The following is a 288,358-nucleotide window of genomic DNA, read 5'->3' as shown; positions in this document are numbered from 1 at the left end:
TCAAAAAGTTTTTTTTTGTCCGTCTCTTATATTTTTGATTGGTATCTTTTACTTCAAAGTTTTATTGGTAAATTCGAATAGATACTTAAGTGGTTAGCCCTTCAATGCATAGCTATATAGATGCTTAACCCTTCGCACATGGAAAAGTAATTCGATGCATAATTATTCACTTGATACAATGGCTTGTTTATTGCTCCAAAAAATAATTACAGTACACTCCTGAGTATCCGGTTCGCGATTATCCGACCTAGTTTTCTTTTATCGTAATTAAATGAGGAAGACAAAAACGTCTATTAAGTTATCTATTAAAGACTTTTTCAAAACTTAAAAACTGTAAGTTTTGACTCTTATCATAGGATTATTTTTTCATGTTTTTATAACCATTTATCAATGAAAAAATAAAATCAGTTTGAGTCAATTTTCTTAATAATCAGGCCTACGCCTATGTTGATGTCTTGATTATGTTTCCTGTATCTAAGTTGGTCATAACAGAATTTATGTTAAATATGAACAGTTTATATTCTTAAACCTTCTTTTTCTCTATAAATTATTGAAACCTGCAGCGCAGTATATAAACATATATAAACTACCAGTACAGAGGCTACTATTTTAATTATATTATTTTACTATTATAACTGGAGTTTACTATTTTAATTCGAGACGATACCCGTAACTGCTTTTATGACTCGGCTGCCACGGCTGCATTAACATTGAGACAAATGGGGAGATTAGTGCTCTATAAGAAGTGAGGAAATACATATTTTAAGTGAGCTTTCGATAAAAACTGTCTTTTGGCATTGGTGTGCAAAGAAATGAATTCATTGAACTCCGGCCTATTATATATATATATATATAATGATATTTTAATTCTAATTTCAATTTAATTAATTTCCAAGATTTTATCTTAATTTTGCCCATCGTAACTTCATTCTAAAATATTCTCTTATTTCGTGATCCAATTCCACGTTCGGTTTAATTAATTCCTTCGTAAAAATAATGCGCCATCAGTACTACGTATCGAGTGAAAGTGATACTTCCGTTGCCCTTCTCAAGGTCAACACATGTATAATTTTGGCGCGTGCCGGAAATCCCATCTTATATAAGACTAGTGATCATTTGTTCGTCCCCTTTTTGCTTATATATATATATATATATATATATATATATATATATATATATATATATATATATATATATATATATATATATATATATATATATATATATATATATATATATATATATATATATAATTGTTTTCAGTTGAATTTTCCTGAAAAATTAATCTATATCTTTTTACCATTCTGTAGGGGTCTTCAACAATCAAATTTGGAAAATAAATAAATAAAACGTCAAAATGATGCACCGACTTGAATGGCGAGTGTGAGGCACCGTCTGAATGCAAAGGTTAAAATCTCATATTTCTTTATGTAGCAACCTTTGCTTAGGTTTTTTTTTTTTTTTCCTTTTTTTATTTTAAGAAAAGTATTTTATCGTTTCCGAACGCAACTGGAATCTTTGACAGATTATTTGTTTTATGCCTGACAGTTTTCGTTGTTGGCTCTCTATCTGAGTACAATTTCATTTTGGTAGGTGTTACGAATTACGATAGTTTATATAAAACGTGATAAAAACGTACTGCAAAAATTGTTTTTGGATAAAGCAAGGTATGAATGAGGAATAATGTTATATTTTTGCATATGCTGATAATATTATGTAAGAAAAATGCAATTTTTTTAGTGACGTAAAAATCCACCAATGTGCAAGATTGGTTTTACATGAATTCACGAAATCTAGAAGGTCATTGCATCCTTTGTCGTTCTATGGATGTACGAAAAGACAGCATTGGTTACTGGCATATATTTTCAAGTGGATCGAGGTGTAAAATTCCACTATATAAGAGAGGGGATTGGGACGAGTTACAGGCAGATCAAATATTATGAATCATGTTGTCAAATAAGTAAATTTAAAAAATACAAATTCCATGAATTATAATATATTAAGATAATATTAATACATTGCTAAATACAATTGGTTAGATTCCTATAGTTTCAATAAACTTATTTAATAATTAATGTAATTTGTAAATACATGTCTGGTTAAATATTATTGTACATAAATGTGTTTGATACACACTTATAATATTAATTAATTGAAATATATATATTTTCATAAAGGTACTTATGTAAAAAATTAGCCTAAAATAAATCAATAATATGCTGATTAAGTTAAAAATGTTTTGAAATTTGAAAATAAATGGATCAATTAAATCTGCGCTGCTTAGAGACAAAAAGCGACTTGTCCACCATTGATCTCTGCTAATAATAAAAAAGAATGTGTGTGTATTGTCTCTCTACAAGCCATATTATTTGACGTAGAGCTACAAAATTTAGCACATATGTATATTGAAGTGTTAAAATATGCACTTTGTTATGAATTCTTTTGAAATTGTAATTAATTAAATATTAAACATTATTGTGCAGTTTTTACACGATAATTTCCGAAAACAATATTGCACAAAAAAGAAGTTTTTGCACCTTTTTATGAATCAAAAAGTTATTTTTTAAAGCATGCCATTTTTTAAAATTTGTAACGTTTCTTGAATTTTGACAATTGGATTCTTAAATTTTGAGAAAAACATTTTTACGTCATTTTTCAACAATAGTTTTAATTTTAAATAAAATTAAAACCACTTTCATTGTTTTATCAAGCATTTAATCGCATGATTTTCTTACATTGTTAAAATTCAGGAAGAAAGATTTCGTTTATTATTCGCACATGAAAAATACGAAAGATAACATTCGATTTGAAAATATATAATTTACACTGTTATACTTTTAATATGATGTCATGAGACTATGATGCTATAATGTTACGAGACTATGATGTCACATAAAGATGGAATAATACAACCGATTTTTCACTCACTTCATGATGTTTGATTTGTTTTACAGTTATATGTTTCCAACAGTATCAAAATATTTTAATATTGTCAGAAATTAATTAAAATTTAACCAATGATTCAAAATAATTATAATTTCACATGAATGATAATGAATCGTTATATATATGTAGGACTGGGTGGGACAAAATGCCCATTCAATCCCATTTGGATCAGTGTCTAGGGTACTGATTAAGAAACTTTTAAAGAAAAACAAATAGTTTATTTACAGTAAACAAAATTTAAAGGATATTAACAATTAGGACGGGAAACATTATTTACATTAAAGTTAGAAGTAAAATATTTAGATGGCACCAAGGGCGAAGCCTAACAAGATGTCTGCTCATAGCTAAGCTATGTAACGCCTCTCCTTCTCTGCTCTGCTCTCGCGCTAATGCCAACAGCTCGCTTTTTCAAATTTATGGTCACGTGACCTAGCACTTTCGATTAGTAGAACCCGTGGTGCCATCTATTACAATACAATAAAACTAAATTGAATTGGATGCATTCAGTATAACAGTGGAATGATAATGGCCACTAATTAAAACTCTACATATATATTAAAGAATCACAAACGAAAATTAATAAAGTTAATTAGAGGCATTTTAAATGCAATTTAAAAGGCATTATTCTATCGGCGCATTTAAATGTAGAAAATATTTTTTAATCAAAAATTTGGAGATCAAAATAAAATCGTGTTCAGGGTATTATTTGAAATAAAAAGAAACGAAAAACAAATTGACAAATGCTATTAAAAAATTGAAATTCTAATGATCAAAAAGATCCACAAATGAAATGAAAAAAGGAAATGATTCATAAAAAGTGACATTATTTTTATTCGCTAAAATATTTGTATTCGAAAATAAGTTAACTTTGAACAACAGTTTTAATAGAATGCATTTACGGTTTTTTTTAATAATCGTTTTCGCTCTAATAGAGCGGGAAAAAACAATATTGCATTTTCAAGATGTAAAAAAATGAAAAATGATTAGAGCACGTAACAAAAATAACTATAAATTCTTAAAGAAGAAATAGTTATGACAAGGAAATTACTTTTCTTTCTTATCAATATAAGAAAGAAAATTTTTGGGAATTCTTTAAAAAACTATAATATATTATAAGTGAAACAAAAGTAATGATTCGATTTGATCTGAGGGCACAAGTCGAGCAAAAACAAACGGCACGCCGTACCATCCTTTTCTCGAAGCAGTTCAGGCCATTTTCGACCCCCTATAACTTCGTTGTGAATAAAACTAGAAGCCTGAATTTTTAGTAACCAAGCAGGCATTATATAAACACGGTATATTTCAAATTTCATTAAATTTGAACCAGTAGTTTAAGAATTATAACTAGTCAAAGTTTGTGAATTTTGTCACTGACTGACTGACTGACTGACTGACCGATCATCAAAACTCTAATACACTTCTAGCAGACATAGAAGCTTTAAATTTTGAATACAATTAGTATTTAGTGTATAAATCAAGGAAAAACTAAAATATGCGTGTAATAATGGACGGATCGATAAATTTCTCGAAGTTTCGAGCATTATCTATTTTGTGGGCAAATTCGTCGCCAAGTCGCCAAATGGTCGCCAAGTTTGTCACCAAGCTCTGGGATCACTTTCTCGGCATCCGACAGCATCCAATACAGATTAATGTAAAACGGTCTTTCTTTTGATGACACTATTCTCGCTGGGAAGCAAAATTACAGGTTTGTAACAATATCTAATTTGAAATCATTCAATTTGAAGGTGTGGAAGCTGCAAATGCAATGGGTGACTTTCAGAGAATCAATCTAGTAGAAGAAGAGCAAACTGATCTTCAAAGTATGATCGCAAAACTTAATGCCGATCAAAAAAGAGTCTTCGATATGATCACAAATAAAATGGACACAACTGATAATAACGCTGACGTTTTACGCTGTTTTGTGAGTGGAACTGGTGGCACTGGAAAGAGCTTTTTAATAAAATCTCTGAAAGTTTGGGTTAAGACGTATAGAAGCTTCAAATTTAGAATACAATTAGTGTTTAGTGTATAAATCAAGGAAAAACTAAAATACTTTGAAATTTTGATCTAGTTTTCTAGATACACCAACTGCATAAATAACTTTGCAATCCCATATAAATATATATAATATATAGGATGCCATGCCCCCAGATTACAAAGTTACATTTGCAGTGAATGACTCAGTGTACCAGTATATGTATAAATAATAACCGGAAAAGAAAAAGAGGAAGACTATATACAAAAATAAGAAAAGGTCTATCTACAAAAAAAAAAAAAAAATAGATGCCATCAAAAACATAACTTGTAAAAAAAACCAAGTCTCGCAACTAGGTTCTTTTATCGTAAAAAGTTGTGAGATCCATGTAATACCAAGTCGGTCAATTTATTCAGTCCCTACTTAAGGGTCCTTCTGTCTTAAGTTATTACGTAATTAGCTAACCTAACAACATCTTATAGGGACCATATCAATATTAAAAATCTTTTATGGTTTAAATAAATAGATTGACTTGGCCATCGCATAAAAACACAATGTATCTTTACATTAAATTAGATTACATTAACATATAATATTAAATTAGATTGTTTTGTGCCATCGCATGAAAACACAATGTATCTTTACATTAAATTAGATTACATTAACATATAATATTAAATTAGATTGTTTTGTGCCATCGCATGAAAACACAATGTATCTTTACATTAAATTAGATTACATTAACATATAATATTAAATTAGATTGTTTTGTGCCATCGCATGAAAACACAATGTATCTTTACATTAAATTAGATTACATTAACATATAATATTAAATTAGATTGTTTTGTGCCATCGCATGAAAACACAATGTATCTTTACATTAAATTAGATTACATTAACATATAATATTAAATTAGATTGTTTTGTGCCATCGCATGAAAACACAATGTATCTTTACATTAAATTAGATTAATTAACATATAATATTAAATTAGATTGTTTTGTGCCATCGCATGAAAACACAATGTATCTTTACATTAAATTAGATTACATTAACATATAATATTAAATTAGATTGTTTTGTGCCATCGCATGAAAACACAATGTATCTTTACATTAAATTAGATTACATTAACATATAATATTAAATTAGATTGTTTTGTGCCATCGCATGAAAACACAATGTATCTTTACATTAAATTAGATTACATTAACATATAATATTAAATTAGATTGTTTTGTGCCATCGCATGAAAACACAATGTATCTTTACATTAAATTAGATTACATTAACATATAATATTAAATTAGATTGTTTTGTGCCATCGCATGAAAACACAATGTATCTTTACATTAAATTAGATTACATTAACATATAATATTAAATTAGATTGTTTTGTGCCATCGCATGAAAACACAATGTATCTTTACATTAAATTAGATTACATTAACATATTATATTAAATTAGATTGTTTAGTGCGATTGCCAAGTCAATCTATTTATTTTAACCATAAAAGATTTTTAATATTGATATGGTCACTATAAGATGTTGTTAGGTTAGCTAATTACGTAATAACTTAAGACAGAAGGACCCTTAGGTAGAGACTGAATAAATGGACCGACTTGGTATTACATGGATCTCACAACTTTTTACGATATAAGAACCGAGTTGTGAGACTTGGTTTTTTTTACAAGTTATGTTTCTGATGGCATTTGATTTTCAGCTATCCTAAAGTATTTCTAAATGTGCTTTAGCATTTAGACCGTGTTTCATTATCCATATTTTTCACAAAAAAAATTATTTAATGTTTTTGGTACACAAATAAAACCGTCATTTTAATTTATTTGCTTAATTTTTTTAGATGAAATTGGGAATTCATTCTTTTTTTTTTTCATTTCTTTTTATGTACTTTTAGATTTCAGAAAATCTGAACACATTCAAGAAATTCCTCCTCGCATTGGCCCAATCAGCATATCAGGCGTACAGCATTGAAATTGCTATCTTTCTAGTTTGAAAAACTACTTAGAAATTTTACTTCCAAATTTCACACTTCTACAGAGCAACAGCGCTCCTCGCAGGGAGATTCGATTAGCTCTTCTTGTAAATACTTAGAGGCAACTCATTTGAGATGTAAATTCCTGTTTCAATTGAAATGCAAATGCAATGTTGAAAGAGTTCGAAGGAGTTTTAAAGATCCCGTTTGTTTCGAACCGAGACCCCGGATGTTGTTTTCCTTGCACTTACAATTTATTTGCTCTGTCTCGACGAAATTCCGGATTTAAGAATTTGCCATCGCATTTTCCGAAACTCTCGTGTTAGCATATATAAATACTACCTTTGGTTGATTTGGAGAAGTGAGGGTTAATGCGCATTAAAATATAATGAAATAGCTATCGTAAGTTGTTCAAAGAAGTGGTTTAAAATGACGTATTGTCCTATCTTGTTTAAAAGTAAATATACTTTTTAAGTTAAAAAGTAAAATAGTGTCGAATTCCTATACATCAAATTTTCATATAAAGAAAGTTTCTATATATCGAGCGTTTTTCCGAAACTTAGGATTTTTCTGAGAAAAGGGTTTCTATATCTATACCAATACTTATAATAAAGTTCAATGTGTGTGTGTGTGTGTGTGTGTGTGTGTGAGAAAAGGGTTTCTATATCTATACCAATACTTATAATAAAGTTCAATGTGTGTGTGTGTGTGTGTGTGTGTGTGTGTGTTGGCGCTCGACAAAACAGATAGTTTGATCTTCACCTACCATATTTAGCACATGTATATCTTGGAGGTCAGGAATGTGCACCTCAGAGCGGTTTTTTTTAAATTTTTAATTAAAATTTTAATTAATTAAAAAATAAGTGAAATTTCGGCGTTTTTCCGCTATAATTTCCAAAAATATTATCGCACAAAAATGATTTTTATCTCAATTAAAGTTCAAAATGTATTCCTTTCAATTATGTTATTATTTTAATCTATAAATTAAATTTCTATTTTAATTAATTTTCAAAAATATAATTTAATCTTATTTGTCAACAGTTTTACACAAAATAAAAATAAAATTTAACCTGCACGAGCGGGGGGGGGGGGGAATTAGCTTTTATCACCGTATTGCCATCACATTAATAAAAGCTGAATATAGAAAATAAGTTAATTGTTAATGGAAATTAAAGTGTAATTTTCAGTACGCGTCTGTATGAAATGAAGTAAACATAACATATGATATTTTCTAAAAAATAAATGCAAAAAAAGGTTTCTATGATCTTTTATAATATATACATTCTTAATTCAATGAATCAGCTTTATTTAAGGCAAACATTGTTTATTATATATATCCTTTATAGAGGGTGTGTTGTGGTTTTCTAAAGAACTGCCCGGTTTTAAATACACTATTTTAATTTCCACAAACAGAGCTACACTACAAAATTCACAAACACTTATTATTAGACACACATAGAAAATTAGGTTAAAGATAACAGTATGGTGGAGGGATTCCACGGTTTCCAGCCGAACGCATTCGGCGTTAGAGCAAGTGTTGCGCATAGGGAAAAAAAGACGACCTCAGGATGCAAGTCTGCCGTTCAACAGCTTGTCTTCTGTAAAACGCCACAAGGAGCGCTCTCTACTCAAGGGGAAAAGAGGTGCTATACCTTTCAATTTAGGGCCCAATGGCTAATTTGTAAACCTTTAATATCAAATATAAATATATAAAACTGAATACCCGCTTGTTTTAACCTCATAAAATTTCACATCCCTACACAGAGCCAAAGGAAATTTAGCACACAAGTTCTTTAGTACTTAGAAGGACCAACTGAGCGATTCATTAGGGACTATTAAAGCTATTAATTAGGACTGAACTATTAATTAAGAATGTTAATTAAAGGACTATTAAAAATGTTTAAGTCTCTTGAAAAGGAATAAAGGGCGGTTTGGGGGAGAGGGTGTAAAATGATTTTACATTTTCTCAACTACAATTCGGGACATATTATTGTACAAAAATTATTTTTATACTAATTAATTTTTTTAAAATATACCTTTTCAACGACAAAAATTTCGTTTCCATACGATTGTTTTGCTAATTTTAATCAATTTTTCAATATTTATGTATTCTCGGATTCGAAAACCTTTCGCACTTTTATGCAAGCGTCAGGATGCGTTTATTTCGGAGGACAAGGAACAATGAAATGAGGAGATATTTACATTTAATAATAAAGTAAAAACGGTTGATTCACGGAATTAAGAGGCCTAAAAACTGCTGATAAAATAATAATAATCAATTCATAGTAAAATGTTAAGATTTTACTGTGAATTTTTATTTAGTGTATGTGACCTTAACATTATATTAAGATTAATAAAGGGAAGATTTCTGTTCTTAAAATTTAATAGTTCTTTTTTTTTTACAAATTAATAATAAATTTTTAATGCTAAAATACTTTTTTATTTGTTACTGATTTTTTTTGGTAACATTTTGAGATTAACAGCGGTAGATGATCTCTGTTAAATTTAATTATATTATATATAACATTCTTCATGTCGTTCCTGAAAACTTTTGCTTCTTGAATAAGCAATCAATACGCAATTTTGAGTTGAAATAAAAAAAATATGATCAGAAATGACTCGACACTGACGTGGGTAAAATTTATACTAAAAAGTATCTAATAAGGCGAAAATGAAAATAAAATAATTCCTGAAATATTCTCATCCTTCTTCGTCTCACCCCTTAGTGTGATGGAACAATCAAAAAGTGGTAATCTCACGATACCGAAATGAACACTAAACACAATTTATTATAATTTTCCACTAATTTTCCACTTTACACAATTATTATTTATTACAATTTTCCACTAAATATTAATTTGCATATGTGTGCCAAATTGTAAGAAAAGAGTGGCGTTTATCCGATATCTTCATAATTAATTTATTTCTATTCTAATTAGGGTTGAGAGTTCTAAAACGTTTTAAGAAGTTGGATATAAGAATTCGGAAATTGTACGAAGTAAAATAGTATGCATTCTATGTTTCCTTAAATATACTACAGTTAAACGCAGACACATTCGTGGTTGCTGAGGTTAATTTTATATAATTCATCAACCCCACCGTTGTCTCCTCAGAAATGAGGATGAGAAGCTACCGGTATGGTGGTTGGTTCTTGCCATTCGGGTGAGTACAAAAATGGTGGGCTGTGACTACTTACTACTGATGAAGGGACGTGCTTCCTACGGGAAGCTTTATATCGTGGCCGGTAATGACGGTTAAGAATCAGCCTTAGTTCCCGCCAATGCTGTAGCGGTGGTCTGGTCTATCATATCTAATCCAAATGCCTTTCATTAGGCTCGATGGAGTAGAAAGTGTAGTTATATAATATGCATCAAAAATTTTCCCACAGAAAATTATCTATATTTTTTGCAATCAATAAACACTCTTCAATTTTGTTCATAAACTGAAAATAATTTAAATAATATAATATAAAATTTAATTTTTTAAAATGTTGGAATCTTTTGGTAAGTGGAATGAAACCAAATTTTATATACAAATTCTACAGATTCTTCTTTATATACATATATTATTTAATTCAGGGAGGATGAATTTGGAGGAGAATTTTGGCCCTGTTGGAAGGAAAGAGGTCAAAATGAATGAACGGCAGTTATGAAAATGCACATTCATGTTCGAATGATATATAAAAAAAAAATCCCATATAATAACGAATGAAATTAATGTTTTTTTTGTTGTTGTTGTTGTTGTTAATTGACGGTAGAATTCTCTTTCTCATATTCAACATTTCCATGCGTATGTTTATCTTTCATGTGAGGGCAATATTGCTTTGGCTATTTTTAGCACACTTTTTTTTTTTTTTTTTCTTTTTTCTTTTTGCGAAATTTGTCTTGCCATGACTTCCTAGCGCGCAAACGAAATTTGGCTTCTTGCTTCTTCTTTCTTTGGCTTCTTCTTGGAAATTTCTCTTCTTTGGCTTCTTGGCTTCACGCATACGAAATTCGAAATTTGGCTGGAAATTTAATCGTTTTATATGTAGACGCCTCCAAACAAGGAGTTATTTTATAGCTACTCTGTACACATGTAAGGAAAAAAAACTGCTGAAATCGGAATTGTTTATGATTTTTATGAAAAAAATATCGAATATTATCTAAAACTTTTATTCCGAGAACTCAATAATTTTATAATAATAACAAAAAAAGTTAAAAACATTAATTTAGGTGGATGCAATAGGTGAATTATTGTATTTACATGCATATGAATGTACCGACAGACCATGCGGTCTGTCGCATGCGGATAGTATAGTAATAGAAAAGTACATTTTTTAAAAAATAGACAAGAAAGTTTCGGGAAGACTATTATTTTATTTATTAATTGCCTTCTGTATCAATTTATTTCACGGAATGTAACTATAGTAAATAATGATAAACAAGTAATATATATATATATATAAATAGAACTTATATATAGAAAAATAAAAATAGAACTTTCCTTGCATATTGGATCACTCAATAGATGGCGATGGGAGCCTACATCTGTTTACATAATTTACCGTTAGTTTTTTTAAAAACAGGGAATCACAATCGATAGTTTAAAGTTTCCTTGACTGTTGATGGTATGTACTGGCCTTTTCGTTTTTAATTTTTAATTTTAGTGCTATTTTTTGTTTATATTGCTATTTTTGTTATTGTATTTTTACTTTGTTGTGGTTAATTTCTTCTAATTTGTTGTTTTGTATTTCCTTTCTGTTAAAATGGTATATCTCTTGAGCATAATTTCAGGGGATTTTCGGGTCACGAGGAATCATTATTAGACAATGTCTGTATTTCCTCACAGAAAAAATCCCTTTCTTTGAATCCCTGCCTGAGGGTGACCCTTGAAAAAGCCTTCAGGCCGGATTCTTTTTTTATATTTTTTATAATTTTTTTGGTTTAATTTTTATTTGATTTTTTGTTTTTCCTATTAACTTGATTCTAATACTTTTGTATCAATTCATCTGTGTTTTAGAAGTAGCTGCAATTGCGCTCTCTAAATACTATGAAGTTCTTTTTTGGTTTTAGTTTAAATAGGTTATAAATTTTAGTTGCGATTTCGAAACTGTTTTGTTTCGTTTTCAAACTTTTTCTTACTTAAGATTGGTTACTTATATATATATAAATTTTAAATCAATTTCCGCTTATTTTCTTATATTATTTATATACTATATCTTATATCATTTATGATCGAGTGTCGCTTGAGTAATCTCAGAGCTTGGCGACCATTTGGCGACATGACAACGGATTTGGCGACTTTAGCGACCAAATAGAAATGACTGGGCAAATTTAATTAATGAATTAATATTTGAAAAAAAAACTGTATTAACATCAAGTGTCATCCACTACAAGTTTAAAAAAATGTATTTGAATTTGAGTGGATGAATGAAAAGTATTTTATTAACGATTGAAAATTTGAACATGTATATGAGATTTGTAGATTGAGTGAGATTTGTAGGAGATACATGTAAATTTGAGATGTGTATATATAGGAAGAATGTGAACTAACAGTAGGAAGTGAAAAAGGCCATTGTTATTTCAAAATAAAATTGCAATAATTGATATTATGATGAAAAATGAAAGGCATCTGATTATTAGCTCTTTCTGTTTTATTTAAGTTTTTAAAAGAATTTTTCTTTTTCATTTTTGATTTTCACTTTCATATTTAAAATTTTACTGCACACCTTTTCTTGAAAGTAACATGGTCAATGTAGGTCATTTGTTCACTTTCCTATGTTTCTCAATAATTCAATGTATCTCAAATAAGTTAGAAAAAAAAAGACTTTGTAATTTTTCTGAAGAAAATTTATTTACTTCAATTTGAAATAATGCGAATGTAAGTGAAATTTTTTAAAAAAATCTTTCCTAAATGTTATCGAAAATTTAAGAGGTCCAAAAGCATAAAGACAGAGGATTGAGTAAATGTTTAAATAAGAAATTTCTTTATTTTGAAGGAAGAACGGTAATCTAGTACAGCAGCCAAAAGTGTTCTTATTTTGTGACAAGTTTAGCCTTATAAGTTATACAAGTTAAATAATTATATTATAAGTTATGTAAGAGCTATAACTATTTTGAAAAATTCATCACGCTTTAAAATTAAAATCTAATCAGATTCGATGGCATGTCAAAATTATTCAATTCACAGGCTATTTAAACCAGCCGTAGTAGTTTCTCCAAAATTGTCAGACATATTTTCGAGTAAAAAGGTTATTTCTCCTCCTGCATAAAATCGTGGATATTAGGCAAGGTTGTGAGTGCCACTAGTGCTCAGATTTTTCTTTTCATGCAAAAGAATTCTCTTCTTCGTAGTACAATAAAGAAAAACTGCACGTATACACTAATTGCATGTCAATGGCAAACAATAAGCACGAAAGATCATCTTTGGTTTGAATCTAGCCTTTTTTATTGAATCTAGCATCCGATCTTTGATTGGATATGTATTTTGAAAAGTGTGTTTTGGGCTGACTGAAACCAGAATGTGATATAGAACTACAATTGTAGTTATATTAATCATACGAAACATACGTATTCACAAGAAATCATATGAAATTTCATTTAAGTCATTTCATTTATTTAAGTCATTGTCAATTTATTTAAGTCATTGAAATTTCATTTATTAAGTCATCATCACATTCATCATTTAAATTAATTAAGTCATTCATTTATTAAGTCATCATCACATTCATCATCTGATTTATTTAAGTCATTCATTTATTAAGTCATCATCACATTCATCATTTGATTTATTTAAGTCATTCATTTATTAAGTCATCATCACATTCATCATCTGATTTATTTAAGTCATTCATTTATTAAGTCATCATCACATTCATCATTTGATTTATTTAAGTCATTCATTTACTAAGTCATCATCACATTCATCATTTCATTTATTTAAGTCATTCATTTATTAAGTCATTTCATTTATTTAAATAATTCATTTGTTTAAGTTATTCATTTATTAAATCATTTCATTTATTTAAATCATTTCACATATTTAAGTCATATTATCATCATGTCTGTTGTGTTGTGACTTATGGCACTTTACAAGCCCGCTGACAGTTATCTGTCAGCGATTTAAGCCGAGTAAGCGTCTCTTGTTTTTTCAGTAGAGTAGGCCAAGAGTACGACTTAGCTACTTCATGCGTCACATTCACCTGCACAACCCCTTTTAAAAGGAGAGGCGTGGGTGGCTTTTCCTCACACTTCACAGATAGAACGCAGAAAAAGAATGACCATGCCCGAACCCGGGACGGCCAGATCATGGGGAAGACGCGCTACCCCTATGCCAGGACGCTGGCATTATCTTGTCTACAAGCATGAAACGTATAGACTAATAAATGGTCAACTTCTTAACGTATTTTGTTTTAAATTTGATATGAACCCACATTATAGATACTAAACTTGTGTACCACATTTTATAATTATCATCTTAACTTGTATCTGGATAACCAGCGAGCCATATTTTCTCAGACTGGATTTCGTGCACAATTTGATGTAAAGTTCATATACCAAATTACACGTGTGTAGCTTAAAGCATGCTTGAATTATCGTGCATACTGGTACTCGACAAATATGTTTTTCCCCTCTTAGGGAGATGAAAAATAAGGAGATTCATCATAATTTCGAGTTTGAATTTTCTGATAATTACAGTCCTTTCTCTTTTGCACGCTACTTTACAAAGTAAAAAAAAAAGTGAGGTGGGTAAAAGACTGGCATGAAATTTATTACTCCAAAGTGGGTTTTTTTTATTTTTATTTTACGAGAAAAATGTATTTTCTGGATATTTTGATTCAAATTCATTCCTCATAAATGATGCAAGGAGAATGCATTTGTGAATACACACATCAACAGAAAAAGGGGATGGGGGGGGAGAATGTATTTTTCAAGAAATCAATAGCATTCGTTCTGCTGAATTTAACGAATTGATGGTTTCAAGGAATACACATGGTAGTTATTATGTATATTTTTTCTTTTTGAGTTATTCAACTTTATGGAAGATATTTTATTACGATGGATGGAAGTATCTCCCGCAATCTGTAACATTAATTTAAAAAGAAGTATTCTTATGATATAGTATTCATTTTTATATTTTATGGGAATTCGTAAACGCATTACTAAGACGTATGATGGGATTGTTTGTGAAAGGTACATTCCTTTTATGAAATAATAAATAAGATTTCTTCTATTAAATGGAAGGAAGATTCATATAAAAATTCAATGTATTTTTAACTGAGTACAATAAGAATTAATTACTTGATTTAATATCCGTTTGAGTGCCAATTCCAATTAATTTTCCATCAATTTGAGCTTAACCTGTTTACCGGGTAATTAACTCATATTCAATTCATTTTGCATTGAAATGATTCGTCTTACCCAGTTAACAGGTTAAAACGAAATCTTGTGAAGAACTCATAAATTTAGCTAAGAGCATTCTAAGCCAGGTTAGAATAAGTTTTAGGACTGAGTTCGAAGAGTTTGACTATTTTTTTTTTTTTTCGCAATACAAAACTTTGAAATAAAGAAATCTGCACAGACTATTTCAAATGACCCCGGAATACTTTCTTTTAATAACGAAACGTCTCTTTTTTCCATTAAATAATAAACTTTTGACGCTTCAGCTAGCATTTAATATAGGGTCAAGAAAAAGGTTTTCTTGAGCAGTGGCATATGGACATAAAGCATGGGTTCCTTCACTCTAGCGGGATAATGTTTGATTGATTGAAGACGTTCCTTAATTAAGATAAATTTTTAAGTCATTACATACGAGATTATTTTAATGGCTGTTGTTCAGTATAGAAATGGAGTGAAACAAAACTCCAAAGAGAATTATACAATTAAAATACATTCCTATGATAAAACTGAAATTTTGAAATTTATCTTAGGAATTATTGTTGTATTGCCTTTTTCGATAAATAGCTTATAATAAAAGAAATCGCAGATATACTAAAGGAATACCCAACGGAAGGATGTGCAAGCGAAATCAGAACCAAAAAACAGTTAATAAGAAATGAAGAAATACAAATCATAAGAACATAATAGCATCATAAGAACATAAGTCTTACGTAAGATGAAAAAAAAGAAGGGGGTATCCTATAATTGGCAGTGCGCCAAAATGGATCTGCACCCAGATCACCCTGTCATCGCGAAATTTAATAGAAGGGATCCTACATTTTCGCATTAGCCGAGGTGGCCTGGTGGTAAGGTCTCGGCTTGTGAACCGTAGGGTTTCAGGTTCGAGACCCGATTCCACCGAAGAACCGTCGTGTAAGGGGGTCTGTTGCACGTTAAATCCGTCATGACCAAACGTCCTCCCGCTGGTGTGGTGTGGTATGGAGAGGGGGGGTGCCAGCTCAGGTGTCGTCCTCGTCATCTGACCAGGGTTCAAAATGACGAGGTCCGTCCCAAAATAGCCCTAGTGTTGCTTCAAACGAGACGTTAATATAACTAAACTAAAACATTTTCGCATTAAGTTATTTAGTCTATTTTTGAGAGTTGAGTAAGTTTTGATATTTTCTAGGGCTAGTCACCACTCAGTATATTTTTTACTGATTCTTTTTCCGTCATTCTATCATTATTTTTAGTTCTCGCTGCTCATCAAACTCTTAATACGTAAAAGTATTCAAACAGTTATAAAAAATGAAGCGTTTAAAATAATTTCAGACGATATTACATCTCTTCTATGAAAGACCACTACTACGTTATTTTTCTCATACGCATGTCATGGCATGGGGAATTTTATTCTGTAGGATTTGTATTCTCTAACTCTGCGTTTTTGTTACAAGTTCATAGATTTAGGCTGTATAAGAGAAAAAAAAATACTTGTTTGTATAGCAGAATGTTTTTTTTTAAATGAAAGCAGGGAGTGCCTGAAGTGATAATGAGCGGGAAGGAAACAAATTAAAAAAAAATATTAATTGCGAAATTCTAAGAAGCTTTCTTGATAGGCTAGGATTACATTATCAACAAAAAAATCAACAAAATTATCAACTACATTATCAACAGAAAAGTATTTAATTTTCCTGTCACAGTAGGATAATAATTTAATTGCTTGATCTTCCTGACTATTGAATTAGAAAATACATTATCATGAAATTCTCGAATAATTATAGATATCTTCCTATAAATGTGCCTTAATATTAGCAGTGCTTAAAAACTGGGAAATATTTCAAATTAATATGAAATAATTAAAGCCCTCAGCAGCTGATCTTCTTTAGGTGATTACGGGTGTCAGAATCCCGAGGTACATAGGGATCTTTACTCCCTTTATGTTTACATTCTATCTGAGTTTATATTACATTATATTCATTATCTGAACTTGTATTGATTTTATACTTTACCCTTGATTTTATACTTTACCATTTGCATGGCGCAGCTTACTCAAATGTGGCTCTTGCGCCAAAAAAACCTCACAAAGCAAATAAATAAACATGAAATAATTAAAAAAAAATATTTAATTACTTTTTGATTAAATAACGATAAAAAACAAAAGATAAGATGCAACCCTTGAAATTTTTATTTAACAAAAAATTATCTCTTCATATTTATTCTGAAATAACTCCAAATTTTTGTGATCAGTGAATATTTATTTAAGTTCTCCAGAAGTTCCATATCAAACAGGAATGTCCTGAATTTTGATCGCTTATTCCTAACTGTAAAAACGCCAAATATTTGACCTGAATTTTTAACTATGATCCAGATTTTCTCAAAATTTTTCTCGATAAATACCTGACATTAAAAAAATATTAACCATATTTTATTTTTAAAGGGATGTAATAAGTTTATATCACTGTATCATTCCTATTTAACACTCTTTGACAGAAAACAGTAATATCTTTTTAAACGTACCAGTCTTTCAAAACGGTTGTTTAAAATTGGAAATTGAAATTATATCTGTGATATATTATTAAATTAAAATATTTGATATTTATTTAACATATAGATTAAATAGACATTAGACTCATTTTAATTTTTTTAAAAAGCTTATCAATTTTGCTTTTAGTGTAAATGATGTAACTTGTTTATAAATGCACTCTAGTCCTTTGACATTCTAATTCTATTAAAAGCATAACTGTCTGGGTAATCGATCTTCTAAATAAGTGTTATCACTTGCGATATTGTATGATTTAACTTTCGTATTCTTCATATAAAATGGATCTTTCTTTTAACAATAAAAGTAAGTCACGCGATAAATATTTTATGAAATAATGAATCCAATATGAATATAATTACAAAAATGAAATATATTATATATGTAATGTACGTAGATATAATTAAAGAAGAGTAAAGTTGCATTGTGAAAATGATTGAAGAACTACTATGAGAGTTCAAATTCGTAAGCCAAAACATAACTCAGGCAATTTATAATTTATTTTCATAAATATTTTTTTATCATGTGAAATCATGATGTTGTTTTGGTTTGGGGGTTTTGAAATCTCAAAAAGCACTGCAGAAAATTGGCGATTAATCGCTTTTGAGGTATCAATTTTTCAATGTTTTGATGCTCGAACGATTTTACGAAGAAAAAAAAAATGATCGCTTTTCTAAAAGTTGACGATTGTGCAATAAAATAGTCACGGGATCATTCCAAACCAATTAAAACCAAATTTTCGAAGAAAAAAAAATTCGAGGTGAAAGTTTTGGTGTTCGAACGAACGATTTTGAGAAAACAAAAATCATCGTTTTTCTAAATACGACACTTGCATAATCTGACGTGATTGTTTCAAACTGGTTTTTCACAACAAAAAAAAATGGATACTACGTGACTTAAAAAAGTAATAATGTTCTTACATGATAACATGAAGTTTGCGATAGCAGATTTCAATTGTTTTTTTTTTTATTTTATTATCTAGTTTGCGTTCATATAATCTGGCAACAGTTTTAAAATAGACCTTTCTTAGCACAAAAGTTCATCATTATTCAATACTTCCACACAGGAACCCAAATACCGTTGAATATTAATTCTTAAATACCACACAGCATCTGTAGGACAAAAGAATTAAATCTTAAACCGATATATTCTCGTGTTGATGAATATCATCGTGGAAATGATGAGGTACCGACGGCGCTACACATCCAATTAATAAGTCCGCATCTCTCCTGATGAAATGAGACAGGAATGTCCCTCAGCTGGAAGAAGATGACAGCGCAGAACGAAAGAAGAAATCTGGAGATGACTGTGACAGAATCGATGCAACAGTCATGTTTGGTTCATCGTTTATGGTTTGCGGACTTATCCATTTTCAGCCGATAATCTTTTGTAATCTATAATATTTTGATTGATATCATTTCTTGTGGTTCGTATATCTATACAATATTGGCGTTTGATTTTTCGTTTTTGATTTACAGACTTATTTGTGTTTTGCTAATAGTTTGTGATATATTGTTTGATATCATTTTGTGTGGTCTGTACATCCATGCCATGATTGGTGTTTGGTTTATCGTTTATGATTTGCATACTTATCCATTTTTAGTTGATAATCTCATACAATTTGTGATATATTAATTGATATCATTTCCTGTATTTTGCATATCGATGCAATGTTTGATGTTTGGTTTTTTCACTTATAGTTGGCGCACTTATCCTTTTTAATTGATAATCTCGATTGATTGATATAAATTCCTGATGTTTACATATAGATTCAACGATTGGTGTTTGATTTATTGTTTATGATTGATGAACTGATGATTTGATATTTGGTTTTTTTATATACTTGGCGATCTTATCAATCATTTATAGTTGACACCTTTTAAATCTCATAATTTGTGATTTGATATTTTGATTCATGTAATTTTCTGAGGTTTTCATATCGATGCAACGATTTGTATTTTATTTATTGTTTATGATTGGTGGACTTAACTGTTTTCCTTCGGTAATCCTACATAATTTGTGATAACTTCTTTTATGGTTTTATATATTAAATTTGTAGCGAATGAATATAATCTTCTGAAGAGAAGGAACTTGATATAGCTTAATTTAAAGATTGATTTTCTTCTTTTTTCAATTTGATTAATTCCGCATTGACTATTCAGATCACTAATCGATCTGGTTCATATCTGATGATGTAGGCTTTTTGTCAATATCTCGTCTATCGTGAATTTGATTGATTTTATTTGTTAGGTTAAGTTTGATCTTGTTTTAATAATTGATTATGGTTCTTTAGAAGATGGTTTTCGCAATAATTTTCCTGTGGTTTTGATTATTAAATTTGAAGCGAATAAATATTATCTTTTGAAGAGGAGCAACTTGATATAGCTTAATTTAAAGATTGATTTTCTTCTTTTTTCAATTTGATTAATTCCGCATTGACTATTCAGATCACTAATCGATCTGGTTCATATCTGATGATGTAGGCTTTTTGTCAATCTCGTCTAACGTGAATTTGATTGATTTTATTTGTTAGGTTAAGTTTGATCTTGTTTTAATAATTGATTATGGTTCTTTAGAAGATGGTTTTCGCAATAATTTTCCTGTGGTTTTGATTATTAAATTTGAAGCGAATAAATATTATCTTTTGAAGAGGAGCAACTTGATATAGCTTAATTTAAAGGTTAATTTTCACCGCGATTCTCCTTTTATCAATTTAATTAATTCCGCATTGACTATTCAGATCACTAATCGATCTGATTCATATTAGATGATGTAGGCTTTTTGTCAATCTCGTCTAACGTGAATTTGATTGATTTTATTTGTTAGGTTAAGTTTGATCTTGTTTTAATAATTGATTATGGTTCTTTAGAAGATGGTTTTCGCAATAATTTTCCTGTGGTTTTGATTATTAAATTTGAAGCGAATAAATATTATCTTTTGAAGAGGAGCAACTTGATATAGCTTAATTTAAAGGTTAATTTTCACCGCGATTCTCCTTTTATCAATTTAATTAATTCCGCATTGACTATTCAGATCACTAATCGATCTGATTCATATTAGATGATGTAGGCTTTTTGTCAATCTCGTCTATCGTGAATTTGATTGATTTTATTTGTTAGATTAAGTTTGATCTTGTTTTAATAATTGATCATGGTTCTATTAGAAGATGATCTTGGCAATTTTTAATAATTTTCACTTATCAATGATGATATCTTAGCCAATTATTGATACCAAATTTAACTTGACCCACCTCACAAAAGCATTAGTAGATGGTTCGATTCAAGCTGAATAGTAATAAGAATAAAATGTCCAAATTGCATGTGACTCTGACGTATTATCTGATTTCATGAACTGTTTTTGCAAATTTCAGGAATTGTTTACATCATCGAACATATTAAAATGTGTCAATGAAACTCGAGAATTGTGTTTAATTTATTTCTTGGTATACCGGAATTTTTTGTCAGCAAGTGATAATAAAATAAAGATAATACTTTATTAAAACAATATAATTATAACTTTTATTTATTTGCATTAAGTTTGCATTGTTTTAATACTTGAAAATAATTTTTGACAAATATAAATGAATAGATGCATTTTGTAAAGCAATTATTCGCTTGGTAAAATTTATATGTTAGACATGCCATAATTCGATTTTAAACCAGGTTTTTTGTCTTCTCAAAACTTTCTCGGATTCTCTTTTATTCTACGGGGAAGAGGGGATATTAACCCTCTCCTCCCCGTGGCATAAAATTTTGGACTAGAGTTAAAACTGCGAATAGCTTGCATGGCCTTGTGAGCAGTAATCTTAAAATATAGATTTTTCGCGTGACGCTTGCATTTTGTTGAATTGATCATGTGATTTTTGGATATATTTTTTTTATTCAGTAATCCCTTTCACACAGTTAAAACACAAGTTCCAAAAAATCAAACCATTTTTGGACACATCTTTCCGGAACTATTGAAACTAAAATTTGACGTTGACGTTCAACTTAAGTCACATATTGCATACCAATTTTTATTCATTTAAGTTATGACCTGTATGTATATGCGGAACTACAGACCAACAAATGGTAAGCCCTTTAACAGATGGATTCAAAATTTCATAAGAATTTGAATTTCAGATGTAAAATCTGTGCATCGAACTTTATTTATCTAGCTCTTTATGTTTTATAGTTTTCGAGTTCACTTGTACTCGGATAGACAGATTTCTTCTGAATGGATTTTATTTAAAGTCCGGTAGAAATTTGTTGTATAGACCTATGGATAATTGTGATGCGCGAGGATAGAACCTGGGACCTTGTGGTTCGCAGTCCAGTAACATGACCACGATACAAAAGCAATTGCTCGGGTAGCGTAGCTGTTAACTTATAAGCTTTCACCACAGGCTCTCCCTCCAGTGAGTCGGAGGTGAAACGAACGATATGGCTGTTGAGTGGGGATGTATTAGCTGTTGATTCTAATGCGCCTGTACCCATTTGAGTAGCTCCAAGCGTTATGGCGACCGTGTGTGGGTGAGTGGTTGCTGTTGCTGCGTCAAGTGAGTCTGACGACTTTGGTTCGCTGTTTGTGGAGGGCGCCACAACAGCTGTACGAAGGTTGAAGGTTCATCGTTCGAGGTCACCAATGTAGCGAATTGTGATGCGCGAGTACAGAACCTAGGACCTTGTGGTTCGCAGTCCGGTAACATGACCACGTTACAAAAGTAATTGTTCAGGTAGCGTAGCTGTTAACTGGTGTATAAGCTTTCACCACAGACCATATATGAAATTTTATCTTTCTAGTTCAAAGCGTTTTTTAATTATAATGTTCACATAAAAGCATGGTGCAAAAAAATTTGCTTTACGGATTAAGAGTGGTCTGAAACACGGACATTCGTCGGAATCTGGAGATCGCATTTTTCAATTACAATACGTTCTCTTTGTATGCTTCGTATAGGAGAAAGTTATCGGTGTATGATTCTGCGTTTTAAAGTGCAGATTGTAAACGCTCGATACATAAAATAAACATTTCTTATTAAGGATATTACGACCAACGATTGAAAGTGTTTTAAAGAAATTAAAATCAAAACACAGACTACGTCAATTTCAAGCCACAGTGAGCATCTCACTCGTTCTATTTATTTTTTACATCATCATCCTCGTTGCCAGATGCAACAGCAGAAAAACAGTTTCATTTAACACAAAATAATATATAAAATATTTTTGCTGCAATTACTTCAAAAATAAATATAAACAATTATAACAATTAAGCAAACACAAAACATTAACAATTATTTATAATATTTAGTTGCGGGTGAACCACAATAACTTGCGATGATGAGTTGCGTTACTCACAACCTGTTCCTACATCACTCCCTTGCCAGTAACAAAGTTATGCTAATTAGAAAAAAAAAATTGAAAATGACATTTAAATTTAATATGAATATAATGCACTAAAACAACATTTTATGCATTGTCTATAAAACGCACAGGTCGTTTTATTTTCCTTCCACAACGTGTTTGTGTGGTTAAAGCAGGCAGTTTCTCGTTCTTTATTGAATCACTTAATGCATTCTTATGTTGCATTCTTTCAGTTGAGCCACTTCTTTTGGGTTCACAAGATGCAGGACTGTTAACAGTTGATGGCAATGGAGCATCAGAAGTGTCAAAATGTGTTAACTTATAGGCTGGCTTAATTCGATCAATAGAAATATTTACATGTTCACCTTTGATTAATAATGTGAAAAAAATTTCCGTTCGTTGTAATACTAACAAAGGTCCCTCATATAGCGGTTCTAAGGGTTTTTTTACGCTATCAATCCTAAGAAATATGCGAGTAGTTGTATTTAAATCTTGTGGAACAAAAATATGTTGTTTACATTTTTGCTTGGGTATTCTTGATTTTACTAACTGCATCTGTTTTCTTATATTATCAACAAAAGAATCTGTAATGGGCACAGTTTTCGAATCTTCAAAAAACTCACCAGGTAATTTGATAGACTTACCAAATACCATTTCGGCTATTGTAGAACTACAATCGTCTCGAAGAGAAGCTAGTAAACCCATGAGAACCGTAGGCAACGACTCAGTCCATCGAATACAGTTGTGGCATCTAATGGCTGCTTTTAGCGTGCGATGTAGGCGTTCTATCTTTCCATTACTTTGGGGATGATAAGACGTCGTATGCCGTAATTTTACACCACAAATGATTGCTAATTTTCTGAATAATTCTGAAGTAAACTGAGTTCTTCGATCCGTAACCACGAGAGAAGGTACTCCAAATCGTGTTATCCAGCATTCGTAAAAAGCTTGTGCAACAACTTCAGCAGTGATCTGTCGTAAAGGAACCACTTCCATCCAAGATGTGTGTCTATCGATGCATGTCAAACAATAGATGTATCCATCCGATGGAGAATACGGCCCAATCAGACCAAATGAATTACACTAAAACTATCATCTGGTGGTTTAAAAGTTCCAAATTCGGATTTTGTATGCCGCAATTTTTATTTTTTTTTTATTTTTTTTTGGCAATGTAGACATGCTCGTGTCCAGTTACGAACTTCCTTTTCAGTGAAGACCAAATGAGTCGTGATGACATTTCTTTAACTGTTGTACGAACTCCGGGGTGAGCTAAACAATGGATTTGTTGAAACATCCGCATACGGAAAGGCTTTGGAATAAAATGTCTAACCTTTGATGTAGATGTGTCGCACCATAAAGATTTTCCAGATGGAAGTTGACACTGCTTAAATTTCAAGGATTTACTGTAAAGTCGTAATTGTTTCAGTTCGTCATCATCAATTTGGGCCTCAGCAATTTGATCATAGTGTATAGTTGGTAGGTTAACATCAGAAATTCTCGATAATGTATCTGCGACAATATTTTCCTGACCATTTACATAACATATATTTGTGGTAAATTGAGAAATATACTGTAAATGTCTCAACTGACTTGGCGACGCTTTATCGTTCTTTTGCTTAAAAGTAAAAACTAAAGGTTTATGATCAGTGAAGATTTGGAAATCTCTGCCTTCCAAATAATGCTTAAAATGTTTTACGGACAAATAAATAGCCAAAAGTTCACGATCGTATGTCGAATAATTAGTTTGTGCCTCATTTAACTTTTTTGAAAAAAATGCGACAGGTTTCAACCCATCAGGTTCGTGTTGTTGCAAAACTGCTCCTATAGCCAAATCCGATGCGTCTGTGTGAAGAGACAGAGGATAATCGGAATTTGGATATGTCAACATTGCAACTTCTGCTATATCCATTTTGCATTTTTCAAATAGTTTTATAGTCGCCTCACTCCAAGGGACTTTTCTCTTTTTTTTTTCTTTGGTACCTTTTAAAAATTCATGAAGAGGGGCTTAAGTTGCCGCAGCATTTTTTATGTACGGACGATAGAAGTTTAACATACCCAAAAATGTACGCAATTTTTGAAGGGTATTTGGCAATGGATACTCTAATATGGCCTTTGCTTTTTTAGGCAGAGGCCTTGATCCTTTAGCCGAAATTTTATAGCCCAAAAATTCTAGTGAATCAACTCCGAAAACTGATTTGCTGACATTTATGCGAAGCCCGTATTCATTTAAGCGTTGAAAAACTATTTTGAGATGTGAACGATGTTCTTCTGCAGTAGAAGAGGCAATCAATACATCATCTAAATAAGGGAACACAAAGTCTAAATTTCGAAATACTTCGTGAATAAATCTTTGGAATGTTGCCGGAGCATTCCGCAAACCAAAACTCATTCTGTTAAATTCGTAAAGTCCAAACGGAGTAATAATAGCTGTTTTTTTCTTGTCCTCCTCCGCAACAGGAATATGAAAATATGCCTTAAAAAGGTCAATTTTAGAAAATATGACTTTGTTTGGCAAAATGTGCTGAAAATCTTCGAGTCTAGGCATTGGATATCTGTCTGGGAGTGTTTGGCCATTCAACCTTCTGTAGTCCCCGCATGGTCGGAAAGATCCATCTTTCTTCGAGACCATGTGCAGTGGACTGGCGCACTCTGATTCAGATGGACGAATAATATTATTGTCCAGCATAAACTTAAATTCCTGTTTAGCAGTTTCTAATTTCTTCGGATCTAATCGCCTTGCTTTAGAATACAATGGTGGTGCCCTAGTTTCGATGTGGTGTTTTACATCAGAAATAAAAAAAAAATTAGGTTTTGTAATAGATGGGTGCAAATACATTAAATCTGAATATTTACATGCACTGTACATTTTATTTACACTGACGTTTAAGGCAGGTGCAACTTTACCTTGAGTTGAGAGGTTAGTTATTCCATCAATTATTGTTTTATTCCTAACGTCAACGAACAAATCGAAACGATTTAGAAAATGTGCTCCTAAAATTGGCTTTTTTATATTTGCAATGACAAAAGGTCATTGAAATTCACGCCGTAATCCCAAATCAAGGGTCAATACTTTCGTTCCATATGTTTCAATTTCAGTTCCATTTGCAGCATATAATTTATAGTCACTACTCGAAATTTGTTTTGCGGTATTGGGAATAATGCTGATATCAGCTCCACTGTCCACAAGAAAACTCAAACCCGTTGTTTTGTCAAAGACAAATAGACGGTATTTACTGCAATCCTAAGTTACTTCCTCAGAAGATATACCGTTTTAATATTGCAACGCTTTTTATTCGTGAGATCACTATTATAGATGGGAGCTTACGAGAGTGTTCCTGCTTTTCCGATTCGTATACATACTAGAAGTCCAATATCAGCTTTATAATATCTTGTAGATATTCTAGAAAGCTTGTTGAAGGATCTTTTACCTTTTAGATCCAAAATACTCATTTACGGTATCATGAAAAGATTTAACACTATCAGCAAAAGCAATTTTACAGCATTTTCAAGTGATTGTTAAATATATGGAGTATCGTACACTATTGTAAAAATATTGTAACAATACTACATGTATTTATGTTGTACGATGTTTTATTTCATTTATGTAGATTGTTGTGTTTCTACTTTCTCGTATTCGTAGTATAGAGAAAGCACAGTCATCGTCAAAAAATTATAACATAAGATTTTGACGAATCTCCACGTTTGAGACATTAATGAATTCGAAAAACGCATTTTTCGAAAATGTCCGCTTGTCTGTCTGTCTGTGGCAAAGATAACTCAAAAATGCTTTGAGCTAGATGGTTGGAATTTGGCATACGGTCTTTACACCAAATTTGCAGATTCCTATCCAATTTTGGGTAAACCTGTTCAGAGGAAATCCGTCTGTCCTATTCGAATATAAGTTAACACGATAACTACAAAATGAAGAGAGCTAGATAAATAAGATTCGGTACACAGATTGAACATATATAATGTAGACACATGCCAAATCCAAGTATGGATTGACTGTGTGTCTGTCTGTGCTTTCAGAAACAAGTAAATGCAATAGTTCAAAATCGTAGTGAATAAATATATTAGATATGGTTCAGAATTTTGAGATACAAGCGCAGTTTTGAACCAAATTTTTGTTTCGATCGGGTGAGAAAAACATATCTAAAACACAAATTCGACTTTTGGATACCATTAATGGCATGCCAGGGATTAATCGCCAAATAACTCGCCAAGGATGATGCGATCGAGTCAGTAAAAATTCTAAATTCACGCCAAAAGTTAATATTTTGTAACCATTGTACGCTAGCGCTATGCAATGTGTTCTCTGGTGTGACAAGTTTATTAGAGAATATGCGAGGAAGCTTTGCGGAGATCACTCAAACTGGTTGATTTGTCATGTTTATTTGACACGAAAACACAATCAAACAGCCTGCTTTCAGATGCAGTTCATCTAAATGGAGAAACATATTTATAGTTTTGGTGTAAAGATCAAATACAAATTCACCATTTAAAGAGATGCTCTCAAGCTTCTCTGTTCTCATATACACGAACGAGATCTGTTTACATTTTAATTATTATATGTTATTCAAGAGATGAAATCGATGGGTTTCATCCACTAACTTGTGCTATTGAATTCACATGCTTTAACCCTGTAAAGAGCCATTTTTTTCTAGTCATATTATGTTAAAATATTTTCAGGCTTGAAATTAGAATAAGAAAAGGGATTCATTTAGCTTATTAGATAAATTTAATTTGATTAATTAATTAATTTGGTTAATTAATAATTAAGTAACAAATCAAGACACATCACTTTGTGTAAGATAAAGAACTGAAGCATCTAAGTTTCTGTCTTTCTAAAAAAAATTTGTCAGAACTTATGCCAAAATACATAATTTCATACAAATATTGATAATTTTAGTGGGAAGCATACTTCCCACGGCCCGAGAAAGGGTTAAAGTAAGCAGGTGGATGTCTCTTAAACAAAAAAAATCTTATCTGAAATTTCATAGATTTATACATTTTTGGCACTATACAAAATGTTATCGATATGATTACTTAAAATTTTACGTTATCATGTTTATAGAGATACTGTTACGAAATTTCCGGGGTTCGTTTGGATAGTGGGAGTTATATGGTGTGAAGAACGCTCAATCACCAGGCGGCAGTAGAAAATCAAACAACGACGTTTATTTACACGAAGACACACAGGACAGCACAAAGACGGCAACTATATACAGCACACAATTATCTTCAGCCGAGACGTGCAGACAACAGCACACAACAGACTCTAATGCAGACCGTAGCGCACAACTTAATTCAGCACTCACTTGACTCCGTCGCTGCTCCGCTAATCTCTGGAAGGCCAGTTCTTTCTGTCGATTTCGACTACTTCCGACTCCACTGGTCCACGACTACGACTCCGATCTGGTTCACCACGACTACTACTCTTCGACTCCACTGGTTCGCAACCCAATTCACCACTACTGGGTCACCACTCGACTCACCACTGCCCAGAAGCTGCGGGTGCTTCCTTTTATAGGTCTCAGGAGGCGGGGCTAGAAGCCTTTCAACCAATCAGGAACGTTCGAGGCGTATCTCCGTTCCTACTGGAAGGTACGGGAAAATTCTCGATGTTTCGAGAATTTTCCCGTACCCGTTCCCGTTCGTATAGATAATCTATTTTGGCGCCAAAGTCACCAAATTCGTCGCCAAGTCACCAAATGGTCGCCAAGTTTGTCGCCAAGCTCTGGGACCTCCTATGGAACCAGCTATGCTGGGAAGCCGCCTCACAGGTTCGTAACAATAAGAAGTGGCAAAGATGCAATTCCAAAAATGAGTTTTCTAAACCCAGAGAATCTCAAATCCCCAAAATCTCAAGATAAAATATTTTAACTATGATCCCTTTTTGTATACTTTAGATTGGAGATAGTAAAAGTAAATACTAAACTCGAGTATTTATTACCAATTCAAAACGTCGCTAGAACCTGCAGAATGATAGCATTAAACTAAATCCATGGACTTACGAAATTGATTAACAGAAATATACAAAATGGTCACAGAGGAAGTCCCAACACACGACCAGTTAATTAATCTATCTGTCCATAGAGAAAAGGATATTATCTCACAAATTGAAATATATCACAGTTCATTACAAATAACGAAACTGTGATTCTAGAGAGGACTGATATGAGAGAATGTATAACAGCTTCGGCCGGTTCGAATTTTATCTATGTAGCTCTTTTTGTTAAATTATATTCTAATAGCAGGACAAACAGACTCCCTTTGAACGGAGTTTACTCAAAACTTGATAGAAGTCTAAAAATTTGGTGTATACCAAATTTCATCGGTTAAGCTCAAAGCATTTTTGAGTTATTTTTGTCACAGATAGACGGATATTTTTCCAAAAATGTATTTTTAGAACTCAGGGAGCTTTAAAACGTGAAGATTCATCAAAATCTTGAGTTCGAATTTTTTTACCATTACTTTACCTACTCCACAATTCGTATCCGAGAAAGTAACAGATACAAAGACGTATGCTAATTTATTTATTTTGGGTTGTTTGCTTTTAATAAAAAAATAATCTATATAGATAATAATCCAAATATGTGAACTGTCTTTCTCAAACCCTAAATGTCATCTAACACCTGCAGAATGACGATATTAAATCCCATCTCCGAATTCCTCACGTTAATTAATAGGTATGTGCGTAGGCTGTGCAGGGCGCCCCACTGCACATCCAATTAATTAAATCACGTCTCAGCGGAGAGAATAATACCAGAATGCTTTTCATTCCGATGGGGCTGACAGTACAGTGCAAATGAAGAAATCATTGACTGTGGATTGCGACACAATCGATACAAAAGTCGGAACTTTATTTATCGTTACTCTTCGGAGAGTTTACCATTAATCAGTTCCACACAAGAGAGCATTGTTTTGCGTTGTGTTGACTCTGATTAATATATTTGTGTCTCAATTTAAAAATACAAATAGATGAAATTGTTTGTATCGGAAGATTTATCATCTGATTCGTATTGTTCAATGAAGGATTGAAGGAACTATAGGTCTAATCATCATCTTCTGAACGAGAGTGTTTCTAAAATCTTGGTTTCATAGACATATGTCTGGGAATTGCATTATGTTTTAGATTATGGTGTTATTACTTGGCGCTACCACTTCATTGGCACTTGACTCTATGACTTGATATTTACATTGTTAAAAGTGTACTGGTGTTTTTTAAACACAAAAACACACTCAATTTTTATAGGATTTTTATTTGAAAGAATTTGTTTAGATTTATTTGTCTCATTCGTTACATCAAATCAACTCTTATTAAATTTATTTCTGTCTGTCACCATAAGTAAGAAAGCGTATCAAAAGAATCGTAATGGTATTTGTCAAAAGGCTCTTGCATCGTAGAGGACGAATCTAACATCTTCATCTGAACTCTTATTAGTTTATAAATGTAAGGTCAAATGATTTCTCTCTTTTATTTGACCATGGAATGGAATGCTGGTTTTTGGCTCCGAAGTAATCCGCTTAGTTCATGCATGATAATTCATGTGTTCTTACAACATCACTTTGTAAGAACACATGAGAAGTTTCAAAACGAGCTTCATAATGTACAGGGCGGGCAAAAAGTCCGTAAAAAATTTAAAAATTTATAAAACACACTACAAAAAATAACCAGAATAAAAAACGGTTTAGCATCGATAAGTCACGGGATTTTTTTTATGGTAAGAAAAAAGAAATAATTCAAAAAACAACCGATAGGTAGCGTTTTGTACATAAGTGAAAGAAAAGACAGAAAAATAACAAAAATAATGTTACAAATCATTTATTATAACAATGTGTGACGACATTTCCACATTTAGATTCTGATGCTAATGTTTCCATTTCGGCTACAGCATGCGCTAAACGTGTCTACCTTAGACTTTTTTGTCCGGGCCTTATACGATCCAGTTTCCTCAAATCTCTAACAAGCTTTATGAGGCCTTCCACTGTTAAAGACCCTTTTCCAGTCTTCCCATTTTTCTGAAGTCAGAATTTACTCAGTGCAACAGTCACTGATTCCTGATTAATGTAAAACAGCTTACTATCAAAACTTTATCCTTCCCACTCAGCATCCTTATCTACATACATTATGGCATGCAACGAAGAACTGTTATGAGTTGGGTTGACGGGACGCCTAGCTCCGGACGATACTTATCACCGGTAATGACAGATTGCAGAGAACCTAACGGTTAGTATGTTGCAGTGGTCTTTTTAAGAACTCATTCTGTATCAAGAGCGTACATATTTATGTAACAATTTTTGTTTGAAGCAGAATGCAGGTTTGACAAGCAGTGAAGAGACTTTGTATTTTTAATTTCGTTTTATTCTTTCTCTGGAGACAGGCATGATTATTTACATGAAGGCGCAGCGCGACACAAAAGCAGAAGTAAAGAAGGGAGGAAGGGGCGAAACAAATGATCACTAATCTTATATAACATGGGATTTCCGGCCATGCGCCAATTCAATACACGTAGTGACCTTGGGAAGGTCAACGGAATTATCACTTTCACTCTATACGTAGAACTGATGGCGTCGCAATTTTTACACAGCTTCAGCGGAATGAGATCAGGAAATAAGAGAATGAAATTACTATGAGCTAAATTAAGATAAAGCTTTGGAGATTAATTTGGATTAAATTAAGAGATTAAAATATCATTACATTTATATTCGCATGTCTCATTTGCATACATTCAACTAAGTCGTTCGTATCAACGCCATCTGTTGGCAGTTTTTTAATTACTTTTCTTATCTTTAAAAAAATCCCGTGACCTATCAATGCTAAACGTACAAACCGTTTTTTTTTTTTTTTTTTTTTTTTTTGAGTTTTATAAATTGCTAAAGTTTTTACGGACTTTTAGCCCTCCCTGTATTTGCTATTTACCTGCACTACTGTTTTTCATGCTCTTTTGTTGTGTTTGGTTACGGAAAGGAAGATAAAAGCCGTCTGGTTAATAATCTCCTGAACTCGTAAATCCACCTAATTGATGCATGGTAAGTCATGCAAATAATGTTCCGTAATCAACTCCCGTATAAAATTTGAAGGAGTCTATAAGACAAAAATCCCATTTCATTTTCTTACGTTTCATTGTAAAATAAAAGCATCAGTTTTATTGCAAAAAGTGAATATGTACGTAATAAAAGAAATACAAAATTTAACTTCTGCATTTACCTTTCATCAGACGTCTATAGATGATACAATTAGAAAAACAACCAGAAATATAAAAAGGATTTTTTTTATTGAAATGAAATGTAATATTGAAGGACCCGAACCCTTTGAATATTGAAGGACCCGAACCCTTTGAATATTGAAGGACCCGAAATGGCCGTTCAAAAAATCCGAATATACCTGAGAAATTTCCATCTGCCCCTTATTTAAATGGGATTAATTGAATATCAAAAGCAAGTTCTTGTATGTTAGAGTGGTTCATACTGAAAATAAAAAAAATAAAAAATCTATCTATATTTTAGACCAGAGTCAAATCAGATTATACTTTTATACATATCAAAACATAAAGAAAGAAAAAGGATCTGCCATTGTAATTTTTAAATAGGTTAGGAAAATTCTCTTATCTTTTAAAACTCAGTCATTACAGTATTATGAAAATTAAAAAAGCTTTAATAAACAGAGAGTTAAATCAAAAATTCAACTGGCATTCAAGAAAAATGGCGGTGATTCAACATAAATCTAATGTGTTTGCTAAACAATTTCTTTTATTTATATCTGTAATTCAAAGGGATTTCATTTTCTTGAATTTAATGCTAACAATACTAAAAACTTACTGTTGATAAAAATAGGGTCTAAATCTTTATATAGTCGTTCAATCCTATTAATCGGCTTCAGTAAAATATTCTTGGTACACAAAAATTTTAAATATAAAAAATTCTACTCTTCTAATAATAAAATTGACTTCTGAATATTTTAGACGATCTCTGAAATTTTCAACAGCCACCTTGAGGAAGAAGATTCATCAATTAGCATATGCCATTTTCTCGAGACGCGGGTTGATTGTCGAAAAATAATGAAATTCAAAATTTCATAACTCTGTTTGTTTTAGTCGCAGAATAGTGGTACTTTTAAATTTGCAATGCTAATGCGTTAAGAATATTTCATTAAATATGACAAACTAGTCGCCCTTAACGACCAGCTGGTTCGTCGGGAATGTTAGTTGAATTGAATTTCGCTTAATTCCTTTAGATATAATTTCATGTCCAAATTTCAGTCAGGCATGAAAACCGTATTATTTTGCCGGCGTCCTGGCCTAGGGGTAGCGCGTCTTCCCCGTGATCTGGGCCAGGATATGGTTGTTCTTTACCCCTGTGTTCTGTCTCTGAGGTGTGTGAATGAGCCCCCCTGTAAAAAGGGGTTGTGCAAGCGAGTGTGTGATTGTCATCTTCATAAGAGCTAGAAGTCAGACTCCTGCCCTCGTGTGCTCAGGGGTCTTTATCCTCAGAAGCTACTGCTCCTCACTTCCGCTGTAAGGCAGACACGACATCGTCGTCATCAACCGAATTATTTTAAATTGTCCTGCATGTAATACGTTCGCTAAGTAAATGAACCTTTCTAATGGAAGCAGTTCCTATGACATCACAGTTCTATTAAAAACACTAAAATCTCTAGTATATCCTTCTTCTAACTTTCACGATATTGTGATGTTACTTTTTTTTTCCTCTCGTAAATTGTACAAATGATCAACATAATTTTTCTTCCTCAGCTTTCAACAATGGAAGAAAATCCTGTCATCAATATTTGATGAAACAATAAAAACTGTTTGAATTTCAGAGTAGCAATGCAAAAAATACATTGTTAAAAATTAAGAAAAACAAAATTTTAAATAATTACCAAAATTTAGGAAACATTTGCATATATCAAATGTGCAAATGTATTGCAGATTCAGGAAACATATCAAATTGGTGGGACAAACATTTTTTTTTTTTTTAAGATGACATAAAATATTTTTTTAAGATGACATAAAATATTTTTTGTACTGTATTATTTTCAGAAAAGGTAGGAGAAAAACGCCAAAATTTTTCTGAATTTTTAATTAAAATTTCATAAAATCCTTTTTGATGGGCACATTGTTATTCTCCAAAGTGTGTTTGTACCAAATTTTGGTGCTCTAGCTGAAACTGTCTGGCTTGTAGAGCGTCAAAACGCACATACACTCATACAAACACTCACATATGCACGCACGCGCACGCACACACACGCACACACACACACACACACACACACACACACACACACTTGTATTAGTAGTAAAGATAAGAATATAATAATAATAGTAATCCAGTTTCACAATTTTTACGTCAAAGTACACATACACTCATACAAACACTCACATATGCACGCACGCACACACACACACACACGCGCACACACACACACACACACACGCGCACACACACACACACACACACTTGTATTAGTAGTAAAGATAAGAATATAATAATAATAGTAATCCAGTTTCACAATTTTTTTTCAGGACTACATTCATTGAATCAGACATTATGTACTTCATTTGAAGTGTTTTCTGAATCGAAAGTAGAAACCTATGTCTAACGCTTTAGAAATTATTTAGTGAGCCACACTTAACTTACACACTTTGTGTGACCTCCAATGTTCGTGCATTCATTGGAACAAAAATATAAAAGACACAGAGGACTCCGAATTGCACATCTTATTAATTAGTCTGCATCTCCTCGGAGGTAACAGCACGAGAATGTGCCAGATTCTTAGGATGACGATGCACTATAAATAAGGAAATCGTTGACTCTGGAGATGACTGTGACAGTCATCTAGAATCGATATAATGGAGAGGCTGGTCGATGTTTTGTTTATGGTTTGCGGAATTCAAGATCGGTCGATAATCTGATACTAACAGAGTGAGGAGTTACTGTCGGGATTTTGATTTATACTGATTTCCCGATTTTGAGGGGCTGTTTCGATGTGGATAGATGTCTGGTGAAATATCTGTCTTATGGAATGGAAAAGTTTTAATTTGTTTAAGAAGAGTGCATTTATTGATTCAACTCATTGGAATTGACAGTTTCAGCATTTGATAATGACAGGATTTCATATCATTTATCAGTTAACTTTGTCCAGGAATTCGAGACGGTCTATCATATAGATTTGAATTGATTTGTTTAAATGACGCTCTTGCATTTAACTCATTCACTGCCAAACGCTTAATTTTACAGCAGTTTCCTACGAGATGTCTCGCAAATGGCAGTGAATGGGTTACAATTAATGAATATTAATAAATGAATTGTAAAACTTTGAATCAAAAGTGCGTAATTTAAAGAGTGATTTTAGCCGAAAATTTTATAATTTTATATCAGAGATTTTTTTTTTTTTTTTTTTTTTGCATATTTTTTCCTTGGTAGACCACGAATATTCAAATGATGCTCTTACTAATCCAACATTAATAAAATTTTATTAAAAAACAAATTCAATGAAAAAAGTTGAATGTTAATGGTAAAAAAAAAATGATGATGCTGTTCAGATTTCTATAAATCTCAATAATCTGCAATATAGAATCAAATGTAATAGAAGATGTCCGCAGTTTAAGCTGAGAAATTCTTCCGAACTAGTATACACTATTTAATTTAGCTTCATAAATGTTGTTTCAATTTCTCGTAAATGAAGTCAAATAAGGAATCAGAAAATATCGCAATCTCCTAGTTGATTCAATGCAAATTTAATGTCGAGAATTTTCATGCATTTCACCTTTGCATCATTGTAACACTTGTTTGGAATGTGAGAAGATCTATTTTCGAAATTTGGTGAATACGTTTTTTTTTTTTTTTTTTTCTTTCTCTTCCCCGAGAGAGGCACGAGGAACTTTTCAGAATGTTCGATTCCTCACCTGTCCAGTCTATAAAAGTCAAATAACTATTCTTGAATTTCTTTTCAGAGATGGCCAAGCTATTGAGCCAGGTGAAGACCTAGAGAGTTCTACATATTCTATGATCCGTGTAGTTATATAATTATTGTTCGTAGTTTACTGTAATTGGATTTTGAATTCTATGAACATATTTTTTTACGCTTTCGAATTTGTGAATATTTCCTATAGAGATAGGTTATGAATTAACTTATTTTAATTATTTATTTTAATCCAAGCAACTTCCTTTCATAAATTATGTAGAGGGCTACAAAGTAAATAAATAACACAAAGACGCATAGCATATAGCTAGATAACTATAATAAGAATGTCATCTGAACACAATAATGGTTGATTTTTATAAAATTTTTGATCCAATAGATCAGCAGGCAGATTTCCAAAATCAATTAAAGTATTTTTTATCAATATATTGCCAAACTAAGTTTAAAACTTGTCATAATTTGAAAGTATAGTATCAAATCATGAATTTCATGTGAAATATATTTTTCAACATAGATCGATTCTTGTACTGTAGCACTGTACTGTATTTCATGAATCTGTTTTAAATACCATTATTTTTTTAGAAGATAATATACAGTTATAAAACCAATTATTGCAGTTATAAAAATGAATTATAGGTTATGAATTAAGATATCCATCTACGTTCGGAGAATTTTTTTCTTGAAAAAATAATAATTAAAGAAATATTTTTCTGCCTTCAAATGACATTTTTGCAAAAACTTAATACATCATGCGAAAATATTTTATAATTTAAATATATCTTAAATATTTGAGAAAATGTAGATCCCCCCTCTCAATTTTGACATTCATTACAAACTTTTTTAAACAAAAATAAATGACCGGAATGATACACACTTCGGTATTTACAAGCATTTATGTAGCCATTGGCTAGACTTGTGGAAACTCTCTCTGGATCATCATTAGTATTCTAGGAAGAGCCCTGGTGGCGCTCCTCTTTTCAGGGGCAACAGATGTCAGCAGATTTGTCTCTCTCGTTTTGCCGGTGGGCACTTGAGGTCTCTCTCCTTTGAGCAGGGACAGAAAGTTTTTAAGACTTGCACCAAGGGTAAGTCTGCCAAGGCTGCGCCTGAGCATATTTTAATTTGTATCGATTTTAAATTAGACGACGTGTTTTTCAAACCTCTATTGTTTTTTGATTTTCTGGAAGTTTTTGGACTTATGGAGTTGGTTTGACATTATCATACCAACTAGGGATTAGTAACAACAACGACATATATTGGCTAGGAACTAGAACAAAAACTTAAATTTAACTGAAAAATCTTCTAACTACAAAAGTTGTAAATTATCTTAGATTGTACAAAAATCTTTTAAGGTACATTGTCATTAAAATATTTCATAATTGTAATTCTAGTTGCTTTACAACATAACAAAGTTGATATTTGCAACAAATCGAAAAAAAAAAAATTAACATTAGCATCGAAAATAACATATGGCATATGATAAAAGAAATTAAATAGGAATAGATAATAAATTTTTAAATAAACTAAATAAACATAATGAAAAATATTTATTTATTATATTATTTATAATTCTATTTTCAACTGTTAAGTGCTATTCAAATTTTTTATTTCATTCCTAATTACCATTAGTATAAAATAAAATGAAACTTTTTGAGAAGATAAACGAACAAGAATTTCGATAAAGTATCAAAAATTGTAAGTTTCTATCAAAAATATGTTTTCAACATAAGCGAACACCTTAAATGAAATGGCATGTGATAGAGCCTATGCTTCATTTCATTATTAGACTCCAACCAAAAGAAACAGATACAATGCCTAACTAAATAATATTAATGAAATTATATTTAGATTTATTTAGGATTATTTAATTTACTTGATTTAAAAAAAATCAAAATTAATTACAAGCAACAGAAAGAGTAAACGATGAAAATCGATCGAATTATCATATCAAAATAATGTTTTAGGTTTAATTCTTCTGTATTCATATCATTTTAAAAACTTATTCATAATTCTTTTCACATAACAATGATAACATGCAAAAGAAACAACAACATCAATTTATATCATTGGAATGAGCGTATGTATAAATAGAATAACAAAACAAAGAAAAAGTATCGTTATAACAAAATGCGGACTCTAAAAGCGCGAATTTAAAAATATTTTGAATATTTCTTTTGTTAAAATTAGATTTAGAAAAGTATAAAACGAGAGAAAAATAAAATGGCATTTCTGAAAAACTCTTTGAATGTTAGAAGAGTATAAAAGTGGTTTCTGTGTAATGATATGCTCTGAGATAATTGACAAAAAGATGTCAATAATTTGATTAATTTTTAGTAATAAATCTAATAATTTTTTAAAAATTTTCTTTACTTGAAAATACATATTGCTTTAGAAATACCAACTCTAACCATTAAATAGAACTGTAAAGCATTTTGTAGGACTTCTGCATAATGCATGTCGCATTACGCAATTTACATTCAATATGCCAGCACTTAAGGATTATGATTACCTCCAGACGAGAAATTGTCAAAGCTTTGAGTTTCTGAAATTCCGGTTATTTAATAGAATATAAGCCTTCTCTTTTGTAAATGCGGACCAATAAATTCATTTATAGCTTCCTCCAAACCTAATACTAGTGATATTTGAAGACACAACAACATATTAAAAAGTCTATAACTTAATATTATTTGAAGCCATTAAAACCACACAGCAAAGCCCCAAATGTCATAACTGTCTTCCTCAAGCCATGAATGTCAACCACCATCTGCAGAAGGACGAACTTGAATCACATCCCTGGATTTCGAGCATCAATTAATAGGACCGCGGAAGGAGCCCCAATTAATTAGTTCACTTCTCCACAAAAGAGAATGACACAAGAGTACCTCTCAGCCGGATTGAGTTGACAATGCCTTCCAAATGAAGAAACCACTGACTGAGGAGATGACTGCGACAGAATCGATACAACTGTCTGTGTTTTGTTTATCATTTATGGTTTAGAGTCTTCGTATTTAGTCGATAATCTTACACTGATAGAGAAAATAGAAATCTGTTATTTTCATCGGTATCGTTTCCCTTGATATTTGTATTGGTTTCGAAGCAAGTGAATAATTTCAATAGATTGGAAAAAAATTTGATTTATGTATGTGGGGTTTATATTTCAGCTATATTTTCATCGATTAAATTTAATTGTAATCACTCTTATACCAACTTAATATTTTCGAACTAATCTATTTCAAAATGATTTTCTTCAGTGTATTAATGTCTTGTTGTGAAGGGCCGCGGTGGCCTGGTGGTAAGGTCTCGGCTCGGAGTCGGAAGGTTTCAGGTTCGAGACCCTATTTCACCGAAGAACCGTTGTGTAAGGGGGTCTGTTGCACGTTAAATCCGTCATGACCAAACGTCCTCTCGCTGGTGTGGTGTGGAGAGGGGGGTGCCAGCTCAGGTGTTGTCCTCGTAATCTGACCGCGGTTCAAAATGTCGAGGTCCGTCCCAAAATAGCCCTTGTGTTGCTTTAAACGGGACGTTAATATAACTAAAACAAACAAAAACAAACAGCAGCAAAACAAACAGCAAACAGAAAATGCATGACAAAGATTCGAGGAGAAACTCATAATTTTCAACTTATATCATTTAAAGACGTCTCAACAGATTTCCATTTCTTATCATATTTACGTTGCCGTGGTGAAGAGAAGTGGGGCGTTGCCAGTTCATGTGTCGTCCTCGTCATCTGGCAGGGGTTCAAAATGTCGAGGTCCGTCCCAAAATAGTTCTAGTGTTGCTTTAAACGGGACGTTAATATAACTAAAACAAACAGCAGCAAAACAAACAGCAAACAGAAAATGCATGACAAAGATTCGAGGAGAAACTCATAATTTTCAACTTATATCATTTAAAGACGTCTCAACAGATTTCCATTTCTTATCATATTTACGTTGCCGTGGTGAAGAGAAGTTTGGCGTTGCCAGTTCATGTGTCGTCCTCGTCATCTGGCAGGGGTTCAAAATGTCGAGGTCCGTCCCAAAATAGCCCTTGTGTTGCTTTAAACGGGACGTTAATATAACTAAAACAAACAAAAACAAACAGCAAACAGAAAATGCATGACAAAGATTCGAGGAGAAACTCATAATTTTCAACTTATATCATTTAAAGACGTCTCAACAGATTTCCATTTCTTATCATATTTACGTTGCCGTGGTGAAGAGAAGTGGGGCGTTGCCAGTTCATGTGTCGTCCTCGTCATCTGGCAGGGGTTCAAAATGTCGAGGTCCGTCCCAAAATAGCTCTAGTGTTGCTTTAAACGGGACGTTAATATAACTAAAACAAACAAAAACAAACAGCAGCAAAACAAACAGCAAACAGAAAATGCATGACAAAGATTCGAGGAGAAACTCATAATTTTCAACTTATATCATTTAAAGACGTCTCAACAGATTTCCATTTCTTATCATATTTACGTTGCCGTGGTGAAGAGAAGTGGGGCGTTGCCAGTTCATGTGTCGTCCTCGTCATCTGGCAGGGGTTCAAAATGTCGAGGTCCGTCCCAAAATAGCCCTTGTGTTGCTTTAAACGGGACGTTAATATAACTAAAACAAACAAAAACAAACAGCAGCAAAACAAACAGCAAACAGAAAATGCATGACAAAGATTCGAGGAGAAACTCATAATTTTCAACTTATATCATTTAAAGACGTCTCAACAGATTTCCATTTCTTATCATATTTACGTTGCCGTGGTGAAGAGAAGTGGGGCGTTGCCAGTTCATGTGTCGTCCTCGTCATCTGGCAGGGGTTCAAAATGTCGAGGTCCGTCCCAAAATAGCCCTTGTGTTGCTTTAAACGGGACGTTAATATAACTAAAACAAGCAAAAACAAACAGCAGCAAAACAAACAGCAAACAGAAAATGCATGACAAAGATTCGAGGAGAAACTCATAATTTTCAACTTATATCATTTAAAGACGTCTCAACAGATTTCCATTTCTTATCATATTTACGTTGCCGTGGTGAAGAGAAGTTTGGCGTTGCCAGTTCATGTGTCGTCCTCGTCATCTGGCAGGGGTTCAAAATGACGAGGTCCGTCCCAAAATAGCTCTAGTGTTGCTTTAAAACGAGATGGTAATATAATGGAGCTGAATTTATGATGCCGCGGTAGTCTGCTGTTAAGTTCTCGGCTTCAGGGTTTGAAAATTCTAAGCTCGTCTGGTGATTGATTTAGTACGTTTTATTTCAAAACGTTTTTATATTTTGTAACATTGTTTCTGCAACGATTTATGATGATGATGTCGCGTCCGCGTTACCACGGAAAGGGGGTGCAGTAGCTTCTGAGGGTAAAGACTCCTGAGCACCCGAGGGCAGAAGTCTGACTTCTAGCTCACGTGAAGATGAAACACATTCGCTTGCACAACCCCTTTTTACAGGGGGGCACATTCACACGCCTCACAGATAGAACACAGATGAAGAACAACCATGCCCGAACCGGGACTCGAACCCAGGATGTCCAGATCACGGGGAAGATGCGCTACCCCTATGCCAGGACGCCGGCTCTCCAACGATTCAACATACAATAATAAAAGTTTAAAAAAATTTTCTAAATTCCTCATACAGGAAAACATCAAAAATCGAAAGATGTCTGAAATTCCTCCTTCCTTTTAGATTCACCCATTTTGATAAATATTTGGAATTTTATCATACAAAAAAATGCATTTGATCCTACAACGCCTGAAGTTGACATAGCCTGAAATATTTTGATTGATTTTACAACATATTTAAATCCATCTTAAAGCACAAAAATGCAAGGGGAGTTTTCACCAATACATTTTAAGTATTAATTCACTTTTTTGAAAATGATAAAACATTCTAAATTAAAAATGAAAGATATTTAAAGTAGAAATTGTAAAATAAAAGAAAACATGAAAGTTAGATCCAATTAAAATTTTGTATTCTGAAAGTGTGACACATTTACAATGAATTAATATCTTTATCTTCGTTTCAAAATGAATCTACATTTTCAACTCCAACGTGACTGCAATTTTCGCAATTTTTGTAAATCGGCCTTTTTAGATTCTAGCGAATTAATAGCGACTGTCATGGAAATTTTACCGAATTTATAGCAAGCTATAAAGACATTGCTAAGAACAACTGAAACCAAAATTTGAAAGGTCTTATTAATAATCGGATTATGGAGCTCCTGGAATTAAAGGTTAAATATTTTTAAGTTTCCAGTTAATCTTCTAAGCAGCTTACAGTTATGTTAATTCCATAAACATGAATGTTAGATGAAAAAGAATTATTCCTCGTTGAATGTTGAAACTTTAAATATAAGTTTTAGAGAACTGGATATAATCTTCTTAAAGAGACCCCAATAAAGGTAGGATTTAATAGCTTTACGAAAATTACATTTTGTGAGATAAATTAATAAAATGTGTGTCATAGATGCTGTTATCTGATCGTATTTTCTTCTTTAAAATATAATTACAAACGATAGAAAGAGGGAAAATCTTGTCAATTCTTCTTTCGAAGTTCTTTCAGTGAATTTAGTTTGATATCGTAAAGTGAAGAAAACTGTGCATAAATTTTGGTTCAGGAATAAGCGGTTTTTTTTCCCTTTTTAGTATATCAAGTATAGAGAAACTATAGTAATCACACACACACACACACACACACACACACACACACACACACACACACACACACACACACACACACACACACACACACACACAATTAGAACTGGGAATTTTGTTGAATCTTCACTCTTTAGACCTCTCTGCGTTCGAAAAACAAATTTTTGGAAAATGTTCTGTCTATCTTTCTATGGCAAAACTCAAACACGCTTTGATCTAGATGAATGAAATTTGGTATACGGTCTTTTTACCAAATTTGTTGATTTCTATCAAATTTTGAAATAAATCCGCTCAGATTAAGTATGTCTGTCCAATTTTTTGAATATAACTTAGTACAATAACTACAAAACAAAGGGGACAAGATAGTTAAAATTCAGTAGACAGATTTAACGTTTTTAGTATAGACTCTTACCAAATTTTGAACGAAATCTTACAAGGGTCTTTCTGTACTTTCAGAAACATGTAAACGTAAACTTCAAAAATATGTAAAAAACGGAATGACTCAAAAAAGGTCAAATATGGTACATGATTTTGTGACTTTAAGTGTAGTTTTATGTCAAAATTTTGCCTCAATCGGTTGGGAAGAAAGCGTCTGAAATCCAAATTCGATCTTTGGAAACCTTTGACTTCATGTCAGAGATAAATCGCCGAAACACTCGCCAGTGATCACGCGATAGATTCAGTAAAAATGCTAAATTCACGCCAAAAGTTAATGTTTAGTAACTATTGAACGCCAATGCTATGCAAGACTTTTTCTGGGATAACGTCTGTACTAGAAAGTGTGCGTGAAAATTTTGAGGAGACTGTTCTTGCTGATCTAAAAATCAATATGATCCAAATCTTGATAGAAACCTGTAATTTTTTTACGTTCGTACGTTGTTCGTACGTCTTTGGCATGAAGCAAAGAGAATCGAATATGGGATTTGGAATAATACTATTTTCCTTTAACGATGCTTGGTGGATATCTATAAGTTTTGTTGTCCATTTCTACAACTTTATGTTAATAGGTGAAGAGGATTTGGCAAACATTTTGGACACAGTTCTCTTTTCTTTTAATCAAAATGATCAAAAATTTGATAGAAATCTTCATTTTCCGTTTCAACTTTGCACAACCATTCTTTGCACAGCTAATCCACCATTATTTTAATTCGTACCGTTTTTAAGTAACTATATTCTCATATGTGCATATTAACTTACTAACTACTTTCTTTTAACTACTATTCCTCGAGAGGGACTTCAAAAATGGGAATGATTAAGCTTCTGGCATGGCTGTTACTTCTCGCCACCCTGATGAGTACAGAAATGCTGTGGGGTCGGTTATCCCCTGCCCAATGATGGATGTGCCTCCTACAGAATGGATTGTACCGTGGCCGATGATGGCTCTTTGGACTCAACCACAGTTCCCTCCAATATTGTGGCAGTGTTTGGAATATTCAGATTTATTCGAATTTTGGTACTTTTCCGTTAGCCGGGAGCAAGCGAAAAATCGCCAAATAATGTAGAATTTGGCCAAATTCTTTATGGCCACGTGTCGCTTCGCTTAGCGACTTGGCTCGCGTTTGGTTCACAAATGGCGACATTTGCGCCTAAGTAACGGAAAAACATCCGGATTCTTTAGGGTGGGGCGGAGTAGCTTTTCATGGTTTCGTGTCATTGGTTAGTCAATAATTTAATACTGCTCTACAATCTTAAGTAAAAATATCATGCTAAATTTCATTTATCTTGCTGATTATATTTGCGTTAGCATATTAACAAACAGACGAACCTTATTAGTTCAGGCATGCCATTTTTCCTCTGACAGATTTCTATCCAAAATTTAATGATGATTTGCCGGTTTTGGTTAAAAAGTGACTATCATTTCTCTAATTCAGCAATACCCAGTCTATAGTTCTTTATAAATTCCGTTAGAAGATTTTTTAACACTTCTCATTGTCACATGTTTCTCAACCAACCCTTCATAAAAAATTGTTTATTAAAAATCTTAAGCCCTTAAATTAATTTAAGAATCAAAATGATTGAATTAACTTAACATTTGTGATGTTTTTCTTAACCCTATTTAGAAATTAAATCAAAATATTGCCTTTATATTAATTCCCCATTCCAATAAATAAAAACCATACTAAAATAATTTCACATAAATTTTAGCATTTTTCTCATCGTGATGATTAACTACCAAACAAAATGCAATTTCAGTGAAGTACTTCAGTTGATTTTGTGGAAAGGAATTTTATTAATTAAGTTCAAGAGAAGACACAAATAAACTCCTGTTTGGAGCTTATCAAGCTTTTTTGCGGTATCATTAATGTATGCATAAAACCAATGTGTTCTTTCCACTAATACTGTGTCCATGAAAGGTATTAAATTTTTAAGAATGAGTTCCAAGTACTTTTACCTTCGCTACTTTACAATAGGCTTCCGAACTCTCATTTTTTAATCCTAAATTGAGGGATATACGAGTCTATAACTTTTTTCTTTGTGCTTTGCACTTTCTACGACGACATATACTACTTTTGTGTACCACTCATTGGTCTGCCATACACTACTAAGGATTTTTCGAACCACAGCATAGGAACCTCTAATCTGTTTGATTCCTTTGGTGAGTTACTGTCTTCACACATAATGAGGAATAAGTAAGCAAATAAAATTACTTCCAAAAATATATTTTTTGAAATGTATTTAGTGATGACTAAAATATGCAGATTTAGTAAAAAATTTGAGGTTGAACAACTTAAATATTCCACTATTTTCTTTGTGAATACTTTCTACATCGGATCTCAAAAACTCTTAAAAGTAAAAATAAAGTAAAAATGCTCAAATAAAAACTAACATGAATGGTCTCTCAAAACTTTCTCGCATACTCTCATATAAAGGTGTTATCCCTGAGAACGCCGTGCTTGGCATTGGCGCACAATAGTTACGAAATATTAACTTCTGGCGTGAATTTAGCATTTGTACTGAATCTATCGTGTCATTCTTGGCGAGTTTTTTGGCTATAAATACTTGGCATGAGTTTAATGTTATCCAAAATCCGAATTTATGTTTTAGACACGTTTTAGCAACCAATTGAAACCAAATTTTGACACAAAACTACATTTGTAATCAAATATATATCAAATTTGATATATTTAAGTCATTGTGTTTTCGAATAAACGCGTTTATATGTTTCTGAAAGTACAAACAGATAGATGATCAATTCCTTTTTATATTTGGTTCAAAATTTGAAATTTGTCTAGACTATAGACGTTAATTCTGTGTATCGAATTTTATTTATCTAGCTCTCTTCGTTTTGTAATTATCGTGTTCATTTATATTCGAACAGCTGGACAGTCAAACTTCCTTTGATCAGATTTTATACAAAATTTGATAAAAATCTGCAAATTTGGTGTAAATACCGTATATTACCATCGGTATACCGACCGTATACCAACCATTTCAACCGACCACCCGAAAGCGCTTTTGAGTTAGCTTTGTCACAGACAGATAGACTGACATTTTCCTAAAGTTTATTTTTCGAACTCGGGAAGATCTAAAACATGGAGATTCGTTGAAATCTCGAGTTTGAATTTTTTAACGATTACTGTACTTTTTCTATTATACACATACAAGAAAGCAAGAAGCCATAATTCAACTGATTGAATCTACAGCTATCAAATGATTTTTTGACTTAATAGACTCTGGCCATGATATTTAAAATATTTTCCCGTAATAAGATGAATTTCACATCACATTTGACAAATTCGGTCAAAACAATTTTTTTTTAAAAAAAATTATACTTATTAACTTTAACGCAGCTTTCAATCTGTATTTTTAAGCATTATTTTGAATCTAAAGAAAATAATAGAAAGCAATTATTCGCTTGAAATGAAATTAAATAAAGCAACCTTTGTAATTATTCTGGGGGTACGATTTATATGAATATTATTCAAAGCACCGAAACAGCAAACCTCAAATTTATTAAATATGACCTCTAGATCAATTCCTGGCAGAAATGCGCTGACGCCCTAATGAGAACAGAGCTGAAGGACTGCCTGAGCATCAATTGGTGACTTCTGTAGGGTCAAGTGGAGGCATCAACTCGAGACTAATGACTGCCTCTCAATGATCTGGTTATACTCAAACACCTTATCGCATGGAATAGTGGAGAACCACACACGAAGAATCTTAAAAGCGTGACAGTTGGAAATGACTTCACCTATCTTGACAGCGGGTAAAAGGCATCTCTAAGTTTCGAGGCATTTATTTCGATTGATTTCTATACAATTAGTCGAAATTTATAAAACAGTGTCTGATATTTTGGTAGTTTTTCTTCATTGAATCTAATGGATTTGGATTCTGTATGATTTGGAACAAAACCTAAACTGCATCAGACTATGATTAGAAAAACTGAAGTGTGACAATTCCAGATTAGGGGAAATAAGTGATTCATTTATCACCTTGTAAAGTGACAGGTGTAACAAAATGATTGATTGATCACCATGTTATACCTATCATCTTGCAAGTTGATCGATTAATCACTTTATTTCTCTTCGAATAGTTTGAGTCTACACTCTGGTACCATACCAGTAGCACTCTGAAGGTGCAGTTGCAATAAAGTGGTATTCATAGTGCGGTTTCTTCTAGTTGTTAATGTTACTTATCGATCTTCATTTTGTGTTGTCATAGGCATACGACCTTTTCATGATCTTCTGTGAACGTTTCCAGTTTCCAATTACCGATTTCATAGATTGAAAAAATCACACTCCTAACGCTTGCGCTACAATGGATTGTGTTTGACTCGACACTAAACGACCAATAACCCTCCAAGCTACCGATTCACTAAATTATGTTGCTGAGACATAGCATTCACTGTTACAAAATATTGATCAAGTATCAATTGTTTTTAATCTCCTCATACCCACGGAATTCAGCACTTCGCTGTTCACTCCTAATCTAAAATGCGTAGTTTTTTACGTCACAAAAAAAAAAAAAAAAAAAAAAATTGCATATTCCCAACTTTGTAAATATTATAAATTTCCCTTTGAACTTCTTCTTTTTCAGTTTTTTTTAAAAAGTTGTCGTTTATATAGATGTTTCATACTGAACTCACAATATCCCCTACTATTTCGAGATGTTGTACTTTTAGAATAGTTAAATTTCGCGATCAATTAACTAAAAAAAAATGATTAAGTCATTTAGGTGAATATTTTTTATGTCATGTCAGATAATAAAGCTGTTCGTATGATTTAAAAAGAACATTTAAAATTATTTATTTGTTTTCGAAAACAATTTGTACATGACAGATTTTTTAAGGTTATTTTCACTAATTTGTTTCTTTACAATTGAAAAAAAAAAAAAAAACCAACAACAACTGAGATCTGAATTTTAAATGCATTTTTGCATAATAAAGTAAAAAAAGAAAATAAAGTGCACATGTTTTCATGATACATTTAAAACCAATGGAGGTGGAAAGCTCAAAACTTTCTTGCATATTCTTTAAAATATATACTTGCTTAGTATTCGTAGCATGCCATTAACTAACAGTAGTTAAGAAAGAGCATCTTAGAGTCGACCTTTGATGATTAATCGCAGGAATGCGGTTAATAGATAGGTACTAGCAAACAGAAAATGTATTTTGGATGCTTTTTCGCATATTCTTAAAATTATGTACTTGCGTAATATTAATCACATGCCATTAACTAACAGTAGTTAAGAAAGTGCATCTTAGAGTGCGACCGTTGACGATTAATCGCAGGAATAGGGTTAATAGATAAGTAAAATACTACCAAATTATGTCCTTGCGTAATATTAATCGCATGCCATTAACTAACAATAGTTAAGAAAGAACAACTTAGAGTGCGACCATTAACGATTAATCGCAGGAATGGTGTTAATAGATAAGTAAAATACTACCAAACAGAAAATGTATTTTGGATGCTTTTTCGCATATTCTTAAAAATATGTACTTGCGTAATATTAATCGCATGCCATTAACTAACAATAGTTAAGAAAGAACAACTTAGAGTACGACCATTAACGATTAATCGCAGGAATGGTGTTAATAGATAAGTAAAATACTACAAAGCAGAAAATGTATTTTGGATGCTTTTTCGCATATTCTTAAAAATATGTAATTGCGTAATATTAATCGCATGCCATTAACTAACAGTAGTTAAGAAAGAACAACTTAGAGTCGACCTTTGACGATTAATCGCAGGACTGGGGTTAATAGATAAGTAAAATACTACCAAACAGAAAATGTATTTTGGATGCTTTTTCGCATATTCTTAAAAATATGTACTTGCGTAATATTAATCGCATGCCATTAACTAACAATAGTTAAGAAAGAACAACTTAGAGTGCGACCATTAACGATTAATCGCAGGAATGGTGTTAATAGATAAGTAAAATACTACAAAACAGAAAATGTATTTTGGATGCTTTTTCGCATATTCTTAAAAATATGTACTTGCATAATATTAATCGCATGCCATTAACTAACAATAGTTAAGAAAGAACAACTTAGAGTGCGACCATTAACGATTAATCGCAGGAATGGTGTTAATAGATAAGTAAAATACTACAAAACAGAAAATGTATTTTGGATGCTTTTTCGCATATTCTTAAAAATATGTAATTGCGTAATATTAATCGCATGCCATTAACTAACAATAGTTAAGAAAGAACAACTTAGAGTGCGACCATTAACGATTAATCGCAGGAATGGTGTTAATAGATAAGTAAAATACTACAAAACAGAAAATGTATTTTGGATGCTTTTTCGCATATTCTTAAAAATATGTACTTGCGTAATATTAATCGCATGCCATTAACTAACAATAGTTAATAAAGAACAACTTAGAGTGCGACCATTAACGATTAATCGCAGGAATGGTGTTAATAGATAAGTAAAATACTACAAAACAGAAAATGTATTTTGGATGCTTTTTCGCATATTCTTAAAAATATGTACTTGCGTAATATTAATCGCATGCCATTAACTAACAATAGTTAAGAAAGAACAACTTAGAGTGCGACCATTAACGATTAATCGCAGGAATGGTGTTAATAGATAAGTAAAATACTACCAAACAGAAAATGTATTTTGGATGCTTTTTCGCATATTCTTAAAAATATGTACTTGCGTAATATTAATCGCATGCCATTAACTAACAATAGTTAAGAAAGAACAACTTAGAGTACGACCATTAACGATTAATCGCAGGAATGGTGTTAATAGATAAGTAAAATACTACAAAACAGAAAATGTATTTTGGATGCTTTTTCGCATATTCTTAAAAATATGTAATTGCGTAATATTAATCGCATGCCATTAACTAACAGTAGTTAAGAAAGAACAACTTAGAGTGCGACCATTAACGATTAATCGCAGGAATGGTGTTAATAGATAAGTAAAATACTACAAAACAGAAAATGTATTTTGGATGCTTTTTCGCATATTCTTAAAAATATGTAATTGCGTAATATTAATCGCATGCCATTAACTAACAGTAGTTAAGAAAGAACAACTTAGAGTCGACCTTTGACGATTAATCGCAGGACTGGGGTTAACACATAAGTACTACTAAACATAAAATTTGATATAGAAATAAAAATATAATCACAAACATGCACATCAAATTTCATGTATTTAAATCATTGCGTTTTTGAGTTATCGTGTTTACGTGCTTTTTGAAAGTACTGACCGACACACGGTAAACCCTTTGTTAGATTTCGTTCAGAATTTAGTACGAATCAATATTTTTGATGCTAAATCTAAATGCCAAATTTTATTTATCTAACTCTTTATGTTTTAATACTGTCTTGTTCATTTCTATTCGGAAAACCGAATAGACAGGCTTATGAATGGATTTTGTTCAAAATTTGATAAAGAAAACTACAAATCATTAATTAATTCCATATGCCAACTTTCATCCATCTAGTTAAAATTACTTTTTATTTATTGTATCTAGAGACAAATATACATTAAGCAAAAGTGCTTTTTCGGATTGAGGGAGCTCTTAAATGCAGAAATCAGTTAAAATCTCGAGATCATTTTTTTTAAGTTTATAATAATTTCTCTTGTAATACATCGTATACAAAGAAGTAATATTTTTCATTTAATACAATTGTTGTTTGGTGTGAGGTAGAATTAAAAATTGAAATGGAGTTTCTTTTACTGTCTATAATATGACTACTGGGAAAATTTTCGTATGACATAATATATGACATCTTATGAAATTATTCTTACTTAAGAAAGTCCTGTATTGTACCCCAAATTGTCGATATTTTATCTGAATCGAATTAACCTAGTAGTACAGTCTTGATTACGCATTCAAACTTAATATAGTTGAATTTTAAATAAGCACAAAGTTCATTTTATAAATAATAATAATTTAATAGTTCCGGAAATTAATTCATTAGTTGCTAATTAATTTTATTTAAATTTGGATTCGAAATTAAAAGCACCCAGTTTAAATTAGTGAAAAATTAATTACAAGATTTCATAATATTTATAATTATGAATTGTGAAATATATTTAAGATTGATAAAATAGAAACAAAAAAGTTTTTCAAAATGCATCTACTAAAAAGTAAAAAAATTTTATTTCATCAAAAATGCAGAAGTTTACAATATCATGCAAATGTGAGTAATTAAACTCATGTAACTAAAAACACTACTATAATGAAACAGAACAATATTAAATAATAAAAGAACGTAGAAAGTTCTAAATATCCATTAAAATTAAAATATATTGCAAAAGTGAATCAAATTTCAATTAACCTTAGGCTTATTTGTCATCGATATCATCTTATAATTTTTTTTTACCTCTATCATTTTGAAAAAGAACAAAAGGCTGTTTACTGTATTTTAATAACCTTATTAAAGCGTATTTTTAATAATTTTATTACTTTGATTAATTTCAGTGAATTTTGAATACCAATTTTTTGAATTAGTAAGCTTATTTGCATACTACAATTTTGGTTTACAAAAAATAGTTTATAATAAAAAAAATTTTAAATTAGAAAAATTAAATTTAATAATTTTAATTAATACTGCAATTTAAAGTAAATGAAAAATTGATTTTGAAAATTATTTTATATATTGTTTGCAATCATTTAGAAATTTACGAAATCTCTCCCAGTTATTCAAAAAGTATTGTGTTATAGGTATAAATTAATTCTGCAACTTCCTTATTTTCACCATTACAAAATATAATTAATCTTGATAATTAGGAAAAGGATGTCTACGAAAAAATTTAAACATTACCAAAAAACTCTAGATTAAAATATTGTATCCAATTTGATTCAGCACCAGAATTATGTTTAACCAGAACTGTTATGTTTTTGCTCCGGACTAACACCTGTCGATCTTTTTGTGTCTTTATTGGAACTATATTTTGAGGCGAAAAATTGTTCAAAAATATCTTTTCATTAAAAAGAACAGAAATCCATATAAACAAGAGCTATCAGTAATGTTATTTCATTTTTTTAAACCGACATTACAATAATTTTCCTCTATATAATATTGTTATGGGTCGATAAATCGAGGACCAAGCATGGTTAGGAACTAAACACTGGGGGTTCCGAGTTAGGCTGACTACCTAACAGAAACATATGCCTTGCACCCCAGGGCCCTCGGTCAAGAAAGAAGATATGGACACTGTAGGTCTCGGCTCACATGGGCTGTCGTGACACTCAGTTTAATTTATATATTTTTATTATAAATGCTCTTTGTTTCTGCGTAAGGAACAAATTAAACAAAACAAATTTTTATTATAAATGCTCTTTGTTAAGAGTAAGCTTAAATACCTTAGCATGCCGATTTACATATTGTATATTCTATTTTTATTAATTTATTTTTCTATTTTACAAAAAATACTAAATATGAATTGAGAAGTCATTTTTAATTTTTGATTTTAACAAAATAAATAAAAATGTTCTTTTTTTTTTTTTTTTTCCTTTAAGAGCAAATCAAATTTTTTCGATATCAGTTTCATACCAGAAATTATTATTTACTTCATTGCAAAAAATTACTGGTAATTCGAGACAACATTTACTTCCAAGTCGATAATAACTGAAAAAAAAAATATTCAGTTCTTTAACTTATTTTGTACAATTTATCCTCGCATGAACATATTTTTATTATTTATTTTTATCTCATTTTTATTTAAAAAAAACCTTTTTATTTACGAACCTCGTCCACTTCTAACGACCCCCTCCCCCTTCCCCCAATACACATTAAAATCGAAACCCAACTGTGGCGGTGACTAATACGGGTTTTCTCACCCAACTACTCCTTTTGGCGAGAATTTGGCTTCATTTACGAGCGATCTGCTGTCAATTTATGGCAACCCTTCCGCCAGCCCGCCGAGTGCATGACGTGGTTCCGCTGCAGCGACGACAATCCACACGTGGTTGCGTCCAACGAGCGGTCGGGAACGCGGTGACATCACGAATCCATCTGTTTGGCTGTCACAGCACAGAGGGATGCCGAGCGAAACGAAACGAGTGTCACTGAGATATTCATAAGGAAGGATTTTATCTCCCATTTTTGCCTCACGTTGATGGTGTATGTTACTTTTTGGGGAGGTATGTGAGTTATTTAGCACTGTTTTTGTTATTAAATTAATTCAAAGAACCGCATAACCTGATTAGAATATAAGCTTGTTTTCTCATACAGCGATTACTGAGTTATCAGCATTTAAAAATTCATGTAATCTTCCTATAATGGAATGGAAACAATTTTATTGTTTTGACAGTTCGTGTCATTGATAAGTTGTGTGAATTATTTTGCATCGTTTTTCTGCAAAATTTGTCATTAATTTCGATAATATATATATATATATATACATAATATTGCCTTTGAATATAATATTGCAGTTGGCATAAAATGAAATGAAAAAAATTCTTGCTATATTTCTGTGATAGGCATAGAAATATCTTGATTGTTTTGATATGTACGTTAATATTCAATGAAGGTATGTGAATACTTTGCATCATTTTTTTGCTAAATTAATCTGTAAATTTGATCGTAATGAATCATACATTATTCTTATGAATATAAGACTATCTAACATTTCGCTTACTTTTATCAGAAATGAAAATATCGTTCTCCCTTATCAGTTATAGAAATAACAAAAACGACTTTATTATTTTGATGATGTTTTTCATTGTTATCCGATTTTGCAACTTTTAATTAATTTTTCGGCTTAACCAATCATTAATTTTAGTTGTAATAATTTATTAATATCTCTTAGTATCATTATATTCTAGTATCTGTTACAATACAAAAAATCATTTTGTTTTGACATGCATCTCTGGTATGCAACAAACAAGTTATAAATATGTTTTCTCTTTTAATTTTATAATTTAATCTTGATGTTTGACATGTTCTGACAATGATTAATCATAATATCTGCCGTTACTCTTATCAACAATGATAACTTGTTTTCTTTTTCTTTTCTACTATTAAAATAGAATCCCGTTATCATTTTATTTAATAAGATCCACGTGTATTATCAGATTATTATAATGTTAATATTTTTTGACATTGACTTGTTCTAATTTAATTTCACCATCTTTAATGTTTAATGATATCTGATTTCTTCCTTTTATTTTTCTTTCTTAAGTTAGCCCTTAGCACCAAAGTTCTATTATTTTCAAAAATGAATTGAGAAAACATAACATAAAGATAAGCATCGGAATGTAACAAAAGCTGAAACAAGATATCGGAATGATTTGCAATCGTTCATAAACAGCTGACTAAAAGGTCATAGGTAAATATTAAATTAGCGGATTCATTGCCAATTTAAGACAGTAATATTATATTATTGAACTACGGGTTTCATATTTATTATTTTAGTTGAATTAATAAAAATATACCTCTATGTATATTGAGAATTTTATAGTAACTTTGGCAATTCCCATTCTATAATTGGAAGTGTTATAATTTTGTTATTATCAGGATTTAAGCTAAGCTATGATTTTTGAAACCAGTAGCGTTAATATAGGCTTGCTTGATCAATAATGCAGTGTAAAAATGCACGGAATAGTATTTTTTATTAAATAAAGGTGAAAACAGGACAATGAACTTATGATAGAACAACCCAACTGAATTCACCGAACTACTGAATACTTTCGAAGCTGGAATTTTTTAAATTTCTTTTTTATAGTAACCTAAGGGGGAAACGAAAAAGGATTTTTTTTTTTGTTGCTGATTTTGTTCCGATTTTTTTGGTTTTCATTTCGGTCTATTGTTGAAATGCACGTGTTTTTTTTTTTTTGTTGCTATTTATTGTGAAATCTAGCAAGGTTTCTCATATTTTTGACATTGACTTGTTCTACTTTAATTTCAACATATTTAATATTTTTTAACTAAATTTATTTCTTTTAATTTGTGTGGAAGAGGAAACTTTGTTTCTGTGTTTAGGCAAATCAAAGGTTTTTTTTTTCTTCCTAAATTTTAAATTTTTTTTCTACTCTAAGCAAAATTTTCTTAAATTTAAGAGTCCTCTGTCATAGTAATTTGGCAACCATCTGAATGGTAATTGGGAATTTGGGAGATTGAGGAGGGATGCAAAAAAGTTGCCTGTTTTTTCATTAAAGATTTAGAATTTTGCATATTGATGCCTTTTCAATATTGCTTTTTGTAAGTCAACATCTGTCAATCCGCGTCTTATATATGATTAATTTTAACGGATACTATCTTTTTTAAAAAAATGAATTTTTCTACTCTATTCTATAATTTCTTTTAATATAAAATTTCAGTAATGTACTTATATTTAAATTAATATGATAAAACATTTATAAATACTTTAATTTTTTTCTAATATTCTTAAAATATTTGATTCAAAAATAAGTATTTGAATTTACAATTTGAGAAGTATTTTTCGAGTAAATTAATTTTAATGTTTAAATAATATAATATATATCAATCTAACGTTACATTTTACAATTCCTTTTTTAACTGATATAAATATGTTGATCTAATTTTTTAAAATAATTTATGGCAACTTCTGTGTCATATTCATTTATAATTTTTGTTTTTATCAGTATTTTCTAAAATGCCGTACTTTATTCATAAAATACTTTAAAAATTTTACTTAGGTTACTGACGTTGTTAAATAATTTATTCTTTTCAACGTCAAAATTCCTATCGCTGTCTGCTTTACTAGTCCTTATTATATTTTCAAAATAATTAAAATTATCAGTAAATAGATGATTGTTGTTCAAATTAAACGAAAATCAGTATTGTGAATTTTTGAGATTAGTGCTGCGTCTTGGTCCCTGGATAAAATGACCCAGCTGGATAATTAGCTGGATAAAATGACCCAGACTCTACGGTCTTTGAGTGTACCATAATATATATTACAGAATTTTAATGTAATTTTCTGAAAATTTGGGTCATTTCGTTATTATAAGATGCATTATAAAAAGTGAAGGATATGTAGTTAATAAAAATATAATTTGTTATTTGGCAATCTGTTTAAAACGTTTGTCTTATTTTCTCTGCTATTTTATTAGCATTCGCAGTTGTTTTATAACACGTGCTATTTCGGAATAGGAGAAAAACGAGTTTATAATGAATCGCTTCCCGAGAAATCAGTATACATTTAAATCTGATGCAAATATAGATATTGTTTCAGAATTTTTGGCGGAAGAGCGATTATTTAGTAATATGTATACTTAGTTGTACATTAATAAATTTCGTAAAGGGTACAATCAAGTAAATATAGTAAAAAGGGGTGAAGGTTTAATCCTATAATTTTGGTTAAAGTGCGATTTTGTATACTTAATTTAAATTTTTTTTATCAGATTTTTATCATTTTTACGGCAAGAAAAGACATCTCTCTAAGAATGAAATTTAACTTTGAAAAGGTACAACATGAATACCTGCGAATATATTGAGAACAAATTTAGAGCACCGTTTAATACCATTATTTTGAAACTTTTGTTGTCATTATCTTTCACACTCCCATTAGAATAGCTAGAAATTTGAAGTTGTTGATTAGGTGTCGTATTTTATATCAAAGCGCGGCTCCGAATTATTTGACTCGTCTCCAATATAAATTGTATTATTTTTTTTAAAATTTATTCTTGTGACAGATTTTAAATCGATACTTTATTTGATTATGTCTTCCGCTTTGGGAATTTGTTACTTCCTTTATTTTTTAAGTTTTCCTCTATTGATTACTAAAAATGGTTTCACAGCGGTTATCAAACTCAAAACTTCAATACTCCGATGCATTAGTGAGACTAGAATGTGTGTTAATTACTTAATTATTCATTCTTTGAAATTCGATTCTCATTTTGGGCTACCCTAAGGGAAACTATTCGAAGCTGACAGCTTTGGGGACGGGACTTGATCTTGAGTCCCACAAGAATGGATAATTCCCATATGAACCTTATTTATTTTCAGAATTTAGTTATTAACCAGCTGGGATTGTCTTCCTGAAACTTTCTCGCATACTCTAATAATTCTCCCCCCACATAAAATTATGCATCTAAGGTATGGTCACGAATGTATTGCATGGCATTGGCGAACAGTAGTTATAAATCTTTGGTATGAATGTAGCATTTTTATGACTCTATCGAACGAATATGTATCGAGGACGTCTCTTTTCCCTACTTAATGAATGTAACTAAAATTTAACACTGAATTTACTATTGCAGTCACATATCGTTTCATTAAATCATTAGGTATACATGCATACAAATGTACAGACCAACAGACAGACTACTCTTCCACAGATTTGATAATATATGTGGAATTTATTCAAAATTTGATAATGATCCATATTTTAGATATAAATCAGTGTACCAAATTTTACCTATCTAGCTCATTATGTTTTCGAATTATTGTGTTCATTTGTACTTGACGAGCGAGATGGACTTCCTCGTGAATTTCGTTCAAAATTTTATAGAAATATAGAAATGTGGTTTTATGTCCACATATCAAATTTCATCTGTCTTTGAGTCATATTCCCAGACAGACAGATTGATTGATTGACAGACATAATACCAAAAATGTGTTTATAGAACTCTGAAATTTGGATATTGGTTAATGACATTTGCAATTTTATGACAATTGCAATATTTTCTCCATACTTCGGAAGCAATATAACAAAAAGAAAATCGCTCATTGTATTGTATTGTCATATCAGCCAACGATGTGCTTCGTGCACGGTGTTGGGGTGGAGTGCCGTATAAAATGTATTGTCATATCGAACATAAAACATGAATAAGTAAATAAGTACATGCAGTGTATATGTAAATGTAATAAATATATGCAATTTGTATATGTAATAAATATATGCAATCTTATGAAAAAGGAAGGAAACTTTCCTCATATTTATTCGCTTAGTTTTGAATTTTAAATGTGATTTATGACTTTAAATCAAGTGATTGACAAAGTATATCAAAAATTAATAGAATAAAAAAAAATGGAGAAACAAAATATTTTTTAATCAATGTCGTCAATTTTTAATTATTTCCTTATTTATGGTTCAGAAAAAGTTTATATAATGACTGACAATATGCTGAAGTGATATGATTTTCTGAAATTTAATTCTGCATGTATTGCTGCGCGTATAAAGTTTTGTGGGTCCAAGCCGATTATCAAATCCAAAATCAGGGTTGTCTCAAGTAATTCATTGAACTATTTATTTTGCCATACTCAATTAGGTTGCCACAAATCGCCTCGGAAAATTTACCAAAGGAATTGTGAGAGACAGTTTATTAAAAAAAAAAAAAGATTGAAGTGTTTTTATGCAGAATAAAAATTAGAAATTATAAAATTAAGTATTATTAGATACTTTTAAATATTGACAAATTAATTTTTAAATAATTTTTTATTATGATCTGTTTAATTATATGTAAAAAAAGGACAATCAAAACATTTTTATTCAAAATCAAAATTATTTTAGCTCACCTGGGTGCTCTTGAATTCGAAGATAATAATTCGGGGGGAGGGGAGAGGATTAAGAAAAAAGATGAATAAAATAAAGTTCAGAAAATCCAATAACAGAATTTTTTATAGTTAAAAAGGTTTTATTAAACTGATAAAAGGATTATAATGCATTAATATTTTGGTTTTTGACTTTCGTTTTATTATATTACCTTAAAGCTGGCTTATTTATAAAATATTTATTATTGATTATTATATATAATAAATGGAAGTTTTTTTATAGTAAATCTTCTTAATTATACTAAAATCTAGAGAAAAAAATCAGGAGCGAAAATTTTAAAAGAAATCTAATTTAGCTTTTCCTAATCCTCTTATCAAAATATTAATTATTGCAATCCCTTAAATACAAAGGATAATCCGGTTAGAAAATTTAAAAATGAGCTATTTACTGAATAATGATTATTTAATATAAAATGAATACTCAGTTCAGAATTAAAATTAATAATTATTAGTAAAAAGAAAATTGGTAAAGCTACGAAAATTTTTAAATCTAAAAATGAAATTTGAGATTGCTTCAACTAATCCAGGGCATCTGCTTACTTTGTTTAGGATGACCCGACGTTACCTAACTGACCTCATTTGTCTTGCTATTGTTAAACAGTTGCATTCTGGGAATGTATTCTCCGCTTTAATCCATTAAGCGGCGGAACTGGCTATTGCATTTTTCAAGCTCATTTAAAAGCAGATATTTCTTGTTTATATGTAAAACATCTGTGGATATGATTTTAAAGTAGATTAAATGTAAAATACAGGTTCTTGCAATTCTTTTCGATTTTGAGATTACATAGATAAATGAAGTGTTTTTCAAACTATTGTGAAAAATCTTTCGAAACCGCTTGTTGCCAAACATATCAACCTGTTTCGTAAAATTAAAGACATTAAAATAAAGTTAGTTTTTTTCCTGGTTGATGTATTTAAAATTCAAGCAATGTTTTACGATTTTTTTTTATTTTTGAAACCTTACTGCAATAAGAATAATTGTATTTCTCAAATATCGTCTGCCAGTGATTCATAACAATTGTTCATTCTAAATATCTTTTATCTCTCTATTTTTTTAAAAATCTTTTATCTATCTTTTAAGTGCAATAAAAAACAAATGAAAAAAACTCTGGTGCATATTATTGCAGTTAATATTAATATAGTTTCAGATATAATATAAAAATTTCAATTTTTAATAACAGCAGTATATTTTTTTAATAATTCCTGGTTCGAATAGACATGAAAAAAATGTCTGCCAACTCATTCTTCTTATTTCTTGAAGGCGTTGAAACACTTAAAAAAAAGCTATTAAAATCTTGTATTTTTATCTGTAGCGTTATGCAAACAATTTATTTATGTATGCAAAACGTTTTCCGCCCCTTTTATCGAAGTCTGCTGTTTCTTTAAAGTATTTCCGCGCGCCAGTTCAAAATTGTAATATTTCTTTATCATAAAGAAGATGCGGCAGTCCAAATTCACTTTTTTTCCAGTTTCTTGAATTGCTTCTGTGAAAATATTTGATAAAAATTTCCAAGAGATATAATGTAAGAGAGAGCCATATGTCGATTTGAAATTCAATTCTGGGATCATTTTTACATTCTGTCTTGGAAAAAAAATATTTTTTCCGAATTCTTTTTCGAAGAGGGGAGTTGAGTTACATGTCTATATTTCTCATCCTAAAAATTTGTTTTAGCTATTAGGAACAATGTACAATAATGTGTTTGTAATTTTAAATCCATGATAGTTAAATTTAAATATAGTTATAAAAATTATAATTATTTATATTATTATTTAAATATAGTTAAATAAATATATAAAAAATGACATTTAAGTGTTGCTTATTTAATTATTCAGACAATCATAGTTATAAATATGTAGAAACTTTTAAAATATCACCACAAATCAGAAAAAATGAAATGTTTTTAGATATGGTTCATTTCAGTACAATTTTTTAGATTCTATGCCATTTGATTGATTTATTTTTATTTTTGTATGTAATTTAATAGTGTCAGTATTTTTTATATACATGAGAGTTTTATTGTTTTATAAAACGTACTGAAGCTTACATGTTTGGTGTTAAGGTGATATTATGACAGGATATTGTAGTGTAGTTATTACAAGGGATTGTATTTCCGGAATAATTAAAGCAGATTATATTTCAAATTAAAATGAAGCCGACATATTTTTTATTCCAAAACAAGAAACTGGTGTTGTCAATTTTAAAAGGACAAACTTGCGAAAACAAAGATAATAATATAAAGATATAGTTACTACAATATCACTGATTCGAATACAAAAATTTTCTAACTAATCTTATACTCACGTTAATCTGTTATTATAAAAAATGTTCTACTTCCTAATTTAGACATTGTTATTTCAATAAATAAAGATGTTAAGGAATAAAGAATAAAGGAAGCGATTTTTTTTTCTAGTAAATTAATTTGTAAAATTGCAATTGCACCTTTCTGAGCATCAAATTCTATGAAAATATAAAGTATCTTACATTATTCCTAATTTATAATTTTTTTAAAAAAATGTTCCCTCTTTTTGTTTTTAATTTCGTATGCCTTTATCTTGCTTTTTTTCCGTTTTTGTTTTTTCTTGCAAATTGCGTGTATATAAAAATGTAATTTTCATTTTCATTTTACTTTGTGTTAGAATTTTGAAATTTTATACTCCAAAAGCAAAGGTAGAATTTTTTTTGTTTTGACATCAGTTAAAAAGCAGCATCTGATTAGAAAGTTTATTAAAATCATTTATACTATTCAATGATTATTATAATAATGATTAATAAAAGCATTAAAAACTAAAAAGGTTTTTTTTTGTGTGTGTCTAAAAACGTTTTTGTTAATGTATACAAAAAAAAAAAAACTTTTAAAATTAAATCTTAAAAGTAGAAGATGTAAATAATAATAAAGGAAATTAAGTACATGAAATATCTTTAAAAATTCCAAGCTTTTTATAAATATTAATTTTAAATGTGATTATATATAAATTCCAATTTGCTTAAACTATTTCGTTCAAAATCTCATTTTTTAATAATTTCCTTGTACAATTCGGTTGTAACGGCAACCAAAAAGCGCCATGAAAAATTTTTGCCAAATTATAAAAGTATACTCAAGTGCATTATTATTTATCATGAAAAATTTTGAACTTGCGAATCACATGCTATATAATTTGACGATTAAAATAGCCAAATTGGCGAATATTTTTCTTGGCGCTTTTTGGTCGTCGCTGCAACCGATAAATACCATTTCCTTTGAACGTGCTTATTTTTGATATTTTATGTTATCATCTAGTTCATAAATAAATGCTATCTCAATTTTTTATACTATTTTAAAAACGTGGTTCATAATTATTCTTAAATACTTATTTGTTCAATAGAAACATCTATACAGAGTAAAGAATTCACATATCAGTATTTTCATTCTCATTAACTTCCCTAATATACTTGGTAATAAGGAAAATTCTTCGCTAAGAATTCAATTAAGATTATTGAAATCGGTGCTCGTCAGTTTGATTTGTCTTTCGGCTATTTCTCTTTAACTCCTCAGCATATTAAAAATGCTTTGAAATACTGCATTCATTAAGTTAAATTCTTCGGATCGAAAACTGCATTCCTCACGATGCTATAGAAGTCAATGAATTAAGTGACGAAGCGGGAATGGTTTGTCATTTCAGATTCTAATTCCTTTTGGAAACCTGTTTGATCGATATTCATTTCGCAATATTCCATCGCTTGAACACCTGTTGCTATGCATCTGCCGAGACAATATGCTTTGGAAACGTGTTTATTTTGTCGATGGATTCGCTGAGTGTTGGAAGCTATTTTGGCAATGCTAAATGTATGAGTAGATTTGCGTTTGTGGATGTTTTGCTAAGAGTTGTAACTGAAATTTCTAGTCCGTTCATTGAATAAAATAATATACAAACATGCAGGTTTTTATATAAACAGATGTGTATTATCTTGTTTTATAGATTGCTCTCCGAATGTCATATTGTAATGATTGTTGAAAAATTATCAGTTGTTTTTATTTTCTCGTTCAAAACGCCAGCCACCTTTCGATGATCAGCTGGTTCGTCAGGAATATAAGTTGTGTTTAAATTAATTCCCTTATACTCCCTCAATGATACACATTGAAACCGTGATATTTTAATTGCTGTATATATGTTCAATTTATGAATTTGTGAATGAAATCGCCTAAAGAAGTCAAAATCTCATGGCATAATACCATACTTAAAACTAAAGTGGTAATTCTTTTTTAAATTGGCCATCGGCTTTGGCGGTACTGTAACTTCACTTTTTTGTTCGTCGTATAATCTGCTCAAATAATAATCTTTCTTAGTTAGCTTTCATTAATTGAACGAAATCAAATTATTAAAAGTGAATATGTTTTAAATATTTGACGAAACAATGAAAACGATTTGAATTTCAATGCAACTATAAAAAAAAACTATAGCAGTAAAAATTATTAAATTAAAAAAAATGCTGATATTCAGAAATTTTCTTGTCAACAAATAAATTGCATTACTTCTAAAAATGATTCTTGTATAATTAACTGCTGTTGAAGTAATTTTTGTGCAATAGTTTCGGTTATTATGGAAGACAATGTCAAGATCATGACTGATTTTTAATTAACTATAATTAAAATACGATTAATTTTTGCATATATATATATATATATATATATATATATATATATATATAATTAATTTTATTTCGTGTATCTAGGAAACGGCTCTAATGATTTGGATCAAATTTTATATTTAAATAAGGTTTATAGTTGCCTTTCCTGAGGGAAAAAAAACACACCGTGATTTCGCACACACAATATTTTTTTAATAACTAACTATTAGAGCTTTTTTTTATGTGCTTTCATGCTGATAATGTCATATTGCGCCATCTCGGACCCGATTTCAACATGGTAAGTGCAAGTTCAAAAATATAAGAAATGATACATAAACTGTAAAATGAATACTGTAATTTAGCAGTTTGTTTCAAGTAACATGTTAAACTAAGCGCATTCATGATTTTTTATTTATTTAAATCATCAAATGTAGGTAAGGATGAAAAATATTCACTTGTAATCAATATGTGATTTGTATCTGAATATTTTCTTCGACAAAACACGATTTTATACAGAAAAAAAACTGCTTTTCGAGCGAAGTTCGGTCTTTCAGATATTTATTCCATGTGCACATTTACAACTTATTTATTCTATGTGCACATTTACAAGTATATTTTTGCTGTATTTACTATATTACACACATGCACTTGAACTATCCTTTATTATTAGTACTTATAGAGATAGAGAAACAGAAAATGTTACGATTATTAAAAAAATTCGACTTCAAGATTTTGACGAATTTTCATATTTTACAGTTCCAGAGTCCGAAAGAAAGTTATTTTTTTAAACTACGCATGTGTACCAGTAAAAAATATGCCTGAAGTCAGATAGATGATTAAAATTGGGATGTGATCCTTTCATCAAAAATTGTACATTTCCACCATATTTTAGACAAAGTCATGGTGTAGAAGAAATGTATATGCTTATTCATTTACATGTAACCTTTATAATTCAAAAATGCGAAATGTTGAATTGAATAAATTTAGCATTTAATTTATGATCTGAATTGTTGGATGGATTAAATTTAACATGTAATTTATCATCTGAATTGCAAATCTGTATTAAAATTTGGTCTAAATCTATGAAAAGGTTCATCATCAATATATTTGAGTTTCTGTAAACATAATAAATAAAAAACGCGACGTCAAAATGTTTTATCAAAATTGTAGATAGTGAAATTTGATAGTGGTGTGTTCAATGGTCTATGTGCTCTGTAGAATATTTTAACCGATTTTTGTATAATTCGTGCCACATCATGCATTTTACAATTTACAGATACAATTCCAGCCTTTTCCATTAATATGTTAAAAATCTTCTCTCATTATTTTAGTAAATAAAATGATTTAACGATCCATAATTTATTCGACAAATTGCCATTTACTAGAGAACTTTAGTTTTTCATTTGGAATCCGAATCTATTGAACGAAACTCGCCAGATCGCAGATTCACTCTAATGGAATGGCTGATATTCATCAAGCACAACTGCATTAAACCAGCTAAGATGCTTTCATTTCTGAATAGATTGAGTGCCTTTATATCCTTTAGTGCTTTGGATCACTTAGATTGACTCCGTAGCGAACAAAAATCTTCCGGAATCGGGGAATGAATACGAAGGATGTTTTCTCGCATTTCTTTCTGGTGTTTGTCAGCTCGATGGAAACCAAAACCAGTTTGAAGAAATGCGATTACCTATTCACTTATACGATTTTATTACATTAATTACGCATTACACTAATGTGATTACTTATGCGGTTTTATTTATTCACTCTACTTTTATTTCATTAAATTAATCAGTGATAAAGTACTTGATCAAGTATCAGCGTTTGAATAATTTTAATTTATTTGATAAAACCTCTATATTAGATTTGGTATCTGTTTTTCAGCGAAAAATTTCAGTCACTGGCAATTAGCACTGAACTTCCCATTTATATCTCGACATCACTTTCTAACTGTATAAAATGTGATATAAAACTAAAAATATACACATATTAATAAATGCTCCTAAATACTATTACAAAATCTTAATGGGTTTCATTAACAATATGGTATCCACCTGTCTAAACGAGATTTTCTACTTTCTTGTGTAAGATGTATAGAAAAAGTATAGTGATCGTCAAAAAAATTCGAAATCAAGATTTTGAAGAAATCTACACATTCTTACAATTCCTTAAGTTCGAAAAACACATTTTTAGAAAATGTCCTTCTGTCTGTCTGTCCAAGAAAAAGGTAACTCGGAAACGCTTTGAGATACAGATGAAATTCGGAATACTTGCTTAAAATTGAATCTGTAGAGCTCTGTCAAATTTTGAGCAAAATCGGTTAAGAAGAAGTCTGTCTGTCCGGATGTTCGAATATAAGTTCATATAACTACAAAACGGAGAGAGCTAGATAGATAAGATTCGGTACACAGATTTAACATCTATAATGTAGAAACTTGCCAAAGTGTGAGACAAAAACCAACAATGGGTTGATTGTCTATCTGCCTGCACTTTTAGAAACATGTTAATGCAATAATTCAAAAACGCCATGACTTTGGTTTAGGATTTTGTAACTACAAGAGCAGTTTTGTGTCAAAATTTTGTTTCAATAGTTGGACATAAACCCCACCTAAAACACAAATTTTATTTTCGGATACCATTAACCTCATACTAGGGATTAATCGCCAAAAAAATCGCCAAGGATCACATAGATTCATAAAAAATGCTAGATTCCTGCCAAAAGTGATATTTCATAAATATGGTACACCAGTGCCATGCAAGGCGTTCACTGGGATAACACCTGTATTAGAAAGCGTGCGAGGATATTTCGGGGGGTGGGCACTCCTGCTGGTTTTGTTTGACACCTGTAGGACTGGTTCAGATCATTTTAGTTATAATTCGGTCTGATAGTTTTCGCGGGACACTAACATGGAGTTACCGGACCGCAGTAGTGTTAAAACACGGTAAACAAATTGTGTGCAGACGATTCTAAACGTATCAACATCGGTGGAGACCGCATGTTAAGCGGAGAGGAAGGCAATATCGGCGTAACGCGTATTGTATTAATCGATTTGATTTGCTTAACACAATAAGTGCTTAAGCTTGATTGTGTAATCGATTAAAATAATTGCTATGAGTATCTTTTGCTATGAGTTTATTTCGTATTAGAAACATTTTATTAACACTAGATTTACCGAACTTATCGTTTAGTCACTTCGACTTCACGATAAGCTATGAACACTTTTTATATTTTTGTTCGTGACTTGTATCGACTTTTTATATATTTAACAAAACTTACCCGTATCAAAATTCGTCTTCTTTTAAACTTTCTAATTTTGATGATCTGTGTAGAAACACTGTCTCTACCAATTCTGCTCCTGTCTATGGACCAATTTGACGATGAAAAAGTAAGAAATAAGCATTAATCCAGAAAATCGGTTTTATTCATTCATTATGCATTTGGGTTGGAAGATTGTGAGGCAGGGAAAGAGACGAGAGCTGTCAAAACGCGAATTGCTGTTTTAGGCCCAGTAAGATGTCTTAACGGTTCCAGTTTCAGTCTGTGCATTCAAGAAGAAAGTACTTCTGCAATTTGCCTCATCGTCGACATTTTACTAATACATATCATCAAAAGAAAACAACAACTCCAATTTCACATTAAAAAACTTTTTGCAGAAAATGCATAAGCAAAATTACATATAACTGTTAAATATGCAAGGAATAAATGTAATCTTGTATAATGTTAAATATTATAAATCTTCTGTGCACATTTATATGATAATTTCAAATATACGAATACAAAATGCCGTAATAAATATGTCAATTTTTAGTTGCTTTTTTAAGGAATATGTAAGATTTTGTTTATGAGTTAAATTACCCTGCATCGGTACAGATAAAAAATGAAGATAAATGAGTGTTAACTGTAGGTTTATTAAGTGGGTGAAGGCTATTTTAGTGGTTTTCTAAGGTAACTGATCAAGTTGAACTCTTTTATTATGGTTGATAAATGGAAATTTTATTTGATTAAAATAATTCTCAATCATTAACACTAGAACTTTCCGGACCAGTTAAAATGTCTGATGTATCTCTGATGGAATCCATGCTAATGTCGCTCTTTGGTAGTTCTGGTATTAATAATTATAACTCTCTTGCTTCAGACAAAGTAGAAATTACGTCCTTATGGTTCTATATAATTTAACAATTGGTTTCATTTCAAAACTATGTCACAAGAATTACAAATAAATAATTATTTGACTTTTGTTGTTATATCCGCAGATCCCCGTCCCATATAGGGAAGAGTAGATGCAACAACTTATTAGTTACAATTTCCACTGGTCATTAATCTGTGAGGCTTTTAAAACATCTTAAAGATAGCTTTCATCCACTGTCCTATTATGTGATCTTATGTGTGATAATAGAATTTATTGATAATGGAAGATAGCTTTTATCTACTGTCCTATTATATGATTCTATGCGTGATGATGGGAGTTTTTGGTAATGGATGAAAGCGAGAACAACTATCCCAGTTTTTCAAAGAAAGAAATAAACTCATCGTTGAAAAACGTAAAAAGAAAACGAAGTTTTCACTTCATAAAATCTATAGTTTAAGAAGACATTGGAGAATTAGTTTAACTCGCAATATAAGGGTCAAAACTAAACCAAAATTAGAAAATTGTTAGCAAAACCAGCATTTTAAATATTTTTACATTTCATATCTACTGCAACTGTTTTATTGTTTTGAAAAACTTTTGAATAAATGTTGTATATTAGTGTTAGAATCTCGGTCCAGTTCTCAAAACTTCATTCTATCGAATATATATATATCTGCCTAGTTCCCATTAAATATGTTATCGAGGTTCAAATAACTTCCAACTAATGTGACTTAGATGTCTGAAAATAACATTGCCCTACAAGCTAGCATTCTTGTCCGCTAACTGTGGTTCAAAATTATAAGGCACATCACCAAATAGTTCATGAGTTACATCAAAATTGGACGGCAGTACACAACTAAATTAAATGGGATTCTGGAATTGAAACATCGTTAATATGTCGCCAGATTCTACCAAATATCCTCCGTGTTTAGATATCAAATGTTTGGAGAGAGAGCAGCAGTTTTGGCATCTCAGCCGTAATGCCACAATAAATTAAAACGGAGTATTTTAGGAAAGTGGATATAGATTTCTGTTTTGATGTCAGTAGATTGTAAGTTTGTTTTGATGGAGTTGTTAAAAAATTAGATATTTTTCTTATTTGCAAAACATCTGATGACCTGTATTATATATATTCATACTGCTGTGACGTGGAAATTTATAGCTTATAGTTCCATCGAAATATTGACTTTATCATGTGATCCTATATTTCGAAATTTTTATTTCATTATATAATTCTTGTACAACCATACAAATTATTATCGCTAGAATAAGAGTTTTTAACTTTTGAAAATTCCAACTATTTGCAGTTTTTTTTAAAAGTTAAATGTGTTGGTTTTTGAAAAAAAGATGCGATAATAATGTTTGAACTTTGCAATAGAAACTGTTATTAGTATGTTTGTTCTGAAACATAAGAACATGTAAATAGTAATTATTATATAAGAATTCGATATTTTGTGGTGAAACAATAGAGGAAAATGAAAATGGCAAATTCAAGCAAATTTGTTATATGCATTATCAGACGTGCCTAGTGATAAGGATAACGCATATGGAATGAAGGATGCTGGAGATTTTTTTACTTTTAAAAAATAGAAGTATCGAAGATATTTCTTTCTTTAACAAAATATATAGTCTTTTGCTGAAGGCGTTCAGATGGCATAATGATCAGTGTTAAATTTTAACATCTCTAATAGTATGCCGAAATGCAATCGCAGCTACATTTTCATTCCTGTAACACAATTGATTGTATCGGGATTCTGATGGGGGGTTTTTTTACATGTAGGGACGTAGAATTGCATTAATACGAATGTATTATTACGTAAAAAAACGTAGGGAATAAACATGTATTTTACATTAAGATATCTGAGAGTATAAAAAAAATATTGTTTGTAATTTAGAAAAAAATTAAACATATGCTTATGAATGCCACTTGTTCTATTTAAGTTCTTTAAACAAGTTTGTTTTCAGTTTTGGTTTTTATTGCCAAATATGAATTCGAAATTTGAAACTGAAGATTTTTTTAAATAGAAATTTCGAAAAATTCAAGCCCTAAAAAAAGCTGCTAAATATTTCCAAATCCTATACGAGATAATGCAGAATAAAGCAAAAAAAGTGGGAAAACTTCTTGAATTTTGATGAAATAACATCACTATAGCCACTAACGTCTCTATTTTCTACAACTAGCTTTTATGTCTCTTGTGGTTGATGTAGGAACCATAAATTTATCAATTTTTCAGTTAGTAATCTCATTTCCCTGTAAGTTCAACTCAAAGTCACCATTTGTTTAAGTATTCTTTTCCCCTCTATCCAGTTATTACATCACCAAAAAATTGAATATAGTCATGTAGGATTCGACACCAATGTGATTCTCTCTGGAGAACCCTGGATGGTCTGTCGTCTCTTTCTTTTTATCTTCTTTCTTTTTTTTCCCCTTTCCATCTTGTGCTCGTCCAACTGGTTAGATAACTTAGTGTTATAGGCACCGGGGGCACAGGATGGCGTTATGTTATGTAGGAACCATACATGCATTGAGAAAATTCATCATGGTATACATATATTGTACAATATTCTATATTAAACAATCACAATATTGCATAATATAGTTGAGTATTGAATAATATAATATAGTACAATATTGTGCAGCAGATTGTGGTATGTGAGGTATATCACATAATCATACCTAGTATCAACATACCTCTTCATTTCTTCGATTCTATAATTAAGGAGAAAAGAGGTAAACTAACGAGATGAAAATAAGAATCCGTCTAGAAGGCAAGAAAATATGGATTCCTATCTCACAGAAAAAGTTATTGGACTCGTTGAACTCTGTGCGGTGTTGTAATATCTATTTAGATTCTTTTTTAAGAAAGTAGCCCTCTTTCATTGGTGAAATTTTAAGCTAGTTCACAAACTGTCAAATGACTGTATTAGCAATGCTGTTCATATTTTCTTCAGATATCGTTTATCGTCTTACTCCTTGATTTACGAATTTGCTTAAGCTCCTAATTACTAATAGTATATATTATATATGCAGGGTGTCCCACAATGTATGCAGCGTGTAATATTTACAGATGCGGATAGAACACGTGAAGACAAGTATTTTGATGTATAACTCGTGGGGTCCCCTAATATGGCGTCATAGTCTAATTACCCACATGTTATACATAAAAATACTCGTCTTAATGTGTTCTATCCGAATTTGTAAATATTAGACACTGCATCCCTTGTGGGACATCCTGCAGTTGTGTGGCCGAAGAAAAGACAATTTTGATTATTAACTTTTGAATTATTAACTTCGCTTTATTCGATTAGGGAGGCATATTATGTACAAAAAGCGATGAAGAAATTGACGTCCGTTGACATCGCGATACAAGAACAAAACAGAAAATTTTCCTTCAGTGATTTTGTAATGGAATTTTGATAAGGATTTCTTTGACACGTGTAGTCTTAGACTAGGAAAATTTAGGTATCTTTAAAAGAATACTGCAAATATTAAAGATTTTATCCCTTCACTCGGAGCGTGAGAACCCGCTGATTTCAGCAGTTTTGGAGAGTCCGTGTAGGATTAATTAAATAAAAAAAAGTGGAATGGGGTCAGGGCACAAGAGACCATTTCAGAACGAAGTTAATTTGGGTAAATTGAGATAAAAAGTGCGGGAATTGAGATTTAAATTGGATTTTAAAATATCATTACATATATAATATTATATAGTACAATATTTTATGGTATTAAATAATATTCGTAATCTTGTATAATATTATTGAATTTTGAATAATACCGTATAATACTGTGTAACATGCTAATTTTGTACCTAGATTAAATGATACTGGGAAACTTATTTCAATCTTTATAATATCATAATGGTCTCTTGAAATATTGAAGCGATTTCAAGTGATTTTTGTGTTTTAAACTACTTAATACTTTCATTAAATTGCAAACTTAAATACTAAAAATTCAGGAATTCAAAGAGCGTATTAGACATTTCATTAAAAACAAATGAATGTTAATCTGTTTAAAATCGGGAGTTAACCTAACTAAGAATCTATTAGTTGAATAAAATCCTTTTTGTATTCTAATGCTAACCAGTTTCTGTCGACTCGACTACTCTAGAACACATAAAAAAAGGTCAGCAGCTATAAAACGGATTCGTTAAATTGTCGAGGCAACCTGACTTGGGCGAGTGCCTTTATTTTGTTCATTGCCCCGAATCACTTCGATTGACTCGGAGGAGGACATGGAGGAAAGAAAATCGTCGTGGAGTCGCAGCAATCAATTGGGAGGATGTTTCTTTCTCTGGTGTTCGTCGGATCAGCGGAAACTACAAAATGGTTTGCCAAAATGCCTCCACCAAGACAGAGAAGGGGGAAAAAAATGAACTTCCTCTCTGCTTCAAGAAACTAAAACGATACAGACCTTTCTCAGCGACGAAAGAATAAAAGGAAGAGAAGAAAAAAAAAGTAAAAAGGAAGGGAAATTTTTTTTTTTTTTTCTTTCTCTCGGAGTTATTCCAGTTTCTTTATAGAAGAGGAAAAAGTTTTTATGATTCCCAAAAGTAGAGGCAATTCTTTCTTGGATATCCTTCTTAAGATTTTTTTTTCTCTTCCTTCCTTTGACTATACTCACATCAAGAGCAGATCAGTAAAGTAAAAGCTGCAAGTACTGCGCATGTGCGACATTTTTATCTAAAGCTTCATTTTGTACGCTGATTACTGTCTTAAGTCTGTTATGATACCAGCTTATGTGATATAGTATAATGTAAACATAGATAATTTTGGTTAATATTTTTCTGCTATTTTTAAATTTTTTTTACCTAATTATAATAAATCTAAAGCCGTTATTTGTTTTGTATTTATATTATTTGTTACCATAAATATAAAATGTTAATACAAAATGTTTGTTACTATAAATACATGCTATTGTTGTTAGTTAAATCTTCTTGTTCAGGGTAGTGTGTGTTAACAATTTCATATGGCTTGATAACTTTGTGTATAAATATCAGCTAAAAAAAAAGGACAAGATTTTATGCAAACAAAAAATATTTCCCCACGATTAAGGTTATTATATATAAAAATTGTCAAATTTGAAACAATTCCTATTTTAAAAAAAAATTAATAACGCGAAATGTTAAAAAGTAAGATTTTTTAATTTTGATTGTTAAAAATGCCTACAGAATGGTAAGAAGATGTAGATTAAGTTTTTGGAGAAATTTAAGCTTAACCCTTATATTTATTTTGTATAGCATACCATACATACAACTTTATAAAAATATACTACCACTATAAAATAATTTTTAACTTAATTAAATAATTTTTATATACATTTTTTTATATACATAAATAATAATAATGTATATAAAATAATTTTTATATACATTTTTTTGTTTTTCTTTAAAAAAGCAATCTTGCCACGATAAGGGTTAAAACAATGATATATATTTATTTTTGGGAGCAATAAACAGCCCTTTTATCAGATGATTAATTATGCATCGAATTACTTTTTCAAGTGCGACGGGTTAATTGCTAGCACTGTACAGAATGTCTGGCATTTTGAGCAATATATACTTGTTTTTTAATAACATCTTTTATTTGTTTCATTTATGATTAACGTTAGCTTTGAACTAAAATTTCCCCCTTACAGCCGCATACTTAGTAGTAGAGAAGTATGTAAAAAAATTACTCTGCAAGGAAAAAACAATATTTATAATTACTTGCATAATATTAAGTTTAGCGAAGGAACATATATCCACTAGCAGATGACCTCTAATGGAATAACGAATCTCGCAATGAGCTATCCACGGATCGTAATGTTTTAATTATGCTAAATGATCCCAATTATCTATGATTAATGGATGCTCATCCAACATTCAGAAGTATATAAGATACTAATTAATAGTATTTGCCTGGATATTATGCCATATTTCTGGATAATTTTTGTGTTGTGAATTACATAATTAAAAACTCTAAAAGAGCAAATATTTTTCTCCGAATAATATACAGGATATCTATAAATTTCGGTTTTTAAAACGCTTTAAATTAGTACTCATTGGCTGGAATACCAGACTGCATTTAAAAAAATGGTATGTCGTTTGAAGAATTTTCTTTCTTTTATCAAAAATATACCAATTATTCTGGGGATAATTATAAAGAAAATTCACAAAAAAAAAAAAAAAAAAAAAAATCTTTTCGTACAAATGTTTCATACGAATTGGCATACGGCAATAGTGTTAACCGAAGGATAACAACTATCTGCTCGGAAGAATGGCAGTTTTACTGTAAGAAACAACAATGCGTGTTAAAAAGTAAGAACATTCTTGGTAATTTCAGAAAAGAATATACTGAGGTAAATGAATATTCTTCCTTCAAGATATGTTTTCCAGATATCACTTCATTGCTTTTGAAGTAATTGTTTTTTCTTTCCTGAAATAAAATTGCATAGCGTCAAGTCCATTCAAATAGGTTTTCAGAAAACTCTAACTAGTGTTTCAAAATTTACTTTGTTTTAAAATTGATATTTTAATTATGAATATTTTTTTATTTAATTCACTTCTTTCTTGTATGAATGAGGAAACTTTAATAAATTATAACCACTAAGATTCTAAAATGCCTTGACATGCATATTTCTTAATTTGTTAAGGCCATGATGGCCTGGTCATGAGGTTTGAGATTCGAGGCCCCAAGTTTTGAAACTTGATTCCATTAATTTCTATATTTTGGTCTGAGAGCAATAAATCCAATTCCATGGCCAAATGTTCTTGCGGCCGGCGTCCTGGCATAGGGTTAGCGCATCTTCCCCGTGATCTGGGAGTCCCGGTTTGGACGTGGTTGTTCTTCCTGTTCTATCTGTGAGATGTGTGAATGTGCCCTACTGTAAAAAGGGATTGTGCAAGCGAATGAGTGATGCGTGAGTAGTCAAGTCGTACTCTTGACCCAAGTTGGCTCTACGATAAAAACAAGAGGCGCTCCCTCTTAGGCTTAAATCGGCTGTCTTTGAACAGCGGGCTTGTCCGTGGCAAGTGCCATAAGAAACAACAACAACAATGTTCTTGCGCTATTGTGGCGCTGAAATCAGGAGATGCGTGTGTTGTTCATTTCATGCTACCATGAATAGCATGTAGTATGTCCCATTTGTAACCATATTAGAATTTTTTTAAAAATTAATTCGCTTTTTGCTTGTATGAATTTTGAAGCTTTAATTTATTCTGTACAAATTTTGTATATGGTAATTGCTAAAATTCTAAAATGTCTTCTCATGAAAATTTCTGAATTTACTAAGGTCGTTGTGGCCTAGTCATGAGGTTTGAGCTTCGAGGTCACAAGATTTGAAACCATATTCCACTAATTTATATATTTGGATCAGATGAGAATTAAATCTGATGTCCGCGCTCAAAGATTCTTTTCTATTCTGTGCTATTATGGCATGTAACTCTGATGATGCATGTGTCATCCTTTCATGATACCACGGGTAACATATAATATGTCCCACATGTAACCATATTCAAATTAAAAAAGAAAAAGATTATTAAAGACAAAACAATAAGCTAAAAGAACATCAGATTTTCTAATCCGGCCAACTATTCTATCTCGTACATTTTAATTTTCAAAACGATTGTCAAAACTGTTTTAGAATCTGAAGCCCGATGCATTTAGCTTTCGGGCATGCGCTGAAAAGTCAGCTTTTACTTCACAAAGCTCTATCCATGTATCCTGAACATCTTTCCCCCTTTTTCCTCCCAACTTTCCGTACAAGTTCTTCAGCTTCGGTGGCGTAGGGATCAGCAGCGACAGGAAGCATATGTTCCACAGGGCTGACTTTTAAGGTTGGCTTTTCTGCCGAGCTGGTGGTCTTCATCTACCAGCTTTGAGCAGGTTTACCCGCCTGACAAGTTCTTTTTTCCTTTTTCTTCCCTTTTGGAAATTGAGATACTTCAAGAAAACTTTGAGACAGAAATAGCCTTGTTCGTAGAGGGGAGGGGCGGTAAAGCATAAGGGGTTGTAGTGGAAGCAATTGAAAACTTTTTTATGGCAAGAAATGGTGGAAATATCTGTCACGATTTTACGGCTGTTTTTGTATCGTAAAATTTTTATCTGTATTATATCAGGTAGGCAATAAAATGTTTTTCTGCGAAAAAATAGAATGGACTTATCTTGATCTATTACGAATTTCATGATTTTTTTTGTAATTCTTTGTGCAGGTATATATAGAACATTTTTGATATTGAGATACATGGTTTTTTTTAATGCTAACCCTTGAATTTTGGTCTTTTATATCATATTTAGGTGCAGCTTTGTAAATAGCACCATAATAATTTGAGCGAAGCGAATTATTTAATATAGCGGAACCCTAAAACAATACATATTTTGACAAAAATAAATGGCTCTTTACTTCTGAAAATTCGTAACCAGCCCGTTCTTGAAAAGTAAATTCCTTTGTAAACTAGTTTCTTGAAACTCATTTAAGTTTTTAGAATCATCAGAGTTATCAGAAGTCCCATCAAGATCGAGATTTAGTTATAGCTGATTCTTTCACACAAGAAAATTGTGTATTTAAGCATCCCATCAAGCTTGAAATGATTAAATCTACTCAATAAATCTAGTTCCAATTACTCTATTTAACTATGCATGACATCCATTTACGCCTGTCACTTACTTTCAGTGGGAATTAATCCCTCTTTGTTTACTGGAGGGAAGCCAGAACTGTGACAGCATGTTCTGACATACGAATAAATGCATTCGGGCCATTATCCACATCGCTGAATAATGATTCAGATATTTATGAGATTAATTGTTTATATAGGCATATATATGTGCTTTGCTAGATATTTCAGCTAATATTAACTATAATTGTTAATATTCAAAAGTAGTTTTAATGTAGTTATCAGTAAAAGTAAATTTAGGTAAGAGGGATGTGTTTTTGATTGAAATGTAAGGGTTAATTCGCTAGTTATTTATTTAGATTTGGTATTTTAAAGGATAATTTTCAGTTATAGTTATTGACATGTGCTAATTTTATGATAATTTCTTAACTTGTCACTCGTTTATTCCACGATGTCTTCGGGTTGAAAATAAATCCATTTTCTGCTTAATCTTTCAATTTTCGCGAGCTATAAATAATATTATTTGTTTGCATATAATAATGTTTCGCCTTGTTTTAAGAATATCTGGACAGGTTTGAAATCGTTGCATATAAATAGTGATTTACAAAAAACAGCTGTCAGAAGATTAATGTTGTTGCTGTTTCTTATGGCACTTGCCATGGACAAGCCCGCTGTTACAAAGACAACGATTTAAGCCGGCGGGGGAGCGTCTGTTGTTTTTTAGTAGCGCCAACTAGGGCCAAGAGTACGACTTGGCTACTCACGCATTACATTCGCTTGCACAACCCCTTTTTACAGGGGTGCACATTCGCACTTCTCACAGATTGAACAGATGAAGAACAACCATGCCCGAACCGGGACTCGAACCCAGGAAGCCCAGATCACGGGGAAGACGCGCAACCCCTATGCCAGGACGCCGGCAGAAGATTAATGTTATTACACTAGTCAGTTTATACTTATTTAACACGTAAAGAGCTGCATCAGTCAGCAGTGACTGACACTAAACTTTCTGTTCACCGCATTAGTCACCTATGTCTGACAATATACATTCCTTTACTACTTTATCAGCACCGGTGACTAACTTCGTGCTTTACTTTCAAGCAACATTAATCTCTGTTGACTGATAATATAATTTTCATTCAAGTTGTCATTAAATAATTATATTTTCCTTCTAAATTTTAACCTGATCACAAAATAATGCACTTAAGGCATGCAATCTTATTGCAATGTGACATAGATTTGACTGTCAAACATATAAATGAATCCATCTATTGTGCGAATATGCATTTTAGTTTCTTTTTTTTCGACTGATTGTTTCCCACTGGTGTGTAGCGAAAATTTGGAGATTAGGTGCCAGCTAAGGTGTCGTCCTCGTCATCTGACCGCAGTTAAAAATAAAGAGATCCTTCCCAAAATAGCTTTAGTGTTGCTTTTAAACGGGGTGTTAATATAACTAAACTAAACTAACTGATTATAACCAAAATTAGTTAAGGAACTATAGTTGTAATTACATCATCACATACCGAATTTTATTAAATCTGAGTTTATGAATTAATATATTACGTTTGCATGCATGCTGAAGTACAAACAGACAGATGGTCAACCTTTTAACAGTTTTGGCTCAAAATCTGATAAAAATCTATATTTTAGATGCTAAACTTCTATATTAAACTTTATTTATCCAACTCTTTGGATTTTGAAGTTACTGAATTTACTTGTATTTAAACAACTAAGCTTCTTTTGAATGCAAATTAATTTAAATTTCCGAAATTGTATAGAAATCTATACATTTGATCATAAGTCCGAATGCCTAATTTTATCTGTCTAGTTCAAAGCATTTTTGAGTTATCGTGTTCAAAGACAGACAGACAGACATGATGCCAAAATATGTAATTCGAAATTTAGAAGATATAGAATGTGCAGGTTTTTTCAAAATCTCGAGATTGAATTTTTTGACGATTACAATACCTTCTGTATACTTCATATAACAAAAAAGTGAAAAGGATTAAATCGCATATTAATTTTTTAAACGTACGGTTGTTTATAGATGAGTCAGTTATCTGAAGGAGCCGCGGTGACCTGGTGGTAAGTTTCAGGTTCGTGACCCGATTCCACCGAAGAACCGTCGTGTAAGGGGGTCTGTTGCACGTTAAATCCGTCCTGACCAAACGTCCTCCCGCTGGTGTGGCGTGGTGTGGAGAGAGGGGGGGGGTGCCATTTCAGGTGTCGTCCTCGTCATCTGACCGCGGTTCAAAATGACGAGGTCCGTCCCAAAATAGCCCTAGTGTTGCTTTAAAACGGGACGTTAATATAACTAAACTAAACAGTTATCTGAAAATGTCAAGTGTCGGGTGAAGCAACTTTTTTGCAATGATGGTGTCTTTGAAATGCCGCAAATGATTCTAATGTTAAAGACTAATAAATATAGTAAAAACTTTGCCAGGAAATGTAATATTTTTATATGATTAATTTTTAACGCATAACTTTTTAAATTAATTTTCTTTAATTATTAAAGTTAGATTTTAGGTAGATTCCTAAAGAAGACCTAAGAAATTGCAATGGTTCTCATGACAAGACTTAGGGAAAATTTCTTCAGTTCTTCACCGATCACGGTCCCTAGAACCCAAAACCGTCTTTCGTTCAAAAGTTTATATATAACATGCGTATAACGTTTTGCCCATGTTATCTCGTGAATAGGATAACTAGAGTAATTTTGTTTGGATTTTAACTGGCTTGGAATATGTAGTTAGAAAAATAAAAATCTCGGTGAGTTCGTAAATGGCCCATGTAGCTAGCTCAAAGAGGGTGAAAATGATAGTGGGTTAAAATTTTCATTTCACTATAACTTTCTTAGGATTGAAGATAGAAGTTAATTTAGCTCCTCATTAAGACGAACAAGTTTTGTATTTTAAGTTTTTCGATAACTGCAATATCTTAGAAGTTAGAGACTGAAAAGTGATTTTCAATCCCTACTTTCGACTGTTTCTAACATAAACAATTTGTTGCCAGATAACTCATATGTAAAAGAATCTACCTTTCCCTTCCAGCATGCCCAGACGAGTTTTTTTTTTTTTTTGACCTTATTTATCAGAGCATCCTGTAAAAAATTATAAACTTTATTATATACATAAAACATTTTTTATATCTATATCAAAAACATCAAATAATTGAGATCTAAAGCCTTTTTTTGTGATGAAGATATGCCAGGTACCGAAGAGAAAAACAGCTTCGTAATTTTTTATGACTCTTTAGATTTCCATATTAATGAATGACATTTAACTTCTTTTATAATTTATTTATATTTTAACTTTTTTATAATTTATTTCTTATATATTTTTTAAAACTTTTTTATATTCATTATATTTTTTTTTGTATTCTGTTTATCAAAGACATAAATTAATTCACAATTAAAGCATTTTTTTTTTCGTGAAGATTTACGATGGATTAGAAAAAAATAGCTTCAAAATTTTCTATGGCTCTTCTTATTTCCATATTAATGAATACATTTAACTTCTTTAAGAAATTTTTTAAACTTTTTATATACATAAAACATTTTTTTTGTGTGTGTTCTGTATATCAAAGACATAAATTAGTTCACAATTGAAGCATTTTTTTAATGAAGATACTCGAAGAATTGGAGGAAAAAGGCTTCAAAATTTTCTATGACTCTTCAGATTTCCATATTAATGAATGCCTTTAACAAACTCTTTAACTCCTTTAACAAATTTTTTACGCAACATTTGTTTGATTTTTTTAAGAATGATTGCAATACTATATAAAATTTACTTTACAAAAACCTTTGATGTTCCTTCTCCCATTCATCCCCTCTTCCCTGAAAAAAAAAAAAAAAAAAAAAAAAACCTTGAACTACCTGAAACGAATCCTTTTCGGTGCCGAGATAATATTAGTAGGTACAACCTGATCCCCTTCCTTTTGATCAAGAATAAAAGCTAGCGACTATTCAGGGGGCTTTTCATTAGCGTGCTATTCAAACCGCGGATTTATCAAAACATTCCTTTTCTATAGAATCCTCACGGCGGCTTAAACTTGCAAGGTATGAAGTGGAGTGAAATGAGTAGACAGACCCATCTGCGGGGGTGCTACTTTTACCAGTGGAAAAGACAAAACATGTAAATGTAAAGAAGATGTGTAAGCAAAGGGTGTTTTTCCACACAGCGGTGTCTTTGAAGCGGCGGAAATGCTTCTCTGGCTTGCCATTGACTTTAAAAGATGCGCCCATTCATTTTTAAGCTCCCCGCTTCGGGATGTTGGAATTATGATGCAAGATTGGAGGGGCTGAAACCCTTTCATTTGAAATTTCAAAGGATTTTAATTTTGTGGTTTTTGAAGTTGAGAGAGGTAAATGAGTGGAATCGGCCTCTCTTTGCTGGTTTTTGAACTCTTTTTCCCTTCAGAGCAAATTTGTAGACTTCCGTTTCTTTTTTTCTTTTTCTTTTCTTCCTTTTCTCTCAGTTTAAAGGAAAAAAAATATTGTAATCTACAAAAAAAACTTGACTTCAGGTTTTTGATGAATCTTAACTTTTTAGAGGTTTCATCAGAAAAATATATTTTTAGAATTATGTCTATCTATAAACATAGTAGCTTTAAAAAAATCGCTAAAACAGATAATATTTTATAATCTCTTTTTGCACCAAATTTGTGGAATATTTTAATCAGATTGTGAAAGAAATCCGCTTACTTGTAGTATCCCAATCCAACTTTGTGAATATAAGTTATCTCAACTCAGCTACATAAATAATTGGAATTTTTATATCATTTCTGTATTTGAAAATATGGATAAAATGTGATCAAAATCCTTCCAAAAAGTTCCATTTTATAAGTTTGTATACTTGTGTATATATGAACACTCAAAAATACGGAAAATTAGGAAAATGTTTTATGCGGTTTGACACCAAAATAATAAATGAATTTTGGTTTCGAATCCGTATGCTTTCTGACATTCAGTTTATTTGTTTGTATATGTGTGAACTTGGTAAGTATAAACACGACAAGAACAGTTAAGTGAAATTTAAAATGTCGTCTTAATTTAAAAGCATGGTGTGCGTCAAATTTTTGACTAAAATTGCCAAAGGGATGCAATTCTGCTAGTTGATCTGTTCGTGAGTATATGAATTTGATATCTCAAAAATATAACAATATATAACATTGAAATGTGATATGAGGTCTTGAACACGCACGCACGCACACACACACACACACGCACGCACGCACACACACACACACACACATTTTTAATCTAATAATTCAAAGAAAAGACGCTAGAAATATTTTATTTTTACTGCAATACTAGGCTGGATACAAAAGTAAGTATATTTTACACACGAGAAAGTTGAGAAAGAGTATACGCATAAGACTTCAATATTGAACGATTCGATTTTCTGTACTCATATTTATGATTTCAACTAAAAAACTTTTGTATTAGTTGTTGTTCAGTCACTTTCGTTTCAAGTTAAAGTTCAAATTTTAAGAGAGATGGCGAAATGTTAAAAAACCGAACTGTATAATGAAAGGAACGGTATAAAGCTTCTAAAATAATAGTACGTGTAATATGTTTATGAAATTTTAAGTTTAAAAATACTTTTCTGAGGAAGCCATCAAGAGTTAATTAGATAAAATATTTAATTGCAGATTTTATCAACTTTTATTCCCCGTGAATCAGCAGGTCACCAAAGGCAGCTAATGTTAAAAAAATGAGTATAAAATTGCATTGAAATGCATTGCACATTTTTCACCTGCAGTATTGAAATTCTTTAAAGAAAGCTTTGAAGTTCTAGCTCATGTAGCACCTTCGCAAATTCATCGACGACGATGAGAATGGAATTTAAGGAGTACTCTGTCCATAACCTTTTACACTAATAAATATTTTTCAATCTGCCAGATAAATTGATTTAATTTATTCATTAGTCCTCGCTTTGTGATGTCGAAGTTATAAATTGACCGTGGTTGAAAATTACGAGGCTTAGTCTCGAAATAACCTTTTTGATTATTCTAAACGTAATTTTTATTTATCTAAATTAAGTTTTAAACAATTATTTCAAATTTTCATGTTTGAAATTTTTTATCTAGCACCAAAATTAAGTCCAATTATGATTAAAGAAATATATATTTTGGAATAGAATGTGCACGTATATGTTAAAGAATTCAAAATTAAACATTAATCAATGATGAATGAGTAATTGATAAAATCAGAAAGATATGATTGTGCAGATTTTATACATGACGTATTAAAAAATAGAAATTAATTTTGAACATGAGCCGTAAAGACTCAAAATTCATTTCGACTCGAAATATTTTATTACAGTTTATCGAATAATTATTAATTATAATTATAATATTAAAATTATAATATTTAATTATTAATTTATTATATTTATTAATTTTTAAAATCTTATTTAAATTATATTTATTATATTTATTAATTCTTAAAATCTTATTTAAATTATATTTATTATATTTATAATAGTTTATCCTTATAATCTGATATTAAACTTCTGTCTGGCAATGTAGTGATATAAAATTCTAATTTTTATTCATTAAAATTTATTCTCTAATGCAATTTTTATTACAAATTTCTTGAAATTTTCAATCCAGAATCTAAATGAACATGTATAAAACTATAATTATAAACTTCATTAATATTTGTGATTAGTTTATCCTTAAAGCACGATTTAGACAAGAAATAAAAATACACAGCTAACGAAATTGTTTTAGCTTGTTGGCAGTGATACGAGTAAAAATAAATAAATACATTTTTCGAAGTAAAGACGACCAAAATCAGATTTCGTTTTTATTGTTCTTTAAAAATTATGACGGCTTATTAATTTTATATTTAATCTTTTGCATTCTTTTTTTATATTTGATTATGGGATTATTTAATCACATTACCGTTTAAACTTTTTTTTAAAAGTCATTATGATTTTTTTGTTGTTGTTATTACAGATGAAAACATTTTCGTTTGGTATTTATTTTTATTTCAAGCGGAAATATTCTCGTTTGGCTTTCCTTCAAAATAATCCAATTCCGTTATTTCTTTATTTCTGTTGTTTGCTTTATTTCTCCTTTTTCCTCTATTGATTGTAGTTTTCATAAAATGGCTTTAAGATTTTCGTTTATTCTTTCCTTTTAATTCAGGTGAAAAACAAATCACGAATTATGTAAATCCCTTTTCAAACATTTTATTTTCCAAGTCGCTTCGTTTAATTAATGCAACTGCATTTATTTTGCCTTTATTGAAATTTTTTTAAAGTATTTGAATATTATTTACATAAATTATCTAAGGATTCAAAAGTGAATCCCGGATTGCTCAGATCGATCTATTTTCTGTTATCGTTACAGAAAAAAGTTTTCAAATCCGTTTAGAACAAATTAGTGACAATACAAAAAAAAAAAAAAAAAAAAAAAAAAAAAAAAACTTCTTTTTTTTTGTGGACATTAAAATACTGCCATTTATTTTCTTAACATAAAAGAGGATCTCTTAGCAATATTTATTAATAATTTTTTTTGTCTAGGCCGAAGTAGAAATTCAAGCCTCAGTTGTTCCTGACAGTTCCTAATTATGTTTTATATTTATATACCGATTTGTTTCAGCTCAAAAATAAGTGGGCCTTTCACCATAGAGCTGTACTATGCTTTCCACACGATAATTCTTATAAATATCAAAAATCGTCCTCGGTAATTGTATTGAGTTGAAATCGTATTGAGTAAAAATCACTCAATATATTCTAATATTAAATTGCATCGTAAAAAAAAAAAAGATAATATAGATAATATTCTTAATTTTTTTCCTGTAATTAATGCAGAAAGTAACTCTAATTTTTTACTATTTACTTTTAATATGATTCATAATACAGAATTATTACTATTATGAAATCTTGTAATCACTTTTCTCAAATTTGCTACAAGATAGCGCTTCTTCTATTTAATTAAAATTAAATGATTATTTGGTTAAATATTTAACTTGTTCATTTCATTTACTATCCAATAAAATGACTATTACTATCCAATAATATGACTATACTATCCAATTTGGAGAATATGTTTTTTAATTCTGCTAAGATTCCACTGAATTCTTCAGATATTAATAGATTTCATTATTTTAGAGTTATATGAATTCCACAGTTTTCGATAACTTTATATCGGATCATATCGCCTATGTATAATTTAAATCTAATTTAAAAGTTACAAATTATGATAACTGGATTCATGTACAAACAAATCAATTATGTAGTTAAGTATAGAAATAAAAAATAATGTGCTATCATTATTAGGGATGTACAATTACTGAGAGGTTGAGAAATGTAACATATAAAAGGTTAAGCGAAATTTGATCACAAAATTGTATTTTTACAAATAGTTTCTCTTGAGCGGAGAAGTACATGTCTATTAAAAACTTTATAGCTTACTAAATTATTAAGTTTACAAAAAATACAAATTAAAGAATATTAAAATATATAGGATAATATTAACATTTGATCAAGTATTATGGATCATATTCCTATTTATCTTATTACTTTCACTTCCTTATTAGATATTTATTTCACCGAAATATGCCTTCAGTAATAGTATGTACTATGTAAATACCGGGCATTCTGGAATCAAAACTTATCAGTGGAAACAAGTACGTATTCCCAAAGTTAATAAAATAAAAATAAAAATATTTTTAAATAAATCATTTATATTTTAGAATGTGCTGAAATGTGAAACTAAATTGATTATCTTTTTAATCTCTACACCTACGAATTTATTTAATCTCCCAATTAGATATACATCTATATTTGGAACATTTATAGTTATCCAGATTCCTATAATAACATAACGGACAGTTGAGATATTGAAGCGTTGTCAAATGATTTTTGAAATGACCTAATAGTCTCATTCATTTCAGATTTAAATATTAAAAATTTGATAATTCGATGCACGTGCCAGATATGTCATTATAGAACAAGAGGGACTTCATAATGTGTATGTCCTTGAGCCTCAAAATTTACCATAGTTTATAAACATGAGACATGCTAAATAAAATTTACATGCCTAGTTTATTTGTAAAAAGCTGTTAACCAGTTAATTATTTCGACCTCTTCGGAAAATACGTATCTAAATTGTGTCGTAAAAATTTAGCTATATTTATTATTACTCCTGACGAATAAACTCGTCATAACACAAAATGCTGTACTTTTTTCAGGATGAATATACACGTCAAAAGCAGTTAACTTGTTAATAAATAAAGTGAAAACCTTATTTTAAAATAAAATAATATTTTCTACTCTTAGCATTATTCATTAAAGAAGAAAATTATAATATCTATAGAAATAAACTTTAAAGTACAGAGATGTTTACGAATCAGTTTTTACTATCTTCAAAAACTTGATGCTTAAAGATTTCGTATCAAAACCAGCGCAACCTCATCATAATATACTTCTTTAAACTTCTCCGCGTGGAATACTGTCATATTTTAACATTCTCTAGAACATAAACAAAAACCACCAGCTTTATTTTAAAATTGCTTCAATTCCTGTAGCTATTTAGAATCTCATAACTTTAAGCTTCTCGCTGTGGCAACATCGCATTTTCCAGAAACTACCTCATAAAAGCGCCTTCTAAATGTTTTTATCCTAAACGTCCCCCATCAGATGCTGGAAAAGGGCTGCTACTTTGTGATAATATCTCCTGGAATGAAGACAGATGACTGCTGAAAAGTTGCACGTCACTTAGTAAAGTATAAAGCTCTCTCCTACTTCTTCCCCAAGCTTGGTACTTAGGGCAAGACCGAACCTCAAAATTGGGTGACTGTGGAATATAAAAGGTTGAACAGAAGGTGATATGGAGATGCTGAAGGTTAATGGTTTTTTTTTAGAGAAATATCTGCCTGAAATTTGAAACTGTCTTGTAGCTGAAATAAGGTTTGGTGCAGATATTAAAGATACAGAGTACGCTTAAGAAATAGCTGAAGAATTAAGATTATTTAATTGGGGAATTTTTATTATTTGAAATTGTTTCATTAGCTTGTAATAAATGCAAAAATAAATGTTCGAAACCCTTGAAATTAAATTTGAAAGATTGGACTGAAGATAATGAGGAGATGCTAAAGGATAATAGCTATAGATCTCAGCCAGATATTTATGGGGCCGCGGTGTCCTGGTGGTAAGGTCTCGGCTTCGGAGCCGGAGGGTTTCAGGTTCGAGACCCGATTTCACCGAAGAACCGTCGTGTAAGGGGGTCTGGTGCACGTTAAATCCGTCCTGATCAAACATCCTCCCGCTGGTGTGGTGTGGAGAGGGGGGTGCCAGCTCAGGTGTCGTCCTCGTCATCTGACCGTGGTTCAGAATTACGATGTCCGTCTCAAAATAGCCCTAGTGTTGCTTCAAACGGGACGTTAATATAACTAAACTTAACTAAACTAACTAAACAGCCAGATATTCCTCTAAAATGAAGAAATGAGACAAATTATGGCATTTATTTTAAGTGAAATAAAGAGCGTTGTGGACCATTGTTGAAAAAACGTAAAGTAGAAAAGCATCGCATGCTATGAAATATTAACTATTAACCAGCAGGATTGGTCACCCCAAAACTGTCCCGCATACTCTCTAATACGGGTGTTATAGCAGTGAACGCCTTGCATGGCACTGGCGAACAATAGTTACGAAATATAACTTATGGAGTGAATGAAGCGTTTTTACGGAATCTTTCATATGATCTTTGACGGGTTTTTGATGATTAATCCTGGGATACGATTAATAGTATATGAAAATCGAATTTAGGTTTAAACTCGTTTATCCCGTCCGAATGAAACAAAAATTTCACTCAAAATTGCAATTATAATCATAAAATCATTTATTTTAGCATTTTGGAATTATCGCGTTTATATGCTTCTAAAAATACAGACCGACAGACGGTCAACCGACGTTGTTGGATTTGGCTTAAAATGCGATACGATCTACAATATAAATTTTAAATTTTCTTACTTATGTAATTTCATTCATCCAGCTCTCTTTGTTTTGTAGTTATCGTATTAACTTATATCCAAACAGCCGTACAGAAAGACTTCATCAGAATGGATTTCATTCAAATTTTGATAGAAATCTACAAATTTGGTGTAAAGACTGTATATCAAATTTCATCTATTTATGTCAACGCGTTTTTGAGTTATCTTTGACAAAGGCATACAAATTCCAGAATTGTGTTTTTCTAATTCAGAGAGGTCTAATATACAGAGCTTCGTCAAAATTTCGAGTTGAATATTTTTTTATGATTATAATATTTTCTGTGTACTTCACATACGAGAAATTAAAAAAAGAATTGACGCTCGTAGAATTTTTACTTTTAAATTATACTCAGTTTTAAATCTTAAATCAGCTGTCCCAAATTCTCTTTGACCAGCAGCCTATGCCACACTTCCCCTTTATGATATATCTTTGTTTCATAAACTTGACTAGATTTGCTAGATTAAATAGGGATTAAAATCAGCACCACATACGTTTGTAAATCACCGTAATAACTATTTCATAAAGGGGTCATCTAAATGTCTTCATTCTAAATAAAATTCACCCGGCGCTGCTTTAGCGTGCTTTGTCTCCCTGCATAAAGACAGATGGTTGTTGAAAAGTAGCGTATCCTTTAAAGCACTCTCGAGGCTTCCAGAGTGTAACTTAGAATGATGTTTGACTAAACCGGATTAAGGTGAATATAAAAGATCTGTCGGAACGTGACATTTTTGAAGTAGATTTATTCCACTTTTAGGAGATTATCCTACGGAGAGTGGGTGCATTAATAGAAATAATTAACAGTGCTGAAGATATTAAATGGGATAAGTTACAAATATATTACGAAATGGTAAAGGAACTAAGATTTAATGTTTTATTTAATTAGTTGTACATTTTTGACAAATGAAATGGTGAAATTTATGAACGTGGGTGCTACTAATGAAAACGTGGAGGATATCCTCCCACAGAAGTAACTGCTTCAAATTGCTTTCGGAAAGAATAAGTATGATGTACATATTAAATAAAATAAGCTGCAAATTGATTATTAAATGGTAAAGGAATTAAGATTTAATGTTTTATTGTTTAATTAGTTTTTAATAAATTCCACTATTTTTGACAAATGAAATGGTGAAACTTATGAACGAGAATGCTACTAATGAAAACGTGGAGGATATCCTCCCACAGAAGTAACTGCTTCAAATTGCTTTCGGAAAGAATAAGTATGATGTACATATTAAATAAAATAAGCTGCAAATTGATTATGAAATGGTAAAGGAATTAAGATTTAATGTTTTATTGTTTAATTAGTTTTTAATAAATTCCACTATTTTTGACAAATGAAATGGTGAAATTTATGAACGGGAATGCTACTAATGAAAACGTGGAGGATATCCTCCCACAGAAGTAACTGCTTCAAATTGCTTTCGGAAAGAATAAGTATGATGTACATATTAAATAAAATAAGCTGCAAATTGATTATGAAATGGTAAAGGAATTAAGATTTAATATTTTATTGTTTAATTAGTTGTACATTTTTGACAAACGAAATGGTGAAATTTATGAACGGGAATGCTACTAATGAAAACGTGGAGGATATCCTCCCACAGAAGTAACTGCTTCAAATTGTTTTCGGAAAGAATAAGTATGATGTACATATAAAATAAAATAAGCTGCAAATTGATTATGAAATGGTAAAGGAATTAAGATTTAATGTTTTATTGTTTAATTAGTTGTACATTTTTGACAAATGCAATGGTGAAATTTATGAACGGGAATGCTACTAATGAAAACGTGGAGGATATCCTCCCACAGAAGTAACTGCTTCAAATTATTTTCGGAAAGAATAAGTATGATGTACATATTAAATAAAATAAGCTGCAAATTGATTATGAAATGGTAAAGGAATTAAGATTTAATGTTTTATTGTTTAATTAGTTGTACATTTTTCACAAATGAAATGGTGAAATTTATGAACGGGAATGCTACTAATGAAAACGTGGAGGATATCCTCTCACAGAAGTAACTGCTTCAAATTGTTTTCGGAAAGAATAAGTATGATGTACATATAAAATAAAAAAAGCTGCAAATTGATTATGAAATGGTAAAGGAATTAAGATTTAATGTTTTATTGTTTAATTAGTTGTACATTTTTGACAAATGCAATGGTGAAATTTATGAACGGGAATGCTACTAATGAAAACGTGGAGGATATCCTCCCACAGAAGTAACTGCTTCAAATTATTTTCGGAAAGAATAAGTATGATGTACATATTAAATAAAATAAGCTGCAAATTGATTATGAAATGGTAAAGGAATTAAGATTTAATGTTTTATTGTTTAATTAGTTGTACATTTTTGACAAATGCAATGGTGAAATTTATGAACGGGAATGCTACTAATGAAAACGTGGAGGATATCCTCCCACAGAAGTAATTGCTTCAAATTATTTTCGGAAAGAATAAGTATGATGTACATATTAAATAAAATAAGCTACAAATTGATTATGAAATGGTAATTAAGATTTAACGTTTATTGTTTAATTAGTTGTACATTTTTGTTAAATGTAATAATTGAAATTTATGACCGAATATGTTACTAATGAAGATGTGAAAGATATCTTCGCAATGAAAGTGTCAAAGCCAGAAGCAACTGCTTCGAATTATTTTTGGAAATATTTTGAATAAGATGAACAATTAAAAGTTTTTGAACGTTATTGAAGTTTTATAGAGGTAGTATTCATCTGAAAGATACAGCTTTAATAAAACGATTGCCAACATTTTTGGAAGAAATCTCTTTCTGGATCTTGAAAGAATGAGATTTCTTCGTAGTTCGATAACCCGATAATTTACAAACTCTTTACTATCATACAAAGCGAGGGATGTCTCTTAGTGTAATTTAAAATTCATAAATATGTATCTGAGGGAAAAATTGTGTTTTCCTACTGACATTTTTTTAACAGAATTTTTTATTTCAAAAGCTAAATTTTTAATTTTTATTATTTTCTTTGTAATTTTTGAGACGATCCCATAAGTAAAGATAGTTCGTAACAATTTCAGATTTAGATAAGTTGCGGTCCCAGTTAGGGTACATTATGGAGCGTCTCTTTTAACAAGATAGTCAATTTAGTTTCACATTTTAAACATTAAGGATTTTTTCCACTTTAATATTGTTTATTTTATTAATTCTGTAAATATTTGTGTTTATTTATTATGACTCCTCCTGGCACCCACGTACGAATATATATATATATATATATATATATATATATATATATATATATATATATATATATATATAATATTTCTAATAAATAAGCGAACGCTACATATGTTACAAACATGGTGTTAGGATCAGTTATACTTGATAAAATTGTAATATTATCCTAAAATTTTATTATTTATAGAATTTATATTTTTAATAAACTCCTTTATTTGAAAAGTATGAAAATAAACTTATTTAATCATGCTACTTGTATTCCCTCGTAACCTAGCATAAGAGTTTTGCAGGCAGCTGCCTAGTCTACCGAACTACGAATCCGTAAGTGGTTTGTAATAAAAAAAAAAGCCATCTAATAAAAATTTAAGAATTTATGAGGAATACAAAATTAATATATTTACAATTGTACTATAGTCAATATAAGATTAATTAAAAAGTGTGTATCATCATTCTGTGAGAGTTTTGTAAATGGTGAGTAATAATTCACACACAAAAAAACTGTTAATGAGTTTCCAGTGAAATAACTTTTTCAAGGCGCCTTAGTGAGTGCCTCATAAAAAGCGTTCTAAAATTCTTTTATTCCATCCATCAGACGCTGCACAGCGGGTGCTTTTGTGTGAAAATATCCGACTGAATGAAGATGAATGACTACTGAAAAGTAACGCCTAGCTCAGAGAGGCCTAAATGCTCCGGGCATGGTACTTATGGGGGAGAAGGGATGCTGAGCCTCAAATTTGGTTGATGGTAGCTGTAAAAGGTTACAGAAAGTAGTGTGGAGATGATGAAGGTTAATGGTTGATTTTAGCGGATTGTCTTGTGCTGATCGACTGTGACTGTCGCATAATTGGAATAAGTTATGTTGTTGATTATATTGAGGAAGGAGTTTCGCTAGGGAAAATTTAAGCAATTGTAAAGGGTAAATTTCAGCTTCTAATTGTAAATTTCAGCTTCTGATGTTTTTTTAAGCGAATAGTACTAAAAAAACCAATTGAGATATCGATATTTCTTTATTCGTTCATATCATATTTTGAATTTGTAAGATTCCACAGCTGTACTGTATTTTTTACTTAGTTATTTAACAATTTTCGATACATACTAGACTTGTAAATCAAGTTTTCACATTCGTAAGATTGTCGACTAGAGAGTTGCTTGATAAATACTAAAATTTCATGTCAGAATTATTATTTAAATCTTTGTAAACATTCTTTATTTACAGATTTAGGAATATTATACTTTATAGATTTATGGATGCGATTCTTCAATTTAAATATATTTTATATTCTTTATTTTTATAAGAATAGGAATTTTAATTTAGGATTTTTGCATTTTTCTCGCATACAATACGAAAGTTTAAACTTTTTAAAATAATGGGAAAAAATATCAATGCTTTTGTGTAGTTTGTGAATTTGTGAGTAGCTGAATTGTGCATGGAGTCAACTCTTTGGCGCATAGTTTTTATAATTGTTGAGATCAAGATTCATAAAATATCTTTTATTTGTTATAATATACATTCATTTTATAAATACAATATTTTCTTGCAACAGAATGCTGCAAATGTCATGATAAACAATTTAAAATAAGTTAATCAGTATATTATAATTGCTGCAGACCATTCTACGGATTATACCATGCTATAGGAGGCATTTGATAATTCTTTATGTTGTACTTTTGTCCGTATATTTTTTTAAATCTTAATATTTTTTTTAACATTTGAAACAGAGGAGTGAAATTTTTTCATGAATATTGTGAAATGCATGTTTTATGGGAATATATAGGGAATTAACTCTAAGATTCCAGAAATTATTTTATGTGTGCCTCAAATATAAAAAATGACGACAATTTAAATATTTACAGCAGAAAGAAACTTATACCCGGTTTTATATAATATTTTATAAGGTACGTGTAAAAGAAGCTTTGTGGGAAAATATGCTTATTTAAAAAAGCCTAAAGAGTATAAAAAAAGTTTTTAAATTTAAATTTTTAGAAGCAATTAACGATGAATCTCAAATTTATATTATATTAGCTTACATAAAAGGAAATTAAAATTTAATTTTAAATACTAAGAATAAAAAATTCAGTGGTATCATATCACCTTAATAGTATAATGTATAGTAATTCTGTACAAGATTAAGAATGTGAACTCATGGCTGTAATATCGTCTTGGTTCGCTGACACAATAAGTCAGATATCTATGGTAAAAGAATCTTTTTTAAGAATTATTATACAGCGTCTTAACTTTGGCATAAATACTTATAATAAGACTTGAACTTTCACTCGTTGGTACAATTCACAAATTTACAAGAAAAAGGTCTACATTTTTTTTTTTTTTTGTGCTTTATTTCCATTCTAATTAGAATGTTACAGAAGATCAAAAAGGACCACTAGACTTACTGTTTGGAAGAATGTATGTTTTATCCTCGTTTTGCACATGCTATACTCTCATTATTTTCCGAGTAAAATTCCACTAGCAGCTCAATTTTGTTCCTCTTTCTCGTTTTCTCGTTTAGATTAAACTGGCCTCATATCCCTGCTTCTAAGAGCGTTAATTATTTTATTTAACCCTTTATTATCTTTTCCACTTGGAGTTTGTTCTCTTTAAAAATAGGAAGCAAACCTTTTACTACTTGTAGAGGGGGGCATGTTTATCTTATAAACAGTACATTGATTTTTTTCCAACAGATTTCTGTGGTTTCATCTAGGAGACGGGAGGTTTGTGGTTTCAGGACTTGGTTCTACGGAAAATCCAGTAAATCCACACTTAATATTACCAAAATATCTTTTTGCAACTGAGATACGGAAGTTTTGAAGAGAATGACGCGTCTTCGTCAACAGACCATGGCTCAAAATTATATGCTCCATTCCTAAATAGACCATGTGTAGCTTTCAAATGGATCATTAATTCAAATTAACCAAAATCAATAAATTTTTCCTGGGTCTATATATTATTTCATCTAAGTGGTAAACAGTATTTTGTAAGTAAAGAAGTAAAAGAAGTAAAGTAAAGTAAGTAAAGACAGTAAAAGAAGCACTTTTTCTACAACTGTGAAATCAAGTTTCTGCTTTATCATTAAATTCACTGGTTAATCGTTAATCACTGAGTAATTTTTAACAGATGGAGATTATCAATAACTAAATTTCATACTTCTAGCTCAAAGCGTTTTTAAATTATTATATTTACAGAAGCAAATGAGTATAATTCCACAAGTGTGTTTTTCGGATTTGTGAAGTGAGAAACGTGAAGAGTCGTCAAAATATCAAGGTTGAACTTTTGACAATGGCAATGCTTTCTCGTTGTTATACTTCGTACATAATATAGCAAAAAAAACAAACAAAAAAACCCCATTTTTTTGAAAGCCTATCACAAAGCCTATTATTTATTTCATCTAGTCAAATGAAAGTTTTCAATACCTTTTCTTGTTATATAATTATTAAAACGAAATCCAAACAGACTTCTGACAGATACCAAAGCATTTTATTCATTGTAGATTGAGGAAAAAAAACCAGTCTTTCCTGCCTTAATTCTCTATATGCCCAACCCCCAAGTGACTGAATGGTTCATTGAGCAGCATTTACCTCCCCCCCACACATACACTTTTTCCCCCTTTTGCAGTTGATGAAAGCAGATTCCTGGTATTTTTTCGAATCTGTTCCCTTAATCGCCGAGTTCCTATCTTTTTCTCGGTTGTCCAAAAGCACGGGATATCTGGCAGGAAGTAAAAATGCTCCAGTATATTGATCGCTGCGTTACATAATCCAGGTGGACGACTGTATATATATTTCCAGTAGCTTTATTTTGATTTATGTCGGCGTTTTTTTTATCCCGAGCCTTCCGCTGCCTTTTCTGTGATGTGTTTTCTTTCAATCTCGCCTCTGAGCACGACAAGACACATCGAAGTAAGGAAGAGAAAAAAAATATTTATTTTACCTGGAACCGTATTTCATGCAAGTTTTGGCTGCGCTGCCTGTAGCTGGCAGGTTGTTAGGGAGGAAAGATATGCTGCTTTCTTAAAGTTTATTGTGGTGTTGCATTTATGCTTAAATTTCAGAAGATGTTTTTGAGTAAAAACAAAATCTACTTATTGCCTTCGCGGATACTTAAGCGATATTTTATTTTACTGTGAATTTTATCAATAAAGCTATTTTACTGATAAAATCAACTGCCTGCCTTCTTATTCACCCTTATATATATTGTTACGAAATTTCCGGGTTCGTTTGGATAGTGGGGGTTATATGGTGTGGAGAACGCTCAATCACCAGGCGGCAGTAGAAAATAAAACAACGACGTTTATTTACACGGAAACACACAGGACAGCACAAGGACGAAAGCTATATACAGCACAGAAGACGATTATCTCCAGCCGAGACGTGCAGCAACAACAGAATACACAGCAGCATATAACAAGACAGACAGACAGTAGCGTACAGCTTAGTTCGGCACTAGCTTCACTCTGTCGCTGCTCCGCTTATCTCTGGAAGGCCAGTTTTTTTACTGTCGATTCCGACTACTCTTCGACTCCACTGGTCCACGACTCAGTTTACGACCGGTTCACCAGTACTCGGCAGCGACAGGACTGCTTCCTTTTATAGACATCAGGAGGCGGGGCTAAAAGCCTCTCAACCGATCAGGAACGTTCGAGGCGTATCTCCGTTCCTACTGGACGGATCAGGAAAATTCTCGATGTTTCGGGTATAATCTATTTTGGCGCCAAAGTCGCCAAATTCTTCGCCAAGTTGCCAAATGGTCGCCAAGTTTGTCGCCAAGCTCTGGGACCTCCCATGGAACCAGCTACGCTGGAAAGCCGCATCACCGATTCGTAACAATATATATATATATATATATATATATATATACAAAAGTATTAGAATCAAGTTAATAGAAAAAACAAAAATCAAATAAAAATTAAACCAAAAAATTATTAAAAAAATATTAAAAAAAAGAATCCGGCCTGAAGACTTTTTCAAGGGTCACCCTCAGGCAGGGATTCAAATAAAGGGATTTTTTCTGTGAGGACATACAGACTTTGTCTAATAATGATTCCTCGTGACCCGAAACTGATTTTGACAGATCTAAAGAACGTGGGATTTATTTTAGTAAAACATTAAAAAATGAAATAAAAAATTTAAAAGAAAAATTTGTTATTACAGTAATAGATAAATCAGCAAATAATTTCTGTTTAATTTGTAAATATTATTATAAAGAACTTTTAATTAATGAATATATATTCTAATGCAACTTATATGTTAAAGAACACCGGGAAAAAGGAATTAGATAAAAGAATGCTAGCTTTCGCAAAAAAAACCAAAACTAAGACTTGCTCTCTTAACTATCCTTATTTATTCCCAACAGTTCAATTTCATAAAAATCCATTAAAATTCAGATTCGTAACCTGTAGCACTGGTAGTTATAATTACTATACGGGTAAACATTTCTTTAAATACTTAAAAATTATCCTGGACAAAATAAAAAATGAAGACAACTTTATTATTTCTAGTAACAAAGAAGTATTGGATTTTCTTAAAGATAACAACATTAATAAACTTAATACTTTTGATTTCGAAAATTTATACACTAATCTACCTCATGAAAAATTAATAAAGGTCTGCACTTTTATATATGATGAATATTTAAATGAAAATATCATTCCTAAAAATAACTGGCTTGAGTTATGTAATTTTAATATTACTGAAAATTACGTGTTTAATGGTATTAATTTTTATAAACAAGTCAAGGGCATTCCAATGGGGACAGCTTTCTCAAGTGCTTTAGCTAATATTTTCCTGCATTACTATGAGAAAAAAATAATTAAATATAATTTAATAAACGGGTGGAGATATATTGATGACCTACTTTTGATTAACTTCGACAATACTAATATTATTACTAATTGCTATCCAAAAGATTTAATTCTAAAAGATACAAATAAAAATCAACTTGAGGCTACCTTTCTGGATTTAAAAATCGAAATTGCTAATGATAAAACAATAGTTGGTATATACGATAAAAGGGATGATTTCAACTTTAAAATAACAAAACTATGTAACTACCATTCCAATCTAAACTCTAAAATTTTCAAAAATCTAATTTTCTCACAAGTTAACAGGATCAAAAGGGTTTGCAATAATAAAAATTCTTATATTGAAGCATCAAATATCCTCCTTAAAAATTTAATTAAAAATGATTTTCCTAGAAATTACTGTAATGTCAATTTTTTAATTAAACAAGGTATGGTTTGGGATTAATCCTTTGGCTTAAATAAAAATAGAACTTTACTTGCATATTGGATCACTCAATAGATGGCGCTGGGTGCCTACCTCTGTTTACATAATTTACCGTTAACTTTTTAAAAACAGGAAATCACAATCGATTGTTTAAAGCTTCCTTGACTGTTGGATGGTATGTACTGGCTTTTTCGTTTTTAATTTTAATTTTAATGCTGTTTTTGTTTTTTTGTTATTGTTTTTATTGTATTTTTACTTTGTTGTGGTTCTTTTTTTCTAATTTGTTATTTTGTATTTCCTTTCTGTTAAAATGGTATATCTCTTGAGCATAATTTCAGGGGATTTTCAGGTCACGAGGAATCATTATTAGACAAAGTCTGTATGTCCTCACAGAAAAAATCCCTTTATTTGAATCCCTGCCTGAGGGTGACCCTTGAAAAAGTCTTCAGGCCGGATTCTTTTTTTTTTTTTAATATTTTTTTAATAATTTTTTTGGTTTAATTTTTATTTGATTTTTGTTTTTCCTATTAACTTGATTCTAATACTTTTGTATCAATTCATCTGTGTTTTAGAAGTAGCTGCAATTGCGCTCTCTAAATACTATGAAGTTCCTTTTTGGTTTTAGTTTAAATAGGTAATAAATTTTAGTTGCGATTGCGAAACTGTTTTGTTTCGTTTTCATTTTAGTTTCGTTTTCAAATTTTTCTTACTTTAGATTGGTTATATATATATATATTAAAATCCAATTTAAATTCTAATTAATTTCCAAAGTTTTTATCTTAATTTAAGACATATTAACTTAATTCTAATATGTTCTCTTATTTGCTGATCCAATTCCACCTTTTTTTCTTTAATTAATGCTTCAGAAGCTCTGTAAAAAGGCTTATTCAGCGGTTCTCACTCTCAGAGGAAAGGGATAAAAATCTGTGAAGCTAAACATTTTCTTTTTATTTTAAAGACTTATATTAATTACCTTTACCTCAACCTAAATTGACACGTTGTTGAAAGCAAGTTAAATCGCATTACTCTATTTTCAACAGTAGCTGATAGCATATCAGGAGGAGTTTTACGCACATGGCGATGTATCGCATCTTTCTGTTCTTCTAAATTGTTAAGATTATCACCCTAAACAGTGCTTTTGAGATAACACACATTGAATATGCTTTGTAACATGTTTCGAAAACGATTAAACACATTTAAACCGGTGTTTTCATGTCCTATTTTGCTAAACAATATTGCATACAGCGCCATTTCACCCCTGGTGGTTGGTTTTTGAATTTGGGGGGGGGCGGAAAAGAAAATTTTTATGGCTTTCTTTAAATTATTACCAAGTTTGATCACATTTGGTCCAGTAGTTTTCCTTTTATGACCATTTCAAAGTCGGACTTTAATTATAACCATCCTGCATTTTTCCACTTAGAAATATTCAACGCTAAATAAATATCATGTAGCTTCATTCAAGTAAATAAAATCAATTAATATTTAGAGAATCGCAGAGGAACTTACGTAAAAGAATTGCGTGTACCTCCAGGCATATACATTTCTCATAAAATATCTCCAATTCGTAAAAATGCTATTCCTTATCCTTGCTTTACATTCCTTCCAGTATAGATATATAAAGGAATCGGCTTTTTCCTATTCGCGTGTAGACAGTTTTTGTAAAGGACGGGAAAAGGAATATTTCGCATTTTCAATTCGTTCAAAGAAGCAAATAGAATCCATTCACTGGATATTTATTCGTCTTTTTTTTTGAGGACGGGAAATATATTTGAATCCATTTAAAAAAACATTTCCATCTTACCCATTTGATATTTTACTAACATTTTCGATATTTCTCGCTTATTTAGTTAACCAGATGTTTTTTAAGGCACAAGCGTATTTCGAAAAAAAAAAAAAGTGTAAAAGCGCATATTTTTCTGTTATATCAAAAATGGATACTTTTTTTTGTAAAAAAAAAATGCATAGTATGTTCTTTTATTTGATGGAATTTCTTTATGTTGAACAAAAAGACCTGTGATAAGCTTCTTAAAGTATGCTAATATTTCTTTTTTTAACTGGTGCAATAAATATTACATATTTTATTTATTTATTTGAACATTAGAAAAGAGTGTTTAAACTTGACATCTGACTTTTCTACTTCAAAAAAAAAAAAAAAGGCACAATATTTTTTTAAATAGGATTTACCTTTCAAAAGGCGTTAAATAGATTTTAAATGTATATTTCGATGATTTCAAAGAAATCCTGTCACATTTAAAGAAACATGTTTTAATGTAATCTCCATGTTTATAGATAGATATATTCTGTAGATTTTCTTTTTTTTTTCTTTTTATTTTCAATAAATATTTTTATTGAAATAAGCGGCTAAAAGATTCTTTTCACTCGGCTTTTGTTTTATTAATGCTGGTTTGACCATAAAAGAAGAATTTCAAAATGTTGATAGTATAAAAGCCACTAAGTTACTAGATCTATCTAAACAATTAATCAGGCTTAATTATGATCAGACTTAATTATGTTTTTTTATATATATTTTACATGTTTTGTAATGTTTGAGATTTTCTATTCAATAACCCATTTATATCAAGTTTTGGAGTAGTTTTACCTAATGTAACTATAGAAATCTGAAACAAGTATAGAAAAGTTGTATGTTGTTAAGAAAAGTCCGCTATCACCACCAATTCTTGATATTTTTTTTTCTAAATCTCAATCAGTTTGTTAGCTGGTGCCTATTATTCTCTTAAACCGCTTGACTGTTTTGCCCATATGACGTACGTGCTTCTGTTTATCGAATTTTGATAGTTGTAAGCAAAAATTAAACCACTCATAACGATTATAATTGAATATTATAATTTCTTCGAATACTTATCTAAGTCAAGTATTCAATGGATTTCCATTTGACTCAAAATAAGAAAATATTCCTCATATATACCACACATACAACCCTAATTTATGTGGCTCTGAAATCGTCTTTGGTATTTACTAGCCGCTTTTGACATCAATCTGACACTCTCTGGGAATTTTGATTGTATTTCATTTCAATTAAATCTTTTAGGCATAACTTCACAATTCCAAATTATTTTAAACTCCAAATTAATGTAGACATGAAAGTCGTTTTAATAGCCTTACTTAAATTCATACATACATTGGAGAGAACATATCTAAAGGAAACGAGTCCCCTGACATCGTAGCGTTTTCAAAATCGTAAAAATCATTTATCTCCTAATTGTAGCAGCAAGTCAATGACACTTTTTTTTATTCATTATATAAACAATACAGATATTAACACACTGACTGCCTCGCTGAAATTCTTACAATGTGATTGATATGGGCCCGCCGGTCGCCGTTGACTCCCGTAGCAGTCAAGGTGTTGAATAAAATACTTCTCTTTTTACTTTCAAGAATGAAAAAAAAATCACATTATTATTTAACGAAACATTGTAAACGGCATACATTTTAATGCAACAATATTTTTTTTTGTGAAAATTTGTCTCAAACATTTTTAAAAGATTACCAGAATTTGGAAAAAAAACTGTATGCTTATTAAATTGCTATTATTAAAATGACAGTTCTTTAAATGTGAAAGGATATAAAAATCAGTTTTGTGCAATAGTATTTTCAGAAGTTATCAGTGAAATCAAAATTTCGATTAGTATTTAATTAAAACTTTAAATGAAATTTTTTAAAAATTACTCCGAAGTGCCTATTTCTACTTTCTAAAATATATATGTGCTCAGGTTCGGTAGTTATAGGAAAATCGGCTTGGCCTGGAAAGAGCCAAAGCACACGCACGCACATATTCATTTTTGTTAGTGGTAGAGATTGTTAAATGGTAACAGTCAAATCTAAATACACCCTTCAGAAAGCTTCATTGAACATTTTCACACTTAATTCAACACTTCACTTATGTAATTAATGGAATTGTTAAATGTTTTTAGAAATGCTCTGAAGAAAGTACGCCGTGTCACCGAAACCTCCATTTAGTCAGAAGTAAGAAGATGTAAAAACAATCAGGATGTTAGAAATATGCCCCATGTAGAAGGCTAAACGATCAAGAACATGTGTTCTTGATATGGCGACGGTTACGCCTATATAGGCTTAGCCATTGTCATATAAGTAATCGCTATGCTTTGCTTATGAAAAGTGAAATGCATATCGTTCTAAATTATAATCTTGCAAAAACGAATTTTAAAAGTTTTATATTTTAAATTATATCAATTTTAGTTCAGTCAATTATATCAATTTTAGTTCATTTTTTTCTTTTTAATACATTTATTAAATTTTGTTTGATACTCAACTTGCAACTCAGCTTGTTTTAAACATTTTGATGAAATTAAAATTGTTCCATTCAAACATTTATTCAAATTCTTAAGAATTTTGATAATAATAACAGAATTGGCTAATATCAATTTTAAACATATATTTTTATCATAATCATAGATTTCATCATTTCATTTAATATTTTTATCACATCAAGGGAAAAGTGAAAGAGAACCCACTTACTTCAGACCTTTTTATAATTTCATTCAATTATTATTTTTTTTAAATCCTTCATTTTTGCTTAACAATTATTCTTTAACAACTTATTTATATATTCTCTGTCTTATATAGTTTTCATAAAATTGTTGAATGATACTACAAGCCGAATTTCAAATTATCAAGTGTCTGACTCATTTTGACGTCTATTGCAGAATTTTCTTCAATTTAGTTGCCCCCCTTGAAATCAATGTTTCTTTACTTAGTCTTAGTTACAAACTCATAAGTTTTCAAAAGTTTGCAAAAAAAAAAAAAAAAAAAAAAAGTCACGGTGAAATGTTCAACTATATAACACCATTCTTCAACTATATATGTGGCGTAATATGGCTAAGTATTGCTTTAACCCTAAGTGCATCGTGTAGCCATTTGGCTACACGTTTTTATTTCCATTTTTAGTTTTACATGATTGTTCCAAAGGGCAACAAAGAATGTTTGTAAATCCTTTTATAAACTCTTTTTGGTAAACATTTGTAGAAAAGACCGATATATGACAATACCGGAACTAGAATTAGATTTAAACTTGAAGCTTGGAGGAACACCAAGATATCTATTGTATCAATAGTTTCCAATTAAAACTATTGTAAATTGTTTGCATTGTAAAAAATATATTTTGTTAATAAAAAAGGACCTTTGTTTTAGTTGCAGAATTTTTATAATGCGATTTAAGTCACCGGGATTATTATTATTTCATAATAGGCCATTTGGCGCCTTTTTAATTTTTAATTTAAATTTTTTGAATTGATTAAGCAATTATTTAATAATTTTCCTAAATTGCACGCAATTACTCAAAACACGTTTTTTTTTTTTTTTTTTTTTTTTGTAAAAAAAATATGTATTCTTAAAAAAAATAAAATTCAAATAACTTGGTTTAAAAAAACAATCCAAAATTCAGTCCAGTTTGTGTCTGACTGTCTTAACTCTTTCAAAACCAGTTTTTTTCTTTTCCCAAATTAACCCTTTCTAGGGCCGTGGGAAGTATGCTTCCCACCAATCAATCTTTGTATCATCTTCTTTTATCAATCTTTGTATGAAACTATGGAAGTTGGCATAAGTTCTGACAAATTTTTTTAGTAAGTCAGAAACATAGGCGCTTCAGTTCTTCATCTCAGACAAAATGATGAGTCTTGATTTGTTACTTAATTATTAATTAATTAATCAAATTAAATTTATCTAATAAGCTAAATGAATCCCTTTTCTTATTCTAATTTCAAGCCTAAAAATATTTTAACATAATATGACTAGAAAAAATGGCCCTTTAAAGGGTTAAGATCACTTAGGACTCTAATGGGTCAAATAAAGTATAATTAGCTATATTATGCTAAAATAAAAAAATAAATAATAAAAAACCTAGGAAAATTTTTTTGAGGTGGATTATATGTGTTCCATATGGGTTTAAGTGACCATATAAAATACAGTGAAAAGTTGAGTCTCTAGTTTTTATAATATTTTTAAACAATTTTTTATTGCAAGAAAATTCTTACCAATTACAAATCCAATATTACACATGACATTTCTATGTATGATGCATTGCAAAACAGTTTTTGCAGAGCGCAACTTTACTCATATCACCTACAGTTTCCGATCTGGTTTCTTTAGTACTAAGATGCAGTTAAAAATTACACTAACATATGAATATAATCACAGAAAACCATTAGGATATGCACTTCAACAAATTCACCACTTACTTATCTCTATGGGTAATTAAAAACTATCAGTGGGACATATATATCCCGGTGGGGCCCAAAGGGTTAAAACGGAATAAAATAAAACAACTCTGTATTATTAAAATGAGAAATAATCCTGAATCGTCAAATACACATTCGATTCAATTCCCGAAAAATAAATAATTTTGAAAATTACATTCTTCGAATCTTTTAAATAACGTGAAAATTCTAATCTCGAAACCTTACTCTCAAGTTAAACAAAAATAATGAATATTTAAATTCCTAACTTCTGTCTCTTTTCCTTTACCAGACAAAGAAATAAACAAAATCTTTGAGTCTAACTGAATTCTACATTCGAAGCATCATTTTGCGTAAACGACAAATCGATCTTTTTTATTTTTCGATCGCGGAAGAAAAAATGAGATAAAAGGATACTATAGAAAAGATCGATCTTGTTTTTTTTTTTTTTTTGGTGGAATTGTTATGTAATGGTTATGGGAGTTAGTTCTCTGCTGTCTTTCGTGACCTCCGTTGCCATGGTGACAACCATTTGTATGCAGCTGTTAACGCTATTGTTGTCATTTGATCTGATATTCTGTATGTTCTGTTCTTTGGCGTTTTGCACGAGTAGCGACATTCTTTCGTACATTTTTCGAAACATAATTCGGAGATCCGGTTTCGATCTGTTTGGAGAAAAGTGGGAAAAAATAATTCAAAAGGGGTATCGTTTATTTGAGGCAGAAAAAAACTGTCGTGTGTGAAATTGTATTTTTTTAGAGTGTGTCCCTTAAAATTATTTGAAATATACTGGGTAGCACTTTCTGGGGGAAGAATTTTTCTATCTTGCACTCACGTTCTAATGTTGTGTCTATTAAAGATGTTTTTTAATAGTCCTAATCCTACCATAGTTATCTGAATTATTATTTTATTAACTATTTAAAGAGTATGTAAGTCAAACCATAATTCTATATTGGTGCATTTCAGAAAATATTAGGGACCGCGGTGGCCTAGTGGTAAGGTCTCGGCTTCGGAATCGGAGGGTTTCTGGTTCGAGACCCGATTCCACTGAAGAGCTGTCGTGTAAGATGGTCTTGTACACGTTAAATTTATCGGGGCTAAACGTCCTCCCGCTGGTATGGTGTGGAAGTTGGAGAGGAGTGCCAGTTCAGGTGTCGTCCTCGTCATCTGATTGCAGCTCTAAATTACGCGGTCCGTCCGAAAATAGCCCTAGTGTTTCTTTAAAACGGGACGTTAATATAACTCAAATATAAAAAGAAATCTAAATTGTCAAGAATATTCGATGAGTAAATTAAGAAATTAACTTCTAATGTGATAACAGATTATTTTAGTAACAAATAATAATGTTATTTAATAATTTGCGTACTTTCTATTGTCAATAAACTACAATGTATTGATTATTGTATGTATAACTGCATAGTATATCTTAATGCAAATAAAACACCTATATTTTATTAATAAATTACTTTTTATTTCTTTAGCTTAAAAAATTTATTTTGTGTTGATTATAGCATTTGTAATTACCATTTTTCCAAACATGTTTAGTTCTTTTTTTAAAAAAAATAAGCTTAAATAAATAATAAGCTTTCGTCTTATTGCTTTAATATTGCTATAAAAGTTACGTAAGTACCTTTTGCTTTGCGATTATTTTTCAAATTGCATCATTTGCTTTAAGGACATAGTGAGATATTAATGACACTGAATTAATTAAATAAATAATCAAAATAATCGAGGATTTGTTTAAGAAATGAAATTCAGGTCTTGCGGTGATTTCTTTAGAATTAGAATCTGACCATTGGGGCTTAATAATCAAGGGTACAAAGTATACAAAAAAAGAAAGCATTATAACCATCAAAAAATTCGATAGCATGATTTAGAGGAGTCTCCGCATTTCAAATTTCTCTAAGTCGGAAAACACGTTTTTTAAATTATGTCTATCTGTCAGTCTATGAACAAGAAACTTCAAGAAAGCTTTGAGCTCTTATGGCCTTTACTTTGAATTTCTTCTTGTTTTCTATTAAATTTTTAGCGATATCCATATAGGGGAAGTATGTCTATCCGATTGTCTGAATATAAGCTAATACGATAGCTATAAAATGAAGAGAGCTAAATGAATACAATTTATCACATAGACTTAACGTCAAAAATGTAGGTATGTATCGAATTTGGAACAAAATCCATCAGATGAGTTATACAACAGACGCAAGAAGTTCAACTATGACAGCTTGTTCCGATGTTTGGTTTCATTCCTACCGAAAATTCATCTCAAAGATGTGAGTATGAAAAAATAAGGTAAACCTTAAAAACTTCAGTAGAAATAATTGGAAAAAATTTGTTGTACAGATAATCAAAAATTATGTACAATTCACTAAGATTAAATTTCAGTTTTAGTAATATATTTGCCAATTGGTTGATGTATTATCTTTCCACATATTTCAGATTTTGTCTCTACCGCTAAAAATGGATTCAAGACCCACAGTTTGGAAACCCCTGATCTAGATAATTCACGCTTTTGTTGGATAATGATCATCGACAACTAACACTGAATTCTAATTAGTTTGGTAAATCAAAGCACTTCCGGAAATGTAGTGCATTAGCCTTCGAGCGCGGAAGACAATTAGAACAGTATCAGTGCGCTTAACGTATTGTACAATGTAGCATTGTACATCAGCAGAGTTAGCTTATTATCATGCATTTTACTATAAAACTCAGTTCGGTTTTGGGAATTTTTTAAAATTTGAGCATAATAATAAATTATATTATAACAGTTTTCATATGGAAGATTTTCATATTAGCAGAAGTTTAATATTTTGTTCAATTATTTATAATATTATATTTATATCAATTATTAGAGTAAATCAGATAAAAAAAAGTTTATATTTATATCAATTATTAGAGTAAATCAGATAAAAAGTTTATATTTATATCAATTATTAGAGTAAATCAGATAAAAAGTTTATATTTATATCAATTATTAGAGTAAATCAGATAAAAAGTTTATATTTATATCAATTATTAGAGTAAATCAGATAAAAAAAAGTTTATATTTATATCAATTATTAGAGTAAATCAGATAAAAAAAAGTTTATCAATTATTAGAGTAAATCAGATAAAAAAAAGTTTATATTTATATCAGTTATTAGAGTAAATCAGATAAAAAAAAGTTTATATCAATTATTAGAGTAAATCAGATTAAAAAAATTATATTTATATCAATTATTAGAGTAAATCAGATAAAAAAAAAGTTTATATTTATATCAATTATTAGAGTAAATCAGATAAAAAAAAGTTTATATTTATATCAATTATTAGAGTAAATCAGATTTAAAAAAAGTTTATTTTTATATTAATTATTAGAGTAAATCAGATAACAAAGAGTTTATCTTATTTCACTGATTTCGCCGAGATCTTATACTTTTTTCTTAATTTTCAATCTTTTTACTTTAACTAATTTTATCTCTAATACCTGACTGTTATCGAATCTGCTTAGTTGAAAAACAGGCCACTGCCATGTGTTTTCAGCAAATACAAAAGCTGGCTACTTTTTCAAAATAGTCAGTAATTTTTATAAAACTTAGATGAAAATAAATAAAACACATCTTATAAAATTATTGAATAATTCTAAAAAATGTAACAATCGTTGGAAATGGATAAGCCTTTCAAAGATTGTACATTTTCTCAAATCACGAATTAAACTGCATGCACAAATCTTCATTTCCTTTTCAACTTTGCTTTCCGTCCGAATCTTTGATTTTATGTCAATCAAAGCCCCAATTTTCCACAAATAAAATCTTTCAAACGGAATTCCCCCAATTTTAGAACTATGAAAATTACATTGCATCTCACGATGTAGAAGTCGAAGCTGTTCAATGCTATTTGCGCATAATGAAAACCATTATTTTAGGGAATTGATAAGCAATTTTGTAATCAACGTGCTATGAGTCCTTATGTGGAAGTTTCCGACAGATTGGAACTGCGAAACCTCTCTCGCCTCACAAGTCTAATGTTCTTCACATCTTCATTTCTGCTTTTATTCATCCTCTCGGAAGACTTAATAGGTTATCGGCACAACCTGTATATTTTCAATTTTTTTAAGTTGTCCATTTTTTTTATTTGCATTTACATAGTTGTCAATTCGTTATATTTCTTTATTATACTAAGGAATTATTCCTGTTATATGTCAGGTAGATTCCTAAAGGAAGACTACCTGTTGCAATGGCTCTCGTGACAGGACTTCGGAAAAATTTCTGCAGCTCTTCGCCGATCATGGTCCCTAGAACCCATTTGCCCATGTTACCTTGTGAACAAGACAACTAGAGTAATTTTGTTTGGATTTTAAAAGGCTTGGAATATATTGTAAAATATTAAAAAAACTCGGTTGAGTTTGTAAATGGGCTATCTAACTCAAAGGGGATGGAGATGGTGGGGGGGATGAAATTTTCATTGCTTCCTTAATATTAAAGATAAAAGAAATAAATCCAATTAGACAAATTAGCGCCTCATTAAGACGAACAACTTCTGTATTTCAAGATTTTATATAACTACAACATCTTAGAAATTAGGGGCTAAAAAGTGATTTTCGAACCTCTAACTTTGACTGTTTCTAAGATCTGCAATTTATGCTGACAGTTCTGAAAAAAAAATGAAAATAGTAACTAAGATGAAAAGGAATCTACCGTTGCCTTCCAGCTTGTCAAGAGGAATTTTTTTAAATATTAAATTTGTATTTTCCTAAGGAATTTTAGGTTTTAATATCTTTTATTACTCGTTTTGAACCACCATTTTACTAGGAGATAAGAACCTGCGGTGCAGTTTAGCCAAAAATGACTTTTGTATGAGTAAACAACGGAGCAAACCAATCCTACCATACACTGATTATCCTCTATCAGAGTAATTTTATATCTTCCTCTTGTCTGGCCAGCCCGCAAAATTATTTTTCACTGAATCTGCCAAACCGCAAAATGTGACTTGAGGTTTGTGGTTTCAATTCATACTAAATAAACATCACACTCATCATGATCATATATAGTATAAATTTTGGGCAAATGGTGTTTCTATAAAAAAAAATTAAACAGAATTGGCGTTAAAAATAAAAATTATGCGACGAACTTATCACTTTTCGTGATTATTTTTGGGGATTATTTGTTGTTAAAAATATCATTGTGAAGCCATCGTTTCCATGATTTATTGTTTTGAAAATCTTCTGTTTCATTGAATTATAGAATGCCTTTTCTCCTTGCATTGAAAACCCCCTAAATCTTCTGGTCTAAATTTTTCATTGAAAATTTTAAGTTTTGGAAGAATTTTATTACATTTTGTTTAGAAGTTCTAAAATTATTTGTAATTTAAAGTCTAATTAAAACGGAGATTATTATTACATTTACTACATTAGTAAGTTAAAAAATACTTAATACATATGATTAAGGGATTTCTCCCAATATTTTAGTAATTTATATTAGAATAAAATGAAAATTTCGTACATGGTTCTGGATTATTTGTATCTTGAAATATTGTTTGTTTTGGGATTATTAAATTGTGAAATATCTTGTACAGTAAACAAAAATGTTTAGTAAAATTTGATTTTGCAATAAGTTGCCTATGCTACTGATGTTCTTGAATTCTTCTCTATAAAATAATTATTCTACTTATGAAAACTAATTTTGATATTTGAAGAACATTAAAAAAAATATGTCCATATCTTCTCTAAATTTTGCCATTGAAGTGTGTAGAAACAACCGATTACAAATATTGCTTTTCACATCCTTTTTTAATTAAGTTTTTTGGAAGCATCCTTTGATTACTTTTAAATTTCAAAACTTTAAAAGTTAAAATTTCATTTCATAAACGTGATTTTTTTTATTTGTTTGAAAGAGATTTTAACATCATAATGTCTATGAGCTGCATATCGTCTGTAAATTACGCCATGCTACATTCTATACATAATAAAACAAAACCCTTCAAAACGTTCTACGGGACAGACTGTTGGATTACAAAATGTGGCATGTAGTTTGTTTTTGTTTTTTGAGTCATAAATACTCATTAATAATTCATGAAATTTTAATTAGGTTTTTAAAAAGATATGATCACAATTTTAAACTTTTTCTCATTATTTCAAGTTTATTATTGTAAAAAAAATATATTATATTCCCTTAAAATTAAAAAAAAATCAACATTAATTTCCTTCCTTAAAATTTTCAATTTAATATATTTTTAAGAATATTTTTATCAATACTTTTCATTGTTTTAGTTAGTGAATTTATAATCACGAGAGTTTCGACAATATGAAATAAATATTTTGCATACATGATATTGGTACTTTATTTAAGAATATATTCTAAAAATAAATATAGACGAAAGATGCTAGGATATTTCAGACATAAGATTTGGACAATTTTTTTTGTTAGAAATCATTAAATCCATTTAATTCACGAAAATTAATTTAACCCTCTACATGCATAATTTTTAAAAAAAATCAATATTTAGATGCGATGTTTGCAAATACTTTCAAATATTTTTCAAACAAAGTGAACTGATACTATGTTACACGATAATAATATGACATAATTAAAATCTGTAATCGTAAAAATAAACACACTAAACTGCAGAAATGCAGGATGCAATAGAAAATGGACTGATTGCAACCCGCGGAAATCGCGGCATAAGCTGATGGAGGGTTAATAAATATACTATAAAATCCTTTATAAGAATCTTTATTATTAAATTCAATATTCTGACAGAACTTAGTAATAGCCATGCCAAAGTGGTAAAATCCGTTCTAGAATAATCCTCCCATGCAATGTTTATCTTTCCGTCCCAGATTTCAAATACATACTAACTCGGTGTCCCAGATTTATCCGTCAGTTCAAATCCCAGCTAGCCATTAGGAGGACGCGCAATAATAAAAATATATATCCTGAATTCGTCGTGGCAAATTGCAGCGTTTCATTTCGCATCAGTGCCTGCGTATCAGGCGATGATATGGGAGTAGCTTTGCAAATCGATCTGACCTTTAACACGTGAGCTCGATTTTGCACAACTTCTAATCAGTCGGCTCTGCTGGAGATAGAGCGGGAGATGTAGGAGTAATCCGTAGACGTTTCCAAGGTTACACCCCATTTCAGAGAAGTGTGGAAAATCTCTTCGGTCGAGCGGAAAATTATTTGGGAACTCGCTGTCGAAATATTTTCATGTCATAGAGTGGGGGAGGGGGGGGGGATTTGGGATGAGATTGGGGCAAAAGTTTCAATAAGCTAAATAGGTGGTCGTATTTTAATTCCTGGCTGATTTATTTGAAATGAATGGTCAGCCGAGTTTCGGTTATTTGGGGTTTAAATATTTTCTGTGTGCTAAGGGGGGGAATTTTAATGAGTGAAATCGGGTCGTTTATCCATTTGTTCAAGAGTTATTTTTGGTAAAAGAATTGATTTTATGTCTGAAGTTTCTAAAATTAGCTGAATCATTGATAATGGATGAAACAGATGGATATGACTAATATGATTGAAAATGATGAAAGCAAATAATCGTGCGAGATTTTATTTAAAGTTTGTCTGAGCTTCAAATTAGTTATCGTGTAGGTGACATTAAATTAAATTAAATATTGTATTAAAATCCATCTTTGTAAATTTATTGCCTTTGCTGCTTCAATTTTTAATTAGTCTTGTTGTTTTTATCAATTATTTTTATCTGTTTTTACCTATGTATGTAGTTGTTTCTACTTGCTTCTGTAAGCCTTGTGCTGTATTTTGTAGTGCACAAGAATTGCCTTATCACTAATAAAAAGAACTCCATCTTTAAACGAAATCCATGATTGAATAGTGAAAGTTTGTCTGAGCTTCAAATTAATTACCATGTTGATGACATTCAATTAAATATTGTTTAAAATCCATATTTAAATGAAATCCATAATTAAGTAGTGAACGTTTGTCTGGGCTTCAAATTAGTTACCGTGTTGGTGACAATCAATTAAATATTGTTAAAAATTCATCATAAAATGAATTCTATGACTGAGGAGTGACCATCATCATTAATGAAATAAATGTCAGCTATTTTAATCAACAAATGATGATGCAACAATTTTCTAAATGGCAAGTTTCATTTTATAATAGGCCATCATGAATCGCTCTGGGAACTTAATTGATAAGTAAAGAAAGAGAGAAGAGTAGAGAATAAGTAGAGAATAGTAGAAAGAATAAGTAGAGAAGACCACTCTAACTGTTCTTAAAATCTGTCATGAAATGTAATTGATTATTGAGTGTTTGTCAGTGTTTCTCATTACCAATAAATGGATAGACATAGACATTTTCATCTAGCAGTGATAATGGTCCACATTCAATCATAAATCCAACACCTATCCAGTTATTTTAAAACGTCATGATAGTGGGAAAACCATGATTCATCGTTAACCATCGAATAGAACTTTTTCTCTGCTAATAATCGACTTCCAACTATTACCAAAGAAATAAAATAAGGAGGTTTCTATTCTTTTTTTGTATTTCTTTTCAGAATATATTTGAATACATCTGAACATTTGTAGTTATAGTACATGCAACTTTTACATTTGCTTTATTTTACTATCTATGCTGCTTACAATTTCTACTGTTTTAATAATATCTGCATTAAACTGCAAAATTAAACTAATAATAAATAAAAATTTGTTCATTTTCAGGTAAATCAAGATTTGCTGTTGACTTGAAAGTGTATCCTTCAGTAGTTGTCGACGAACTTTAAACGGCCGTCTATCGAAAAATCTCATGATAGTCCATGATAGTAAAGTGATGTAGTGAGGAAAATACTTGCCTCTTGAAAAGTAAGTTGTTAGTATAGTTTTAACTCAAAAATATTTGTGCAGGAAACTTCTGATTTAACCCTTTCATTACTGACCCAGCCCAACTGGCCGTGTAAATTCTATCCTGGAAGACCAATTTCTGTTTCAAAACCAGGGTAGTGGGATGTAAAATGAGTTATCACTAAGGATGTTCTCACTTTATATTCTGAATACCTCGTCTGAAACAGAAATCTGTCCTCCAAGATAAAATTTCACGGCCGGTTGGGCCGGAACAGTATTGAAAGGGTTAACCGAACTAATTTGGGGGGGGGCTTATATTTCAAATTAAAATTTTTTATGGATGTTAAAATATGTAATAATTATAATAAGATTATATATTACATCTTCCTTGGAAAAGAGTCTCAGTCAATTGGTACTACAAATGGTTTAAAAAATAATACGATTAGAAAATCGAGACCTGATAATATCGAAGCCCTGACGTCCACATGTGACTGTCACTCATAACATCTATATAACTTGGCAGTAATCCTCACACTTTGGAGATGTATAATGAATTTCTATGTGTCTATTCAGTTTTAAGCATAATCGAGAACTACCTTCAACCTAAAATAATGCTTGAAAATTGTGAATTAGGTATCAAATAGATTTCGTTCCAATATCGTAAAGAGATTAGAAAACAATTAGCAGAGACAGATAGCAAGAACAGAAGTATTATTTTTACGTCTTTTCATCATATTCTGCTTTAAAAAAATGACAAATGTTTTTATTGCGTCCTCTGGTAAGTAATTCCAGGAATTTTATACCCCCCTCCCTTCCTTGCCCTCTGTCGCGACGCCACTACTTCGTGTATTTTGAAACGGAACTTTATTAAGTCTAATTATTCCGATTATACCTTCATTTATAAGAGTAGCTTCAAACTAGGACGTAAAAAAGAGGCGCTCAGAAGCCTATGTGATAGTCCATTTTTTTTAAAAATATTTTCGTAAATTTTATTGAAATCAATAATTTTTATAATTAGAATAAACTTTACTCTTTTCAATGCATATAAATAATAATTAGTATTTATTAATTCATTATTAATAAATTAAAAACATGAATTTTCTCAATTTTTGTTTTCTGGGCTTGATCGCATTGCCTTCTGATTCAAATAATTGTCTAATGAATATTACCAAAGGATTAATATTATTTTAGCATGTTCATTTTAATCTTTATGTCTCTACTAAATAAGGATATATGTGTGGGGGGGGATGTGTATTAATCGTTTGATTCTGAATTACCAAATTTAGCAGATATATATATTTTTGGAGTGTGAAAATATGTAGTTTAGTGAGATGATTTTGAAAATATAGTTAAATTACATTTGGGGATTGTTCCACAATAATTCCTAAAAATAGTGCATCGCAAAAACTATTTTTGCACCATTCTAAATTTTAATCATTTTTTAATTATATCAGTTTAGTCGTCGTTCGAATCTTTCCTGAATTCTGGCAGCATTTTAAGTATTTATTTTTTACGTCATTTTCTACTATAGATTTATTTCCTTTTTGAACAAAAATTCCCACCGTTTACTTTGCTCCGCCATAAGCAGAAGGATTCTGTTTAATATTGTGGGATTTGCATGAAGAAGAAGAAAGTGGAGTTAGAGCTCTGTGAAATTTAGAAGATAGATGAACTGCACAGTTTGCGCTTATAATAGCATTAAGATGGCTTGGAATTTGAATTGATTAGAAAAGTTCATAGACGCAATTAATATTGCGAATAGATATAAGATTATTAAAATAATAGAGCTTTAATATCTTTAACAATTTGATGTTTAAAATATTTTTCTTGCCGGAATGGAAAAATTCAATTACGAACGAGAATTTTAATTGAAAATAAATTCAACTAATACTCCCAGCGAATCAACTGATCGCCAAGGCGGTTAATATATTATAAAATAAGGCGAGAAACTACAAATATTTGTCCCATTAAAATACTTTTTATATGCATTTTTTGCCTGCCTAACAATGATATTATTACATCTTCCTGTTAATAAAAATAATCGTGTTTTTTACTTGGACATGATCTTGAAAGTAAACAATGTGAGATATAGGGACAAAAGTTGTCATCCCTTGGGTCCGGTTACAGTTAATAGATATTTGAGGGCTTGAATAAAGATGCTCATCTGATGCTTACGTGCGAGAGCTTGCGGTAAGAGAAAGGCAAATGAAATGCTCGGCTGTTTAATTTTAAATTTTTTCTAAAGCGCAACTCTGTAGACTGTATACTTCGAACACTTTAATAGAATGTGGTAAATGTCATTGTCTTCGTTACATTTGTTTCTCAAGTAGTTGTCAGAAAGATTGAATCTGTATAAGAGACCAGGAGTATGATCGTTTTACAAATAACACATTCTTGAACTCTGCTTCTAGTTCATCTAGTGATGGTGATGATCTGAAAAGTTCCCAATTAAATCATGATACAACTGTGTTTATTGCTTCTTTGTGTGCAGAAACAAAACAAAATGAACAACAAAAAAACCAGCTGCCTGCTTGTACTCAAAAGTAAACATGCATGGAGTATTTTTAAACAAAAATAAACATAACAGAAAAAATGAAACATATGCAGCTGCTCATTTAAGACAAGTCATACTTTTCGCTAAACTATGGACAATAGGCTTTAAGGATGAGAGTTTTCTTAAGCCAGAAAGCATATAAAGTTCCCGACTTGTCTTTCACCCGTGTAAAAAGAACCAATTAAAATGTAACTGAGATGCAAGGAGTCATCAATCTTCCTCAACACGCCATTTTCACTCAAATGTCTTTTAAGATCTTTTTTTTCTTTTTTCTTTCAGGACATGAGATCTTAAAGAAAAATCTTTTATATGATTAAATGAAGCGTTGACATTTTTAGGGAAACTCTGAACTTCAGAGCTTGCTTTATTTTCGCGATCAATGGGGTTTTGTAATTCTTGGATAATCTGTGTTTTTGAAACTGGTTTAGAGGCAGTTTTGAGTCAAAAGAGGAATTTCTTAATATATAAATTAGCAGTACCAGCACAGCGTTGCCCGTGACATAACATCCAAGAGGAAAAATTAACTTTTAACTTAAGTCTAGCCACCACCCGATAGGATTTGGGCATGTCACGCAACATCAAAAAAACATAAAAATATATTTAGAAATCATCAAAAATAACTACAAAACATTTTTTATAGCACATATTTAGAAATATTTAGATCGTTAAAAAGGTTCAAATATGATAGGTTCATATACAAAACAATTCACTAAAATATACAATAAAAAAGCTGTTTTAAAATTTAAAAATATACAAATAAGTCCTTGTACCCACTGTTCCACATTTGATATAGTTTTTTGGGCATAATGAGCTTTGAATCGCTGTTTAAAATCGGACGTAAAAAAAAATGTATCGCATATGCATACCATAGCTCTTGCTATTTGCGCATGCGCAGTTTGAAGTTTTCGCACATGCGCAATAAGTTATTTTACAGATTTGAAAGCACAGATACTGCTGTTTTACACATGCGCGAATCGTAGTAGGAAAATATTTTAAATTGCAATTATAAAACTCCTTTTTTGAATTATATGACTTCGATATACTGAACCTTCCCTAATAAATGCCCTACAAAATGATACAAATATCTTCAATATCAGTTAAGTATTTCTCGAGTTTTTCAAACATACAGACACTTTCAGGAGACTTCATTTCATTCTATGTATGGATTTCACTTCGTTTGGATCATTGTTGAAAAAGAGTTAGTTATTTTTCATTGTCTATATTTAATGAAAATACAGCAATGAACTGTGTTTTCATAATTATAGTTATTAAATAATCTAATTTTATTTATATTTTGAGCTCTCAAAACTGGAGAAAAAATTTCTATGGAAATTTCTTAAATAGAAATTGTATGCTTTTAAACTTAGCCCTAAGAATTTAGAAATTTATAAGTAAGAATTTTTATAAGTAGGGGAATGTTGCTCTCTCCCCTTTGATTGTTCTAGAACATTCGATGCTCTATCATGGAAGCTATAAAAAGCGGAATGGAATCAATTCAATTAGTAGCAATTAGAAGTAGCTGCGTTGAGGTCAAGTGAGTGGTTGAGTCTTTGGAGTGTTGATCTTTAGAGGGTTCAATTTGCTGGCTTCATGTTATTGCGATTGTTCAATGACAGTTTGCTGCTTGTGTGCTATAGATTCCTACTTGCGTTGTTTAGTGTACACTTCATCTGTGTTATAGATTTCCCTGTAGAATAAAGCGCCGTTAACTATTACGAGCCTTTTTTAGACTTTTTAACATTGGCCCATGAGGTGGATTTTCCGCAATATGCATATAATGTAGCTGTATATATGCAAGGTATAGATAATGTACAGATAACGAATACCATAAATCCATTTACAAAGCGTTGATAATTGCTGGGTGTTACAGCGAAGTATTCATAATACCCTGTCAAATAGTATAAATTTCATTTTTCACGCTGAAAACTGCAGGATTTACAACTAGGCAAATAATGTGGAACCCAGCTTAAGCGAAACCATGGGCAGGTTAGTTAAAGAGATATTGATAGTCTAGTTGTGAAATGAGTAAATTTGTAAACATTGCAAAGCCTATGATTTATAAAATATCAGGTAATAATTTGAATACTGTTAAATATATTTGACGAAGTTCCTGTTTTATTACGTTTCTTACGTTATTAAAGTATTTATTAAGGTTGACTGTTTGCTTCAATAACATTGTGCACAGGTTTGTTTACCAATAAATAAAAGTCAAATAAATAAATAAAAACAAATATAATTTTATAAAGAGGTTTAAAAAAGGCCTGGAAATATTGACACGTTGAAGTGTGAATCCAATTTGACTGGTTTATAGCAGGAACCTATAACCACAAAGTGCTTAAATCCTTCACTGATATTGTGGATAATCCTCAACAATATTTTACTAGAAGGAATTGTAAAGTCAATATTTATGGATGGTTAAAATGCAGAATCGAGGGGGGGGGGGTAGGCGTAAAGTTGCTAAAGAATGACTCAAGTTGATGCAAACCTTAGTTACTGTGTTAGGTAGTTACTGTCATCAAACATCAATTTTAAGAAATATCAAGCAAAGCAAACATAACTAGATTAATTTTAATATGAAAATCCCTGCTGATAAGTCTTTAAAATCGCCGAGAGATTAATTACCGGATAAACTCTCCTCAAACTTGCCAACGTAGCAAACCCCGTCGACAGGCTAAAAAATTACCATCTCGCATATTTCCTACCTTCCCTTCAAATTGAAGCGGAACACATCTTATAAGTGGCCTTAAATCTCCTCCAACACAAACACATGAGAATACCTTCAGCCTATCAACAAGCCGTTAATAATTGCTGAAGCACTTAGGTCCTCACGGAGTTTCAAGTTCACTTTTCACAGTGGAGGGAGAAAAATAACTTCATCCCCCCTTCGCAAGTGCCTTCGTTGATTGGGAGCAGCCCCTCGTTAATTTTTAAAAGACATGCATCGCGTGCGCCACCCTTCTGAAAGTTCCTTCCCAACTAATAATGCCTTCTACTCTCTAGACCTTTTAATGAGAAATTCTTTTTCGATGTTTTACTTTCTAGATGTCAAGGTGTGTTTTTTCACACTTCTTCTCAGGAGACGGGTACACACAGAGACTGTTGGTGTCATTTCCAGGCTTTTATTTTGGTGGAATGAAATCGAAAAGTATTTTGTTGCTGTTACAGTAGTTTTCGAAGATTAGTGTTAAGTTTGAAAATATTGTTGATACAACAAATGCAAATTATCGGAAGTGAAAAATAACATTTTGCAGTAAAGATTTATCCGGAATTGATGCATGCGATGGCTGTGTCTTAAACCTGAATTCCATTTTCAAACTAAAGAAATAGCAATTATGATATATGCAAAATGGATTGTTTGTTATTTTTGTTGTTTGGCTGAGTATCGAATAAATATGTTGCACCCAATACTTAGCATTTGTATTGACAAAATCTTCAGTGCTGTTTAATTGATTGCCCTTAATGCTGTAATGTTACTTAGTCTTTAATGCTTCGTTGATAATTATGTGGGATAAGAATAACTCATATTGAAATAACTGGATATATATTTTCCTCTTTATTAAATATTAGTGTGGAAATTCTCTTGGCATCTATGCATTTAAAATAATTTAGAAAATGAAAACATCAATTGTCCGCATGAATCACTAGTTCCGATTTCGACAATTTTTATTTCATGTGCCAGCTCAGGGCTCCTATATATGTCATTTAGGGTTACTAATCCCCAATTATCCGTACCATCAAAAGAAATCACAAAAATGTTACCTCACCTTCAAAGGGGGAAACCACGACAGAACCCCCAGACTCAACCACCTTACGGATTTGGTCATTTTTTTTTTTTTTTTTCATCTAAATTCAAAAATCAAGATCCCTAAGCGCCTTATCAATGATTCTGCCCTCCAGAACCACCTTCCACTTTTGGAAAATGAAACTTTGGTAGGACTGCCAGCTTCAACAGAACGGTTTCGCCATTTTGTAACCATAAATAATAATAAAAAAAAAAAATCTGTAATATTTATGTAGTTTATCAAATTTGGCTGATATGGCTAAATTAATGCTATTAATTTAATGGGCGGACAGCTGGTCACTGAAAGCGTCTAGTTAAGTTTTAATTCGTTAATTTCAGAAACAAAGATAAAAAAAAAATAATAACATGAAAAACGTAGAAATATTCAGTTTGTTACAATTTTTAAAAAATATGTTTGTAACACTATTTTTGGAAATTTATCTATTGTACTTTTCACATAAATGGTATTTTATGTCTGGAATTAATTAATTTATTTGTTCATAATTTCTGAATAAATCTGTATAATACAGTATACTACAACTCGAATCTCTTGCATGTTTATGCGTTTATTAAAGGAGCAAATGTCCAACCGCACGTGTTCTCATTAGTGTAATAGTTATAATATGTTTACTCTGAAATGAGCTTGTAAAGATACCGGCGAGACTGGAAAGATTAAAGACATTTGCGAAATTATGTTAATTAAGAATACCACAAAGTAATACAGCACCGTGTTATATATTGCAAACAAATTCTCTCCTTTTAATGATATGTTATAGTAGTCTTTATAGCAGTTGTTATTTTCCTATGCTGTTTTTTTTTTTAAATTGAAATCTGCTTTCGAAAATTTCAAGTTATTATGGAGATTATTCTTTTTTAAAGTAACATAATATCAATCCGACAGATAAACAACACCATGTCCTCACATAACTAATATTTTTCAATCATCAACATTTAGAAAAACGATAGTTTTTGACCATCTCAAAATCAATAAAGTTCTAAAAAAATTTTTTCTCGAGGCCTGGATTTTTTTTTTCGCGAAAAACCAGTTTAAACCGGTTTGAAACAGTTACATGACTGTTAGATTGAGCATGCATCGATATTTAGAAAACAATGTTTTTTTTTTTTTTTTTTTTTCCCTTTCTCAAAAACGTTCGAGTTCCAAAACATTTTTTTAAAACCAGATTTTTTGCAGAAATCCGGTTTAAGCTGTTCTGAAATGATCATGTAACTATTGTAGTTTTCAATCATCAACTTTTAGAAAAGCGATGCTTTCTTTTCTTTTTTTTTCTTTTTCCTTCCTATCTTCCTTTTTTTTATCTGAAAATCATTTGAACTCTAAAACTTTAAATATGAATTATGTATTATAAATTATAAATAATATATAAAATATTAAGTTATAAAATAAATTATATAACTTTCGATACATCCCCTCGTAGTTTCGCGTTCATTCTCATTTTTTTCTTTGTGCTTTTTCGTGCGATAATTACTTATGACCCCACTTTTATTTTCTGACCGTGCCTTTTGAGGCTTCGAAAACCCCAAACGAAAACAATATCAAGTTCTCACATGATAAAAAAATTTTTAATTGGTTTTACTGAATGAAATTTTTATGTATAATTAAATATATTGTTTCTTTTAACAATCAATGATACTTCCGCTTTATTGCGATTTTATTTATTTTCTAAAATATTTAGCGAACAATTTAAATAAAATTGTCAAGAACAGAATATACCCCTAACAGAACAGCCCCTAACTTCTAAGATATCGCAATTATCGAAAAACTTTAAATACAAAAGTTGTTCGCCTTAATGAGGCACTCATTTGACTAATTGGAATTATTTTTTCTATCTCAATATAAAAAAAATATAGCGAAATGAAAATTTAACCCCCCCCCATCATTTTTAACCCCCTTTGAGTTAGATTGGCCTTTTGCGAACTCGTTCGAGATTTTAACATTTCTAACAACATATTCCAACCCTGTTAAAATCGAAACAAAATTATTCTAACCATTCTGATCACAAAATACCATGTTTAATATATAATATAAACTTTTAACGAAGAGTGGTTGCGGGTTCTAGGGACCATGATTGGTAAAGAACTGAAGAATTATTTCTGAAGTCTTGTCATGTGAACCATTGCAATAGGTAGTCTACCTACGAAAATACCTAAAATATGTCAAACGAAAGTGTAATAATAGCAAAAGAATTGGATATTTAAATTTTTATGACCCCCCCCCTCCTCCCTTTTTATACATCCTCTTCTTTTTGGAATTATATCAGTCTGTTACCCGACATGATCTCAAAAACGGAACCAGTTAGACAAATGAAACTTAATGTATGTTTTTTTTAACCAAGATAATAGATCCATCTGAAACTTTGAATTAAATCAATCAAGTTTGGAAATCTAAACTGCATAATTCGCTTTCTTCTCTGTACGACTCAAATACAATTATTAATATTACAACAATTTAATACAAATATTCTGGAAAATTAAAGAAAGCATTCTCATCAATGTAGTTCTAATACGACTTCTTTTTCTTTACAACTTATTCGACTGATTTACGACCACGACAAATAAATAAAAATAATAGATACAGAAAAATAACTATATTAATATGTTTAAAACTTTTCCAGGACTGACAGAAGATTTCTTTAAAAAAAATATGATTTTATCCGATGCTTATTTTGAGAACTAGATAAATTTAATGTAACAAAATTGATTTAATTGATAAATTTGTTTACGGAAAGCTTTAAAACATCAATTTATTATAGTATTCGGTAAATAACTATGAACTGTATTATGTGATATCACCATTTTGATATTAATAATGCGTTTAATGTTGGTACAATTTTGTTTATGATGCTTGCAGTAGTGTACATATTTATCTACTTTTTTACATTTTGTACAATAATTATACTTAAATAGTTGAAATTTTGAATAATATAACGCTTTTTATCACCCGTTTTAATGAGAAAAAAAATGCTGAAAATGTAATCCCAATTTACGATCAGTTTGGTTTATGACTTAACAATCGGAACGGAACTCGCCTTATAATCGAGGTTGACTTGCGAATATATTTGAACAAGATATTAACAAGTTCAAGATCTCCACGACGTTATTTGATATTCTGACTGTTGTAAAATATCATGAAGATATCGTAACGATACTATAGAGCTTGTACATAGTATAGTTCCTTTTTTTCCCAGCTCCTTTAACCTTCCAATTCAAAACAATCCGTACAAATTTGTCAGAAAGATTAGATCCTAGAAAAGCAGCTTTTTGAGAATCTAATATACTTTCTACATGAATATGTCTTCTATAAAACAAACATCAAGTTTCCCAAGAAAGCATTATTGAGATTGATTCCTCGACTATTACGTTCAGAAATTCTGGTGCAATAATACAAAGATGAACGACACGACCAGCCTTAAGCACGATATAACGATGGAACTTCCAATAAAGAGAGCCTCCCTTGTCTACAATTACACAGTTCATTACCACCGAGCTCATCCCCTACCCCCTCCTTCTCTTGCCCCTTCAAGGGTATCTTTATTTGGTGGACATTTTAAAACAAGTTCCCCTCCTTTGAACCCGAGCTCCTATATTGATTAGAGAGAGCTTCTCCTAATCGGACTTGCAGATGTTGACTTTGCTACGGAAATGAAGAGAAGACACGGAAGGAGCGCAATATTCGGTTTGTACTTCATATGAGCGCATGTTTCATGATGATGGCTGATAGCTTAGGATGTGCTATTGACTCGGAAAATAATCACCCCGAATGATATTCCCGATTTAAGGCAAATGAAAATGAAGTCTCTTTCCGCAGGCTTTGGCGTTGATGTAAATCTTTGAATGTCTTTAGAAGGATGATCAAATTCGAAATCTTTCTTAAAGGAAATAAATATCCATCTAGTTCTCTATTCTGATACATATTTTATGAATGATGAAAAGTAGATGAATATGTCAACTCTCGATTAAACCCTGTTATAGCATATTTATTTTTTTCGATTCAAGTTTTTTTTAAATTTTTTCTTGCGAGTGAAGTATTAATATCCATCTAGCTCTCTATTCTTAAACATAATTTTATTTTATAAATGATTGAATATCTTTAAGTGTACGTATACACTAGAAGATTTTTTTTTAAATTTAACATTAAAAATCCAGTTTTTTCACAGTAGGTCATTTGTTTAAATTAATTTCAGTGAGAAAAAGCCATACTACACTAATTATTAATTAAATAATATTTAATGAACTAATTAGCAAATTTTTTTGAAACATGATATCTTAAATTCTAATTTATACAGACATCCAATTCTAGTTGGAAATGATGCCTAATATTAGTCTTCATGTTGTTTGCCTCAGTCAAGTTATAAAAATATATAGTTTTTTTAAACAATTTTTTCATTAATAGAAATAGAAAAAGCGAGATTTTTTCTGTAATTTTAACTTTTAAATTGCTATTAAAAAATAATTTCTATAAATATAACTTTGATTGAGGCACAAAACATTCCCCGTTTCATACAGATTATTTTGTCATATAAATAATTGTATTTGGTTCATTTCTTGTTGAGTTATGATTGTTTGAATGAAGCAATATAGTGGAAAAATACCATTCTTCATAAAATGAGTTTTAAAAAAAACCGTAACCTGAGTTTTTAATGAAAGTACCTAATGAAAAATAATTATAACTCGAGAAATATTTCGAATATTGACAACATCTTGGTATCGTTTGAAAGCTAAAGGATCAGGGGACATTTTTAAGCAATAAAAAAATGTTCGATATTTTGAACGATTTTCGAAGTTTCAAGTGTACGTACACCTTAAACAGATCATAATAGATGAAATTTTGAATTCTCGATAAACCTTGTTACATCAAATTAATTTTTTTTTTTCGATTCAAGTTTTTCATTTTTTTTTATAGCGAACGAGGTGTTAATATACATCTAGCTCTCTACTTTTAAACATAATTTTATTTTATGAATGTTGCACTGTCGATAAAAATTTGAACTTTAGACGAACCTTGTTTTAGCAAACTGATTAATTTTTTCGATTCAAGGATTTTTTTTTTTTCGAACGGGGTATAGAAAAATATACCAAAATACACCAAATAATATTATTTAAATATACCACAGAATCCGAGATTGTGAATTTGATGAATCTTTACATTGTGGTCCTCTCTGAATCGGAGAAATCGTCTGATTATGCCGATTATTCGCAAACAGGACGATTCAGCAATACAGTAAAAGCATTTAATACATAATGTATGATAGTATTTCCAAACGTTTGTTAATTTCGTAGAAAATAAAATTAATTTTTTACACAGATTATCGCTTAAATCTTACATAATTGCTGACCATTAACAACAAATTTACCCCAAGCTTCCATAAAATATTTTAGAGTATATATAATATGTAGTGTGTTTATCTTTATAATGTGAAACACGTATTTTTTTAGCTAAGTCGTGACCGAAGACACTCCGAATTTTTAAACTTCGCTTTTATTCCATCCCGGGAGGCATAATTTATGTACAAGAAGAGCGGACAAAATTGGCATTCATTCACAAGCGATACAAGAACAGAAGAAAACCGAAATATTTTTTCCTTATGATTATATACAATGAGATTCTGATAGGGAATTCTTTACACGTGTCCATTTAGGATAGGGAAATCTATGCATCTTTTAAAAAGAATCAGCATAGTTTGACAATTTTTTCATCCCTTCACTCGGAGCTTGGGAACCCCTGATTTAAGCATTTTTACAGAACTTCTGTAGCATTAATTAAATAAAAAAAAGAACATGGAATTAGATCGGGGAATGAGAGAACATTTTAGAATGAAGTTAATATGGGTTAAATTAAGATAAAACTTTGGGAATTAATATAATATATAATTAAATATGAATACATTATAACTTCTTCCGTAATATAAAGCATAATGCACTCTTTTATAGGCTTTCCGTCTTGCCTCCATTGTATAGAATATGTCACGCCTAATATTCATAATGGTGACTTTACTGTGAATAGTGGCTTGACGGACGTTGAACTGACTTGACTGTTCATCAGAGAAATTTCTTTTTTATTTTTGAAAAAAGATTGGATATGTAAAGCCGCAAAAAGACGGATTATCAAAAATAATCCAATTTATTTCATTCCTTTACCTAACCAGTTGCGCTCAGAATGTATAGCCCTTAAAATTGCTCAAATGCAATCAACCGTACTACAGCATATCTCTCAGCTTACAAAAAAACTGTCTAAAGCTTCTGAGAATTGTTGGTGGAAAGAGGGGTCATAACACTCATGACCCTCCCCTTCAATTTCTTTCTGGTCTGACTATACAGTTTGATGCATAAAAAAATAATAATTGCAGCCCTCCCACTATTATATTACATCAACCGTTACCGGTAATACTACACTTTTTCATACCGGCATTCACAATCTCTATTGTTCGTATTCTGTGCTAGCAGAAATACAAGTGCTTAATGACGTGGAAAGTGAGCATCTGCCAGCTGTGCTTCCGAACGGTGAATAAAGTTAGTGTCTCCTGGCGTTTCCTAAAGTATCCCTCAGATAAATGCAAAACCAGTTAATGATAAAAATTTTTAATTATGTTACTAATTAATTACGATTTCATTTCCATCACCTCATTATTATCGGTATCGTTCCACCCTATTTATTTGTAAAGGATTGATCTTAATGTATGACTTAAAATTAATGTCCCGTTTCTACGCCAAGGACGAAACAATCGACGCCAACTCGCCTGGTTTCACGCCAAGAACTCGTGGAAAATCCGATATTTGGGATGCTAAAAAAATGATAAGCTTCAGATCTCGGTTGCTAGATGTCAAAACAGAAACCTCATCCAATAATGACACAGATCAAACGGGCGAGGATATTTCTACCTTCGCTCAACGTTACAGAAGACGTTGGATGATTATATTATAGGCTATTTATATTACATATTATTAGAAAGTTTAGATTGCCATTAGTATATTAGATAGCTATTAGTATTATTAGTAGCTTCAGATCTCGGTTGCTAGATGTCAAAACAGAAACCTCATCCAATAATGACACAGATCAAACGGGCGAGGATATTTCTACCTTCGCTCAACGTTACAGAAGACGTTGGATGATTATATTATAGGCTATTTATATTACATATTATTAGAAAGTTTAGATTGCCATTAGTATATTAGATAGCTATTAGTATTATTAGTAGCTTCAGATCTCGGTTGCTAGATGTCAAAACAGAAACCTCATCCAATAATGACACAGATCAAACGGGCGAGGATATTTCTACCTTCGCTCAACGTTACAGAAGACGTTGGATGATTATATTATAGGCTATTTATATTACATATTATTAGAAAGTTTAGATAGCCATTAGTATATTAGATAGCTATTAGTATTATTAGTAGCTTTAGATCTCAGTTGCTAGATGTCAAAACAGAAATCTCATCCAATAATGACACAGATCAAACAGGCGAGGATATTTCTACCTTCGCTCAACGTTACAGAAGACGTTGGATGATTATATTATAGGCTATTTATATTACATATTATTAGAAAGTTTAGATTGCCATTAGTATATTAGATAGCTATTAGTATTATTAGTAGCTTCAGATCTCGGTTGCTAGATGTCAAAACAGAAACCTCATCCAATAATGACACAGATCAAACGGGCGAGGATATTTCTACCTTCGCTCAACGTTACAGAAGACGTTGGATGATTATATTATAGGCTATTTATATTACATATTATTAGAAAGTTTAGATTGCCATTAGTATATTAGATAGCTATTAGTATTATTAGTAGCTTCAGATCTCGGTTGCTAGATGTCAAAACAGAAACCTCATCCAATAATGACACAGATCAAACGGGCGAGGATATTTCTACCTCCGCTCAAAGTTACAGAAGGCGATGGATGATTATATTATAGGTTATTTATATTATATATTATTAGCAGGTTTGGAAAAATGTTAGTGTGCTAATGTCTTAACATCATCGTGATAAAAAAAAACTAAAAAAAAAAAAACTATATAAAAACATTTTTTTTAAATCCATTGGATAAGAGAAATGACCCCATGAACTTTAGCACTCGTTTATAAAAAACACACATTTATATTACAATATCTTCAGTTACCATGACAGGCATGATTGAATAAATAAATCACAAAGCAAAATTCTGAATAAATAATAATTTCAGTTTCAATAAATTGCATATGAAATGCATTTTTATTGAATCTATTATTCGAGGTTTGTTTAACCTTTTCGAAAAGGCTTAATGTCCATGTTCGCTTGGATTTATAAAATGTTTTTATGCAGTTTCCTCTCGGGAAACTCCTGGATACGAAGAATTTTCTTTTTGTTCTACAGTCTGCAGAATTTTATTTCTTTATGTTTGCATTTTGGAGATAGCGATCATGAATTATTTATTTTACTTGCGTATTCCTCCCGAGTTTAACAACAGAAGAAATTGTACAATTACGCGCGAACTTCGCTTTTGAAATTGGAGAATCTTCTTCCTCAAATACTGAAACTATAATAATAATAATAATAAAAGGTATCGTATAATTTTAAACTAGTCTGTGAATATATTGTTTTTGTTACCTATACTTTCCTCCTTTTGTTATGAAATATTTAACGTTCCTGTTTTCCCTTACTCTATGACTCGGATCTTTTAGGAAATATGTGTAGTTTTGTTTTATATCCAAAATGTCAAACAACACGAAGTAAAGAAATTCAACATCAAAACATCTTAACATTACTAGATTATAAATTGCTTTGAAATGGAAATGTTGTAAATCTCCCGTGAATTTAAGGTTAAGTCGTGTATTCAATAAATTTCAAAATGCTTTTTGATTTCAAAGTAATCTTGTGAAAATTTAGCCTAGACTTTACTTGTTTTTACAAAAAGATTAAAAGAAAAATTTCGAATAAATTTGAAACACTTTTACGTATAAATAGGTTTATTTCCGTATTTTTTTTCCTACTCTAAAATTCGCTTGTGACTCCGGAAGAAATAAAAAAGAAAGTGTGAGTTGTTTCTACAAATAATATACATTTATTACATTTTAAAAAAATTCCAGGGTTCTCTTTTGAAGGATAATAGTATATTCGTTTTTCAAATCTTTTTATTACTTAATTAATTTGAGGAAGAATGAATTTTCTTGTAACAAATTTGATTCGGTAAATATTAGTTATGATTTAAAATAGTCGTAAAATAGTTTGTATAAACACTTTTGTATAGTCGTAAAATAAGGTATCATATTTCATTTATTTAGAATAGGCAATTCCCACTTAGTTTTATGTTTAAAAGTATCAACTTTTTACTTATTTGCTACTAAAGGCGATATTTCAGCTCATTTTAGCAGAATTATTACTTTTAACAAAATCGAGGAAGATTTGCACTCTTAGGTAGAGTTCGCACGAGGCCAATTATTGCGGGGCAACCTACCTTAGGAGCATCACGTGACTCCAATGGGACAATGACAAACAGTTCTCATTGGAATAAGTATTTGCATTGTCCTATCGTGGTCACGTGATTTTCCTGAGGGAGGCGTTGCCTTCTATTGCGCACAATAGTTAGCCTCGTGTGAACGCTACTTTATATTTGGACGACCGCTTGCCGTTGTAGATAATCATATGATCCCAAAAGTCATATCGTCTATCTCATGTCAAGGAGCAAACAAGTGCTCAAAAAGACAAAAAAAAAAAAAAAAAAAAAAAATGGAGTCGTTTTTTATCCACAATTTTACTTGCATTGCCCCAAAAATTTGGATATGCGTGGGCTTATGAAGTCAGATTATCAGCTGGTGACGTTGCTTGCTATCACTGGATTGATATGACCCTCTACTGCGGTAAATAATTGTCTCAATGTAAATGGGGCTTTAAAGACTTACCACTCAGTGTTTTGTAATTTTTTTAATAGATTGGATCAGCAAGCAGTTGAAACTTTCCGAAAAATAATTATTAATGGAATGGAGTTGCTTTTTGGTATATCTCAAAAAATCTAGACACCAGGTAATATTTATCCTGTATGGGAGTTTTGATATATATTATGAGCACAGCAATTAGAAAATGAAGTTCGTTTGTTGAATTGTTTGTTTATTATCACATTTTTTTATGTAAATTTAAATATAAATACATATTAACGGAATGCATTAATGTATATGATAAAACAAAATTCAAAATTTTGCGCATTTAAGTGATTCCTTAGTATTTTTCTCACTGAAGAGGTTTTCAAATTGCTTTAATTGCTGACTTATTCTTTTTATATTATTATTTTTAATTTTAAGTAGTGTATAAACACAATTAAATTTTTATTTGACTTACTTTATTGTTTCAACCAATGGGAAAAAAATGTGATTTTTATTAAACAGTACTGCTTTTTAGACATTTATATAGTATTGTTCAAGATTTTAAATTGGTAGAGAAATATATTTTTTTGAAGCAGTTTCTAGAAAAATCAAACCGTGATTTATTTTTTCTTTAAATTTATCTTTCTTCAAAATTCTTTCAATGCTCGATTAAACATTTTAACATTTACTCTGAATATGGAATATATGTAAAACATATTTTGTCAAATGCGAGGCCGAGAAGAAGACACATTTGAAATTTTAAAACCTCATTTTATTCCAGCACGGGAGGCATAATTTGTACAAAAAATAATTGCAAAAGATGCATCAGTCTACATCGCGACACAAGAGCAAAATAGACCGAAATTTTCCCTTCAACGGTTTCTACCATGAAATTTTGATATGGATTTCTTTGACAGGTATAGATTTAAGATAGGGAAATTTAGATCTCTTTAAAAGAATGTGCTAAGCATTAAGGATTTTCTTCCTTTTACTCAGAGGATGAGAAAATGCTGAATTGTACCCTTTTACAGAGAGCGTGTAGAATTAATTAAATAAAAAAAAGGTGGAAATCGGATTAGGAAATAAGAGAACATTTTAGAATGAAGTTAATATGCGTAAAAATAAGATAAAAATTCGATTAATTAGGATTTAAATTATTTATATATATATATATAATGTCCTTTACCTTTATATCAGTCGGCAAAAAAAAAAAAGCATAACCTATTTAGAAATTTCTATTTTTGAATTTTTAATTTGGGAAGGACGGTAGTGAAAGCCTTCCTTTTCAAATTCTTTAAGGTTGTAGAACAGCATTAATTAAGAAATCCGTCTTGATTTGGAAAAAAAAAGTGTTTTGCAAATAATTTCATGCAATTTTTTTATCTTTCTGATTAGCATTAATAAATTGCACGCTATCATTTTTTTTCTCTTTCTTTTCATTATTTATATATACATTTCAAGTTTTTTTTTTTAAAAAAAAAGATGAGATTAGGAAATCTTAGTAGCCCAAATAAAGGTGCAGTAAAAAAAGTTTTAGAAGCTTGTTACAGAAAGCTGAAAATGACAGCTTTGGAATAGCATGCCATTTAACACATAACATTTGGAAAACTTTTACTCATATCTTAAAAGCATTAATTATTTGAAACCTCTTCAAGGAAAAAAATAAAAAAGCATTTTTTTAAGAAGATGAAAAGTAATAAAACTGTTGCTAAAGAAATATTAAGTAAAATACCATCATCTGCCTGTGCATTAATAAGAAAATAGTTTGTTTTCAGGAAAAATGATTTCTTTTTCGGAAAATTGACTCTTTTTATAAATGACGAAATTAATTACAATTTTAGCTTACTTTCAATGAATTTTAATGTTAAATTGCATTTTGAAAGAGATTTTTACCAACTGTTTTATCATACTTCTCACGATTTCAAAGCACAACTTTTTCACTTTTTTTAAAAATCAGTAACACTAAGTAAAAAAAAATACTGAAACGCTTTATGACATCTTTACACCATGTAACCACTTAGTCATAATATATAGTTACTTCCACCGCACTTATTCAAATTGTGTCTCATTTGAATAATTTTCGAAAGAAATGTTTTTCTTACCTCCAACAGTGAATTCTAAAATAAGGAAATAATTGCATGTATTAAAAAAGTTTGTGAAGGCAACTTCATTACAAATCGCATTCTGCAAAGAACACTTGCTGCATACTAAATGAACTGGTGCCATTTAAATGTCATAAAACACTTTTGTGTTGCAGTAACCATGTGCCACGTACTTTAAAACAACGAACGGGTTCTTTAAAAACTTAAATCTTTTTAAAATACTCTAGGAATAAGGAATTTAAATAATATTCAAGCTCTTCATGAACTAGATGTTTGCTCTTGTAAAGTCTCGATCCAATAACAGGTAGCGTTATGATCAAATTCTTTATTTACAGCTTTATTACATAAAAACAACTCTTTCTCATCTAGGTTAAATGAATGATGCTATTTATAGCATCGAAATTTAAACAAGAATAGTTCCTCGAACAAATTTGGAGAAAACGCCTTCACAAGAACAGCTAACAGGCGGTTGGCGTCTCAGGCTACTGCAGGGTTAGCTCTAGGAATCCACCGAATTTCCTTCGGGTGGAATTTTTCTCAGAAGTCCACTTCATACCAAGCTCCTCCCTCCCCTCTTCTTCCGAAAAATCTCACCTTTTATTTTTCTCTCAGACTCCACCTTTCCTGTCCACTCCCTGTTACCCAATCACCGTTCAGAACAACCTGAATCGTCTCTGGTCGCCCGTGGGAAATGTCCATTGATGATCCACCCTCCACAATGGAAAAAATGAAGGACATCTGGACATCTGGAGTGTTTGACACTCTCGCCTTTCGAAGACACGATTTATTTCCCTGGGAAACGCACGTGTGGTTCCTTATCTGGATTAGCACTAATTGGCCAGACGACCGTACTTAAAAGGAGGGTCTTCCATTTGGCAATCTGGAGGCACTTAACACTGTGGGAGTTTCGTTGATGAAGAATGGCCCGGAATGTAAATTATCGAGTGTGGGAAAAAGTCACAGTGGTCACCCAGGGAAGAAGCTGAATCATTACACTCTGTTTTCAAAATAAAATGCTGAAAATTCTTAAACGAGCTGATCTTTTACGTTTTTTAGCATTTTATTTTAATAAAGGATCGACACATTTATCGTGTTTTGGCATTTTAATAACAGATCAGGACCTTTATTAAAGTAAAATGCTAAAAAACTTTTTAGGGAAGTTATCTGTTACAAAAATAAAATAAGATCCTAAGTTGATTTGATCTTTCAGAAGAATTGATATTGTTTGAATTTTATAAAAGCCTTATAAAAATTCAACTGTTTTTTTCAGTTACTCAGCTAGTTATGCTAATATTTAATTATTATTCATTTAAAATTTCATTTATCAGTTGAAGCACCTATATTGAAATTCTTATTTCAAATTGTACCTAAATTGTGATATCTTATAACTTTAAACGAGTAATTCTTTTATATATATAAAAAGGCCGCGGTGGCCTGGTGGTAAGGTCTCGGCTTTGGAACCGGAGGGTTGCAGGTTCGGGACCCGATTCTACTGAAGAGCCGTCGTGTAAGGGGGTCTGTTGCACGTTAAATCCGTCCTGACCAAACGTCCTCCCGCTGGTGTGGTGTGGTGTGGAGTGGAGATGGGGGTGCCAGCTCAGGTGTTGTCCTCGTCATCTGACCGAGGTTCAAAATGACGAGGTCCGTCCCAAAATAGTCCTAGTGTTGCTTGAAACGGGACGTTAATATATAGCTAAACTGAACTTTATATATATAAATTTATTTCGCGTATCGCAGAAACGGCTCCAACGATTTGGATCCAATTTTATACTTAGATAAGGTTTTGTTTTTTAAGTTTATCTATATAGGTGTCTTTTCTGAAGAAACGCGATTTTATACAAAGCAAGAACAACAACAAAAACATTTTTATAACTAATTATTAAAATAAGAATATTCAATATTTGCTTCGAAGTATGGATAGTACAGTATGGTGGTCAGAATAGCATGAATGATGCTTGTTTTGCAGTTTCTTGGTACCAATCGCGCTTTTTACTTTTTTTTTACTTACTTATTTATATTAAATATTTTTGCTTTTTAAGTTTATCTATATGAGTGAATTTCCTAAAAAAAACGCGATTTTACACAAACACATGCACACAAAAAAGGCCATTATATATATATATATATATATATATATATATATATAACTATTAGAGCTTTTTTCTATCTTCTGCCACGCCCATAATGTCATATAGCGCCATCTCGGAGCCGATTTTATCATGGTAAAACTGAGTGTAAGTTCAAAAATCTAAATAATGATAGATAAACTGTAAAATGAATGACGAGATAAAACAGACTGATTCGAATAACATGTTAATCTAAGCGCATTCATGATTATTTTTTATTTAAATGACCAGTTCATATGTAAGTAAGATAGGAAAATATTCATATGTAATCAGTATGTGATTCGTATCTAAATATTTTCTCCGAAAAAACACAATCTTACAAAATAAAAAAAAAATAAAAATTGCGGAGTGAAATTTGGGTTTTTATGACATTTCTCGTTAATAAGGCATGTAATCTTTTAATATTAGTGGCAAACCCGTGCCATGTACTTCTAAACTTCCCTCACCAAATCCTGATTATTACACCGAACTAAGCCGAAATCCCAAATATATCTCCCTGGCTAAATTAAAGCTTCCTCGAAACAGATCTCGTCCACCATCCTATTACAGAATACTTACCCAATTACCCATCCAGACCAAAATCCTGTGCGGAGTCCCTTCTACTTACATTACTTACTGCACTTCCGGATTAACAGCTTCATTCCTGAAGGTCGGAAATAAACTCGTCCTCGTATAAACTCTCCATTTACTTCCTGCCCTCTCCCCCCCCGGGACGAACCCTTATCCATAGGTTATGAGGTTTGTCTTGAGTTGCATGCTCTAGGCTTTAATGAGATGGCCACTGCTAGCAGCTTATTTTACTGCTACGTGTAGTACCTGTGCAGATACGTCGATAAGATAGCGAAGTAATTAGGACAGCGGCCAACCCCCATAAAACAGGGGATGTTATCACGGAACTGATACATAAAAGCGGGCATATCCAATTATTCCGGAGCGGTATGGAAAGAATGGGAGGAATGCAATAGTTTCTGCGGTTTACCGTTATGGGCGGGCTTGTGGTTCGAACTAAGACGAGAAAGTGAGATTTTAAGGTCCTCTTTGGATGTTTACGGGGTTTAGTTTTATTTACAAGATGCGGATGATTACCTCCATATTTGCAGAGCTACTGACTGAATGGTTCTTGGAAGTAATTATCTTTACTATGCTAATCATTACTTGATGGAATAGTATTCTCTCAGCATAATGTAATGAAATAAGATAATGAAGATTTTAGTTTGATTGCGTTTTTCTCCCATTAGATTATTTATTTTATTTCTAATAAATTGATAATTTGCTGGTTAGAGCCTACAATTTTTAAAATAACTCAAAATGCTAAAAAAATTATTGTAAAACGTAAAAAATGTAAAAAAAAATATATATATATATATATGGAGGTACTGATAAAAGTACCTCTTTATTTGCAGAGCTACTGACTGAATGGTTCATGGAAGTAATTATCTAATGGTTCATGGAAGTAATTATCTAATGGTTCATGGAAGTAATTATCTTTGCTGTATTAATCTATTAATCGATAGAATAGTATTGTTTCAGCATAAAATAATGAAGATTTCAATTTGATAGCTTTTTTTTTTCTCCTTCTGGAATATTTATTTTATTTCTAATAAATTGATAATTTGCCTACGATTTTTGAAATCCCACTATATATAGTGGAAATGTCAGTAGATTCTTGTATGTTTTTGAGAGTTTATTTGTACCTATAAAATGAGGATAATTATCTTTGAACTTGATAATTATCTTGAACTTATCTTTTTTACTTGAAGAAATACTAGAATAGTTCTTGGAAGTAATTATTTTTTGTTATTCTAATCGATTGCTTGATAATAGTATTCTTTCATCACTGTATAAGGAAATAAAAAAATGAAGATTTAAATTTGATTGCCTTTTTTTACTTTTTAGAATATATATATTTCATTTCTATTAAATTGATTTCTATTGTTTTTAAAATGTGCTTGCGACTTTTAAAATTGGATGAAATGTAGTGAAAATGTCAGTAGATCTTTGTATGTTTATAGGAGTTTATTTCTACTTCCAAGATGAAGAGAATTAGTTCTTTATTTGAAGAAATACGGACTGTATAATTCTTGTAAATAATTATCGTTGCGATGCTATTTGATTACTTAGAAATATATTATTTCAGAAAGTTAATAAGACAATGAAGATTTCAATTTAATTATATTTTTCCCTTCTAGAATATTTAATTCTAATAAATTTATAATTTGTTTTTTAAACGAGCCTTCAATTTTTAAAATTACACGAAATATAATGGATATGTTAGTAAACCTCTGTGTGTTTATTTTTACTTACAAGAGGAAGAGAATTACTTCTTTATTTGAAGAAATATTAACTGGATAATTCTTAAAAGTAATTATCTTTGCTATGCTAGTCGATTACTTGATAGAATAGTATTCTTTCAGAATAATATAATGAAATAAGGTAATGAAAATTCCAATTTAATTGTATTTTTTTCCATTTCGAATATTTATTTTATTTCGTTTGGTCTGATAGTTTATTTTTAAAACGAGCCTCCGATTTTTAAAATTGCACGAAATATAGTGGAAATGTTAGTAGATCTTTGCATGTTTATGGGAGTTTATTTTTACCTGCAAGATGAGGATAATTACCTTTTTATTTAAAGAAATATTAACTAAAAGTTTCTTAGAATTAATTATCTTTGCTATGCTAATAGATAATTTGATAGAATAGTATTCTTTCAGCATAATATAATGAAGTTTTTAATTTGATTGAATTTTTTCCCCTTTTAAAATATTTATTTTATTTCTATCAAATTTCATTTTTTTTTTTCATTTATGATTTCATTTGTCTTTAAAATGAGCCTCCATTTTTTAAAATTGCATAAAATGTAGTGGAAATGTCAATAAATATTTGTGTGCTTATCGAAGTTTATTTTTACCTATAAGTTGAGGATAATTACCTCTTTATTTGAAGAAATACAGAATAGTTCTTGGAAGTCGTTATCTTTGCGATATTATTCAACTACTTGGTAGAATTGTATTATTTCAGAAAGTTAATAAGATTATAAAGATTTCAATTTAAATGTATTTTTTCCCCTTCCATGATAATTCTTTCAACTCAAGATTTTTTAATAAATTGGTTATTTGTTTATTAAATGAGCATTTAATTTTTTTTAATTTCAAGAAATGTAGTGGATACGTCAGTTAATATTTAAATGTTTGTGGTAGTTTGTATTTAATTACAATATACAGATGATTACTCCTATTTAAGATGGATATGCAATTTTCAAAAATATCAAGTAAATTTTTCTTGGAAGTAATAATGTTGCCTGCACTATTTGATTTCATGTTAGAATGGTCTTCCAAAAAGTTAATAAACATTAAAAAAATGAATTTGTGGGCTTCTTTTTTTTTTCTGGAATATTTATTGAAAATTGTTCAATCTAGTTCAAATGAACATCTAATTTCAAAACTACTCATGGAGAAGTAGGAGAATGACGTATGGAGGCAAACTTAGGAGATGGTACCCGAGGCAATTACGCATTTTTTGCTCTCTTTCCGTCTATGGTTTTAAACAAAATGTAATATGTACTAATGCCATTTTTTTTTCATGGCATTCCAAGAAGTTTCTGTCAAGAGCATTTATTCTGTCCTCTGCGAAGAGCATTTATTTTGTCCTCTGCGAAGAGCATTTATTTTGTCCTCTGCGAAGAGCATTTATTTTGTCCTCTGCGAAGAACATTTATTTTGTACTCTGCAAGAGCATTTATTCTGTCCTTTGTCAATAGCATTTATTCTGTACTCTGTCAATAGCATTTATTCTGTCCTCTGTCAAGAGCATTTATTCTTTTTTCTCTCTCTAGAGCATTTATTCTGTCCTCTGTCAAGAACATTTATTCTTTTTTCTCTCTCTAGAGCATTTATTTTATTCTCTATCGAGCACTTATTCTATTTTCTGTCACGAGCATTTATTCTGTCCTCTTGGTCCTCTGTCATTTCACTCCAAGATAGACCTTGTGACTTTGTAGTTAAGAAAATAAGTCAGGATTGGCACTCTAAATTCCAAACACATGATTTGTTTGTTTATGGCGTCAAAAATCATTATTTGTCCATACTGAGCCAAACAATGATTGAAATATTTACAAAGTAAAAAACCGTTTAAAGTAATTAAAGAAAATTAATTAAATGATATCTTTACAGAAGTAGATAAAAGTTCATTGCAAAAAAAATAATAATAACATTTTGATATGTTTATCATGAAAAGATTAAATAATCTGAAATTTTGGATTTAACAAAGCTCTGAGAAAATGCTTTATGTAATCTTTCTTTAATAAGACAAATAATAATTATTTAGATATTGCAACGGACTCTAAACTATCCAGTCTAATAAAGTAGAAATGCAAGGAGTGTAAATAAATAAATAAAAAAAATTATAAATACTTATTTCCTATTCCATTCATATGAATAAAAACATCCTTTTTAAAGCAAAATGTTTATTATTCATATTTTCTTATCACTTATTAGAGACCATTGTTTAATAAACATTTTGTACTAAACGTTTTAAACAATTACAGATAAATAAATATAGGCGAAGAATAGGATATTAGGTTCAACGTGGGTTGCGTTTTAAGATATAAAAGAAGCATGTCTTAAAAATATATTTAAAATAGATTTTTAAGCAATTTAATTGCAGGAAAAATAAAATCTTGTACACAAAATACACTTTTAAACTAGCAAAACATTTAAACAAAGCACAAACTTGATTCTTCCAAAAAAAATTTGATCTTATTTTTTTCTTTATTCAAAATTACTCACTGAATTGTTAAAACGCATTCGTTATTCGTTGACGTCATGTAAACAATTGACAAAATGAAGAGCAGCTGAAAAGAGCGTAGAAAAACCTCGCTTTGCGAATCACAATTTGTATTATGAACACGCATAAGAGGACTGTAGCAAACTCTATTTTACAAACTTTAGCAAAATAAATTATTCTTCATTTTACTACAAATAATATTTTTTATAAAGAAATATCAGATTTTTTTAATGCCTCTTACAATTTTCTTTATAATATGATTTATGTTTTGGATTTTTGCATTTTTTCAATAGACTTTCTGAAAAGTAACATGAAAAAAATTAGTGAAATATTCCTCTTGGTGTATTATTCTTTATTTCTTAATTTTCGTACTTTCTTATGCAATACTCCAAGTTTAAAATGCATTTCTTTATTCCTTTTTGCTCTTTATTATTAATTTTTTTTTTACAAATATTATGCTGAAAACGATATTTATTTAAAAACATAATTCTAAAAGAGTTTTGATATTTCATGAAAATAAAAGGAATGTTATCGTTAATTGCCATTGTAAATTGCCACGCATTAAAACAAAGAAAAGAAAAGCGAAGATTAAATAAATACTTCGAAAAGAATCCGAAATAACATTTCCTGGCAGCATCTGAAAAATGAAAGCATGTTTTAAAAACAAAGGAAGCAAACTGCGAAGAGGAATATTTTATTCAAATGAGCAGCTTCAAAAAGAACAAGGAATACATTAACACAAATAAAATTTGTAAGCTTCAAACAATGACAAAAAAAAAAAAAAAAAGAAAAAGAAAAAAAAGAAAAAAGAAAAAAAAAAAAAAAAGATGCAGGCTGAAGCGAAATGTACGATTTAATGTTTAGTTTCTTATTTTTGAGCTGTTTTCATGGCATTTTTCAGCTCTTTCTTAAAAATTTAGAAAATTGTCTTTTTTTATTTTCTGTCTTAACTAAAGCCATTTACAAGATTTAATCAATTTGAGACTAACACTGATAGAACGGCTAATCTGAAACTAGTTTTTTTTTTATGTCTAGCGGATTCTTGTTTTAAATTTTATCTGTGAATACTTTTAAAAAAGGGAGAACCCGGGATATTTGATAAAATAAGATCTTCAGGTTAAAAATTTGGACTGTTCTGGATAAACTGAAACATTCTGGTTTTTGGTTCTGGTATGCTGTAAAAATAAATTCTAATTCTAATTTCAAAAAAATAGTTTGAAAAAAAAAATGCGCCAAATTTTTTAATTATTATAAATTGTAGGATCACGATGGCCTTATAGTAAGGTGTCGGTTGTAGAGCTAGAAGGTTCCATGTTCGAAATTCAGTTTCACGAAAGATTTGCCATGTAAATTGCATATAAAATCCATAGACGTGTCCAAAGGTTCTTTCACTGGTTTTACATGGAGAATTTAGAGTGGATGCCGGCTCAGGTGTCGACTTTGCCATTTGGTCATGGTCCAAAATTACAAAATCTTTCACCGAATTGCCTTCATGAACTGCAAAATTAAACATTAAAAGCGAAATGAAGAAAATGGAGATAAACCAACTATGTTCGGTGGAAGAAAGAAGTCCACTTTCTTTCTGTTGCCAAATTAATGTTATTTTATATCTTTATGGTTACGGTTAAGATTTAATAATATGTACTCTTTTTCAATGAATTGAATCTGACGAGACATCTCTCATTAATCAGTTGATATCGCATAAAATGTCAATTCAAAATACAGTGACAGAATAGTCAAAGAAGAACATCATCTCTCCATAATTTAATAAGTTGGCAGAATCATATACGATTCTTGCAATATTTGTTCCATATGCTACTTGAACGACATTTATTTCTCACTGACAATTTTATTTCATGCGGCTTAGATTATCTGTGTGTCATATCTGAAGTGCTTTATGTAAAATGGGGCAGTTTTATTAACCTTATATAGTTGGTAAGGTAAAGTTTCCTCAAAATATGTTATTAAAATGTTTGCTTTTGACATATTTATCATTAAAAATATGTAAATCATAATTTTGTATTAAAAAAATTAAAAACACTAATAAAAATAATGGAAAAATAAAACTCAAAAAATTAAGTCTGTCATTTTCCATAATCTAAAAAGTATTATCGTGCGCAATAGTTGTTGCGGCAAGCAAGCAAGCAAACAATTTTGTATAATTACTTTAGCCTGAGTGGCATCACCTTGTTTTATTGTTATTCTAAAATTACTTATATGCTTGTACGTCTACTCGTTGTGAAGAATAAATATATGTCTTACTAACGCCGTCGTCTTTAAGAATAGTGAAGCAGCTAACATTGTAACGTTTTAAATTATAACCTAATAGTTTTTTGTATAAAAATATTTATCTTCTCTTATGTATGACTGGTATTAACTTTATATATTTTATTATTTTACTGCTCTGGATAAAAGTCAAAAACTAATAATTGTTTGTACTCTTGCAATAAATATTTTTAAGAATTAAAACTGTCATTGCGAATCATATGTGCGCTATTTGATACAAATTGTAAAAAAAAAAGGGATTTGCATTTAATCACGCACTTTTCATGTAAAAAAAAATCACAGTACAATAAGCCAGAACTACAGTTTATACGTCTCTCGAGGAATTGACGTAAAATAACATATAATTGAAAGGATGCATAATCGGAGCTTTAGAAACAACTTCGATTTTTATAAATTTAATGCCATTAATGCAAATTTGTTTAAAGGTGCAATTTTAAAGTTTTATAACATGATTCTAACATATTATAACATAATACTGAAATTACTAATTTATATATTTATCAAAATCATTCCTTTATTGTATATCTTTTATGCTAATTATGTATTTATTCTGTACAGCGTATGCAGATGCAGGTTGGCGGTGCATTGAAATACCTAATCGTCTTCTGATTTTTTGTGAGTATTTAAATTCAGCTTTATGAAATGCATTAAGTTAATTGGTTGTTTTTTACCAGCATGTTGACAAACAAATGTAATATATAATATAAATGTTATATATCATATAAATTAATTAAATGCAAACAGGGGAATGTTAAATTTAAAAAGAAAGTGTAATTACTATGACCACAAAATTGCGAATTTTAGAAAGGGTGAAAACGAACGAGGAATCGAAACACTTTGTCCTATAAACGAAGCACTGTATTGTTACTATAGTTACGAATAAATATTAATTGTAATGAAAACGATAAATAAGGTTTTACTGTACATGATTTTTTTTTTTTTTTTTTGTCATTTCCATAAAATTGAAACAAAAAAAATTGTAGATGGCAAAGCGATGAAACTAATTTTTTTATTTTTATTCAACAGTAAATATTTTAAGCAAAAAGTTCGAAAACATTTTATAATAATCCTAGAAATTGAATCAACTATTTTGTATACAAAAATGTTGTCTACAAACATAAAGAAGTTTTTGGAAAAAACCCGAAGATATTTTAACTAAATATAAACAATAATAATAACCATTAATTTAAAAACTACACGAAACTGGATAAAGAAAATAAATAAAAAAATTACTAAACATTTTATTGGAGATATATCACGTGCATATCATTTTATTAAAATTTACAGATCTTTTGATGTGCACTTGAGCTACTTCCGACACTGAATCGTTGCGCTCTCTTTGGACTATAAATAGAAAAAAATTAAAGCGCAAGATCTATTATATATGACTATTTGTCAATGATGAGCTGTCAATGATTATATATGATTCAAGAATAAGTCTTTCAAGATTTATTTTTGACAGACTTAAATTTTAACCATTTCGAAAACGTGTTTGAACGAGTGTATTTGCATAGTTGTTTCTAAAATTGCCACTCGTACAAAACTATCCGTTTCTTGTAATACTTCCTCAACTTTATACAAGGGTTACACTCAAATGCTATCCTTCGCTGGTGATACTTCCTCAGTGTTGTCTAACGGCCATACTCGAACACTATCCTTTCCTGGTAATGCTTCCTCAGCATTGTCCAAGTGCCACAGTCAAACACTATCTTTTGCTTATGATATTTCCTCAGTGTTGTCTAACGGCCATACTCAAACACTTTCCTTTCCTGGTGATACTTACTCAACATTGTCCAAGTGCCACAGTCAAACACTATCTTTTGCTTGTGATATTTCCTCAGTGTTGTCTAACGGCCATACTCAAACACTTTCCTTTCCTATTAATACTTCCTCAACATTGTCCAAGTGCCAGACACAAACACTGTCTTTCGCTGGTAATACTCCCATACTCAAACCACTATCAATTCCTGATAATATTTCCTCAAACTTTGTTCAAGGGACACACTCATAGGGGAAATAGTGTCCAGACACAGTAGAACAATTTCATCAACCTGCTATTACTCTGAGAACCTAGACTGAATTCTAGTGAGATAGTTCAAAGCTCCAGACCTCATAGAGAGAACCCTCGTCTTTTCGTTTGGACTATATTCCATTTGGACGAAGGGGCATCTCGTCATAATGAACTAATCAGCACATAGCCAATGAGGAAATGAGATAAAGTAAGAACTTTAGAACCCCCATCGGTAGCATCTAGTATCAGTGCTCGATATTTAAAGCAACTTTCAATATTAGCCAGAAGTGTCGAGAGTTCCTCGAACTAAAACATTGTGTATTTCATCATTTGAGACAGGTGAAACTTCATTGATTTGATTGCAATCTTCCACAAACGAATGCATATATTTATCAGAATCTCCATCGGTAGATGAATAACAATTAAAATTTTCTTGTTTTCATTTTCATATTTTATTTCGATTTGTTCACCTAATGTATCCATTCATGGTTCAAAGAAATATTTATCTTTTTTCTAGTTTTTTTATTTCACCTTTGGTGCCATTTGCGATTGGCATTAAGATGCTTTTCTGTTACTGCAAATGTTCTGTACCTTGCTTTTGTTAACCAGACGTATTGTGTTGAAAGTCGTCCGGTGAGTGTACATTAAAAGAAATCCAACAATTTAAGTAATGGAATATGACGCTTTATTTAACATAAAAATACAGATGACAATTGGAAGATACAGATAGAAGAGGCGTATACTAAGTACAAGTGTTTTAGTACAAAGAACACCATTCGTAGAAACTCGCCATGCAAATGTTCAGAAAACAGCAATTGTGTTCCAAGAGTTCAAGTAGATAACAAGTTCCTTGATTAACTCTTTAAAAAAAAATTATTTGATTTCAGTGTCTTCTATTTATATAAGTTTATTTGACAGCTGGTGAAACATTCTAGAAGAATCTTAAGATCTCCGTCCCTAATAAAGTCAGAATTCTTTTATTTTCTAGAATTTCCATTTTTGTCATCAAACGATCTCCGAAATAGGTTCGTTAACCATGCGTAAACGTATCCATATATCTCTCTTTCGTACAATGACAGGAAATGCACAGCGAAACAATGTGCTTGTTGTATAAAATTTAATTTTTTGCTGAATTATTCATTGCTTGATATAGTTGCAATCCTAAACATCCATGCCACCCAAGTTGTACTTTGTTTATATTAAAAAAAAAGGGAAAAATAAGAAAAAAGAAGAAAAAAAAATCAATAGTTTTTATATAGTTGCTTTCACAAAGCATAGGAAGCCGCGGTGTCCTGGTGGTAAGGTCTCGGCTTTGAAATTGGTTTCAGGTTCGATTCCCGATTCCATTGCAGAACCGTCGTGTAAGCGGGTCTTGTGCATGTTAAATCCATCGGGGCAAAATATCCTCCCGCTGATGTGGGGTGGAAGTTTGGAGAGGGGCTGCCTACTCAAGTGTCGTTCACGTCGTCTGACCGCAGTTCAAAATTACGAGGTCCATAGCCAAAATAGCCTTAAAGTTGCTTTAAAACGAAACGTTAATATAACTATAATTCACAAAGCATAACAACATATTTGTAATACCACATGTTTGTAGTGAATTTAATGCAACGGATTTCAATCAAGAAAATGTTTTTATAATTGTGAAACTACAAACTAATAATTCATAAATGGTGTATTTAAAAAAATTTTCTTGGTGGATTTTTCCAACTTTTTTTTATCTTTTATTTTTCTTTATATATTTTTTAATCCCGTGTAAGCAATATTTATAATCGAACTGAAAAGACCCATGGTGTTTTCGTTAAAAAATTAATATGGATTACGTTACCTCCTCTTATCTGCAGTAAATATTTTCTGTAATGGATTGGAATTATTTTAGATAAGAAAGAATAGAATAAAAAAATAAAAACATTCCAATTTAGGCTCAATATTTATTTCACCGTTCATGCTTATTAAAATTCATGATTTTTCTCCTTAATTATCAAGCAAATATTTCTGAAACTACCCACCTGTAGGCTCTTTGATAAAATTTGAAAAACTGATAAAAAAAATATGCGTTTATCTTATTTAGTCGAGCAGAAAATTTACTAAATCGAAGTGGAGTGGAAGCCTTATTACTTGCAACCCTTGATGGAAGCCGTAAATAACAAAATTCTATTACCCTTGCCTGGGCGTCAGAAGTAAATATTTATATCGCAGAAACCCAGTCGACAAAAACCTAGTTCATCCACATTAATTACTTGACGTTCTTTGCATTGGAACATGTAACCGGTGCAAAAACAAACTTTAATTACATTCTCTTAAGGCCGGGCCCAGCTCGTAAATCTTGAGATAGAAGCGAAAAAAGACACTGCAGCAGCATTAATTCCGCATAAGCTACTGCACTTGCAGCTCGAAGTAGATACACTACATATTAATAAACTCGGAAACAGACAGCTGGAAAAAAAAAAAAAAAAAACGCGCCAGCTTGGCGAGATGAGTTATCGTTTCTCATTGCCAAAGATGACGAATAGTGGAACGTCGGTTTCTTGATCGGGAAGAAGTAATTTACTGCGCTTTGTTATTTATGGAATTAATTAATTCTTCGGAAATGACAATTTTATTTGCTTCTGTTCATCCTTTGCAATAGATGGGGAAAGGATGGAGAATTATTCCAAATGATGTTGAGTGGATTGGCTGTCTTTTAGTTCTTTAATTACAATGACTGGGACGAATAATTATTTCTATATTGAATATAAGAAATTAATCCCTTTTTTTTGCTCGTTTCGAAATTGAAAAGTGTTGATTAAATGTTAGCTTCGATTTTGTTTACATGCTGCTAAAATTCGCTTATACATATTAGTTATCGACTTTCTAATACAAACAATACAAAAGAAATTATTGCCGATGCCGAAAACTTTTACCTTGAAATATTTATTATCAAATATTACAATACCCTGGAAATTTAAAAGTATTAAAAGAAATGATGGTAAAGATTTCTAGCTTTTTACCAACAGTTTGAAGAATCTTTGAACTTTTATTGGTCGTTGTTTGCAAAAATTTGGATAGTTCACGTGCGAAATAGCCAGTCACAGTAATCCCTGTTTGTACGGTTTAGTTCTGTGTTAATGGGATGACTGGCTGTAATTAGAAATAAAAAACAGCATTGATTATCGCAATGAGTTTATTAACACAAAATATCCAATAATAATATGAGATGTTCAGTATTTTTTACAGCATTAATATCGAACAACAATGTATAGATAAACTTGCTTAAATATGAAAAAAAAACATTATTGATATTAAGTTTGCCCAACGATATTTGTTAATATGCTATCTCAAAAACACATTCTGCTAGGAGGATGGTATTTGACATATTTTTTTATTAATAAAATTATGTATATATAATATATAAATTTAACAAATTTGAGACCAAATATTTATGTTAATATGCTATCTCAAAAACACATTCTGCTAGGAGGATGGTATTTTATTTATTTATTAATAAAATTATATATATGAAATATATAAATTTAACAAATTTGAGACCAAATATTTATGTTAATATGGTATCTCAAAAACACATTCTTCTAGGAGGATAGTATTTGACATATTTATTTATTAATAAAATTATATATATAATTTAATATATAAACTTAAAAAATTTGAGACCAAATGTGTCAGTGGGTTAACTATTTATTGATGTAATATAATCATTTACTTCTTTCAAATTAAATATGTACTATTAATATTGACTAACTAGTAATCAACATTTTTCAGTTAAAGTTAAGCAGTATAAAATCTGATTTATGTAATGTAATCGAGGCTTCCGGGTCTTTATTTCAATATTTCCAATTTGAGATAGAACATTTTTCCCCTACAATTTTATGTAATTTTAAATATTTCTTAAATTATTTAGAATTTTAAGTTAAGATTCCAAATACTGTTTGTCCAACGATATTTATGTTAATTTGGTTTCTCAAAAATACAATTCTAAAAAGAGGATGGTATTTGTCATATTTATTTATTATTGAAATTGCTTATATAATACAAATATGAGACCAAACCTATCAATGGGTTAATTATTTATCGATGTAATACAGGGTAATTCAAAATGAATATAGCAATAACAAACGGCTATAACTATTTAAGGAAAAATAATTTATCGATAAGATTAACACATAGTATTGATGGAACTTCAAAATTTCCCATGCCCCAAACTATTGAAGAACTCAAAGTACGCATTTGTAATGCGCTTGCGTCGGTGACTGTAGACTTATTTCAGAATGTATGGCGTGAAATGGACTACCGCCTAGATATTGTCCGTGTGACCAAGGGAAGTCACATAGAACATCTATGACGTGTGTGTACAACATTTTGAAATGCCGTCTACATCATGTGTTAATATTATCGATAAATTCTTTTTCATTAAATAGTTATAGCAGTTTGTAATCGCTATATTCATTTTGAATTACCCTGTATAACCGTTTGCTTCATTCAAATTAAAAAGTTACTATTAATATTTAATAAGATGTAATCAACATTTTTTAATTCAATTTAAGCTATAAAATCTGATTTATTTAATTTAGTCGAGGCTTCCGGATCTCTCTTTCAGTATTTTCGTATTTCAAGTTTCCGTTTGTTTTTTTCCAACGCTTCATAAATTTTAGATGCTTTTTAAATTAAGATTTTTTGTTGTAATTAATTAATTTAAAACATATACAGCTCCCAGACTCGCCGAAGATCTTCTCTTATTGAACGATATAATTATTAAATTCTTAAAAGATTCGAAAGCTTTTAGAGCATTTGCATTTCACCATAAGAAAATTCAATATAAAACATTAATTTCCTTCTAAGTAAATTTTATTGAAATACAACTAAAAAATATAAATTTCGATGTTAAAAAGAATTTTCAATTGTCAGAAAGCTGTTCTATTATAACGTATTATTCAACATTTAAATGTCGCCACTATCACCAAATAGCTATTTTGCCATTGTTTGGAACTTGCAAAGTTTTATTTCTTTTACTGTATTCCCTGTTCTTTTTTTGAAGCTTCGTATTTGAATAATATATTCCATTTTCTTTCCCTTGCTTTTAAAAATAGCCTTAATTTTTTTCGTAGACACAAGAAAATGTATTCTGTGTTCTTACCTAGAAGTTTAAATTTTTGTTTAAAATGCATTGTTTTTTTTTTTTTTGTTTTGTTTTTTTATTATAATGTATTGAAATTTGCGTCATTTACCAACGCTGCATTTTTTTTTAATCATAGATCAAAAATTTTTAATTGTGATTTTAAATATACAAACTAAGCAATATATACATATTCGATTTATAATTTAAATAGGATAAGAAAAAATTATGAATATAAATATTATTTCTAAAAGTTAAATATTATTGAAATTTATTTAGAAATATTGCTTTCTGTTATATTATACACTAGCCGCCTTTGGCGACCAGCCGGTTCGCCAATCTTAATGTTCGTTAAAATTTTAATAATTAAATATTTTATGCAATTTCTACTTTAATAGCTTCTTCATCAAAATATTTTAAAACTTCGAATTTTGATTATCATATAATTCATTCATAATATTATAAAGGCCTTCAGTCATAACGTAATATGTATCTCTCTCATTTTCTGTTAGCACCCGTAGAATTTATGCTTTAAATTAAAGTGGAAAGAATTTATCTTCAATTAACATAATATTATTTTTTACTGAAACAAAGCATTTTTTTATAATCTGATTACTGAAAATAGAGTCACTCAGCGTTTAAACTTTATGGGCACTAAAGAATATCTTTTTAAATTTATGTAATATCTCAAGAGTTTGTCAACAAAATTTTCTTAGATTCATTATGAGCAGATCGATTCATTAACAATGTTTAAATTTAAATGCATCAAACACTAAGAAAATAAAACGAATCATTTAAAATAAACGGTTGAAAACAGGTTTTAAAAAAACTACTTAAAAAACGATGTACTTAAAACTATAAGCATATACAAAAAATATATAACTAACATAAATACAATTTACTTACAAAAGCATGCAGCTAACCCAAAAATAATTTAAATCATCCATTGATAACGTTGTCATGGCAACAATCAGAACAGAATGCGCATGCGTGAATTTTCTTCGCCGGTTACGTAACGCAAATACGTGATTTTTTCTACGCCAGTTGGGGTAACGCTATGCGGATTAGAAATTTTTAATTTCCTTTATTCTGTTCTATTTTAATTCAAAAGTACTTCAGAATGAATCTGAAAGATTGATTCATTAACAATGTTTAATTTTAAATGCATCAAACATTAAGAAAATAAACAGAATCGTTTGAAATAATCCGCCGAAAAATACTAACCCTAGCCTCATTACTGTTGGGAGAAAAAAAAAAAAACTGAAGCCTTTCTCGTTTGGCGCTGGGAATAATGGAAGATTTTTTTGGCGGAAAAGTTGGCGGTGGGGAAAATGGAAGATTTTTTTGGCGGGAAAGTTAGTTTTTAATTAATAATTAAAATTCTAATTAAAAATTCGAAAAAAGAAACCCCAGGTGCACATTCCCAACCTCCAAGGTATACATGTACCAAATTTGGTAGCTGTATGTCAAACGGTCTGGCCTGTAGAGCGCCAACACACACACACACACACACACACACACACACACACACACACGCACACACATTGAGCTTTATTATAAGTATAGATATAGATATAGATTATTAAACTGATAAAAGAATTTTTATTTCAACATTTTTTTTTTAAATAAAAGCAATAATTCTTTTAGTTATCTGGAATAAATGCATCAGATCTTGCATATTATGCATAACGACTTTTACATCTCAAAACTCAGAGGAAAAATATCAATTTAAAAATATTATGTTAATAAAGACAAATTTATTATTATAAAGATATAAAAATTTATTAGTATAAAGAACTTCTATTATTATTATTAAGGTAAAACAGGCAAAAGCACTTCATCACTACAATCAATGTTTACCAAGGATTGTAACAAACCGTGTTAAAAAAATAATCAAAATTATATAATAAAAAAATAAAGGGGATAACTTATTATTATAGACTATTACTTATTATTATAAAGTAATAGCCCAGGGATTAAATTTGTATGACTGAAAAGCTAATTTCTTGAATTGTAGTGCAAAAATGTTTTTAATGCGTTAATATAATTCGAAATTATCGATTGGAAAATATTAAAATTTGAATTAATTCTTGGTTAATTAAAAGTATTTTTGAAATTTTGAAAATTATTACTTTATTACGGAGCATCTACAGACCAGGATGTAACTACTTTCCAAATTTTATTCAACGCAAAGGTACATTTTGTGTGTAAAGTTTTTTTGCATCATGTAATTTGGAGATATCATCCTAAACTAAAGATAATTTCATGTTAGTTATGCACATATAATATTTGAATTATTAATTTATATATTGATTTAATAAAATTGCTTCAGTAACATTATAAATTTGCTGAACTAATTTCTACATATTTTGTTCATTTCTCAAAAAGCATTCATTTGCAAATTATAATAATACTAATTTTTGAGGGAAAAAATTTAACCGTATTTATTCTAGAAACGGAATAATAATTCAATAATGAAATAATGAGATGACTCCATTTATATTTGAATTCGTTATATTTTTAAACAAGTTCTATTTAGCTTGAAGGAATCAATCAATCAAAATTTTTATTTCGAGTGGCAGAAAAATAAAATGCGGCAGATGGTACTTTTAAAATCGTTTTACCTTGTCTGAGTCAGCTAGTCTTATTCTCTCTTTATTATTAGGACGAGACTCTTTATAACTTCATTATGAGGTAGAAGAAAATAATAGAAGAATTTCAAGAACATTTATTATTTTTCTAAGTTTCACATTTCGCAAGACAAAACAAACACGAACACGAAAAAGCATGACACTTACTTAGAATACTATTTAATAATGACCCCGAAAAGGGATCATGGGAAATTTACTTTGATGTTAATAAAGTAACGCCATCTGTTGTATCAAAATAGAAGGAAGTAAAGTATGTAACCGCTACAAGGCATTTTTTTTTCTTTCGAAAGTTTTCCGTAAGTTAGTTTGCCATATAGACAAAAATGAAGAATATTTTTTTTTTTTTTTTTTTTTTTATTACCTGTGCTAGTCGATGAAAAAACACAAGCTTCTAAGCCATAACTACGAATCGGCAAATCGGAAAAACGAGCTGGTTTACAAATAGGTCTGAGAAATTAATGGCTGAATTTCATTTATTTTATGTTGTTTGAATTTTTTAATAGATATTTATTTACAGTCAGTGATCGCTTTTGATGATAATTGAAAAGTGATGTAGGCTATTTTAGATATATCCATTGTTTTTTTTTTTAATTTATCACTAATTTTAAATACCAAAACCCCTGTTATTACAGCATGCCTCGTAATCTTTTTCCTATGCTAAGTTTCGATTTACTCTATAAAAAGGTGATTACATTTTATTGAAGTCTTCCTAGCTTTACATTTTATTGAAGTCTTCCTAGCTTTACATTTTATTGAAGTCTTCCTAGCTTTACATTTTATTGAAGTCTTTCTAGCTTTATGTACGAATGTACATAAGGCTTTATTTACGAAATGTACGAATTGTACTAGCTTTAGCGTATTTATTGCTGCTTCTAAGGAGTATATCAACATATTAATGGCCTTTTATGTATTGATATTTTTTTTTCTGTGAAAGAATCTTGTAAGTATACAGAAAAAAAGCTACTAAATTTCTGACATTAACAAACTATTTTTACTTTCTCTCTTTTATTGACTCTAGAATATCAACATATTAATGATTATTTAATTAACATGATATTTAAGAACTTCTATGATCTTTAACAACTCTACTTAAATTGGGAGCACTCTGGAAGACGAAGCCCTTGTTAACGCCTATAGATATTCGAAAAAATATGGTTGCAAATAAAAAAAAAAATCATTACTAGTGAAATATAGAATTATGAATTTTAACGAAAAATCAGGGAAGTATGAGTCAAATATTAAAAAGATCTATCAGTTTATCCAGAATCCTAAAGTTTACGTTGAACACTAAGGCGTCTATTCTAAACCTTAAATAAATTATAAAAGTTTGGGAAATAAAAATAAGAAGAAGAAAAAGTGCTATTTATGTATCAGTTTACCCAGAATCTTAAGACATTTACGCTAAACACTAAAGCGTCTACTCTAAATTCTATATGAATCAAAAAAAGTTTGAGAGATACGTTTTCATCTAATTCATTTACTTAAATTATCTTTTTATTATAATACTTCTTAAAAATAAATACAGACATTTTTTTTTTTTTGTCTTTTGTAATATGAGCTGTGCACTTATCAGAAAAAAAATCGAGATTATCCAAGATATATACTTTAAATCAGTGGCAAGTCTGCACTTTTTTCTAATGCTGAACAATCTACCAGAATGCGGAGTTGATCTGAGCGTCTTGACACTTTACAAAAACCAATGTAGAAAACAAAACAGAAACTAGTATCCCGCGAGTAATTTCTAGTTGGAAGTCTGCCAACCTCACCAAGGAAGAAATAAACCCGCAAAAACTAAAAGCACGTCTGTACAAAAGCGAAGATTGACGTCTATAACCCCTTATCAACCGCCCATGATGCTCGGCTTCCAAAACCTCGGTCTTTTCCTTTTTTTACCATCTACCAGTGCTTCGTAATCAGCAGTCTCGGGCGACCCTAGACCTAATTCCCGCATGACCTTCCAGCAGTCAACAATGAGCATTCTTAGCGGCCTTAATGACAAGAACGATTGACTCTGCCCCAATGACCACAACTCACGTGGTCTTCCTGTCTTTAATGTTCTGCTCGCTGTGGATTATTTTTTCACCTCTTTTTTATCCTCCTTCTTTCTTCAGTACAGAAGATGCCATCTTCTATCTGGAAATAAGAGAGAGAAAAAATGATAAAAATAGTGGAGCCATTGTTAACGATCAAAGTACCATTGTAGACAATGAAGCAGATGGGGCGACCATATTGTGCAGGAAGCTAGTTGGATGGAAGATGTGGGGAAGGTTCCCCAGCCCCTTTCTCTCTTTTGTTTGCTTTGCTCTTTATGCGGGTGATGTGTTGTTTTGCTCGTGGAGCTGTGAAATATGAGAATTTCTCCGCCTGATATATTGTTCTGTTTCACTCTTGGGAATCGGGCCAATCTCATAATGTTGCGTTAGGTAAAAAGAACTGTCCTCTATGAAAGACAGTTCTTTTTTCTTTACTCCCCCGCAAATTTCTTATATAATTTCAGTATTATCTAATGAACTCGTAAGAATGCTTTGGAAACGAGGGATAAATAAAGAATGGTAATAGTAATCATTTTTTTTTCAATTATTCTGTGATTAAAAAGAGTATACAGATTATACATTTCTGAATGTATATTCTGTTAAAACTATAATGAAAACTTTCGTTGTGTAAAAATTTCTTAAAATGAATATTGTGAGATTTTGCTAAAATACACACACCTGACTAAAATGCTCACATTTATTGGCAGTGAGAACTTCCGAGTCAAATATCTTCCCGTTTCTGAGATACGAACGTTTTAGTTCCAGCCCAGGTGTCGTTTGACCACGAATTACGAAATTCCATTCAGATTCAAAATTAATTCACTGCAGCTGGAAATCAACCTTACAAATAAAAAAAAAATCTACCAAAAAATTACATACTTCTACTCATAAAATATAGGACATACTTCATTTAAAATACACATCTACTAGAAATCGGTTTACTGATATTTTTGAAATATTTTTATGATTTATTTATAAACATCTACTTATAAAAGAAAATCGTTTGCTGATATTTTTGAAATATTTTTATGATTTATTTATAAACATCTACTTATAAAAAAAAATCGTTTGCTGATATTTTTGAAATATTTTTATGATTTATTTATAAACATCTACTTATAAAAGAAAATCGTTTGCTGATATTTTTGAAATATTTTTATGATTTATTTATAAACATCTACTTATAAAAGAAAATCGTTTGCTGATATTTTTGAAATATTTTTATGATTTATTTATAAACATCTACTTATAAAAGAAAATCGTTTGCTGATATTTTTGAAATATTTTTGTGATTTATTTATGAACATCTGGCAATATTCTAAGTTTTATTTCTCATTAGTATCTAAAAATAAATTAATTTTATCATGATATAAGCATTTTAACTTTGCATATTTTCCAAAATGGTGAATGTGATTGGAAAAGAATGCGCATTAAAGTTTATTCCCGCAGTGTATTTTTGTAAAAAAAATATTGTATTAGACGGAAAAGCACCAAAAATCCTTTAAAGACAACTCTATAAAAAATAAGAGTATTTGAATAGTATAATATATTTAAAAAAATAATATATATAATAAATAATTATAAAAAAGGTTTAATATATTTTTAGTGTGTTCCACTACGCAACACCTACGTTAGACCTTCCACTTTTCTAATTTTTCAATGTATCGTATATTAGTATAGATCAGATAATTTGTAGTTAGTGATTGTTGTTTAATGATTTAACTCAATTTGAATAATATCAGAAACATAGACAGTGACTTTATTATTTATGAATTTTTAACAGAATTTAATTATTATACATTTATAAGCTCCTTATCTATTCTATACAATACAGCGGGAATTTATTTTCATTTTCAAGGTGTGGCGCAGATGTTTGGAGTATGGATTGCTGTTTCGGATATCTTTGCCATCTCCTCATTGTTCAATATTTATTAATAAGCACTTAAATAGCCCTCATGTTGCTCTAAAACGCGGGCTAATCTACGAAATCGAAACTGAAAACTTTAATAAACGAAATAAAGATCTTTTTAATAAATTATTAAAAAATTATTTTTGATCAATTTTTAGCATAGATACATTCGACTTTTATTATAAAATTTTCATATTCATTTGTTTTCCTTTAAGTTTGTTGTCTATGAAATTTATTGCTAAAATACGAAAATACACGCAGTACTTTCATTAGATGCTGCAAATAATTCGAATATTAGGTGTTTACAAGTGCGTAATATTATCAAATTTTGAAGTAAGATTTTTCAGTTTTCAATTGACAATTTTATACAACTTTATATTTTTCGTTTATTATTTTCTTTTTGTTCTGAATCGGTGGTTACATCCTTTAAATATTCTGTTTCAGTTCAAGGAAAAAATCCCTGCTAGACATTCTTCAATATTTCCTGCTATTGAGGAAAGTTTGGAAGAATTTCTACAACTGTATTTGCTCTTCCAGTGTAGAAAAATAATTCTGCTTATTTTGTGTATTTCTCAGCCTAAAAGTTTATGCAAAGAACAGCTGTGGGAATAACAATCCTATTTGCAAAACAAACAAAAAGAATATGCATTAAACTTGAAGCTTCGGCTAATAACTTGCTGGAAAATTGACCTTTTCTTACTGAACGAGCATTCTGAAACTAATTAGTTTTATTAATAAGCTGTTTACGTTCGTTTCCCGGTAAAAGGTGCTTTAACGTTCGCAAAAAAATAATGAACCTTGTGAGTTCTGTCAGTTGTGTTTTAATTTGGAAATAGCGTGCTCATTTATAAAAATGTTTAAAAAAGTTATTTTCTGATACCAAATTTCCAAGAATTATCGTTACTTCTTGGGAAAATACATGATTGTCTGACATGTGGTTCTTGAACTAGTCTTCTTAAAACTTGTTTTGGAGTTTTAATTAGATTTTCAAAAAATTGTTTTTCCCCAAAATATAAGGTAAGAAATCTTTGTTTTTGAATATTCTTCGTTTGCTTTTGTTATAAACGTTGAACTTTCTATTTTTATAAATTCTTTCTAAAGTATATTTTGAAGATATAGAAACGTAATTTATTATGCCTTCAAAATTCTGAATGCCTTTATTTTTTATCCCATATTAATATGTGAAACACTGGAATATGTAATAAATAAATGTATGTATTTTCTTTGTTTGAAAATTGGTGGCAGTTGATCCATAGAATTTTGTTCTTTTTCTGAGTTATTAATTGTTCTATATATTTTAATTCCAAAATAGGAATTTTTACTAATTTCTGAGAATTTTTAAAAATAAGATATCTTGCTTTTATCCAAAATATTTGTTATTTTAATAATATAAATTGATTGCTAATAATATAATTTAACAATATAAATTAATGATGAAATTAGAAATGTCATTCAATGAGTTTTATAAAAATTTTGTTGAACATTTTAATATTTATAACAGACGTTTTTCGAAGCAAATGAATACAAATTACTCGACATTAAAAATGCCATTTAAATGTATATAAAAGATTTGTCGATAAATGACAAATTTTTTTCAAAATTGTTTTTGGGAATAATCTTAAATATAATTATTTGTAAAATAAGTGGTATATTTCTGTATCTCACAATGAAGAACGGGAAAGTCGCAAATATCGTCTGACAGTTTTTTGTGTTTTGTTTTGTTTTGTTTCGAAATTTTATATGTTAGTTTTTATAGAAATGTACCACCATTTAGGCAGTTCATTCTATGTTGCGATGTTATTAAAATATTTTACAAATTGCATCTACAGATTAATATTTTTTACAAACATAACTTTTATCAGAAAACAATTTTACATGCATGTTATCAGCCGATATTTATAAATTAGCATTTAAATAATTTAATTTTAACAGAATATTGCTAATTTAATACCGAATTAATTATAAATTGTATAGACTTCTCTCCATACTGTGGTTTTTAAATATCCTTTCTGTAATATTTTAAAATGTTAAATTTATCATTTACTGCAATCGGATTTAGTGTTATAAGTTATTGCAAAAAATAATTGAATTTTAAATAATAAAAAATATTTCACAGCTTAAATTTTTACTATTAATTTATAATTACTATTGATGAATTTTAGACTATTCATATTTCATGAGCAAAGCAATGCCATAAACTATTATTTATATTCTATGCTAATCGAAATTTATGTTCTAACTGCATTTGGCGATTGTTTTAATTTGATTTGATAGGAATGTTGTTCGTATTTAATTTCAATTAAATCTCTTATGTATAATTTTCTTTTCATGTTAATTTGAACACAATATTTTTAAGCATCAAATGGTGGGAGACTTTAGGGTAATATTATTTTTATAATCTTACTGCTATTTGTTGTTCATATTGTCACGTAGATACTCTAGTGTGGAAAGCAATGACACACAAAAGAAGTAGAGCTAAACCGATTTATTAACTCAACTCTGAACTCAGAACACAGTGACTGACAGATCTTCTGCTATTATACTAGCAGGGAAAGTTCCAGAATACTTTTCTGGAGACAGTAAGAAAAGTCCAGAATACTTGTCCAGTAAACTAAAGAAATGTCCAGAATCTTCTGGAATATGAAATAAAGGGAAACACAAAATCAAGGAATTAAATATTTACACAAACTGTGAATCGCATTGTCTCTAGCGGGATTCGAACTTACAATCTCTTGATTATGAGATCAGTGCTATGACCATTCGGCCATGGAGAGTCGATTACGTGTTTTCAATGCTGCAATATAACCTCCATAATGGAATCCAGTCCGATGACATCACATTGCTATTAAAAACTATGATGATTGCACATTATCTTTTGGGATAATATGATTTCACTTTTAAATCTGTATAGGTAATTTGTAGAATCTTCCTTCCTTAGTTTTCAATATTGAGATGTAATTGCCACTCGATTAAATATTTGATGAAATAATGAAAACGTTTGAATTTCACTACAACAGTAATATATAAAAAATTTAAAATTTAAGAAATAAAAATTTAATTGTGAAAATTTAGGAAAATTTTCATGACTATTAAATTAGTGGCGTTAAAAAATGATTTATTGAACTTTAAAGCTATATAAAAATCATTTTGGAACACTAATATGTTTTGGAATATATCACGGTTAAAGCTAAAATTACGCTTATTTTTTTTTAAAAATGTTAATAGTCTAACTAAAATTTTTAAAACAACGCGCAAGGGTACACATTTTCGTCGCACAGTATATTTGTATAGCTCTGTAAAGCACCATCGTACTTAGATACACATCTTTATTATTTTATACGAGGTTTGAATATCAAAAATTATGTAATTAGATGATGCCTCGAATCAAGCACATATTTGCTTTTAAATGGTTAATGGGAGTTGAATCTTGTAATATCGCAATTGGAATATAATAATAAATTGAATTTTGTAGTATTTTGTCAGTTGTTGTTGGGGGGGGGTGCCATGGCTTGAAAATGGCTAAAATTAATTTTCTATTTAAATTTCTTAAACCCATTTCTTGCATGTTTTTGATATTATAATTCAAATAACAATACTGAATTATTTTGCTTTTTGGTGAGAGTTTTAGAATATGATTAGTACTTTAATACTTAAATTCTTAAATTGGATTTTCACCTCATTTTTTAATATTTTATCTGTGCTCATATGACATGATTAATACACTGTTGTGCATTTTCATATCCATTTGACAAAAAAATATTCGTTATTTAAAAAAAAAGAATAGATTACTAATAAAATGCGATTACATTCAAAGAAATTTATCTACATCTTAAGTTATTTGATCATTTAAAACCACTTAATAAATTTTAACAAAGACAGATAACACTTTCTTCAGCCCAATTCTGCATTTTTTTTTCCAGAAAAGCTACCGATCGATTCTTTTACCATAAACCAGAAAACATGTAGAACGTTAATTAGTTATCTTTCTTTCAAAAGTAACTCCAGAAAAGCTTAATGACAGTGAATTTTTCATTCTTCTTAAAATAAAAGAACAACAGTGTCTCTTTTTCCATTGAAATTAATTATTGAGCGAAATTGTAAATAATTAACTACATCTGTTTCAGTAAGTTTCCAGGGTTAAAAAAATTGTTGTCACGCGTCTTAACGCCGTGTTAATGACTACTAAATTAGATACAACATAAGAGACTGCTTGAAGATTTTTTTTCATTATCTCTGAGGGGGAGGAAAGTTCCTCGTTCTACTGAAGTTCGAGTGTAAAATCTGTCACAGTGTAGATTAAGTGGATGAAATGCAGAGCTCTCTTAGGAATTTTAAGGAATGATGTCATTTTCTACATTAGTGGACATTTTGAAGTTATCATCATTAAAAGTTTTGAATGATTTTCAAGTAACTTTATTATTTTCTTTCTATTAATTATGACTTTTGAATTAAACTTTTTTTTTCCGTGCATGAATCCAAGTGCTTTTGCCTCAAAGGACGTTCAGATAAGAGTTATAAGAATTTTGCATCATATCTATAAATAGAATGAAACAGAAAATCCATATTCATTCTTTTTAATATGGAAAATACACCATATTGTGTAATTACACGAGAAAAATCGAATTTAAAATACTGCTATTGCTTTACCCTTTCTTATATTCGAAGTATATAAATAGACAATATTGTAATTGTCAAAAAATTAGAACTTGAGAGTTGGACCAAGTTTCAGACGTTCCTCCTATTGAAAAGCACATTCTGGGTATTATGTCTGTTTGTTTATCAATAAAAAAGATAACTCAAAAACATTTTGAGCTAGAACGGAGGAAATTTGGTATTTATCCTTTACGGCATATTTGAAAACTTCTATCAAATTTTGAACGAAATTTATTGTGAAGTCTATTGGTCTATTCATTAATAGGATAACTACCAATTAAAAAGAGCTGAATGAATGAAATTTCGAACACAGATTTAGTATCTGAAATGCACATCTATATGAAATTTGGTACCAAGGTTATTAATTATTTTAATTATTATTGTACGATATTATTTGCTAAGATTTTATCTTTTTATAATCAGTATTTCTTTCTGTATATTAGCTGAAGTTAGTTTCTGCAGTTTTCAAATTTTCGTAGTAGTGCTCTTTTCCATTTTTCTGTTTTTTATTTTAAAATTATTTCTATGCATTGCTACTCTGGTACTTATTCAAAAAACTATTCGCCTTTGATGACTAGCTGGTTTAACGGGGATATTGATAACATTTAATTTCATTTATATCATTTAGAATTTATATATATTATTTATATATACCGTACTTAATCGCATACCTTCAAAAAACAATTTGTTAAATTTTGAAACATGTTGAAATTCATTTTTGTGTAATGATATTTTGGGAAGTTACCACGAAAAACTTCCAAAAATCAACTTAATTTTAATTGATTTACAATAAGCATTAAAAATTTAATATTTAATAATGCAAAAATTGAACATGTTTAATGAAATAGCGAATCTTGATTTAAAAACATCCATTCTCATTTTCTTAAATGGGATTAGTTGAAAACATCAGTTAGTCGTATGCTGAAGTGCCGCGTTTCTTACAGCCTGTATTCTGCCGCTCGTGGTTCCATCGCGATAGTTTGCTTTTCATCATTATAAAACCCTTGGCATTTTCTGAAATCTTATTTCCATAAGGTGGGGGCAAATGATTGAATTTTATCCCATCTTTATTGCCAAATACAGACTATAAAATTTCTGTTTACATATAGCAGCTCTGTATCTATTTTTTTTTTTTCGTAAATATGAATTTTTATCTAAAAAAAGTAATGCGTTATCTAAAATAAAAACTGCAATTAAAAGAAATATGGCTTTTCTGAAAATATATTTCTTCAAGGTAGCTTCTATTTTAATATGTTGAAGAATACATATCCATTCCCTCGGAGCCAAGAATACATACCCCAGTTTGTTCATTGAGATTTATGGGACGTCCCCTGAAGGTTCCTTTGAAGAAGGATAACCCTTAGGAACTTTTCCTTTGTCCGAGAAACAATAAACCGTTATCTTCACTTAAAGGAGATCCTCATGTTTTTCTTCTCTAATCGATAAGTGCTCAACATTCTTTTTTTTTTCTTCTCATTTTTACCCCCTCTGGATGAAGTTGATATTTTTTTCTTCTATGATAGCGGACCGATCCTTTGTGTTGAGATCTATTTAATAATAAATGTGTGATGGAATTGCATAACGATTTATACAATCATGATATTAATCTATGATTATAATAATAATAATAATCATTATATATATGATTATAATGGTGTTGATTCTACTAAGCGCAAGATAAAGAAACAGCGGATACAAAATGTATATTCTTTTTATGCTAATTGCATTGTAATGCTAAACTTATGAAGAAATTTTCTTATGGCATCATTTTTGTTTTACCACAAATGATTATTTTGTAAGAATGAAAGGTTTTTGCGCTTAAAATTTCTTCCGGCAAGAACCATCCTAAGGGCAAAAATTTGTCCAGAGAAGTTATTAAATGCAATTTTACAAAATAGTAATGAATTCTAAGCATTTTATATTGTGCGTTTAATTGTTATAGTTAATACCTCGATTGCTAACAGTGATTTTTAATACCTGCGTGCCTAGTAGTTGTGTTTAACACCAGCGTAGTTTGTCAACACCTCCTAAATACATAGTACAGTTAAGAAGTAGTAGCTTAGTAGTTGTGTTTAACAACTGTTTAGTAGGGATGTTTAACATCTGAGAATAGTGGTATTTAACACTTTCCCGTTGAGAGCAGCGGTAAACCACCTTCATGTTTAGTAGCGGCATTTAACAATTTTTGTTTAGTACTGGTGTTTAACACCAGTGAGTTTTATCAGTATCTTCTAAATACAGGTTAGAAAACGTTGCTTTAAAGAAATCGCTTAACATCAACGTGTTTAATAATGGTGTTTAATGTTTGGATGTTTAACCGCTTAACTGTTTTGCCCGAGTGCCATACCGGCATCGATTTAATGATTTTGATAAATGTAAGCAAAAAATAAACGAATCGTAATGATTATAATCCAATATTAAAATTACTTCATACATAGATAAGTCAAGTATTCAATGGATTTCCATTTGAATCAAAATAAGAAAATATTCCCAAAATAGAAGGTGTCATCTTATCAGATAGTAAAGAAAATTAAACAATTAAGTGGTTAATAGTAACGCTTAACTTCTCTGACATTTGATACCTGGATTGACGTTTAATACCTGCTTTCTTCAAAATGGAATTTAATATCTGTTTCATTGGCAGTGGATAGAGTTCCGTTCTAATTATAAACTAGTTGTTAATTTCTAATTGTTAGTGTATAGTTAGAGTTGGGAAAAGTGCTTTAGACGATGCAAAGAATTGTGTTCTGTTTTAGTCAATAAATATATTGCTAAAAATTTAAGAAATATAAATTTTTTATACATTCTCTCGGTCATATTTATTAAAATTTCCTGAGCACACTATAGTATTAAAACCAAAGAAGGTTCTAAAAAACTAGTTGAAACTTCATGTTTAAACCACACAGCTATTTCTTTGGGGAAACGGATTTATTCTGTTGTTTGGAAGATCTTTTTTAAGATAGCTGTTGAAATGTTTTAAAGTCATCTAAAATAATGATATTCAAAGTTTCACAATTCTGTTTGAAGAGTGGATTTCTTTTTTATTTTATTATCTAGAATATTTAACTAAATATGAACTGATGTTTCCCGGAAAAGGCTGTATTAAAATTCAGATTTTGGTATATTTTAGTAATATATTTAGTAGTATTTATTGATTCAAACAATATAAAATATATTTCTATAGACATTTAAATACATTTTTTTTTTCAATTGGAAGTATAAACCTATCCCTAACAATTTAGAAATCAGCTATTGGCGAGTTACTATTACAGTGGTTTCCTATGGACGGTTAACTCTTATGGTTAATAACTGCATGTTAAGCTGTGATATTTGATAATTAATTACATGTTAAGCTGTAATCTACTGCACGATTAACTGCAATAATAAAAATGTGAATATATAATATAATAATTGTAACTATACCATCTTTACCATCTATAATCTTTTTATATAGCAGCGGCAATTAATGCCTGAGTATGTAATAAAAGCATTTAATACTTGAATGCTAAACGCTCGATAATTAATATTTAAATATATACAAATAATACATACTTTTTTTTGCTTAAGCTAAACAAAAATATTTTAAACGGAGTTAATTCTTTTATTTATATACGATAGTTTGTCATAACAATTATGTTAAATTGCAAGAAGAGAATACAATGTTGAGAGAAGAAACTCTTTTGAGACTGACATTATAAAGAAATCAGTCTCAAATGAGTTTCTTTGTGCTAACATCGAGCTTATTTAAAATAATAGTGTGGCTAGTTTTGAAATCAGTTACTGCCTGTTTGTGATTTTCAAATTTTATGGAATGTATATGGGGTATTTTCATAAAAAAGTTATTAAACAATGATTTTAGGAGATATTTAATGTATCGGAATTTTTCATTTTGTTAAATTCCGTTTTTTTTTTTTTTTTTATTCATTTTGTATATTAATTCATTTGAAGAGTGATATGGATTTTGAATGCAGTGCAGAAATAAGCCTTTTATTAGAATCAGCTCAAAATGCAATATTTAGTGCAAATTTTATGATTTGTTTTGAAAGAAATGAAAACTCAAAATGTATAGATGCATAAGAAAGGAAAGTTTTTTTTTTAGAATTTTTCATTATCTTGAATTTAATAGTGCAAGTATAAAGATAACATGAGAAAATGCAACTAAAGAAAGATCTTGATTTTTCGTGTAATTCAGGTATTTGATGAAGTGGAAAATTGGTATTAAAAAATAGCCGAAAGAGAAATAAAAAAAAAATTTATTTAATAAAAATATTTGAAATTTTAGACTAATTAATATATAAATGATTCTTTTTGCTGCTTTTCGTAAATGAATATGCTCAGTAATTCACAATCCAAGAATACAGGATTCAATTTCGAGATGTTTCAGCCTAAATGGTCCATTGACTCCTACTCCCCCCAAATCCTAAGTGCCTTAAGCTTCTTACATCTTCCCAAAAGAGAATTTGTCCCCCAGCACTGGTGTTATCATGTTGCTGCATCCGTCTTTTCGAAGCCATTGCACAAAAAATGGCGGATAATCCTGATATTTTCCTGGCTATTGTTTCAGTCAGTTGCCTTTTCATGACATTCTTTATCATCTACTTTAGCAGAAGCTCATCAGCCGGAAATTGTGCTGATTGTAGTAAATCGGCTATTTTTTTTTCTGGTTTCTGTCAGCTTGTCTTTTCCTAAAACAATTTCCTGATGTTTCATTAATTTTGATTTTTTTTTCTGCAGAATGTTACATTGATTGTAGTTAGGTTGGGGAAAGAATCATATCAATAACAAATAATCAAGTAAAATTGCATGATTATGTATTGCAGACTGATTGGAAAACGAAGAATGGCCTTAGACTTTTTTCCCCTATTGAATTTATTCGCCTGAAAAGATAAATAAACAACTCGTTATCGCTTAACACATTATGCCTAGTAATTCGATGGCTTCATGATTGTTTTCGTAATTGAGAATGAAAGTGAGTCACGAAAACACGAGTTAACTCGTGAGTAGTTAACCATATTTAAACATTTTTCTAACTATTTTTTCATTAAATAAATCAATTTTAAGTATTAAGCAACCCTTCCATTGTAGATAAAATTATAAAAAAATATATATCCAGCTCTATTTTTCAATAGATAATAGGATTATTCCATGGTTACTTTGGAGCCTCTGTTCTTTTGATCGAAGTTATTATTAATTTTTTTAAAACTTGGTGTTAAAAGCATTCAAATTTCTGGATAGATGATATTTTCTGGGTTTTATGAAAATTATATAATAAAATCTCTGAACTGTAATTATATAACTGCATTAATTTTTCAATAGGTTTCGACAATAAGAATCGTGTTAGTTTCAATATCCTTAGACGATCACTTTTCGACGATTCTATCTCAAAATGGGGTAAGACGCGGATGGAAGTGCGCATTACCGGAATTCACTTTATCGCTAAATGTAAACATCTCTTTTTATCTTTCCCTACACTCCTGTTTTGACGAATTAAACCCATCCTAACGCATGCGCAAAAGCGAGAAGGATTTTAGAATCCGTTGACTAACAGTAAGTAAAACACCAAGTGAATGGAGGTCTTGTTTTATGAACATTAAACGCATGAGTTTTAATAGGTATTGCTATCGAGTCTAAAGCAGTTAAAATTCTTTTGAAATCACTCTGATTTTGAAGAAGTTTGTTGTTCCTTTCCAATAACCAAGTTCATGTTTACAAAAATTGCTGCCTGATTTATTCTGATTCGCAACATTCCATATATTTAAGCGCCTTTTTTTTTCTGTTTTCAGCTTTTTCATTTATCGATCCTCTGTTACAGTATAATTTTTGCACAATGAAACGCTATTGCCTTTTAACAAATATAAATATTGTTTATGTCAAAAAAAAAAAAGTTTATTTCAAACTAGAAAATTAATAGGATCTAGTAAGTAGACGAAACCAAATAATCAGATCTAAAAAAAAAACAATTATTCGTTTTATTTAAATACATTTTTTTTTTCTTCAAATTTTATCTTATCTCTATTTTCCATTGTCTTCCATTCCATTGTTGTTTGTTTTTGTCTAATTAGACGATATCGATCGTTTAGCAAAAATAAATCTGATCCATACAAAAAAAGTATAATCAAATGTAAAATCGGTTCGAAAATAAAAATATTTGTCATTCAGAGAAAGACGACTTATAAAATAGGCTATTAAATTAATTTTGTTAAATAATGTTTTTAAATAATTATGTGAGTTATTCTATTGACAAAATTCTCATATATTTTTGTTAAATTTCATTAAATGTGTAAGTAATTTCCCTTAATCTTTGTCAAAATACAAATCTGAGAGTTTAAAATGTGAACCAAAATGGAAATTTATTTTGTTAAATAAATTTAAATAGTTATGTGAGCAATCCTATTGACAGAATTCTTTTCTATTTTTGTTAAAATTAAATTTGCAAAACTTTTTCCCTTATTCTTTGCCATAATACAAATTTAAGTGTTTAAAAAATGAGCCAACCTAATTAATCGAATTCAAATATTAATAATCTAAGCAAGGATGCATTAAAAATATACGGAAGTTGTTAAACTACGGATTTTTGGAAAACAGTATAAATTTCTAAACCAAATCAAAATTTTCTATTTTGCTTTCGCGTAATATTTTGAGGTGTATACTATAAAAATCTAAGATTATTAAAATATAATGCGTTTCTGCTTCAAAAATTAAAATAGATCTCACAAAACATTATTATAAATTTAATCTCTCTATTTTGTTTTTAACTACATGTTTTGTGAGATTTTAATATTTTCTAAGTCTTAAATAAAGCACAGCATTAAATGCTATTTCAAAAATGTGCAAACATTTATATTTACTCTTGCAAATATTTATTAATGCAAAATTTTTTGAGCAAATAATGTTGAAAAACATATTTAATCTCTCACGTATTTTTTAAAGTTATTAAACAAAACGAGACGAAGGGATCAAAATTAACATTTTAAATTTATTATTCTCTTAAAATAACTATATTTATCGTTCTGAAGTTAATCATTTTTTCTTGTCAAAAATGAATTTGAAAAAATGAAAATAAACAACTACTTTGTTTTCATTTCGATAAAAAAAGAATTTCGGTTAAGCTTTTAGAGTTTATTTCCGTCAAAAACGAGTACAAAAACATTTACTGGACAAAAAAAATGTTTTAAAATAACAGCTGAGTAAAAATCGATTCGGAATGAATGGAAAAAATATAGAAATAATGAAACGGCAACTTTTATTTTGAAATATGTGGTCTGGAAATGTTCCAGATGTGCATTGGAAGAACTAGCTCTCTATAGTTTTTTTTTTTTTTTTTTTTTTCCTCTTTCCAGCGGCCGGATATCTAACTTTTAACAATGTAACTTTTAACTGAAATATTTTTCTCTTTTGAAAAACTGGACTTGAGTTCTCTTTTCAAAGCTGAAAGTCGCGATAACGTCATTAATTTTAACCTTTTAGACGTTACTTTAGGAAAGTTGACAAGTCTAAGCAGAAAAAGGATAAAGATTAAAATGGGGGGACTTTTAAAAATAATCCTGTAAAGATCTTTAAAAAGCATTTTATCAAATGAAAATGTTTTTGGAGTTGTGTTAACATCGCTAATTTCATCATCTCTTTGTTTTAGTCGCAGAACAGAAGTGATAAAAAAATTTCTGCCAGTTGATTAATTATACTTCTTTCTTAAAAAAGAAGTTGTCTTTGTTTTGAATGTAGTTTGTTTGTTTGTGTCTCATTTTAAATTACAAAGCGTATTTTATCTTTATTCACAAATTGCTTCCATGGTAGAAAAATGGAAGCTATTTAAGGTATTTGATTATAACAATAACATTACGAATGAAACGGAAATTCTTTGTTTCAGTTACAATAGCGGAATAGATGTGGGGAAAAAAATTCTGGCACATAATCGATCATACTTCTAATTGCATGGAGAAGTTGTTTATTTTGAATGTGACTGGTTTATTCTTTTTGTTCAAACGCTTGCAGCTGCTTCATTCAGTTATGCACACTTGTAATAACATCATTAAATTCATTGTTTTGTTTGTTTGTGTTACACTGGCGAAACTAGAGGGAAATACTAATTGCCACTTAATTATTATTATTTTGTACTTTCGAATATGACTTGTTTATTCATTTTATAATACATATGAAATACAAATACATCACGAAACGTATTTCATCCTTATCAATTAATTGCTTTTACAGCTGTATGCTTAATCTCTTTGATTGATGCATTTAATTAGGAAATTTGGCTTTTAAATTACATGTAAATTGTTTTGTTTAGTTACATAGACATTATTGTATTGTTTAATTTTAAGTTAAAGAATATATTTTGAACATAATATTAATAGAATTTTCCAAGTATTTATTTAACAAAACATTATTAGTCAGTTTTACCACTTCGGAACTTTCTAGTATCTTACTTTGTTTATAAATTACAATAGAATTTTTAGGGATTTCAAGTAAAATAGAGTATTACATAAATTTTAATTGCTTATATTATAGCTTTCTGAATCTTCAATATTATGATATAAGGAATATAACAAGTTAAATATTTATGAATTTATTATTTATAGATTTATATGTGATGTCTATCTATACGATTACATTCCTTTATCAAATAGTGTTTTCAATAATTTTGTCTACTTAGATTTAGATATAACACGACTTTTAATTTTTCATTCACATGAAGGCATTTATACAAAACTTCAGCAGAATTCAGTTAATTAGGCTAATTAGAAATATAACATCGATGTTTATGACTTTGTCCATTCTTCTATTACGTAGAGTGCCAGTGTCCACTTTATTCATGATATAAAAGTGAATTTTTAAATCCTTAGAAATAGTCATATATTTAAAATTAGAAATGTAATCTAAATAATGTAATGAGTTAATTATATTTCATTTTGGGACATTAAATAAACTGTTGAAAAAAATTATGAATTCTGTATTTTTTATAGTAATTCGGTCTTAATATTCATGTGTAATAAAATAATCTTAGTCAATGTAGTAAACTAAAAAAGAATCTGCTTTTTTGTGTCAAAATTGACAAAATTTTTGAAGTTTTCCTTTTTTTTTTTTTTTTTTTTTTTTTTAGATCATTTTGACTCGAGGTCGACTTGAGGAAGTTTCGTTAACCAAAAGGTAGGCGCTTGTTTAAGGAAACCATTGATTGGTTTAAAAATAATGGAAATCAAAGAAGCTACATAACTAAGCCAATTTTATTATAGAAGAGTAGAACATTTCTGTTTTAATGTGATTAGAATATTTTTTCGCTTATGATTAACTGATTCCGGAAACTGTGAAAAAATTTAAAATTTGCAATCTTTTCAGAGATTTATTGATTACTTAAATTTTATTTTATACATCAATAAAAATAAATTCAAAAATATCTTATCAATACGTTTTTAAAAATATCATTTCATACGTCATTTAAATTATTTTTTTCCTATTGAAAGCTTATGCTCTGAAGTATATCTTTAAGATTTAGAAATTATTATGATGCAATTCGAGTGCAGATACTGAATATAAAACTGATTTCTTTTTTATCCAATTTTTTTTATTTCCCTCAAATTTACATATATTTTGATTGTTGTGAAAAAAATTGTCGCAAATGGAATAATACAATTTTTATTCAGTAAAAGAGTCATTGGAAAAATGTGAAAACGGATAGAGTGATTTTAAAATAAAAAAAAATCAGAACAATTTGGATTATGGATAAAGTCAGATTATTAAATAAAGAAAATGTACAATTTTTAAAGACTCCTCAGGAGTCCTTCAGCTCTCAATTTTTTTTTTGCCATAATTTTTAAAATAATTTAATTTTATGCTTTCATTGAATTATATAAACTATGCACTCGAATTTACTCAAATTAAATTCAAATATTGTTCAATTTTTTTGGAATGTTATTCTAGAAACATTCCCAATTAATTACCATTTACCAGTTTTATATCACGTTATTTTATAATCCTGAAATCATTTGATGCCTTATAATTAAAAAAAAAAATGTTGAATACTTTAATAAATAATTAATGTGAAAAAATTATAGTTTTTTTTTTATTACATTGTATAAACTTTACTATATATTTTTTATATTGTTCTTTACAATATAAGTAAATATAAATAAAGTACAGCATAAGTAATATATAGTAAAATTTATACAATATAATTAAAATACCCCCTGCAATTTTTTTAACACAGCCTAAATAATATTTAATTAAAATATTCACCATCTTTTTTAATTACAAGGCATCGAATGCTTTAATATTATAAAATTACGTATTATAAAACTGACAAATGGTAATTAATTGGCATTTTAAGTTGTTGAATATTATTCCAAAAAAATAAACAATATGACAATTAACAATACAAGTAATGTTTACAATATAAGTAAACTTTACTTATATTGTTACTGCTTTAACTGCACGCACACATATATATATATGTGTATATATAATATATAATTTTTTATGTCGAAGTGGAAAAAAAAAATAACACTGAGTCTTGCATATTCTCAATCTTTCAACAGCTTATTCCGAATCTAGCTATAAAAGATCAAAAACATTAAAAATTGTAGTAAAGTTTATACAATATAATTAAAACACTCTAAATAATATTTAATTAAAATATTCAATATTTTTTTAAATTATAAGGCATCAATTGATTTTAGGATTATAAAATAACGTGATATAAAACCGGCGAATGGTAATTAATTGGTAGTTTATGACGTTGAAAAATTTTCTAAAAGTTAAACAATATAACAATTAACAGTATAAGTAAAGTTTACACAATATGTAAAGTACAATATAAGTAATCATAAGTAAACTTTACTTATATTGCTACTACTTTAAAATTTAACTGTATATTTTTGTGCGCAATACATGCAATATTTGTAGTTTTTGTATTGAAATCAAATATCTTGAAAATAATGTGCAGTGAAATATTTTGTTAAAACAATTGTTATTCTATTTAAAATTGCTTATAAGAATATAAAATTAAAATCGATATATATATATATAAACTTTGATTTATTCCATCGCAAGAGGGATAATTTATACAAATATAAAAAGCGGTAAAAACTTCGATAGTTTACAAGTGCAAAAAAAAAACAAGAAAGAGACCGAAATTTTCACATCAGTGATTCCAATGAATCAGAAAATAAGAGAACATTTTAGATGGAAGATACTATGGGTTAAATTAAGATAAAAATTAGGAAATTAATTATGACTTAAATATGATTAAGAAATATCATTACATATATAATTTTGATTGACAAGGAGGGAATAAAGGAGCCCTGAATCTTGCACTGCCTCGGTGCCTTTCAACAGCTTATTCCTACTCTAGCTATGAAGGACCAAAAACTGGAAATCAACATCATGAATGTGATCGATATGAGAAGGCTCTTTACGCACCAAAATCTTCTAAACCCAAATAGTTGTAGGAGATAAAGGACCCCCCTCCCCCTGTTGTCTGCAAAATTTCATCTCTTTGAAGAGGTCCGCTCCGGGAGCAATATGAATTCTTAACTTCCCGAGTTGGCATTCTGCGTTGGGGGACCGTCTGTTGCGCTGATCCCTCGGAAATGCAATTTCGATTGTTTGCAAAGGTAAAGGAGAATTATATCCGATGGAGAGCAAGAACATCTGTTGCCGCTTTGTTTTCAAGAAACTTTCCTCTGTTCTTGCGTGCGGTGATGGAGTGCTTTCGCGATATTGGAAAACTTTTCCTTAGTATCCATACATTTATACTTCTCCAACTGAGCGTCTTTTTCCATTTCCATTGGAAGCTTTCCATTTCCGTTTGGAAGTATAAATTAGAAAATGTTCGTAAATTGAACAAGTAGGAGAATTTATATCCATATTTATATAAGAGGAAATTTAAAGTTAAAATAAATGAAAATCTGAAGCATTAATCACCATTTCTAACAATATAGATGGAATGAAGCATTGTTGGTAGGTATAGCGACATATAAATCAAAAGATTTTAATTGAAATTTTAATAAGAATAAGAAAATTTTAAGATGAAATTTTTATCATTTAAATGAAAGAATCAATTTTTTATTAATTTTTTTTTGTATTTAATTTTTATTACTGGGTGCTAGAGGGTGCATGGCTATGGGAAACGAAGTAATTCCATGTTGCCGGTTTATTCGTTTTGGAGCCAGAAAAATTAAATCTTCAGTAATAAAAATATCTATTCTGTAATAAAAATCTTTATACAATTACTGACATTTTAATCTAATAAACCATATTTTTGAACAGTTTTTTTTTTTTACTCGTACTTATTATTACTAGGAATATAGATATGACTGCACCTTTTGTCGACTAAAAAAAGACACCTTTTTTTTGTCAGAATTAAGGAAATATTTAATCAATTTATTTTCCATCAGAACCAACAAAATTTTCATTCAGACAAAAATAAATAAATATCTTTTCCATACTGGAAAAAAAAATGTAATTGTTTTGAAGCAGTTAATCGTCTGCATACATCGAACCAATAGCAGCGCTTGGATCGAACAAACGATATTATGAAGGAATTTTATCTAAACAACTGGTTGCCTATAGAATTATCTTGACTGATTTTTCAGCATGTAATTGATCATAATCATGTTGGAAAATTACCATACCTCGTTTTTCAGCATATTCTAAGAATATCTATCTCAGTGTTTTAATTAAATTGGCTGATATTTACTTACAATATTTACCATTAATTAATTAATAATTGATTTTGTCCATATAGTCTCACTTGATTTACATCATATATTTATTGCCGTAAATATTCTTTTGGCATTGTTGGATGGCGTGCTAATACCTTAAACAGACCAAGATTATTGTAATTAATATAATTCCAGTTCTCTTTAAAATTCAAAGAAAACTCCTTTAATGTTTGACTCAATAATCTATGTATAATTTTTTTGAAAGTCCATGTCTTTTTTTTTTTTTTTTTTTTTTTACATTCATACTGGACACAGCTTTCTTGCTTTTAAATTATGCCCATTGCGTGCAGACATAATGAAATATATGGTTGGGGTTAGCAATTCTTACTACGCAGGAAAGCAATTGCTAATTGCATTTAGCTAATTGCTATTGTGCATAGCAAGGATTTCTAGCAAATAAAGCATTCATTTCGTTTTAATTTTTTCGGCAATTTTTCCTAACTTTTCGTTTATATTAAAAATTTATTTTATACCTCTGAAAGCATCTTAAGAAATCTGTATTTGCTTGCGAAAATTCACAATTAATTCCCAAATACAAGTAGAACACTTTCTTTCTTTGAAATTTATAAAATTAAATAAAAGCATAATGCTTTCCGCAAAATGCTGTTTTTGTTTGAATTAAAATTCGTGCTCTTAATGTGATAAAAAATATTATATATATTATGAAGTTTGCAGAGAATCTTTCCATATACTATATTCCTGAATTTGATAATACTCAGGCTGTAATTTATGTATTTAAAGAAAACATATAATTAAACTTAAATTAAATTTCATTTATCCGAAAATTCAAATTACGAGAAGTTAGAAAATTGAGTACAATAAGTTAATTTTATCAGACTCAATATGGTAGTAAGGATTTATTTTTAAAATTTAATATAATTTTAAATAATTCTACAAAAAAGCAGTAATGCAAAGTTTTTTTTTTATAAATAAAATGATAAAACAGTCGATATAAAAATATTTCAATAAATAAATAACTTAAATAAGCTGTATACAGATTTTGAAGGCAACATTTGTACAAACATCAAAATAAACAGTATGATTCGCACGCAATGTTTTCATGGATTTTTTTAAAAGTCAGGCATTTCCATTGCTTTTCTGACAGAATATATCGTATAGCAATGCAACCCTTTGACTGAAATAAGGGCTTTAAAAATATTAATTAAAGATTGCTTTTAAATACAAAATACAGGCTATAGAAATAAAAATATAATTTTGTAGCGGTTACATAATTCTACTACCTTTTTTCTTGATACAACAGATGGCGTTACCTTATTAACATCAAGGTTGATTGCCCATGATCCTTCTTGGGGGTCATTATTAGATTGTATTCTAAATGAATATCGAGTATTTTCGTATTCGTGCTATCTTGTGAAATGTGGAACTTAGAAAATAATTAAATAACTGATCCTGAAACCCGTCTATTATTTTCATCTACCTCCTAGAAAATAATTAAATAACTGATCCTGAAATTCGTCTATTATTTTCATCTACCTTCTAGAAAATAATTAAATAACTGTTCCTGAAATTCGTCTATTATTTTCATCTACCTCCTAGAAAATAATAAATAACTGTTCCTGAAACTCGTCTATTATTTTCATTTACCTCATAATGAAGTTATAAAGAGTATCATCTCTCTGCTATTTTTGATCGACCTTCGACTTCGAACTAAACAAATTAAATTCGAATTATAGACAGTAATTCCACATTAAGCGGATAGAAAATTAAAAGAGCATGTGGAAAATTCGAATTAAAATGTTTGAACTGCTTAAGAATCTTACAAATAATTTATCTCAATATGGACACATCCCCCATCCAACAATGTCTTAAATACGCAATATAACTGCACCTACATTGCCACCCTCCTTTAAAGTAAAATGAGGATCTAGGGGGAGTAATAGAACCCTTAGATCTCTATAGCTGCTCACTGAGCGAAACGTTCACTCCCCTGTCAACCCCTCTTGACATTCGAGAGCTATTTTTAGAGAAAGCTTTCCGCGCACGTGGGCCGAAATATTTTAATCTTTTTCAGTGTTCTTTAACGGTGTGCTAAAGTGCTCTGCAAAAGTCGAAAAAACGAAATGAAAAATCTGAAATTATTTTTTCCCCCACAAGTTTATCATGAGCATTATTATCTTCTTTTGATGATTCCCCCCCCCCGAAATTCTTTGATGACAGCGACAAATTTCTCTGGACGAATTGATGTTATCCGCTTTGAAAAGGTATTATTATAATTTTTTTTGTCTTCTTTTGAACTGTTATCTTTGATTTGAATAGCTGGAAAAAAACAAAACCAGCTTTGAAAAGTGATTTTTTTTAACATATTTTTTAATCCATTATTTATTAAAAAGAACTAAAGTGAATTGAAATCTATTTGTGCAAAGTCTGGGGAAAATATACTCTAAGACTTAATACTTTAACATTTTTAAGTGTGTAATCCTTTTAACATATTTTAAGAAAATATATTGTAATAATTATGAAAAATGTATTTTTTACTCAAAAACTAATTTGTTCCATATGTTACTGATTAACAATTAAATTCCAGTGTCGGAATATTTTAAATCATTATTTATAAACATGTTATAGCGTGTGTAATGTGTTAATATTACAATGAAATTTGTAGTACATTGTAATAGTATATGTATATTATACTATAATAGTTTAATATATGTCAAATTTCATCTCGCTACAAACGACATAGTTATAACAATTTCTATGTCGCTTTTAGAGATATAGCAGTCCCGGTTTGGTCAACTGAGGGTTGAGAATTCAATACCGCATTCTGAGATATATTCGCAATCTACGGAACTGAGATGCGCTATGTCTCTTGAGTGTCAAATTTTTTCTTGCTGGAGTGACATTGAAATTTAAAATTGAAGAACTCGGATCTAGTATCATCCTCATCTTTTGATTAGGTTCACAACGGTATAGTCCGACCTAATATACCCCTGGTGCAAATTTAAAATTAGACATTTATCTACCTAAGTTAATCTATGTTTTTTGCCCAAGAAGTTTATTGAGACATTAAAAAATTCCTTTGGTCGGTATTTAATTAATTAATATAAAGTTTCTATTTCATTCGAATATTATGTAAGAAATATTATATTAATTGAATAAAGTTTTGTAAATGATCTTTGAATTTAAAATATCCTATATCGAATTCGTTTTCATCATTCCATTATTAATCTGCTAATTATAAAGATGACTGTATATAATTAAGCGCTTTAACGGTCAGGTTAGTCATATTTATGTTAATGTGTTCATTGTTGAGTTGAGTTGAAATCGCTTTCGTTGTTGTTAATCGTTTTCCTTGTTTTTTTTTTCATTACTGAGGATCAATAAAAAAATTTGGTAGCTTATTTTTCCATGTTGGTTAGATTTCAGTATAGCTCACTTTTTCTTTTCTTTCTTTCTTTTCTTTTTTTTCTTTTTGTTAAAATGTATGAAATTTTGTTGTATTTTCCCTTAAGGTTTAACTTCACAAGTAATTAATGATGAAAACTTTTTAAAGTGCGCCTTGACAAAAGTGCGTATTGACATGTAAGTGATGCTTATTTATAAGCTTTTAAAAATTTTAAATGCCTTTTTTGAAGAACGAGTTTTTTTCATAATTCTACTGTACGAGTATCGTCATATCTCAAAAAATAAATAAGATATTTTAATAGAATTTATAATTAGCGCTCGTTATGTTACGCAAAATGTAATGAACAGTGGATATGATGTTGAATGCTCTAGAAGTGGATTTATGATTGTTTAATGTAAATATTGTTGAAAATAATTCCAAAATTCATAGATAATGGACACAAAATAGATATTAGACACAAAAATTTTATTTTTGAATATAATTCTTAAATAATAGTTACACTCTAAGATATGTTACACATGTGATGCTACAAAGAAAAATAAGTCTAATTTTTTTTCTTCTTTAGATTGATCCTAGTTTTTGTTAATAAATACTAAAATTTACTTCAAAATATGCTTGTTCTTCAAAATCTATATACATACATATATTTAAATAATATCACTTTTATTCATCCTTTTATCCATATATATATATATATATATATATATATAATATATATATATATAATATATATATATATATAATATATATAAAATATAAACATTAAAATATTTTTTTTTCTCTGAACTCAGTCAGATACCTTAAATAATTATCTCTGACATAAAACAAAATATTTTATTGCATCCATAAGGGTTAATTAATTATTTCTACAAATCCTGAAAAACCTAAAGCGCTATCTTTTAATAAAATCCTGTTTTCATTCTCCGAAACACTGGTTGATTATCCGGTTCTGGTTGCTGTCATTTTATAACATCCCTTTATTTTCTTTAACGAAAGGGCGATAAATGATTTCAGACAGCTTTAAATACAATGCAAGAACGAATTACGCCACCTATTCTCCCTTCTATTTGATTTTTCCTCCTCTCTTGAAATGAAAAATGGTCGACAATATGCCTCAATCTGGGGAATTATTATAATAACGAGACATCCGACGCCCGTAATGGAAGCCTCGAGTTCATTTGTGCAGATTTTTAAGTGGCCTCCTCTTTTTCCAGAGCTAACCCAAATGACTTTATCAATATTTCAGATGTGCTTTTTTTTTCTTTTAGAAATGAAAATTTCAGTGCTAAAAAAAATGGATAAAGGGAAAGGACAGAGTATAATGATAAGCCATTGCATTTTTATCCCAAGAGACCTCTATCACGTGACCCTTAATAATGTTTTCGGTCCAAATTCTAGAGTTTAGTTTTCTGATTTTTTTTTTTTTTTTTTTTTTTTTTTTTAGAACTCGGAGCTTGATGATAATGGAGTACCGTTAATTGCCGGTTGGCTCGCGGAAAAAGGAAGATAAATGAAAGATGAATTTTAATAAGCATTTCGAAAAGCTGTTTTGGAGACAATGAAAACTCATTTGGAGTTCTAGAATTGCTGTCTTTGTTGTTGTTGTTAACGGCGGATGTATTAATTATACAAATGAACCTTTCCGAATGATTATGGTAGCGGAATTTTGGATTTAGAAGAATCGAATCATTTTTGGAAGATAATTATGATTATTATTTTTTCTTTTTATTAATAATGTGTATGCGAATGAAGAAGTAATTAGTAATCATACTCATCTTAATGTCCATATTTGAAATATTGCTCAAGTATAAATTAAAATTATGGTAATTTTAAATAGTCTTTCCACTGGAAGTTTAATTTTAATAAGAGTTAACTGTGTATAATAACAATGATATATCCCTTTATTCCGGAAAAAAGAGCATTTTTATTGAATTTGTGTTTTTTAGTGTTTTACAACATTATTCTAGTTAGTAGGCATTTTCGAAGATACGTGACAAACTGATATATAGTTAAGAAATTATTCTTAAAATAAAATCACCTAATGTGAATTAATTATTGACACTTAAAAAGACACTTTACCATTCTGTAGAAAATAATTATTACCGACTTCTAAATTGAACGAATTTGATTTTGTAGTTTGCATCTATACTAATCTTTGTACCAAAATTCTCGAGTACACGGTTTAAATATTATAGGGAGGGGGATGTTGTTTTGAAAAATAAACCACAACTTTTTCTATTAGAAAAAATCTGAAATTATTGAGCTGCATATATACTACTTCTATCACGAGCATTTCTCCCCCCCCCTTTCTTTCCTTTCTTTTTAATTGTTGTTGTAATTTCAACTGCTCTCTGTATTCCAAATGTTTTGTAGAATAAGGGGTGTTCAAATAAAAAGGTATGAAATGGTATTATGGATATAAATGAAGATTTTATTCAAAGTATACACATTAGGCCTGAGCACAACGATCCCATTGATTAATAAGCCGAAGGATTCCTTGTTCCCAGAATTCCTGTGGCCGTGAAGAGACCAAGTCATTCACAGCGTCCTTGATTTCGACGCCCAAGTTGAAGCGCTTCCCTTTTAGATGTTTTTTCAGGGGACCAAACACATGAAAATTGCAGGGTGACATGTCCGGGCTGTAGGGCAGATGATCGAGCCGCTCCCACTTGAATTTGGCCAGTTCCGCTTGTGTGACCCTGGAGATGGGTGGATGCGCGTTATCATGGAGCAGAACCACACCCTCTGTGAATAGCCACGGTGTTTTGTTCTCTATGCACCTGCGTAGTTTTCGAAGTGTCTCACAGTACACATTGGAGTTAATGGGTTCTTCTGTGCTCGAGGAATTCAACAAGTACCGTCAATTGGATGGCGCTCTTTGTAAGAGCCTCTGCTCTCTCCTGCGTCTGCGTCTGATCTACGTCGGAGACTCCAATCGTATCCCTAGATGTCTTGCCACCTCCCATAGCGACATAGACAAATATGTTAACGGTTACGTTGTTATGACGTTTCGTATCTTTTCATTTGAACACCCCTTTGTACCATCCAATTTCCGTTATTGAAGTTCCAGCCTTTTTAAGTACAAAATCGTTTGCTGAGTTGTTTTTTTTAGGTAGGTTTCTTCATAAAATTATTAGGTAAGCTCCTTCATAAGATTTCGGTACAAATCATTTATTGTTCGAATACTTTGAACGCGACAAAATCATTTTGCTATTTCTCTGAAAAAGGAATGTGACGGGTAAAGTTCGATTTTCTGAAATTTGTTTCATAATCACTTAAATTGATGTAAATGAAAAATAATTTCTAACATTTTTATAAGCAGAAGAATTCAGAATATTTTAAATTTTTTTGCAAATTATGGTCACCAAAAAATATATTTTAACACATTAGATTTTGATTTTTATTCACATGTTTTTATGAAGACCAAAATTATTCTGCTTGGAATAGATGATTTTAAATTCTATATTAATTATTTTTTTGTTTCAGTTTTATTTTTTAATATTAATTCATCAGTAACATTAATTTGAATATTTTTTGATCAAGAATCTTTTTTTCATAACATTCTTTACTAAGCTGTTGCAAGTAGCTGTTTGAAATTTCAGCTTTTTACTGATTACTTTTTAAATATATGAATTAGATTTCTTTTTTTTTAGTGAAAATGCCAGAATAATAATAAAAAAAAGTATTATCTTCATACCAAATCCTTTAAAAGAATTTTTTTTTATTTCTTCCTTTTATTTTGCGATTAGAAAAAGGGATATTGATTTTATAATTATAAAAGCCGAATAGTTCTTTTGAAGAATTTTCAAAAAAATTGAAATAAAGAAACAAAATCATGCTGCGTTGAAATACAGATTTAATATTTTGAGCAGCAACACATTTCTGCATTTGCTTTCCCAAATTAACTTAATTTGTTTAATGTTTAATTTATCTAATTAATCTGCAGAATTAAAGGATGAACATTGATTTAAGTAACAGTCGAGAATTCAAGAATTTAGGCTTAATTCTTAAGCCTAAGAAAAGGAATCTTTTTTCCCTCTCAAAGTCTCAAGGGATTAGAATTCACTTAAAAGCTTTTTTTAGTAGTCAAATAAAAAGAACTGCTGCCGCATATTGATTAGTTTTTCTTATGACGATAAAGAAAATGTGCAGAAAAGCAGGAAAAATAGTCTAGGCACATAAAACGAAGTTTATGTACCGACAGTCTTAATATTTTTACTCTGTTTTCATAATGCAGATAGTTTACTAAAAGAAATGTTCGGCTGCGCCATTCTGGTTTATGGACGTGGGAGTTTCTTTTTGCTTTATGACTTGGAAACTAAAATCGCCTAAAGTACTTTCTATTGCCACAGCAGACGTATCGATTTTCCTAAATGTCGGAAACCAAACTTTGCTCTGCTGTCACATGAAAGAAAAGTCTCTACTAGAAGAATCCAGAACCAAAGAGGGTGTCTATGAGAAGATAAATCAATATTTGTCTGAATTTGTGATTTTTTAAAACTTTGGACTAGTCTTCTTTTTTTAATTTCTCGTGTATAAAGGAAATGCTGTAATCTTCCAAAAATGTGAACTTGAGATTTTGACGAATCTCTATGTTTCTCCATGTTTCTTTGAGCTATATGGCTGAAATTTGGTATACAGAATTACTTAAGAACATGGGATATGGACACATCTCTATATAAAACATCTGTATAATCTATCTGAATGTTTTTATATGAATTTATAATGAATGCATGAAAACTCTAAATATTTTAATGCTGAAATTTTGTTTTCTTATGAGAAAAAATTGCTTATTTAATAACATTTTGTGTAATACAAGATTGTGCTGAATGCTGCAAGGCATCTTAAAGCATCACATCTACTTGTTCTCATTTGTATTGTTTTGTGGCAAATTCTTTAGTCCCAGAGACAAGAAAAAAATGTCGATATCTTTCCATTTCACCAAATGCAAATTAAAGAGTACATTCTTCATTTTATAGTTATCATAAGGTGCTCCCAAAACCCAGTATATCTAAAATTAAATTTTTCATGCTTTACCAATGTTTTATATTTTAAACCCTACTTCAGAGGGAACTCGATGGATTAATGTCGCTTTTGCCAGGAACAAAAATAGAATTCCAATTCATATTTAAGATTCTTCCTAGAAATTTCTACTTTTTTAAAAGTTTGAAATATTACGCCGAAGAAAGTTAGGATTTCTGAAATTTTGTTTGCTGAAATTCTACATTGTTTTCTCACTAGAAACAATCCTTTATTTAATAACATTTTGTGTTGTCCTGAACACTGGTAGATATCTTGAAGCATAACTCACAGCATTTCGCTCTGATCTACATTGTTTTGTAGCAAACCCCTCCACCTCAGATCCAAGAAAAAAAAAAAAATGTCGATATCTCTCCAATTCAGCAAGTGCGAACAACACAATACGTTCTCCATTTTAGCGTTACCGTAAGGCTTTTATCGCATGCCCCAAACCCAATATATCTAGAAACACAACTTCTACCCTTACCTAACGATTCATATTTTAAACCCTACTACAAAAGAAACTCGAAGGATTTACGTCGCCTTGGCCAGTGATAAAAATGGAACTTCGATACATATAAAAAAAAGGAGGGGGGCATAGAAGGAATCTCCAATCTCGAAAAAAGATGTGGCTGGGAAAATTTATGGACGGTGTCTTTGTCCAAATCGCCAACTGGCTTTAAAATCCTCAACACTTTTTGAAGATGGTTGTTTATGGTCCTTCTTTTCGCCCAGTTTTTACGGGATAAGCATTTTTATTGCTGGAGGGAAAGTGGGAATATATGGAAGTTTTTCGCCAAACTTTTCTTTTAAGGAGAGAAAAAGTCCCGTTTAATGCCGCACCACTTCATAAAATCCTTACTTACCGTAGCTTTTGAATATGGCATTGTCCCACCATGTTTCAATATTAAATTCTTCGGAGTTGTTATTGTTAGAGTACTTTTGGAACTGGAGTGTTTCGCGTCATTATAGTAGGGGAAAAAAGGGAACTTAGTATATATTTTATCCCATCAGGATAAAAGCTTGGTCTTGTAAATGTTAGAGGCTTATTGGAATGGTTTTACCCCATTATTCTTTTTTCCCCTAAGTAAATATTTTATTTAGGACGAGCTTATGCTTTTTTATTATTATGTAACTATTACTTTTATTTTTATAATAATGTGGCAATTCCTTTTTTCTTATTATTATAAGTTTGATTAAATGTCTTTTCTTATGTTTTTCAGTAATCGTTACACATACTTTATAAAGATCTTTTTTTTTTAGCCTTTTGAAAAGAATTACAAAAAATTTCAAATACTTTTGATTTTAACAGCATCTTTAATTCTTTGATCTATGAAACTTTTTAGATTCATTTGATTTATATAATTTGTTTCGGGTTTAGCATTATTTCTCGAAAGACGGAGAAAGGATTTTCAAAATACCTAAAGGTTTAACGTATTTTTGGAGACATCTTTATTAATCTTTCTTGTTTATACAAAGGAAATTTTATTATTGATTTTTCATTCAATTATTGGTGTACAACTGTACCTGAAACTGAGAACAGTTGCAGATTATGAATAGCTGTACTTATAAAATAAATTATTTGTGTGTATATGTATGTATGCCTGCGATATATAGACAAATCTATTAAATTTTGAAATATGTAGAAAAATCGAAATTTCATGAAGTATTACTGTAATAACATTTTGTGTACAGGTAGATCAATAGTTATTCAATGTACCATGAATCCACTCACCACTTTAAAGTAGAAACATTTTTATTGAACGTTTTCTATTATTTTGAATGAAATTTCTCTTGTATTTACCCATAATACGTTTTTAATAATTCAAGAAAAAACTCTTTGCACCATCAAAAAAAGTTAATAATTGACGTTCCGATGAAATTTCTTAGCCGTAATGGCCTGGTGGTAAGATCTCGACTTCGGAACCGGAGAGCTTTAGATTCAAGACCCGATTCCACCAAAGAACCGTCGTGTAAGCGGGTCTGGTGCACTTTAAATCAGTCGGGACCAAACGTTCTCCCACTGATGTGGTGTGGAAGTTTGGAGAAGGGGAACTCAGGCGTTGTGCTCGTCATCTGGCCGCGGCTCAAAATGACGAGGTTCGTCTCAAAAATTCCTTAGTGTAGCTTTAAAACGGGACATTAAAATAACTAAACTAAATTTAACTGATAAAATTTCTTTTGCACCCTTCCAGCGATTTATTGAATATTGAGAAATGTTTAAATATTAATCGCTTTTTCCACCAAATTTTAAAAACTGAAATGAATTTTTCTGCATCCGATATTCTAATATGGATATCTTTATTAAATTTCTCCAGATAGCTATTCCACCATTTATCTCAAAAATTAAAATAAGAAGGATCCAAATGCTGTCAATGATTTTTAACCCTTTCGCCGTCCTCTCCTGTCTGCGAAATTTCACCCCAGTGGTCCTCTGTTTCTCGCCGCGTTAGAACAAACAAAAACTCGAACAAGTAAACATTTACAAAGCGTTTTAAATGTTTAAAAGTTTAAAATGTAAAAGAACTTTTGAAGCGCCTTATGGATGCCCTGAAGAATTTTCATTTGTCCACTTTCGTCACCCGTAACACGTCTAGCGTTATGGGCGACGAAGAGGTTAATATAATTTTTTGCCAGATGAATTCATTTTTTTTTTCTGTTGATCCAGGTGGTGAAAGGATGAAAACTGTTACCAGGAAAATTTTTCTTTCTTCACTAATTTATCTTGCTGCCAAATTAAGAAACCAAGCGAATCTTGAAAGTTTATACATTAAATTAGTAAGTACTGGTTAGTAATATTTAAAATGCCGGCGACTTGGCCTAGGGGTAGTGCGTCTTCCTCGTGACTGGGCGTCCCGGGTTTCAGTCTTGGGCATGGTTGTTCTCTACCCTGTGTTCTATCTATGAGGTGTGTGAAAGAGCCCCCCCCCCCTGTAAAAAGGGGTTGTGCAAGCGAATGTGTGTGTCACCTTCATATGAAATAGAAGTCAGACTTCTGCCCTCGGGTGTTCAGGGGCCTTTGCTCTCAGAAGCTACTGCACACTTGGCTTAAATCGCTGACAGTTCGTCAGCAGGCTTGAAAAGTGCCATGAGTAACAACAACAGCAATATTTAAAATAATACTAAGAAACGTATTTTTGTATTCCTTTTTTAAATGCTTTTTTTTAAAAAAATTCTAGCATGAGCTATAAAATTTTATGAGCATATTAAAAAAATACCTTCAGGCATCGCATAAAAATGCTACAAAGGACTTAAATCATTCTTTTCGATCCACCCCAAATATTTCATTTGAAATATACTTAACGAAGAGTACAGACACTCATTTTCGAACAGTTTTGGAATCTGAATCATACCAACGCCCACCCATAAGTGATTCTGGCTGGAAGTGTGAAATGCTTGCGCCTTCCCCATTGTTGTCCGAACGTGCTGCAAAAATTCATGAAAATCCCTGGGGGGTGACCTGGGACGAGGGGTTGCAAAGATTAATGGGCGTCAATTCTCCAGCGAGTATCAATCACTCCCCTTTGTGCTTTTGTAAGCAACAGGATTTTTATTCGTCGATGGTGGATTTTATTGCTTAATTTGCATCGGTTTGCAGCTATGCATAATTTCTCGATTTGTTACGCTCGCGGCTTTAAAGTCGTTTCCTTTGTGCGGAGGTCCGGACAAAAAAATTGAAAATGTGCCTAGTTGATGTGCATTCTTTGTCGGCGAGTTTGTCTTTTATGGCCTCTTTAATGTTCCAAGATGCTTTCTTTTCTGTCCCAAACTAGTATCATAATTTTTTTTAATTTCGTATTATTATTTTTAGTACGATAAACTTAAAGGTATTGTGCTTTAGTAATTTTTTTTCAGATAATGAAAGTTGTTTTTTTTTCAAAAGGAAACTATTTAAGAAGTGAAAGTAAATTTGTATTTGCAAATAAGATTAGAATAGTTTAACCCTTTAAAGGGCCATTTTTTTCTAGTCATATTATGTTAAAATATTTTTAGGCTTGGAATTAGAATAAGAAAATGGATTCATTTGGCTTATTAGATAAATTTAATTAAATTAATTAATTTGGTAAATGAATAATTAAGTAACAAATCAAGAAACATCATTTTGTGTGAGATAAAGAACTAAAGCATCTAAGTTTCTGTCTTTCTAAAAAAATGTGTCAGAACTTATGCGAACCTATATAATTTCATACAAAGATTGATAAATTTGGTGGGGAGCATATTTCCCACGGCCCTAGAAAGGGTTAAGTAGTAAATGTTTATTTTTGATTTTACAGATCATTTAGCTATTGTAAATGGTTTATCAAAATGCCTAAATGAATATTACGAATCATTTTTAGAATAGAATGCCACAATTTCTTTATCATATATCATTCCGTTTGATCGTTTATTAAAATGTATGACAAATTTACTCCTTATTATATTTACTGCTGAAGATATATATTTCTCATCAAATCCTTGAAGTATATATTATTTAACCAATGTTAGCACTGAATCATGTTATTTTTAATATATTTTTAAATACAATTTGTTTGTACTAAAGGAAAGATTGTGTTTAGGAATTCCAATCAATCTTGTTGTACTGACTCATTGGAACATAGGTAGTAACATACTCGAATCAAACTTGATGTATTGATTCATTGGGATGTAAATAAAAACTAATTTCTATCTTTTAACTTTTGAATGCGTGTTAATAAAAATAATCAATAAATAGAGTTATAGTATAGTTAGTTATATTATTAAAGCCAGTAATGAAGTAAATTTTTAATGAGAAAAATTATTTGTGTCAACTTTTTCGTTGTTAAACTTCATAGGGAAGATTTCCAGGAACATTACAAGAATGATTAGAAAATATAAATCGCTGTTTTTCCGGAAAACATCTGAAAAAGTGTCAAAATTTCAAAGACATTTAAGAAGTACATTCGTTTGTTATTCAATAGATACAAGCATATAAAAACAGATTACAAATCTTTTATTTTACAAAGGAATAAAGTGTAACTTGTGCAAAGAATTTTTAGTTAATGGAAATTATCTTCAAAATTTTCTCTTCATTATTTAATATCGTCACGTGCTTGGATATAAACCCAGTAATTGAAATAATGGAAAATCATTGCTGTAAATATTCTTAAAAATATTTTGAAATATTTTTTAAAACAGAAAAAAAAAAAAAGAAATCGCTGAAAAGTTAATTTTTTTAAAATTTTAAGGTGATGTAGAAATGCATTTGTCTACAATTTACTTCGAAACTATTGACGTAAAATGTTAAAATTTTAATTAATTTACATTTAAAATTATAATTAAAATTTAGATTAATTTATAATTAAAATTCCAGTAAAAATTTTAATTAATTTACAGTTAAAATTCTAATTAAAATTTAGATTAATTTATAATTAAAATTCCAGTAAAAATTTTCATTAATTTAGAATTAAAATTCTAATTAAAATTTTGAAAAACCTTATTTCATGATCTTATGAATTTACAACGTCCTTCATGAATTTACAACGTCCAAAATTTAATTATCCTGGACTGAATAGTCTATCTTTTAAATGCGTTTAAATCCTTTTTTATCAAACATCTCGCATCATGCATTCATTTGATTCAGTTTACAGATAGTGTGATATCCTAGAAATATTATTATAAAATTTGAGATTTCTTTATTTGACTTCTGCATGATTTTATCAGAATTTCTTTCCATTTGTATTATGTGACTTTCAATTAATTTTATTAAAATTAAGACACACTTATTTAAAAAATCTTATTCCTATATATACATATAAATCCTAAGTTCGTCCTTCTTTTGTCTATAGGGTGGGTATAAATGCTTTGGTTAATTTCAGTAGATTCTAGATGTATGTTGACTTGAAATTTATGCAACGAATCCTTCTGTAAATGAACTATCTACAATATTTTACATGAATTTGTAAACGACTTAAGTTTTTTTCTTATATATGTTATCGTTAAAGTATATAATGCAGTTATTTCATAGAATACCTAGTTATTCCATGAAATAACTGATCGTGTCCGTTAAAGTGCGTAATATGTTATTAATTTGACAATTTAACTAGTTATTCTATGAAATAACTAGGTATTCTATAAATTAACTAATGAGAGACAGTTAAAGTGTAAAATAAACAATTTATCTCAAATGAAATTAAACTAATGATGGACAATTAAAATGAAAAAGAAGCAATTTGTCTAATTTATGCAGCGTATAAATAGTATTTATGGAAACGTACCATAAAATCATTTGTTACAACAAGGATTACTAAAATGACACTTGGAATTACAAAGAACATTATTTCTAAAACCAAAACATTTTTTGTTGACACACTGGGTTTTACATGAACATTTTTGAAATCCTGACCAGTACCTAAACTTTGAGCTGTAGCAACCGACCGGAGCGATATTTCTACATCCGTTACTTCGATTTTAATTCATTTTTGTTCGCAGACACTGAACTGGGATCGGGAATATAATTGTTTTATGCGGCCGTTTCTTATTATATAGATTATTTTACACTTTAACGGGCTGCAGATCGTTATTTTATGAAATAACTAGTTAAACCATGAAATACAAGAGAGTGTTACACTTGAACGGACACGATCAGTTATTTCATGGAATAACTAGATATTCTATAAAATAACGGATTTCATACTTTAACGGTAACATATATATTGTTGCCGATATCAACTTTTAAATCTCTACATTGATCGTATCCTTCAATTCATTCTTTATTTTGAAAGCTTATTAATCTGGTTTAAAAGAGTCATGGAAGATTTGAAATTATTTTTAACAGTGCATCTGAGAACAGATTATTTAAAATTTGAACAAAAACATCGTTGAAAGTGATGATTTCTGTCTTGACTGACTTCTTTTTTGTTCCAGATCTGACCTTCCGGATGAAGCGTGCCATGTGAGAAGGATGTGCTACATGATTGTGACGTCTCGCACGCTCCTCTGGACGCTGCTCACAATGGCCACCACCTTAGCCATGGTGGCCGCCGTCATCACCCCCACTTGGCTCATCGGGCCCTCCCGGAGGCTGAGGGGCCGCAGCAAGGCCAGCGCTGAGGACGAGATTTTTACTCCTTCTCTCGGTAAGTTTCAATTGAAAGCATACAAACTGTGTGACACAAAATTTATTTGACTTTTGTCCGTTTAATGTCTTGTTGAATATCGATGTTATTGATTAGAATTCTTTTCCTATAAAATACGGAACTTATGTAAAATTAAGGCAGAATGAAATAATTAATTTTAAGCAGAAATGTGCCTCTAATGTTTATAATAATTACATGTGTAGGTAATAACAAAATAAATAGTATGCATGCATGTAAAAGCAATTAGTTAACCCTTTAAAGGGCCATTTTTTTTCTAGTCATACGTTAAAATATTTTGAGGCTTGAAATTAGAATAAGAAAAGGGATTAATTTAGCTTATTAGATAAATTTAATTTGATTAATTATTTAATTTGGTTCATTAATAATTAAGTAACCAATCAAGACACATCATTTTGTCTGAAATAAAGAACTGAAGCATCTAAGTTTCTGACTTACTAAAAAAATTTATCGGGACTTATGACAACCTACATAATTTCATACAAAGATTGATAAATTGGGTGGGAAGCTTACTTTTCACGGCCCTAGAAAGGGTTAATAAATCAATCAAATTCGGCATGTGATTTTGTGGCTTCATTTATTGTTCTGTGTCAAATTTTGATTTCAAGCGGAGAAAAATTGCTCAACATGCATATTGATAGATTGAGTTCGATAGATTCAATAAAAGTGTTAGATTTTTAACAAACATCTATATTTCTTAATTATTGTTCGAAAATGGCCATTCAGAGAATTCATAACTTAACCTCAAGGTCCGCAATTTTATGTGAGAGGAAAGGAATACCAACTTTATTCGAGAATATCCGAACAAGTTTGAGAGAGACCACTTCCTCTGTGTGTTTTTTTCTGGTTTTTAGCGCAAAATTTCTTTTTCTGGAATAATATAGCAAAAGCAATCAACAAATGAATTGAAATATTTAATTAAAGATCAAGCAACTTCAGATTTTTAAATCTCATCTACGTAATTCCTTTTGTCCTGAAGAGCACTTACGCCAGATTTGTAAAGATAGGAGAAAACTCTAGAATTGAATAGTAGACATTCTAGTAAATATTCAGCTTACATTTTAATCATCTGGTTATGGTCCTTAACGAGCGTTACTCAGATGCGTTAATAGCGATTTTGTTGTTGGAGACAGGAGTTTTCTTTCAAAAGAACAGATGTTTGCTATTTGATTTGAAAATCTTCCGAAGCAGGCAAACCTTTATATAAAAACCAAGTCAAACTCTAGCTCATATCGTCCCAATATGCTTCAGAGTTTTTTAACAAATAGAAAACGCTACGCATCCGCTTTATCATAAATCTAACCAACGAGACTGGTCTCCCTAAAACTTTCTCGCATACATTTTAATAAATTCTTTATGTAAAGAACACCTTACATGGTATTGAGGTACAATAGTACGAAATATTAACTTTTGGGGTGAATTTAGCATTTGTACTGAATCTTTCGTATCATCCTTGGCGAGTTATTTGGCGATTAATCCCTGACCTGCGTTTAATAGTAATCAAAAGTCGAATTTCTATTTTAGACATGTTTTTCTGAACAAATGGAAACAAAATTTTCATACGAAACAGCACTTGTTGTCACAAAATATCATGCCAAATTTGATCTATTTAATTCGTTGCGGTTTTTAAATCATTACGTTTAGTTATTTCTGAAAGCACTTATTTCATTTGACTCAAAACTGCACTATAAATGCTAAAACTGTGTACCGAATTTTATCTATATAGATCTCATCGTTTTGTAATTATCGTAGTAATTTATATTCGAACAGTTGGACAGACAAACTCCTCTGAACAGAATTTTATTTAAATCTGCAAATTTGGAGCAAAGACTGCACTCCAAAGTTCAATCATCTGGCTTAAATCGTTTTTGAGTTATCCTTGTCACAGACATTTTCCAAAAATGGGTTTTTCGAACTCAAGTAGGTCTAAAACGTGGAGATTCGTCAAAATCCTAAGTTCGAATTTTTTGACGATTTCTATACTTTCTCCATACTACGTATGCCAGAAAGTAAAAATGCAAAACAGGGTTCAACGAAAAGCATTGCTTTAAAAAAAAGTTAAGAAACTCATCTTTCTCAGTATCATTTAAAGTTTTCCACACAATCATATGTAACAAGATTTTTGTAAATTATCATCAGTTTATGTACAGGGTGTTCATTAATGATTGTCGGGGTTTCCGTACCTCATAACTTTCGAATAAAAAATATTATGCAAAAACCGATTACGTATTCGTAAATTACAACTCAAAGAATTTTATTAATGATATTAAAGTGTAAAGCTTGCACAATTTGCACTTTGTAGGCATTCAGTTGAAGGCGATTATGTATTCGTAAATTACAACTCAAAGAATTATGAATACGTAAATTACAACTCAAAGAATTATGAATACGTAAATTACAACTCAAAGAATTATGTATTCGTAAAGTACAACTCAAAGAATCGCCTTCAGCTGAATACCTACAAAGTGCAAATTGTGCAAGCTTTACACTTTAATATCATTAATAAAATTCTTTGAGTTGTAATTTACGAATACGTAATCGGTTTTAGCGTAATATTTTTTATTCGAAAGTTATGAGGTACGGAAATCCCGACAATAATTAATGAACACCCTGTATTTTCCTATTGATAAGTCACAATTCTAATCTTCATTCTCGGGTTGAACCACAATATTTATAGCCAGAAGCACGACCTGACAATCCTCATAAAAAGGATTAGTCAGGACAAAAAGGCCAACAGCCTCTGACTTATAACCAATACCACCATTTATTTAACCTAAAGCCATTGAATTAAAAAAGCACCATTAATTTATTTTACGTTCGTGTTTTAATCCTGAAAGTCGGTACTCAACATACCTTGAAGAAAATCGTCTTGTACATGCATGGCAATAAAATAGTTATAACGAGTTAATGCTAACACGTGTATAACGTCGCGTCTAAGTAATAGAAACGAAGGCAATGTACCATTTGCCCTTTCTTCGAGCTAGAAGCGCATTTAACGACGCGTCTTAATGGGTCTTTTATAGCGCACTTTTGTTGCGCAATTCATTTATCCGTCCAGCTGGAGTTGAATACGATATGAATGGCTCCTCGTGGTGCCGTTTACCGAAATGAGTTCCGGATGGAGCGTGGCAACTTCTGGGAGTGATTATTAACATAATGGGATCTGGAAAATGGTGCCAGCTTGGATGAGCACGGTTGGTGTGGGATGCTGATGACTAAAGGATATGAACTCGGAATAGTAAAACTGCATTATCTCTTTTTATATTGTTTCATGAAGCTGTGCTAGAATAATGTCGGATAATCGTTGATTAATTAACTTTGTGGCAACAATAAGTATAGTAATTGAAATAAAATTCTCACAAAAAGTTGATACTAAAAGAAGGCTTAGGATTTTAAGGTTTTAAATGGTATATCCAGCATAGAAGCGTAACTTAGGAAAGATAATATCGAAATCTTACGTATCTGATTGCTTAGGGTTCTAAATGGACAAAATATTGTCGCATAGATAAATCGCGTGTTTAACACTCACTAACCTCAACTCGAGACGACTTTATTCGAGGAACTAAATCTTACATCTGTTTTTTATCCCACAGACGAAAGAGGGCCGCGGTGTCCTGGTGGTAAGGTCTCGGCTCTTGAGCCGTAGGTTTTCAGGTTCGAGACCCGATTCCACCGAAGAACCGTCGTGTAAGGAGGTCTGTTGCACGTTAAATCCGTCAAGGTCAAACGTCCTCCCGCTGATGTAGCGTGTTGTGGATAGGGGGGGGTGTTGCCAGCTCAGGTGTCGTGCTCGTCATCTGCCCGCGGTTCAAAATGACGAGGTCCGTCCCAAAATAGCCCTAGTGTTGCTTAAAACGAGACGTTAATGTAACTAACTAACACCCAGACGAAATGACTCGAGTATTCCAGATTTAGAAAGATGCAGAAATTATAAGAACATTCTAGAACAAACCAGAAATAAGAACGTAAATCAATAACAAAATAATTTTTAGACAACTTATCTGCAGTCAGATACGAACTTGTGAACTGCCGCTTTTAGTTCATAGCATTCTACCACTGAGTCATTCAGTACACACCAAATTAGAACAAGTTTCATTACAATATTTTTGCATTTAATAGTATAAATATGATCAGAGGTTGGGAGAAAGACTATATGCGACATTCATCGATTGTCACACAATTATCCAATCGATTCATTCCTTTAAAGAAATAAAAGAAACATAATGCCCCAAAATTATATATACTTCTTGTTTGTTTCTAAGATGTTATGTGTTCTTGACATTAGAATATCTTTTTTCAATTATTCATTTTTTTTATCGTTTTTTAGAAGGAAAAATGGAGAAAATCTCATATTTATACAAATTCTTAGAACAAGAATCAACTCTAGTGCTAGAAATTATTATTTAAGCAAATGTTTGAATTTCGTTCCAGTACTCATTCATACAAAAAAACTTATATAAAAGATCCAATTTCGCATTTTTGAGTTCGTTTGAATTTCCACTCTTATTTACTTATTTAGTGTGTTTCATGCCGCTACTGGCAAGTCTTTTGGTATTTCACTCATATCTATTCACTTTTCACTGGAAGCTCTAATAGAAAAAGATACAGTGTAATTCTAAAAGTTGCCCATAGCTTTTATTTGTTTTGCGAGTTGTACATTACCTAAACTCAAGAAGTTTTTCTAATTGCGTTTACAAATCTAATTTGTTTTGGAAGAAGAAATATTCATTAAAGAAAATTTTTGCTGAAAATATTTCATAGGGAATTTTTGCAGTGAATAATGTATTAATTGCATCTAGTCTGCGTTTCACAATATTAGAAACGTTCTTTTTCACAGCTCTAATGGTGTTGTACGTTCTTTGGCTTTGATGAGAGCAGATATTCCTAGCTGGGACTTTGCATGTTGCTGAAATTGTTACGAAATAATAACCTGCGCTAACAAAATAGCAGCTTTTAATTGTTTTGAAATTGGAGCTGTTAAAAGAGTTTATTTAATCCATTTCCATCCATCCATAATTTTCCATTGCAACTTTCATGGATCTTATATTAACTTGATGGCCACAGTCAGACTTGACACGATTTTCCCACTCATTAGATGTATAATGCCAATATTGTTTAATCCACCACAGCCTCTTTTTTTTATTTTCCTAACCAAATTGAGAAAACTCTACTTGGCCATTGACTATAAAAACAAATTTCTTTTATAATTCTTTAGTTATAGAATACGGAATTTCTCTTTGACGATGACTGTTACTTGCATTGCGATGTCATTTGTTGATGTTTCTTGCAAATGTATTCGAAAAATCCATAAAAAGAACATAAAACATTAAATAAAAAAAAAATCCATATTACATTTTAAGATTTGATTTTCGATGTACGTTGCATCATCGCAGTGATATCTGTGTAGCAAATATCATAGCTATAGAAGCGATAGATTTGTATAGGTTTTCGCAAACCATATATAAATACGTAGATATAATACGGATTTCTTTTTTTTGAAGCGTATTTTTCCCCTTTTTATTTATATACTTAAAACGAATATCAAAACGCTAACTTTTAAAATATAACTCGAGGGAAGTTAAACTTATTCAAATGTAGTGCTCCGGAAATATTCTCTTTTACTCAAAATTCTTCTCATCTAAACTAGGAAAGCCCTGCTTTGTGTTCCGTAATCAATTTACATATAAAAAAGCACAAAAACTTAAAAATTTTATTGTGATAACAAAACCATTGGCGAGGAAACGGAATTGGATTTCATTGTTTTTAGAAAACTTTCTGATGAGATGTAATTTTACTTTCAAAGGCGCCGTGAAAAATTCGCCTCGGGTAATTTTCGCCAAAGTTTCGCCGCACAATGGCGATCCTATTTAAATTCTCTTTATATGAAAACTAATTTATCTGCTGCCGCTTTCTAGTTATTAATAATTCTTTTGATACGCTTTGACGTAGTTTTAAATTACTTAGATATTCGGTAATGTGTTTCGTTTTGGGCTGTGAATCGGAAAGGATCTTCTTCAAATAAGGCATGATTAGTAATTAGCATCACCGAGAAAGGCTTTTATTGTTCTATTTTTCCGTTCTAAAGAGATTGAAATTTATTTGAAATTGGATTTTCGGACTTTTCTCAAAGACGAAAAAAAGCAAGTGATGAACATAACAAAGGTTACGTAATTTTGGGATGTTTGTGAAGTTAATGTCGTTACAAGGAAATGGATGACTTGGAAAGAAGGATTTATTCAAATTTAAAGGAATGATGCTACAATACTTGGTTAAAAAAAACTTTAAGCTTGAGAAAAGTATTTGGAATTTAAAATGAACTTTATTTAATAGAATAGAAAGGATTACATATTATTTTTTTCTATCCAAAATGCGTTTGAAAATGTGTATCTTTATTCGGAAAATAACTGTCGATTGGTAAAAAATAAATCTTCTACAATAGGTATTATTTTAAAAATTTAATTAAAACACCAACTAAATTTATAGAGATAACTTCATTTTTAAACTTTTATTTGCATCAAATAAAGAAACTGTAAACATTAAAATAATTAGGAAAAACAATTAACCAGGAGTCCAGTCAGACCCACAGCGCGATTTCGAAATTTTCCATTTTATACGAAACTAATGACCCGTTAACATGTTTTAAATGTCGTTTGCCATTCTTCTTGCTCTACTTTTGAGACAAATGGAAAAATTAAAATTGCATTATGTGAGAAATCTTATGGCAGATTTTGTCAGTCAAATCCATTGAACTGATTTCGATAAAAATTGTTCCATGAAAGTTCATGATCTCTAGATATATAAAAATTGGATAAATTTGTATATTAGATATTTTATTTAATATCTAAGACAGACGGATTCTTCAGTTTTTTTACCCAAAAAGATTATACAGCGAAGTAATGTTTGGAAAAAATCTTTCGAAAATGGACGGTAGTTAGTTCACTGATTTCATATGAGATGCGACCATTGATGTCATCAATTTTAAGTACCCTTTAGATGTTCTTAGTTTTAAGTAAGTAATATTAAGTGAGTGTTGGATCGGGATGATTCTTTGTTTTTGACAATTATTTTAGATATATTGGTGATGAGTGAACAATTGGGCGGCGAAGGCGATTAGTGTTATCTTTATTTTCTTGCACAAATTTAACTAATATTCCTTTGTAATTTCTCACTTGATTACTTTCGGAATGCATGTTGCGGAGTGAAAGTTTCTTGTGGACTGATTAGTTTTCGTTTATTTATAATCGTTTCGTTTATATATTATATGTTATATTCGTTTATATATTACGTATATGTTATTTTAAATTTCTCATATGCAAAGTTTGCAAAGAGTTCACCATTTCGATGAATCCTCAGATTTTTAACTTTTTGAAGTCTGCAAATATCATGGTTGCATTTATCGTGTTTATAGACACGCTAGCAGAAAGGGCAAAAATAAAATATACTGGTCATATTAAATTTGTTTCTGTGAGATTTTGAATGAAATCCGACAAAAAAAAAGTGTGTGTGTGGCCGTTTGTATTCGTATGATCACTGCATGCGTGTATGAATTGAACAGGGCATACGCATAGCATTAATAATTAACAAATTAATACATTGCTATTGGATTTTAAGGGGAAACTGTCGATAGAAACTTTGCGTGAACAGACTAAGTGAAAAACGTGATGAGCTAAATAGATGGAATTTGGGGTTTGATGTCATTGCTAAAATTTGCTGTTCAATATCAAATTGTGGTCCTGAAAGATTTTTAGTCTGACTATCTATTTGTTCTTGAGTTTCTGTTCTTCTTTTGTGCATAGTTCTAAAATTAAACAAACTGAAGCGTTAAGCACCCTGTCAGTCATCGGTTATTGACACGGAAGTTCGAATCATGTCTGTCATTGGCGACTGACGGTGTGCATTCATTTCTTACCTCGCCAGTCATCGTTGACAGGCAATATAAGTTTTGCTCAAGGTGCGTTAACCACTGTTGACTGATGACATACATTTTAAAAAATTATATCCTTTTAATAATAATTTTTATCTAATGATAAAAAAAATCGTAGTGTCTGCTATCGTAGTAATCGGCAGAATAATAAATGTATTTGTCTATGGTGCTATGAAATCTTACTCTTCAAAAATGTAATTAGTTTTGATTAATTACTTTCTTTTATATGAAATACTAGCCGCCTTTGGCGACCAGCCGGTTCACCAATCTTAATGTTCGTTAAAATTTTAATAATTAAATATTTTATGCAATTTCTACTTTAATAGCTTCTTCATCAAAATATTTTAAAACTTCAAATTTTGATTATCATATAATTCATTCACAATATTATAAAGGCCTTCAGTCATAACGTAATATGTATCTCTCTCATTTTCTGTTAGCACCCGTAGAATTTATGCTTTAAATTAAAGTGGAAAGAATTTATCTTCAATTAATATAATAATATTTTTTACTGAAACAAAGCATTTTTTTATAATCTGATTACTGAAAATAGAGTCACTCAGCGTTTACACTTTATGGGCACTAAAGAATATCTTTTTTAATTTATGTAATATCTCAAGAGTTGGTCAACAAAATTTTCTTAGATTCATTATGAGCAGATCGATTAATTTACAATGTTTAAATTTAAATGCATCAAACACTAAGAAAATAAAACGAATCGTTTAAAATAAACGGTTGAAAACAGGTTTTAAAAAAACTACTTAAAAATCGATGTACTTAAAACTATAAGCATATACAAAAAATATATAACTAACATAAATACAATTTACTTACAAAAGCATGCAACTAACCCAAAAATAATTTAAATCATCCATTGATAACGTTGTCATGGCAACAATCAGAACAGAATGCGCATGCGTGAATTTTCTTCGCCGGTTAGTAACGCAAATACGTCATTTTTTCTACGCCAGTTGGGGTAACGCGATTCGGATTAGAAATTTTTAATTTCCTTTATTCTGTTTTATTTTAATTCAAAAGTACTTGAGAATGAATCTGAAAGAGTGATTCATTAACAATGTTTAATTTTAAATGCATCAAACATTAAGAAAATAAACAGAACCGATTGAAATAATCCGCCGAAAAATTTTAACCCTAGCCTGATTACTGTTGGGAGAAAAAATAACTGAAGCCTTTCTCGTTTGGCGCTGGGGATAATGGAAGATTTTTTTGGCGGAAAAGTTGGCGGTGGGGAAAATGGAAGATTTTTTTGGCGGGAAAGTTAGTTTTTAATTAATAATTAAAATTCTAATTAAAAATTCGAAAAAAGAAACCCCAGGTGCACATTCCCGACCTCTAAGGTATACTTGTACCAAATTTGATAGCTGTATGTCAAATGACCTGACCTGTAGAGCGCCAACACACACACACACACACACACACACACACACACACACACACACACACACACACACACACACACACACACACACACACACACACACACACACACACACACACACACACACACACACACACACATTGAGCTTTATTATAAGTATAGATATATAAAGAGCACGTACTATTGTTATTGTGAAAACATTCAAGAATGAAATTTTAATGAATCTACCCATTTCTTATCTTTCTGAATCAGAAAAGCAGATTTTCCGAATCATATCTGTCTGTCTGAATCAGATTACTAAAAAACACTTTAAGCTAGACATGTGAAATTTGGTATACGTTCTTTGCACAAAATTTGTAGCTTTCTATCAAATTTTGAACGAAATACATGTTTAAGAAATTTTCCCGAGTAAAAATAAACATTAAAATTACAAAATGTAAAAAGCTAGATAAGTAAAATTTGTCATCTATGATGCAAACCGGTATCAAATTTAGAATAAAACCCATCAAGGGGTTGAAAGTCTCTCGATCAGTAATTTTTCATGCATGTAAACTCAATAATTCAAAATTGTAACAACTTAATTAAATAAAATATGGATTGTCTTCTTGTGACTAATATTGTAGTACCATGCTAAATGATGGTTTCAATAGTTTTGAAAAATATAATCAGAAATGCATTTGATTTCTAGTTTTTGTGTTTTAATGATTATTAGTCAAAGACGAATCGATGGATCCAGTAAAATGCTAACTTCACCCCAAAGATTGAAGTTTTCTAACTATTACTCGTCAATGTCATTTAAAAAATCAAGTAACATTGTATTCATTGGATTTTACCCTATATACATTCCCTTCCAGAATATTCCAGTAATAGCGAGCTTTGGTTGAATTACTTGTTGTCAATTATTTATTATTTTTAACTACTGCAACATAAACAACAATACTGATTGAAATGTTTACGAGTTGCTCTCTTTAGTAGAATTATAAACATTTTTCACAAATTTAATATATATATATATATATATATATAAATATCTGTAATATAATTTTTCAATTTTTTAAAATTTATTTTTGACAATTTAATTATATTAACCCTTGGGGGTTCATTTTATTGGCTATTTTAATGTATCTGTTTAATTATTTTAAGATTCGTAGGTACATTTTATTGGCTTTTTTAAAGTATCTGTTTAATTACAACCTTAACTTTTCCTATCAAATGAGTAGCCTTTTATATAAACTCGAAAAATCGATGCTTCAACTTCGCATGCGTGATATAGCGACATTATTTTGTGGCCAACCTAACAATTCAAAGCAATAAAAAAGCTGTTATGTGTTTTTTCCATGTCAAAGCTCAACTCTACATTTATAGAGTGTTGCCTTTTAGGCATCACGCAAGTGGCATTGGAAGAACCTGTCGGGAAAGGAGACCAATCTGCTAATCTTACCTCCTATTAATATACTGATCATTAAATCGAAAATTAACTGCTGACTTCCCATCTTCATACTTGAGTTTCACAGTAGAATACATTTCTAATAAGCTTATGCTCTTTACCGATACAATTTGTCAAAGGATATGATAAAAAAAAATCATTCTTTTATTTAAATAGATACTGCATTTCGCAACCTAGATTACCAACCCATACATTTCACATTTCTATAGCAAAATTACTGACAGGGAAATATAATAGAATTCCGTAACTCTTACAAAATACTGAGATGAGATATAGTTTTAATTTCAAAGGGACCGTAAAGATTTTGTCTGGTATAAATTTTCGGTGATCTTTTTCCATCGCAGAATGGGGCTGCGGTGGCCTGGTAGTAAGGTATACCGGAGAGTTTCAGGTTCAAGACCCGATTACACCGAAGAACCGTCGTGTAAGCGGGTCTGGTGTATGTTAAATCCATCGAGGCAAACTTCCTCCCGCTGGTGTGGTGTGGAAGTTAGGAGAGGGGTTACCAGCTCAGATGTTGTCCTCGTCATCTAACCTCGGTTCAAAATTTAGAGGTCTGTCCCAAAGTAGCCCTAGTGTTGCTTTAAAGCAGGACGTTAATATAATTAAACTAATCCACCGCAGAATGATAATCCTGTTTAAATTCGCCTCAAACGAAAATGAACTTATCTGCAGTCGTTTGCTATTTTTTATAATTCTTGAAATATCCTTTAATGTTACCTTTAATCATTTAGATTTCTTCATTTTTTTGGATTGTTTCTCAAAAGAATCTTCTTTGAATAAATCATGAATAGTAATCAATTCAAAGGACTTCATTGTTCTATTTTTTAAGAGTAGAAATATTGAAATTAAATTGCTGCCGTTTTGATCTTTCAGTGCCATCGTTTATGGACGTAACAATGATGCATAGTTTTGAATGTTTGCCAAAATTAATCTCTATTTATAATGAAAATGAATGTGTGTGTGTTGGCTCTCTACTGGCCAGACCGTTTGAACTATATCTACTTCATTTGTCACATGTATACCTTGGAGGTGATTAATGTGCGACTTGCAGTAATGTTTGTTAAATTTTAAATAGAATTTTAATCATTTAAAAATCAAGTGAAATTTCTGCGTTTTTTCGTAATAATTTCTGAAAATAGTATCGCACAAAAATAATGTTTACATCAAGTTGAAGTTTATATATATATAAGCTTCATATATGTATATATTATAAACTTGATGTACACGTATATATATATATATATATATATATATATATATATATGTGTGTGTGTGTGTATAATGATATTTTAATATCTAATTTAATCCAAATTAATTTCCTAAATTTTTGCCCAATTCGGCCCTTGTCGGAGTGAATCTAAAGTTTTATCTTGTTTCCTGATCCCATTCCACGTATGAAGCTGTGTAAAAATTACTGCGCCATCAGTTCCACGTGTCTAGCGAAAACGATCCCCCAGTTGCCCTTGTCAAAGCTCAACACGTGTATTCAATCGCCACGTGGCCCATGTTATATAAATAAGACTAGTAATCATTTGTTTCGTCCCTTCCTTACTTACTCCGCGCTGTTGTGGACGCGTTCTGTCCCTGCCTGCTTGTAAATAAATTGCCTTCCCTAAATGGATTAAATGAATTTAAAATTTCTCATCTATGTCTTCGAACCTGCAGTCTGCACCAACCAAAATATATATATTTAATGATACTAATGTTCTAACGTGTAAATTAAGTTTCTATTTTCAATAAAATTTTAAAAGATATTTTGTATTGCGAAAATGTATTTTGCACAAAATAAAAATAAAATTTAATCTGCACGAGCACGTTACGCATGCATGAGAAAAAAGTAGTATTTTAACAACGTGCTACATGTGATTTTGAAATTTTAATTAGAGCTTCAATTAATTGGAAAAATAATCTGAATGTTGACGTTAATCCGGATAACTTCCAAAAATATTGTTTCATAAAAATAAATTTTACACTGTTTCAAAATTTTCTTTTTAATGATAATAATTTAATAATTGTGCATATTTCCACTCAGTTACGAAAATTAAATCACTAGTTTCTTTTTTTGAACGAAAAATTATTGAAATGTGAAACTAAAAATCGGCATTTAGGAAAGGACCTTATAATGCGCACTGCTTAGGGCCACAAATGTGTTCACATCAATAACAAACAGATTTGATCCATGTGAATATATATGAGAATGCTTTGTTCTTATCTAGATTAGATTAAAACATGGAGATATATTCTATTTTTTTTCTTCACGATTTCAATATTTTCTCTTTTTACAATTTCGTATGCAAAGAATTAAAAATTATAAAACTTGTGGGTTTTCATAAATATGATCTTAAATTTTATCCAGAATTATAATTTTCAATCAGCAATATTTAAATTATAGTTAAAACTTTTCTCCAAGTAATTAACTCTTTGCACTCGACATATGATATTCGGTTGACCACTTACTTTTTGCAGCAACTCGAACAAAAATGTTTTCGAATTCAAAGGATTTAAAATACTAACTATTTCTATGTAGACAAATTATTGAAATTTCATATATCCCTTTTATCTCTCTGCTATTCATTCCTTGACTTTGATAGAGACATTCCGAAAGTGCTTTGCATGCAAAAATACTTTACATTGCATACATTTTCAGCAAAATAAAAGCAAGGTCAAAGTCTGCCGCATTCTAAATAGGCCTTCTGCCAAACGGCTTGTATTTTCTTTTGTATTTTTTCTCTCTGGACCGTTGCCAACACTCATTTAATAATTACAGCCGAAATAACGTGAAAACTAAGTTTCTGAAAGCGAAGGGCAACAAAGAAGCATAAAACAAGCGTGATTAATTGTGTCCAATGATAAACTGTTGGATGGTGCAAGTGATTAGCGTTTTTTTTATAAGTTAATGCGTGATGAATAGGTTGGAAAAAAACGTCTTTTATGATACGATTGTAAATTTAGAAGGTTCACAAGTAATTATCAAACACAATACGTAATAAATCTTGCTTTTATGAAACTGGAATATATTATGTGTGGATGATTATTTAAAAAAAAAGAATAAAAAGTGATTATTACTTAAACTAACACCGTATCATGTTTTCTTTCTTTATTTTATGTTGGAAAAGAAAATCGCAATGTTTCTAAAATTGGATTTATTACTTGACTGAAGATTAATTGCATTTGTTGCCCAATTTGTGACAATTCACGGTGAAATTCTCAGTGATATTGACTAATTCGTATTTAAAATAGCAATAATAGTATGTTAAAAGATTGTCATAAATCGCGCAATTTGTTCATTTTCCTTATTGCAGCAACCATATATGAATATTTTCTATATTACGATTCTTTTTCTTTCCATCTTCAGTTGGGGCTCTCCACACCGTAGAAAGTGTAGCTATTCTTATCTTTTCACACGGAGTGCGGGAACGTATTAATTTCAGCAATTTTAGAGCCCGTGTAACATTAGTTAAATAAAAAAGGTGGAATTGGATAAGAAAATAAAAGAACAGTTTAGAATTAAGTTAATATGGGTTAAATTAAGATAAAACTTTGGAAATTTCGAAGGAGAAAGTGTATGTGCATGTCGACACTATGCAGGGCATACAGATGGAACTGGATTTATCAGATTTGGTAAAAATGAACCCTTGAGAGTGGGAATACACAAATGGAGCGTAATTGTGCAATTGTAAATAAAATTTTAATAATTTAGAAAAAAGCCATTTTTTTTTTGCTCGATAACCTTGATAACGATAAGATTGCATATGTTTGTAAACCTTGCATTATACTTGTTGGCACATAATGAATTAGAGCTTAAAGTCAAGCTCTAATATTTAAGAGTAAAAAAAAAACATCCATTAATTAGAATTTTGTTGACGTTATTTGATAAAAATGCAAGAACGGAGAAATGCCCGTTTCTCTATAGCTAATCATTATGAATTATAACAATAAATTTGTTAAAGGCAGCTTTTGAAGCTTGTTTATTAATGAACCAAAAAATAACATTATTTTAATCTTTTGCGGTTTTTATTTGTCGTTAATAAATAATTCATTGTTGTGTGTTTTATAGAAACTTGAAATTGAGTTTCACTAAATTCATTGCTAGATGGCGCTATGAATATGAAATCAGACTTTAATTACTTTACGTGATTAACGGACAATTAAGCTCAGGAAATGCTAAATTCTTTTATCATTATATTAAGAGCATGTAATTCTGACTTATGAGCATTAGAAGGAAAAACTGCTTATGAGATTTTATCTTTTAGAAGCATGAAACTTTCTTTTTATATAAATACTTGGTAATATATTGCAGTTGTAGAATTTCGCTTTGTTCAGGAAGTTTATAAAATGCTCATTTTCTGAAGTTGTAAAGTATCTAACATTTTAATTTTGTAATAATTTTTTCTCCGTTAGTGGGTTTCTTCAATAACGTATTAAAAATTTTTCCTTTATATTCTTCAAACTTAAGCTTGTCTAGATATTTTTTTTTATGTTTAAATAAAAAAAGGTGGATTAGTATTCAATTACAATAAGATCATACGCTCTTTTCGTTCGCATAATATAAAAAATAAAAAGATATGCAAATTTTCATTTTCAGTTGTTGAGATGAGATATCTGGAAAAATTAATCTTGTTAAAAATATTTAATGGAAAAAGTTTCTATAATTACCTGAAGAATCTTGAAAGAAAATAATGAGCGTAATAACGGATATTAAATAAATACCCTTCAGACTGAAAATGGATGCTAGTTTCGCGATAATTCCATAAACAATCCGATAATTACATATTTGGAATGTTATTTCCGAGCAAACGATTAATTCCACCTTTAAAAAAAAATAATTATCACATCAAAACGATTATTATCGTCTGCTTGCTGAAATGTATCATCTTTCAGATAAATAATTATTTTCTTTTGAAATTATGCTTCTTAAGGATCAGACATTTTTTTTGTCCTTTATTTTAAGAAAACGTTATTTACTCGGCTGAAATTGATTCATTAATTATTTTTATTCCATCAAGCGGATTCAGCAGTTTATAATGAAAGAAACGACACGAAGTCTAGACTTAATTAGATTTATCTTATTCGATCATTTTTCATCCATTAAAATTTTATTTTATACATGACTGGACTTGGAATTAAAAATCTCGCTTTGTTTGAAATAAGTTTTCCTTAAGAAGATCATATGCTCTTTTTTAATCATTTAAAACATAATTTATTTCAATTCTTATCTTTAAAAAAAGACGTGACTGTTTTGAAAATCATAACACTGCAAGACAAAATTACGAAAGGATATGAAATTGAAATGATCAAATGCTTAATTATATTTAGTATTGATGTCATGATAGTCTAAATTTTTAGATTTTAAATATCTATTGCATGTTAACACTGATTTAATCTTAGATAATGTATACTGTCTAAAAACATCCTTTTAACATATTAGCCCACGTGTGACTCATAGCTTTCTAATTATATAAAGCTTTCTCAACTTTATTATATTTAACACTTAGACTACGCATTTATTTGAAACGACTTTAGTATTTGAAGCGCATGTAATTTTTTGAACATGTAAAGGTAACTTTTGCGTAAGAATTCATTCATTTATTTCTTATTATTAAGAATATGTACTGCTACATGATACTGAGATAACTTAAGCTAATTTGAATTTTTTTAAAAATGAAACATAAATTCAAACAAATACGGAACTTTCTGATACGTCAAATGTACCCAAAAGGTTAAGAGAAAGGAAAGAGGGAGGGGTCATCTAGTTAGACATATGATTCTAATCCTAAGCATGAATCATGGCAACGAATGTATTAACGCTGATCATTATATAGTTTTATATAAAATATTTAAAGATGACTATTGTTTTCAGACTTTTGTAAGGATATATAAACAAAATTAGTATTCATTATTTTGCTGTATTTTTTAATAAAGTTTAACATTTTTCTGAAGTGCGGTCACCAGTGTTGTCACAGCACTAATAGGACAATTTTATTACAAATAAACGTATATTATGTTTCTTTCAAATAACACTCACAGGCCAAATCGCAGCAAAATGCACAAGGGCCACGCCGTCCGTCTTATATTGTGAAATACATAACGAATGCTACTGGCAGTACTGAATGATAGGCCAAAGATCAATCTACTTGAAGGTAACCGATATCTTTTACGGTGCAGTTGACTCTTGGCGACCTTCTTGGCGAAAAATATACAGGGTGGTCAAAAAAAAAAACTTCCCCTATATATGAAACCCCAGCGGCCTATCCGCTCAACCAATCGAACCAAAAATTCAGACATGGTTGTTTGAAGGTATGCGCTGGAGATTGTGATGATTCTTAACAACGCAGAGCTCACGGTTACGGTTACAGTGAGAGAATTTTGAAATTTTCGAATGGCAACACCCACTTTTTCCTTTTGCAAATTGATCAGCGTATTGAAAAACCACAAATGGCGTTGGAACGATTAGCGTGTGACGAAAATTGCCGCCATAAAGCATATGCAAAGAAGAGCATTATAAAGGACTAATGACAATACAGAGAGGAAAGAGAAAAAAAGTTTTTATTGGAATGGAAAGTTATAATTACAGGTTTTCGACGTGTTCATCTTCGCAGGCGACAACGCATTACATTCCGGAGATTGTGGACAACAATGCCGAACGTAACATGAAAGGAGAAATCTGCATAATTTCACGTGTTATCGCATCTTGCAATTCTGACACAGTTGCAGAATTCCGTTATTCCTGAATTGCAGCAACGAAATATCATTAGGGACATTGTATGGATGCAAGATGGGGTTCTTCCACACGTCGCCCAATGTTTTCGATCAGTGCTGCAACAACACTTTGGTGATAGAGTCATCTCTAGTAACTTCGCAGTTTCGTGTCCACCGCGATCCCCTGACTCACTCCTATGGATTTCTGGTTCTGGGGTTATCTGAAATCTAAGGTGTACACGCCTGGTCCACGAGATATGTCAGAATTGTAAGATGCTATAACACGTGAAGTTATGCAGATTCCTCCTTTCATGTTACGTTCGGCATTGTTGTCCACAATCTCCGGAATGTAATGCGTTGTCGCCTGCGAAGATGAACACGTTGAAAACCTGTAATTATAACTTTCCATTCCAATAAAAACTTTTTTTCTCTTTCCTCTCTGTATTGTCATTAGTCCTTTACAATGCTCTTCTTTGCATATGCTTTATGGCGGCAATTTTCGTCACACGCTAATCGTTCCAACGCCATTTGTGGTTTTTCAATACGCTGATCGATTTGCACAAGGAAAAAGTGGGTGTTGCCATTCGAAAATTTCGAAATTATCTCACTGTAACCGTAACCGTGAGCTCTGTGTTGTTTAGATTCATCACAATCTCCAGCGCATACCTTCAAACAACCATGTCTGAAATTTTGGTTCGATTGGTTGAGCGGATAGGCCGCTAGGGTTTCATATATGGGGGAAGTTTTTTTTTGACCACCCTGTATTTAAATAGAGACTGTTGAGAAAAAATAAGAAACTTAGTCTCCCAATGTTAAATCATTAAAAGATAACACCAATTATTGTAATTAGCTGGACATATCCATTCTTGTTACCAGTAGTAAATTTACAAGTCACATCAATTGATAGACAGAGCATTAATAGCAGCTTTTAGGGGATCAGATCAGATCAGATCAGATCACATTTTTTTTTCTGCAGAGGAATTATTATCGAAATACCGATATGTATACCAACATCATATCTCGAGAGTAAAAACTATATTAGTATGACATCTATATATCCTTCAAGAGTTGTAGTTATAATGGTTTCTTTTCCCATTCTACCAGGTCTGTACAATGGTTGCATCAAAGTACACGAGATCGAGCAGCTGTTCACGGAAAATTGCGCCCCCTTCGTGACGAGCTTCAGCATGTCCTCCGAGGACTTCCCCAACTTCTGGAAGGCCGCCCTGGTGCTCTTCGTCTGCGGCCTCGGCCTGCTCTCCTTCACGCTGCTCACCTCGCTTTCCTGCTGCTGCATTCGAAGTGTCTTCAGGAAATCCGTTTTCACGGTCTCCGGCACCATTCAGGCGATAGCAGGTGAGTGGCGAGTAGTCCTTGTAAATCATCTTCTGGTATTACCAATGGCTTGCAAATCGCTGTGATAAAAAAGAACCGAGAGTGGTAACAGAAAACAAAAGATATTAGTTTAGTGGTCAAGATTTAATCCAACGCCTTCAAAGTATTTTCTGGTTACAGTAAACTTCTACCAATGTTTATTCCAATCATCAAAACATGTCTTAAATTCATTTTTGCGAAACCTCTTTCGAATTATTTGCGATTTTTCATATATCGATTTAAGTTATTCAAAACAGGACCAGGAGAAGAAAATTCCAACCATGGAAGAAAGTCAAAGTCGCAAGATGCTTCATCATTTGGATATATGTGTAACTATATTTATAGACTTGTTGTTGTTGCGTACAGCCGACCACCCCGCCACCACTGAACGTAGCAGTATCGACAGGATTTGTTGTGGCCGACTGCTATCCTGAGCATTGTCCATCCTTCCATTGACCGATTTGTCAAACTGACATTCTCCTCGAGGTAATTGGCCACAAAGTGGTCAATTACTGTCCTTCTTCCTTATCTACAAACTCTCAAATAGTTGGTAAAAAACTGACAATTTGTATATTTATAGACTGTATGGTTAAAAATTCTTGAATAATAAGTGCGCTGTGAGAAGGTGCATTATCGTGATAAAACCTTGAATTTTCTCACCACATTTCAAGCTTTTATCTACAATTTGCTTCTTGAAAACTGTGCAAAACATTTAAATAATAATCTTTATTGACTGTTCTGGTCAGTTAATAAAAATTCCTAAGAATAAAAACTCTACAATCAAAGAGAACAGTCATTACTTTAATTTTTGAGCGATTTAGACGTGGCCTTTTCGGTCTTGCTTTATTTTCAAGAGCCATTAATTTTATTGTTGAGCTGTTTCTGTATGAAAAGCATGTATCTGAGTTTAATAATAATACTTTAATAATAATAAACGGTAGTAATACGTTTTAGAAAGGAATTTCTCAGGCCGCTTGATTGCAAGATTGTTTTTAAAAGAACTCGAGAAGCGATGCATCGAAATCCTAAATTATCTTTAAAAATTATTTAGTAGGAATAAATTGGTTTAGGAGCCTGTTCAGAAATGACTCTTACTGTCATATAATCAGCAGAAAGCCCCCATTCTCTAACCTAGCCGTTATCTTGAACATTAACCGAATTGGATGATCTATTACATCGCAGATCATTTACCATGGATTTTCTTTGAAATTTCAATTAGTATACCACAACTTGCTTTGACATATCCTGTGCTTATTATCTGTTGCAGGCATTCTGTTTCTTCTGGGCTTGGTGCTCTACCCTGCTGGATGGGGGAGCCGAAGGATTCAGATGGTATGCAGCAGTAGAGTAGGACCCTACTACATCGGGGACTGTTCCATAGGTGAGCAACGCTATCTTATTAAGTTTATGCTCAAAATTTCTTAGATTAAGCTTTCTCACGTACTCCTTAATAAGGATATTATCTCCCATTCTCACTACATAAATTTACGAATCTTGCTAAGACTGAACAGCCTATGAGTGCTCGTATCTTTTACTATCAGAATTCAGGAAATAAATCTTTTGCTTTGATGTCCAGAGAAGAAAACCAAATATGCCTTTCTTTTCAACGGGTTCAAATTAAGATTTGACACAGTACTGCAACTGTAGTCACAAGATCAAATTTCATTTATTGAAGTCGTTGCATTTATATGCATGCAAAAGTTAAGACCGACAGACAGTCAATCATTCGACATAGAACCTATATTTTAGATGCTAAACCTAACTCTTTAAGTTTTGCCATTATCGTGTTCTCTTGTATTGGGGCATATTTCATAAAAATATGCCCAAAATGCAATAAGGTAATAGAAATATGTTAAAATTATTTTTGTATATATTATGTAATATTTACAGAAGGTGCCCGAAGCTGTGAACATTTGCCAGTACTCATGTCACATTGCTCTGTTATATAGAAAGGAGCATATTTATGAGCATTACCGTTAGAAACTGATATTTGGGCTGTAAATTCCATGTTACTGTCAAATGGAATTTCATAAGAAATATTTATTATACCCTGTACCTAAAAAATAGAAAAAAAATTGGGAGATAAATCTAGTGTTAACGTACTTTTATATTCGGACATAGTGGTAACTATTTATTTTGTAATCACTCAGTTGCAGGTTCATTTTTCTCTGCTGGGATGAATTTGAGATTCAGGAAATTCATACCGATTCTTGTTATTTCCGTAAAGTCAACTTGCGAAGTAACTGTCGGATAAAGTAATCGGAAAAATTTAGCATATAAACAGAAGTAGTAAAAAATCTCATACATATTAACAGAATGTTTAGGAAATAAAAAAGGAAATATTATTTGTAGTACATTAAATGTAGAAATTTTGATTTCTTTCAATGGGATCTGCTTTATCCATAATGTTCACGAACATTCAAATCAAAACTAATGCCTAAAATCGGATTGAAAAAAAAAATAGTGATCCACTTATGGAAAAAAATGGATTACCGAATACAATATTTGAAAAAAAAAAACACTTCGTCTATAACGTGAAGGTAGAATATAATGAATCAGCAGAATATAGTGAAAATTGCAGACCTCAGTTCATTGATCCTTGCTTTAAAACAGCATAAAATCGTAAATGAAACGTGAAATTTACGACTCCTTAACTAATTTTTATTGTTGTTAGTTTATATTTGCGCAGCTAAAAATAAACAAACCTGTCTGAATTGCTAGATACCTAAGCAAAATTTGAGATTTAACATCGCCGGGGATATTTTTAAATTCCGTCCAGTATTACAGATGGCGTTGAACAATTATATGTACTAAAATAATTATCTGAACTTTAAAGAAAAACTTGGATTGTTGGGGTTTTGGTGTATTTTCTTAAGAGAGTAACTCTACACCCAAATACAATTTTTTAAAAAAAATCTAGTTAAGAACTTTGACACAATTATGGATATATACATATCTGCAACTTTGTTATAAAAAAACTAATACGTAATAATATAGTTTTTATATTGTAATATAAAAACTATAAAATTGACATGCTATATTTAAATAGCATTGAAGTTTAATAATGTTTAAATAGCATGTCAACTTCCACGGAGATATGTTGTTCTTTTGAATTAAAAAGATCTAAAAATTACAAATTTCTTCGATATTTGTAAAAAGTGTTTTTGAAAGACTGCAAAATTTTCTTTATGTAGTCATTATATACGAGACAAAAGACAAATAATAAAGCTTAAGCGAACGAGAAGGAGTGTAGAACAATGGAAAAATCTATAGTCAACCAAGCACAGATGATTTTTTTTTTCATTGCAAATTCTTTTGTTTATAACTTTTTCACATCTCTTTTTAAAAGCAATTTTGCAACCTCTTTTGTGAGAAAACAAAAAGTCTTTGAAGGATACAAATTATTATTCGGTTTGGTTTAATGACATTAGGAGGAAAAATTGTTTTTCAGCCACTATTTGGAATTTTTATCCAATAGTTTGAAACCATGTCTCTATCTTTTGAAACTGTATAGAAAGCTTGTATTCTGAATAGTAAAGGATTGTTATATTATAAAAAAATAGCATTCTTCCTTTTTGATTAACTTTTTTAACAAGGAAATTATTCTATTTAAAGTATTCTATAGAATTATTCCACTTATGAATTTTATTAAAGAGAGATGTACATGCTACTTAGCTATAAATTAATTGAATAATTTTGTTTTATATTAGCTTTGAAAGAACAGATAAACTTTACAGTTTCAATCTGTATGATCAATAAATTCAATAACAAGCGAATTATTTTTATTTTATAATAAAATTTTTAGCTAATTGTTTGGTATGTGTCCGCTGATTTTTGATATAAACTGAAATTAAAAAAAAATTACATGAAAGAGCAATTGTTTTCATTGTATTCACTCATTTACATCAGGTCATATTTTAGAAAAAAAAAATGCACTATTTCATTTCCTTTTAGCAATTTTTTAATGATAGTCAAAAATCCTAACATTTTTTTTTCTCTAGCAAGTTTTGCTTAGTTCAGAATACATGTTAATCCACATGAAGAAAATATAGAAGATGAAAAAGTCGTTTTCAGCCAAAATCCGTCAATTTCTTCCGTTAGACGGAAGATATAATGTTGTCTAGCATTATTTTGAACTGTTCTGGTCAATATTCTGTTCCTAATTATCCATTTCGCTACTATGTTCAAATGAATTGATTGGTTATGTGACTGAAGTTTTTATCACAATGCCATTCGAATCCCACTAGAACAGTGAAGGAATAAGCTGATTAACTCCTTGCACTTGAGAATTGAATCTTGGTCACTACTTTGTAGCGGCAAAGCGAACGAAGTTAGTGGAATTCTGAGTCCTGAAATGCAAAAGATTATTTATTGATGATTTACTCGAATATCTCAGTATCCATAACATGTCAACATTATTATAGAATTCAACCTTTTTTTTTTTCCTACTTATTATCTGTTTCAGAAATTTTCTTTGAGCAATATAGGACATGTGATAATCCATTTATTAAAAATTCCATTTGAATTAATGGAGAACACAAACATCAAAGTCGTCGAAGCCAATGTTATTAAAGGGTTATGAGAAGCCCAAATCTAATTTTTTAAATCTCTCTGCTATAACAGATGGTAAAAGCATTGGCTATTTTTCATCAACGCCTTGATCTAGTCTTCATCAACAGAGAATGGCTTATTAGAAGTTGCGATTTTAAATGGTATATTAGCCCTTTCTAAATTGTACCACGCACAACACATTTGCACACAATTCATGTTGTTGTTGTGTTGTTACTTATGGCACTTGCCACGGACAAGCCCGCTGTTCGGAGACAACCGATATAAGCCTAAGGGGGAGCGCCTCTTGTTTTTATCGTAGAGCCAACTAGGGCCAAGAGTACGACTTAATTACATACACGTCACAACCCTTTTTACGGGGAGGACTTCATTCTCGCATTTCATTCACTCAACCACAGATCGTAATTTAGACCTGAATCAGAGAACGATCACCCCTGATTCAGTACCCCCAGTGGTATTACTCTCGACATGGAGGACTTTGTGACCACGACAGATTTATACGCGCGTCAGTCACCAAGCACGCAGGGAATCTTCGGCCGCCGGGGTTCGAACTCGCAACCAAAGGGACGCGAATCCAACGCTCTACGCTACCAACCAGGCTATCCCGGCCTCCAGACAATTCATTTACCTGCCATATTGTCTCCATAAATAGCATGTCTTTTTAGAAGTTGAAAAGGAATTCTTGATCAAAGGCTTCAAATTGTGATTCATACATATTTAAAGTTGAAGGTGATTATGCACAAATTTAGGCAGAATCAACATCTTTAAAAAATATCTTATTTCAAGGGTTGATATCAGCATTCAGCGATTCTCTGGTGACTCGCACGGACTATCTTAAAACAATGGAACAATCCAATTTAAGCAATAGATTTTGTTATTATGGTTACTAGTTGCTTGAATTTCCATGTATCAATAGTATAACAATAGAAATTCTAAGACAAGACATAATATGTAATTAAATCTTTGCAATGTTTTAATAAAATAAATCTATTTAAAGAATGTTCTTTCTTTCTTTCAGGCTGGACCTATTATCTTGCAATTGTAGGAACTGTTGTGACATTCATTTGCTCTTTACTTTCCATACAAGCTGAAGTCTCAACTTCGAGTACCAAAGTGCAAGAAGGCCTAATAGAAGGCAAAAATGTTATCTGTCTCATTTGATGAGTATCTCCAATGAACAGTTGTTGAACATTATTTGGTTTGTCTCTATCGACAGTGAAGTTGATGCCCATTTTTTTTTCTATCACTGCATTTAAGCTTCACTGAACAAACTTAAAAATGTACTCACCTGACAATCTTTCACTCCACAAAAAAGGGATTATGAAAGTATAACAAAAGCATACCGAAGAGAAAGAAGATAGTGTTTATTATACTTTTAACGCTAGAGTTCATTTTTGAAATTATCTTTTTCTTGTATAAAAAATGAAAGATACTAGTTATGTATTGATTAGAAACGTCGTTGGAGTACTTTATATTATGTACAGAACAATTAGATGTAAATATTGCAAGAGAAATTAGTTGTACCTTTTACTTTATTCAGTACTAAATCTTTATATAAAATTCATTTAACTTTTAAAAGTACAATGTTCTAAAGTGCCTGATTTTTGGAAAACAGTTGAAAGGCCACTTATAGGAGAAAAAAATCCAAGAAGATATTTTAAAATTGTATTGGAATTATTGTGGAATCATATTTCATACAACTAGGAATGAAAGAAAAGACTAAACCCCCTAAATATAAGGCGATACTTTTCCGCCAGTTTTCTCTTTATTTTCCATAAAGCCAAGTTAATCTGTACTTCGGCAAATCTTTTGTCAACTGATTCAAATGCATGCCAAATATAATTTGGCATAAGAGCAATCAAAATGCACTAAACTGTAAAAGTGTTGACAAAAATTCAGGCCAATTCAGAAGCATTATGTAGCTTTGTTTGATCCACTTTCCCACATTTTGGAGGATGGCGCAAATGCTTGGCGATCACAGTTATCGACCTGATGGAAAAGTATCTGCAAGGTATTTTAATCATTCTTAACAAAGAACAGATGTTCTGAGAAAAATGTTATGACTAGTTTGAGCCTAATTTCATTATACCTGACGTGAGGATCTTTGAAGGCTTAAACTTACGTTTTAAGACTTCTTTGTGATCAGGTTATATTAATTTATCTTGGAAGTTTTGAGCTAAACGATCAGGAATTTGTTACATAATTGTATTATCGTTACATATGTTTTATGTTATGAGAATCAGAATACAGAGCAGACAGTGCAGCTAGCGAATTTCAGATATTGCATGTAAATATGAGAGACTAGTTAAGGCATGAAATATTTAAATTGTGATACAACTTTTTAATATTACGCATGTACCTTCTTATTCAGATGCATATATTAAGGTAGATTTGAATGTCTTTTCTTCGAAGAAAAACGACACATTTCTTCTGAAACTGTTTATAGCTGTTTTTTGTGTACTGTTGTAATTGTGATGTTTGACAAAGTCTATATCTAAGATAACAATTGATCTGATTTTTAGTTTTAATAACTGTTGCTGTTTGAATTAATTAATTGACAGAAAATTTTTATACCGCAGAAAGTAATTTCTAACATAGAATTTCGCTTCATATTTATTATATGCACACAATTTTGTTAGTTTATTTAAAAATTTCTTTTAATTTAACTAAAAATATTATACATTACATTTTATTTTATTTAGCGAAAGTGGTTATTTTTCTTGAGAATTTAGTGGGGAAAATAGTCAATTTTGAAAGGAAATTAGGATGTTTGTTTAGAGTTCACACTAATCAATCCGGACTAACTAAACAAATCATAATCATTTATGTTTTAAACATGAATTCAATTAAAACCATACGATTGCCTCTAAGAATTTTGAAATTACCTATTGGGCCATGATCAGAATGGATATCTTGTTCATTGAGGTCTCCAGACCAATCATTGTAAGTTAATATATATCAAAGAAATAATTTATTCCATTTTTAAACAATTATTATTAAAAAATATACTAATATTTTTCGCATTTTTTTCTGTGGAATGCAAAGATAGGACTTGAATTATTTTACTACTGAAAGTTTCAGCATTAATGACCTTATTAAATAACATTGTCAGATAGACTAACTTAAAACACAAATTGGATTCTGACCCCCCCCCCCTGTCGGTTGTTGCATATAAATTCATCTGAACAAATTCTATTTCCTTTCAAATTATCGTCTGCTTCCTTTATAATAACGTGATAATAGTTTCTAATATTTTTGCAGGTTTTGATTTTTTTTTATAATAGAATAAAATATTGAACTATTCATTTTCAAAGTTTTATACAATTGCAAAATATTTTGGGCTTTTTTTTTTTTTTTTTTTTTTTGTGACAAAAATCTTTATTAGATCGATTTTCTAGTGTTCTTTAAAATTTTTAATGTTGAATATTTTGTATTTTTGTGCCATTTGAAAATATATTTGCCATGTACTAGTATAAAAACTTGTTTCTTCAAATGATCTTTAACCTTTTTGAAAGTAAAGGGATTTTTTGTTGCAATTTTAACTGTTTTTAATGATAAATTACAAAATATATTTATGTTCTGAAAATTAAAGTATTTCTGATAGATAAAACTTTAATATATTGGCTAATGTATTACACTAACCAATTTCTAAGATAATTTTAGTTTTTAATCATTTTAAATTGCAATACATTTAGCACATTAATTTCTAAGCTTTTTGATTAAAGAATTTTAAAACTTGAATTCGTCTTTATTTCAGTAATGCAAATAAACATTTAATGATTAATTTGCATAATTCCGATGTTGAAAGTGATTAATTTTTAAATAAATATAAAAAATGTAATTATTTATGCTGTTTGTTAAATGTAATAAAATACAAATAGGCGTCTTTTGATAAGCATGCATGTATTGTTTGCTATTTAGGTGTTTAAATGTTATGTTTCCGATGAATAAAGTATGTACATAACTTGAATTAAATAACTGATAAAACTCGTTTCTATTTATTATTTTACCCTGTCTTGAACATATTTACATTTATTAATATCATTCTTATTTAACATGGTTAAGAAAATTACACCAATTGAATTAATCTATTTCACTTTTTTAAAACGTTTGGGAAGAGCATTTGAGAGAACGTCAGAGAACAGCATTGAGATTAATTAATTTTCTTGTGTTTCGACAACAGAATTTAGAACAAGAAGGTAATTTAAAATTTGCCGATGTATGGAAAATTATTTGATTCTAGGAAATCTATTATTTTTCTTTTATATTATATATATATAAATATTATTTGTGTGTGTAATGATATTTATTAGTCTAATTTTAATGCTAATGAATTTTAAATTTTATCTTAATTTAGCCTGTACTAACTTCATTATAAAATATTTTATTTCCTGATCAAATTCCCACGTTTTTTATTCAATTAACTCTACACGCGATCGATAAAACAGTTCATTTCCGCATTTTTTCATGCTCCGAATCAAGGGATAAAAATCCATCATGCTTGCAACATCTTTTCAAAATGCCCAGATTCTCCTTTCCTAAGACTACACGTGTTAAAGAAATCCATATCAAAATCTCACAGTAAAACCACTGAAGGGAAAAATTTGGTCTCGTATCACGGTGTAGACTAACGTGTTTCCTGCCACTTGTTATTTGTTCGTAAATTTAAATTCAAAAAATTCTTTTATTCGGCCACGCAACTGCTAATATATATATATATATATATATATATATATATATATATATATATATATATATATATACTAGCCGCCTTTGGCGACCAGTCGGTTCGCCAATCTTAATTAAGCATAAAATTTTAATAATTAACTATTCATGTAATTCCTACTTTAATAACTTTTTCATTAAAATATTTTAAAACTTCAAATTTCAATTCACTCAGAATATTAGAAAGGCTTTCAGTCATAACGTAATCTGTATCTCTCCAATTTTCTGTTACCTGTCGTAGAATTTATGCTTTAAATTAAAGTGGAAATGATTAATCTGCAATTAATATAATAATATTTTTTAATGAAACAAAGCATTTTTTTTGTAATATGATTACTGAAAACAGAGTCACTGAGCATTTAAACCTTATGTGCACTAAAGAATATCTTTCTTAATTTATGTAATATCTTAAGAATTTGTCAACAAAATTTTTTCAGATGCATCATGAGCAGATCGATTCATTAACAATGTTTAATTTTAAATGCAGCAAACACTAAGAAAATAAACAGAATCGTTTAAAATAATCGGTCGGAAACAGGTTAAAAAAATTACTTAAAAAACGATGAACTTAAACTAACATAAATACAAATTAATTACAAAAGCATACAACTAACCTAAAAATAATTTAAATCCAGTCCGCTTCCGTTGAAATGTAAACAATCAGAATACAATACGCATGCGTAAATTTTCAATACCAGTTACGGTAACGCAAATGCGTGAATTTTTCTACGCCATTTGGGGTAACGCTATGCAGATTAGAAATTTTTAATTTCCTTTATTCTGTTTTATTTTCATTCAAAAGTACTTCAGAATGAATCTGAAAGATCGATTCATTAACAATGTTTAATTTTAAATGCATAAAACATTAAGAAAATAAACAGAATCGTTTGAAATAATCGGCCGAAAAATGTTAGCCCTAGCCTCATTGCTGTTGGAAAAAACTGAAGCCTTACTTATTTGGCGGTGGGGAAAATGAAAAGAATTTTGGCGGGAAAGTTAGTTTTTAATTAATAATTAAAATTTCGAATAAAGGTATCCCAGGTGCACATTCCCGACCTCCAAGATATACACGTACCAATTTTGGTAGCTGTGGGTCAAATGGTCATTTCTGTAGAGCGCCAACACACACACACACACACTTTATAAATAATATTATATATATATATATATATGCTGAATCTTGAAGTATTGAGGTTTATAATTTATATTTCTGGTATAATACACTTTTAGCTCATCATAGCTTTCGAGATTTTAATCGACCAGATTGGTAATGGGCATTATAATCCTACATAATTTTATGAAGAGAAATATTTATAAATTGTTATGCTTGCGATCTTTTCTTCATTACGAATTATTGGATTATACGATGGTCGTTGGAATATTACGTTGCGAACTTGTGCATTTCTTTTAAAATTTCATTCGCTTTAATAAATTCCGAAACATTGTGGTCATTATGTCACATCATCTTTCGCATCAATGAACATTTACTTTTTGCATCAGTTGCATATTTTGGGTTAGATCGAACAGTAAATAAAGCTGGCCTCACAATTTTTTTAAAAAAACTTGATATTTTATATACACACGAAAGTATAAACAAATTTAAAAATTATTAAAAAATTGTTATTTAGGTTAATTATAAATCACATTGTAAAAAAAGAACTGCGACAATATAATTCTTATGATAGAAAAGTATAGTCACTTTCGGGTCTGTGTATTTAATTAGAATTCACAAAAAATCTAAACGAACTATCTTTGAGCTTCGACTAAGGCCGCGGTGGCCTGGTGGTAAGGTCTCAGCTTGTGAGCCGTAGGGTTTCAGGTTCGAGACCCGATTCCACCGAAGAACCTTCGTGTAAGGCGGTCTGTTGCACGTTAAATCCGTCATGCCAAACGTCCTCCCGCTGGTGTGGAGAGGGGGGTGCCAGCTCAGGTGTCGTCCTCGTCATCTGACCGCGGTTCTGAATTACGAGGTCCGTCACAAATTAGCCCTAGTGTTGCTTTACAACGGGACGTTAATATAACTAAACTAAACTTGAGCTTCGACTAAATAATCCAGCTGAAATAGTCCCCAAAAACTTTCTCGTGTACTGTCTAATGAACTTGTCATGCTAGAGAACGCCTTGCATGTTATTGGCGTACAATAGTTACGAAATATTTACCTTTGATGTGAATTTAGCATTTTTACTGAATCTATCGTGTGTTCTTTGACGAGTTTCTGATGATTAATCCCTCCCATGCCGTTAATAGAATCTAAAAATCGAACTTGTGTTTTAGACCAGTTTTTCCCAACGATTGAAATAAAAAAAAATTGATCATTTATAAATTTTATGATAATGTAAGAACAGATGTTATGCAATATTATACTTCGGAATTATAAAAACAATCTTTATGATTTCAATTTTAAAAATACAATTAGTTCCTTTCTTTGTCTTAAAATCAATACAAATTTATACCCCTGCCCTGCAGGTGCTTTTAACTTGTGCATCACGTTCACTATGCACAATTTTCGAATCATTCAATTTTTATAAAGTATGCTAGCATTGGCTTTTTCCAGCTTCTCATACTAAAATCTTTTAAATAATCTATTTAAGAGATTATTTAAAGAGACTATGAGAGTTCGTTTCTTATTATCATCTCAGGAAAAAACATTTTGAAGTGTATTCTTTAGGTCACGACAATCAATTGGATTTTTGTCAGAAGCGATATAAAAATTTCAGTATTTTTATAAGGGCTTTTTAAAAGTATAAGCAATATATTTAACCCATATTAAAATTGAAATAATCATTTTAATAATAAAAAAGATCTAAAATATCTCAATATATACAATGATAATCATATTGTTATATATTCAAAAAAGTTTATTCCATCAATATATCGTTCTAAAGAAGGGTTATTGCAATTAAACAGCTGCAATCAAAGTTAAATATTTTTTAATATTTAAATACATTTGAATCTTGAAATTTTAAGATATTCTATTTGTTAAATATTGTCTGAAATTTAAGAATAATATTCTAAAATGACTATGAAATCTCATTAAAATGTTCAATTATATCGTTGCATTAAAAGAATAAAAGTAATTTATAGCATTTTGAGCATGAATTCGGTATTATGATCTGAAGAATTTAAATTCAGCTGTTACCACAAAGCAATACAGAAAAAACGATTGATGCTGAATTTTTTTCAAAATTAATTAATGAATTATCACTTTTTATGCAGTCAACACTGCAGCTGATTCGCACTTGAAGTACAAATTATATGCATTTGGTGCAATTTGTAATAATTTAGCCATAATCCATAAATGCAAACTTCAAAATGGTACACTAATTTTAAAGATCATTCTTTTTTTGAAATGTTCTTATTACTAAAATTTATTGCTTCACAAACTGTTACGTCATGTAAATATCCTATTTATGCATAAATTAAAAAAAAAATCCAAAGAATTAAAAGACGTGCGACATTTTAGTTTACAATCTAAAAATGTTCGCTAAGAGGAAAAAAAAATTGTTAATTTTTTTTTTTGCTTATAAATTATTTTAATTGGAGCGGAGGGAATACATTAAAAAACAGGCTTTGTTGTTATTTGATCGCTACGCTTCATTTAAGGTTAAACTTTTTGAAATAAATTTCCACTGCTCATTAACCACGGCCAAAATTTCACGCTTCAAAGCGATTAAAAATTACAACGAAAAGCAAGAAAGAAAAAAAAAAGTTTTCCTTCCGAAAGTTTACGACGCGTGGCGGCGCCAAAGAATTCGTCTTCACTTGGACTGTTGCCATTATCAGAAGAAAATTAATGATTTAGCGACACGCAAGAAGTTTTATGATTTTCCCAAAGAAAATTTTCCCCAAGGTCTATACTATTTAAAGAACTTTCAAGGGATATTTTTCTTCATTACATTCTCGGCTTCGTTTAATTTACGAAATGCAAATTAAGCAAATGGTGAAAGTCGGCTCAAGTTAGTGGGCTTTTGCTTCTACAGATAGAGATACATATGATAGAAATTTCCCACGGGTTTAAATTAACATTATAGCAAATTCAGTAAATGAGGAGGTTATCTTTAAAATGAGCAACGAGCCAAAAAGGATTTTAAAAAGAATAATTCATAAAAAAAAACTTGATAATTACGCCAGTATAAATGCCTATTTATAGATATCGTCCTGGCTGTATAATATTCTAGAAAATCAACTTTATTTCGCAAACTATTTCATTTTTATTTCATTTCAAATAAGCTTATTGCAAAAGATTTTTAAATATTTTTATATTGTGAGAAATTAGTGCAAACGATTTTTAAATATTTTTATATTTTGAGAACTTAGTACAAACGATTTTTAAATATTTTTAAATTGTGAGAAATTAGTGCAAACGAATTTTTTAATCAGGTAATGAAATAAAAAATAATGCATAATATTAATTAATTAACTGCAGGTTGCTTGTATATTTATTTGCTTTACACCATTTTGTTAAACTATGATTATCATCACTAGAATTGTAATTTTTATTTCCTTTAAAGAATTGTGTGAAAATGATTAAGTTAATAGTAAGTAAGAAAATAATTTTTTTTTATGTGGAATTTAAACTATAAGCAATTAAGTTCTAATTATTTCGAAGAAAGATAAGAATTATAATTGAAAGATAAGAAATATAATTTTTTTGAATACATACTCTACTGGTCAAAAATAATACAAATTTTGGAAATTTCACGTTTTTTCAAAAATAAGCCCCCTCCCAAAGTAATATTTTTACATTTAAAGTGATATTTTTTTATGTCAATATGCTAAATTAGTCTAAAGACAAGATATAATTAAGTTATTTAGCAGAAAAATGATTTAATTACAAAAAGAATAAAATACAAACAAAATGTACAAGTAATCTGTGTCGGAATCCATTTTGGTTCCCCGGAATAAAATGAAGTGATGAAAAATTTTCATGTTCTTTTGATCAGAAAAGATAATAAAGGAGTTAAAATTAACTGAAAAGCATTTAATATTTGATTGAGCCCTTCTGGCTTCGATTACAGCAGCCACTCTGTTATGCATGGAATCCAAAAGCTTCTGCAACACTTCTTTCGGTATTTCATGGTGCCAAACTTTAATTATTGTTTCTTGAAGTTCTCGTTTTGTTCCGGGAAGATTCTCAGTTATTTTCTTTTCCATTATGCTTCGTAAATATCAATGGTATTTAAACCTGGCGGGTTTTCTTGCTATGTGAGAACATTAATACCATGTATTACAAAGGCAGCCTTAACCTAAAATAACGAATGTTTCGGCATAGAGGTCTGAACTGAACTGAAATGAAACTTAAAATTAATTGTAAAGCTTGTCTTACCCTTTTCAATGCATGGCAGGGTGCTAGATCTTGCTTAAATACCCATTTTTGCCTTGGGAGCATGTCACAAGCACTACGAAGCAGCTGAACCTTCAGCACACCAACATACTTGCCACCATTCACAGTTCCCTGTACAAAATGAAGTCCAGTTGACTGATATGACATGCATCCTCACACCATTACGCTTTCTGGGTGTTTTGATATACGAACCAGACAATCGGGCCTCATGCTTTCCTTTGTTTTACGCCAAACGTGGCCAGGCTTGTCAGACATTAAAATAAAGCGACTTTCGTCGCTCATTATAACTTGTCTCCATTCCGAAATACTCCAATTTTTGAGCATCTTGACCCACGCAAATCTTTTTTTCCACATTTTCATCAGTACTGGTTTTTTTAGGTACTTGTGCCTTGTAACCAGCTTCACAGAGCCTCCTGCGAACTGTTCTGGAACTGTCAATGACAGACATGGAGTCATTCCATTCTCTTGCAAGTGTGGCAGAACTTACAATTCTATTTTTACATAATCGTGACAGTAAATCAGCAGGTTAAGAAGATAGCCTTAGACGACCACTTCTAGTTTTTTTTATCTACGGTTTTTTCGGTTTTGAATCTGTTTATGAGGGGTCAAACAGTCGACACACTGCAATCTCACCAATCAGCAATCAGATGTATTAAAATAATAGCCTGTCACTTCTCAAGAGTTAATTCACGCATTTTAAAAAGAAATGAACAATTTAAATTTAAAAGCAACGCACAGCGAACGCACTTCGATAGCGCAACAAACGGAATGAAATCCTTCGCAGTCGGAAAGATTTTATAATAAACTACTGGGATGGCACAATCATTGCAGACGATTACTTCACAATGGATGACACAATAGCTTGAAACTTCTCCAAAACATTTATACTAGAAATATCACAAATAAAAAATAATATTACGTTTGGGGAGCTTATTAATGAAATAACCGTGAATTTCTCGAACTTGTAATACTTTTGACCAGTAGTGTAAGCATTTGTAAACAAATTATTTTTAAAATTGCAAATAAGAATCAAAATTAATTTTAATTACCAAAAATTGCATTATTTGCATTGTTCATTTACTGCGTGTCATTTCATTCAATAGTCACAAATAAGTTAATCAGCTAGTATTTATTAAAAATAAACTATAAAATATTTTAAAGCATATTTTAGAGCAAAATTTCCTATGTTCGTTAGGAATACACCAGACAAACAGACATCAATATGTGCTCGTTTTATACGATTAAAATACATAACCTATTAAAAACATGGTATTTAATTTAAAAACTATCAGGTTTTATAAAAATATTTCCAAAATATTTTTTAATATACTGTTCATTTTCAATTTGATGCACCAAAAAAAAAAAAAATTGATGGAACTGCTATTCGAAAAAAATAAAATAAAATCCCGATAGCTACGGTTATAGGGCGTATTAATGATTGGCCACATTAATACCACTTTGCTGTGCATGAATCTTATAAATGTTACCGATTAAAGAGCCAAATCTTAAACAGTGACATATAATATTTTAATCAATTTCAAATGACATCGAAGGCAATATTAATAAATGCTAAAAATATCAGCAACTTTCAAATTAAACTAATCAAAAATACCACTGAAACCACTGCTTTGTGACCTGTACCAGAACAAGAAAAATATCTTATTTTATAGTAAGAAATAAAGTTAAATGAAAATCTTAAAAAAAAAATCACAAAATTTATAAAGAATAATACTATTATGCATTTTAATAATGAATTGAACTTTAATTTTTTTGTATCACTTTTAATCTTTCAATTTTCTTCTAATAATCTTTATTGTTTTTTTTCCCTCTTTAATCAATGAATTAAGTTTTAGGTTATTAATATCATGGAGCTTTTCTTCACTAATATGCAATAACCTTTTTTTCAGGTTAACATTTGACTTATTACATATAATTTTGGATTCAACTATTAAATACTTCTGCTTTACATGGTGAAAAAGTTTCAAGCATTAGAACTCAATGAGCAGATCTTTTTGGCTTTTTATACTTTACTGACTTTTTTTTTCTGTTAATGAACTAAATGTGGTTTGAAAAAAATGCTCAAAGTACTTAAGAGTATGGTCCAGTAGGTTAAGGTCTAGTCAGAAAGAAAACACCAGATGTGAAATTCAATTCATGAGAAGTATGTCACTCAAACACAAGGTCGAATAGTAGTCATTTTTTTTTAATACTCAGTAAGTGGGGAACCAGTTTCATAACTCTCTTAACCTTTATAAAAAAAATGAAAGGCTAAAATTTTTTTAACATTTTAGAATTGGTGGGAGTGGTTCCACAGAAAATTTTTCGCGTACTCTCTAATGAAGGTCTTATTCTCTACCTCCAAATAAAATTAGGACCCTTGGATGAGGTCAAAAACCCCTTGCACAGCAGGCATTAGTGAACGGAAGTTATTAAAAATTAATCTTTGGCGTGAATCTAGCATTTTTACTAAATATATTGTGAGAATAAATATTTTGAACACATATTAGTAGCCAGTTGACACCAAAATTTGACAGGAAACTACAGTGGTTGTCACTAGATAAGCATACCGAATTTCTTTGATTTCAGTCATTGCGTTTATAAGTTATTGAGTTTGCATGTATGCGAAAGTACAGACTGACCGACGGCCAACTGTTGATGGCATTGGTTTCCAATTGGCTATTTTTATTTTAGACGCTAAATCTGAGTATCAAATTTTTATCTAACTGGCATTTCATATTTTGTAGTTTTCAAGTTCACTTGTACTCAGGATTTTATTCAATATTTGATAAAAATCTACAAATAATTATCGATTCCAAATTTCAGCCATTTTATTCAAAGCGTTTTTTGAGTTATCGTTTTCATAGGGAGACAAATATAATGCCAAAAATGTATTTTTCTGGGTCAGACATGTCTGAAAAATGGAGATTCGTCAAAATCTCGACTTCAAATTTGTTACAATGCCTTCTCTATATTTGGTATAACAGAAAATAAAATAGGAGAATAGTGCACTGAAAATGGCTCCTATATTTTCCTTGTCATAAGCATATGTTTAATTTGCCACTCACAATGCTTAACTAAATATTCGATGTCTAAATACATTATGTTTCTTTAAAATTTAGCAAAATAAATTATCGAAAAAATGAGCTTTCCGTATTTTTTAAAAAATCGTGTGCAATAATTTGTAATTTTCCGAAAAACTGCAAGATATTCGTGCTACAGATTTCTTAAAATAAAGATGCGGATAATAAAAAAGATTCTAAATTTGGGTTCCGTCGAAAATTCGATGTCTAAATACATTATGTTTCTTTAAAATTTAGCAAAATAAATTATCGAAAGAATGAGCTTTCCGTATTTTTTAAAAAATCGTGTGCAATAATTTGTAATTTTCCGAAAAACTGCAAGATATTCGTGCTACAGATTTCTTAAAATAAAGATGCGGATAATAAAAAAGATTCTAAATTTGGGTTCCGTCAAAAATTCGATGTCTAAATACATTATGTTTCTTTAAAATTTAGCAAAATAAATTATCGAAAAAATGAGCTTTCCGTATTTTTTTAAAAATCGTGTGCAATAATTTGTAATTTTCCGAAAAACTGCAAGATATTCGTGCTACAGATTTCTTAAAATAAAGATGCGGATAATAAAAAAGATTCTAAATTTGGGTTCCGTCGAAAATTTGATGTCTAAATACATTATGTTTCTTTAAAATTTAGCAAAATAAATTATCGAAAAAATGAACTTTCCGTATTTTTTTAAAAATCGTGTGCAATAATTTGTAATTTTCCGAAAAACTGCAAGATATTCGTGCTACAGATTTCTTAAAATAAAGATGCGGATAATAAAAAAGATTCTAAATTTGGGTTCCGTCAAAAATTTGATGTCTAAATACATTATGTTTCTTTAAAATTTAGCAAAATAAATTATCGAAAAAATGAGCTTTCCGTATTTTTTTAAAAATCGTGTGCAATAATTTGTAATTTTCCGAAAAACTGCAAGATATTCGTGCTACAGATTTCTTAAAATAAAGATGCGGATAATAAAAAAGATTCTAAATTTGGGTTCCGTCGAAAATTTGATGTCTAAATACATTATGTTTCTTTAAAATTTAGCAAAATAAATTATCGAAAAAATGAGCTTTCCGTATTTTTTTAAAAATCGTGTGCAATAATTTGTAATTTTCCGAAAAACTGCAAGATATTCGTGCTACAGATTTCTTAAAATAAAGATACGGATAATAAAAAAGATTCTGATTTTAGGTTCCGTCGAATATCAATGTTAAATATAATTTTATTTTCTCTCAAACCATGTATGTACCATATAGTTTTCTAAAAATAAGTTGATAACTTTAATTTATCTATAAATATTTATTATGATATAAATATTATAAACTTCGCTGCAATTCAAATATAAGCAACAGTTTAGTGAACATTTTATGGTAATAATTAATTTTTCATCATTATAAAATATGAAAACTTTATTCTACTCAACTCTGGAAGATACCAGAGATAATATTCATCAACAAATAGTACACTATCTTTAAAAACTCTTACATCTACCCAAATTTATCGTTACCTATAATTTTGATTTTTAATTTTAATTTCGTACATTATTTATTTTTGAAAAGCTTTATTAAAAAGGAGGTTTATTATAAAACTTAAAATATCGATTGCAAGAATTTTAGTTTAAGTATTTTGACATACATTCATTAAGATAATATTTTTTACTTTAATTTTAAAAACAAATATTTTTTAATCATTTTGAAAATTCTGATAATTTTCAAAACTTAATTTTTATTTTTTAGTATTAATTACTAATAATTAGTTAATTATTAATAATTTGTCCTATTAGTTTTATATTTGTTTAAAACAACAGTTCGAAATAAAAATTTATTCAACGAAAAACCTCATCAATCTACTATTCTTAATAAACATTACAGGGAAAGATAACCAAATACTTTATAAATATTTTTTTCCAGGTAATGATTAGAAATATTATATATAAGTTTTTAGAAAACATAACACTTACGCGTAGCGTTACCTAGACATAATTATGGACTATGATTTATTCACACTGTAACGGTCCGATACTTTATATCATGTTGATGCAGTTATCATCTTGATACTTTATCATCTAACCCAGTTCAAGACTGGTAGTTGATTACTGATGCGAATATGATTTCAAACTAAATTTTCACTTCTTTGAAAAAAGTACTGGCCTTGGTTTTGACGCCAAAAAGAAAAAGAAAAAAAGGAGCGCATTTTCAGGGGGAAATGCGCTGTATGCAATATTGTTAAGCAAAATAAGACAAAATGTGTTTAGTCGTTTTTGAAACGTGTTACAAAGCATGTTCAATGTGGAGTCCACATTTTTTGAAAGCAAGTTAAATCGCTTTATTGCATTCTCAACAGTAGCTGTTAGCATATCAGGAGGAATGTTATGCACATATCGTTGTAACGCATCTTTCAGTTCTGCCAAATTGTTTAGGTTATCACCATAAATAGTGCTTTTGAGAAAACACACATTGAACTTGCTTTATAACATGTTTCAGAAACGATTAAACAAATTTGAAACCGGTGCCTTCATGTCCTATTTTGTTTAACAATATTCCATACAGCGACATTTTCCCCCCTGGTGGTGAGTTTAACTTTTTTTTTTTTTTGACGGAAAAGAAATTTCTCTGACTTTCTTTTAACCATTACTAAGTTTGATAACATTTGATCCAGTAATTTTCCTTTTATGACCATTTCAAACTGGAACTTTAATTATTTTATTATGTTATCAAACCATTACCAAGTTTGATAACATTTGTATTTTCCAAATCCTTATTAAAAATACTTTAGAATTTCGTAATCTGCATTTTTCAAGTTTGCAACCAGATGGCGCTCCTCATACAAAATAAAACAAATTAAAAATAAGAGATTAGCAAAAAATTAGGAGCTAGATATATCAATATCTTGCACCGATTTCCAGAATATATTGTATAGAGATCAAAACACTAACTCATCAGAAAATGAATAAAATTTCGATTCCAAAATTCTATCTTCAAAAATAGGAAACGGAGTTAAATAAAAGCGTATAAAAAAGATATAACGTCAATAACATTGTGGGGAAAATTGGGTAATTCCATTTTATTTAACTGGAAATTTAAAAAAAAACAACATTTTATTCATTTTTTCAAAAACGACAAAAAATTCGCAAATAACCTTCCTGAGTCCTGATAAAAGTTTTGAATCTTGATTTTGTAATAGTCCTGATAAAAGATGCATAAATATTCTAAATAAATTCGGATTTTAATCGTATCTATTATACATTCCTATTTTAAAAGAATTCGCTTTCTTTTCATATTCAGAATAACATAATTTCCTTGTATTTTTTTTATACATTTATAAAATATTTTTCCAAGCACCTTTTATTGTTATTGCTTTCATTTCCATTGTCTTTATTACATTTTCCAAATGCTTATTAAAATTATTTTGGAATCCCGTAATCAGTTTTTCTCAAATTTGCAGCCAGATGGCGCTTCTCATACAAATAAAACTAATTAAAAATAAGGTGTTAGAAAATAACTATATTCTGGATATATCTATATATCACACTGCTTTCGAGAATCTAAATTGTAAAAATCAAATAAATCGTCAATAGCATAGAATCATGCATTTTTTTCAGTCTATTTTATTTAACTGGAAATTTAAACTTTTTATTCATTTTTCTAAAAACGAAAAAACACTCGCAAATATTCTTGAATTAATAAAATTAAAGAGTATCATACATTCTCATCTTTTTTTTTTTTTTTCTGAAAATATTTTAATCTCTCATTAGCCGTGAAAACACTACCTAAACAGGACCAATGCACCACGGAGCTCCCCGAGACCTCATTACTTTCAAATGCAAGAAAAAGGCAAAAGTTTGGTATCAGTCCTGGCCCATCCGTCACGCTCCAGGGGTTTCTTTTTCTGCCTTGAAGTTTGTTTTCTGTTCCTGTCCGGAAACCCAGCGGTGAAGAGTCATTTACAGGGCCAGCTGCTTGTAAGAGATATCGGTTTCCTTATGCTTTACACCGTCCCAAACTGAATCCAAATAATAAATGAGACGTATCCTATTACAGCCGTTCAAGGAATTGAGACCTCCTTCAGTACAAAGTAATCAATTCAATTCCCTTGTTCCCCGAGCAGCTCGCATTCCTTGTTCTCACCGCATTGCCTGATTACTTTTGACTGTCGTCCGCCCCCCCCCCCCTCGAGTTCCCTCCTGATTTCCCTCTTTAACGTAAAAGTCATTGGAGAACTGTGATTTCCAAAAGCTTCGACAAGTTTCGCAGACTCGAGAGTTTTATTACCTTTCGGACGACACTATCTGGAGTTGTTTCAACTTTATTTTTAAAAGAATCCGAAAATGCGTTTCAGGTTATTGGAAAATGGAACGCCATGTTTTATTTTATTTTATTTTATTTAGTTCCTCTTCTGTTTCTCTCTGTTTCATCCATTAGATTAGAATAAAATAAAAAAATATATTTTTTGGGAAAAAAACTTTGTTCGCGTGATCAGTTGTAGTTTTAAGTGTGTGAAGTGTTGTGAAAGTGTGAGGAAATTCACTTGGGAAAATATATTTTATTCGTTTGACTGTAAAAATGATTGAATCGAATGTGGAGAGTTTCTTTTTTTCATATACATTGTCAAGTGAATTGGAAGATATATGAAGCGGATTCTTGTTCGTTCTGGATATTAAGTTAAAGTTCAATTTGAGGTCAATTGTTTTAGAAAGAAGTTTTTTTTTAATGTTTTGTATTGTTTTAAAATCTGATTGAAACTACTGTCAGTCCATGTAGAGTGCGATTTTGCCCGTACTCAAGCCGATATTACCCGATATATTACCCGATTTTGCCCGTATTAATTCTTTCCATATAATTAATACGTTACAGATCCTCAATATGTTTCAATATTCGAAATGAAGACAAAGACAATTTACTGATTTCACTTCGGAACTGGAACAAAAGTTTTTCAGATATGATAAAAAGAAAAGGCAAACAATTAATCGAGAATAACAGAAGAAAATGAGAAATAAAAAAGTGGCTGATCGCTTGGTTATTTAATGATAATGAAGTAAATATAGCGTCTATAGCTGATAAGAAATTGAAAGAAATATTTAAAATTGTAGTAGGAATGGATCGATTTAGTACTGAAAATCAACTCGAAAGAAGAGGAATGGCATTTTATGACAGATATTTTAAAGTTCTTTGTTTGTAATCGCGCTGCATATGTTTGATCATGCCATTTTAAACATGATGCAGGCTAAACATTTGGATGTTTGATTTTGCTGTTATCCATAAGTTGGTGTAACGTAATGAAAAAATGACTTTGAAGAAATATATTTTATTCTTTTGACTGTAAAATGATTGAACTGAATGCGGAATATTTATTCTTTTTTTTCCAAACCATTGTGAAGTAAATTGGAATATATACTGGTTTTGCTCGTTCTGGATATTGAGTTAAAGTTCAATTTGACGTTTCCTTTTTTTCAATTTTCTTAAAAGAAGTTTTTCAATGTTAAAGTGTGATTTTGCCCATACTCATTAATTGTTTCCATATAATTAGTACATTACAGATCATCAATGTGTTTCCATATTCGAAATGAATAAAAAGAAATGGTAGATTCACCGAGAAATTGGGAACAAAAGATTTTCAGATATGATAAAAAGAAAGACTAATCGGGAAAGCAGAAGAAAATGAAGGGTAAAAACGAAATGGATGGTGTCGTAATTATTTAATGATCATGAAGAAGATATAGCGCTTATAGCTCATAAGAAATTAAAAAAAAATGTTTAAAAAAGTGGAAGGTAATGATCGATTTAATACTGAAGATCGACCAGAATGAAGAAAAATGACATTTTATGGCAGGTATTTTAAAGCTCCTCGTTTGTATTCATGATGTATATGTTTGACTATGATACTCCAAACAAATGGTGTAGGTTAAATATTTGGGTGCTTTATTATTGGTACTCTAAATATATGGTGCAGGCTAAACATTTTTATGTTTGATTATGCTATTATCTCCATGATTGTCATAACATAATGAAAAATGACTTTGAGTCAGGAAACACCATCAAACTATATCGCGAAGATTTAAAGAATTGTGTCAGTCATTGATTTTAGCAAAAATCACGAGCTTTTTAAAGATATTGCATCTTGTTTCTACTTCTTATGCAGCAATAAAAATTCATTTCGTTTGTTTTGTTTTTAAAAACTTTTGTTTCTTTTTTTAATTGCAAAAATATTGAATTTTATTTAAATTATATGTTTTCTAAATTTCAGCTATACTTAGCGCACCTTTTTCCGAAATAATTAATTTGGTGTTCATGGCAAAATAGTATTCTGCAAATATTTAGTTGATTTTTTTTAATTATTTTTTTATGAGAAAATGTTGGAATTTCGAAACTTTTTATGAAGCTATGAAATATAGGTTTTAAAAATAGAAGTAATATAATGTTCAATGAAAACTAGATATAAAACATATTTGTATTATACACGATTGGTAATTGATGGAAAAATAATTTGATATTTTTGCAATCATAACAAGCATATTTTTTACTGAAGATGTCTCTAATGAACAATAAACAATCACTCGTTATATTATGAAATCCACAATTAAAAATACATGGATATCATAGGTTTCAAATCACCCCTCCGATCAATAATGGGCCAAGTGTTACCGCAATAACGCTCAACATTTTTAGAATGAATTTATTGATATACTCTGCGTTGTTTATCAATAAATCTCTCCGATCAATAATGGGCCAATTGTTTTTACAAATAAAAAAATAACGGTATAAGTAATTGCCACACAAAAATTCGTTAAAGCTTGTTTACATTACAGTAAGTTTGAAAAAAAAATTAGCATGCGTTGAATATGAAAAAAAAAAGTAAAATTCTGTTTTATATTAGTACTGAATAAAATTCCGACCTGCGAGTAAACAGACGGTTTTTTAATTAATTAATTTTCAAAGCAACTGACTGTTTTATATAAACTACATAAAATCTTTTTATCTTTTGCATTACGTAAAATATTTTTATCTTTTGCATTACATAATATCTTTTTATTTTTAATAAAACTATTTTAATATCTGTTGCCCCAAAAGATTTTAAAATAATTTAGTTTATCTAAAAATTATAGATTTTCCTAAAAAAAATTAAAAACCGATAAAAATTTAATTTTTTATAAGCTATTAATAATTTTGAAATAAGAAAAAATTTAGTTAAACTTTCTAAGTGGCAACTTCAATATGTATCTCCACTACATAGAATATGAAGATAAGACCATTTAATCTCTTTCATTCTCTGTCGATTTTTGAAAATAAGTCATTAAGATTTATATCAGTTTAAGAATCAAGAAGCATTAAAACAATTTTCAATGTCAATAAATGCTTTTCAAAATGATTCAAATAAAATAAATTTTATTTAAATATCCCCCTTTCCCATTTTTAGTTAACTAAATAAATCTTTAGTGTTACCATGTTATTTGCTGCCACAATATTACTTAGGCGAAAATTATACATTTTTAATTAATAACAATATAGATATTTAATAAATCGCCATGAAACTTTCTTTACATTTCACAATATTTATATGCATACCAGCATTTATTATAGAACGAAGAATATTTTGATTGTAAAATTAAAATTAAGTCAAAAGACAGCTTCACTTCTTAATGATAAAAGTGTTTTCCGTTTCAAATAAGGGGAAAAAATCCAAAATTTTATTGCGGAATAAAGTGTTGGTTAGAATTAATATTTTCCTTTCGTTCTTGATCTAAAAATATATACGTAAATATTCCAAATGGAATAACGTAAATATTCCAAACTTTTCTAAGGAACTAAACAGAAACGGTAAAAGCAAAAACAGCTATTTACTTTAATTTCGAAACTATATGTTACATTTATTTCAATTTTCAGCTAAACACAACAGATTAATTAAATTATGTTTTTTTTATTTTAAAGAGCATCCTTCTGATTATTATTTTTAATAGAAAATTAAAAAAATGCAGATCTGTACTCATAGTTCTTTATTATAATACAAGAAAAAAAAATGTAAATAAAATGCGAGGTTACAAGCCAAAGCTAATTTTCATTCATGCTTAGCTTTATTCCCCCACAGATAAATCAACCAGCTTAAACATAAAGAAATACTTGTCTCATTTGCTAGACGTCAAAACAGAAATTGGGAATTCGGACGTAGTTCAAAAGGGTGTGATATTTTTAACTCCTTATATTATATATATACTGATTTTGGAATATACTGTATATACTGATTTTGGAACACAATGATATGATGAAAGAGTTAGGCTTCAAGATCGGGAAGTTCCATAACCATATCCAGGAGTTTGAAATCAGATCCGCCGTTTATATTGATATTTACTAACGAATCCGAAAGGGTCATATGATTACCAGAAATTAGAATCCGCAAGTTTGAAAATGAATTTAACAGTTTTCATTGTCGTCATCCATTTTACGATCCAAAATCATAAAGCCTGCTTCAAATTAGTTCCAAGTTTATTTCCAAAATATACATCTAAACTAAAGTAAATACAGAATTTACGCTTACTTTTTAAAGTTTAGTCTGTTGTATACAAAATATTTTCTACCATTAATCTTTAAAATATTACCTACCATCATATAATTAAAATATTTTTAAAGAGTTTGAGAAGATCCAATTTGCTTGAAGGATATCTTTGTGTATTAAAACTATTTTTCCAGAAGGAAAGGAATTGTATCTTTTTTTCTCATAGCATAAATATATATAAAGAAGTTTTTGTATTTCTTTTCTTAAAATTTTTATAACCTATACTACCATTTATTGTGCTCTCTCGTAAGCTAATGAATAGAGCTTTCTAAGACATTGTTGTCGGATCTCCATATATAGCTGTTGACAAATATGATCATCAATGATCAATGTCATTGATTATAAATTATTGTGCTCAAGAATTAAATTAAAGAGGAAAAAAAAGTTAAATTTTCATATATTTAATATTTTTAATGATAAAACATTTCTTGCAGCTTTTTTTATAGCATTTTGAACTTCAGATAATTATTTCATGGATCATAAAAAAGTATCCGATCAGTATTCAACGTCACACCAAGAATAGAGGAACATTTCAACCGTGCCCCTCCAATGTCTTCGTTTCAAGCTATTAATATCGCACATTTTTATTGCATGCAAATAATCTCTGAAAAAATACCCAAAAGAAAAAATCCAAAAGGATAATAAGATTTTAAAAATCTAAAGGGATAGATACTCGCAGATATACATACAAAAGAGATGGTCCTCCTCGACCAATCTACTGTTCTAAAACTTTTAACTACCAGCATTCTTCGACAACAGAGACGCAGTTTGGTTGTTAAAAATCTGTTAAAATACTTCTTAACTTAAAACAAAACAGCGGTTCTTTTAAATGTGCAACTTTGAATCGCCCTGAATAATTTATAACCAATTTGCATTTTTTATATTCTATTTAAAAATGCACTGAAAGTTTTAATATAAAAAATACATGCTAGAAAAACATTAGAAACAAGCATCTCCGCACAAACAAAAAAATTTCTCAATGAAGTCTTCCGCCGGAATCCCTTAAGGAAATCCATAACCCAAATTCAAAAACAAAGGCACCTTTTTCTAAACTTTTCTGTAACTTTCAAACGTTTCCAGCATGCCAATGAGGCCCACCCAAACGATACTTTCTTTTCCATAAGCTGGCTGATTCTCTTCCATTGATTTCCCCAACCTCGATGAAAGAATGCCGGTGCTAACCTAATAGAGCAGTTGATAAAGGCTCCTGAATTAGTGCCATTTGTAACGACGGACCAGTGCAGATAGCATGATGCGGCGCCCCAATCGATGGCTAGCTTTCTGGAAGTCGCAGATAACGGAACAGGACAAATCCTCCTAAAATAAATTCGTTACCTGTGTTTGAGAAATAGACGGTTGTAATAAAAAGCAGTATTTCTCCACGTAATTGGAGGTTGGGATGGGGGTGGAGTAGTTCTTTATTGATGGGATGACTCATCGGGCTGGTACAAATTGCAACACGCACGATCTCCGTATTGACGTGATGAGATCTTGAATCGTGTTGTACGAAAAAAATGGAAGATGGTATTTCTATTATCTGTGGGAATAAAATTCAGAGTACAACAAATGTTTGGGAGTTAGCTCTGTCTATATTTCGGTTAGACAGAAAGATTTCGATAATACATTATTAATGAAAAATGATGGCAAGACGAAAGGAGATCTGTTATAAGTTGCCTAGGTAATAAATAAATAAAAATAAATTTAATAAATGCTTAATGCTTATAAATGTAGAGTGATCAAAAGAAGGTCTATGATAAGTTGCCTAGGAAATAAATAAATAAAAAATAAATTTAATAAATGCTTAATGCTTATAAATGTAGAGTGATCAAAAGAAGGTCTATGATAAGTTGCCTAGGTAATAAATAAATAAAAATAAATTTAATAAATGCTTAATGCTTATAAATGTAGAGTGATCAAAAGAAGGTCTATGATAAGTTGCCTAGGAAATAAATAAATAAAAAATAAATTTAATAAATGCTTAATGCTTATAAATGTAGAGTGATCAAAAGAAGGTCTATGATAAGTTGCCTAGGAAATAAATAAATAAAAAATAAATTTAATAAATGCTTAATGCTTATAAACGTAGAGTGATCAAAAGAAGGTCTATGATAAGTTGCCTAGGTAATAAATAAATAAAAATAAATTTAATAAATGCTTAATGCTTATAAATGTAGAGTGATCAAAAGAAGGTCTATGATAAGTTGCCTAGGAAATAAATAAATAAAAAATAAATTTAACAAATGCTTAATGCTTATAAATGTAGAGTGATCAAAAGAAGGTCTATGATAAGTTGCCTAGGACATGCTTAATGCTTATAAATGTAGAGTGATCAAAAGAAGGTCTATGATAAGTTGCCTAGGAAATAAATAAATAAAAAATAAATTTAATAAATGCTTAATGCTTATAAATGTAGAGTGATCAAAAGAAGGTCTATGATAAGTTGCCTAGGAAATAAATAAATAAAAAATAAATGTAACAAATGCTTAATGCTTATAAATGTAGAGTGATCAAAAGAAGGTCTATGATAAGTTGCCTAGGACATGCTTAATGCTTATAAATGTAGAGTGATCAAAAGAAGGTCTATGATAAGTTGCCTAGGAAATAAATAAATAAAAAATAAATTTAATAAATGCTTAATGCTTATAAATGTAGAGTGATCAAAAGAAGGTCTATGATAAGTTGCCTAGGAAATAAATAAATAAAAAATAAATTTAATAAATGCTTAATGCTTATAAACGTAGAGTGATCAAAAGAAGGTCTATGATAAGTTGCCTAGGTAATAAATAAATAAAAATAAATTTAATAAATGCTTAATGCTTATAAATGTAGAGTGATCAAAAGAAGGTCTATGATAAGTTGCCTAGGAAATAAATAAATAAAAAATAAATTTAATAAATGCTTAATGCTTATAAATGTAGAGTGATCAAAAGAAGGTCTATGATAAGTTGCCTAGGAAATAAATAAAAAATAAATTTAATAAATGCTTAATGCTTATAAATGTAGAGTGATCAAAAGAAGGTCTATGATAAGTTGCCTAGGTAATAAATAAATAAAAATAAATTTAATAAATGCTTAATGCTTATAAATGTAGAGTGATCAAAAGAAGGTCTATGATAAGTTGCCTACGAAATAAATAAATAAAAAATAAATTTAATAAATGCTTAATGCTTGTAAAAGCAGAGTGATTCATAAAGTATACAGCTCCAATGTACTATAAATGAAGAACAATGTAAGATATATGTCACCTGTAGTAGAATTGTATGGCACGTTTTGTTAGAGACAGTCGCAAATGTTTTATTTGTGACCTCTTAGAAGGGACCGTACACTTTCTTTCTGGAAACTCCATGGAACAAATTTACCTTACGGGAATCTTGCATGTGTAGCACTGTGAATTAGGGATTCTCTTTTTCCCAAACATTAAACATCTCTTCTTAAACATTGTGCTTTTGTACCTACCCACCGATATGAAATGTTGATTCCTTAATAGAAATTAAGTGATCGGCAAAATTATTTTCAAAACGAAGCTGCATATCTGGACAAAATTCAAAGCGCCTTTTTTTAAAAAAAATCAAAGTCTCAGATTTTGCAACCTCTGCTCTTCGTACGGAATAATTTTCACCTTCTTTCTCAAAATTCTCCAGACTGTGGACTGAGAAATCATCTTCATAATTCACCCTCTAAGTTTATTTGTCCGAACTTCGTTGAATGGCGACTTCTTGCAATATAGTCAGTCGTAAATGGACTCGATTTTTCATTCCATTGGTAGATAGATTTTCTAACTTGAACTTATTTTCCGAATTATGATCAAAAATGCCATTGCACAATAGTTGCGGATTCCGTCCTGCTAAATTAAGGGACACAAAAAGCCTTCTCCACCACAGTAACCGCAATTTCAATTGACAAGTCACATGACACACATACTACTGCCTACGTGACATTTATCAAGGGCGAGACACAAACTTTAGTACATTTACCTTACGATTCACTAAAGTGGACCGTGTGTTTGATTGTTACTGTTTTATAGCATCTGGAAAGTGTATACATCATTATGAATCACCCTGAATTTTATACGATTGGAATAAAAGAACTTCATCAATACGTATCGAAATTCGAAAAGTAAACTTGCTTTCAGAAAAGGAGAAGAAAAAAAGCATCTTCTTATTACAGTGAAATTTTTAAAAAATAAAAGATAGAAATAAAAAAGCTTAGATATTATTATTTTTGAAATCAATGGGAAATTGACTATTTTATAAAAATTAAGCTGAAAAATAAAAGGGTGGATATTTTTTGAGAAATATAAACGATGTCAGTTCCAAAGGAAATTTTCAGAAATTTAGATATATGCTACGGAAAAACGATGCAAATGTAAGTGAAATAATTATTAAATAATTATACTTCACTTGTAATTTTTTATATGGCAGTTTTGGGTAATTACTAAAATGATCAGACTTCATGATTCAGCCTGCTGAGATCCGAATTTAACTGTTTAATTAACTGGGAAAATATCTTGGACTTAATCCTAATTTTGCGTTAATTTTCATGATAGTCATGGAATTTAATTAATTCTTAACCCAAGAATAAAAATAGGAAGATACAATCCACTGGTAATCCAAATTATATCAGGACATGGGTGATTTCTCGTATACTTCTAAAGATTTGGAAGAATAAGTAAAATAAATGCATCTGTGCAGCAATCGGTATCGTTATTTAAAGGAAAGCAAAGAAATCTCGGAATAAGAAAGAATCTGAATGTTAAAATTGATGACTTAAGTATAGTACTGATGGCATCGGAAAATCTTAAAACACTAAATGACATGATGTTGAAAACTGTCACTTTTTATTTTTTATTTTATCAATGATTTGAAAGTTTTAACGAGTTTGGATTTCTATTGGAAACGAGAATTGTGGAACGAGAATTTGGAGAAATATTGGGAATTTCGAAGAGATTTTTTTAAACTGTAGTCTACTCCTTATTTAAGAGGAAGATGAGGAGAAAGGTCAGTGATTAATCACTTTGTGATCGGGGGCCAATCACCTCGAACAAGATGTCATTACTGTGATTAGGTCAGTGTTATATATGGGTTATGTTAAAGACAAAAGTCGGCCATAACAAATCCAGTCGACACTGCTACATTCACTGGTGGCTGGGTAATCGGCTGTACACAAGAAGAAGAGGTCATAGAATTTCATAATAAATAGCTAATGTAAATAAATATTAACTAGTTAATTATTAATCAGGTAAATAATGCTTGACAAATTTTTGTGCGCATACAAAACAAACAGACGCTGAATTTCTCCCCTTTTTTTAATTATCCTTGTTCAAAAAGTATCCTGTATATAAATTAAATGCCCGGATTGCCCTGCTCTTAATATTATCTGCAAATATTTGGAATTAACTAAAAGATAAATTTAATTTTAAAATAGCTAGCTCCTAATTCATCAAAGCTTAAAATTTATTTGGCTTTATTAAAGTTTTTAGACAAATTTTTCTACTTGCATGTGAAAATATAATAAAAATATATCTTCCTTCATTCTTATTTTATAATTAATCTTTTGAGTATTAAATTTTCAAATTTTACATAATTTTACCATTTTTATTTTAAGAATTAATTTCTTAATTCCAATATACGATACATCTTGCTAGATGAAAAACCCTTGCCAACTCTTTCAAAACTCACTGTAGATAAAGAGCAGACTAGAAACTTGAAACGAAAGCTTGCACTGAAAATGCTTTATTGACCGCTTTCTTTAGGTCAAAGCATTCTCTCTTCATGTTTCAAACTTTTCGAATGCATCCGGCAACATCCGGCAGCACAAACCCGATGGACGTGATCTGAAAATGAAGTTTACTCGGATTGCCGTCTCTTCCTTTTCTGGTAAGAAAAGCGAAATCCATTCAAGGAAAGCCTACCTCTAGAATGGCTTCATTTTGGAGTTTCCATCAGAAAAATGTCTGCCTCAATTTTATGAAGCAATCCGTGAGTGCCCCGCTCCTTTAAAAGTTGCTACGCATGATGCATATCTGTGCTGCTGTGCATAAAGGAGAAAGGTTTAGTCTGGTCGACTGACTTTGTTTATCTTGGATATGTTTTTCAATCTACAAAACATTTGAGAATAAGGATAAAATTTAAATCCAAAGTTTTCCAAAATTTAAATCCAAGCCATCTTGTGTGAATATGCAACCTGGATGAATGTATTGAATGTATTTCCATAAATTATTATTTCCCAATTCACCGAGATGCAGCTCGTTTACCATTTTATTACCACTAATATGGTAATGTCAACCATATGAAACTATTATTGTAAATCATATTTGCACAATAAAGATTCAGCCTTCTGATTGGTTATGTACGCACTCAAAGTGGCAAAATTAACTGATGAATATAATTGTCAAAATTCGATGCATCTGTTGAGGTTGAGGACTAAATCAAGGTTACCACTTATATGACATTACTATTACTTCAATGAATCACATCATATGAAATTATTATTGTAAATAATATTTGCACAATAAAGATTCAGCCTTCTGATTGGTTATGTATGCACTCAAAGTGGTAAAATTAACTGATGAATATAATTGTCAAAATTCGATGCATCTGTTGAGGTTGAGGACTAAATCAAGGTTACCACTTATATGACATTACTATTACTTCGATGAATCACATCATATGAAATTATTATTGTAAATAATATTTGCACAATAAAGATTCAGCCTTCTGATTGGTTATGTATGCACTCAAAGTGGCAAAATTAACTGATGAATATAATTGTCAAAATTCGATGCATCTGTTGAGGTTGAGGACTAAATCAAGGTTACCACTTATATAACATTACTATTACTTCAATGAATCACATCATATGAAATTATTATTGTAAATAATATTTGCACAATAAAGATTCAGCCTTCTGATTGGTTATGTACGCACTCAAAGTGGCAAAATTAACTGATGAATATAATTGTCAAAATTCGATGCATCTGTTGAGGTTGAGGACTAAATCAAGGTTACCACTTATATGACATTACTATTACTTCGATGAATCACATCATTTGAAATTATTATTGTAAATCATATTTGCACAATAAAGATTCAGCCTTCTGATTGGTTATGTACGCACTCAAAGTGGCAAAATTAACTGATGAATATAATTGTCAAAATTCGATGCATCTGTTGAGTTTGAGGACTAAATCAAGGTTACCACTTATATGACATTACTATTCGATGAATCACATCATATGAAATTATAATTGTAAATTGTACTTGCACAATAAACACAGCATCCTGCTTGATTATCTATGGAATCTAAGTCTCAAAATTAATTGATGAATGAAATTGGCGAAATCGATGCAGTTGTTGAGATTGGGGACTAAGTCAAGGTTTTAATTTGAAATATATCTAGAGCACTGAGATTGCAAAGGAATTGATGACCATTGATGGCATATTTGAAAGATATGAAATAGGAAAAAATAGGTTAGTAGATTCCAAAGGAAATAAAAATTGATGGAATCGGTAAGGTAGTTGGGACTTGAGGACTTTGTCATGGTATCTTCCCATAAAAAATGTACTGTAATTTTATGTACTATTGAGATTTCACTCGAAAGTTAGAAGATAATGCGTTGTGATCATGGATGGGATAGCTAAGAATCATGAATTTTAGTAAACTATAATCAATGGGAATAGGTAGCATGTGCCTACTACGTTAAATACTGTCTGTATAGGGGACATTTTCCTGACGAAGTATTTCTGCAGTGCTCGTGAACACATATCCTGTAGTCCTGTTTGCAAAAAATAAAAGATTCTACTCAAAAAAATCAGGAAACAGGTTTCGTGAGTAGTCATCCATTTCACACCGAGTCACTCCTTATTTTTATACAATTTCCGATAAGCAATTCTATATCACTGTTACAAATATTTCTTGAAGAAAATAAAATTTATTTTCATCATAAACTTCTAATTTCACGAGAAACTCGCTGAGTTTCCTCGTGTTCGTTAAAATAAAGTGGCTCTGCTTTTCTTAGTGAGCTACTAATCGCTCACCCTCCACGTGAATGTCTACTTTTCTTGACTTCCAAGCAAACCAGAAATCTTTTCTCAATAAATTTCAGGACAACGAGAATGCGCTGCCATCTGGGGTTAGGAAGGGGAAGTAATGCGGACAAATAAGTAGAATGTGCAAACTGTGTCGTTCTGCATGTTACCATTTTAATCTTGTGATATTATTGCTTGAATATCATATTGTAGTTATAAGCAAAATCTGTATTTTAATTTTTTTTTTCTCTTAACATTGAACAAACTTATTATTTCAATAAAATTGAAACTAAAAGACTTTTTTGTGAGAATCCTTACGTGGAGTAATTATTAAGTACGTAAATATAGAAGTTGCAGTTTCCTTCTGTATTGTTCTCAAAATTTTGTTTCTATCTAATGATTTTAAATCACCCTGTAATTTTGCAATTTTTTTTTTTTTTTTTTTTACAATGAGAAGCGTTAACAGAAATTTAACTTTCACTATGCCATAACTAGTATTTTGTATATTTTATTAGTTATTATATCGATTATTTATAGCACATCTGTTTGTGACTTAACATGTGAGTATAGATATTAACACATCGCATTACCGACGTTATCTTTTATAAAATACATTGTTCGATTTACACTTCATAACCTTTGGTAATCATCATATTGATATTCCTATATTCAGTATTAGAAGCAAGAAAATCAGAAGTTTATAACATTATATATTTAATGAATTTGTATTACGATTGTTAATATGATAATATTTTTAGACTGATATATTATCGGATAATAGCCTCATGAAATAATCCTTTAATGGAGAAAAAGCAGGGCAATGCAAATAACTTTAACCCCTTAACTGTTGCTTTCTTTACTATCTAATTGGATGATACCTTCAGTTTAAGGAATCTGCTATGTTATTAATTCAGTTAAGAACTATATAACACGTAAGGCGATTGTAACTTTCGTATATCTGACTGTGGCATCTTTGAATGATATAGTTTTAACTTAAATTTAAGAAGCGATAATTCGATGTATGTATGACAGATATGAACAGAATTAGGATTTCTATAAAATACGGAATATAAAAGTTGTTATTTACAGAACGCAACGGTTGATGCAATATAAACTTAGAGATGAAGTTAAAGCATAATAAATCTACAATATTTCAGACTAGAAATCCGAAACTACTTGTTTGCCATAAAAAATTTAGGCAGGCACATAGAACATCCATATTTTGAAATCTGAATTTTCATAATACCAAGTATTTAAGTAATTATAACCTTAGTACAGACTGTTCCCCTTACAAGGTGTCATTTCAGACGCGAAGAGCAGAAGTTTCCAGCTTGGTGGTTGGTTCTCGCTACCCTGGTTAGTACAGAAATGGTGGAGTTCGGCTACCTGTTATCGATGACAGAACGCACTTCCTACGGGATGGGCTGTACCGTGGTTGGTGATGGCCCTTAAGACTCAACCATAATTCCCGCCAGTATTGCTGTTTCGGCGATAGGTTCATTTAGATTTTTCCATGAGATTTCGGGCAGTTTGGTGTAGCTAGTTAAGATTACCATCATACTGTTATTCCTTTTAGAGCTCAATTTTTGTTTCAAATTTTTTGTTGTTTGAATTAGAGCAGAAAATTCTTGAAATTATAAAATACATTGTTCTTCCCTTTGTGATTTTCTTTGAAGAAAAATATTTTTCAAATTATTCAACTATTTTATGTAAAAGAATCCTCTCCTCTCTATTGGCATGGCTATATGGGAAATGACATGGCTATATATAGCTGGAAAATTTTTTTTTTCTTTTCGTGAATATATTTAAATGATAATTCAGTAAAAATTCGCAAAAACTTATTCCTTTTCAAAAAATTAATTTTTTTATAATAAAGTCATCCCTGATGGATGTATCTAGTTCTGAAGGCTCCAAAACATTTTCTTTTTTTGCAATAATTTTATTTAATACTGAAGAGGAAAACTGAAGATTTAATTTTGAGAACAACTTCAGCTATGAATTGTCCGAATTGAATAAACATTTGGATCTATGTTTATACATCTGGATAAATAAAAAGAATAGCAGGGATTGCAAGAATCGCTAAAACTATTTCCCAACTCACAATAAATGTGTCTGGCCTTTTATATTTCCGTGTCTATAACCAATGATGAAATTCAATTCATTTCCTAGAGTGATTCTCAAAAAGTCATCTCACTTCTTAAATTACAACTTGTTAGAATATTTATACGATGTTGTGTCGTAAGTTTACAATTATTCAAATTTTAGTTCGCAAGATTTTTAATTACTCGAAAAGTTTTGGCAGGAAATAAACGAAATTTTAAGGAAATAAACAAAAATCCCCCACCCCTGAAAAAAGTTAGAGAAAAAAAAAGTGGCTTTCATATATTCAAACGGAGTGATTTGAATTCAATGTATAAGTAAATAAAAGTGAAGTACCTGTGAGACCGAGCTTCTCTTGACAGTTTTTTTTTTTAAATCATGTTTTTTTTAGGAAATATTTAGATATGATAGAGTTACTTGTACAAGTTGATTATTACATTGTTGTTATTGAACGTGAGCCGAACGTATTCGTATTCAGATAATGTCATATACTGTCATCTCATAAAACATTAAGATACCTGTAGGTTATCATCCTATGGCAACAATGCAAGTACCACAAAAATCTACGAGATGGCGCTATACGACGTTGTCAGAATGAGAGCAGATAAAAAAAGGCTCTAATAGTTAGTTATAAAAAAAATGTTTTGTTTGTGTGTGTGTAAAATCGTTTTTCTTCGTCAAAAACGTCAATATAGATAAACTTAAAAAGCAAAACCTTACCTAAATAGAAAATTTGATCCAAATCGTTGGAGCGCTGTATATGGATGAAAATAGCAACAAAAGTTCAAAATAAAATGTGGCATCTAATTAAGAGTATAAGCAATTTGCAGTTCAAAGAGTTTTGAAATGTCTGTGATGAAACTAATTTTGAACAAAAGATTTGGAAATTATGTAATCTAGTGTAAAAATTAATTAGCAAAAACATAACTAAATAACAAATTTATTATATTGAATAAAAAGTTGGTTTGAATCCAGCTGGCCGAAGCTAATTATTAAAGTTATTATAGAACTTTAGTTATAGCGGTTCAAAATGATGGAACACAAAAAATTCCATTTATAAAAATTTGAATTTTACTGAAAAACTGGAACTGAATTCGATTTCAGTAATAGAAAATAACATCTATCAAATTCAAATTGTCAATAAATATTTTTTACAATATATAACAATTTTAATAACTGGCACGTAATAAATAAATAAGTAATTTTAATTAGAAAAAATAGTGAAAAAATTTACCTTAATATACTTGTATTTACGAAAATATTCGAAAATATTAAAGCCACAGGAAAAAATTGCTGTGGGAAGAATCTCGTAATTTTAAAATATGGTCATATGGTTAGGAAGACACTGAAATTGGGTACCCCCCCCCCCCCGACGGAACTACCTCTTCACGTAAATTGTATGAACATTTTCAGTTAATTTTAATGTATACTAAATACACTTACATGACATTTCTTTAATGGAATCAGAATTGAAACTCTCCTGCCTTGAAGCCAAGTTAGGGCATTACTTAAAGATTCGAGATTCAATGACCAAATTTCATTATGTCGCGTCATAAATATCGTTGGGAGCATAAACAAATGATAATAATCTGAATGTTGAAAAGAAATAATGAAAAGTCCTGTAAAAATGATTACAATAAAGATCAATATATAAAATCTATGAAGTTTAAATGTGATAATGGATACTAATAGCCTTAACGCAAATTAATAAATAAATAAATTAAACGCAAAATGCTTCCATGGGTATATTCTTCCACCACGTCGCAAATGTTTGGAGATAACTTTTCAAAACTGCGCAGTCGCTCGTGATTGAATGAGTAATATTCTGCCGTGAAGTCAAAGTGTCAGGATATGCATATATAACTCCAGTTACAAAAAAACGTCCCCGAAAAACCCGAAGCCAAAATCAAGGTAATATTTCCTATATGTTCGTTAATTCAGCATTACCTGATGTTAAATAGATAACAGTTCGCTAAACAAAAGGTGTTTCCAAAGCAGGGACCATATCATCTAACCACAGTGGCCGTTTCAATATTTTAAAAAGTAAAATTTAATCTAGAAATAGTCTTTAGTGTTTTGAATGAAATTAAGCACTATAACTTCAAAATAAATAGTAAAATTTACAACTAATATGGGAAAAATTAATTTAAAAAGAAGTAAAGTGGTTCCTTTCAATTTTTTATAGAGTATATTGTATAGCAATAAACCATAAATGTACTAATTCCGCACTGCTATCGCATCCAAAATCATCTGAATGACTGAGTCACCACGAAAATTAAAATAGTGTATGATTATATTATAGATTTCCACTACGGCGTAGCTTTTTGTATCCACAGAATCTCCTCATCATACTAAGGGTAACTTGTACGAACATCGTTATGTCCATCACGAAGACGAGAACTACCATAAGAAAACCCCATCCTCTTATCTGAGGTAACCGCATCCAATAGGATTAAATCGTCGTGTAAATGGAATGTTTAAAATATTGTCCATTTACGATCATTGAATTCATAAGGCATTATCAACTAATAAATGCATTTTAGAAATAAAAATATTTTTCCAGAATTTTTAATTTTTACTTGGAATCCATCAAATAAATTTGAAAACAATTTCGAACTATAGATAAAATTTGATCATTATATTAGTAGGCGATGTAAGATTTCAAACAAAAGAAAAGAGTTATTAATGAATTCGAATTAAGACATTCAAACCAATGACATTCCTACACTTAAGCTGTGTATAGTTAAAAATAATCTTTAAAACCTCTCCCTTTTCAGCAATATCGTAATTTTTATTTCTTACTAGATGGTAACCGGCGTATTGGTGCCGTAGAAGAAGTAATTTTGGAAATAATCGTATGAAATTTAAATAGCTATCTTGAAATAAAGACTGATTGAAAGAATGATATTTAATTTTTTTTGTCGACAATGAACACATTCAATGAAATTAAATAATATTTTTTACTTTTTTTATTCAAGTATACTTTGGGGTAGACAATATTTTTTGTTTTTGTTTTTCCGTCTTCAGCAAAAACAAATACATTTCTTGGCTGTCCGACTCGTGAGCCTCCAACATACAGCTGGCCATATGAAAAATATGGAATTTCTGTGTTCAAAGCAATTAAGTTGGCAAAGTTTTATCGCAATCGGATGAATGGTAAAGCAGGTCATAAAATACGAACAAAAAATCATTTTAATAAATATTAAATATAAAAATTGCACTATGCCTATAGCCTCCGCAAAGGTGCAAGAAATAAGTTTATCCCAATCGGATGAATAGTACGGGAGGGCGTAAAATACGAAAAAACAAAAATTCATTTTTATTTATTAGATATAACAATTGCACTATGCCTATTACCTAAAATCTAGTTTGTAAATTGTTTAATTTCTCTATCCAAAATCCTCATAGGTATATTAAAACACATCTGTAGTTAAAAGCTAATGCGTACCATTCCCAAAAGTGTTATTGGTCCTTCTGAAACGCTCACACTCGTGCTTTCCATCTAGGACCTAAAAGCTTACTAATCTCGCACGCACTTCCAGAAGAGCCCACGCACCTAATTACAATTTCCAAGCAACGATTTCCACACCAGTGCTATCTCAATTTGATTTTTCCTTGCTAATCATCTCACTTTAAACACCTGACCGATTTCTTCTCACGATACACGGCTTTAATGGAATGCCCATGAATATCGAAGGAATTTCGAACAGATGGTTCCCCGAGATGTTGGGGGGTAAGAGCGGGTTCATGATTGCACCTTTCTGCAAGGGATCTTTCTCAGTGATTAGGGGGAGGGCCGGCGCGAGCACGCACAACCTGAATCTGTCAACGTCCCCTGACAGTTCTGACCGAACTTGCAACCTCCCACACGGAGCACGGCATTCCGGCATTACCAACCTTTCACGCCTGCCTGATATTCGTTTAATGAATTCAGGCCGAAAAGGTTTCAGACCCCCCTTCAAGAGAAACTTTGACACGCGTCAGGGAAATTAGTTTCCTTCCCTTAGAAAGTTTCGGAACAACCGTCTGGTCAATCGATGGCGGAGCGTCGAAACTTTAAAGCGCCCGCCTCGGTGCTCGTAAACTTGCAGGCGGATTTTTGGAGAGGAGGACTTCCTTGGATTGGGTCCAATATTCCGTTCCAGACCATTTGGTTACGATTGAAACATCCACCTGCACTGGAAGGGTTGGTCATTTATTTAAAGCTAACTGGATTCGAGAGCCTATTTCTGAAGACTCTGATTCAGGGTTGGTACCGGAATTCCAAGAATAATTTTGCTAAATATAGAAAAAAAAAACTTCTCCCTCTACTTTAGAATATTTTATGATATTTTTTATAAGCAGTTACTTTTTGATCATTACGAATTCATCAAATCGAATTGTTGTTCAAAATGTGTTGCTTTAAGAATCAACAACAATAAAAAATCATGTTAAGTAAAATAGTGAATATAGCTCCCCAAAACTTTCTCGCATACTCTCTAATAAACTTGTGACGCCAGAGAACGCCTTACATGGCATTGGCGTTCAATAATTAAGAAGTATTAACTTTTGGCGTGAATTTAGCATTTTTACTGAATCTATCGTGCCATCCTTGGCGATTTATTTAGGGATTAATCCCTGGAATGCGGTTAATAGTATCCGAAAATCGAATTTATGTTTCCTATGCGTTTTTCCCAATCCAGTGGGGAGCCGCGGTGGCCTTGTGGTAAGGTCTCGGCTTCGGAACCGGAGGGTTTCAGGTTCGTGACCCGATTCCACTGAAGAACCGTCGTGTAAGGGGGTCTGTTGCACGTTTAATCCGTCAAGACCAAACGTCCTCCCGCTGGTGTGGTGTGTCGTGGAGAGGGAGGTGCCAGCTTAGGTGTCGTCCTCGTCATCTAACCGCGGTTCAAAATGACGAGGTCCGTCCCAAAATAGCCCTAGTGTTGCTTCAAACGGGAAGTTAATATAACTAAACTAAACTAAACTAAACCCAATCCAGTGGAAGGGTCGGCCATTTATTTAAAGCTAAGAGAATTCGAGAGCCTGTTTCTAAAGATTCCGCTTCAGGATTGGTATAGAAATTCCAAGAATAATTTTTGCTAAATATAAAAAAAAAGTTTTTATCCCTCCAATATAGGATATTTTACGATATTTTTATATACTGCTACTTTTTAATCATTACATACTTGTCACTTTTGTGAATAAATTCAAATACTTTTATAACGAATCGAACTGTTGTTCAAAATTTGTTGATTTAAGAAGCAACAATGATAAAACATTAAATTAGATAAAATAGACCAGCGGGAGTTGTCTTCTCAAAACTTCCTCGCATATTCTGTAATAAACTTGTAACGTCAGAGAACACCTAGCATGATCCTTGCGTACAAGAATTAACAAAATATTAACTTTTGATGTGAATTTAAGTATTTTTACTGAATCTATCGGGCCATCCTTGGCGATTCATCTCTGGTATGAGGGTCATAGTATCCGAAAGGCGAATTTGTGTTTCATATGCGTTTTTCATAAGTAACTGAAACTGAAATTTGACACAAACCGTTCATTTGTAGTCAAAGTCCCATTCCAGATTTAATATACTTAAATCATTGCGTTTACATGTTTCTCGAAGTTCAGACCGACAGACAGTGAACCCTTTGATGGTTTTGTCTCAAATGTTGGTGTCTACATTATAGATGTTAAATTTGTATGCCGAATTTTACCTAGTTCTTTTATTTTTTAATTATCATATTAACTTATATTCGAATAGCTGAACAGACGGACTTCCTCTAAACAGATTTTACTCAAAGTTTGATAAAAATCTGATTGTACAGACCGCGCACCAAATTTCATCCATCTGGCTCAAAACAATTTTAAGTTATCCTTGTCAGAGACGACTAGAGGACGTATTCCAAAAATGTGCTTTTCGAACTCAGGATGATTTAAAGCGTGGAGATTCGTCAATTAATCGAGTTTGAATCATTAGGCACTTACTATACTTTCTCTGTACTACATATACGTGAAAGTAAAATAGATTAATTACACTTAAAAGTGATTGGAATAAATTATTTATTACATATATTAATATTTATTTCCTCCATCCATTATGACTGATTTGTTTTTGTGTTTTAAATTGAGAAAAAGACAATGCCAAATTCAGAAAGTATTGATTATATGCCCTTTCCCCCCATAATTTTACTTTCTCTATGAAAGCGTTTTATGATATTATTTGTATAAAAGAGCAAAAAGATATACGCTGCAAAAAAGTATTGAAAATTAGTGAAAATAATTATAATTATTAACCGAAATGTCTAAAGACAGTTTTAAAAGTGCCAGTAAATTATTTTTAACGGTACTTCGGGATTTGGACTTAGGAATGGTTTAAATTATATCTTAAAATGCAATATAAGATATAATTGCATTGAGTTTAAATTATATAAGCATTTTCATTTGATACATTTAGCAATGGATAAATAATTGAATCTTTGCTTTTTTCTGTAAAACCCACTCATGATTTTGACAAAATAGAAATAAATAATAAATTTGCGTATTATATTTACTAAAGATATTTTCAATACGAAATTTTTCTTTTGGTTGTAAAATAATATTCTCATATTTGATGTTCGTTTTTGACTTTCATTCTTGTTTCATAATAGTATTAAGTGTACAACAAGGGTTTTTTAGTGACACAACAATCGTATTATATAATGGCTGCCTTTAGCACTTAACAGGGCCGTTTCGAAAACATTGGGCTGCAGACATACTTCACATTTAAAATACATATAATAAAAATTTTTATTCAAATAATCTGGATAGACGCTTACTGAGATCTCAACTATTAATTTTTATTGGTATTGATGCATGAATGTATTGATTTTTTTTATGGAATTCAACAGGCAAATGCGGCAAGTAAAGCCTCTTAAACATCTAATTAGTTTTGGAATGACAAATGAGTGTTAAAATTATTTTTAGAAGAAATTTGAGCTTGAAAGATAAATTTGTGCAAACCTTTATATTTTGAAAATAAACAGACTGCTACAATGAGGTTTATATCAGCTAATTTCTTATGTATTCCTCTTATACTGAAAGCATATCTTACTTAACACATAATAAATTTGGATACTTCTCAACTCATTTTTATCTAGATCCGAAACTTTATTATTCAAATATGAAATTTTAATAATAAAAGAAAAAGTCTTTTTAAAAAAATATTATTTTACTAATGTGTTGAAAAGTTTCTTTTCTTATCAAAATTATGATGTTAAAGCAAAATCTCAAAACATGAGGTGCTGATTAAAATAGACGAAGATTGAACGATTGAAAGCGTTTTTCCTGTCATAATTATTGCAACTTAATTTCTTTGTATTATAACTTCTAAAGTCTTATTCTATTAAGATTTTTCAATACAACGCATAAGCTTGTTTTCAAAAAATTGATAAAATTATACTTTTTATAATTTAATATATTTAAAAAATTATAAAAAAACTTTTAATTTTGTGTTTATTCGTTTTCGAATCCGCTCCCAGATGGAGTCACTTATATAAAACCAAATTTTATTCAAAATCAACCGATTAATTGGCAATTAAGTTATAAAATAACTATTCTATTTCCATCCCAAATACAAAACTGATTAAAATTTCAAAATTCAAATTTACATGAAAGGTGAATGAAAAATCAGTACCAAATTCTCCCTTTTCACCAATATAAGGATAGTGGTGTTGGTTTAGAAACAGCCGCGCAAAAACGGACACATCGTAGTCTCAAGTTTCGAATTCTGCGACGGATCCGCTGGCTATTCATTAGTTAATCGATGCTGCAAATTACGAACCAGCGTATTCCGTTTCTGGACACGCCTCGTTGAACGCAATAACAGCCATTACCGTTCCAGGCCTCCGAATTCTCTAGACGGGGAACTGCCCATTATGCAGATGACCATTCACGTCCGAGAGTTAAGACGGAAATATTAAAGGCTTCATGCAATTCCATAGAATTGTCATCGGTCATACGGTGGCCATACATTTAGGGACAGTATGATGCAGATAAGAGTCTCTGTGTTAGACATTGGCTTTGGTTGAAGTGGGCTTGACTGTTTCTGTGAACAATATGGAATGTTTTAATGATGGTTTTGAGAAAATACTTGCTGTGCATCTAATGCATCATCAATAATACTCGATTCAGAAAATAACAAAGATCTCAATAGAACTTTTTTTTGTTATTTTCTGCACCGAGCATTATTTTTTATTGTTCTATTGTTTCTTTTTTGCTTATTGTTTTATTGGTTTTTTTTAGATGCACTTACAGTGCACCTAATGCATCATCAATAATACTCGGTGCAGAAAATAGCAAAGATCTCCATAGGAGCTTTTTAATATTTTCTGCACCGAGTATTGTTCTTTTGTTCTGTTTTATTTTTTCTTATACTTTTTTGAGAAAATACTATCTGGGCATCTAATGCATCATCAATAATACTCTGTGCGGAAAATAACAAAAATCTCCATAGGATTGTTTTTATTTTTTATTTTCTGCACCGAGCATTATGCTTTTGTTTTTCTAAACATTATGTTTATGTTTCTTTCTATGTTCACTTTTGTTTGTTGTTTTATTATTGTTTTTTGAGAAAATACTTGTTTTGCTTCTAATGCCTCATTAATAATAATCAGTGTAGAAAATAACAAAGATCTTTACAGGATTTTTTTTTTATTTTCTGCACCGAGTGTTATTCTTTTATTGTTCTTTTTTATTTATTGTTCTTTGTTGAGAAAATATTTGCTGTGAATCAAATGCCTCATCAATAATACTCGGTGCATAAAATAACAAAGATCTCCATAGGAGTTTTTTTTTGTTATTTTCTGCACCGAGTATTATTATTTTATTATTATATCATTGATGCTACGTAAACAATACAGATATTTTAATGAACAAGATCGCACCTCAATTCGTGTAAAATAATAATTTTAATTTAGTACTAGCTGATATATTTGACGTTGTTCGATATTAAAATATATCTATATCAATTCTTTTTAATGCAAAAATTATTTTCGCTTAAAATTTTATGTACTATAAAATTCTCTCATCATTAAAAGAATATTTATAAATTATAATGAAAATATCAATTGAATTTCATGATTTTTTTAAAACAACCAATACTTAATATTCGGCATAATTTATTAGTTATGTTGAATTTCGTCATATTATTATACAACGAATTTTACATTCAAATAATGAAGTATAAAAGAGAGGTTCTAACGTAGGTTTTGAGGCAAGTAAATAACTCTATAATGCATGATTTTTTGTTTCCCCCCCAAAAAAAAATAATATATGTGCTTTGAATAACTGCATATAATGCAGGAAAATTATCTTTAAAAAATTAAATTATTTTTTCTTGAAATTTAAAAAAATGAACATAGGCTAAATAGATGCTTTCTGAATTAAACAATATCATAGTGTCAAATGCCACATTCAAACAATTCCGGAATACAAATAAAAGTTTTTTTTTTCCAATGCAAAAAAAAAAAAAAGTTTTAATGGTAGAAGTATTCATACAGCAGCCATTTTCTCCCCTCCAAGTTTCCAGTTTAAATCTAATTTTGTACCGCTGTTGGAATGTATATACAAGGTCTTTTTTTACAACGTTTATCAAAAAGCATTTATAAAAGAATTTCCAAACGTTTATTGTTGCCATTTGGAATAGTAATGTAAAGCTTATAAATAAAAATAAAAACGTTTAGCCAAATGGTTACGTGATGGACTGTAGGGTTAAATAGTAATTTTTCATTACTAAAAAATATGAAAATAAACAAATTAATATCTGTTTTTAATATAAAATTTTTATCGTCTGCTTTAGTATTCTTACAGAATTCTGCTAGTGTGTTCAGGTAACAGTTTTTTTTATATGTATTCTTCTTTTTAGTAATAAAAAACTTTACAAATTGCGCATAAAATTAATTTTGAAAATTTATTAAAATTAGAGAAAACATATTGCACAGAAATAAAAAAAAAGCGATTCCAAAAACGTTAAAAATGTAATAAAAAGATATAACGGTAGAATAGTTTAAAGTCCAACCGTTGCCTAGCAACGAATACTTATACATTTTTTTTAATTTCAGAATCGTCTTTATCTATTTAATTATTTATTAGCTTTTGAAAAGAAAATAAAAATTTAAGAAAATTTGCATGGTAATGAAATTGGTATCACTGAAAAGGTAAAATTGTAAATTTTAATATATTATAGAAATATTTGTTGAAAATTAATCTTTTTTGAAATTATTACGTGAAATTGGCTGTATTACACACAATCGTCTATTAATAAAAGCAATGATGGAAATACACAGGGCATCCACTTAGGTCGTAGCCTAATATTTCCTTTTTAAACGTTATGTAGATTTTATTACTTTAAGACAACACTTACCACAAACCAGCATTTGATTGTGGTAAGTGGATTTTCCTCTAGGTAATCATTGAGGTAATCTAAAATGATCTGAAATCATGATATGCATGATTCAATCAATTATAATTGCAGAAGGGTGATTTTTTTAAATATTAGTGCATAAAAACCTTTTTGCAGAATATAGAGCTAGAGCCAAAAAAAAAAACTTCTAAATATTTAGAATTCTTCATTTTTCCAACAGTGCGTTTATTGATTCAATAAAATATAATTCTTTACGTCATTTAGAACGTTTTCAAAATTAAAAGTATAAATCTATTTTTAAGGATTTAGAAATTAACTATTGACCCACTTTAGAGAAAGTGAACTATTACTTTCATATTAATAATTTTTAAGCACGAATAGCTACATTATCTTGTTGCTTAGAATAAGGACTGAAAGGGGGGAAAAGCAGTTGAAATGAAAACAAGATAGCCAATCATGGTAACGATTTGAGTTTGAATATATTTCTCTTGTTATATGTAAGTTTTGACGCATTATTCTGCTAATGAAGAAGTTACTGGTAATATTGGGTAATATATATTAATAAAAAAGCTCAACTCAAGTTAGAAATAAATGATAAATTCTTTTAATAAATGGTTAACATTTCCTTCTTATTATTCGATTTTCCATCCTATTAAATAATGTAAATGAAGCTTAACCCTTTGCAATCGGATGTCTTCTCTCAATCACCATTCAAGGTGGTGCATCATTTTGACATCATTTTATTTATTTATTTTCTTTAAATTTTAATTTTTAAAAATGCCTACAAATTGGTAAGAAGATGTAGATTCGTCTTTCAGGGAAATTCAACTGAAAACAAATACTACTAAACAAGTCCATGTATTAAGAGAATAATTATGCATCGGATTACTTTTCCGAGAGCAAAAGGGTTAATATCATTGTTTTTAAGCCGTAAAATGATAGAATTTCTCAAATTAAAACAAAGCAGATAGCTTTCTTCAAGAGCGATTTCTTGTAGAGTTGCCATACTGCAAAGACAAATATTATATACTTAATATTTATGACGAAAGTCATAAATAACATTTCTTAAAGAGAAAAAAAATAACTATAGTTTTCTGACATTTCGGTTATTGTTTCTTTTCTGAAGCAAAGCAGCAAAACAGTCTTTTCATTTTATTTTTACAGCTAAAGCAAGGAAACCGATAAATTCCTTTAATAAATTGTCGCAACCCTTCAAATTCCCCATCGCCATCCTATTAAGTATTGACAACTCGGCAGATGCTTGCATCAAAAAGCTGCTAATATTCCCCCCTTTTTTAAATAATCAGAGCTTACTGCACTCTCCGCACAAGTAAATAGAGATTAATGCCATCGTATTCGCACTTACGGCGCGGAATAATGCAATTACTCGCTCAAGTTAAAACGGATTGGATAGCTTCTACTAAGAAGCATTGTCATCCGCCTAATTGTAAGGTGGTCTTGCGTTGCGATGCAAACAACCCCTTGCAAGCCCCTAATTAGAACGAATTGCAGCGGAATATTACCCCGGACTTTGTTTGGTTGATGGCCCTGCTAATGAAAATTTACGCCCTGTCTAGCTTTAAACTTTTCAAGAGGTAAAAGGTTTTGATGAAAATACATAAGGCGACTGGTGGCAAGGCTGTAAGCTCTTAATTTTAAATGGCACCTCAAAATTAATTTATTTTGGGAAAGGGGCATTTTAAATTTAGGCTGATATTCACAACCCGATTATCAGTTTCCTCTTTAAGTATAGTCTTTGACAAATTGTTACGGAGGGAAAAGGTGTTTTTTTTACATACAAAGTATGTATGGAAAGTTTGTAGATGGAGGGGCCGTAATTAAATTGGTAGATGAAATAAAGATTTACGTGCTTTTGCTAGAAAAATAAGAGCAGTTGATGATGTATAGACCTTTTTGGGTAATGGCCCCTGTTTTGATATTTAATTTTAAATTTAAATAGGAAGTAACATTTATTTCCATTTTATTATCTTCCCGCTATATTTTATGTCCTTACAGATCTATCTTTATAAATGCATGTTTTAGAAAGATTTTAGATATTGGATTATGTAATTGCATATTATTTAAATAGTGTATATAAACAGATAACATATCGATAAAAAATTATAAGAAAGGAATTATTTGAACGATATGAATTTCATCTACAATAATTAGAACAGAAATGGCAAATTAAACTAATATGAACACAAGTAAGATTTGATAAGTGAGACGTTTTTAATGCATTTTAACTCAAAAGAATCAAAGAGGCTTATTGTTGTGAAACACTATGGTACATTTTATTCAGTAATAAGAGTGACTTTTTACTGTTTATTTTGTTATAAAAATTCATGAAGAAAAGAAATAACTGTATATAGTTATTCAAGAAAGTATAATGCAATAAAAATGATTGGTCAATTAGTTAAAAAAGACTTAAAGAGTTTTAAATAGTTAAAATTCTATGAATACTTTCTGAAATTACAAGCCTAAGATTATTCTACAATGAATCAATAACTTACAACACATAATGTGAAACATCATTTAAAAGAAGACCTACATCATCATAATATAATGAATGTAAATCAAATTACTAGTTTATCATAATTTGAATATTTAATAATATTTTATTTAGGAGCAATCCAGTAAAATATATTAAAGAGATCTTAAAATTTAACAGCATAATGATTATAGATATGTAAAATAATCATTAAAAATAAGATGAATTTTCAATTATATACTACCACATTTTTCTCTCTAAATCTAATTCATGGGTATTGATTTGATGCCCGAGATACACGATTTTTGAGAAACTATTAGATAATAAATGCAAGAAAGATAGTAAGTAGATATGAATGTATAATATTGCTTCCTTGTACAATTATAATACGAAAGAAAGTTTTACTGATATTCTCGATGAAAGACAGGTCAATCACTTCCAGCCTTGGCGGGAAACTCACGACAATTTGGCGACAAAATTAAAGTTAAAAAAAACAAACAAAAAAAAACAACGGAAGAATTTTGACGAAATATGGTGAACCGAGATCCAGTATACTTCTAGAAAACTCTATACCATGTAATAACGACAATATAAAAGCAGGAATGCTCTTGTGGTTAGATAAATCCGATATCTTATCTTAAAAAAGAGAAAATTACTTTTTTTATCAGCAAAATCCTTGTTAAAATAGTAGTTTAAGAATTTATTCAATTGTAATAAAAAATAAAATACAATGAAATTTTAAAACTATGTTTTTATTGATATCTTAAAAAGAATAAAAAAAAATTACTAAAATTGCAGAAGTCTAAGATGCTGAATAAATATTTAAAAAAATTAGAATTTGTATCACTTTCACAATGCATTTAATTTTTGAATAAATGCATAGCAATTTTTTTTTTCAGATAATTACTGTTGCTTTGTTTCTTTACCGTGTAGTTCCTGGTACCTTAAACTTTTATATATTCTATTTGAACCCTGATTTTGAACGAAATATTTTCCTATTTTTTAGTGTATTTATTTATATATATATAATGATATTTTAAATTCTAATTTAAATTTAATTAATTTCCAAGATTTTTTCTTAATTTAGCCCATAATAACTTCATTCTAAAATATTCTCTTATTTCCTAACCCAATTCCATTTTCACTAATTAATTCATTCAATAGAAACTTTGTAAAATTTCTCAATTGGTTTAAAGTCTAACTTTCCCACACTCCGAGTGAAGGGACAAAATATCGCTGACGTGACAAATTCTTTTTTTAAAATATGTCTGTGTTTCCCTTGCCTCTTCGACGCGTGTAGCGAAAATCCTTATCGAAATCTCATTGTATGTAAGCACTATGGAGAAATATTTTCCCTATCAATATCTCAGGTTATATAAGACCAGGGATAAAATGTTCAAAAGCTTTTCAATCATTTTTTTCTGTGTCTTTCTGTATTGTGTGTTGCTCGTCGCTCCTGCTTGTACATAATGTGTGCTTCTCCTATATGAAATAAAACGACGTCACGAAATCGAAAGTCTCTTCACTGTTTTCGAAACTGCATTCTGCATTAAATTTTCACAAATTCCTTATCAAATGTCACATGGAATCAGATTTTCAGTGCTCAAAATCAAAATTAGTCAATTAATAAATGGCTAAATTATCAAAACATTTGTCGACGTAAATACACAATTCTACAAAATAACAAAAATCCTTGCGTATCAAGAAAATCGAAATGTAAAATAAAAAACTGTATTTCTTCAAACACGAATTTCATAAGTTTTAAGGAAGTCTGATTTAAAATATCGTGAAGCTAAAAACTCCTAAACAACATTTCACTAATAAATATGGAAATACTTCTAATATTTATTTTATTCTTATTTTTTGCATAGCACCAATTCACTACCCCATATTTGAAACAAAATACATTTCGTTAAAACTTTGAGTTTTGAGCTAGGCTTGCATACTTTATTACAAATTCTTCCAGAAATTTTTAACCCTAGAGAACAACTCACCCCCCAGCTATTTATGTAAGAGAAGTTCAACTGTATTATTCTTCCATCAAACTACAAACTACTTTTCTCTTCAAAAAGAAAAAAAAAATATTCCATCAGAATGGAAAAGAGCAAAAAGCAACTTTACAGATAAGAAGACTGTTCATGTTTTCTACCGAGTCCTTTTTTCTGCTTTCCAGTCAGCCAGCAGATCACAATTGGGCTAGCAGTGCGCGTTTGTTAAAAACAAGGCAGCTAGCTGCCTGTCCGAGTGATAAGGTTATTGATTGAGTCGGAGGAAAAGTTTCTTCAGATAAATGAGCTATGCTGGAGATACCGGGATGGCAAGACCTATCGACACTCACGATCTAAAGGAGCTCTGCTGATTTGGCGAGATGGTTTAGATGCGTGTTATCCCTGTTTTATTGAGATTGTTTTTTCGGAAGCTTCTGACAGATAGAAGTAATATTACTGAGAAGTTTGAGTATAGTTATTGACATAACAGCATGGCTTCTAATTAGGTGGGATCTAAAATAAAGACGGTATGCAGAGTTATAGAAGTTTTTATCATTCTTTTTTTAAAAATTTTTACACGTTTTTATATTATTTAGCTTTTTCCATTCTTGTAAGTTTCGTATTCGCACAAATATTGTTTTTCTACCGATTTTTCACTAACCTTCTTTAGTGCCACAATATAAAATGTTTGTTCAGTTGTGTGTTTCTGACGACAATATATTATTTCCATAATTTTATTTTTATACAAATAACAGATAAATGCATATGGAATGCATTTATTTCTTGATGTCATTACCTAACCAATGCATATTATTTTCTTTATTGCTTAATAAAATTGTTAGAAGAAAGTATTATTAAAAGAAATAATACTTTCTGCTCTATCCACAAAACACTTGAGATATTTATGGATTGCCGATCATTTTTGAATCGAATTTAGGATTATAAGTTTTAGATCACAATAAATAGATGCACGAGCCATATTCGGGCTCAACATTTAAAGTACCCGATTAGTTTCGAAAAGTATTTACAATATTTGTTTTGTTTAAAAAAGAAAACAAATATTTTAATGTATATGATATTTTTTATTAATATAAAAATAAAATAATGAATAAAAGCAAAATTATTTAAATATACATGTTGCTTTTGAAGTAAAAGTATATTTTGATGTAAATTTTAGCATTTATTTACAAAAACTAGGAATGTTCTAGAGAAAAAAAATCATTACATTTTTTCATTTCTCTTTGCAACGTTACATATGTAACATATCGTAGAGTTTAAATATTATCTAAAAAGGTTTTTCAAAAATATTTTTTTTTTTGCGTTTAATATATGAAATAATCCACGAAATTTTGTAATTTTTTTCCAACAATATTTACATTAAACAATCAAAAATCCATTTCTAGAATATTCAACATCAAATCCACAGATCTTTACATTTTTATAATATAATGAGAACTAATTGTATATTTCATTAAGATATATCGTTTAACTTTTGAAATATGATGATACTCGAACACTAGAATTAGGAAAAGACTTAATTCTTCAGAAAATACATTTAAAGTTTTTAAATGTTTATAAATAAGCATCACTTAACGTTGCTAACTTGCCTTCTAATTCACATAGAAACAAAATAAAGATATCACTAGATATCTCAGATTCATCATGAACAGATCGATTAATTAACAATGTTTAGTTTTAAATGCATCAAACACTAAAAAAATAAACAGAATCGTTTGAAATAATCGGTCGAAAACATACTAAGCCTTCAAATTGAAATCTGTTCCGTATCCGTTAAAAATAGTTGTCAACAATCAGAACACAATGAGCATGCGTAAATTTTCAACGCCCATTATGGTAACGCAAATGAGTGAATTTTCTACTCCAGTTGGGGTAACGCTATGCAGATTAGAAATTTTTAATTTCCTTTATTCTGTTTTATTTTTTATTCATAAGTACTTTAGAATGAATCTGAGAGATCGATTAATTAACAATGTCTAATTTCAAAAGCATCAAACATTAAGAAAATAAACAGAATCCTTTGAAATAATCGGCCGAAAATAAGTTAAGCACATCCTCGTTAGCGTCGAAAAAATAAACAAACCTTACTCATTTGGCGGTGGGGAAATAAAAATATTTTTTGGCGGAAAAGTTATGTTTTAATTAATAATTCTAATTAAAAAAAGGGGCCCCAGGTGCACGTTTCCGACCTCCAAGATATGCATGTGCCAAATTTGGTAGCTGTAGGTCGAACGGTCTGACCTGTAGAGCGCCAACAAACAAACAAACAAACAAACACACACACACACACACACACACACACACACACACACACACACACACACACACACACACACACACACACACACACACACACACACACACACACACACACACACACACATTGAGCTTTATATAAGTATAGATATGATAGATACTCGGCTAAATACATGCAACGTTTACCACTGTTTATACTTTGAATTACATCAATTATTATCTACTGTTAGTGAAAGAATAATTATTTCGCTAATATGTAGAAAATACGTAGATATTTATTATATTAGCAATAGAAAAAATACTTAAAACTTTACAAATTGGAAACAAATGTAGTAAGGAACACTACTGTGTTTTGGGTTTTTTTTCCCTTTGTCGGGAGGAACAGTAAATGCGTACAGTTTCATTTATTAAATTGTTGTATATATGTACATGTTAATAATTTAAATACTCCAAAACCAGTGAATCCAAACAAGTCTAGACAATGGCATTAACAAATATATTTTTACTTACTACATATTATGTTAAATACATGTAACATTTTTATAAACCTCTCAGTGCATACGTTAAAGCTTTTGTGATTATAACTTTTTTAGTGCAAAATAATATAAATTAAACCTTACCCCTACCTCACTTTCTTTGGACTCGGAGCACTAATGAAACTTGGAGATCCACTTTCTGAAACAAAAATGGATCAAAGAATCTTCTTGCTTTAAGTTCTAGACACATAGAAATGTATTGCTTGTTCTAGACACATAGAAATGTATGTGTATGGGAGAGAAATAGTCTGTTGTTTGTTTACACTATTCTCTGAATAAAAATGAACAGGCTGTTGCCACTCACAGAAAGCAAATCAGTTATCATTTACAAAGTACTATTAAAAATAAATCTATTAAAAATATATCGTATAAAAAACATATTCAAAAGAATTTGAAAGTGCATTTAAATAGATTTTTTGCAAGTTTAGATATATTTTTTGAATTATTTCACACCAATTATCTCATAATATGCAAGAAATTCTGGCTGAAAATGCTTGCTCTAGGTAAGTGAACATTTCAGCACCCAGTAACTTCACTCTACGAACCTCGATGGAAGGGAGGTAACGACATTATTATCAAAACCCGAATCTTCAATTTCTCTATTAATCACAAATCAGGGTTTCTCACAGTATAGATCATGATTCCAATGAAACGGAGTAAGAAAATGATTGGTTTTTTTTTTAATTCAAAGAGCTTTTTTAAATTTTTGTAAGCAAAAATTAGCGGTCGGTTTGCTTAAAAGATTTTATTAAAGTTTGCCAAAATGCTATTTTCTACAAATTAAAAATATCTTATTAATTATTACTTTCTTTTTTATTTATTTTGAGCTTTAAGACTGCATTAATAATTTTTTTCCAATGTATAAACTTTCAGACATAATTATTATTTACCTGGATATGTCGTATTGTGATTTAGTGACCTGACAATAATATTACGGTTACAGAAAAGACAAGGGTTGCTTGGGTATAAGATTTCAGTTTCAGGATTGCGGATTTAGCTTTAAAAGCAATTTTGGAAAAACCGTAGTTTAAACGAGAATGGTATACATAAAAGACATCGGCGTAGACAGTCGACGTAGACAGTTTGATTCAGGCGTCGTTCTGTCATTTAACCATGGTTTAAAAATAGTTTCATATCGTTTTGAAATGAGAATATGAGATTAGGTATTAACTTCACCATTAGTAAGTCATGAGTTCTAACAAGTTATATATAAAAAATGTTTTTTAAGTCATTTCCTACTTTCGCAAGAATTGAACTTGCTTTCTTCATTTTCAAGTGAAAAAATATCGAAATCCTTGCATTTTACCGATTGAGCTACTGCCTGTTGATTTCAATTTTCATTACAAACTGCTAAACTCTATTTAAAGTATTAAAATTAGATAAATTTAATAATTAATGAAATAATATTTGAAAAACACTGTATTAACATCAAGTGTCATCCACTACAAGTATAAAGAATGTATTTGAACTTGAGTGGATGAATGAAAAGTATTTTATTAACGATTTAAAATTTGTAGAAGATGTATAAATATATGTGTGAACTAATAGTAGGATTTGAAAAAAATGCGCACTTACTTTATATTGGTGGAATAAAATAAGTGCGTAACCTCATAAACCTCAAAACGTGACCATAACCCTTTAACATATATTAATATGTCAAACCGTGCATCGCATTATTAAACTTCTGATGTTTAAATCTGCAATTAAATCAAAGTGATAATTCATTAAAATTACAAAAATTACTCGGGTAATCACAAGTATATCAAATGACTTTCTTTTTCTTATACGGAATAAATAGAAAATGAAATTTAACAATGATGTCATGTAATTAAATGGCTTATAAAATTCATAAGGCAGGGTTTAATTTGGTAAATCATACGAAATTAATAAAAGCATTTTCGAAAATATTTATAAAAAAAAGAACCTGCTTTTAAAAGGCATATAAAAATGATAGCAGATAAAAGTTGTAGAAATGTTGGTTTTGAATTTAAGACAATAATTCTAAATATGTATATCTGGGAATGATCATTTTCCTCATTCTTGTTCTATGGAATTTCCAATGAATTATTTATAATTCTCCTATGTATACAAACATTTGAAATATATACTAATAAGCATTTTGACTAATTTAGAAAATAAATTTGAGAAATTTATCCGGCATTGAGAACAAAATAAATTCTAATGTAGTTCTTAAAGAAAGAAATAATAGAAATTAGAAGATATATAACTAGATGAATGTTTAAATTAATTATATATATTATCATATTAAGATTTTAAGCGTAGATTTAGCTCCAGAAGTAGCTTTAGGTCATCAAAAGCTGTTGTATTAACTAAAGCCAAAAATGCAGGAAATAAAAGATATTTAGTTCTTAAATAAATATGGATATTGCTGTAAATATAGTTCTTAAATAAATAAATAGAAGACGAAAGATGCATAGAACACGATGGTTGTTTAAATTAATTGCATAGATTATCATATTAAGATTTTAGACATATATATGGCTGTAGGAATGCATTTAGGCTATCAAAAGATGTTTTATCAAAGAAAAGCAAAAAATGCAGGAAATAAAAGACAAAAAAACGTTTTAATATATTCTTGTTTAATGAAATAAATTCAGCAACAGACATTCCAGCTGTACACACAAAAAACTGCTGACTCAGAATATTTTTAAAGCACTTCCAGTAAGGCGAATCGGTTGAAAGCAGAACATAACTTTATGCATATTAATGCATTTCATAACAAATTCAATAAGTTGGTTTAGAGAAGAGCAGATGGTCCCAAGACCTCATCAAAACAGCCACGTATCTCATGTTCTAAATTATTATAGGTCTTCACTTGCCTTAACACGATGTGACTTTTTTTTTAAGGTACGGCTCTCTGGGGAGAGGACTAAAACCCTAGCAGAGGGAAAAGATAAATAAAAGATCGCCAAGTTATTACAGAGAAAAGAAACTCCTTAGATGATGTTTGAGCTTCAATAACGACCGTTCACAAGTGGTTTGAGAGTAGTCTTGTTAAAGATTTATGACCAGAAAGAAATGAGGATCGTTATTGTTCGATTGGCCAATGGGGTTTTAGGAGTCGGTGCTTCCTTTAGCGGATTCGAGGCTCTTCAAACAAGATGGCTCCGGAAGACTAGAATTAATTGTGTTATTGCCTCCAGCAGTTTGGGATTATGGATTTTTCTTTTCCTTTTTCATTTATTTTCAGCCACTTTGGGTTGTTTATTGTAGTCGATACACAACGAAATTGAACTTTGTCTTTGCTTTTTTCATTGGTTCTTTCTAAGGCGCAAAATTGCTTGACTTATTTTTGGAGAATTATGAGTAGTATTTCATTCCAGCGGCTCTTATCAAAAGTTATTTCGGGAAAAATTTCTTTTCGACATATGTTTTAAGAGCTGGAAGCTGTATAGTAGAACGATCATTAAAAAAATTACTGCAAATCGACAGCAAACCAGTTATAATCTTTATCATTAGTTGCTTTATTCTTACGTTTCAATTATATCTTTAATTCTGTTTAAGAAAAATGAATATCAGAATTAACTATGTAGTATTACCATCTGAGCGACATTGCAAGATATCCTCTTAAAGTACGAATTTTGTTATCGAAACGAGAACGTCGAACTTCTTTCTAAGTCATTTGAAGAGATATGACTGTTTTAGACCTACACTCGTTTTCTTTGATTAACTGTTAACGTGTGTATTATCAATGAGGTTATACAAAAGGGAAAAGACGTAAACACATGTCGAGGTGATTAAAAGGCCAATTATTCCCACCAATGAAATTTCAAACTTTTAACTTTCCCGTGGTCCAACCAATAAAATTATTGAATGAAATTCTACATCTACTAAATCTACATTTATACCATCTTTTATGTTAAGTTCCACATTTATTATTTTTCAGCATAGCCATTTTTTAAATATATTTGGTAAATTAAAGTGAAATTTAAAGCTTATTATCTTTTATTTTTTTGTTTGTATTAATATGTAAACTATTATTAGGGATGACGGATTAACTAAATTAAACGAGGCTTGATTAACAGTTATCTTAACTATTATCAATGGAGTTATGCAAAAGGGAAAAGAAGTATACATATTTCGAGGTGATTAAAAGGCCGATTACTCCCGCCAGAGAGATTTCGAACTTTCAGCTTTCCCGTGGTAGAACCAATAAAATTAGTGAATGAAATTCTACATCTACTGAATTTATAGCACTTCTTATTTAAGGTCCACATTTATTATTTTTCACTATAGTTATTTTTTAAATGTATTTGGTAAATTAAAGTGTAATTTAAAGCTTATAATCTGCGAAACAACTTTCATTCTTCCATTTCATATTATGGTTCATCTGCTTTAACATCAAAAATGTATTTCTATTAAGACACCAAATTGTCTTAATTCGTAAATGAGGCTTACAGAAGGAATCCTCTTTTTATTTAAGGTGTGCATCCTGTAGTTGAAGCATCATGTTCGTCACCAGAATTTTGTAAGCAGAAACATATTAAGTTCCGTTATTGAAATGACATCAAATTATTAACTTTATATTTTATTATAAACTATGATTTCTCTATAATGGATGTCGAAAATTAGCTACGTGCGCTTCGATATTCTTTTTTTTTTTTTATTGGTTTTCAGTGTTTTGATGAGATGTCGAAGTGTTTTGTTTTTCATGCTTTGAATTATAAGAAGCATTTGATGAATAAAAACAATTGTTACAACTCAATATATAAATAGTAGAGCAAACTATTGCTTAAATCTACCAAAAATATGTCAGACATTTAAAGAACTGCACAGAGTTTGAAGAATTTCATCTGAAGTCATTCTAACCAAATCAAGATATGGGTTTTTTTAATGTTGCTATGCTTGTTCTTATTTTAGTTTAAATATCATTTATATACATTATATGTACTCTTTATACCTTGTATGTACTTTTGTAACTATTATAGAAAGAAAGGCAATGAACATTAGTGAGCTTCAATTGCATTTTACAACTTCAGTATTTTTTTTTTTTTTTTTCATTTTAAAACGATTTACTCAATTTGTTTTTGTATATTATCGTCATTTTGGCAAATTATTTGTTTGACATATCATGGATTTTATTATTGGCTGTATTTTGAATCAGAAAATGATAAAAGTGCTTCTTGTTAAGTTCTTACTGTAAGATAAGAAAAGAAAGAAAGGAAACCTATCCAATATATAAGAAACAAAATTAGATTTCTATTTCAGGTGCTATTTAGATACTCTCAGATCACTTGACTAGCAGAAAATATCTTTATTTCCCGTTTTTAAATTCTTAACTCATGGACTTGACTGGATATATTGGACAAAATAGATTTAGATTTACTACATTATTTTAAAGTATAAGTTTTGGTTCGGAGGGATTTAAAAAATTAATGATGTATTTTATTAATATAAAGACAAAATGATGAATAAAAGTTAAATTATTTAAATTTATATCTAGCTTTTGAAGAAAAAACTTATTTTGATGTAAATTATTAGCATTTATTTACAAAAATTAGGATTATTGTAGAAGAAAAAAAAATGTTTCAGCTTTTCCTTTTTCTTTGTAACATTACATTTGTAATATATCTTAGAATGTAACTAATTATTATCTAAGAACTATATTTAAAAAAATTATATGAAATTTATGAAATTATCTATGAAATTTTGGAATTTTTTTTCAACAAAATTTACATTAAACATTTATAAATCCACTTCTTGAGCATTCAACATCAAATCCATAGTTAAATACATTTTGCATAACATAGTGAGTACTAATAATAAATTTCCTTCAGATATCTTGATTATTTTTTTGAGATATGACGGTACTCGTAATGCAAAATTATGAAAAACTGTTTTAAGTGAATTTACTTAAGAACTTTTAAATGCTTATAAAGAAACATCACCTACATGACAATAGTTTGTATTACTTGTCTTCTAATTGACATAGAGACAAAATAAAGATACCACTGGAAACATAAAATTATTTATTTTTTGGAACTGCAAAAACAAGAAAAAACAAGAAAAGAAAAGGAAAAAAGGTGAATTTTTATTCATATTCAGGTTTTTAACCTAGTCGGATACCTTAAATGCTTTTCCGTTTATTCATATTGTAGCAGTTGCATTACTTTATCTTCTCTTTTGGATAATAGATGGCGATGCCTAATTAAGTACACATCCCATGAGGCACTGTGATTATAAATAATGAGATGCTGTTCTGTTAAGATGTGCGGACGTTAGTGTTTTGTCTTATCTTAGTGTTTGTGTTTGTTTTTTTGTGTAAAATGTGAGCATTAAAGAAATGTTTCCGAAAACATATGTCCTCTTGCTTCCATTGCATGGATCATAATAATCATCATTCCACCACAATATGAAGTAAACACAAGAAATATTAAAATATTGATATAATTTTACAAAGAACAGATATTTTAAAATGGGCAATAATTTTGTTACAAATCTTATGATTGGTTTTGAAAATTAAAACATAAGCCAGAAATGAAATTCTTATTCACTAAACTCATTAAAATATTTTATATGTTCCATGATTTTTTTTGGGGGGAGAGTGTACAGGGAAAGAAGAATATATAAATAAGAATATAACACTGCTTTCTTTAACTAGTCCAAATTTTCAAAATTGTCAACGCTTTAGAAATAATTGAAAAAAAAAAGCAAGCAATAAAAATTTGAAATAAAAATTAATGTTACTGGAACGTGGGGACTTTAAAATAGAAACTTAGTATCTTATACAAACAGTTCGTACGTCTTCGTTAAGATCCGTTTGACATCGAGTGAAGAAAAAGAAATTCTTCGGGAAAGAAACAATTCTCTGAGGTGTGTCTTCGGCTTTAAGATGTCACGTATTCTTAAAATAGTTCGAAGCTAGGATTGTATTCTTAAAAGTAAATCTTCGATATATTTATTTCTTAAGCTAGGAAAGGAATTCATCTTCGGAGCGAAAAAAAATCCTCCGTTTCCATGTGTCCAAATAAACAAAGATTTATTTACGGTTAAGTTAACAAATATTGGATTTTCTTTGTTTTCTGCAGATTTAAAATTTTGATTGTTCTTTGAAGTGGAAAATGAAAACGGTCGAAATCAATTTCTGCCAGAGTTTTGATTTATTACGAAATGATAGAGACTCTGTAATAAATGATGAAAGATCTTTACATAAGCTTTAGGAATATTATTTAAATGAATCTTTTTTTTTGTTCTTAGTTGATTTACAATCTTTTTTGGATTTTTCTTGTTGAAAATAGAGGTTCTTTATTCTTAAACCGTTAACTGTTCGACCTCGTCGAAAAATACGTATCGAAACTGTGCGCAAAAATTTAGCGATGACGAGTATACTCGTCAAATACAGAATATGTGTAAAATGAAATTATGTTGTAATGAAATGCATTTTATATTTTTATTTCAATAATCAGATTTATTTATTTACTTAAACTAACATACAATTTTTGCATATGAACGAAAAGAAACATAAAAAGTTAATTTATTATTTCAATTTGCTGTAAGAGAATGGTATTAAGAAAAGCATGGTATAACGAATAATAATCTTTTATTTGTTCCTTTGATTTGACTCAGCCTCAAAATATTTTAAACATCTTGAAATTTACGAATATGGTAGAATTTTTACTAAAATTGTAATTCAAACTGTAAATTGTCCCTACTTATTACTCCTGACGAAAAAACTCGTCATGATGGAAAATGCTGCACTTTTCCCACGACGAGTATACTCGTCAAAAATAGTTAACTGGTTAAGTTTCACAATGCTCTTAGATGGCTCGTTCTTATGTTTCTTAACTGATTAATGTGTAAAAACAGCTAACTGATTAGTATGAAAAAGTTAGAAAGACGAGAGGAAAATTTTTAATATTTTAATATGGATCGGATCAAGAAATAAAAGCTGATGTATCTTTATAAAATAAAACATACGACGAATAAACTCGTCATGACGGAAAATGTTGTACCTTTCCCACGACGAGTATACTTGTCAAAAATAGTTAACTGGTTAAGTTTCACAATGCTCTTAGATGGATCGTTCTTATGTTTCTTAACTGATTAATGTGTAAAAACAGCTAACTGATTAGTATGAAAAAGTTAGAAAGACGAGAGGAAAATTTTTAATATTTTAATATGGATCGGATCAAGAAATAAAAGCTGATGTATCTTTATAAAATAAAACATACGACGAATAAACTCGTCATGACGGAAAATGTTGTACCTTTCCCACGACGAGTATACTCGTCAAAAATAGTTAACTGGTTAAGTTTCACAATGCTCTTAGATGGCTCGTTCTTATGTTTCTTAACTGATTAATGTGTAAAAACAGCTAACTGATTAGTATGAAAAAGTTAGAAAGACGAGAGGAAAATTTTTAATATTTTAATATGGATCGGATCAAGAAATAAAAGCTGATGTATCTTTATAAAATAAAACATACGACGAATAAACTCGTCATGACGGAAAATGTTGTACCTTTCCCACGACGAGTATACTTGTCAAAAATAGTTAACTGGTTAAGTTTCACAATGCTCTTAGATGGATCGTTCTTATGTTTCTTAACTGATTAATGTGTAAAAACAGCTAACTGATTAGTATGAAAAAGTTAGAAAGACGAGAGGAAAATTTTTAATATTTTAATATGGATCGGATCAAGAAATAAAAGCTGATGCATCTTTTTAAAATAAAACATACGACGAATAAACTCGTCATGACGGAAAATGTTGTACCTTTCCCACGACGAGTATACTCGTCAAAAATAGTTAACTGGTTAAGTTTCACAATGCTCTTAGATGGATCGTTCTTATGTTTCTTAACTGATTAATGTGTAAAAACAGCTAACTGATTAGTATGAAAAAGTTAGAAAGACGAGAGGAAAATTTTTAATATTTTAATATGGATCGGATCAAGAAATAAAAGCTGATGTATCTTTATAAAATAAAACATACGACGAATAAACTCGTCATGACGGAAAATGTTGTACCTTTCCCACGACGAGTATACTTGTCAAAAATAGTTAACTGGTTAAGTTTCACAATGCTCTTAGATGGATCGTTCTTATGTTTCTTAACTGATTAATGTGTAAAAACAGCTAACTGATTAGTATGAAAAAGTTAGAAAGACGAGAGGAAAATTTTTAATATTTTAATATGGATCGGATCAAGAAATAAAAGCTGATGTATCTTTATAAAATAAAACATACGACGAATAAACTCGTCATGACGGAAAATGTTGTACCTTTCCCACGACGAGTATACTCGTCAAAAATAGTTAACTGGTTAAGTTTCACAATGCTCTTAGATGGCTCGTTCTTATGTTTCTTAACTGATTAATGTGTAAAAACAGCTAACTGATTAGTATGAAAAAGTTAGAAAGACGAGAGGAAAATTTTTAATATTTTAATATGGATCGGATCAAGAAATAAAAGCTGATGCATCTTTTTAAAATAAAACATACGACGAATAAACTCGTCATGACGGAAAATGTTGTACCTTTCCCACGACGAGTATACTCGTCAAAAATAGTTAACTGGTTAAGTTTCACAATGCTCTTAGATGGATCGTTCTTATGTTTCTTAACTGATTAATGTGTAAAAACAGCTAACTGATTAGTATGAAAAAGTTAGAAAGACGAGAGGAAAATTTTTAATATTTTAATATGGATCGGATCAAGAAATAAAAGCTGATGTATCTTTATAAAATAAAAAATACGCAAAAAATAATCTAAATATGTTAATATTATTAAATAATCTAAAATTGAAAAATAAATTTCCTCCAGTAAATCAAAATTTTTAAACTTTATTTTGTTCTTTTTTCATATATTTCTCTGAAGATATGAAATCGATAACAAACGGTTTCACTTTTATTTTATACGATTCATCGAGTGATTTCGATTTCTCTAAATGGAAATACAATATCTTGGGCCAAGGTGGGAGGCATTGTGAATTTTCATCTTTGGAAAAGGTTTAAAAATCTTACTTATGTAGAACTATTATGTAACTCTTAAAATCTCAGTATAATTTCAGAGATGCAATTGTAAAGTATTTTATTTTGGCTTTTGCTGAATTAACTCATAATCATGTGGGTATACTTTTGCAGATGTAATTACAATATACTCGGCTCTGACTTCAGTGCTACCTCAATATAATTACAAATTATATGGCAGAATATTTCAAAGATGGTATCTAAAGGATCTAAGATAATATATGGTTTAACAAGTTACGATGAAGACGCCACAAGTCTTCTGATATTTTTATGTATTTATTAAATTGTATCTTATCCAATTAATTTCAGAATATTAGAGGCTATTTAAGAGAATAATAATTCGAAGCCATTTAAAGACACAATTATCCTTAATTTTTACAAGACAAAAATATTTTTAGAATTTAAAAATCATTCCTAGTTTAAATAAAAGGAATATATATAAAAAAGAAGCATTTGTTTATAACAACCATGACGTTTAGAAGTTGGTAAAGTTGATCATGATGATGAATTTTAAAGAACTATAAAGCTTTAAAAGAAAGATTTTTATAAACTTTAACTTTTAGAAGTTGATTATTCAAATTGATTTATATTTCCATTATTAAATGTTTAAATCATAATTAACATTATTAGTTTATGAAAGCGATGAAAAGATGATTAGAAAAAAATCGACAAAACTAAACAAGCATCTTACTAAAAGGAATAAAATTTATAGAATTTGGACGATCATCTAAAAATGATCAACAAACTGCAATAAAGATATTTTGAGACATTCAAATGCGAAAACGATATTTCTCCGCGAATTCTGTATTGGAGAAACTTACAGTCCACTCTGCATTGGTGAAATCGAAAAGCTGTCTCAAAACTAAAGTGATTAACTGACCATTTAGACCTCCTTTTCTGCTTTATTCAAGACAGTGATTTAGTATCTAGATACTTTAAAAATGTCTGAACATTTCAATTTCTTGATATTCTGATTTTTATAATATGATGATCATTTACTTTTTTAAATATTTAAACCTGCTGCCTTGATAAGTCAGCATGCAAAGACACGCCTTTAAATTGATAAGAGAAATTTTTGATTTATATTTAGGAATTTTCACTTTATACTCGCACATATCATTTATCAGCAAATGCTTGTGTTATCACAGTAATGCCACATGGCGCAATATCTTATCAATACAGCAGATCACTATGGTTGAAAGAATAGCCAGTGTAGCGATTCATCTCTATGAGCACAATATACTTTTAACGAATTGATATGCGCGAGGATAAAATCTGAGACCTTGTGGTTTGCAGCCCAGCAACATGACTACAATACAAAAGCAATTGCTCGTGTAGCGTTGCTGTTAACTGGCTTATAAGCTTTCAATACAGACTCTCCCTCCAGTGAGTCGAACGATATGGCTGTTGAGTGGTGATGTATTAGCTGTTGAGTCTAATGCGCCTGTACCCATTTGAGCAGCGCCAAGCGTTATGGCGAACGTGTGTGGATGAGTGGTTGCTGTTGCTGCGTCAAGTGAGACGGACGACTTTGGTTCGCTGTGGGTGGATGGCGCCACAACAGCTGTACGAAGGTTGAAGGTTCATCGTTCGAGGTCACCAATGTATCGAATTGGCGATGAGCGAGGATAGAACCAAGGACCTTGTGGTTTGCAGCCCAGTAACATGACCACAATACAAAAGCAACTGCCCGTGTAGGATAGCTGTTAACTGGCTTATAAGCTTTCACTACATACTGAACAATAATGCAATGATTTCTTCACAATATTACTTGGCATTTAGAATATACAAAAATATCTTAAAGATATATTTCCATACGTTATGTAATTAATAGGAAATAGAATTCCAGTTTGATTGCATTGGAATCTAGTGCCACTCTTACAAGTATGAATATAATAAACAAAAAAAAGCTGTGTATAATAAGGGGAAAATATTTAAGATGAAGTCGCTTTTCAGTAAATATTCATCTCTGGAACAAAAATTTCAAAGGGTTCCAAAAAAAAAATCAAAATATCCTTTTTGACAAAATATTATTAAAAAGAGTAGAACGATCTCCCACCCTTAGAGTAATGTTTCTCCATCAAAATGGAAGAAAAAGTATGCCACTGGATAGGTGCAAACAAGGAAAAAAATATATGAAAGATACTTTTAAAATATATTTTGAAAACGACTTTCTTTATGTAGTTTACTTTTCATTTTTTCCAAGCTTAAAGTTTATCCAAATAAACAGTTTTCAAAATATAACTTGAATGAAAAAGTTTAATCTATTTTAAAATTTTCTTTACGCTTTCTTTGAAGCTGGTAATTACTTTCAATAAATATTTATAAGATTTTGGTAACTTCTTTTATTTTCTAAAATGTCGAATAAAAAAAATTTTGTTTTGATTTTTAAATTTTATAAAGCATTACCAACTTTTTTATTTTTATTTTCACCTCATATGGTTATGACGGAATGGATGTCAAAAAATTTGGAATTTTTAACCCTTTCTAGGGCTATGGGAAGTATGTGTTCCACCAAATTCATCAATCTTTGGATGAAATTATGTAGTTTGGTATACTTTCTGGCAAATTTTTCAATATGGCAGAAACTTAAGTGCCTCATCACACATAATATGTGGGTCTTGATCTGTTATTAAATTATTAATTAACCAAATTAATTAATTAATCAAATCAAACTTAACTAATAAGGTAAATGAATCACTTTTCTTAAGCCAATCCCAATCCTAAAAATATTTTAATATATCATGACTAGAAAAAAAATGGCGGAATCGTGAATAACTTTAGTTGAAAATTTATATACCATAAGAAAACTAAACTATACTTTTTAAAATTATCATAAAAACTTAATTTTATAAATTAGAATTAAAGATAACAGAAAAATCCAAAGTAAATTTAAGGACGGGTGAAAAAAAGTCAGTTCACTTATCTCCGCTTTTAATTTTTTAAAGACATTATAGTAAAATTAAATCTAATTATCAACACCCTTCATAGGTATGTGAGGGTGATCGGAATGGCTGCCATAGAGACAACGAATTACAGGTTGTGACTACATATGAGATTAAAATCTTGGGTAAAAAAAATGGGTAAAAAATGGGTAAAATTGGTAAAAAAAGTGTTGGCAATTGCCTTAATTTATTCATATTGACAAATAAATAAAATGTTATGCAATTTTAGCTGTCGTAATTAAATACAAGACATCTTAGATATATAAAAATAGTAAAACTTTTATTTTAATTCGCATTTTCTAATATTTTTCTTTCAAAATCGAAAATTTGCATGTCAAAAAAATATTGGCAAAGTTTTAACTGATATGCAAATTTTGTTACATTGAAGTCACGTGTTTCAACTGATAAGAAACTCTACCGGTATAAAGTCTGCAAAACTACTCCAAAAGTGTCTATGCATTATTTTGCGATTACTGCAGTAAAATGACTTCGAAATCGAAGGAGTTGGACGTTAGTGTTAAAAACATGATTATTAGGCTCAGAAATGAAGGTTTAACTTACTGTGCTATAGGAGTGCAGTTGAATATAAGTTTATTTACTGTCAGAAGTATTGTAAAAAAGTTCAAGGAAACAGGATCAACGGAAAATAAGACTAGAAGTGGACGACCTCGAATATTTTCTACAAGAGAAAAACGTGCCATTATTAACAAGGTTAAGAAAAACCTAAAATAAGTGCACCCCAGATAACTAGAGATGTTGCTTTCACTTCGCAAAAGACTTTCAGCGTACAGACTGTACGGAATGTTTTACACGAGGGACGTTATTATGGTAGGGCAGCTAGAAAGAAACCATTCATTTCGCAAATAAATAGGAGAAAGAGGTTAGATTTCACAAAATCCCACGTTGATTTATCCGAAGAGTTTTGGAACACAGTTATTTTTTCCGACGAATCAAAGTTTAACATTTTTGGCAGTGATGGACGACGATATGTGTGGAGGAGACCAAATACTGAATTGGAAGAGCAACATTTAACTGCTACTGTAAAACATGGTGGAGTCAGCGTCTTAGTTTGGGGCTGTATGGCAGCTAATGGAGTTGGCAACCTGTATTTTATTGATGGTATTATGACAGCACGTACATGCATTGACATTTTGCGCCATAACTTAAAAATCAGTGCCCAAAATCTTGGCTTGGGAACATCATTCATTTTTCAACAAGACAATGACCCCAAGCATACAGCGAATCTCACCCGTGAATGGCTACTCTACAACGCTCATTGCCAGTTAAAAACCCCACCTCAATCGCCTGGCATCAATCCAATTGAAAATTTATGGCACCTGCTGGATCTAGAAATCAGGAAACATAAAATTTCAAGTAAAGACGACCTCAAACGTTTACTCTGGCAGGAGTGGCACAAAATTCCCAACAGTACAACAAAGACCTTAGTTTCCTCTATGAAAAATAGATTACAAGCTGTTATAGATGCAGAAAGTATGCCTACAAAGTACTAAACATATACTGATTTTGTTTTCGCTCATAATTTTGTCAATTACATAATTTTGCCAATACTTTTTTTATCATGTAAATTTTGGATTTTCTCGTAGATTTTGACTAAAAAAATATTTAAATGGAAATTTCGTTATATTTGTTTGTCTTTTCTCCTTCTGCAATCGCTATGTTAAAATAAAATTTGTAAACATACTTTGTTAGCAAATATGATCATTTATAGGCAATTGCCAATACTTTTTTTATCCACTGTAGTTGGTTCTCTTTACGTTCACAAATTTAGAATTTCTTAGTGGATTAAAAATAAAATCAAATAATTACTTATTAAGATTGTTATTGTTTGAAACTAATAAAGACGTTAATCGTTCTGATTAAAGATTATTAGCATCACAATCATTAATGATTGAACCCTAGTAATCTTAATATATTGATGATTAATGAATTAATGAACAATTCAGTATTAGAAATAATAAACAATTTTCAAAAATTAAGAATTATCACTTAATCATATATAATTTATTAGCAACTTTCAATATAATTAGCAAATTATTGAATACTTGCATGAGCTAGTTAATAATTCTAAAAGCTACATATGTTCTCTCGTCGAATTTTTAATTACAATGCTAACATCTAAAACATGAATATAAAAAAGGAAAAATTCATCATTAATTAATAAATAAAAATTAATTATTTAAGAACAATTCTTTGTTAGAAATGATAAACATCAGCAATTATCATTATGAATCATTACTTAATTATATATTATTTATTAACAATAACAAGGATAATATAATTACCAAATTATTGATAATTTACATTAGCTGGTTAATAATTCTAAAGGTTATATCGTTTCAATTATTAGTTGCAATACGAATTTCTAAAACATGTTTATAAAAATTCAAACCAGGATTTTTTTTTCATTTAAGGTTATTTTTATATCTAAATTACCAGTACTTTAAAAATAAAAAATAAAAAATAATATTTGTCAATAATATTTAAAATTAAATTATTGAAGAAACATATTAACAGTTTAAATAAGTTAAATCACATGGATATTAGTGCATTTGAAATATTAGTATATTTTATTTGTTGATGCAACAAATTTCCTTTCAAGGATGACCATCCCTGAAATATCGGATAATCAAATAAACTTAAAAATAATTTCTTTTCGTTATTTACAATTCTAAAAAGAAATGTTAACTATTTCCAAGCTTCATTTTGAAAAAAATAAACAATTCATAATCAACTAAGATAAAAGGTATTTTATAGATATATTCGAAATACAAATCAAGTCAGTTTAATTTAAAAGGATTCTCTTCTAGGAAACGTTTAATAATTGAAGTAAATTTTTGCAAATAATTACTTTATTTTATCTCTTTATTGCATGCAGATATATTACGAATTAAAAAGTTTTCGAAGAAAATAAATGAATTAGAATCATCCATAATGAAGTGAATTTATGTCGAAATATACTTTATACATAATCAATTCCTTTTATAAGGATTGTTTTTCATTATTTTACTTAAACATACTGAATAATGAAATCATATCTGGAAATAATTATTATTTCGCAACTCATTATTATTTGCTAAAATATTTATGAATTTTAAACATCATATAAAGAAAAATAAAATAGTTCAAAATCATTCACAATGAAGTGAATTTAAGTAGAAATATTCTTTATAATAGAGCATTAGGTAATAAAACATTAATAATGCAGGTAAATTTTACGAATAATTGCTCTTTTGTAACTTGTAATTACGAGCAAAAATATTTATGAAATTTAAACATCATGTAGAGTAAAATTGAATGTTAAAAATCATTCACAGTGAAGTGAATTGAAATAGAAATATTTTCTAAAATAACACAGTTAGTTTCATAAGAATTTTCTTTAATAAAATATTAAGTAACGCAAACAAATTTGCAAATTATTTATTTTTTTGTAAACATATTGTTACAATCAAAAATATTTATGAATTGTAAACATCACGTTGAGAAAAATTAATTAGTTCAAAATCATTCGCAATGAAGTGAATTTATGTAGAAATATTCTCTATAATAGCACACTTAGTTACTTTTATAAAAATTCTCTGTAATAAAATATTAAATAATGCAAGCAAATTTGCAAACGATTATTTGTTTGTAAACATGTTATTGCATGCAAAAATATTTATAAATTTTAAACATCATGCAGAGAAAAATTAAGTAGTTCGAAATAATTCACAATGATGTGAATTTAAGTAAAAATATTCTTTACAATAGCACACTTAGTTAATTTTATAAGGATTCTCTTTAATAAAATATTAAGTAATGCAAGTAAATTTGCAAATAATAATTCTTTTGTATTTCACTATTATTTGCAAAAACATTTATGAATCCTAAACATTATATAGAGAAAAATTAAGTAATAAGTAAGCGACTTTAAATAGAAATATTCTCTATAATATCACAATTAGTTAATTTTATAAGAATTCTCTTTAACATTAGAACTTCCAAGATTGTTATTTTAAAGGTTTTAAAATTTTGATACAATTTATGCATTGTTCTAGAACTTTATGACGACTTTTAATTTCCATTTAGCCATTTTAACATCCATAATTAGTATGATTTATACCTATTTATACCAAGACCCGGCAAAATAACGGCTTTAGCAATTTCAAAGTTATATAATTTTACGAATCATTTATGTCATGATGGACATCAATATGTATTTACTTTCATTTATGCATCGCGTTTAGACATTACTTAGAAAATTTTGATTTACATTTTTCATATGAAATTATATTGATGGATCCAAAGTGTTCGACAGCCGTTATAATGGGATCCATTTATTCCTATTATGATTCAGTTTAGAACTAAAAGCTCTAACTATATATCCTATAAACGCAAATGCAAACTGTTTTTTTATTAATAATTAATGAATTATTATATTAAATGTTGTTTTTGTTAAATTATATTATTTTATTTACTTAAACTAAGTAAAAAGTTACGATGATAGCCACGATGATCGAAAACCCGTCAATCTGACGGGTGTGGTAAAAGTAAGTATACATTTAACATAGGTAGTTCTAATGTTAAATAACACAAACAAATTTGCAAACAGTTATTTGTATCATTATTATTTTGTATATTTCTATTGTTAATGTTGTTAATTTTCAACAATCTCAGCATGGCTCTTGAAGACAGCACATTTATTAGCCATAGAAAAGAAAAGAATACAGGTATAGACGGTTACGCACACAGCATCATGTTAAGCAATTCTTCTGTAGGAATGCACCGAAACAAAGCCAGAAGCATAATCACACAGATATTCCTACGCGAGAAAAATAGTCCGCTCGCTTCATTCCAACAGTTTATTATTTGTTTGGTGCCAGGCGTATTATTGCCGAAGAAGAAATAATTTTGGGAATATTGTTTGAAAATTGAAATAGATATTTTGTTTAATTGGGAATGATAGAAAGAATTACATTTATTTTCTTGTCGACAATGAATGCATTCATTGAAATTGAATGATGTATAAAGTAGAAGTAAAAATAATATTTATTCTATTTTTTGACTTTATTATTCAAGTGTTAGGTTAAACAACATTTTTTGTTTATCCTTCTTCAGCAAAACCAAATTCCTTCTTTGTTCGACTCCTGAGCATCCAATATACAATTGGCCATGGGGAAAACATGGAGTTTTTAAATTCAATCCGAATACTTGAAGCGATTGATCTTCCGCCTTGTTGTGGTCGTCGAGAATGCAAGTCGAATGGGAAACTGAAGTCGTTTGAAATCAAAAGGCATGTCGGTGGGAATAATGGTAATGCGTGGAATCGACTTTCCGTTGAGAATATTTGCTTTGCTTCGTGCCGCATATTGGTATTTTGATTCTGATGCGCGTGATCAGATGGTATATAAACGTTGTCTTTCGATTCTTGCCTCATGTTGATCTTGAGATTCTGAAGCATGTGAATTTACAATTCGCAAACGATCTGCTTCATTGCTCGCTTGTCGTTCCATGTTTGTTTGAGAAACTCGAATTGGCTTATTTCTACTTTCTGTGCTGGTAGATCTAATAAGCGACAAATATTTGGAAGGCATATTTTTTGACTGAGCAATTAGCGCTGTATACATTTCCATAACCGAAATATCGTTTGTGATTCACTGAATAAATAGGAAAATTACTGTCAATTTTAATATAATGTTGAATAATAGGAACGCATGAGACAATTTATTTTTGAATTTCATTGTGTTAAAAATAAATGCCAATAATTGTACTATGCCTAGAATTTTTGCGCAAATGCAAGCAATAAGTTAGCCAAGTTTCATCGCAATCGGATGAACGGTACGGCAGCGCATAAAATACGAACAAAAATTCATTTTTATATATTAGATAAATAATTCAACATTTTGTGTAGAAAAATTATGAAAATTAAACTTCGTTTCAAGAAGAATTAAATGGTACTGAATCAAACTTGAACCAACCTTACCATTCTTATAAATAATCCGTTTACGATTTATTACTGACCCAGTTATTTAGCATAAAATATGTTACAAATATACATAAATCAAATTCTAGAAGAGAAAATTATTGGTAAGCAAAAACGGAAGATGGATTAGGGCAAGAAAAAAATATCAGGTGCTGAATTGATTAAACGGTTTTCAGATTCCACAGACATCTAACACGACTTATTTCATATTCCATTGCCATTTTTAGCAGAGAAACTCATTCATCCCAGTCCCAAGACAGATGACCATCAATAAAGTTTGCCCTCTCCCTAATAATAAATATCCATCTCCAATAAAGACAAGAACAAATGCAAGAATCCGAGGCTCCCAGCTTCCAAGAAGCAAATGAAATATCGATATATGCAAAAGAAGGAAGACGCAAAAAAGCGAAATGGCGAAAAAATTCCCCAAATTATTCGCTGTGACTTGATGCTGAAGAAATGACTCAGTCATTTTCTTTTCAAGATGTCTCCGAGGAAAATTTGGCTTAGATGCTCACTTTTAAATTGCTAATGAAGGTTTCCGTGTGATTTTATTTCGATTTAGATATCAAATGTATGTAAATAAGATTCAAATAATATTGGGAATTCCCTAGTCTTGTAGCCATTAAGTATATTAAGATTTTTTTAGGATACAGGATCACACGTATATTTATATATATATATAAAAAAAGGATAGTATTTTTTTCCCCACTTTGATGGAAGAAGATGTAAATAAATTTCTAAACCTTGCTTCCTTTCGTAGGATTAGAATTTACTCTTAAGGTTATTTTTTTGTAGAAAACAATCTAAAAATGTTTTTTTTTTCTGAAACATGAAATGTATATTATTTTAACAAGAATATGTGGACACCAAAGTCGTTTTCATTTATTTCGAACGATGTGAAAACTTACACCACTTGATCGGCTCTTGGTGACCACTTAATCGGTTGGTATGCATACTTATACAAGTTGTTGTTTTGTTGTTGTTGTTTATAATGGCACTTGCCATGGACAAGCTCGCTGACGAAGTCAGCTATTTTAAGCCAAGGGAGCGTCTCTTGTTTTAGTAACTCCAACTAGGGCCAAGAGTACGTTTTAGCTACTCACGCATCACATTCGCTTGCACAATCCCTTTTTACAGGGGAGGACATTCACACATCTCACAGATAGAACAGTTCACACAGTCCCGAACCAGGACTCGAACCCAGGACGACCAGATCACGGGGAAGACGCGCTATCCCTACGCCAGGATACCGGCACTTATACAATTAACGTTATAATTCAGGAACGTAATCGCTTAAATATATGAAATTCGCTCTAAGATATTTGCGATAGCTATATTGACTTAAATCGAATAGAAAAAAATTCGTCAAGACTACATTAATAGGTTTTTCCGGTACTTGTATATTAATTGCATATCAGCTATATTTGAGACTGCAATATTGACTTAAATTGGCTAGAAAAAAAACTCGCCAAGACTGCATTAACATGTTTTCCTGTATTTGCATCTTAATTGAATACTAGCAATTAATTGCCTAAGATGGTACGCTAAATTCACTCCAAAAATCAATATTTCTTAACTATTAATCGCCAGTGTCACGCCGTTAATGCAGAAATGCCGGTTTTCTTTATTATACCTTGAATCATATAACTTACATGGTAAATAAAATACCTGAGCACTTGCTATGTTTATGGCCTTCTGCACGGTTCAGTATTTTATGAGAGGATTAACAACTTTATTAGGGACTTCACGAAAAAGGTTTGTTAAGTTTATTCCCGCTGTGTGTGTGTGTGTTTTTTTTTCGTTATCGTTTGATTAAATTTGCAAACATTACCAGCAGAAGAGGTCTTCGCAGATAATTTGCCTACACAAAATAATTTTGAAAAGTTACAGGTCCAAAGATCGCATTGATTGTACTAATATCATCGTGTATTTGAGACCAGTAACTTTCTCAAAGATATGACTCAAAAATATCTTGGATCTTTCATTTGAACTAGGGGGTGATTAAATAACAGAGTGGGTTTAATAATATTCGTTGCCTTATAGAATAGAAAAACCTGGTTGAAATGATTTTCATGTAGTTCATAAAAGATCTAATTTTCAAATTATTGAATGCGCTCTATAATACCTAAATCGTCTGCTATTTTCATCAATTGCCTGCTTATACGAAGCTGCAACTTCTAAAGAGTATTTTTTATGATGCAAAAAAGGAGTCAAACCTGCAGCACTGTCTGTTTCAGAATTGACTTATAAAGCAGATGATTGCTCATGGTTGTTAGACTTCAGATTGTCCATCATGGTGCTAGTTCGACTATTAGCATTTAGATGTCCTCTAAAATTATTTTAAAAATGTTTTTTTCGCCTTTAATCCTAATTTATTACTTTATAAAAATAATGGAGAAGAAGAACGAAGACCGCAAAAGGATCAATGAATAAAAAGCACCAGGTGATTTTAATCTATAACATTTGAAAACATCAAAATTCTATGCATAGTTAAAGAACATATTGTTATTTAAATTCTCTTGTAAGTCCGTAAAGTCAGCGTGCTTTCTTTGTAATAGGTAAATGGTGTAAACCAGGTCTCAATAAGAAATAGCGATGTCTATTAACATTAAGGCACGAATACACAGACTGCAAAACACAGTCGAGGCGTACACTAGCAAAACATAGCAGTAGTAATAAGTGGTAAACAACCATAAAGCGGCCAGACAGAACTTAGCCGGAGGAGGGAATCTACGAAGCTATTCTCTACGATCTCTCCACTGTCTAGTCGCTTTAGCTGTATACAACTGCCGACTAACTACTACAAGACTGGCTACTTCACACACGACTCGATGCTGCTTTTATAATAAACTCCAAATTTCGGCTCACAGCTCAATTCACCAATCACTTGAGCTCCACTCTACGCTTGTACTTCGCTGGACTGATCCTACTGATTCGCCATTGACTCGCTATGCAGCTCTATGCTTATACGACTGTCTTCGGCTTGGACTGCCGGCCTTTTATAGTTTCTAAGGTAGGACAGAGAAGGTTCTCGAACATTCAAGCGTATCTCAGTTCCTATTAGTTCTATAGCCAAAATTCTTGAAGATTCTAGGATCATCCATTTTGATGTCGAAGTTGTCAAATTCATCGCCATATTTGTCGCTAAGTCCACGGGTCACTGATTTGGCATCCGATCAGTATTCAAAATTGATCGTAAAACGATCTTTCTTACGATGGAACTCACCACGCTGGGAAGCAACATTACAAATTCGTAACAATGTAAAAAGAAAAAATCATGTTTTATCTTACTTTTAGCAGTTTCAGAGTTGGAAATATCGCAGCTCAGACTTGGTATTTAGATAATTGATATTTCTTTCTTTTTTCTTTCTAGACTTTCTTCCATGCATTCGCTTTCTAAATTTATTTTTCTCAATTTCTTGTCTTCTCTACTTTTTGATCTTTATTTACTTTTTATGTTGCTCCTGTAGAAGTGCATCTGAATCAATACATGATTACTTTCATTTATTAAAATATGTTCACAAAAAAAAAAGATATGCCGATAATTTTTTTAGTACAAATAAGATAATCACAATTAAAATTACAGAACTATTTAGAAGTAAAGTGGTTTTTTTAAAATTATATTTCAGATCCATTCTTTTGAGAAATATTCTTTGTGATATTTCTTATTTCTGAATTAAAGAATCTCTAATGGTTTAACGATATGATCGGTGTCAATTTCAGTCTTAAAAAAACTGCAATCTTATTGTGCATTTATTTTATAGAAATAACTGACAAATTAATGTTCAATTGCATAATCAATTATTTATTTTAAAATGAAAGAATAAACCATATTCAGAAAAATAAAAAAATACGATAATGATAAATATTAACTATTCTAAATTCAAACTACTAGTTTAAAAAGTAATTCTTTTATAAAACTCCAGACTGTCACGACATTTCCTACTTTCCAATTAACTCGGATTTGTCTCAGTCAAGAAAGGTTTCTAAAATTACCAATTTAATCCAATAATACCCGGGCATTGTTTCGAAGTGCAACGTCGGAAATCAGAGAGCGCTTCCGTTTTAGGATTTAATTTCGGGCATTTTTGGTTAATTAAATACAACTTGAACGTGGAACACTCCCTAGGGATCTCCCCTGCCAAGAATTTCCAGTGGCAAAATTCTAGCTTTCCGAAACAATTATCCGCGCCAAGGAAGCAAAGACCGATGACAAGTCTAAATAATGGCAAAGAGCAGCATTAACCTAATTGGAAAGGAAAATGTGATTGCAGCGGTATAATTTAATCATCTCCAAACAAAACAGAAATCCGGAGATATGCCTGGAGATAATAGGAGATAATTTGGGTATTTTGTTCCGCTCAAAGTCTTCTCTTTTGTGCACGCAACGTGTAATTTCATCCTAGATGCCTGAAATACATTTCTAATAGGTCGTCTGGTGTAATTTAGATAGATTGAATAGATACAATTGTAGGGGTCGCTTAAGGGTTGAATTCGATTATTATTTGTCTTATAATTCGATGTAATTGTATCCTGATAACACTCTTATAGTGAACTTATTATCTAAAACAATATGATATAATAATAACGTAAATAATAACTATAACCCTAGAATGTATGATTTTTTATTTTTTATAAAAAATATTATGTTTTAAATACCTGCACATAATTTAAAAAAACTTATTAAAAAAATTTAATTTTTTTTCTCGAAATTAAAAAAAAAATTAAAATGTGTCAAATAACTTATGAATTATACAATATCCCAATGACAAATATCCCATTATAACAATTCTACACTAAAAATAAAAGTCACTTTTTACCAATATATTTTTTTACAATCCAAAAGATATTTCGATACAATTTTTAATTGTAGAACTATTTATACAACAACCATCTTGGTATTTTTTTCCAAGTTTCCAGTTAAAATCTAATTTTAATATCACTATAGCCATATATCCATCATCCATTTATCTATAGCCATATATCCATCTTGATATAGCCATATATCATCCCATATATCCATCTATCCAGCCGTATATCCATATATCCATTATTCAACTAAATATTGATATATGGCTTTATCACTATAGCCATATATCCATCTATAACCATATTTTTTACAAATGTGTATCAAAAAGCATTTAAAAAAGGAATTCTAAATATTCATTTTTTCTCTTTGGAATAATCATGTGAAGCTTATAAGCGTAAATAAAAATGTATAGCCAAATGGCTATACGATGCAATTATTCTCGTGTAAGCCGACCACCCCACTGCCACTGAACTACTATAGATGATTGCAATACTATAGAGATTATTATGCGAACTTGAGTTTATTTGCTAAAGTTTCTAATGCATGAAGTTTTTCAGAAGAATATAATTATGATATTATTAAACAGCTCGAAAATATTTTGAGATATAAAGATATTTCGGGAAAAAAATAGAGAAAGATTTCCTTGTGCTATTTTTACTTCAAGGTCAATGTAAAATTACCTGTTACACTTACATTAAGAAAATTTCATCTGTAAGTAGACAAAGAAAAATTTATGTGATCTATACGAATATGTACTTATATACTCATATTCGTAGCTGAAAAAAAAAGAAATACAAATAAATTTGATACTTAAAATTATTGTTTTTTTTTAATTAAACGATTTTAAAATGTGGGAAAAGGAAAAGGAATTTTCAGTAATATTCATTAACTTGCATTTCTGGGTTGCACAATATTGTACGACATTATTTAATATTGAACATTATTATGCGATATTAAAAATATTGTTTTATATCATACAATATTGTGCAATATATGTGTGCTACTAGGGTTCTTTTTTATTGTTAGTAATAAGGTAATCCTTCTGAACCACAAAGTACAGCACAAGGCGTACAGAAGTAAGTAGAAACAACTACATACATAGATAAAAACAGATAAAAATAAGGAAAAAAAAAACAAACAACAAGACTAATTAAAAATTGAAGCAGCAAAAGCACTAAAAGGCACAAAGGCACCAGGGTTTGAGCATCAATAATCCATTGACCTTTAGTATCCCACAAGGTCAATAGAAAGACATTATGTTGCATGCGTGCTATAAGCTTAAAGAAAATATAATGCAATTTCTTTTCAAATTACATCGACAAATCCATAAATAAAATCATAACTTTTAGTTTTAGTTGACAGTCAAAATAATTTCATTATCTTTTAATGAACTGAATGGGAGGATGCAAACAATAAAGATTATAAGCATCTAATTAATTTTTGAATGGCAGATGAACGTTAAATGTTAACATACTTAATAATATACAAAGCATTATAATTATTCAACATTTATTATAAGAGTGAATCTACAATAAACAAAATAATGTCGTTTATGGACAAGGGCATTGTAGCTGTGGCATTCCTACGCAGTCACTTAGAGTTACTTAATAGAACAAATGGCTTTGATATTACAAAATTAGTTATTGCATTATAAGTAATAACGGATAAAGGAATGACCGAATTTCGATTATTCGACAATTGGTTGCGTTTTTTTTTCTTTTAGAATTTATGCTCAGACATGCTAACATTCTTACAAAAATGAATCTTCTATGTTACTGAAATTGACATTTTAATCTCAGTAACATAGAAAATCCGTCTCAATTCATTCAATCTCGAGTTAGATGGTTTTGACTATTACAATATTTATGTATTTTACTGATAGATTGATTTTTTTACTCTTATATCTAATATGAGGAAATAAAATTATAGAAATTATTACAAGAACTAGTGCTGAAAATATTATTTTTCTCTAATTGCAAGATTCAAACCTCTAATAACATGCATTGCTTTGTCCAAGTCTTGCCCGCTTTAATCTGGTTCCAGATGGTATACAATAACTGGATGTCTATGCGGTAGATTAGAGCGTATTTGACAGAATATATGCGAATAGGAGCATCGGTACCCTAATGACTAGAGTTCACTTGGTGATCGATTCAATAATACATAGGCATGTTGCGCCTCTATAAATTTACGCAACTGCGCAGATGTTTATTGAAAAGCACGCTCGTAATGGGCATGCAGGTTTCTAGTCATGGGAATGTTCTCTGTAGAAAGGGGTGTCCATAATAATAGATCCAACCTAACATCATTAAATGATTTATCTCTTAGCATATTTTAATTTTAATATCAATAAGATTTTCAATTTATAAATTTTATGCTTTATTAAAAACTAGCCGTCTTTGGCGACCAGCCGGTTAGTCAGCGTTAATGCTTGCTAAAATTTTCTATTGTTTTATGTAACTTGTTCTATTAATAGGTTTTTCAGCAAAATATTTTTCTTCGAAATTTTGATAGTCATATTATTGACTTATACTATGAGTATGTTGTATATACTATGAGTATGAGTAGTACTATGAGTATGTACTATGACTTATACTACTGAGTATGTAGGCTTTTAGCCGTTCTGTTCATTGTATTACGCGTCTCTCTCTAATTTTCTATTAGCGCTTGTGAAAACGCAGTTTTAAATTAAAGTGGAAATGATGAAACTGCAGTTAATATAAAGACGTATTTTAGCAAACCCCTGCATGTCTTTAAAAAAATGAGAACTGAGAGCAGAGTGGTTCGGCATTGAAGTCTTATGTGCACTACAGAATAATTTTCATAATTTATATATCTCAAAGAATTATTCAATAAAAATTTCGCAGATTCAATGAAAAATTAAGTTTTTAATTTTATTTTTAAAAGGATATAAATTATGTCAATAATAATATTTTATTTCCTCCGGTTTATAAATAAATTTCAAAAAATTATGAAGTTTAATTTTTAAACGGTCCTTTGGTCCTAAGGAATCATATACTGCAAAAGATTCTTGTGCCTTCAACTTTTAAATAAATAAATAATCATATCTATCTTCGGCGATCAAATCTGACCGATTTATTAAATTTTGGATATTACAATATTAGAACAATGAATGTTTTCATAATCATTGCCAATCACTCTTGACAAACTCTGGGAAATGATTGGCTTCTTTGAGAAGGTCGATGAAATGATCTATAATAACCCGTTTTATAAAACAGTTATGTTGAAATTTTCATAAGTCGATCAGCCTTTAGTGATTGATTTCAACTCTTTTTATATAAAATATTAGCGTCTTTGGAATATTTTGTAAAATATGATTTACAGGGCACAGGATATATGTAAAAATTTAAAATTCGTAATTCATCAGCATTTATTGATTCAATTTATATAAAATATAATTATTTATTTCATTTAGATCATTTATTAACAGATTCATTAAAAGTTTACAAAATAGTTGTTAGGCTCTAATTAGAGTAGATATCTTGTACATATTAAACCATATTTGCCTTAAATAAAACTGTTTGATTGAATTAGTTATATAGGTATTGTGAAAGATATAGAAAACGATTCCTAGCATTTACTTTTCAAAAATATCATATTTCATATCTATTTAATTTCATATAGACACGTGCTTAAAATTACATTTTATATATTTAATTTGGAATGATAGTTAACTTATTATTTAAATTTGAAATTTTGTCAATATGAAGGCAATGCGTTGATAAAAGTTAATTTTTTCCCCATTAACGTTCAACGAGCTCACGCAGCTTAAATTTTATTTTTGTTTCGCACGAAATAAATTGTTGAATAATATGATTAAATTATTTTTTAAAATTTCATTAAAAATAGCAATTTAATTTGCTCGCTAAAACATTAGTATCACCGAAAAGATTATTTTTTAAACTTCAATATGATGAAAAAATCAATTTGACGCTTTAATATTTTCGGAAATTATAGCCGAAACACGCCAAAATTTCGTTAATTTTTAATTAAAAAATTAAAAAAATCGCTCCGAGGTTCTCATTCCCGGCCTCCAAGGTATACACATGCCAAATTTGGTAACTGTTTGTGGAACGGTCTGGCCTGTAGAGGGCCAACACGCACGCACGCACGCACACACGCACGCACACACACACACACTGAGCTATATTATAAGTATGGATAATGTGTTTTAAGTTAATAACTTTCGAACATTCAGTTATATTCTATTGCTGTCAGTATTTAAGCATGATATTTTGACATAACGGCAATTTATCAAAACATATTTATTTTATTATGTGATTGTTGTGCGTTATCGGAAATTCCCTTAAATTCCTAATAGAACAAAATGCCTTATATTTTCTGTGGTTTTTGACATAAGACATTTTGATTTAACTGTGACGATATCTCTTTACCTTTTTACCCATCCCACCAAGGGACACCTCAGAAATGAAAATGAAAGGCTTCCGGTATGGTGGTTGGTTCTTGTCACCCTGGGAGATACAGAGATAGTGGGGGTCGGTTACCTCCTCTTGATGCCGGGGCGTGCTTCCCACTGGAAGGGTTTCACCATGGCTTGAGATGGCCCTAAGGATTCAACCATAGTTCCTGCCAGTTTTGCTGTCGCAACGATCCGGTCATTCAAATTTTACCATGTGCCATTAGGCGAGTCGGAGTAGCTGATTATGATTAACTTCTCATGCCATAATGTATCGGACTCTTGTATTTACTTCCGAATTTAGTATTAAATAATTAATTAAAACAAAGTGGCCTTAAATATAATTATTAGTAAATATTAGTGTTTCCTGAACACAAAGTTTATTTACTCGAAGATCAAAACTTACTGACATACGGAGACTGGCAAACTGACTTGGGTTATGGAACTGTTATACATAATTGTTTGTTTGAAATGGAAATTTTACTTAACGAGCCACAAACGCATCAGCATTAATGCCTATAATTATACACATTTATAATTTCTTATAAGCATTTTAAAATTAATTGAAATCAGCAGATAAGATTAAACAATTTAAAATTTATTCCAAGTAACGTTTGAGTATTTCTGCTATTACAACATTAATTAACCTTCTTAGTAGTATCAATTTGAATCTTTTTCTACTATATTAAGTAAAAAAAAATCTTTTAAATAACACTAGTAATTTGAAGTGTTAACGCAATACTGTATTTATTATTTTTTTTCGAGTTTAATGTTACTTACTCACCAATCCCACTGTTTTTGTTATGTCTACAGCTGACTTGGACAGTTGGAAAATATTGAAAGAGGGAGACTGATGAAAATCGTTATTGAAAGAATAATAAATAATCCATTTGGAATTGCTAAAGTGCAGCGGTTAGAAATATAACCTGCTTTTTATATCTGACTCAGCAACCTAGTTTTTTAAGAATGAAAATGATGCTGATTAGTAATGCGAAACATCAGATTTACATGAAAGAATTCCAATATTAATGTAACTTTATATTGGAACTCTAGAGGAGAAAATCTTTTTATCTCGGGACGTTACGATCACATGACTTAGGCTATTGTCTCTTTTTTTACAAAATGTTAGTCAAAATTTAGAATTCGATGTGATTAATAAAATTGTAGAGATCTATTATTTGTATTTGAGAACTGCGAGTGACTGTTCAAACTAGTTTTTTTTTAGTGCCTTTTCTTTATTATTTAAAAAAAATAATTATTTCAATAATAATGCAGCTGCAATATACAACTACACTGTTCATTCGATAAACAATACATAAAAGTTACTTAGAAGGAAATATCTTTTTATAGATGGGGTAAGTTCCAATGAGAGAATACGTTGAGCGAAAATCGTCTGACTCTTTGCAAAGCCAACTGAAATTAAAATTGAAATGAATTGAAAAGTACAATTAGATTTTGAAAAAATAAACAATGCATCATCAGGTGAAAAAGTTGGAAATCTACGAAAATGGCAAGTACTAGAACCACAAGGTTAAGCTGTGAGATTTACTAGAAATTTGAAACATTTGAAGCAAAATTGCTCAGAATGTAATGATGTAATAAAACGAATATGAAGCTGGCTCTTTGCTTTTTATATCTAAATTTCAATTTTTTTTACTGCCATATTATTTCAAGTTTTGTCGAACAAATATAAATATTTCATGTGAAATTTTGGTAGTTCCATTAATTTTAATTTTATGTCATTCGTCATTCTTTGGTCATTTTATATTGTTTTTGTGTTTTATGATAACATTGTTTTAATTTCTTTTGAAATAAAAAATTA

General features: G+C 30.1%; 1 protein-coding gene across 6 annotated transcripts; it reads left to right on the top strand.

Annotated features, from left to right (window-relative positions):
* The first annotated feature begins 53,103 nt into the window (after window positions 1-53,103).
* LOC129972712 (LHFPL tetraspan subfamily member 2 protein-like) lies at window positions 53,104-212,837 on the top strand. Of its 6 annotated transcripts, XM_056086945.1 has the most exons (8): window positions 53,104-53,268; window positions 111,285-111,425; window positions 139,453-139,509; window positions 166,362-166,408; window positions 185,246-185,457; window positions 204,052-204,303; window positions 205,589-205,702; window positions 209,909-212,837. In XM_056086945.1, exons 5-8 carry the CDS (start codon window positions 185,283-185,285, stop codon window positions 210,049-210,051), a joined length of 684 nt encoding a protein of 227 aa, XP_055942920.1. In that variant the 5' UTR covers window positions 53,104-53,268; window positions 111,285-111,425; window positions 139,453-139,509; window positions 166,362-166,408; window positions 185,246-185,282; the 3' UTR covers window positions 210,052-212,837. The 6 variants fall into 6 exon arrangements, with proteins under 6 accessions (XP_055942920.1, XP_055942921.1, XP_055942922.1 ...); XM_056086946.1 differs by lacking the exon at window positions 166,362-166,408; XM_056086947.1 differs by lacking the exons at window positions 139,453-139,509; window positions 166,362-166,408.
* Window positions 212,838-288,358: the final 75,521 nt, after the last annotated feature.

This window comes from Argiope bruennichi, chromosome 6, assembly GCF_947563725.1.
Source record: "Argiope bruennichi chromosome 6, qqArgBrue1.1, whole genome shotgun sequence".
NCBI lineage: Eukaryota > Metazoa > Arthropoda > Arachnida > Araneae > Araneidae > Argiope > Argiope bruennichi.
The sequence above is the reverse complement of the archived record's forward strand: the minus strand, read 5'-3'. Positions and strand labels throughout refer to the sequence as shown.

Bases quoted from the DNA above. Each gene is read 5' to 3' on its own strand.
- LOC129972712 (XM_056086947.1), top strand. From the start codon at position 185,283: ATGTGCTACATGATTGTGACGTCTCGCACGCTCCTCTGGACGCTGCTC. The intron at 204,304-205,588 runs GTGAGTGGCGAG...TATCTGTTGCAG, and splicing joins CACCATTCAGGCGATAGCAG to GCATTCTGTTTCTTCTGGGC. The intron at 205,703-209,908 runs GTGAGCAACGCT...TCTTTCTTTCAG, and splicing joins CATCGGGGACTGTTCCATAG to GCTGGACCTATTATCTTGCA.